The sequence below is a fragment of the Lissotriton vulgaris genome, chromosome 6 (genome assembly GCF_964263255.1).
Source record: "Lissotriton vulgaris chromosome 6, aLisVul1.2, whole genome shotgun sequence".
NCBI lineage: Eukaryota > Metazoa > Chordata > Amphibia > Caudata > Salamandridae > Lissotriton > Lissotriton vulgaris.
In genome coordinates this window covers 377,390,481-377,678,838 of record NC_141694.1, presented here as the reverse complement: position 1 = coordinate 377,678,838, position 288,358 = coordinate 377,390,481, and the positions used below count along the sequence as shown (strand labels likewise).

Here is a 288,358-nt window from a genome sequence, read left to right as displayed (position 1 = left end):
CTTTTTGTTGCACAAAATGTAACAGGGGATCGTATTGTGCCCATTCCTATTTTGAATGTTTCCTCCGAATTTTGTGTGCAAGGAATAGGCCGTGTACGGGTTGGGGATAGTGTCTGGAATTACACCTTTCGTATGAAGAAACGCATTAGCCCTGCATTATTCACGCCACCCAATGTGTATTTCGTTTGTGGAGAAAATGCATATACTTGGTTACCACGCAATTGGGCTGGGCACTGTTATTTGTCCTTCCTATGCCCACCTGTATACCTAGCGCCATCTAAATATCACAAGACCCATCAGCTACACCCTGTGTTGTCCGTACCTACTGCGATACCTATTAGACAACGTAGACAGCTCATCAAGACAGAAGTTGATCAGACTGACACCTCCTTACAACAATTCACAGACTTTAGCAAAGGGTTAGTGCCGTTCTGGGGACCCATATTCAATAGTAAGGAAATAAGGAGGTTGTCCAGGATAGTGGAAAATGTCATTAACATAACTACTGATATCATGGCCAACCTCACGGTTGAGCTTCAGGCGACGAGGCTCGTTGCGCTCCAAAACCGTATGGTTTTAGACGTCATCTTAGCTGATCGAGGTGGAGCATTGCGCGTGATTGGCAGCTCCTGTTGTGTGTATATTCAAGACTCCGCCCTCTCTATTCATCTGGCCATTCAAAAGTTACACCGCATTGCCTCTGAAATGCATGTTGATAATGGGTCCTGGTCATTGTCTGGGTGGTTCTGGGGGCTCCTATCCACCTGGGGATGGAAGCTATTGCTGATTTTGGCCGGAGCAGCTGGTATCATTTTTACCTGTTGCATTCTGATACAATGTGGCCCGGCCTGTTGCTCCTACTGTGCCTCCCGGATCACCACCCTTTGTGTACCTGCCACAGTCCCATCCAAAACGCAGATGCTGCAGAAGGAGATTCATGAATTGATGGCCATTAACGAAGATGTTTTTAAGGATTAGCAGACATGACCTCTGTATTTAGCTACACCATGCTAAAAGGAGGGTTTGAGGAACTGGCATCGATCTTCGACTATACAGTATCTATAATCGATACTTCATTATTAGCATGAGTCATATTTCAGAACTCTACCTTACACCATTCCCCGCAATTCACACTTCCTTAGCCTAACCAGCGCCATTTTGTGGCCTCGCTCGATGCCCTGCATTAACGGACCCCATTTATTAGATTCTGCTAAAAGCGTTCTCCTGAGAAATAACCCAACTGTTGCAGAATTGCTGTTTCAGCTCGTTAGGCCTGTCAAGGTTGTAGGTAGCAGAAGAAAGCCCGATAAGTACATTCCAGGAGGGGAGGGGGGCGGACTGTCTCGGAGCTGGCAGAAGGGAGTCACCCGTTCGACCTTGCTAATGTAAATGTAAATGTATGTATTTGAGCTTATATAGCGCACAGCTACCCACAGTGGGTTTCCCGGCGCTTGCTTAGGGAACCCGTCCTGGTATTCCCCTGTGAGATAACCCCAGCAGGGTATCCACAAGGTGAAAGCCAGGCATCCCGCCGCGAGGGGCCATTGTGGAGATTAAGCAAGCTATTGCCCAGAGTCGCAGAGTGTGAACCTGTGAGTCGTGAAGGCACCAGAGCGAGAATTATCGAGTCCGTGGAATTTTTAGCCCAAGACCCGCCGAGGCGGGGAATTGAACCCTGGTCCAGGGCCGATCTCAGCTTCCGGGTCTGCCGCCTCTAACCCCTGAGCCACACTTCTTCACTAATCTGGGATGAGCTAAACCAAGAGTGCTTTGTGTGCCATATATGGCCTTTCCTTTTTGTACCAACCTATACCAGCCTGTATTTTTCCATGTTGGGCCATGATTTTGCAAATGCAACTGTATATATGTGATGTCCTGACAGTGTGCCAGCAGTCTTCTTGGCGGACCTTGTAGGGTTAGGTCGCAAGGAGCTCCTCTGGCAGAGTTTGTTTGTCTAATAAATGCTTGGACCTTCTACACTGCCAACTGACTGATTATTGGTAATGGGCATGGGATTGGTTGTGAATATAACTATAATTGGGAGGTGGTAAATAATTTTCGGTACTTCAACAGTCGGCAGTGAATTCGACTTGGTTCGGAGCACAGTGTTAGGTTCCTTTGAAAATCCACCAGGGATGGCTCTATCACTCATTTGGAGCATCATGGAGTTGCTAGTAAATTATCTGCTGCGCACTTGGGGCGCTCCCAGACGGGCTAGGCCCTGCTACAACACTGTCACCATGGGTGCTTTGTGCCTGACAAGCGAGGTCAGGGGGTCGAGGCCTGTGACACGGTCTGTGGAGCGTTTCTCTGGCGCAGTGGAGAAGGTGCTGCACTCTGGGCCTCAATTGGCCTCCTTTTGTTGGCGGCTAGAAGTGTCACTGTGGTTTGCAGGTCAGCAGGCGCCGGGCTGGAGGGGGCCGTGAGAGTGCACCCCCGTGGATATAGCCAGGTGCCCCCACCAAGCAAAACTAAGATTGAGGGCGTGACGCTGCGAAGGGGGGGCGTGCGTTGCGCGGGTCCGAGTGCGGCCGGGGCAGGTTCTAGCCCAATTATGCTGTGGCCGGGACTGCGGTTGGCACCGTTTCCCCCTACTAGAGTGCAGCCGTTGCTGCTTATTTCACCCTGCAACTAACAACATTGACAAAGCCAGCTTCCCTGACTTGTCAGGTTGATCTTCTTGCTGCATCATATATCCAGATGCAATGACAAAAACTGCAAAATACCCGTCGGGAGGTACACCATCTAGGCACAAAACGGCTCCCTCAGGCACAGGGGGACCCGGGTGCAGGTACTTTAGGGCGTGTCACTGGGGGCATTACTCATGTGGGGTTAAGGTGTGCAAGTACACGTGAGGTGTCTCGGTCTGCAAAGCAAGGCACGTTTCCAGGTATTACAACCAGCAGGACCGGGGCATCTAAGTTCACGTAAATAAAGGGGGTTTGCTAATGGAATAGATGGACATAGCACAGATGTGCCATGACTTCATCCTCGGTCACCTGTCCCTTAATTACATGCAGTGAGATGTACAAAGATGACTATCGCATTTGTCATCGTCAGCCCTTTTTCTGAGATACAATGGGGATTTGAACATTGCAGAGGGAGGGAAACAAACACATATTCCACCCTGCCCAAATAGTCACAGGGATGCACTAGTTCAGATTCAACCCATGCTTTATATGTACAGCTTCTGGTTCATACCACACGGCGGGCAAGTTGCCCACAAACATTATTAAAGGGCTGCAATGGCCTACTACTGCTTATCCAGCAGATAGTTTGGCTCATTGGACTGGGTGGTTTTCTGGTGCACGGCTAGGAACAGCACAACTAGCCGGGTAATTTTAGTCATGTGGTCACTACATACCCCACCAGCTTAGTTTGCTCCATTGTGTAGACTACATGAAGTATTCGTGAATCTTTACACCAAATAGGCCAAGAGGGGACGGGTTGTTGGCCAACTTATCGGGTTTCCAAAATGCAGAGATTCTCAATCATGTGTTGTCCGTATAAACTTGGGTAGTAAATGAAGTGGAGATCCATATGTCAGAGGAATTAAAGGTATAAAGTCATCCCTGGTCTCCTGCACCTGATGTAGATGAACTTTGTGAGGACATGGATGACTTTCATGCTTTTACCGACAGAGCAATCTAAGTATTTCAATCATGTGGGCGATGGGTGAGAAGACATTTGGTTTTGCTTGGATAGATTGTGCTGGTCCCACGCAACATCCATAGCATCTCTTAGACCAAAACAGGCCTTCAATTGAAAATTTGGTGAGTGTCACAGATTTAGGTGAAGTCATATTAGGAGCTGCTGCCGTGTTCCAGTGTTGAAAACCCAAGTCACTATCTCTGTATATTGAGGCTTCGGCATCGATTCTTTGCATCCTGCCTGCCTGGCGTTGCCCATTTTTTCACCGCTTAGACAGCGAAGGGTCTGTCCATGGTTCATTGCGTGGCCAGTAATTGTTTTCTTTTTTTGGAACGTGAGGGTAGCAACCAAACCAGTGCAAAATGGGTTACGTTCAGAGACAGAGTTGGCCACTTATTATATGGAAGTGGTAGGGCTATTCGGAACCAATGTACAGAGACACAGATAGAGCTCTAGCAGGACTATCTTGTCTAGGTTATATGCAGGAGGACCTGCAAACACAGCTTGGGCTCCACATGTTTCCAGGCATTGTTTCTGTGCACACACATACGTTTTCCAGCTAGGGGACGCACCACACATTTCCAGGTAATAGGAGCAGTTAGTACCAGTGCATCTAAGCTAAAGTTAAATAAAGGGGCTTTTAACTCTGCATTTGACTTGCGGCGCTTCAAAGACAAGGGGTTAAATGTGAGGCTAGGTTACCTTTATAAACTCATGGGGAGACTGCAGCACGGTTGGTATTCGCTGGGCTGCTCAGAACCTGTCAGTACACAGCTGCTTGAACTAAGAACCGATGGATTTAACTTTGCCTACAATTACTTAAGTTGTATCACAACATCACCATTTCCTTAGACTCAGGGCCACTGGCATTATGGTGAGGCAGTTGCACCAACCTTGGGGCCTGCAGTAGCCTCCCATATACCTCCTCCATTCTGGCCCACACTTGGTCCATTCGGCTATGAGTTCACTGTTGGTCTGGCTGATACAAAGCCTTTATTTGTTTAATCTCTTTGGATTGAACGGTTTGTTTAATTTCTGTTGCCCAGAATAACAGTTGCAGAAAACCAAACATAGTTTTAATATCTTTCTGTCATGGCAATCCACCTTTGTCGCACAAGGGGGAGGGGCCCTTACATGTTCTCCCCGTCTAGGTAGTGGAGGGGTACGCACTTGTCAATTTTGTAACTGGTTTAACCCTACAAGGTGAGAAAGTCAAGCCTGGACTTCCGGAAGTGCGGGTATGGTCCGCCACTGCTATTTCCAGCAGCAAGTTCACCGGTGCTCAATCTGACAGGATTTTTGTTTTCTGGTGCACGGCACCGTCCCTCAATTGTCACCACTGGCACCTCTGACAGTCGGCCACTAAGTGGCATTGTCTGGCTTTCAGAGAGGACCACTACAACAGGCACTGAGTAAGTCAAGATCATTGGTGATTATTGCCTTTGGATTTAATGGTTGTTTCAATTTCTGTTGCCCAGAATACATTGGACGCATAGTGGCATGTCATGGTCATATAGAGTTGTGTCTTAGCAGGAGGGCCTGCGATTGGTTTGATTGGTTTTACTTGTAGAGTCCAGATGTGGGCAGGCAAAAACATCAGTCTAAAATGCAACAGCAGGAGTTCACACACAGAGGAGGGCCCTTGGCTAGGTGCACTAGTAATCTTTCTGCCTAAGACAGTATTAATTTAGTGGTTATTCAGGTACTAAGGGGGAAGATCTTAAGCAGTTTTTACATGCCGGGAAGTACGTAGTGATGAAGTAATAGTGGCCCAATTTGCACAACATGATATATACTTTTGGATACGGTGCTTATTAGAATCTGCCTTGGGTCTAACAAGTGCCCAAACGGGGCGACTTGTCAAGAGACAAACATGAATAGTTACTCTGCACAGTGTACTAGAAGGGATGTTGTCTAAGCTGGTCTCAAACTAGCCTTAAACGCATGATGGAGACAATTAGTGACATGCCTAAAGAGATAAACCTTGTGTTAAAGGGTTGGGATGCCAAGGGAGATAGCTTGGTCGGCTTGCACAGGCAGCCGGTTTCCGCAGGGGCTTAACTAAGCTTGCGGCCAGGCAGTGGGCTTGTACAACTAATGTGATAATGTTAGGGTTGCAAGCATGCACCAAGAGATGGATCCTCTAGACCGTTCAGGACAGACAAAAACACCTGCTCTATAGCCAGGGAGCTAGGCAGTTGTGGTAGCTGCCAGCTAATTTGTGGGTTGAGGTGCAATAAGCTGAGGGGAACATGGGGTCAGAGCATAATTTGGCTACAATGATTGAAGAAGGATTGTTTTGGCATTCCCACTTCTCAACAAGGGACACGTATTTCGTTCATGGGGTTCCCCCTTTAAAACGGCAAGTACAGGAGGACACCTGTGTTTATGTCACATATTCCATGGCAGGATAGTCACCAAAGGGGGGAATGGCCATTGATATGCCTTGCCAGGACATGGGATAGCCAATCACACTAACTGGAGCCTGTAGGGGAGGTACATGTTAGAAACATAGATTGGGGTGTGCTGGGCCCAAAACCTCTCACCAAAGTTGCGGGAGGCATCAGGCTGTCAGGTGTCTTTGATGGACGGGCAAGGGCATTAAAGGGCCGTAGTTCGTGACACAACATTTGCAGGGATGCAAAAGGGTCCCAGCAGATCCACCATAGGGACTACAGCTAAACATGTGATACAAATCTTGCAGTCCGACACCATTACTGGTGTAAGTATCAAGGGTCAAAGGTGGATAGCAGGGTCCGGGCATCTGTGACCGGTCGAAGGTTCGGCAAGCAGGGTAGGCTGCATAAGGTGTCACTTCACAAAAGGGTACAGTGTCTAATAACGGGCACCATACACTTATTCCCTCAAACCTGTTGTGACACCATTACGATGTACACCAGGGATGAATAGAAAAGAACTATGAAATTATCTGGTCAATGTGGCGAAGTAATGCACCCTAGAAGAAGACCACGAAGATCACACGGTGCAAATTAGCAACCAGTTGGGGACAGGTGAACTTCAGTGGTCTGAAATCACCCCCGGCTCCCATGGGTGATAGCCTAGATCCTCAGGAGTCCCGTAGGCCTAGCTCCACCCTGGTATGTGTTGAAAATGCAGAAAGCAGCAGCATATTGGAGGACTATCAAAAATCACCAGGAGCTGATCCTTTTTCAACCCCACTTGTTGAAAACAATATCCCTTTTTCTCTAAATCTCACATAGCTCCGATAGCTATGAAAGCTAGTAACCAGGTACAAACTTCAATGCTATCCCAGCCAGCTTTGACCTCTGCCCAGCAACAGGCCTGCATACAGAAATTGAACTCGCTATTGATAAATCTTCAGCATTAGCACTAGCAGGAGAAAAGGTACCCTTTCAGTATGTACAACAGAATCCGGAACTCAGGCAGACTAGGAAAAGTATGTTTGAGCTCATTCTTTCCAAGATAAAGAAGCTGCGCTCTACGCAATCTCAGGAAATTGCTTCTCTTCATGCAAGACTGTCAAATATTGAGGAAACAATGGGCAAACTCTTGGAGCAGAAATTGGAGGCTGAGGCGCGGGAAGCTTAGAGGATAAAGTGGGGTCCTTTCAACATGAAATCACACAGATGAAGCAAAGTAAAGATGCTATGGAATCTAAACTTCAAGAATTACAACAGGCGCTTGAATCTATGCTTGGTGGGAATTCCAGAATTGATTGAAGGACCCCAAGTATGAAACTGGGTAGAATCCCTACTGAAAGAAGCCATCCCAGAATAAACAAGGGACTTAACAATTACAAGGGCACATAGGGTACCTTCTCAAAGTCCCATTAATGCAAAATACACTCAAACAATTTTGGTCAACCTTGCCGATCTTCAAGTGCGAGAAAACATATTGACTAGAGTCGTTGAAAAAAAAAGGCCTTTAGGACACAAGCAGTTCCACAATTTAAGATCTTTTCAGATATGACTGCACTACCTGCAAAAAGGAGAATGGATTTTGTGCTGATGATTGATTCTTTCAAGGCAAAGGGGGTCAAGCAACCATTGTGCAGCAATCAAACCTTAAAGTTCTTGCAAATGGCAAATTTCACATATTGGATGATGTAAGGAAAGCACAGGGGCTGCTGCAGCAGATGTCTAGCTCACTAATATAGGCATATGCTATCTGTAAAAGTATAGACGACGGCCGTCTTCAGTGTTTTTGTTGTTTTTTTAGGCTAAATCTAGAGCGGGTAACCAGGGCCGAAGGACAGAGTGTCTCTTCAGTAGCCAGGGACGCAGAACTACAGGTGCAAAGTCATGGCACCTAGGGTATTGAGTGGGACTTGGCAGGAGATACGGGCCACCCTCCCATTCCCATGTGGCACACAGGTGTGGGTGATAGGGAGGGTGAGGAAAGTAGGGCAAAGCTGGGGCACGGGGTGTTTTATCTATGGGCAAAAAATGGAGAGTTCATCTTTCTGTTTTGACAAAGTTATTTAGGCCTGTGAGATTCTGGCAAATGTTTAAAGCAGTTAAGCGTCATGAAAGGTCACTTCCTTTATCTGTACATTTATGTTCATAGTTACCTTCACACTATGTGCTTTAATTTGCACAGGCATTTTAAGTAACCATTAAATCTTTGTACCTGCAGGAGTAATATGGAGGAATTCAGAAGGGGATTCAATTCAGCGAGTTTGGTGATATTTTTTAATTTGGCTCCAGCTATATGTATTAAATATGGTTTTAGTCTGCTTACCCCTTGCTCAAAATGAAATATGCACTTTATATTCTATGCTAGAATGTTTAGTACTGCTTATGCTCCTTACATTTTACCTTATGCAGGCACTTTAGAAAAATCAATGTATGACCTACTTATAGGAACACAAGTAAGCAAGCAAGCAAGTAAATATGCACTCTAGGTTGAGTGGAATCAGCACTTTATTAGGCTCTCATGTTGCACTCTATTTTGACAAAATCAAAAGACAGAAAGTGACAAAACTGTAATGAAGGGTATGCACTTTATTTTATATGCACATTTTAAGTGGTTAGGGTGGGGGTATGTTTCAAGGAATGGTTAAAGGGAAATAGAAATTAGATGGCATCACTTTTTAAGCTAAGTAGCAGCAAACATTTCTTTATGTATGCACAGCACACTTTAAAATATGCGCTGACTAGCAGCAATCCTTATTATATAAATGTATAAAGATGTACAAAGATTACGTATGTATTATCTCCATAAATACGAATGGGCTCAATAAAAAATCAAAGACCAAGCTATTGATGAGTGTGTATGAGGCCATACTCCCGATATTGTATTAATTCAGGGGAAGCACTGAATGCCTACGGTTAGGCAAGCTTTGGGACGAGATCAGACAGTTTTGTATTCAAACATTGAAATTGGAACACCAGTTAGATATCCAGACAGCTGTTTTAGGATATTCACCTGACCTGAAAGCCAACTTGCTACTAAAACCCAATTGTAATTTGGGACTTTATAAGCCAGATCCTTAATTCCCCAAAAATGGCAGTTTGAGGAAATGCCAACACTTCAATATTTAAGGTCTAAAATAGATAGGATTAAGATGTCAGAAAAGAGATATGCATTAAGATCTGAGTCATATAAGAAACTTCTTTGATTGTGGCAGATATTTGGTTAGGGTGGGTTTTATGTTGCATTGCATAGATTAATTTAAAAGCTTTAAAGATAACTGTTAGATTGAAATTATCATATTCTGTAGGTATGTTTTGAATTTTAAAGAGGATAGTAATGATGACATTTCTCAAAATATTTTCCGATTTTGCTTGTTATAAGTCAATATATTTTGTACACAGAGGAACTCTTCCAATAAAAATATAATATAAAAAAATACCCGACTGAAAGCACCCACACTTCGAATGCTATGCCGCCGATTGTTATGAATGGGAAAAAGTGTAATGTTTTTTGCATTTTGATTTTCCTTTGGTGCTTAGATCATGTATTAGGCTAATCAATCACACTGTTGAAAGCAGGGTAGGTCTCTAGTGATTTCAAATTAGTAATGTGATTGGTTGCTATGAAAAGGTAACAAGTTAGCACCGCCCATTTACTTAACGGCATGCTACAGTTTAGGAAACAATTAAAAACTTGGTTATTTGACCAGTAACCTACACCCTCAGCTCACCGTATTTCTCCTTAGGACAGACATTACTGCAGTCTAGCGCCGAGACACCCACGGGTATTTGGTTGCGCTTTAAAAATGCTAGTAAATAAATAAATAAATAAATGAATTTGTGTGTTTCTATTGTCTGAAAACCATATAAGCGATGTTTTTGGGGAATGTGCCAGAATTTTGGCCTACTTCTTAGCGAACAGACTTATTCCAGGCTGTTTATTCACTTTGTACTTTTTGCACTTTTTTAGCGCAAACACTATTTCAAACCTCTTGCTGAACTATGCTTGGTCTCGGCTATTGGCTTGCTTTAGAGACTGATTTAATGTTAGTACTATTACAAATTATGACTTTGACTAATCTGATTGAAGCTACTGCAGGATTAATTAACTACGTTTTGCCTTTTGTAATTGTACCAATGTTTAATAAACCCATAAGAGTTATCCTGGAATTTCATTTCATGAGAGTTTATTTTAATTGGTTAGGACTTATCCTTGTACGAAGACTTAGTCCCGGTCCTAGGCATCAATTCAAGTAAATTATTTAATTAGAGCGTTGACAACCAGAAGCATCAATGAGCAAATAAAGTAGTAAATATATTTATTACATTCTATTTTTTTTTTTTTTTAACTCTTTATTCGTGACTGTTCAGGATGACATACCTTTCTGTACATTTTCTCATCATATCACACATCAGTCTTTTCCATTTTCTTAACCATTAATTTTTGGGAGCATAACATTTCAATCATGAGTTGCGCGTCATAACAGTCCCCGGATGTTTCCCATTTATGCTCTGTAAACACCATAACCATGCCTTTCATAAGTGTCATACCCCAACTGTCCCTCCCTCCCCGTCTGCCCACCCCCTGTCTCCTGGTCGTTCTCTCATGTACACTCTACATCCCGGGCTAAGGTGGCTCTGTCTATCTGGAACTTGTTAAAGGCTCTAGGTCCGGTCTAGCCCTTGTGAGTTGCACTGGTGCCCGTGAGCCTCGGCCCCCCCGCTACATGTGTGAGTTCACCCCACCGGGTCTTCTGAACTGTCCAGGTCTGCCTCTTCCAGTTCTATCAACATTAAATCCCATTCCTGTGCTATAGGGTATTTGCGAAGGCCCTTGCTCTCCTCTTCCTGCAGTGCCGCGGATTCTGCTTTGCCCCACTTCAGCAAGTCGCTTCGCCACATTTCTATCTGCGGGGCCCTGGGCGATTTCCATCTCATAGTGAGCACCCTGATCGCCAACACTAGTGCCAGGTCCGTAAATTTCAATTGTGCCTTGCATGTTTTGGGCCGTTTCCTGTTCCCTAGTAGGCAGGGTAATGCTCCCTCAGGGATCCGAAGTGTTGTTATGGAGTGCAGCGTGTGTTTGATCGTCCCCCAGTAAGTATGTAACTTCGGGCATGTCCATAGCATGTGAAGAATATGTGCCTCGTCTTGTTGACATCTCGGGCAGCAGTGTGCAGCGGCAGGGAACATCCTATGTAGTCTCTGGGGTGTAAGGTAAGCTCTATGGAGAATCATGGCCTGTATGAACTGAAACTTAACATTTCTGTATACCCTTCTATGATGGCCTAGAATAACTTTCCACTCCCCGTCCGTTATGTTTTCACCCGAGTCTGTAGACCAGGTCTCCCTGAGTGTAGTGATCGGCGATGTCACATGTTCTCTGATACCAACATACAGCCATTTCACTAGGTGTCCCCCGTGCCCATATAATATATGAGGTGTACTAATTCATGTTGTTCTGGTTTCGTACGTTGTGGGGCCCAAGCCCGTCGCACATAGTGCATCACCGAGGCGTGTAATAGATATAAGCGTGAAGGCGCTCCCGTGGCTTGCACAAACGAGGTGTGGTCCAGCATGGTGTCGTCGCCGAACAGGTCTCCCACCCTATCCACCCCGGCCTCCGTCCAGGGACGTAGTCTGCGCTATGTTAGAGTCCCCTGTGGTGTCGGGAGTCCTAGTAGGGGTATTTTGTCCGCGTATGGAGAGGTCCCAGCCGTGTATGACAGTGCTTTCTTCCAGCAAGTCAGGGCCACATGCAGGAGGGGGTGGCAGTCTCTGGGGATCCTAGCATTGGGCAAGAGGAGGGAGTGTAGTTCTCCACGTGCTAATTTGTCTGTCGTGTAAGCGATCTCATGCAAGCCCCTGCCCGCCACCCATCGGGTCAACCATTGGAGCTGGCTGGCATAGTAGTAACTTTGTAGGTCCGGTACTCCCAGGCCACCCCATCTGGTGTTCAGTTGCAGTTTTTTAAGGCTGATTCGTCTCCTCCCCGAGCCCCATATGAGGTTGACCAGTAATGTATTTAGTGTGGTGAAAATCTGACGCGGGAGCAGGACCGGCAGGTTTACAAAATAATACAGTATACGGGGGAGCAGGACCATCTTCGAGACCGCCACTCGTCCCATTACCGATAGGGGTAGGGACGTCCAGAAGCCTATGCTACCTCGTAGGCCAGTAATGGCCTTACGGATATTACCGTCAATTTGGGCCTCCGGGTCCCGGTAGACCTGTATTCCGAGATATTTAAACGTGGTCGGTGCCACTTGGATTTCATAGGCCCCGAACTATATGTGGGGGGGCTGTTGGCCATCTCGGAAGAAGAAACCTAGGGACTTTCCCGGGTTTATAGCAAGTCCAGATATTGTCTCAAAGCGTCTGAAGACAGTCGCCAGGGGCGAGTGGTCCCCTCGCAGGTTCCGGAGATACACCAAGATGTCGTCGGCATATATTGAGACCATGTGGTTGGTGCCTCCCACCAGTATGCCTTCCTCCACAGCTCTATTGCGAAGCGCAATAGCCAGGGGTTCCAGCGTCAGCACAAACAGTAGCGGCGACAGTGGGCAGCCCTGTCGGGTGCCCCTATGGACTTCATAGCTGTCAGATGTGTGTCTTCCCGTGCGTGCCCTAGCCGTCGGACCTGTGTACAATAAGCGGATCCATTTTATAAGGGCCTCTGGAAAACCAAAGCGATGCAGGACTTCGAACATGAAGTTCCACGTCAGGGAATCAAACGCCTGACGGAGGTCTAGGGCTGTACAGCCAGCGTGTGGTAAGTTGTGGGGTGTAGTTGTCATGAGGGCGTGGAGTCGCCTCGAATTCTGGGAGGTACTCCTCTCTGGGAGGAAGCCACATTGATCAGTATGGATCAGGCCAGGGAGGTGGTGTTGGATCCGCATGGCAATAGCCTTACTAAGGATCTTATACTCCGTGGAGAGCATGGAGAGGGGCCTGTAGTTACCTACATCTTGAGTGTCCCTACCGGGTTTCGGGATAGAAATCACCAAGGCCTGCATGGTGGTTTGCCGGGAGATGGCCAACCTCATAAGCGGTGTTGTATATTTTCTCCAGGACGGGGGCCAGCACATCAGCATATGTTTGATAAAACTCCCCTGGCAGGCCATCCATGCCCGGGGTCTTGCCCCGGTTAAGCGTATGGATTGCTATCTTTATTTCATGCTGTGTTATAGGCCCGGCTAGAGCCGCCTGGATTCCCGGGGCCAGCACTGGGAGCGTTAGTTCTCCTAGGAATTCCGTCATTTCGTCCCTGGCATCTACAGAAGGGGGAGCATAGAGGTTTTCCAGGTGAGTCTTAAATACAGTGTTGATTTCCAGTTGAGTGTGCACCTGTTCACCCGCTGCGTTCCGGATAGATGTTATTGTAGGGCTCTCAGGGGCATCCCGGCCCAGCCGGGCAAGCAGAGCACCGGATCTGTCCGCCTCCGCCTGTTGGCATTTCAGATAGGCCCCATAGTCCATCACTCTCAGGGTCTCTAGCAATTCAGCATGTTCGATATTACACTGCTGTAGATCAGCTTTTCGGCCAGGGTCCTGCCTTACCGCATTTTCAAGGTCGCGCAAGCGCTTTTCCACCTCGCATAGCTTACCATGGATCTCCTGTCTGGCTCCCACCAGGCGGCCTATAGCAGCCCCCCGTAATACAGCTTTCATTGCATCCCACACCACTAGATTCGAGGACGCAGAGTCCCAGTTTGTATCGAAGTAGCCAGTTAAGGCGTCAGCTATATGTGATCGAAACGGGCCATCCTCGAGCAGCGCGGGGTTAAGCCTCCAGGTAGGGACTGGTGAGGGTACCCTACCCCAGTGTAGGTCAAGCGCCAGCGGCCGGTGGTCTGAGAACGTTTTAGCGAGGTAATCCGATGTGGCGCATCTAGTCGTGACAGAGTTGGAGCATCTAATCTGGTATGTAGGTTGTGCACAGGGGAGTAGCATGAGTATTCTTTGTGTGTCGGGTGCAGTGTGCGCCAGATGTCATCCAACCTCCAACCCCGGAGCCATGTCCCAAACGATTCTGACAGTTTATGTATTCCTGCCGCCAGGAGGGGGGGGGTGTGATCTGTCAAGGGTCACATCTAAGATCATGTTCCAGTCACCTCCCAAGATCCAGGGGACGTCCAACCTGTCCGCCAAAGCCCGGCCCACTGCAGCAAGGAATATATCTTGGTCAAAATTCGGGGCATAGATGCTGCCCAGCACTACCACCTCCCCGTCCAAGGTGCCCCTCACCAGTACATAGCGCCCCTGTTCGTCAGTCCGTCTTTCCAGTTCCACAAATGGAGTACCGTGGCCCCTCTGGAAAAGGCAGAGTATGTTGTAGAGAATATAGTACCCCTCCATTTCTTCCGTAGTAGGAGTGCCTCGGAGTGTGTCATGTGTGACTCCTGTAGGAACACTTTGGGCCAGATGTAGGTCGGTCGGTAACGGCCGAAAATCGGTATTTTCGGCCGTTACCGACCGGTTTACAAGATTTGGCATGTAGGGGGCAATATTTTACCAAATCGGTAAAATTACCGATTCAGTAATTTTACCGATTCGGTAAAATAAAACATCGGTAAATTTACCGATTTGAAGCCACCCATATGTAGGTGGGACTCTTCAGAGTCCCAGGAGCCTTAACGAATCAGTATTTTACCATCAAAACCAATTGTCAGGACTGTGCCGACCCCCAGCAAGAGACCCCTGTCAGTCCCGGCAGCTAGGGGAAGATTTCCTGTTGGGAGGCTGTTCCCGCTTTGGGGTTCCTTGCAGAAATTGGCTCATGATCACGGCTGGTCGGAGGAGTAGCTCGCCTCCGGCTTGTGCCGCCATTTCGATGCAGTTAGCGTTCTAGTCTTTTTCTGCAGTCGGCCATTTCCTAACGCCGCACGTTCTATGTGGCGCACTTCAACTGTCCCTTTCCAGCAGTTAGACGCCCTGAGTTAGACTCCTGTCTATTCACCGCGTTCTGTCATAGTTTTTCCCGCCATTCCAGTCAGCTTTCACAGAGACTCTGTTCCGATACCCCTGTAAGCGTTTCACGCTTCGTTCCTGAGGATTCCTGCTTTTCCGGTTGTGTGCCTCTGACTTGACGCAGCCAGTGTCTGGCTGTGCGGACTCTGTCAGTCAAGCATTCCTTGTCGGAGTTTCGTGCCAGTGGCAAGTACCTTCCGCATTGTCTCAGAACCCCGGTAAGAACTTTCATTCTTCAGCCTTGCCGGTTCTGTCGTAGCCCAGTGCTTGCCCGTCATCTACTCAGAGCCTTCAGTGAATGTTTCCAGAACTGTTCTAAACATCCAGTTGTGACCGGACTTTGAGTGTCTCTTCTTGATTTCGAAATTCGTCAAGTAAATGAGAGTATATATTATATGCATATGGTAATACTGTTGTCTACCACCTCTAACCTTCACATCATCTTTGCTACATCTCTACACAAGCAACAAGAGTACCAACCCTCACCTCACCTTTGGGACTCATTAAGAGAGAAGCTAACTCCCCACAACAACCAGGTATGATTGAGGAGGGTCGAGAGTGAGTGAGTGTGTCGTCCATGATTTATTAGAACGTTAGTAATGTTCTGCTCCCTGTTGCAGGTGTTCCCCAGCCACTCCTTCCAGAGGTAGTACGAGGCACCAGTGTGGAAGACTCTCTTTGTTGTTTGTTATCCACTTCCCCTTTCCCTTCCATTCCTGGGCTTGGAGCAATCCGGGTGCAGGGGTGTTTGGGAATTCGGAAATTAGCATCACTGAAGATAGCCGCTCGCTCCCACGGAGATCTGGATATTTCAGGTACTGCTTCTGACACCAATTTGATGGTAAAATACCGATTCCGGTGTGCATGCACATGTGTGCATGCACACCTATGTCATGTGACAGGCAGACCTGCCCTTAGGGAAGGTATGCCTGCCACATGGCACCTGTGCCTGTTTTGGGGGTGCCAGAGGGTGTCAAAGTGACACCCCCTGCACCCTTGTGAATTCTTTAATTACCGATTCGGTAAATACCGAATCGGTAATGCCTAATCATTCCTATGGGCTTCAAAGCCCATAGGAATGAATGGGCATTACCGATTCGGTATTTACCGAATCGGTAATTAAAGAATTGTTAAGGATTCGGTAACGAATCCAGATGTTGGGACCTACATACCATTTACCGATTTTGAAATACCGAATCGGTACAATTCGGTATTTTAAAATCTGTAAATGTTTTTTACCTACATCTGGCCCTATATGTGCCTTTTGTCGTAGCAAGAAAGCATGCACTCTGTGTCTCTTCTGCACTGCCCCCAGCCCTCTCACATTCCAGTTGACCAGCCTATACTTTCCTTGTATGTCAGCCATAACCCCGTGTAGGTGTCGCAAGGAGTGTTCCCATATGTCCTAGCAAGTGATTCTTCCGTGTCAACCAGGAGACAGTACCCTCCCTATCCCAAACCCCAACTGTGGAGGTGCAGCCTCTAAACCCTGCTGTGCTGAACCATAAACTTTGGAACGTAAGTAAACAGGTAACGGTGCATACGCTATTGGGGGGTCGGCCAAGCTCTTGCCGTGTCCATAGTGCCATGCTTGGTCAAGTCGCCGGCTCAACGGCGCCGCCGGGAGAGTTCTTTCGGAATTGTTCGGTATATGTAGCCACGTCTTGTGGAGGGGGGGGAAGCAGAGGGACAGGGGAGGGGGGGGACAAGGGTGGCCCCATACTGACATAGTCAGCAAACTGCAGCCATGTGTCGTAGGAGCACAGGAGACGCAGGAATCTCATCCCACGATCCCCGCATCTAAGTCTCTCTCTTCATCCTAGGTCAGGCCACATAACGTTCGCCAGGAAGTAAGGGCCACATATATACTCTGAGCAAACTTAGTTCCCCCCCTCCCTCACCCCCGCCGCCCCCGTAGTTCATACAGAAAAGGATATCATGTTGTACTCAAGCCTCAGGTCTGATCCATAGGAGGTATTATTCTTGGGCATTGTCTATAAGTTCGTCCGCGGCTCTAGGTGTCACTGTTGGGAACAGGACCATACTGTTGTCCGAGTGTACTGTGCTATCCTCAGTGTCCGTGTTAATTGTCTCTCGGTCGTCTCTGAAGGAGCCTACCGCTGCCACTGCATCAACTGCTTTTGTTGGTGGGCGGTCGGTTTGCGCTGCTTCGGGTGATTGCGTCAGGCGCCGTTCCTGGTCTCCCCTTGAGTCGAGCTTTCTTTGGACCCATTATCTGTGGAGTCCTGCGTCGGGTCCAGTCGCTCCTCAATGTCCATCACTTCCATCCATTCCTCCACGTCTGTGGGGCTTTCAAAAAAGTGAGTTTTCTTGTCATGGATCACCTTCAGGCGTGCAGGGAACAATAAAGCGTAGCGTTGTTTTGCCTTCTGGAGTCTCTGTTTCACCTCATAGTATGAGGACCGTTGTTTTTGCACTTGAGTGGTGTAGTCCGGATAGAGTGATATTCCTTTATTCTCCCACGGTATGACCGATTTTATTCTGGCCTGATTGAGCAGCATGTCTCTATCCCGGTAATTTAGGATCCGGACAATAAGCGGCCGTGGTGTCTGTCCCGGTTTAGGTTGGCCAGTTGGGATCCTATGAGCCCTCTCTACACAGAAGAACGGTGACAGACCCTCAGGGGCAACGTTATCTCGGAACCATTGTTCCATGAACTCTGCCGGACGGGAACCCTCGCTTCTTTCCGGTAGGCCAATAAGGCGAATGTTATTGCGTCGATTGCGCCCTTCTGCATCTTCCACGTGTTCCATCAGGGTTTTGACTTGATGTTGGATCAATTGGATGGAGTCCGTGTGTTCCGTCACTGCCGGGGTAAGTTCAGCTATTGACAGACCTTGATCCTTGACTTTATCCGCTAGTTTCTCATGATCTGCCTTAAGCAAGGAAAGGTTAGTGGTGAGGGTGCCCATCTGCGTCTCCATCACAGCCCTGGAGTCTCTGATCTCTTTAAGGATAAGGTCCAGCTTGTCGCCTTGCTGGCTCTCTGAAATGGTAGAGGTCAATGTCAGCGGCGCAGAGCCCCCGGGGTCCGCATCCTGAGTAGGTCCTGTGACCGGTCCCTCCTTGCCCTCCGTGTTCTTCACGCCTTTGCGCACCATAGTAGACGTCAGGTGTCTGGTTGGCGGCAGGAGTGCGTCCCAGGGCGAGTACCAGCCGCCTGATGTGTGCCTTATGCCCCAGTAGTCTCCCCGCTGGCCTCTCCTAGCACTCACACCCTGGGGTAGCTGCTGAAGATCTCCGTGATTCCGCGGGGGGGCGCTTCCCACCTCGCCCAGCTTATAGGGGCGTCGAGGGCTTCCACAGTGCCAGCCACCCTGAGGCGCTATGTCTCTCTCCCTATCAGCCTGCCTTCGGTGGTCCAAGGTCGACAGTAGGAACAATTGGGTGCCGCCACGCTTGGATTCCTAGCTATTTATAGGCGAGGGGCAGACACAAGAGGTTTGATCAGTAGTGCGTCAATAGTGGCGCTTTGGGGGCGTTATCTGTACCGCTTCAGGCTTCTCCGGCGCCCTAGTCTCCGGCCCACCGCTTGGGGGCAGGCCCTGCACCATCTCAGTCCCGCCGCGTCTCAGCCGGGCAGCCGGGGCGTCGCAGCCGGGTCCGGCCCCTCGCCCAGGGGTCTCCGCCTGTCGCAGTCCGTCCTCTCCGGAATGCAGGGCAGCAACGGTACTCGAGACCCCGGCTCTCTGCCCAGCACAAGGCCTCACTCCCTCACTCCCTCGGACTCCTCACCTTCAACCCTCCTCACCTTCAACCCTCACGGGTAGTCCGTAGGCTATGCAGGGGGTGTCTCAGTAGGTAGTCACTACCGGCGGCAGGAGTATTCGGTCCTCAGTGCCTATGTTCCGGCGCCCTAGCCCACAGCGCAGGTCCGTCCGCAGTCTGCAGTTTCCGTCCCTCTTCCCGGCGTCAGGGTTCACAAGGCGCCGTCCGCACCCCTAGGCAGTCGCGGGGTCAGATTCTCTGTTGCAGGGGTCCACTTCCGGTCCCAGAGGCTCCGGCGTGTCACCGCCTCCCGGGCCCCGCTCTCCGGGTACTGCCGTCACTCGAGGCCCCGGTCTGCAGCGTGACACCAGGCCCCACAGTCAGCCACGGCGTAACTCCGGAGCCCCTGCCGCCAGAGCTTCGGGATTTTCAGCGGAGCAGGCGGGGGTTATTAGCCTCAGAATGCAGCCGTTTTCAGGTGGAAACGGCCCCTCAGCGTGGGCTGCAGGATCTTTCCTCTCCCGGCGGCACAGGAGCTCTAGCAGACTCCGTCCGCCATGTTGGCCCGCTAGCCATGCCCCCCTATTTATTACATTCTAATAAAATTTGTAAAGAGGCTATATATATATATATATATATATATATATATATATATATATATATATATATATATATATATATATATATATATATATATATATATATATATATATATATATATTTTCATATATATGTGATCAAGGCTGCTTCCCTGCAGCCGAAACGCGTCATGCTGGCGAACACCATAATGAAATAAAGATTCATGCACTGAATTGCTGACTTGGACCACGTTTTTGTGGTCTGTACCTGTTTCAGGATTCCGAGGATTCAGGCTTTGTTCTGTTTTATATATATATAAATATATATATATATATATATGTATATATTACCTACTGGCGGTCGCCAGTAGGTATATATAGTTAGGATTTTTTCTCTATGGGACTTTTGAAAATTCTATGTCTAATAACTTTGGCGTTTGTGGACGGAATCGGCTGAAATTTTCAGGAAAATTGCACATTTTGTTTCTGAGCAGCCCCCGAAAATTTGGGGGGTTTCATCAAGGGGGGGCCGAGAAAAAGGGGGGTCCCAAAATGAGTTTTTAACATTGAGTTTTCCATAGGGCGTTTGGCCTCACTTTTAGCTCGAACGGCTGAATGGATTTGCACGAAACTTGGCAAAATTGTAGGGACTGTTAGCCCGATGTGCCTTTGCTGGGTCTCAATATATGTGCTCCAGTGGATTTTGAGAAATTAACGTTTTAAAAAACAGATATATCTGTAACAGCGTCCTGGGTAGCGCTCCGGTTCGCAAACTTTTCGCGTAACGGAGCTTTGCGAAGCGAAGCTGATTGGCTCTCCGGTGTCTGTCAACATTCTAAACAGTCCGGAGCGGCCGCCACATTGTCTCTCGGTAGGATCGAGAGACAAGAGGAGGAGAAAAACGAAGGGGGAATTTAATGAAAGGGGGCAAGGTAGACCCCTCTTGACCCCCTAGGAATGATGTTGAAGTTATTAAAGGGTCCCGTGGGGCAATTAAAAAAAAATTGATTTTTCACGGTAGAAGCGCTTTCCGGTTCGCGAACCGGTAGCGAAACGGGAATTCACCATTTTGTGTTTCGGTTTAATTAAATTACAAGATGGTGGAAAAACAATGTGAGAAATGGGTATAAGGGGGTACGGGAGACGTATCCTGACCCCCTATGTTTTTTGAGGGTGGCTGAGGATGCTCATATATGTTGATACATGTCTTCCAGCGGCTGCGCGTGAGCGTTTTTTTTTTTTTTTTTTTGCTGCGTGACGTCTGTTAACGTTCGATTCGAAGGAAATCAGGAAGTGTTGACCGCCATTTTGACACTGCGAGTAAATATATTGTTAAAAATAATTGTTATAAATTAATCCGTATTGAAAAACAATGTCTGCGCCATCTTGCTTTTTTTCCAATGGCACACTTTTGTAGTGCACGGCAGCCATTTTAGATGCCTTTGCCAGACCCACTCTCTGCACGCCGCCAATCGTGACGTCTGTTAACGTTCAATTCGAAGGAAATCAGGAAGTGTTGACCGCCATTTTGACACTGCGAGGAAATATATTGTTAAAAATAATTGTTATAAATTAATTCGTATTGATAAACATTGTCTGCGCCATCTTGCTTTTTTTCCAATGCCACACTTTTGTCGTGCACGGCAGCTATTTTAGATGCCTTGACCAGACCCACTCTCTGCACGCCGCCGATCCTCAGCATGGCTCCCCACCCTCGCAAGCATCTCCCCCACGCACTGGTCACCCCCGCTCTCTGTCTTAAGCATGGGCCATAAACCTCCCCCATCTGCGCTGCTCTTCCCTGAGAATCACACCCTGTGCCCGCCCGACACCTCCCTTTCACTCTATTCACTACTGCACCCTCTGACATTCCTCTTCTTTTGTGTCTGATTGTCCAGGCCGGTCCCAGGCTATCACCTAGCCCTGCGGATGTAGTTTATGGCCTCAACTGTAAAGAATCACCCCTCTTCAAAGGAGTTATAGTAGATCAAGGCCCCCACCCGATGAGATCTGTCACACCACACGCGTTCCTACTATCTGATACCGATCCTGTATTGTGATTGGGGAGGGGATTCTCACTGTGAGGGTGTGTGGGACCGAGCCTGAAGCGGAAGATTCCAGGGATGCCTTTTTGTACATCAAAGTCTTCACAATTATGTGTCACATTAAAAATATATAACACTCCAACAAAGTAGTAGGATTATAACACTTTAATAACTTATAAATATATACAACGCACCAAAAACAGTAAACACGTTTAAAAAATTTTTTTAAACAGAAGCAACAATGGTCAGTAGCGGTCTGTTGTGCGAATAGTCCGAAGGCAGCACAACGCGCTGAGATCTGGACGGCACCCAGGTGATGTCCTTTACTTGCCGCACTGGTCTTGGCATCCTACAATGCTGCGCCGAAAAACGGCGTGGGGCGCCCCGGGGGGGTGGGGGGGAGGCGGCGTGAATGGGCCTCCCCAGGTGCAGTAGTGGGGCGCCCCTTTACCGTTTCAGTTGCCATTCCGCCCGCTTTTGCTACACTGTGCCTCATCCACCATTCAGCTGTTTACCGCCCGCTCTTGCGGCTACAGCGTCTCGCTCACCATCTAGTTGAATTGCGCCCATTCTTGCGGTGCAGCGATAGGCGGCTGCCACAGGACTCTTAAAATGGCGGCCGGCTCTTCGGATTCGGGCCTGGTCCACTAAAATGGCCCTGGGACACCTTGGAACTCGGACGCTTGTCTGCTAGGGCTTGGGCCCCATTCTCGAAAGCGTCCCCTCAGCCTTGAAGATTCTACAAAAGTCTTGGGGGCCCCCGACTCCCGCAGGCTTCCGGTGGGGAGCGGCTGCCATGATTGCTTGCGGAATGGCCACGACGGAGCTACGAGATGGTGGTGCTCTCATGCTGACACCAGCTTCAGTCTGAAGCATCCAGAAACACTGTAGACTATCAATTCGATGAGTTCCGGTGGAGCCCCAACATGACCCGGTAGGGAAGAACTTGCCCTCCCCTTTTTTGAGTGATGGTTCTTGCTGCCTGTCCCCTCTGTTGTCATCTAACGGAACCTTTTTTGATTGCCGAGTGAGAAAAAAAAAGGTGGGGCTTTCATCGTTTGGGAAAAAAAAATGTTTTAATCCAATGAAAAGTGTTATTTTTAGGTCATATGATCAAGCCTTCCAACATTAGGAAACCAAAAGTAAAATGAACCAATGAAAAGTTTTATAAACAAGTCACATGACCTGTTATGCGGCTTTGGGCTATAAAAAGCGTACAAAATCCGTTGGCCCATGAGGCGGCGTCAGTAGCGGACCGATGTGCGAATAGGCCGAAGGCAGCACAATGCGCCGAGATCCGGATGGCACCGAGGTGGTGTCCAGCAAGTTGCACTGGTGTGGCCATCCTACAATGCTGCGCCGAAAGACGGTGTGGGGTGCCCGGGGGGAGGCGGCGCGAATGGCCCTCTTCCGCCTCCCCAGGTGGAGGCACCTCATCTGCAGTGCAGCGCCCCTTAGCGTTTCACACGCCGTCCAGCAGAGTTGAGCCCGCACTTGCTGCTACAGTAGGCCGAAGGCAGCACAACGCGCCGAGATCCGGATGGCACCGAGGTGGTGTCCAGCAAGTTGCTGCACTGGTATGGCCATCCTACAATGCTGCGCCGAAAGACGGCGTGTCCAGCTGAGTTGCGGTTACTTTTGCTGCTACAGTACGCCGAAGGCAGCACAACGCGCCGAGATCCGGATGGCACCGAGGTGGTGTCCAGCAAGTTTCATTGGTGTGGCCATCCTACAATGCTGCGCCGAAAGACGGCGTTGGGTGCCCGGGGGGGGGGAGAGGCGGCGTAAACGGACCTCTTCCGCCTCCCCAGGTGAAGGCACCTCATCTGCAGTGGGGCGCCTCTTAGCGTTTGACTCGCCTTCCACCTGAGTTCCGCCCGCATTTGCGGTACAGTGGCTCACCCGCCATCCAGCTGAGTTTCTCCCGCTCTTGCGGTACAGTGACTCGAACGCGCCGAGATCCGGATGGCACCGAGGTGGTGTCCAGCAAGTTTCACTGGTGTGGCCATCCTACAATGCTGCGCCGAAAGACGGCGTGGGGTTCCCGGGGGGGGGGGGAGGCAGCGCAAACGGGCCTCTCCCTCCTCCCCAGGTGGAGGCACCTCATCTGCAGTGGGGCGCCTCTTAGCGTTTGACTCGCCTTCCGGCTGAGTTCCGCCCGCTTTTGCGGTACAGTGACTCACCCGCCATCTAGCTGAATTGCGGCTACTCTTGTGGTGCAGCGATAGCCGGCTGCAACAGGACTCTCAAAATGGTGGCCAGCTCTTTGGATTTGGGCCTGGTCCACTAAAATGGCTCTGGGACACCTTGGAACTCGGACGCCTGCCTGCTAGGGCATGGGCCCCATTCACAAAAGCGTCCCCTCTTTTGACTGATGGTTCTTGTTGCCTATCTCTTCTGTTGTCATTTAACGGAACCTTTTTGGACTGCCGAAAGGGGTTCTGGTCCGACCACTGGTTGGTGGAGACATTTAGACTATATCCTGGACCTGCTCTGCCTCGCCCAAAATGGCGCCGGTATAAATGGGACTCGTAACTCCTTGTTGTGTACTGGTTGCCCAACCTTGATATCACGAGTTACGTATGCAGTTTTGAAGCACATGGCGGGCGGGGACGAGAATTGATTGAACATTTGGACATCCCTATTGATATTAAGTTCTGATGTATTATTCATTACTGTACTATTGAAAGTTCGAATTAACGTCACCCATGGTACTTGCCCGCAAATGTATATCTAGATAATTTGATTGTAACTGGCCCTGTCGTACTTTAATTATAAAATGTACGTCCACCGATTCCGCAAATGTTAGACACCTTAGTTCTTGCAACCTAATGGGTCGCCCGTTACGTTGTTCTACAGTGTAAATGTCCCCTCATTATATACGATTCCAGTTTGCTCCGTGGCCGGCCCACGTGGTTATAGGCCCGTATTTGTATACTGACATTTTCACAATAAAGGTTTTTAAAACAAAACATGGTAGTAGTACTTACATTGGTAAAGTTTTGAATAATAGCCACGGTTTTCGAATCAGTAAAAGGCAAGTGAAATAAAGCAGTCCAATTACATGACGGATAAAAGGTATAATACGCAGAAACGCAGTAAAGATAAATGGTCAAGGGCTGTTGTGTTTTCTACTCCTGCAACATAAAGTGATCGATAAGAATCTGATATTCAGGCCTATCAGCGACTAAGACAGCAGGCTGAGCCTCTTTTGCTCAACGGCTCCCTCATGGGACGAAGAAACGCCCTTTTTCTCGAAAAAGGAATATATTTTACTTGCAGGACAGTTGTAAATTTTCCGGGAAAATACATTAGCCTGGAACATTATAACATATATGTTTAAGAATTTTTTTTTTTCGAAAGCAATGAAAAGCGTTATTTTTAGGTCATATGACCAAGCCTTTCATCATTAGAATAACAAAAGTAAAATGAACCAATGAAAAGTTTTATTAACAAGTCACATGACCTGTTATGCTTACATTACGCGCTGCGCGCCGCGCTCTGGATCACTTCCGGGAAACTGCGCCTCGCGCACCGGAGTACTTCCGGGTGCGCTAACGTGGCGCGTCATATGACGCATTACGCGACAACGCAGGTCCAGAATATAGTCAAAATGTCTCCACCAACCAGCGGTCGGAACACAACCCCTTTCAGTAGTCCAAAAAGTTCTGTTAAATGACAACAGAAGGGACAGGCAACAAGAACCTTCAGTCAAAGAGGGGAGGGCAAGTTCTTCTCTACCTGTTCACGTTGGGGCTCCACCGGAACTGATGGAATTTGGGCGGGGTGGGTGGCGGAGCCAAGCTGTCTTGCAGCCATCATGGCGTCGATCTCAGTTCATCTCACTAGTTTCGTATTTCTCATGAGGGGTTGTTCCTAATGTTTCTATTTTAGCGAGGTCAAAAAGAGATCCCATTAGTGGCCTACTGATTTTGCTCGATTCCTTTTGTTTTTTTAAACGATTTTTCACTATCTGCAAAGACTAAACAGAGTATTGCGACTCTGTGCTTGTTTGTAAATAGAGAATGAACCAAAGAGAACCAATTCTAAAACAGTAAATGCTTGGATAACAATCAATCAAATGGAGAGAGAAGCAGGCACGACGGATTACAACGGGGGCAAAGGCCTGCGTTACCTACCCTTCACTATCTGCAAAGAGAGAATACTCCTAAAAGAAAAAAAGGGGGGGGGGCAGCGTTCAAAGCACATCAGCGTGCATAGACACGAAAATGTTTTTACCTACCACGTACTTGACATTTTAAAGCTTTTCATATTTGCTATTAAAAAACTATTGAAATTCACTGAAAAAACCATAGGTTATAGACCATATATAGTTAGGAATTAGCATGTACAAAACCTTATTTTACTCACACAAAACCATTGAAATTTCATATATAGTTAGTTCCACTAACTATATATCGCGCACCCGCAATCCACTGCTGATCATGTCACATATTACATCATTCATGACATGGTCAGTGACATCACTGATGACATCTCAAATGACATCACTGATGACATCTCAAATGACATCACTGATGACATCATTCATGTGATAATACGATGAACCTCTTCAGACTCTAATATAACCTTAGATACACTCAGTGTAAACAGACACTCACAGACTGTCACTCATCCATGGAATTACTCACACACCTAGTCAGTCATGCAAAGAATCAATCACACCTCCATTTCCTCAACTATACAGTTATACACACCTTACTTATTCAAACATATTCTAACACATATTTACTCTCTTATACAATCACTGATACAAGTTCACAATGATCCATACAGCCACTCACACATTCACTGGCTCTTATGCACAGTTATTTATATATGTCAACTCTCACATGTACTGTGTTTTACATATGTACTTACTTTGACATGTAGCACTGAGATATCCATTCACTCACCAATACACTCATGCACACAATCAACCGCCCATACAGCTGTTTCCACATGCACTTTTGAACCCATACATCTAGTGAATCAACTACTCACACATCTATGCACAGAGTCACAGACCTCCCAGCCACCCACACACATACACAGTCTCCCATACAAATAACTGGGCAACCAATTAATAACCCATATAGTTACTCATATAGCTACTGATCAAAACATGCAGCAGTTTACAGAACAACAGACATAATGATGCACAAATTAAGACAGTTTAGTCACTAACCCATGCACTCAGTGAGACACATTTAACCGCATGCGCGCTACGGGTTTTCCCGCTGTGCACTGACTTTTGAAAATCGCGCGGTTCGTGACAAACCAGCTCGTCATCCGCGCAGCGCAGGTAACGCCCATGACGAGCTGGCTTTGTCATCCGCAGCGAAGGGGTTAATCACTTACTCATACAGTCAGTCATGCACCTACTAAATCCTTCATCCAGACACTTATACATCCACTCATTCATCAATATGTAAGACATATTTTAACTTTACAGAAACATACAGTCACTGGATGTTGTCATCAGTGATGTCATCAGTGATGTCACTGACCATGTCATGAATGATGTAATATGTGACATGATCAGCAGTGGATTGCGGGTGCGCGATATATAGTTAGTGGAACTAACTATATATGAAATTTCAATGGTTTTGTGTGAGTAAAATAAGGTTTTGTAAATGCTAATTCCTAACTATATATGGTCTATAACCTATGGTTTTTTCAGTGAATATATATATATATATATATGCTGTCCGTTGCAGAAAATAAATAATTACTCACGGAAACCTGGGTCTCCTGTTTCTCCTGTGAATAACGTTGGCTCCGGTTGACGAATGTGCCTTAAAATTTCCTCAAATTTGCCTCGCGGAGCTCCGGTTCTTCCTTGAAAGTTTGGGGGAGATTCGTCAAGCGGGGGCCGAGATAAAACGGGGGTCCCAAAACGTGTTTTCCCTATGTTAATTTCCATAGGGCGGTCGAACTCACTTTTAGCTCGAACGGCTGAATGGATTTCCACCAAACTTGGCAAAATTGTAGGGACTGGTAGCCCGATGTGCCTTTGCTATGTCTCAAGATATGTGCTCCAGTGGATTATGAGTAATTTAGGTTAAAAAAACATATATATATCTATGGCAACGCCCCGGTTCGCGCACCAGGAAGCGCTCTGGGCGCGCCACGCGAGGTGCGCATGGAAAGCTGATTGGCTCTCGGGTGTCTGTAAACATTTGAAACATTCCGGAGCGGCCGCCATCTTGTGTCTCGGTAGGATCGAGACACAAGAGGTGGGAAAAACAAAGGGTGAAATGACCATAAGGTTTTTTTGATTTGCGCGGGGGGAGCGCCCGGTACGCGCACCGGGGAGCGGACCGGGGAGCGTGCCATGGGGAAAAATGAATGATAGTTTTAAAAAAATTTAGCCTTTTTTTAGAAATTGGAGGTAGTTCTAAAAAGAACTGTTTTTTTTCTTCTTTTTGTTGTTTTATATTTTTTTAATGTTTTTTGAACATTTTGTACTTTTTTTGGCTTTTGTGAACTATTTTGTATTTTTTTAGGTTCTTTTTATGGGGAGAAACAAAAAACAGGGAATTGAAAATGGCTCAACAGGAGCAAAAAAAAATCAGGAACAAATTAGGGTTTTTTGGGGCAATTGTGGTTGTCACCAGCAAGGAGGATGAGCTTTAGGCTCTGCTCACCATAGGAGATGGTCTTACCACAAAATATACAGGTGATCCTAAATTCTCCAAATCGTGGTTGAATGCAAGGGATTGTCTCCCTTGTTTCTGGTCCCGATGGAGTGGGTTGTTTTCGTTTGGAGGTGCTGGGTGTAGATTGGGGAGGGTTGCTGGCCAGTTCTCTCATCTCCGCGGCAGCATAGTTGTTAGGATGCTTGCGCTGCATGTGCCTTATCATGGTATTGTTCCCAAATTAATATTTTTTATTTGGGTTACCCCTTGAGAGTTCCATGTCACAGATAAGGCAAGTCACCTTTGCCGCATTCACTTTCTTTTTTCCCTCAGGGATGGAAAAAAACTCCCATACAATGTGTAGCTTGGGTTGGTATGGGGTATTGTTTTCTTCCATCCACCTCCTCCTGCTCCCCTCCTCCTCTTCCTCCTCTTCTTATTGACCACCAATGTGATGTTGTTGTGGTCCTCTTGGTGGTGGTGGTGGAGATGCTCCAGCTGATGCTGCAACTGTAGCCATTTCAAAGTACAAAATATATCTCAAAGATTTCAAAACAGGTCTTCCTCAGTCAAAGGACAAAGTCAGAATAATGAAAAAAGGTGGGGTCTTTCATCATTTTGGAGAAAAAAAATGTCCTGAACCAATGAGAAGTGTTATTTTCAGGTCACAAGACTAGGGATTTCATCATTATGAAACCAAAACTGTTCTGCACCAATTAAAAGTGTTATTTTCAGGTCACATGACCCAACGCGCTTACGCGACGCGCGCCCCGGGTCGCGTCGCGTAATGCGTCGGATGTTTACGTTGCGCGATCGTATTTGCTCGAGTGCTTCGGGTGCGCTTACGCTGTGCGTATCAAGTGCACGCGGCTACGCGATACGTCACAATGATGTTTACGTTCGCGGCAATAGCGCTAACGGGACGCTCTCTGGAGCGCGCCCTGGGGCGCTTCAAAAGACTACGCTTTCCAGGGCGCTCACCGGGGCGCGCCCCGTGAGCGCTCCAGGGCACTGACCATGTCATGAGTGATGTAATATGTGACGTCATCAGCAGTGCATTGCAGGCGCGCAAGTTATAGTGAGTCCAACTAACTATAACGTGGGAATTTGAATGGTTTTATGTCAGTAAAATTTCCTGCTAACTATAACTGGTGTGAAACCTATGGTTTTTTCAGTGAATTTAATAGTTTTTTTAAATGCTAACTCCTAACTATAACTGGTGTGAAACCTATGGTTTTTTCAGTGAATATATATATATATATATATATATATATATATATATATATATATATATATATATATATTACCTACTGGCGGTCGCCAGTAGGTATATATAGTAACCCTGGGCGAAGAACTACGCTCCGTTCGCGGAGTTTGCGGAGTTTCGGCAACTCCGCGCTCCGCGGAGAACGCGAAGTTGTCGAATACTCCGCAAACTGCTGCGTAGCGTAGTTCTCGCGCGCTCAATAGCATTTTCGCGTCCGCGAGGATGCTTGTCGGTAAGATCGAGTTGCCGAACACGCAGAAACTGCAATCTGGCACAGAATAACTCGCGAACACGTTAGTAGTGACCGGAAATAAGGGGACGCGAGCGGGCGGGACAAACCTCATGGGTAACTTCACGTGCTACACATCCCGAGCATGCAGGCAATCAATCAATCAATCAATCAGGATATTTGTATAGCGCGCTACTCACCCAGAGGGTCTCAAGGCACTTGGGGGAGGGGGGTCCGCTACTGCTCGAACAGCCATGTCTTGAGTTGCTTCCTGAAGCAGAGGTGGTCTTGGGTCAGGCAGAGGTGGATGGAGAGGGAGTTCTAAGTCTTGGCTGCCAGGTAGGAGAAGGATCTTCCTCCCATGGTGGATCTTCGGATGCGTGGCACGGCGGCGAGGGCGTGGCTGGTCGATCGTAGCTGGCGGGTGGGAGTGTAGAAGGTCAGGCGGTTGTTGAGGTACCTGGGGCCCAGGTCATGGAGGGCCTTGTGTGCATGGGTGAGGAGTTGGAACGTGATTCTCTTGCTGACGGGGAGCCAGTGAAGGTCTCTCAGGTGTCCGGAGATGTGGCTGTGTCGGGGGATGTCCAAGATGAGTCGTGCGGAGGCGTTCTGGATGTTTTAGAGTCTTTTCTGGAGTTTGGCTGTGCTTCCGGTATAGAAGGTGTTTCCGTAGTCCAGTCGGCTGGTGACGAGTGGCTCTGTGACCGTCTTCCTGGTTTCGGTGGCGAGGCATGGGAAGATCTTTCGGAGCATGCGTAGGATGTTGAAGCATGATGATGAGACGGCGTTGACTTGTCTGGTCATCGAGAGGGAGGAGTCCAGGATGAAGCCCAGGTTGCGTGCGTGGTCCGTTGGTTTGGGTGCGCTGCCCAGGGCAGGGGGCCACTAGGAGTCGTCCCAGGCGGAGGGTGATGATCCAAGGATGAGGACTTCCGTCTTGTCTGAGTTCAGTTTCAGGCGGCTGTTCCTCATCCACTCGACTACGTCTTTCATCCCTTCGTGTAGGTTGGTTCTGGCGGTTCCTGGGTCGTTGGTGAGGGAGAGGATCAGCTGGGTGTCGTCGGCGTAGGAGATGATGTTGAGGTTGTGTTGGTGTACGATGGCTGCGAGGGGGCTCATGTAGACGTTGAAGAGGGTGGGGCTGAGTGATGATCCTTGTGGTACGCCGCATATGACTTCGGTGGCCTTGGATCTGTACGGGGGGAGGCGGACTCTCTGGGTTCGTCCGGTGAGGAACGAGATGATCCACTCCAGTGCCTTCTCTTGGATTCCGATGTTGCTGAGGCGCTGCACTAGGGTGCGGTGGCAGACCGTATAGAATGCTGCGGAGAGGTCCTGGAGGATGAGGGCCACTGTTTCCCAGTTGTCGAGCAGGGCTCGGATGTCGTCAGTGGCTGCGATGAGGGCGGTCTCGGTCCTGTGGTTGACGCGGAAGCCGGACTGCGAGTGGTCGAGGCTGGTTGGGCGAGCGCAATAGGTGATCCACTGTGTGAGGTTGTTGGCTGCTTGGTTGGGGTCCGTTGAGCTGGCGGGCGGGTTCTGGCTCAGTGAAGTGGTGAGCTGGTCGGTGGTGATCTTGTTCCAGTTCCTGCAGGGAACCTGTTGCGGGTGGTGGTGAGTCGTGGTCTTTCTGAAGCTGAAGTGGACGCAGCTGTGGTCTGTCCAGTGGAGTCCGGTGGAGTGGCTGAAGGAGATGTACTTGCTGGAGGAGAAGACTGGGTCAAGCGTGTGTCCGGCGTAGTGGGTGGGGGTGTTCACTAGTTGCATGAGTCCGAGGTTGGCGAGGTTGTCCAGCAGGGTGGTGGTGGTGTTGTTGTTGTTGTTCTCCAGGTGAAAGTTGAGGTCCCCTAGGAGGATGTAGTCAGCGGAGGCGAGGGCGTGCGGGCTGATGAAGTCTGCGATGTCTTCGCTGAATTGTGTGCGAGGTCCTGGGGGTCTGTAGATGAGGGTGCCTCTGAGTGTGGTCTTGGGGTCGGTGTGTATCTGGAAGTGAAGATGTTAAGCGGCTGTGAGGGTGTCGTCTGAGTTGGTCGTGATGCGGATGGTGTTCTTGTGGACGATGGCGATGCCTCCTCCTGTCTCGTTGACGCGGTCTCTCCGGGTGATCTTGTATCCGTCCGGGATGGCGACGGCGATGTCGGGCGCTGAGGAGGCGTTCTTCCATGTTTCCGTGAGGAAGGCGACGTCTGGAGATGTGGTGTCGAGCAGGTTCCAGAGTTCCACGGCGCTCCCGAAGACGAAAAATGGCTTTTGAACGGGTCAAGCAAGCTACTACGCATGCTCGCGGAGCTATGCGTAGTTCGCGGAGTGCAAGTGCATCTTCGCGTAGCTCGCGGAGTGCGGCTACGCGAACTACGCCCAGGCTTAATATATAGTTAGGACTTTTTCTCTATGGGATTTTTGAAAATTCTATGTCTAATAACTTTGGCGTTTGTGGACAGAATTGGCTGAAATTTTCAGGAAAATTGAACATTTCGTTTCTGAGCAGCCCCTGACAATTTGGGGGGGTTACATCAAGGGGGGGGCGAGAAAAAAGGGGGGTCCCAAAACGCGTTTTTCCCATGTTAATTTCCATAGGGCGGTTGGCCTCACTTTTAGCTCGAACGGCTGAATGGATTTGCACGAAACTTGGCAAAATTGTAGGGACTGTTAGCCCGATGTGCCTTTGCTAGGTCTCAATATATGTGCTCCAGTGGATTTTGAGTAATTTAGGTTCAAAAAAAGATATATATCTGGGCGGAGCCTAACCACACATCTAATCTGATTGGCTGTCAGCACTTCATCCAAGAAGTGTTGGCAGCCATCTTGGGACCAATATACATGATAGCACCTCATTAAAAAGCATTGTAGTTAATAGAGGGTTTTAGGACTTTAGTTACATTATAAATCATTTGTTGATGGTGCCATACTCGTTTTAGGAATTGTGGTGGGTTCTAAGGTGATTTTACCATGTGAAAAAACCTTCTGCTGTGATATCATGAATATTGTTTGAAAGAAAACTAATATCTCATGATTTTCCCACAGTGGTTTGGAAGGGGATCTATAAGCTAAACTGAAAGCATATTTTCTGTAAATTCACATTATCTTTCTCAGTCATGTGAAAATGAAGTCTGACATTCTCAGTAAAACATGTACATCCAACCAGGACAGAGACTGTCAGTTGATTCCTTTGTGTTCTACTACAGCCTCCTAGAGTGTTCTAAAGAACAACTAGAGCGCTAACAGTCCTACTTATTACAAAGGTATGGCACACCTGAAGCCATCTTGATTGGAATAAAGTGGTAACTCTTAAAACATTTAATTTAAAAAGAAACAACATGAGGGGGTATATTTTGCCATAGAAAGTATGATTAGTGCTGCAGAATGAAAAATTAGGGCACATTTTGAGTGACTTCTCAAATCCTTTTCTATTTCATTTAAACATTCTGACATGCAGTCTCCCAAAATGGCCACCAGAGACAAAAGAGCCCAAATGTAGCCCAAATATCACCCAGATGTAGCCCAAGTATAGCCCAATGACAGAATGTCCCAGAGTGTTCTAAAGAACAACTAGAGCGCTAACAGTCCTACTTATTACAAAGGTATGGCACACCTGAAGCCATCTTGATTGGAATAAAGTGGTAACTCTTAAAACATTTAATTTAAAAAGAAACAACCTGAGGGGGTATATTTTGCCATAGAAAGTATGATTAGTGCTGCAGAATGAAAAATTAGGGCACATTTTGAGTGACTTCTCAAATCCTTTTCTATTTCATTAAAACATTCTGACATGCAGTCTCCCAAAATGACCACCAGAGACAAAAGAGCCCAAATGTAGCCCAAATATCACCCAGATGTAGCCCAAGTATAGCCCAATGACAGAATGTCCCAGAGTGTTCTAAAGAACAACTAGAGCGCTAACAGTCCTACTTATTACAAAGGTATAGCACACCTAGAGCCATCGTGATGGGAATAAAGTGGTAACTCTTAAAACATTTAATTTAAAAAGGAACAAAATGAGGGGGTATATTATGCAATAGAAGGTATTATTAGTGCTGCAGAAAGAAAAATTAGGGCACATTTTGAGTGACTTTTCAAATCCTCTTCTATTTCATTAAAAAATTCTGACATGCAGTCTCCCAAAATGGCCACCAGAGACAAAAGAGCCCAAATGTAGCCCAAATATCACCCAGATGTAGCCCAAGTATAGCCCAATGACAGAATGTCCCAGAGTGTTCTAAAGAACAACTAGAGCGCTAACAGTCCTACTTATTACAAAGGTATGGCACACCTGAAGCCATCTTGATTGGAATAAAGTGGTAACACTTAAAACATTTAATTTAAAAAGGAACAAAATGAGGGGGTATATTTTGCCATATGAATTATGATTAGTGCTGCAGAAAGAAAAATTAGGGCACATTTTGAGTGACTTCTCAAACCCTCTTCAATTTCATTAAAAAATTCTGACATACAGTCTCCCAAGATGGCCACCAGAGACAAAAGAGCCTAAATGTAGCCCAAATATCACCCAGATGTACCCCAAGTATAGCCCAATGACAGAATGTCCCAGAGTGTTCTAAAGAACAACTAGAGCGCTAACAGTCTTACTTATGACAAAAGTATGGCACACCAGAAGCCATCTTGATTGGAATGAAGTGGTAAGTCTGAAAACACTCAATTTAAAAAGGAACAACATGAGGGGGTTAATTTTGCCATAGAAAGTATGATTAGTGCTTCAGAAAGAAAAATTAGGGATCATTTTGAGTGACTTCTCAAATCCTTCTCTATTTCATTAAAAAAATTCTGACATGCAGACTGAAACGTGCACTTTGAATACCAGCAGCAGACGTCCCTGGTGAGCAGTAGCTTTACTACAGTGATCTAATGTGCAACTAGAGTGCTAACATTCAGAATTTATGGCAAATGTGTGACACATCTGAATGCCTTCTTGATGGAACCAAAGTAAACAAGCATTGAAAATGCAATAGATCTCGCCCTCGTTTAAGTTAAAGCCATTCTGTTTGTAATGAGGTGGCTTTTTAGCTTTGCTTTTATTAGTGTTTTTTCAACTTTCATGTAAATAACATGCATCTGTATGCATATAAGTATATGTATGCATGCATTTATGTTTGTATTTATATAGATATACAGATGATATATGTTTATATATGTATGTATATATATATATTCACTGAAAAAACCATAGGCTATAGACCATATATAGTTAGGAATTAGCATTTACAAAACCTTGAAAATTCACTGAAAAAACCATAGGTTATAGACCATATATAGTTAGGAATTAGCATTTACAAAACCTTGAAAATTCACTGAAAAAACCATAGGTTATAGACCATATATAGTTAGGAATTCGCATTTACAAAACCTTATTTTACTCACACAAAACCATTGAAATTCCATATATAGTTAGTTGCACTAACTATATATCGCGCACCCGCAATCCACTGCTGATGATGTCACATATTACATCATTCATGACATGGTCAGTGACATCACTGATGACATCACTGATGACATCTCAAATGACATCACTGATGACATCACTGATGACAACATCCAGTGACTGTATGTTTCTGTAAAGTTAAAATATGTCTTACATATTGAAGAATGAGTGGATGTATAAGTGTCTGGATGAAGGATTTAGTAGGTGCATGACTGACTGTATGAGTGAGTGATTAAATGTGTCTCACTGAGTGCATGGGTTAGTGACTAAACTGTCTTAATTTGTGCATCATTATGTCTGTTGTTCTGTAAACTGTTGCATGTGTTGATAAGTAGCTATATGAGTAACTATATGGGTTATTGATTGGTTGCCCAAGTATTTGTATGGGAGACTGAGTGTGTGTGTGGGTGGCTGGGAGGTGTATGACTCTGTGCATAGATGTGTGAGCAGTTGATTCACTAGATGTATGGTTTCAAAAGTGCATGTGGAAACAGCTGTATGGGCGGTTGACTGTGTGCATGAGTGTATTGGTGAGTGAATGGATATCTCAGTGCTACATGTCAAAGTAAGTACTTATGTAAAACACAGTACATTTGAGAGTTGACATATATAAATAACTGTGCATAAGAGCCAGTGAATGTGTGAGTGGCTGTATGGATCATTGTGAACTTGTATCAGGGATTGTATAAGAGAGTAAATATGTGTTAGTATATGTTTGAATAAGTAGAGTTTGTATAACTGTATAGTTGAGGAAATGGAGGTGTGATTGATTCTTTGCATGACTGACTAGGTGTGTGAGTAACTCCATGGATGAGTGACAGTCTGTGAGTGTCTGTTTACACTGATTGTATCTAAGGTTATATTAGAGTCTGAAGAGGTTCATCGTATTATCACATGAATTATATCATCAGTGATGTGATCAGTAATGTCAAATTAGATGTCATCAGTGATGTCATCAGTGATGTAATTTGAGATGTCATCAGTGATGTCATCAGTGATGTCACTGACCATGTCATGAATGATGTAATATGTGACATCATCAGCAGTGGATTGCGGGTGCGCGATATATAGTTAGTGCAACTAACTATATATGGAATTTCAATGGTTTTGTGTGAGTAAAATAAGGTTTTGTAAATGCGAATTCCTAACTATATATGGTCTATAACCTATGGTTTTTTCAGTGAATTTTCAAGGTTTTGTAAATGCTAATTCCTAACTATATATGGTCTATAACCTATGGTTTTTTCAGTGAATATATATATATATATATATATATATATATATATATATTACCTACTGGCGGTCGCCAGTAGGTATATATAGTTAGGACCTAGTTTCCATAGGAAATCCGCAACATTCTATTGGGAATAACTTTGGCGCCGGTTGATCAATCTATGTGAATTTCTCAAAGAAGATGGCGCGTTACGCTCCGCTCCTTCCCTGAAAGTTTCGGGGGGATTCGTGAAGCGGGGGCCGAGAAAAAAGGGGGGTCCCAAAACATGTTTTCCCCATGCAATTTTCCATAGGACCTTTAGACACGGCTACAGCCTGAACGGCTGAACGGAATTACAAGAAATTTGGCAAAATGGTAGAGTCTGATTCGCAGATCACGCTTTTGCTTAAATGGTGTAAATCCCTCCAGTAGTTGCTGAGAAAATTCAAGTTGAAATCAATTATATATCTATAAGCGCGCACAGTGCTAGCACCGTGCGCGCACCATGCGAGCACCCCGCGATTTTTCAAAAAAAAAAATTAAAATTTTTAGGGGCCTTGGGGTCCTTGTGGGACCCCCTGAGCAGGCCTAGAGGGTCAGGGTGCTTCTACCCTGCCCCCTTTTTGAGTTCTACACATTTGTTTTCCTGCTTTCCTGTGCCTTAGTCTACTGAGGCACAAGATGGCTGCCAACTGTTTCTGTTTTGGAGTGTTGATAGACAGTAGCAGCCAATCAGCATGCCTTCCAGAGAAAGTTGCATGCTCATTGGCTGTCAACACTACAAACCAGGAAGTGTTGGCATTCATCTTGTGCTAGGTAGACCGAGGCACAAAAGAAGCAGAGCTCACAGCCCACACAGCTCTCACAGCCCACACAGCTCTCACAGCCCACACAGCTCTCACAGCCAACACAGCTCTCACAGCCCACACAGCCATCACAGCCCACACAGCCCACACAGCCCTCACAGCCCACACAGCTCTCACAGCCAACACAGCCCACACAGCTCTCACAGCCCACACAGCTCTCACAGCCCACATGGCTCACACTCTCACAGCCCAAACAACTCTCACAGCTCTCACAGCCCACAGAGACCTCACAGCCCACACAGTCCTCACAGCCCACACAGCTCTCACATCCCACACAGCTCTCACAGCCCACACAGCTCTCACAGCCCGCCTAGGTAGACCGAGGCACAAAAGAAGCAGAGCTCACAGCCCACACAGCTCTCACAGCCCACACAGCTCTCACAGCCCACACAGTTCTCACAGTCCACACAGCCCTCACAGCCCACACAGTCCACACAGCCCTCACAGCACACACAGCTCTCACAGCCAACACAGTTCTCACAGCCCCACAGGTCTCACAGCCCACACAGCTCTCACAGGCCTCACAGCCCACACAGCCCTCACAGCCCACACAGCTCTCACAGCCCACACAGCTATCACAGCCTTCACAGCCCACACAGCCCACACTCTCACAGCCCAAACAGCTCTCATAGCCCACACAGCTCTCACAGCCCAAACAGCTCTCACAGCCCACACAGCTCTCACAGCCCACACAGCTTCCACAGCCCACACAGCTCTGGCAAAGATAATACCAGCAGAGAACAAGCACTGGCAAAGACAATAACGGCAGCAAACAAACACTGGCAAAGACAATAACGGCAGCAAACAAACACTGGCAAAGACAATAACGGCAGAAAAAAAAAGGCAAAGACAATAACGGCAGCAAAAAAAAACACGGACAAAGGCAATACCAGCAGCGAACCAACACTGGCAAAGATAATACAATCAGGGGGGCAGGGGCACAAAAAACGGCACCATCAGGGGACAGAAGGCCCGACAAACGGCACAATCAGTGGGCAGAAGGCAAGAAAAAACGGCACAATTAGTGGGCAGAAGGCAACAAATACGGCACAATCAGGGAGCAGAAGGCAAAAAATACAGCACAATTAGGGTGCAGAAGGCAAGAAATATGGCACAATCAGGGTGCATGAGGCAGGAAATACGGCATAATCAGGGGGGCAGAAGCCAAGAAATACGGCACAATCAGGGGGGCAGAAGGCAAGAAATACGGCCCAATCAGAGAGCATCTTGCTCCGGTCCAAAAATCGGATCCCTAGGGCTGCTCAGGTGGTCCCACAAGGATATTAACATATTTAAACGTTATCCGCTAATAGAATTTGCATTTTCAAAACCTTGCAAATTCACTGAAAAAACCATAGGTTTCAGGCCTTATTCAGGTAGGAATTGGCATTTAAAAAACCTTTGAAATTCACTGAACAAACCATAAGTTTTAGGCCTTATTCAGGTAGGAATTAGCATTTAAAAAACCTTGAAAATTCACTGAAAAAACCATAGGTTTCAGGCCCTATATAGTTAGGAATTAACATATAAAAAACCACTGAAATTGCTCCTATATAGTTAGTTGAACTAACTATATATTTCGCGCATTCGCAATCCACTGCTGATGATGTCACATATTACATCATTCATGACATGGTCAGTGACATCACTGATGACATCACTGATGACATCTCAAATGACCTATGGTTTTTTTCAGTGAATATATATATATATATATATATATATATATATATATATATATATATATATATATATATATATATATATATATATACATATATACATATATATATATATATATATATATATATATATATATATATATATATATATATATATATATATATATATATATATATATATATATATATATATATATATATATATATATATATATATATATATATATGGGTCGGATCCTGACCCAAAATTATTTTTTTGTCACAAAAGGAGCGGCACAACCAAATTCCTTATTGAAGCCTTTTAATCAGAGCTTCACCCCGCCAACGTGTTTTTAGCCACACAAGGCTTTGATCACGGTCAGTTAGTCCTTCTACCTAAACCAACATGAACTGGGAACTATTCCAATTATGAACTATAATGAATTATTCTGCCCATGTGACTTAACATGTAGTGAAATGTACTAATGTTAGCACAAATGCTATGACACACCAGTCTTTCTTTTATTGTTTGATATTTTATAAAAATTGTTTCCAAACTACATATCCCATAATGCCACCTAAGGCTAATATGGGCCAGTATTTAAAGGAAAACATCGAGCACCCGATAACACCATGTCTGTATTTCCTCCCAAAGGTACACAAACAAGTCAAGTCACACCTACTCCCGGTCGCCCAATTATCTCTGCAATCGGGAGTCAGTGATGTCACTGACCATGTCATGAATGATGTAATATGTGACATCATAAGCAGTGGATTGCGGGTGCGCGAAATATAGTTAGTACAACTAACTATGTAGGAGCAATTTCAATGGTTTTTTAAATGCTAATTCCTAACTATATAAGGCCTGAAACCTATGGTTTTTAAAGTGAATTTGCAAGGTTTTTAAAATGCGTATTCCTAACTATATAAGGCCTGAAACCTATGGTTTTTTAAGTGAATTTGCAAGGTTTTTTAAATTCTAATTCCTAACTATAATACTATATAAGGCCTGAAACCTATGGTTTTTAAGTGAATTTGCCACGTTTTTTAAATGCTAATTCCTAACTATATAAGGCCTGAAACCTATGTTTTTTTCAGTGAATATATATATATATATATATATTCACTGAAAAAACCATAGGTTATAGACCATATATAGTTAGGAATTAGCATTTACAAAACCTTGAAAATTCACTGAAAAAACCATAGGTTATAGACCATATATAGTTAGGAATTCGCATTTACAAAACCTTATTTTACTGACACAAAACCATTGAAATTCCATTTATAGTTAGTTGCACTAACTATATATCGCGCACCCGCAATCCACTGCTGATGATGTCACATATTACATCATTCATGACATGGTCATTGACATCACTGATGACATCACTGATGACATCTCAAATGACATCACTGATGACATCACTGATGACAACATCCAGTGACTGTATGTTTCTGTAAAGTTAAAATATGTCTTACATATTGAAGAATGAGTGGATGTATAAGTGTCTGGATGAAGGATTTAGTAGGTGCATGACTGACTGTATGAGTGAGTGATTAAATGTGTCTCACTGAGTGCATGGGTTAGTGACTAAACTGTCTTAATTTGTGCATCATTATGTCTGTTGTTCTGTAAACTGTTGCATGTGTTGATAAGTAGCTATATGAGTAACTATATGGGTTATTGATTGGTTGCCCAAGTATTTGTATGGGAGACTGAGTGTGTGTGTGGGTGGCTGGGAGGTGTATGACTCTGTGCATAGATGTGTGAGCAGTTGATTCACTAGATGTATGCTTTCAAAAGTGCATGTGGAAACAGCTGTATGGGTGGTTGACTGTGTGCATGAGTGTATTGGTGAGTGAATGGATATCTCAGTGCTACATGTCAAAGTAAGTACATATGTAAAACACAGTACATGTGAGAGTTGACATATATAAATAACTGTGCATAAGAGCCAGTGAATGTGTGAGTGGCTGTATGGATCATTGTGAACTTGTATCAGGGATTGTATAAGAGAGTAAAAATGTGTTAGTATATGTTTGAATAAGTAAAGTTTGTATAACTGTATAGTTGAGGAAATGGAGGTGTGATTGATTCTTTGCATGACTGACTAGGTGTGTGAGTAACTCCATGGATGAGTGGCAGTCTGTGAGTGTCTATTTACACTGATTGTATCTAAGGTTATATTAGAGTCTGAAGAGGTTCATCGTATTATCACATGAATGATATCATCAGTGATGTGATCAGTAATGTCAAATGAGATGTCATCAGTGATGTCATCAGTGATGTCATTTGAGATGTCATCAGTGATGTCATTTGAGATGTCATCAGTGATGTCATCAGTGATGTCACTGACCATGTCATGAATGATGTAATATGTGACATCATCAGCAGTGGATTGCGGGTGCGCGATATATAGTTAGTGCAACTAACTATAAATGGAATTTCAATGGTTTTGTGTCAGTAAAATAAGGTTTTGTAAATGCGAATTCCTAACTATATATGGTCTATAACCTATGTTTTTTTCAGTGAATTTTCAAGGTTTTGTAAATGCTAATTCCTAACTATATATGGTCTATAACCTATGGTTTTTTCAGTGAATTTTCAAGGTTTTGTAAATGCTAATTCCTAACTATATATGGTCTATAGCCTATGGTTTTTTCAGTGAATATATATATACATACATATATAAACATATATCATCTGTATATCTATATAAATACAAACATAAATGCATGCATACATATACTTATATGCATACAGATGCATGTTATTTACATGAAAGTGGAAAAAACACTAATAAAAGCAAAGCTAAAAAGCCACCTCATTACAAACAGAATGGCTTTAACTTAAACGAGGGCGAGATCTATTGCATTTTCAATGCTTGTTTTCTTTGGTTCCATCAAGAAGGCATTCAGATGTGTCACACATTTGCCATAAATTCTGAATGTTAGCATTCTAGTTGCACATTAGATCACTGTAGTAAAGCTACTGCTCACCAGGGACGTCTGCTGCTGGTATTCAAAGTGCATGTTTCAGTCTGCATGTCAGAATTTTTTTAATGAAATAGAAGAGGATTTGAGAAGTCACTCAAAATAATCCCTAATTTTTCTTTCTGAAGCACTAATCGTACTTTCTATGGCAAAATTAACCCCCTCATGGTGTTCCTTTTTAAATTGAGTGTTTTCAGACTTACCACTTCATTCCAATCAAGATGGCTTCTGGTGTGCCATACTTTTGTCATAAGTAAGACTGTTAGCGCTCTAGTTGTTCTTTAGAACACTCTGGGACATTCTGTCATTGGGCTATACTTGGGGTACATCTGGGTGATATTTGGGCTACATTTAGGCTCTTTTGTCTCTGGTGGCCATCTTGGGAGACTGTATGTCAGAATTTTTTAATGAAATTGAAGAGGGTTTGAGAAGTCACTCAAAATGTGCCCTAATTTTTCTTTCTGCAGCACTAATCATAATTCATATGGCAAAATATACCCCCTCATTTTGTTCCTTTTTAAATTAAATGTTTTAAGAGTTGCCACTTTATTCCAATCAAGATGGCTTCAGGTGTGCCATACCTTTGTAATAAGTAGGACTGTTAGCGCTCTAGTTGTTCTTTAGAACACTCTGGGACATTCTGTCATTGGGCTATACTTGGGCTACATCTGGGTGATATTTGGGCTACATTTGGGCTCTTTTGTCTCTGGTGGCCATTTTGGGAGACTGCATGTCAGAATATTTTAATGAAATAGAAGAGGATTTGAAAAGTCACTCAAAATGTGCCCTAATTTTTCTTTCTGCAGCACTAATAATACCTTCTATTGCATAATATACCCCCTCATTTTGTTCCTTTTTAAATTAAATGTTTTAAGAGTTACCACTTTATTCCCATCACGATGGCTCCAGGTGTGCTATACCTTTGTAATAAGTAGGACTGTTAGCGCTCTAGTTGTTCTTTAGAACACTCTGGGACATTCTGTCATTGGGCTATACTTGGGCTACATCTGGGTGATATTTGGGCTACATTTGGGCTCTTTTGTCTCTGGTGGCCATTTTGGGAGACTGCATGTCAGAATGTTTTACTGAAATAGAAAAGGATTTGAGAAGTCACTCAAAATATGCCCTAATTTTTCATTCTGCAGCACTAATCATACTTTCTATGGCAAAATATACCCCCTCAGGTTGTTTCTTTTTAAATTAAATGTTTTAAGAGTTACCACTTTATTCCAATCAAGATGGCTTCAGGTGTGCCATACCTTTGTAATAAGTAGGACTGTTAGCGCTCTAGTTGTTCTTTAGAACACTCTGGGACATTCTGTCATTGGGCTATACTTGGGCTACATCTGGGTGATATTTGGGCTACATTTGGGCTCTTTTGTCTCTGGTGGCCATTTTGGGAGACTGCATGTCAGAATGTTTTAATGAAATAGAAAAGGATTTGAGAAGTCACTCAAAATGTGCCCTAATTTTTCATTCTGCAGCACTAATCATACTTTCTATGGCAAAATATACCCCCTCATGTTGTTTCTTTTTAAATTAAATGTTTTAAGAGTTACCACTTTATTCCAATCAAGATGGCTTCAGGTGTGCCATACCTTTGTAATAAGTAGGACTGTTAGCGCTCTAGTTGTTCTTTAGAACACTCTAGGAGGCTGCAGTAGAACACAAAGGAATCAACTGACAGTCTCTGTCCTTGTTGGATGTACATGTTTTACTGAGAATGTCAGACTTCATTTTCACATGACTGAGAAAGATAATGTGAATTTACAGAAAATATGCTTTCAGTTTAGCTTATAGATCCCCTTCCAAACCACTGTGGGAAAATCATGAGATATTAGTTTTCTTTCAAACAATATTCATGATATCACAGCAGAAGGTTTTTTCACATGGTAAAATCACCTTAGAACCCACCACAATTCCTAAAACGAGTATGGTACCATCAACAAATGATTTATAATGTAACTAAAGTCCTAAAACCCTCTATTAACTACAATGCTTTTTAATGAGGTGCTATCATGTATATTGGTCCCAAGATGGTTGCCAACACTTCTTGGATGAAGTGCTGACAGCCAATCAGATCAGATGTGTGGTTTGGCTCCGCCCAGATATATATCTTTTTTTGAACCTAAATTACTCAAAATCCACTGGAGCACATATATTGAGACCTAGCAAAGGCACATCGGGCTAACAGTCCCTACAATTTTGCCAAGTTTCGTGCAAATCCATTCAGCCGTTCGAGCTAAAAGTGAGGCCAACCGCCCTATGGAAATTAACATGGGAAAAACGCGTTTTGGGACCCCCCTTTTTTCTCGGCCCTCCCTTGATGAAACCCCCCCAAATTGTCAGGGGCTGCTCAGAAACAAAATGTTCCATTTTCCTGAAAATTTCAGCCAATTCCGTCCACAAACGCCAAAGTTATTAGACATAGAATTTTCAAAAATCCCATAGAGAAAAAATCCTAACTATATATACCTACTGGCGACCGCCAGTAGGTAATATATATATATATATATATATATCACGCAAACATCCCTCCAAGAAGGACCCTCCAAGAAGAACGCGGAGAGCCAAGGGGAGTACAGGTCAGGTAGCTCGTTTATTTCTTGTTACAGCAATGGCGGCGAATGCATTTCGGCAACTCTAGCCTTCCTCAGCGCCCAGCATTGCAGCATGTCCATTACATAAATGTTCCTTCTTGTTGAATATGTAGCTCCAGCTCATAACGCTCCTCCCCCTTATGTGGTCGACACATCCTATTGGCGTCCGTTGTAATGTAGGACTTCAATTCCCAGAAGGCACTGTACCTGCCCGACTGGGTAGACGGCGTGGGGGAATGAGGCAGACTGTGGGTCTCGCTGGCAACAGGTAGGCAATGAATGGTGAATGCCTTTAAAAACAAGAAAGTCCACGGCCGCTGTCCTGTGTCCCCTATTAACCTCTCCTACCAGTGTACCAAGGACTCATTATCAGGTGCGGGCAGTCAATGCGGACTGAAACATCCCTCAAAGTGAAATACCTCGTTCTTCCCAAAAAAACATCCAGGTCCTCTGGCGGCTTCTGGAGATTATCGATCCCTCGATACAGTCATTAAGCTGCAAGCAGCTAGGTGCCAGTTTGTCTCCGGAGCACTTTGATGCAGTGGGGCTTTCCGTTCTGTGTCGCTGGGCCAGTATTTAAAGGAAAACATCGAGCACCCGATAACACCATGTCTGTATTTCCTCCCAAAGGTACACAAACAAGTCAAGTCACACCTACTCCCGGTCGCCCAATTATCTCTGCAATCGGGAGTCAGTGATGTCACTGACCATGTCATGAATGATGTAATATGTGACATCATCAGCAGTGGATTGCGGGTGCGCGAAATATAGTTAGTACAACTAACTATGTAGGAGCAATTTCAATGGTTTTTTAAATGCTAATTCCTAACTATATAAGGCCGGAAACCTATGGTTTTTAAAGTGAATTTGCAAGGTTTTTAAAATGCGTATTCCTAACTATATAAGGCCTGAAACCTATGGTTTTTTAAGTGAATTTGCAAGGTTTTTTAAATGCTAATTCCTAACTATAATACTATATAAGGCCTGAAACCTATGGTTTTTAAGTGAATTTGCCACGTTTTTTAAATGCTAATTCCTAACTATATAAGGCCTGAAACCTATGGTTTTTTCAGTGAATATATATATATATATATATATATATATATATATATATATATATATATATATATATATATATATATATATATTTCAAAATCGGATGCCTGCTTCCCACATCACTAAGAGGAGATTATTGGTAAAAGACAACTCTGAAAACAAATTGTATCGTTTGCATTGATTTCTTTATTTTGTCCAGAGAAAGTGCCTCGGCGATTTCCTAGCGCCTGGTATCGTTTGCATTGATTTCTTTATTTTGTCCAGAGAAAGTGCCTCGGCGATTTCCTAGCGCCTGGTATCGTTTGCACTGATTTCTTTATTTTGTCCAGGGAAAGTGCCTCGCGATTTCCTAGCGCCTGGTATCGTTTGCATTGATTTCTTTATTTTGTCCAGAGAAAGTGCCTCGGCGATTTCCTAGCGCCTGGTATCGTTTGCATTGACTTATTTATTTATCTGTGCTCAGTGCTCCTGCGTAGCGGTAAAATAATTAATTAATTTGCGCTTAACTGAATTTAGGCATTTCTGAACGACGACTGTGCCCCTGCTTTGTCCCGCGCTACCCTACCGCCATTTGCTGTTGTTGTTGTGTTTACCCTGTCCCCGTGTCTCCTCCCCACTCCCGCCTCCCAGCCGACCCTCCCACACTCCGCCCCCCTCCACTATCCATTTATGGACAGATGGACCTACGCGCAGCGACCACGCGCTGCGGCCACGCCGAAGGTGCGCCAAAGGTAAGCCCGTCTACGCCCGTCCGCGCCTGGACCGCGCCCAGCGCCAGACCCCCTGGCCCTCACTTTGCCCAGCCCTCCCGCATTACCTACGATGCCTCCACCCTCCTAGCCCTTAACCCTGGCCGCTCCCCCAACTGCGTCCAAGCCGCTCCTGGACACACCCATGGACCTTTCTCATGCTACTCCTGCAAATTCAGCGGCACCTACATCTACTCCGCTACGATCACCCCACAGTCTCCCGATCCCAACAACCTACAATGCATCTTGCTCAACACCCGTTCGGTCCACAGGCACGCCATTGACCTATGGAATCTACTAGACACCATCTCTCCGGACGTCGCCTTCCTAACAGAAACATGGATGAACGCGTCTTCCGCCCCAGACATCACCATTGCCATCCCAGAAGACTATAAGATCATACGCAAGGACCGTACCGGCCACACAGGAGGAGGAATCGCTATCGTCCACAAGAAATCCATCCACATCTCAACCAGCTCTGACATCAATCTCGCCAACTCTGAACACCTTCACTTCCAGATCCACACCGACCCCAAAACCACACTCAGAGGCACCCTCCTTTACAGACCTCCAGGACCCCGCGCACAATTTAGTGAGGACATCACGGATTTCATCACTCCACACGCGCTCCCATCCAAAGATTACATCCTTCTGGGAGACCTCAATTTTCACCTTGAAAAGAACAACGACCATAACTCCACCACCCTTTTGGACAACCTCGCCAACCTCGGACTTAAACAACTGGTCACTTCCCCCACCCACATCGCAGGTCACACACTCGACCCTATCTTCACCTCCAGCAACCATGTCTCCTTCAGCCACACTACGGCTCTCCTCTGGACTGACCACAGCTGCGTCCACTTTACCTACAACAAGCCCAAACCCAACAACCACCCCCAACCAACCCTGCAAAGAAACTGGAACAAAATCACCATCGACCAGATCTCCTCATCGCTTCTTCTAAACGCCCCTACCTACTCCTCAAACCCCGACCAAGCCGCCACCAACCTCACCCTATGGTTATCCAACAGCGCCGACATCCTAGCACCACTGAAAAAACGACAAATCAAACTTGGCAGCAAGAAAGCCTCCTGGTTCAACGATGATCTTAAAAAATCCAAGAAACTCTGCCGCTCCCTTGAGAAGGCCTGGAAAAAAGACCCAACCACCAGCACCAAGGAAGCCTTCAAAAACGCCACTCGCACACACCACCAACTGATCCGAAAAGCCAAGAAAACCGCCTTCAAGGACCGACTTGATAGCAACGCCCACAACAGCAAGGAACTTTTCAACATCGTCAAGGAATTCACCAATCCCTCGGCCAACTCCAACGACATCACCCCCTCTCAAGCCCTCTGCGACTCCCTAGCCTCATTCTTCCACAACAAAATTGCAGACATCCACAACAGCTTCGACAACCAACCCGGAGACCAACCCACCCAACCATCTGCTGGACCTTCACCACCCTCGAACATCCTTAATGACTGGAACCCAATCCCCACTGAGGACACTATCCGCCTGATGAACTCCATCCACTCAGGATCCCCCACAGACCCATGCCCTCACCACATCTTCAACAAAGCAGACTCCATCATAGCACCGCACCTCAGAGACGTCATCAACTGCTCCCTCAACTCCGCCACCTTCCCGGAAAGCTGGAAACACGCAGAACTCAGCGCCCTTCTGAAAAAACCCACAGCGGACCCCACCGAACTCAAAAACTACCGCCCCATTTCGCTCCTTCCATTCCCGGCCAAAGTCATCGAGAAAGCTGTCAACAACCAGCTCGCCGCCTTCCTCGAAGCCAACAACTCCCTCGACTCCTCACAGTCCGGCTTCCGTGCCAAACACAGCACTGAAACCGCCCTCATCGCAGCAACAGACGACATTCGAACTCTACTGGACAATGGAGACACAGTCGCCCTCATCCTCCTCGACCTCTCCGCAGCCTTCGACACAGTCTGCCATAACACCCTTCTACAGCGCCTCAGAAACATTGGAATCCAAGGAAAAGCACTAGAATGGATCACCTCGTTCCTCACCGGAAGAACCCAGAGAGTCCGCTTTCCACCATTCAAGTCAGAGGCCACTGAAGTCATCTGCGGCGTGCCACAAGGATCTTCACTCAGCCCCACCCTTTTCAACGTATACATGAGCCCCCTCGCGACCATCGCACGCCAACATAACCTCAACATCATCTCCTATGCGGATGACACTCAACTGATCCTATCACTCACCAATGACCCTCGCACCGCCAAAACTAACCTACACGAAGGAATGAAAGAAGTTGCCGAATGGATGAAACATAGCCGTCTGAAACTGAACTCTGATAAAACAGAAGTCCTTATCTTAGGTACCTCCCCCTCTGCATGGGACGATTCTTGGTGGCCAGAAGCCCTTGGAAAAGCACCCATCCCGACAGACCATGCACGGAACCTGGGCGTCATCCTGGATTCCTCACTTTCGATGTACAAACAAGTCAACGCCGTCTCTTCATCCTGCTTCAACATTCTTCGCATGCTCAAAAAAACATTTCGTTGGATCCCCACCGATACTAGGAAAACGGTCACCCACGCCCTGATCACGAGCCGACTAGACTATGGAAACACCCTCTACGCCGGTACTACCGCTAAACTCCAGAAAAACTCCAGCGAATCCAAAACGCCTCAGCCAGGCTCATATTAGACATCCCGCGCAAAGAACATATCTCTGGTCACCTGAAAAACCTCCACTGGCTTCCCATCAATAAGAGGATCACCTTCCGGCTCCTAACCCACGCACACAAAGCACTCTACGAAATCGGACCAGAATGCCTCAACACACGACTGTCCTTCTACTCCCCCTCCCGCCAGCTACGATCATCAAACCAAGCCCTTGCCACTGTACCTCGCATCAACAAAGCCACCATGGGAGGTAGATCCTTCTCCTACCTGGCAGCTAAAACCTGGAACTCCCTTCCCACTCACCTTCGCCTTACTCAGAATCACCTAGCATTCAGAAAACAACTTAAAACGTGGATATTTGACAAGTAATTCCCCTCCCCTCCTCAAGCGCCTTGAGACCCTCTGGGTATGTAGAGCGCTATATAAATTCTTTGACTTGACTTGACTTGACATTTTTAAGCTTAAGCCGATATTACTAAAAATTACTATACACTGTGTAGGAAGCAAGAGTTGTTATAAATATCATAGGTTCATCAATGAGAAACAATAGACTTTGACAAGTATATTTTGGAATACACTGTAAGTCTGTGCTATGTATAACCTGATTATTGGGTGTTCCAGCACATTTTTAGAGTTCCTTTAGCCTCGATGGAGTCACAGTTATCTTATGACACATAACTTATTCCATCAAAAAATGTTTTAAGCCTCACCTGCGCAATCCTTATTTGTTACAAAAAATAATCCATTAGCCATTGCTTCTTTGCATCACAAATAATTTAAAACGACTCCAGTATCATTTTGTCATAAGTATTTATGATACTGCCATTTGCTCTGCCTCCGAAGGATCTTTGTGTACCTGTAAATGTCAGAATCTATTTCTTCAATTCCTGCTTTGTTTGCTATTCCTGTTTCAGCCACTTTCCGCATTCCCGATCTCACCCTACAACATATTTTGAAAAAAGCTGTTTCTGAACTTGTTTGGGCCTACAGTTTAGAAACAACAAATCCGTTCAACAAATCTTAAGCCCTTGGTTTAACTCACCATTTGTCATTCAACCTCCATCCTATCCCCTCTGTAGAATGATTTAAAGAGTGTTGTTACTATCTTCTAGCTGGCTTTTTCACTCGTGGCCTGTGGCTACTTTAACACTATCTAATCTGAACTCATTTTTGTGTCTTTTATCAAGATGTTTTCAGTGTTGAATGCCTCTGCTCAATCTTCCCTGAGATGTAAATCAACCGATCTCAACTAATAGATTGTTCCTCAATCTCTCTATCTTAGAACTGTATACCTAATACTTTACAACCGGGTCGCTTCCCTGTCCTTTGCCCAGCTATCTTATACTGACCTTCAAAACTAGGTATCCATTGTGCTTTGTGGTCATTGATTTCTCTCTCCTCTACAGTATTTCAAGGTTCCAGGTCTAGAGGTGTCTGTCATTATGGTTGGAGGGGCTCTGCCCCACTTGATTTTGCAAAGAATGTTTATGAGTGTCCGTGGGGCTGAGAAAGGGCCAGCCTGACAGATGCTCATCATGTCATGCGGCCAGGTGCTTAACGAACTCTAAATGTTCAGGCCTGTCAGTCTGAGCAAGCTTTGCTGGGATGAATATTTCACAGCCCTGGGGGCATTGCCTCTTCAGCAAGGCAAATGACAAGGGGGGGGTGTCAGTGATCCACCCAGATGTGGGTGCTTCAGGTTTAAGCCCTGAAGTGTCCAGGACTGACTGCCTATCAGTGACGCCTTGCCAGAGTTGGGTTGGGTTAGCAACCCTCATTGACACCATTCCACTCTGTGACAAGTTAGGGAAGGTCTTCTTCTGAATAGCTGAGCCATGACAATGTCAACCAATGAGAGGAGGTAGCAGAATATTTTCCTTTTCCCTTTTTTCCATGAAGCATCCAGCTTCTTTTGGTGCCTTCTGCCTTTACCGCCATGGCTTGGTAAGTATGTTTTTGCAATATTTGGATATGTGTGTTTTCATATGCGAATGTATGTGTATTGGCTTGCATGTGGATACATGTCTGCCTGCCTCTGCCCGTCCCATTATTGTAGTACTTACGTGTCTCCACTGTGCGGGTCCCTCTCGGGTTGGTCTCTCTTGTGCTTTCTATCTTTGCCCTGCTCTCACAGCATTCTCTTTGATAATAACAACCATACCTCTACTCCTTCACACATTTGCCATTCCCAGATCAATTTCTCTAATTCTGTGCATATCTTGACTTTGAAGACTTATAGGTCTGCTTTCACATTAACCCTCTTTGCCACATGAGGTGTATAAAGCAAAGACTGAAAATAACTGATACCAAGCCACTGATGGGGAAGAAAGGGGTTTCAAAAGGCCATGCTTGATGGATATTGCTCCTTCTCAGGGTGAAAAGTTATGGCAGGGTGGAGGCCAGGGAGATGCCAGCATGACCCCTAAATATGCTTTGCAGGTATGCTGAAGTTTTTAGAATAATAGGGGTAGAAAAATCGTTATGATTCAATTTTCCAGTAGTACATAAGATCAGGGATTCTGATATGGCTTAAAGAATGACACAGGGCTATTTCAGGTTCACTTGTGCGAAAGAAAAGTCTCAATCTGCTTTCATTAAAAAAAAGAGGAATACTGCCCATGTTGATGGAGGTGGAGCAAAAAAGGTTTCTCCTTAATAAAGTATATTTTCACCATCACAAAAAAGAGATGGCAGGTGCTAGTGCATGTTATAGTGATATGTTTTAATGTACATCAAAATGTATAAATGTGTATTTCTCAGGAGTAAATGACTCTGTATGTGAATATCTGCAACAGACACAGCTTCCCAGAAGTTGTCCTAGAATTGTTTGATAATTCCATGGAAGTTAGAAGCGTCTCTACAGTGTAGCTGAAAATTCTGTGGGGCTGATTCACAAAGGCATATGTGTTCATAAAAAGTATGCATGTAGTTCTCTTTTACGTCCTCCCAAATGTCTTTGTGCATTGGCTCCAAACCATCTAAAATTAGAATATTCAGAGAACATTCGAATACAAAAAGTACTTATAGAAACAACTGTGCCCTCATTGCATTTTAACTATAGAGAGCCTGACGCTTGGGTGCCACTGTAAGACTACATAAGAGTACTCCTGTGGTACTACATTCCATACACATGAATGCTATTGTCAATCAGCCCCTTAGTAGGTGAATTTCAGTCAAACTAGGGTTTTTGTAATTCCAGGCTTTTTCTCAAATATGTATTGTATGGTTCGACAACTGTTCATTTTACTCAGTTTTATTGTTCCGAGACCAGGTATTCTGTTCGAGTAGGTGTGTACAAGGCAGTTGTTTGTGAGATTATGATCAAAGTGGATTTACATTGGATCTCCTAGGTAGGGCACCAGGTCCATATTTGAAAGGCTCTAAAGGGAAGTACAGAAATGTTAATGATGAGTATTAAGCGAGAGGAGCAGGTTTGCAGATAAAACACCTGAGAGGACTAGGAAAGTAGGATTGGTCTGTGCTGATGGTTGGTGATCATATTGCAATATTTCTGATGAGGAGAGGAAAAAGTAAGGTTTAAAGACAGGTCTGTTGTGAAACTTGTTACTGAGCACAGGAAAAGCTCTACTATCTTTTTTGATGTGCATTGGGGGATGGGTGAATATCATATGAGCAGTGCAGAGTGACATTCAGTGCAGAGTGACGTGGGGTAGCAGGGTTGTCTCTGGTAAAAAACTGTGCATTTGTTGGACAACATAAACATCAGGATTGTGCCAGACTGAATCTATGCACAACCTCAGGATATGTTGTCCTCAATCCCCACTAGTCCACAATGCACCATCTGAACCACTAGCGTTACAGGGTTCCGAATGTGTGTGCATCCTTAGAACACAACAACACTGATCTCCCAAGGAAATGGTGGTAACAGATCCAGAACCCTTTCATTTGGACTCTTGTTCATACCTGAAGAAATACACAAGAAGTTCTCAGCAGGCATTATAATATTTGTTGAAGCATTGTGATTTTTGCATATAATATGTGTGCTGTGTTAATCAGTAGAACGAAACAGAATGGAGTAATTAGCATTATGAAAAAAGTGAAACGGATAAACAATTCCACCATTGTGCCATATAAATGAATATTTACGGGCATATAAGTACTGTGTATCCTACCTAGCACTACCTAACCTAGTCTTGCCTAGGGTAGGTGATATGGTAAATTCCGGGTGTTCTAACTCCCCATTACATGCGGATAAGTGTCATCATGCTGTTTGTCTAGGTGTGGAGCTTGACATCCCTCGTGTTGGTAAGCAGGAATCTACTGGGCTGGAATTTTGACATGCAGTGACCTTACAGAGTCAGATGAGTGTGCCTCTCCCTTAAACAAGGTAGTAGTTCTGTATATATAATAAACAGCACCCACATAGATATGTTGAAACCCCTTTCATGCCACAATTTTTTATTCTTTCTTTTATTCTTTGATAGCTTCGTCGCCTACTGGACAAAAATAATAATGAATGTTGTGCAGTAAAATGTATCCCTTGTACTGGATGTTCAAGGTGTTGTGATAGTTTGCCTACAAGGTGGAAGTGTAAGCAACGGGGATTCAGTGAATATTATCCTGCATAGTCACACACGCAAATTTATGTCAAAATGAATTGTGTGTAAAAGAGAAGGCAACTTAAGAAACGTCCGAATGTAAATGGTGGCGTTTCTTACCAGGCCTATCCTGATCACGTGGCAGAGTTGTAAGGCTCTGAGTTGATACCCATATTACTGTTATTGTAATGATGACAAGGAGTGGATAGTGCATGAGTTTTAAATAGCCTTGTACCTTTGGATGCCTCCATAGTTGTTAAAAGTACAAGTCAATTCAATGTAGTTGTACATTTTAACCAATATTTTCAACGTTTGTACCAGACCCTTTTTTGGTGGCAAACATACAACCAAGCCAATCGTAATATATCAAACACTTTATTTAATATTCATATCTGTTATTTACAATATTTACATATTGCACGTTAAGTGGAATGTTTTATACATTTAATGTACAAAGAAAGAATGGCATTACCCTATATATGTCAATACAAATTAACACTCAATTCCTCCAGGTGTCTTAACTCACAGATGCTTGTTTTCCACAGAAAGAAAAAATCTTGGCCAAAAGTCTTGTAAATATAACGGCTTCTGCTGAAAAATACATTGTCTTGTAAAGACAAAGGGCAAGGAAACTTGTCATGCAATATCTTCATTTTGACTTCAAGGGTGGAATGTGCCCCTGGCATTCCATTTATGAATGTAAATCTTCAGTTTCTTTTTTTTATCAAACATTTTTTTTAATTGCATAAGCATTAAAGATATCAAGTAACAACAACTAGAGCTGCAAAGCAGACTCTGGCTTGAGTCTTGGACAAGCCAGCATCAACAAAATATTCCTTGAAGTCTCTAAATGAAGCAGTATAAACAGTAGTTTTCTGACTGAATGAAAGGTACAAGTGTATCACTTTTGGCAGTATGATATTATTCCTCAAATGCGAGCATTTATTCTACTTGCGGTTATAGCGATGAGCAGATTCTAGATCTGCAAACTGTCTTGACATGATACAAAAACATATGTTAAAGGAATCATGGAAGTAATCTGTCGATCTGCAAAAATAAATCTTTTGTTCACAATGAAATATGTTACAAATGTATTACTCTATTTCCCTGTTGTTTCCAAGGCACTTCTCTTGATTCTCGGGTTGGTATTCTGATGCCATCTGGTGAAAGGAAACATAAACATTTGTATTACCTACGGGCACATTAAGTGGTTCATAAATTATTATACTTCACAACTCGTTCGGACAGTTGGGGTACAGAAACTAAACCCAGCAAAAATGGTGGATTACATTACAAGCAATCTAGTTGTCTGGATACAAGGTGTTAATTCCCTAGGCATTTGAATTTTGCAAACAGTACCTCATTGTGCTATTTTAGCATTTTTAGTTTAAGTATAAAATCACCTCATATGTCTTTGTAGTAAAGAGTTGACACCTTAAATACAAATTGAAATGGAAAAGCTATGGACTGTGTTTAATCAAGAAAAACGTTAAGAACGTATTTCCTTCTGGTACTGTTTCTCATAGTTTGAGTTGCCTCTAACATGAGTACAATAGTCCTTTACGAAAACTTTATGCAGTAAACTGCTTATTTTAACCATTCCATAATCATATTCCACCCATAAATGTAGGGACTGAAAAGCCAACAATTATTTGTTGGCATGCCATACTGATACATAGCTAGATAATATTGCGCCATAAAGACTGGGTGATTGTCCCTTTCACGAACCTCTACTCCATGCTGGATCCGGCTGCCCTTCACAATTAGTGCCAACCCCATCCTGTGAATACCACCTGCATCTGCTATGAAAGGAGAAGGAAGGGGGACCATGCAGATAACTGAAGGGGGAAACTTAGCTACTGTGGGCCCTGCAGACTATGTGAACAGGACAGTCACTAGGGCCCTAATTATTAGTTGGGGTATTTCAAGCGGAGTGATAACTTTAAGCGAAGGGTCCCAAATCACAATTAAGATTCTCTGGGCTCAGAAATATAGGATTTAAAAAGTTCATACCCAATAATTCCGGACCTGATAAATTTGCTGTAGATGCAAGAACTGCTCCCAGCAGCATTGCCCGGCCCATGCCCACCCAATACAGCGGTCCAGAGGAATAGAAAATGCTTCCCGGACAGGCAAAAGTGTATCCTATACTCCTGCAGCCCCATTTTTGCATTCCCCACCGACACCCTTGCTTACACTTTCCAGCAATGTCAGCTGTGAGCTAAAATATGGAAAAATGCCATTTAAAGGGCATGGTAAGTATGCGTCCAAGCAGTTATTCTCCATTTTGGAGCAAAAAGTGCAATGGCACGACTTTGATGTAGAGATATGGGCCGGTGAGGTAGATTCCAGACAGCTGGTATCTCCGTACCAAAGTTCCATCTCACTATGAGTAGTTAGGTGTCCATGTGGCTGCTATTGAACAGGTTGCTCAGTCTGCCCACTTTTTGCTGTCTCCAAGTCATGTGTAAATAATAGTTTCAACTGGAAAGTAAGGAAACTCAGAAAGTAATGCTCTTAACAGTATGAGTGGCAGAAAACCGGAAATAACTGTCAAATTAGTCTAAGTATGGTCAGCTTGATCACTGAGCTTCTATACCATTCAAAACAAGCAGCAAGGATACCTAGAACCCTTTGCAGGGATCGTATAATACCTTGCTGGTAGGCCAGATGAAGAGAGCTGCTTTTTTGCAAACAGCCTTTTGAATTTCTTGAACTTACCACTCAGGACAATTCCCGTACAAATGTAATGCAGAATTAAAAGAAAGCACCCATATATTATGTTGGTGGACAGATTGTGTTAATTGAATCTAACATGGTAGAATCTCCATTATTCAATGGCCCATACACATAGCGATGGGTACATTTTAAGGTGGGGATATTTCCTATTCAATTGACAAATACTGACCTCCCATACAATTCAGAATGAACCTGTAAGTGTGGTAAATAGGGATCTGGATCCCATAAATGTGCCATGCTCAGAGGGTTCCGAAAGAGCGTGATCGATGTTTGGTCATGGGCTTCTTAGGTTTAACCTGTATCTAGCACCATCAATAGCCCAGGGAATCTAACCGCAAATCTAGTTCAAGACCCGTTCATCATCTGGTCCATCTGTGCACACAATTACCAACGCACTCTTCAGGCCTCATTCTAAAGAGTCACTTCCGCACCTGCTGTAATATACTTGCCTGGCTTATCCAAAGAGCTCGTAGATGGACAATTTGAGCTGACCCGGTGAATGGGAAAAGTGTAGGAGTTGCCCCTCTGGTCATCTACAGAAGAGCAAGCTCAATCAAAGACAAGTTGGTACACAGATTTCAAACGACTGAGCCCCCCCACAACCTGGTTTACGATCAAGGAAGGGTTTTTATAAATGTAATTCATGTAAACCGAGTAAACAGTCATGATTTCAGGAGTTTTAAGCCCCTATATGGGAAGTACAGACAGATTCGTGTGTTTATCACCTACACCACTGAGTTTGTATTTTACATTGTGGAGTGCCCATGTGGCCTCAGATGTGTAGGCAGTAGTAAACTGCAATTAAAGAAGCGTATTTTAGAGCTCCAAAGGCCCATAACCAATCTGGATTTCAGTTATCCTGTGGCTAGACACTTTTACAATACACTCAATAGAGACATTAGACTTCTAAAATTCATTGAAATAGATCATATCATGAAAAAGATACGAGGAGGCGACAGAGAAAAACAGACACACATCCTCGAATCATGATATATGAATGATCTAAATACTAGGATGGCATTTGGCATGAATGGGAAGGAGGAATTGGCAACACATATAGGACTGTATTTAGCTGTCGCTGCGGTAACCTATGTATTATTAATATTCTGCTATGAGTTTTCAATGAGATATTTGGATTTTTCCATAATCTTTTGCTATATAACACTTGAATCACACCACATTTAATTATGCTCTGAATCTGATACTAAGTGGCATTTGCCCAATTATTTTTGATAATTCACTGGGGCACTTGCTCAGCAGCATTGTTACGAAGATTAATTAATATCCATGACATCTATTGGGGCATTCGTATGATATTAGATAAATTAATACATGGTGGTTCAATATATATGATGATAGTATAACGAATCAGATAAATTTCTTGATTTTAAAGAGACATGGATAGACAAGTATCAATCATATATAGTGTCTCAAGATCATATAATTTGTGGTTATAATTTTGTCACTTGGTACACTTTCTATACAGTGAAACGAAAGAAATTGTTGGCTACCCATGACCACATGAATTATGAATCTAATGGACGTTTTGTATAGATGTTGAAGACAAAAGTCGATATATAGAGAAAGTAATTTTGCCAAATAATGCAAATCAATAAGAACATGTTGTTATGTTTTGCAATAATTATTCAACTGAGAATGAATCATGTTGAGAAAATGCAGTGACTTTGGGATGGACCATTAGAAGGTATGCAATGTTTCTTCTATGTCCATAATAATGTCAGATGTATTTATTAGGTACGTTGGGTTTAACACGCTAACTTGACAAAGGCCCTCCTGGCCTAAACACATTGTTTTGTACAATAAATATTTTTGTATTGAATTGGTGTGATGCCGTCCTTCACCTGGTCAGACAGGTTCTTGTGTGATTATATGTATATATATATCTATATAATCGTGCAAAACAATGCATTTCAGCTGGGGCAGCCTTTGTCAAGTCAGAGTGAGAAACCCAAGGTACTTAATATATTTACATATATTACCTACTGGTGGATGTGGTTTGCATAGGAAGAGTGTATTTAATTTGCCAGTAACTTTAGTGTTGTTTGACAAATCTTCGCAAAAATTGTCAAAACTAATTTGCTAGTCAAATCAGCTGCTGTCTTGAGACTTTTGTTGTGATCCTCCAAACGGGTGCTGAGAAAAAGGGGCAGTCCAAAAATGCGTTTTCCCCAATACTACTTTCGATAGAAAACTTTAGACACGACTACAGCCCGAACTGCTGAACAGAATTACACCAAATTTGGCCGAAAGGTAGCTCTTAGTATGGAAAGCGCCCTTTTTAGGTCTCGCGTGGCGTACTGCGCACATGCGCAGTCGAGTTCGCAAGATTTTATGTTTTAAAGTGAACTTCACTAGCGAGGGTTAAGCCCCGCTCCTCTTCTCCATTCGCTGGCCTCCTAAACGGTGGCCAGCCACTGGAGAAGAGGTCCTAGTGATGTTCTTCTTTCTCTCTAAGCCCATCCTTTTCAGACTGGGCTCCTTGAATTACTGCTGAAGTAAAAGGTTTCTTATCTTCTTCATGGGTCCAGATGGCCCCATAAAGAAGATAAGGAGCCTTTTACCCAGCAGGAAGTTGGGGCGCCCAGTCTGACAAGGACGGGGCTTAGAGACAAAACGAGCGCTTGTTGATTATTTAAACAGGAAAATGGTGCATTATTAGGCTACTCCTCTGGTTTCTGTGACCCGTTAGACTGTATGTAATGTGCCCAGGGCTGGCAGAGGGAGACACCAGTACGGAAGTGCATTTGCTAACATTTTTCCACACCAGCACAAAGTTTGTCATTAGTAGAGAGATGCGCATAAAAATAAGAAAATCGAACTGAGTTCATTTCTTTCAACCCACAGGATCTGAATCAAATATTCGTGGTTTGCACCAATGAAACAAAATATATTGCCCCATAAAAGATTAGACCTGAATCCGCTCATGAGTTGCTTTGGGGAGGAGTCCTTTCTGGGGCGTGACCATCTAGCCCACCAGTATCTTGAAAATGTACACCTTTGCAAAAAAAGAACTACCCAAAAAGCGCTTTGATGCCTCGTGGGGGGTGGTAACCGCTATATAATTACAAAAACAATAAAAACAATCACTATTTGTGCACCTCTGCTTTCACAGTTGTGCATTTTTCTATTCCACCGTGTGATCACAGTTTGTACAAATGCCCCCGGTTGTGCTCTGCCTGCGGCAAGGGGTTCTGCCGGGACTTTGATCTCAAGAAGCACGTGCGCAAACTGCACGAAGTAGGGCCCCAGGGAGGCAGCCTGGGGCCCCTGGAGACCTGCTGCACTCCGGCGGGTGCAGCCCCAGCCCAGGCCCTTGAGGTCAGGAGTTCTACCCCACCTGCTCCCCTCTCAATACATGGAGGGGGCGCCGCCCTGGACCATTGCCCACTCCAATCACAGACTAGAAGACCGGCTGCCCCCACTACAGAGTGTCTCCCTAACTCAAGCCTGGGGACCCTCGCCCTGCCAATGTCCTCCGATCCAGACCTGCAGCTCAGGGCAGCCACAGCAACTGCAAACTGTCACCAGGACCCCAAAGACGGGCTGCTGCCCAAGCCACCCCACTCTCCAGGTGGGGCACCCTGGATCATCCCCACCGCAGGCACAGAGCCCAGATGAGACAATGGACAGATGATGGGTGTGGGGCGCCCACCCCACCCTGTAGGGGTGGGGAGCAGTGTGTCCAGCACCCCCAGAGCCGCATAAATACCGACGTGGCCCCTCCCGGTTCACTTGTTTCCCTCATCTCAGGACCCCGAGATGTAAAACCAAACCCGAGAGGCGCGGGCTGGAAGCGCCACAGTATTTATTGAACTCTGTATTACCCGCCCGGACGGTGATTATATTTAAAGTGTACAGATTACATTTCCGTTGTGTTCCTTGTTACTCCCCTGCCAGGTGGTTGCTGGCTCCTCCCTTTTCTACCTGTTTTGAGTATCTTATATAAATATATATATAAATATATAAATATTCTATATGGGGAGATAGTGCTAACACTGTGCCGGATTAAATGTTACTATGGTGATTGGACGCGCTGTGAGTGTCTCTGGCCAAGTATGGGTAACTCCTCCCCCCAGAGGAGGGGGTGAACTGACTTGTTGGGGGTGGGTGGGGTAACCATGGTCATGGGGGAGGGTTTTAACAGGGGTGTCTTACCTGGCATGGCCATGGGATGGACTTCTAAGAGGGGGCATGCATAGCATGGCCATGGGTGGCGGGTGAGGGTGGGGTGGTGGCTTACCTGGCATGGCCATGGGATGGATTCTAAGGGGGGCATGCATGGCATGGCCATGGGTGGGGGGGGTTGGTTGTCTGGCATGCCATAGCTGTGGGGTTTCATGGGGCGGGTCTCATTCTCTCGAGGTTCAGTCGATCAGACTGAATGAAGCTGGTGGCAGAGAGAGCGGATGCTAAAAACAGCTGTATCTGAAGCTCCTGGTGCCCCCCTCCCACTCTCCCCCGGGGATAGGTGGAGGGCCCGCACCAGCCGCAGGGCCTCCGAGCCGCCAGGCACTCTCTTTTTGTCTTTCCAGGCAGTGACACAAACTGTAAAAGACTTTAATTAAGAGGGGTAATTAGTTCAGATTCATCAAAGACATGCTTGTTACATAATTAGTGCTTGAACACGCGCGCACAAGCTGCCAGATGAGCCCCTGCGTCTGTAGAGGAGGGGGCAGGGCGACCAGGAGCAGCAATAAAACACAGAAACACACAGACAATTACATGTGGACAAGAACATCAGGATCCCCCTAACACTGTACTAGACAACACCCAATGACCCGCAGTCCCTCATCCCAGAAAGAAATGAACCAGGACCTTCAGACGCCTGCTTTCAGAGCCCCATAGCGCCTACCGAAGGCATCTCTGAGCTGTAAAACACCCACTGCCTCCACAGTCCGTGTGTTGTATGGGGTCAGCATGACCATGAGCTTGGCAAAGGAAAGAGACTGCGACGGAGGTGTCCACAATACCACAACTCGGTTCATTAATACATATAGAGCCTGGTGACTCTTAATTCAGGCGAAGTGTATGTGCCGGTATTGACCTTTGGAACAGAGAGGGATATATTTTGACAGTTTACAGTAGAGTTGACTGTGGGCGTGGGCGATACACTCAAGTGATAGGGACGTTTTTGTATTTCACAAATCATTATATGTTGGTCTTACTAACGCATTTAATGCGTACTAAACTACGCTTCCCGGAATGCACTGGTAACCAAATCTTCTCGTTGTTACTTTGCTCAGGAGGATTCCTGTTCTGCACGTGTGATAACACAGGGAGGTGCATTCACAAAAATCTGTCCCAGAACAAGAATATCTCCATGAACTGATTTACATTGTAAAGAATGAGACTCTGGAGGTATAACGCGTATTTTTTTAATCAAGGATTGCAATAAAAAGTATAAAACACCACACAATGTAAGTATCGCAAAATGTCAAAAGAAACTTCTAAAATGATAGAATTCTAAAACCATGACATACAAGAGACCGGCATCTATGCGGTTAGACTCACGGCATACACTTCCGAATATGAGCATAATCTTTAAATCACATAGTTAATAATTAGTGCATCTGATCTACAAAATGTCCTTAAAAAAAGATGTAATTTCTTAAATTCAGTTTCAACACGCAAGGTAAATTAACATCCACTGATACGCTGAAGGGGGTACATTAAAAACCACAAAGATCCTCAAGACTATACCTACGGTCCCCAGAGCTCCCCTTTCCAGTGCCCATGCGCCAGTAGCTTATCAAATCCAGGTCTTTGTTTTGAAGTCTAGATCTTGGAATCCTGATTTTACAATAGGACAAATATCACTACACACCTCAAAATATACCGGAGAGTTGAGAATTCTGGGTCAGTAGAGCGTTGGTGAACACCTGCCAATAGGGAGATATGCGATAAATTAGTCAGTCAACGTTGGGTGTGTAAGTGATAGATGAATGTCGATATGTGGCAACAGCAGCAGTACATTGATATAGCATTTTGCTACCATTGACTTGGCTGTGGAGCACACCAAAGTACATGCAAGCTTGAACTTGCATGATTGGTCACTTTTTATGGCATAATGCAAGATGTGGCTAGTGCGGCAAGGAGCCTTCTCCGGAGGCCAAATTTTCCTGTGATTCTGGGCAAATCATACCCTCCCTGTGCCTAACAAAAATGAATGTGTCCTCATGCAACGCAACTGGAGTTTGTGTAAATCGCTCTGATACCCGATACCTTCGGATTAAGCTTGCGCTATATAAAACCGAAATAAAATAATCAGCACTCACAAATAGTATTTTCTCTTCAAATTTCCATAGGAATCTTTTGAGGGGAGAACAGACATTAGGGGCATTAGGCACAGAGCATGGCCAGTGTCACACCTTGTTTTCTGCAAGCACTATGGTTAGGGCTACTGAGCGCAGGAAGAGGTTGAAGGACGTAATACGTGCTGCATAGTTGGCTGGAGGTGCAGCTGAGTTGTGACCCATTCAGCTGCCTCCAGGAGCAGGCCTTCCCAGCAAACAAAGAGGCTGGAGCGAGGCACAGCATCCCGTGCGCGGTGTGACCTGTGACACGGCCACCCTGGCCAGCCGCGGCCTGCAGGAGGAGCTGGGCGTGGAGGCCGAGCCGGCGTGGGCACTCGGGGCACAGCAGGCCCTCGAGAACCATGACAGCCCACACGCCTGTGTGTGTGTGACTGTGGGGCTCTGTGTGTGTGTGGGGCTCTGTATGTGTGTCGGGCCCTGTATGTGTGTGGGGCTCTGTGTGTATGTGTTTATGAGTGGATCTGTGTGTGTGGCTCTGTGTGTGTGTGTGGGGCTCTGTGTGTGTGGGTCTGTGGCTCTGTGTGTATGTGTGCGTCTGTGTGGGGATCTCTGTGTGTGGGGCTCTGTGTGTGTGGGGCTCTGTGTGTGGGGCTCTGTCTGTTTGTGTGTGTCTCTGTGTGTGTGTGTGGCTGTGTGTGTGTGTGTGTGTGGCTCTGTGTGTGTGTGGGGGTCTGTGTGTGTGGGCTCTGTGTGTGTGTGTGGGTCTGTGTGTTTGTGTGTTGCATTTGCTAGAGATTAAGCTATTGGCATTGTAAATGACTATGCCATGTATTTATCTGTTTTCCAAACCAACACATAAATAAACATTTTGTCATTTACAATGCCAATAGCTCTAACTTTTGCAAAGGCGAGACAGTTGCATTGTAAATGCTTGTTGTTAAATGGTTTAACTCTGTTTCAGTAGTTGCGGAACAATTTAAATATTTTTTTTAGATATACAACTGAAGCCGCAGTGGATCCATGACCCCTCACGCTCTCGTGCCTGAGTTCTGAATGACTGCCAACACTTAAAACCAGGAAGTGTCAGCAGCCATCATGTAACTCAGTTAGGATGGTCCCACAAGGAACCCCCCCCCCCCCCCGGGCCAAAAAAGTTCTGTAAAAGAACAATTCAGCGGTAATCATATTGGATCCACGGCTCCTGCCTAAAATATTTTTTAAAATGAAGCGCAGTCTCCCATGGTTAATTTAATCTAGGCCCCCGGGTGGGCCAGGTCTAGGGGGCAAGTCGCCCGGGGGACTGCCACCTCCCCGGGGCTAGAAATATTGAAATGCAGGGAGCCAGGTGGCCATCTACAGCCACTGGGACCACAACCTCCCCACGGCTAGATTTAATATTACAGCAGGAGCTCCTGCACCCCTCTCTGCTTCCCCAGTGACCACCTCCTCCCCGGGGCACATTGTTTCTTTTTTTATTAATGCAAGGGAGGCCGTAGGGCCTCCACTGCAGCCCTGGGACTGCCTCCACCCCGGGCACAAATAGAATAATTAAGGGGGTCCGCAGTTGACCCCTAGCCCTGGGAACACCCACCGCCCTGGGGAAAATTTGAAGAATTGCCCTCCATGGCCCTGGGGACCACTACCTCCCCCGGGCTAGCTCCAGCAATGTCCTGGGGTGCCAAACCCAGGGCATTACAGTTTAATATGGCTTGGCGTTAGCACTGCTTCCACCAAGCCATAGCAAACACAGCTCTGCTTCGTGGAAGCGAGAGCATTAAAGATGCTATCACTTGCACAAAGCTGGATCAGATTTCTTTTGACAGAGGGAGCTGCATGTTAGCATCTCCCTCTGTCCAAAAGCAATGCCAGCTCCCGCGGAGGCCGGGAGTCAGGAGGGACTGTGGGGGTGTTCAGGCTACCCCACGTTCCCTGGGTGGGACCAGGGCACCCAATAGTGTGGCCAAGCCATGGGGGATGAAGTGCCCTGGGCCAGAATCAGCCCAGGAGAGGGGCAGTGCAGGTCACCTCCTATGTATAACAAAAACAATTGGTTAACTTATACACCCATGCAGCCACTCACACAGAGTCACCAATAGAGATACTCACACACCTACTCACTCACCCATACAATCACATAGCCACTCAGCCATACAGTTATGTACACTCACTCACTCATGCAGATACTAATGCATCTCACTCATCAATAGAGTCACAGACACCAGCACACACTCACCCTTACATTCACTCACTCACCCATACAGTCATTCATGTACCACATCATTCACCTTTACTGCCTTACACATATGCAGTTACTCACCCATATACCACTGACACATGCACTAACTCACCGACACAACCATACACACAATCATCCATACAGCCCCACACACAGGTACTCACTAACTTATGCAGTTAGTCACACACCCACTGAATCATCAAATCAGGCACTCATATACCCACTGACTCACCAATACACATTGGTATATAATCTAACACTCAAACCTTTTAAAAACACTCAGTCACCGGATGATGTCATCAGTGAAGTCATTTGAGATGTAATCAGCGATGTCTCGGTGATGTCACTGATCATGTCATAAGGGATTTAATACTTGTTTTTTTCAGTGGAAAAAAATATATATGTCTATCTATCTATCTATCTATCTATCTATCTATCTATCTATCTATCTACACACTCCCGTCTATATATATACAGCTATATATATATATATATATATATCTATATATGTGTCTATATATATATCTATATAAAAAAATATATACCCATGACCAGTGCCAAAATAATAATATAACTTTAGTTTTTGCCCTCTCCCATATAAAAAAGCTGACACCTATCACCTAGACAAGTACAAATACATCTGCCAGGAGGTAGTTATAGTTCTGACCTAGTTTTCATAGGAAACTTGTTTTTAGGTTTCGACCTGGCGAGGGGCAAAGCCCCTCCCAGATCGAAAACTATTGTCTACAGTAGGGATGTTTGGACCGCCTCTGTCTATCATTGGCTAGCTCCATAAATGGAGGCTAGCCATTGGGAGACAGAGGCTGTCAATCGCGCTTTCTCCAGAAAACGCGATTCGGGGGCGTTTCTGGTGCTTCTTTAAGCCCCGCCCCTTTGTCCCGGGCCGCGCTGCGATTAGCTGCCGGCCCGGGACTCCCCCGTGACGTCATTCCCGGGCCGCGCTGTGATTGGCTGCCGGCTGCACTGCTTCCACCAAGCCATAGCAAACACAGCTCTGCTTCGTGGAAGCGAGAGCATTAAAGATGCTATCACTTGCACAAAGCTGGATCAGATTTCTTTTGACAGAGGGAGCTGCATGTTAGCATCTCCCTCTGTCCAAAAGCAATGCCAGCTCCCGCGGAGGCCGGGAGTCAGGAGGGACTGTGGGGGTGTTCAGGCTACCCCACGTTCCCTGGGTGGGACCAGGGCACCCAGTAGTGTGGCCAAGCCATGGGGGATGAAGTGCCCTGGGCCAGAATCAGCCCAGGAGAGGGGCAGTGCAGGTCACCTCCTATGTATAACAAAAACAATTGGTTAACTTATACACCCATGCAGCCACTCACACAGAGTCACCAATAGAGATACTCACACACCTACTCACTCACCCATACAATCACATAGCCACTCAGCCATACAGTTATGTACACTCACTCACTCATGCAGATACTAATGCATCTCACTCATCAATAGAGTCACAGACACCAGCACACACTCACCCTTACATTCACTCACTCACCCATACAGTCATTCATGTACCACATCATTCACCTTTACTGCCTTACACATATGCAGTTACTCACCCATATACCACTGACACATGCACTAACTCACCGACACAACCATACACACAATCATCCATACAGCCCCACACACAGGTACTCACTAACTTATGCAGTTAGTCACACACCCACTGAATCATCAAATCAGGCACTCATATACCCACTGACTCACCAATACACATTGGTATATAATCTAACACTCAAACCTTTTAAAAACACTCAGTCACCGGATGATGTCATCAGTGAAGTCATTTGAGATGTAATCAGCGATGTCTCGGTGATGTCACTGATCATGTCATAAGGGATTTAATACTTGTTTTTTTCAGTGGAAAAAAAAATATATGTCTATCTATCTATCTATCTATCTATCTATCTATCTATCTATCTATCTATCTATCTATCTATCTATCTATCTATCTATCTATCTACACACTCCCGTCTATATATATACAGCTATATATATATATATATATATATATATATATATATATATATATATATATATATATATCTATATATGTCTATATATATATCTATATAAAAAAATATATACCCATGACCAGTGCCAAAATAATAATATAACTTTAGTTTTTGCCCTCTCCCATATAAAAAAGCTGACACCTATCACCTAGACAAGTACAAATACATCTGCCAGGAGGTAGTTATAGTTCTGACCTTGTTTTCATAGGAAACTTGTTTTTAGGTTTCGACCTGGCGAGGGGCAAAGCCCCTCCCAGATCGAAAACTATTGTCTACAGTAGGGATGTTTGGACCGCCTCTGTCTATCATTGGCTAGCTCCATAAATGGAGGCTAGCCATTGGGAGACAGAGGCTGTCAATCGCGCTTTCTCCAGAAAACGCGATTCGGGGGCGTTTCTGGTGCTTTTTTAAGCCCCGCCCCTTTGTCCCGGGCCGCGCTGCGATTAGCTGCCGGCCCGGGACTCCCCCGTGACGTCATTCCCGGGCCGCGCTGTGATTGGCTGCCGGCCCGGGACACCCCCGTGACGTCAGCGAATCACAGCGCGGCCCGGGACCTGACTTGTTTCCCTTAGCTTTCGGCATGCTGAGTGTGGGGACGAAAACGGAAATCTATATAAGCCGCTAACTGGAGCCGTACCAGACACGAGGGATGAGATCTCAAGTACGCACGCTTCAGCTGAGGACGGTGCGTACGTAAAACGAGTTACCCTCTGACCCCACCTTGTGCCCGCGCAAGGAATACTAGGTAATGTATTTCTTTAACAGAACGCTGTAGCGATGACTCATGTGATTACCCTCCTGGATCGTAACTGGGGCAGCCATCTTGGATTGGTCGCTTCAATATCTTTTATACCTGAAAGAATGCCAATTTACTGGAACATGGTACTTTAAAATAATCGATTTTTAAATGCTACTATTTGAAAATATATAGCAAGATGATTTTAATCTGTGATATATATCAGTGAAGATTTCACCGCTCCAAACGAGCTTCCCACCAAGACACCCAGTGTCTGTCTTCTTTGTCTATGAAAACTTGTTTATCGTGACGTCAGAAGAAGCTATTCTGTAGGTGACCCTTGATGGACACTGAAGAAAGACGGAACTATCTCCAATTTTAATCATGTCCGACTCTGGATCACCCCCTGATATCCCGGGCTTCCTGCGCCTTGAGCACCCGGAGGCGGAGACCTTCCATGGCAAATTTATGAGGAAAGTGCAGCAGAATCCCTTCGTGCCCATTGGTGAGACCTGAAGGGTATCGGGGTTAGGGTGACATAGATCCAACATGTAGTATTACTACAGCTTTTTCAAGTTGTTGCAAGTCGAGCTTCAGTAGGGTAACAAGTCCTGGTTATTAGGTATTTTTACGATGTGGCTTGTTTATAAACTGTTATGTCGTCTAGCATATTTTTGCATAGAAATAAAAAATGAGTGTGGTGGTCAAAAGGCTCACTGTGCAGCAGAGTCAGAACTCTCCTGTGCCATTTGTGTATGCAATTCTTTGACCAGATGTATTTTAATTTATTATGAAAAGGACTCTATATATTTTGAAAATCATAATTTCGTAGTGAATGTGCCACTGATAGTGTGTATAGACACGGAGTGCCAGGGAGTCCTCAGCCCCACTTTTCAAGAAATTGCTTCTAACCTTAATAGCCTAATGTTCTCTTCCAAAAGTAGTTTTCTAATCCCCAAAGCTACCTGAAAGCAGAACGCTGCAAAGACAACAGTAAGAGATGATAGCGGAGCTTATCACATGCCTTACGGCCTCCTTGGAAGGTATTAAATGCAGAGAATCCACGCACTTGTGTGGTCCTGAGTCAGTTGCCTTTTTTCTCCTCATGCCACGTGGTACCAATGCTTGCATTATATCCCTGGGAGATTCCGAAAAGATTTTCCTGGAAACTGCCTACTGTCAGAGCATGTCTTCCTGAGGTTTGGGTTTCTTATGTTTAGATTTTGCAGAAAGTTCAGAAAAATTGTTACTAAAGCTCCTTGAAGCGCTTTCTTCCCAGTGGGCGAATACCACGCAGCTCCTTCAAGCTGGTGCTGCAGAAATAGCCCAGGCCACTGAGGCTCCTCGAAGATCGTGCACAGGCCGTTCAGCTCGTTCACGCCTATGCTGACCCAGGGCACAGACAGTACAGCGCCTTGAAGCCAGACAGAGAACACAGGCAGCTGCTACTCATTGAATCCATTACTGCTTAGAAATCAAATCACCTGCCCCCGCCGGGCAGCACAGGTCGCTGAAGCCCCCTGAAGCCCTTGCGACCAGGAGAGCACAAACCCCTACAGCTCATTGAAGCCCTTGCTGTCTAAAGTGCTTTACCGTCTAGAAATCGTCCGCCCCAGCTGGACAGCGCAGGCCATGCAGCTCCTTGAAGTCTACCATTAGGGCACACACGATAACAGCTCCTTGTAGCCCTGCCTGCCTAGATAATTTTTGGTCTGAACCCCCTTCTAGCCCTTATGCCAGAAACAGCACAGGCCTCTGTGACACTTTAAAGCAGCGCTGCAAAGGAAGCAAAGGCGGCCCAAAGCGTACATGATGCTGCATCTCCTTGAAGCCAGAATGCCTAGAGAACATAGCGCTGCTGGACAACGAGTAGCTTAGAGCACACATGCCATCTGCTGTCTTTGAAGGCCCAGCGGCCTAGTGAGCACCGGCTGCAGCAGCTCCTTGAACCCTGTACTGCTCATTGACACCCGTTGCCGCCTTCTAAACTCAGGGCCCGTAGCTCATTGAACCCCCTGCTGCCTAGAGCGCTTCAGGACGCCGCATCTCATTGAAGCTGCTGCCACACAATGAAGGTAGGCCGCTCCAGCTCTTCCACTCCTCCCGAGGCCCTGTGAATAAATGCAGGCCGCTGCAGCACTTTGTAGCAGACACTGCCTGCCTACAGAACACAAGGCGCTTGCTGCAGCGCCTTGAAGTCCCCGCTGGCCAAATAGAACTTCTGTAGCTCTTCCGCTCTCGGATGGCTCAACAGCACAGACGGCTAAGACCGGTCCATCCCGCGGTGAACCGGAGAAAAAGCGCTATGCTTTAGCACCTTGAAGCCTGTTGCTCGTGGTGCTCCTCCCACTGTGTATCTGGATTCTGGGACCAGCCTTCAGTTTTTGGCTCGGGAACAGCCCGAGCATGCACCGCCTGCCGCCCCGCAGCCTCGCACGGCTATAATTATGCCGGTAATTACAGGGGCGAATTAAACCTTCACTTCTGTTCTTTCATATGATAGGTCTGAGAGCGGACATTTACTTGGGAGAGGGGGGGTGGGGGCTCGCAGTGTGTGGGAGGGCTCTGTGTGGGGGGCTCGCAGTGTGTGGGTAGGCTCTGTGTTAGTTTGTGTGGGGGAGGGGCTCTGTGTGGGTGTGTGGGGGGCTCTGTGTGGGTGAGTGGGGGGGCTCTGTGTGGGTGTGTGGGAGGGGCTCGCAGTGTGTGGGGGGTTCTGTGTGGGTGTGTGGGGAGGGCTCACAGTGTGGGGGCGGCTCTGTATGGGTGTGTGGGGTGGATCTGTGGGGGGCTCTGTGTGGGTGTGTGTGTGTGGGGGGCTCTGTGTGTGTGGGGGGGCTCTCTGTGGGTGTGTGTGGCATTTGCGAGAGATTAAGCTATTGGCATTGTAAATGACAATGCCATTTATTTATCTGTTTTCAAAACCAACACATAAATAAAAATGTTGTCATTTACAATGCCAATAGCTCTAACTTTTGCAAAGGCGAAACCGTTGCATTGTAAATGCTTGTTTGACTTACTTATAACTTTGGCGCTATTTGACAAATCTTCATGAAATATTCCACAAGAAGTTCCGTCCTGTTTCTACTTGTGCATGGACAGCATCGGAAAATCTGTCAAGTGGGGACCGAGTAAAACGGGGTAACAAAAAAAGTGTGTTTCCCATGCAGTTTTCAATAGGGATTCTGAACACAACTACAGCTCAAACTGCTGAACAAAAAAATTACACCAAATTTGGCAGAGAGGAAGCTGTTGGTCCAGAAAGAACCCTTTTTGATATGGTGTAAATCCGTTGAGTAGTTATTAAGGAAAAAATTAATATATATATCTGGGGACGCAAACCCTCCATAGATCTGAAAGATCTCACATTGAGATATGAACAGCTGCCAAACTTCAACCATGAAGTGTTGGCAGTGTTGGAAGTGTTGGCAGCCATTTTGCAACACAAATTAAAGAATAAAACAAAGAGAAGGGTGAAGGGTAGTAATACCCTGACACCCTAGTCCTGGTGGTGGGGTCCCACAGGGACCTCGCAAGGGCCAAAAAGCATTTTTTTCTCAATTTTGCTGCAAAATCACAGGTGGATCAGTGAATTTGTGTCAAAATTGAAGAAAAAAAAAACAAGGATGGTCTCCTGTGCTTATTCATAGATATGCCCTGCAGTTGGGCCAGGTCCTGGGGTCAAATTCGATAGCTAATTTTGAGGAGGGGTCGCACTTGGCCCCCTTCCCCCTGGCCACTGATATTTACCCCGGGGACCATCACCTCCCCGCTCCAGGCCAATGTTAAATTAGAAGTAGGGGAGACACAGCCCCGCCAGCCTGGTTACTGCCACTCCCCGGGGCTTAAATTTGAATTACTTAAGTGTGTGGGGGGGGCTCCTGCCCCTCCCCACACTGCCCCAGGGACCACCACCTCCCCGGGGCAATTTCAATTAAGGGAGGTGGTCTGTTGCGGACCCCCAACCCAGGGGACCACCACATCTCCTGGGCTATTTTCACATTGGGAGGGGGGCCACCAAGTCCCCCTCCTGGAGCCCTCTATGACCCTAGGGACCGCCACCCTGTAGGGCCAGCTCCAGCAATGTCCTGGGGTTCCCAGGGGGTACAAGCTTCCTCATGCAATGGGAGAGCTGGCCCTGAAGGTCTTACACATTGAAGAAAGATATATGTTGGATTAATTCTCTTCTATATGTACTGAAATGAACCCACTATTCTCCCGCAGATGCTCTAAAATCTGACCTATCTCTTGTCTTGACCAGTGCTTCCCTCTGTTTCCTCTGGACTGAAGGATCAGAATGAGGAAGAATCCATTCATAAACTAGAGGACCAGGAAAGCCTAACAGACAAAACAGTATGCTTTCTTGGCAGCTGGTCCTTTATCGTCCCACAGGGCGTGAGACACAAAGGTAAGTGACTGATTTGAGTAAGTTTAAACTTTGAAGTAAGTTTACTACTTCCAGTATTGACAAACTCTGAATGTAAACTTTCTACAAAAGTGTAAGTCACATGTGTTCACCCCTAGCGTAATGCAATTGGCTAACTCCTGTTTTGGTGGGTGATGTCCCCCCCAAACTCCTCCCTGACCATCCTTAAACCCCTCTTACTCCTCTCTAATCCTCCTTAGTAGTAAGTCTGTCCCATTTCCAACCCACTCCCCTGTATACCTGCCACATTTACTCCTAACATCTATACTTACATGTGCAGGGTTTCCGTAGGCCGGGCAGAGAATACAGCTCATATAGGTAGAGGCAAAACGTACATTTTTAATATGATTTGTATTACTACAAACCGCCCTACAAAGTGTAGTTTGAGAATGTTAAGTTATGTAATGCAGATTTGTAGAGGACACTATCACTCTGGAGGGTATCCTGGAGCTGAGCAGCCGTGAGTTTAGGCACCTCTAGGGCCAAGTGTGACTACTCAAAAAGCCAGGTCTTTAGCTTCTTGCGGAATCCAAGAAATGAGGAGGAGGCTCCTATGTGTAGCGGCAGGTCTTCCATGCATTAGGAGCAATATAGAAGGCTTGACTCCAGATCTGGTTTTCTGTATGCATGGAATTTGTGCAAGTAGGATTCTGGATGAGTGGAGTCTGGAAAGTTTGTGAAAGCAGATGTAATTGTTGAGGTATGCTGGGCCAGTGTTATGCAATGATTTGAAAATGTGGGTGGGAAGTTTGAATTGTGCTTGTTTGTCAATGGGGAGCCAGTGGAGCTCCTTCAGATGTGGTGTGATGTGAGTATGCCATGGGAGGTTGAAAATAATTTTGGCTGCCAAGTTCTGAATAGTCGGCAGCCTTCTGGTTAGTATTTTGTTAATTCCGGGCTATTGCATGTAAGGAGGTGGGATTCTTTTTATGGAAGGTGAAGTAGTACAATTAAGGGCCCGATTAGGATGCGGTCCGGAAAGCATTTCCACCAAGAGCCCGATTACGATACGGTTAGGAAGGCCTCCTAACGGCATTTGCTCCTTTCGAATCAGATCAGGAATGTGTCTTCCCGACCGAGGGACAGATTACAATGCAGTTAGGAACATAGGCTCCCATTGAAGTCAATTGGAGTCCAACCAAACCATATCTGGAAGCATCCGGATGCATCATACTCGGTCGGTCAGACTCTCCTGATCCGAGTCGGTCAGAAAACATTTCCAAACCGATTTGATCAGGAAGGTTTCCTAACCGCATTGTATCAGGCCCATAGTGTCTGTCTAGGAGGTGGGCTTACCTCAGGGGAGGCCTGACTGGATTGCAGAAGTGGACGAAGACATAGTGGAAGATTTTTGAAGAGAAAGGACTTCTGATAATAAGAATGGCTTTTATTTTGCTTGTTCTCACAGGCATTGATTTCCAGCAAGATGGTGGAGCAATAATTATTAATGCAAACTCTGGAGCAATGAACCATTGATGTACAAGAACTTTAAACGCCGGCATCCTGTCTAACCTTTACTTATAGTGTTTCTAATTGAGATTTAACACATTGCCTTTTACTCACTTCACAACAGAAGAACAGAAGAAAAGACTGCAAGAAAACAAAGGCAGGGTGCGATGGGAGGAAGAAGTGAACATTTACTTTCTATGCTGTGCATAATCCAAAATGTTTGATTTAGGACACTCCCGAACACTTTGGCACATAAACAACGGGCAATTGAACATCATATTTTTAAATGGTAAAAGAATATGACAGGGAAAGTTTTTTATGGACAAAGTAAGGGAAAGGTAATAGGCTCAATTGTTGAGTATCTCTTCTGAAACCTTGTACTCCAATATTTGGGGTCATTTATTTTAAAAGAAACTAATCTTGCATTTGCATTTAATTCAACGGATAATTGACATACAGACTCACTGCATGGCACAGAGAACATTGAGCAAATAGGTTTTCTCGAAGAGGCTACATTTGTCCATAAAATACGATACGTACTTTGGGTTATATTCATGGTTTGTAATTGCTCTAAAATGTCCTCATATGGAAGTCAGTTACATTATATGATGTTCCTGATTATTGAGCGAAAAATTAAATTATCGCAGCTTATAGCTGTATGCCAACTATTTCCTTTAGGACTATTAGTCGGTTTTTAAAAGAGTTTGTTGTCTTCTTGTATTGATGACACGATTAGGGAGCTGGATTTGATTTCTAAACATGAGAAAGCCACGTTCACCAGTGATAAACCGGGGTATTATGATTTACATTTTGAAACATATTCGTTTGCTGCTTTGCAGAAACAATATATAAATTGTTATATACATGCGTGTTATTTCTCTCTGTTACGTTCCGCCAAAGTCATTTTTATGCGTGTTCCTCGTATGTTGCTTTCTGCAGTTAATCCAAGGAATGCGTACATCGTTAGCTTTAAAAAAAAATCAAAATCCAGTAAATGCTTTTTTTCCTTTAGAAATGAGAAAGGAAATGTCAAAATTCAGAAACAAGGAAACAGTCCCAGCAGGGAAGTCCATGATACTGTGATCCAAGTAGCTCCCAACTGATACTGAACACTGTTCTAGATTTTTATTTTTTAATTGGCCAAGTATGATGTTACTTAATTGGGCTATCCTTTTGCCTCATTGACAGCACCTGCAGTCAATATTACAATATCATTGACAGGCCCTGATTTACGAGTGATGGCTTGAAGTTGCTCGGCACACGCATAGAGAGGTCATTCATCAATGAGTTTACATTTTATGCAGTGCTCTCAAGTTTTACAGGTCCTTAACGAGTAGCTAACCCAAACCAGGTTTTTGCATTGCATTTTAAGGCGTGTAGTCATGATTTTGGTTAACCAGGACTACAAACAAGACCCTGAATGTAATTATTAACCTGACCTGGATGAGTTATGATGCATGAACCTAGGAAAATTGTACACTCTTGTTATGGTCAAGCATTATTTTTTTCTAAATGTACACTAATTAGATCCAGAGTCCACAAGGTCTCAAGCAAAATGTCGAGTAATGTAAAGTTTGTATCCTGAACCGTGAAAAAAAGGAATGGGGCAGTCACACTTCTTTCATTTACTGAGGCATGAATGTCGTTATTTGAACATCTTCTGTGAAGATATCTCCACTTCCTTATTGAGGAAGAGGTGAAATTTACATCCCCCTAAGAACCTAAATAAACCCCGAAATGCAGGCTCCAGGGCTTACAAATGCTTTCAGCCCATATTAGGGTCTTAGTGAATCGACCCCGAATTGTCCAACTTCCTCTTAGTTTCTATTTTTATTAACTAAATACAAATATTACCAGAAAATTGCCATTTTAGGTGTATTGGGGCTAATTTAAAAAGGCTCGTAAGAGTATGTAAAAGTATACTGTTGTAGTCCTACTTCCCGATATTGAGGAAGGCACTAGTCTTTGCCGTTTCAAGGTACTGTATTTTAGGAAAATATGCATTTTAACCTCTGAGAATTCCAGAGATTAATATGAATTCCAAGCATCAGGAGCTAGCAGTATATTGTAACAAAGAACACTACAATAATGGAAGCTTTTCAGTTCCGGGTGCAACACTGTTTGGGAGAATCTAATTGTATGGATGGAAGTATTTATATTCCTTTTTTTAATTTAAATTTTTTATTGAGAATTACTTAACACAATATAAAAAATATTGAATTCATTCAATTAATTATAGAACAAAGCCGATATCATAAATCATCTATAACCAGCATTAAGAGAGATAAAAGAACCATTAAGATCCCATAAAATCCTAAAACATAAAGAGATACCATTGATACAGGTATATACACAAGTATTATATAAAATATATATACAATATATATACAAGGAGAGAGACAGGCAGAAAAGCCATTATAAAATCAATTTCACAACTTAGAATTGATTATGGCTGCAACCTGTTGGCCCTCCAGAGCTCTACGAGTGCCCACATCTTTAAGCCCATCTCCCGTGTTCTTCTACCCTTTAGCTCGTAGAGTGCGGCCTCTATATTATGCATACCTAAGAGTCTCATCAACCACATCTGAAATGAAGGAGCCTCCGTATCCTGCTGCTGCTGCTGCTGAGATCAAGATACGAAGTACTGCGACTGAAAAAAAAAAACCAAGGCCTCTGTCTCAGCATTTAAAGCCAACTTACTATCGCAGCCTAAGATCATCAATGTCGGGGATCGGCTTATTTTTATGCCTAGCAGCCCCTCCCAGAATGCCTCCATCTCTTTTTTATTCATTCCTAGTTTATCGCACTGATAAAACATATGTACTAGATCCCCCGGACCCTCTGAGCACCTGGGCATCTGTTATTCTCTCTCTTCCCCCATTCAAATAGCTTAGAGGGTGTATAATACAGATTAAAAAGTGTCTTAAAATGTTGTGCTTTCAGGTTAGAGGAGCGCAGAAGTCTTTTATCCAAAAGTAGTGCTGTGTCCAAGTCGACATCAGGATTTTCTAGTTTTATGGCCCAGGAGACCTCAGTTTTTCTATGTCATCCTGTATTTCTTCTAGTAATATCCCATAGATGCCTTTGATTCTGCGCCCTCCCCCTAACAGATAATCCAATATACTACACCTTTTACCTAGAGTGATCCGTGGCCTCTTAGATTTGATTGTTTGAGTGACTTGTGCATATTTAAACTCTTGATTCCCCAACATGGAATACCTCGACTGTAGATTAACCAGAGGACTAATCTCGTCCCCAACCATTATATCCCCAATTTCAGAATGCCATGTTGCACCCAATGTTTCCACGTACCATCCCTAGATAGATTAGGAAACAGCCCAGAAAGCCACAGGGGGGTATGATGATTAAATCTTGGGATTTTCAGGCATTTCTGAGTCAGGGACCAGAACCCCCATATCGCATCCATTGTCTTATATCCCATTCTCTTGTAGTATTGTTTCTCTGCTTTCCTCAATAATACATCTATTGCCTCCCTACCTAATATCAATTCATAAATTGTAGGGGAGTTGTCATTTCTATATGAACTATTTGGTTCATTCACCCCTGGATAAACCGAATTGCCATTTGGGTGAGTAAACAAGACCAGTGATAATACCTTACATTAGGTACTCCCAGACCACCCATTCCTGTGGCAGTGACATACATTTTAAAGATCTTCTAACCTTGCCGTACTGCCAGAGGAAGTTCATAAAAAGAGCTTCTATTGATCTGATAAGTTTTTCATCAATTAAAAAGGGGGTAGCTCGGAACAAATATAGTATCTTTGGAAACATAGTCATTTTTAGGACATTTGCGCGCCCTACTATTGACAAGTGTAATGTATCCATTCTTCTTAGATCTGTTTCCATTGATTTCAACACAGGAGTAAAGTTGTCCAAAATATTTGAGCGGGTATGGCGCTTATCTTGATCCCTAGATATACCGCGGCATCAAGGAATCTAGGATCTGTTTTAACTATGTTCTGTGAACAAAGCTCCTGGGTCTTCCCTTCATTTAAGCGGTTCCCTAAATGTCTACCGAATTACTTAGTAATATCCACCACTGCCCGAAAGGCGGCATCTGGTTCTACCGTGATGACCGCAAGATCATCGGCATAAGCCAATATCTTTGTATCGAAGCCCTTTGTATTAACTGGTTAGATGTTTGTACTATCCATTATTCGTTGTATTAGGGGATCTATTTAGAGCGCAAAGAGAATAGGTGATCAGGAGCACCCCTGACGGGTCCCCCTTGTTATATATATCTCGTCTGAGCTCTCGCCCATCATTTGAATCCTTGCAACTGGATCCAAATGTCGTAATTGGCATGGCTGCGTTAGCGATTAGCTGAAACTACACGTTTTCCTCCTTAACTTGGCTATATATGGAAACGCCATTTTGAATGTTGCGGCGGCCATCTTAGACCATAAGCGACCTCGTGGCCGGCGTGCCCTTTAGTCCTTTGTCCGTACCGCTGACCACTTCAGTCTGCCCAGCAACAGGCTATTTTTAGTCCTGGTCAGCTCACGCATGCGCAGTCCCCACTGACTAGTTACCCTTCAGGAATGTGCACCAAACTGACCAGCGGAGTTGTGCCCCCTCCAATGAGCTGGCTGTGTTCCAAAACATGACCATATATGTACATGAATGTGTCCTAACTTGTGCCGCCTATCTTTTATTGCCCCAAAACTGTATATAAATCAGGGTCACACCGGTGTTCGGTGTGATACCTCTTGCATTACTGAAGGGTGCTGTATGAGTGTACCACCACCCCATGGGGTCTTAATAAACTTGTTCTTTGACTTTTACAGTTTCCGTGCCAACAGTTCTTGAGTGTAAGTGGGTTACCTTCGGAGCATGTAGGCCTTGGGAACCCTGATTACTACAAATTGGCGACCACGAAGGGACTCATCGGCGACTCGGATGCCCGAAGGAGAGGTCGTGACGAAGGCTTGGAAACTCGCCATGGACGCGCGCTGCCACTGAGTGACCCGAGTCTTGGCTCCCACGGTGTTTCTTCCTTTCCTTCCGATCTGACCTTCCAGGTGGCGCCGGTCTCCGACTGAGTTTTCGAGTGTCTGTGTTGCTGGGAAAGTGCCGTTTGGCTGATTTGATTACAAGACCTTGGCAGTTGGAATCTGGACATTTGAGAATTTGGGTAAGATTTGTGTTCGGTAAGGTAGTCTTCGGACGCTTACTGAAGTTCTATGATTTGTGATCGGTAAGGTAGTCCTTGGACGCTTGCCGGAGTCCTACGATTTATGATTTGACTTGAGTTAGCTAACGTTTGTGAATTTGTGATCTTTGAACTTATATGTGTAGTGCACTTCACATAGGCAGGCATGTAGAGATGTTTCTCTAACTTTGTTTTTTTTCCTCTGAGCGGCACATTTGTGTGAAGTACTGTAAGTGCCATTTTTACGGTGTCACGCTTTCGTGATACTTTCTGAACATGCCTGTTTTCAGCACACTCCGAGGAATGTGCTGTCTTGGAAATGGTACCACAATTAGGTTAGCGGAAGCACAGCCGGCTCCCCCAGAGGGAACACCGAACAGGGAGATGTACATTAAATTTGGCCTTCCTCCTATTATGTACAGCAAATTATGGCATAAGTATACAAGAACTGACCCTGAATTGCAATGGCCTCTACATGGGTCGTTCGATTTACGTAAAGTACAGTTTGTGGAGCAATGTTTGTTTCAACGTAGGTCTAGACAAAACATGTTTGATTGTGTGCGAATGTGGGAGAAAGCGGTGCGCGAGCGAATGAAACGTGAAGTTGCCTTGGCGGACAAAGAGCAGCGCAAGGCTGCTCGGGATAAGGCTTTACAGCTTGAGGAGAAAGAGGCTCAGGAGAAAAGAGAAAGGGAGGAACGGGAACGTAAATTGCAAACGACTGGTCAATTTCCTATTCGTCGACCGCTTTATCCTATCCTTAATAATGAAATTGATGATTTTTCATTGCTAGATCGGTCACCGCCGCCGTATGTTTCGCCAACGGCTCCGGCTGAAGATTCGGGAGATGATGGGCAGGATAAGTCGGAAAAGAAAGGTGTATCCGCTCTCAGGTTTACTGCGGAGAGGTCCGCACATTTGCGTAGTTGGGCTCGTAAAGTGAATAGGAAATGTGTTTCTCAGGATGAGGTGATTGCGGAGAGGGGTAAATGGTCGGATCTCGAATTAATGTACTTTTTGTCTAGTTTGGCGGATGAAGTTGTTGCCGCGTATCGTGACATTTCAGATACGTTAGAACCTAAAGCTTTGTCAGTGCATCGTGAGAATTTGGATAAAGGTTTATTTGATCTTGCAGATGTTGACGGCCTATTCAAGCAACTGATCCAGCTGCGAGATGAGACAACCAGATTGCGGGAGGAGCGGAAAAGGAGGCAAAAGGAGTCCGAATCGGAGAATAGCGAGCAGATTAAGGAGTGTTCTCTCCGGGGTTCAGATAAGAGTTCTGCATTGCATGTTATGCCTATGCGTGAAGCCGCGCCCTTGTATGTTCCACCTAAAGGGGAAGGTACAGATGATGATAAATCGTCAAAGGGATGCGAAAGGGTATTTTGTATATAACTGGGTATATACGCCTTGGAATAGAGCAGATGTTATGGCATTGAAAAATTCTCTACCTGATCTTCGAAAAAATCCGGCGGCATTTTATGAAGGGGTGGAAGGGGCTATTTCGTCTTGTGTGATGACTCTTGTTGACATAGATTTGTTTTTTGGGCTAATTCTTCCGCCCGATATGTGGAGGCAAATTCGTAAAAATAATGATGAAACAATACTGGGGGGGACGTGGAAAGAAATAAATGCTGCCGATTTAGATAGGGAACCGGCATGTAAGCCTTGTCAATTGATTTTAGATCTTCCAGCGGCTATTTTGATTAAATTAAAAACGCTTGTTCCTCCTAAAAAGATTGATTGGACTATGTTAACTTCGTGCAAACAAAAGCCCGATGAAACAGTTTCAGATTTCTTTACACGCTTCGAGGAGGCATTCCATGATTACAGTGGTCAATCTTTAACAGACGATACGGGCCGGCATTTGTTCGTAGATAAGTATGTGGCTAATCTCCTACCGGAGATTGCAAAGCGATTGAAATCGAGTGAAAGTTCCTGGGCCACGGCGACCCCTGCGTCTATGTTAACTATGGCTCAGTATTATGAGCGGCAGGAGTTGGAGGCTAAAGAAAGTGTTGATAAGAAGGCGAAAGAATTGAAAACGAAGGTGATGTTGGCACAGGTTCGGGGAACACAGGGTAGAGGGAATGATAGAGGTAGACGAGGTGGAGGGAATACGTCGTATGGTCGTACGGATATAGCGGAGGATTAATGTGCTTACTGTAAGGAGTTTGGACATTGGGCTGAAGATTGTCCGGTACTTCGTGAGCAGCGTAGCCAGCGTGGTCGAGGAGGTGGTAGGTCGAGAGGAGGTTATACGGGAGCGAGAGGTGGCGGAAGTGATCGTGGAAGGGTTGAGGAAAAGGGCCGTGGCCAGGATGAACGTAACACGTTTGACAGACGAAATCAATATCAGATATCGGAGGGTGAGAATGTGGAGCACCAGGATTATGTGCATGCATAGGACTGCGTAGGATGGGGTAAGGAATCAATTGAAGTGCCGGTAGATCAGCAGGGTCCATATGTAACAGCGGGTATTCTGGGTTCTACTGATAAATTTCTAGTCGACACAGGAGCTACTCGTAGCGCTTTGTCGAAAAACTTGGTTCCGAGGGCTCCCCTGTCTGGCGAAATGATTACATGTGTAGGGTTCGATGGCACACCCTCCCCTAGCCCATTGTCAAAGCCCCTTGCACTATGTCTTGATAAATTCTTCAGTTTTGGTAAAAAATTTTCGTCGCCCCATACACCAGATAATATCTTGGGCATTGATTTGCTTAAATATTTTAGTGCAACGATACGGTGCGCTCCTGAGGGAGTGCGGGTTATCCTGAATGACAATTATCCTGACCCAGATAAGTTTTACACTATCTCAGACATTCCAGCTTTGGCCTCTCTACCGCACACGTTATGGGCGACCTCAGATACGGATGTGGGAGAGATGCGTATTCCACCAATACACATTACTGTTAAGGAGGGGGTCCCTCTACCACGAGTACCCCAGTATAAGATCTCGAAAGAAGGTGAACTTGCATTGACACATATTGTTCAGGATTTGATCTCTGCAGGGGTAGTGGAGGAGGTCCCTTATAATGTTTGCAACAGTCCTATTCTTCCGATCCTTAAAAGAGATACTGACGACAAAGTTTATCGCATTATTATTGACTTGAGAGAGGTTAACAAAATTGTCATCCCCCAATACCCGGTGGTGTCCGATATTACAACATTGCTTACATTGGTGCCACCAACGGCCACAACATTTAGTGTTATTGATTTGAAAAATGCGTTCTTTTCCATCCCTGTCCATCCTGATAGCAGATATTTGTTTGGCTTCACGTTAAATAATAAATCGTATAGATTTTGTCGTGTTCCCCAAGGTTATACTGAAAGCCCTAGCATCTACAGCCAGGCTTTGAAAAGACAGCTAGATTCCTTTGAGTTGCAGACTGGCGTTGTCCTCATCCAGTATGTGGATGACCTTTTGCTTGCTGCAGACTCTTATGCACAATGTGAAGAAAGTACAATTGCGTTGCTTTCCTTTTTGGCACAGAACAATCATAAGGTTTCGAAAAAGAACCTTCAATACTGTAGACCCCAGGTGACCTACCTCGGTCATCTGTTGTCTAAGGAGGGGCGTGCATTAACGTCCGATCGAATTCAAGCAATTTTGGATACACCAGTCCCCCGCACGCAGAGAGACGTACGTGCCTTTATAGGGTTGACGTCTTTTTGTAGACAGTGGATCATGGGTTTTTCACACATCATAAAACCTTTGCTAGTATTACTGTCCAAAGCTACACCAATGCCCCTTGAATGGACAGATGAATGTCAGAAGGCCTTTGAACAGTTGAGACAGGCCCTTTGTTCTGCACCCGTGTTAGGCACACCAGACTATACGAAGCTTTTCACATTGTACGTGCACGAGAATGATGGGTGCGCGTTGTCAGTGTTAGTACAAGTACACGGGGACAAGCAGAGACCATGTGCATACTTCTCTGCCATTCTTGATCCTGTAGCACGGGGGTTGCCTGGGTGTTTTCGAGCAGTTGCAGCAACAGCAGTAGCCATACGGCAGAGTGAGGGAATAGTGTTATCACATAAACTGCTGGTGTTAGTTCCTCACGCAGTAGATGCTCTACTAAATCAAACAAAGACCCAATACCTTACGAGTGCACGGCTAACAGGATATGAGCTGACACTTTTGGCGCCACATATTACACTGAAAAGATGCGCTACTCTGAACCCCGCCACTTTATTGCCCTATCCGGTCGAGGAGGGTCAGGAAGAAAAACACACGATTGTGTTTTCCTGACCGAGGAACAGACAAAGGGTCGTGTTGACTTACAGGATGTGCCACTTCCAGATGTGGATGGGGAACTGTGGGTTGATGGATCGTGTTTAAGGCTGCCAGATGGTACGACTTCCGCAGCTTATGCGATCACGACACTCAAGACAGTGGTAGAAACAGCTAGGATACCACAGAAATCGGCTCAGGCAGCAGAGCTGATAGCCTTAACAAGAGCCTGCGAATTGAGTGCTGGCCTATGTGTGAACATATACACAGACAGCCGGTACGCCTTCGGAGTAGCACATGACTTCGGGCTACTCTGGAGAGAGCGTGGGTTTCTGACATCTCACGGAGAACACATTATGCACGGAGAGCTGGTGCGTGATCTCCTAAACGCGTTGCTTGGCCCAAAGAAAGTAGCGATAGTAAAATTCAGTGCCCACAAAAAGATCACGGATAAAGTGGGCCAAGGAAATGCCTTCGCAGACAGCATAGCGAGACAAACGGCTATGTCTCGGACTAGCTCCCCTATGTATGTGACACAATCGCAGGCTGAGCGATGGAGTGATGCTAGAGCAGAAATATTGGATATTCAAAAATCGGCTACTGAATCAGAACTTGCGGCATGGGCAACAGATGGGGTACTAGATGATGAGGGTTGTTGGAGAAGCAAAGATATGGAGAAATGGAAATTGCCTGCGGCTTACTTGCAGGCGATGGTCCAGATGACACATGGATTGGCACATGTCGGAGCCCTTGCAATCACTCGACTGTTAACACGAGTTTGGGAACATCCCGAGATTGCTAATACAGCCAAGAGAGTAGTGCAGACCTGCCTGGTATGTTTGCAACACAATCCTGGAAAGGGGACCCATACTCCGAAAGGAGGGTTCGTTCCACCATCTGCACCATTTGAGGTACTCCAAATGGATTACATTCAACTCGAGCGCTGCAACAACCTGAAGTACGTCCTAGTGGTGGTATGTGCCTTTAGCAAATGGGTTGAGGCCTTCCCCACGAAAGACAACACAGCCCTGACAACGGCTAAGGTGTTGCTTAAGGAATTCTTTCCTCGCTTTGGAGTTTGCAAATTTCTGTGGAGCGATAATGGGCCTCATTTTGTTGGGAAGATTGTGGAGTATGTACTGAAGGGGTTAGGGATTCAGCAGAAGTTCCACGCTGTGTTCCACCCTCAGTCGGCAGGTCTGGTTGAACGGTATAATGCTACGTTAAAGCTTAAATTGGCCAAGATTGTGGCATCCACGTCGTTGAAGTGGCCTGATGCTTTGCCGTTAGCACTGCTCTCTCTTAGATCAGTACCCCATTCACGAACTGGCCTTACACCATATGAGGTGGTGTTTGGGCGTCCCATGAATATCTGGGGGGTACCCAAGCCGCGATTAATACATGATGTGCCTTGTGTTATGATGAACGACTATTTGGCACGATTAACAAATGATTTGCTTTCTATTCATCAACAGGTTCGAGAAGCGCTCCCTGACAACTCTATTGGAGAAGGCCATGATCTTCGCCCCGCGACCATGTAATGATTCGGTCGTTTGAGAGAGCGAGCAGTTTGGAGCCAAGGTGGAAGGGCCCCGAACAGGTCCTCCTTGCGACCCGGACCGCTGTACGAGTGACCAACAGGAAGCGGTGGGTGCACTCGACACATTGCCGCCGTGTCTCTCCGGATCTGGTGACTCCTGCTGTGTTGACTGATTACAAAGAGATTCTGGAGAAAGAAAAGAGCCCAGCTGTGACATCGGCCGAAGTTGAGGGAGCCTTCCCGGACCACACTGTTGCCGGACGAGAGCACTACAACCTGCGTCCCCGATAAGAAGATTTTTGTTTTTATGACTGGTTGGTTACCGCTCCAGGTTTGTGAAACGGAAACCGGGAATTCCAAGGGGGGGGGATCAGTTCTGCCAGTGTAGCGACACCCGTCTTGGCCCGGACAAGAAAACAACGGCTACCTCGGAGTTCAGCACCGTATTTTTCTTTTTTAGGTATACACACATGTGTATTTGAGACTTTGTGAACAATTTGAACTATTTGAGACTCTGTAAGAACTTCTTCGAACTATGGCATCACCAGCATCACAAGATAAGCGAATCTTGGGTGCCATTCTCTTTGTTTTGACTATTGTGGTGATAGCTGTAATAGCCTGGGTAGTTGAACTTGTGGTTCCTGCACGTGAACATTTGCTGCCGACTACCCCGGCTCCATCTGAACATTTTCACTTTACCTTACCCTACCATGAAGAACGACATCGGCAAACTTATCTGAACAACAGTTTTATTCAGATTCTTCATCACACGCACAATATGACTAATACTTCAAATTGCTGGGTGTGTGGGATGTTACCGGGGCACCAGAAGAGAGGGGGCACCCCACTCATTCCACTCCCGTTCTCTCATAATGGATCCTGCAACGCCTGGTACACCCTCCTCTTTACTTTGAGATGGCCAACAAAAGGGGGGGTGCTTTTCCGTTTGAATAAAGTATGCTCCCATGACAAGGATGGGTTTCCGCGGGCTGAGGGTACTCGATTCGAATGGGAAGAGTACAGGCCCGACAACGTATCTGCCCCGCGTGTGTACAGCAATCAAAGAAATGTCAACGTATCCAGCTCACATGTTATCAATGTCATTGCCACTAAAGCCGACTTGTGTATTAGAAATAAAGGTTCGATTGCGGTAGGGAAAAGTGAATGCAACACTACACTCACTTTTGATAGCCCGAATGGCATCTCATTTGTAGCATCTCGGAACACGTATTTTATCTGTGGAACGAAGGGTTATCATCAGCTTCCATTGGGATGGTTGGGCACGTGCTATGTATCGTTTGTACTGCCTCCTGTATTCATTGCCCCGCCAATGTATCACAATGATTATATCTTGTACCATGATTTTGTCCTGAATAGGGTCAAGCGGACCGTTGTTTTGGATGACATAGACCAGACTGATACTGCCTTACAACAGTATGTGGACTTCAATTTGGGACTATTTTCCTTCGTGGGGGCTGCTTTGAACAGCCGAAAAATAAGACGATTGACACGTGTTGTCGAGGCTGTAGCGAATGACACTGCCATTGCCCTAGGAAATATCACTGAGGAACTTCAGATTTCTAGAATAGTTACGCTCCAAAATAGGATGGTGTTAGATGAAGTTTTGGCCGACCGTGGGGGGGCATGCAGAATTATCGGAAGTAGCTGTTGTGTATACATACCTGACAATTCTCCATCTGTTTATGATGCTATATCAAAGCTCCACAAAATAGCAGCTGAGATACATCCGGACAATGGAACTTGGACACTTTCAGGGTGGTTCTGGTCAATGCTTACTACTTGGGGCTGGAAACTGTTAACGATTTTATGTATAATTGTGGGGGCACTATTCTTTGTTTGCCTATGTATCCAATGTGGCCCTGCCTTATGTTCCATGTGCCTATCAGCTTGCTTACCATCAAGACGAGCACTTGCCCACGACAAAATGATGCTTCATAAAGAAGTAACACAAATAATGTTAATAGACATTGAGGACGAACATCCTGATTATGTTCACTATGAGGTAGATTCAGCTAAACGCTAAAAGGGTCGTCTGTCGTAATTGGCATGGCTGCGTTAGCGATTAGCTGAAACTACACGTTTTCCTCCTTAACTTGGCTATATATGGAAACGCCATTTTGAATGTTGCGGCGGCCATCTTAGACCATAAGCGACCTCGTGGCCGGCGTGCCCTTTAGTCCTTTGTCCGTACCGCTGACCACTTCAGTCTGCCCAGCAACAGGCTATTTTTAGTCCTGGTCAGCTCACGCATGCGCAGTCCCCACTGACTAGTTACCCTTCAGGAATGTGCACCAAACTGACCAGCGGAGTTGTGCCCCCTCCAATGAGCTGGCTGTGTTCCAAAACATGACCATATATGTACATGAATGTGTCCTAACTTGTGCCGCCTATCTTTTATTGCCCCAAAACTGTATATAAATCAGGGTCACACCGGTGTTCGGTGTGATACCTCTTGCATTACCGAAGGGTGCTGTATGAGTGTACCACCACCCCATGGGGTCTTAATAAACTTGTTCTTTGACTTTTACAGTTTCCGTGCCAACAGTTCTTGAGTGTAAGTGGGTTACCTTCGGAGCATGTAGGCCTTGGGAACCCTGATTACTACACAAATACATTGCTTGTACAGCCTTCCTGAATCTTGGTCCAAACCCTCTACCCTCCATCACCCCCCACAGATAATCCCACCTAACGCAGTCGAAGGCTTTCTCCCCGTCGAGGAGGATCATTGCCAACCCCCCGCCCTGCAGCATGTATGTCAAACAAAGTAATTGCACATCTTATATGGTCTGTGGTTCCCAGGCCAGGTATGAAACCATGCTGCCAGGGAGAGACAAGGCCCCCAATGATCCTCCCCAACTGGATTGCGAGAATTTTTGCATAGATTTTATTATCGATGTTTATTAGAGATATTGGTCTATATGACCCCGGATTTTCCTTTGCCTTCCCCTTTTTATGAAACACCACTATATTTGTATTTCTCCATGAGTCAGGTATTTTCCCAGTGTTTATAATCCCTTTGAATAGATCCAGGAGCATTGGGGGGGTCTCCTCTAATACCTTAATATGCACTTCGAGGGGTATACCATCAGGGCCTGCCGCTTTGCCCAAAGCTAGATCTCGTATCGCCCCCATTAGTTCTTCCATCGTGATATCCTTATCCAGGATTTCCCTATCCCCTGATCTAATCTAATTCCTGGCTCCCCCAGTTCTTCTAATGGTATTTCTGCAGTTGATTCTTCCTTTTATAATTTCTGATAGAACCTTTTAAAAACATTCCGGATTTCCGACGGCTCAACATAATTCTGACCCTGCTCTACAATGCGAGTTATTACATTTTTAGAAGCAGCATGCCTGATACGAAGCGCGAGTGCCCTTCCCGCCTGTTCGCCTGTCTCACAGATTCTGCACCTCTGCGCTTGATCCTCATGAGCTGTCCTTATTGCCATTTGTTTATGGATTTGCGCTTTAATTGAGCTAACGCTTGCTAGGCCCTCCGCACCCTCCCTGCGATATATCTAACCCATGTTGTTCTTCTGCCTCCATTAGCTGGTTCACTAACCGTTCTCTCTCTAGGCGGATCTTTTTCCAGGCTTGGGCAGCATAACTAACAGTCTTACCCCTTAATACTGCTTTATAGCTGTCCCAGACTATATTTCGTGAGGCACTAAACCTATTCGCATCAAAGTACCTCTGTGACCAAGATGTTATATGTTCTACATAAGAGTTATCTGCCAATAGCTTCCTATCAAATGTCCAGGCCCTCTGGTTTTTACCTGGCCTGGGGTGATCCGAAGTTAGAATCAGTGGATTATGGTCCGAAATGATTTTGGGTAATTTCTAGATCCTTGTTTTACTAAGTATTTGAGTGGAGATCATAAAATAATCCAGTTTGGTAAACTTCTGAAATGGGCATGAAAAGTATGTGAACCCAGGGTTTCTCGGTTCCTTATCCCCCCAAACATCACTTATTCCATGGGATTCCATCATGGAGCGGACTGCCCAATAGACCCTGGGTTTGCGACAAGTGTAAGGGATATCGCCAAGAAATTCTGCTGAAATATTAAAGTCCCCACATACCACAAAGGGAGCAGGCCACCCTGTTAGCTCCTTTTCCATATACTCAAAAACCTCTGGGTCATCCTGATTTGACCCATATATCCCACATATGGTAATACCTATATTCAGCTCACATGCTGCCCATCTACCCAAAGCGTCGGCCTTGCTGCGTTTAGCCCCTCCAAGCCCTATCTTTCCAATAATAGCCATCCCCCTTACTGATGAAGTCTGAGAGGAGCAAGAGAGGATCTCATATCCACTTAAATTCAGCCAATGTTTTTTCCCCCATGGCAAATGTGTTTCTTGCAAACACAGTATATCCATCTGTTCGGATTTAACAAATTCTGCAATCCTTCCCCTCTTTTTCCAGTCATTCAGGCCACTAATATTCAATTAACAGATGTTAAGTTTGGACATATTTCTGTTTACACTTTATCTTCTCTTCAACCTGTACCAGATGATTGATGCAAACAAATTCAATACAAAGATCTCGTTCCATATACCAATTTACATTTGTGTCAATAATTCTCTTTTTTGCATTTTTCCCCCTCCACCAGCACACCACCCCCCTTACCCTGCCCCCCATCTCCCCTCCACCCACTAGTGCACCAGTCCCCCACTTTCCCCCCTCACAGCCACCCCCTCAGCTCCCCTGACCCCTGACCCCTGTACCCTCCCTTGTGAAGCACTCAGACTAAGTCTGTGCGTGTGATGGTTGCAGTGAGCAAACAGTGAGGACTACCTTCAAAAAAACCTACTTCAAAAAACTACACCCCCCTCCTTTTCCAAGCATAATTACCTTAAATACCGAGCCTTTATCCCCCCACCTGCAGTACTACCTATTCGAGGCTAAGCCCCGGAGAAAATAGTTCTCTAGCTGCCCAAAGAGTCCAGGTACTCCTGTGCTTTGATTTCTGATGTGAAATATTGTGTCCGACCTTCATTGACTATCTTCAATTGTGCTGAGTTGATCAGAGAGGCTTGCATTTTCTTGTCCTGAAAAGGCTTGATCATTTGTCTTAACCTCCAGCACATTTCAATGGTAGTATGACAATAGTCCGGGAGGACAAAGAATGACACTCCCTCACTGGACCTTCTTGCATCTGGTCTTGCCTTTTCTGAAATGGCCTGTCTCAGAACAAAGTTACCAAGGAAAATTAGGATCGCCCTTGGTTTGTCTCTCTTGCATTGCGGGGTACTTTAAAGGGGGTACGATGTGCCCTCTGAATTTCTCCAGACCAATTCCAACTGGAGAGCTCCGGGAATGCTAGCTCAAAGAGCTTGATGACGTAGGCTGTGACATCCGTACCTTCTGTCCCCTCAGGGATACCTAGCACCCTCAGATTATTTCGCCTGAGCATATTTTCCATGTCCTCCAGTTTCCATTGGATATCTATAACTTGGGCATGCTAAGATTCAACCTTACTTGTAGCTGCAGCGACCTCTGCTTCCGTGGAAACAACACTGTCCTCCAGGTTCGAAACCCTGTCCCCGACATTCACACAGGCCTTGGACAGTTTTCTAACCACCCCCTGCATTTTCCTTATCGAGGCTTGAGATTTGCAGTGATCCTGCTGTGTTTCTTCCCTGTGCGCTATGATTTCTTGGTGAATCACCTCCAATAAAGAGAGCTGAGTCTTTTCCAGAGTAGGGCTTCCCTGTAGCGGCATCGAGGAGGAGTGATCCCAGCTTAGTTCACGTTGAGGATGGTCGCATGTTTGGAGTAGGGCGATAGATTTTATTGCCGTTGCCGGAAGTTCATTCTCCGGATCACTCTTGGATTCCAGATTACTATCCCCCACATATGATCAATGTCCGTCTTCCTCATCTGACCACTCTGCCTCCTCTGATACCAAGTAAAAGCACTCGCTGGGGACCTTCTCTTTATCCTTCTCCAGAATCAGAGTGTTCTTACTGCTCTCTTCATCCAGGGGGCCCAGGTAATTGATCTTGGATCCTCCAGTCATAGCTTTCTTGTTGTTTGTCGGTGTTTTCATGACCTGTTGTGACTCCATTACTATTACCACCGGATTTTCCAGGTTTGGGCTCCCATTCTCCTCTCCAACTTTAGCACCAATTTTTTCGCCCTCCTTGTCCTCCTTATCCCGCTCCACTGGGGCCCATTTCAAGTCAACAATCGACCGGGAGTTACGCCTTTTAATGCCATTACCGAGGAGATCAGGGAGCTTTGCCCAGTGCCTTCCTCCAGAGGGGAGTCTTGTGTAACTACAATCACTGCTGAATCTGTATCAGCAATATTGCTTTAACTCGTTTTGCCCCAAACTTCCAGCATTCCAGCACTGCCCTTAGAATTCAAGACCTCAGTACCCTTAATGCTTTTCTCCTTACTGTTCCTAGTGAACATCTCTAGAACTGAGGCTGTGGCTAGGCGAGTCCTAACTATTGCCTGTTTGCCTTTTTTACCTAAATCTCCCTGGGGCGGCTCTTCTTTCCTCAGCAGGGGTTCCGCTGCTCCGGCGTTTCCAGCATTGCCAGCATTGCCAGCATTTGCTGCATTCCCAGCTTTTTTTTTGATAATGCTGCCTTGGCGTCGGTGATTGATTTCGGAGCCATATCTCCAATTTTCCATGTCCCTGGCTGCCGTGAGATCGGGTAATACTGGCTCCTCACGCTCGATCTGGCCCCGGGTCTTGCCTCCCGACCTCTCAGCCTGCTCCAACACTCGTGGAGATCCAGTGGCAGAGAAAGAGGACTACTTGAGTGAGCGCTGCTGTCTGGTCGGGACTACACACCCGTTTCCGAGAAAACGCTTGGTAAGTGAGGGTAAAAAGTATCTGGACTTTCGCTTCCAGCTATCCGATTTTGGGGGTAAGAACTCAGTAAGAACTTGGCTATTTAGTCCATTCCAGGGGATATCCGTAACAAGTCCTCGCTGCTGCACTGCTACCGGCCACAACTATGCTGCCCCATCTTGCTTCTAGAATGCCTAAGGAAGTATTTATATTCCATCTCTGTAGCGTACTAAGTTTGGAATCTAGGAACACAAGATAATGGTTGTCGTAGGTGAAGGTATGTACATTGAGGTAAGGAGATTACTTTTCAGTAACTATCATACTGATCGAAATAAATATTTATTATCGTATCGTTTTTTTGTAGCCTAATAAAGATCTCTGTCATGCGTAGCTCTTTGCAGGTGTCTTTGTTGAAGGACATAGTATAAATTGCTCCACCCTCTTTCTCTCCACCTCTCTCTACCTCACTACCTCTCTCTCTCTACCTCTCTCTCTCTACCTCTCTCTCTATACCTCTCTTCCTCTACCTCTCCCTCTCTCCCTCACTACCCCTGTCCACCTCTCTCTACCTCTCTCTCTCTCTTCCTCTCTACCTCTCTCTCTACCTCTCTCTACCTCTCTCTCTCTACCGCTCTTGCTCTACCTCTCTCTACCGCTCTACCTCTCTCTCACCCCTCTCTACACTCCTCTTGCTACCCCTCTCTCTACACCTCCCTCTTTACCCCTCTCTCTCTACCCCTCTCTCTCTAACCCACTCACTACCCACCTCTTTCTACACACCTCTCTCTACACACACCTCCCTACTTACCTCCCCCTCTCTCTCTACACACCTCTCTCTCTCTCTCCCTACACACCTCTCTCTCTCTACCTCTAAGTGGCAGCCGGAGCCTGATAGCACTGCTTGTCCTTTAAAAAAAAAACAAGCATTGGCATAGTCAATAGGTCTCGCCTTTGGGGCCTTAGTGTTTAACCATGCAACAGTTAATGTTGTTGCACCAAGGATATTGTGCTGCATAATTAAATATTTATAATGTCCCAAAAGCGAAACCTATTAGCTATGCCAATTGTTGTTTCTTTTGGTGACGGTTTGTGTAATTAGCAAGCGGCATGCATGGCGCCCACCTTATGGATTCCGGTGATGGCTTCTGAATTAGCATGTGCATGCACTGCGGCCACCTTACGGAAATTAACATTGCGCAAACTCCACCCCAAGGTATCAGAGTGCTTTTCGACTCCTTTTCTAACAGGAGCAGGGAGGGTTGATATTTAGCATGATTTATGTGTTTTGTTCGTAAAAAATAAATTACATCATGCACACTCCGCCCCAAGTGTGGTGTAGTTGATGTGCTTATTTGTTTACGCTACCAAGTGCGATCATTAGCTCCTAGAATGCTTTCCTGCATTCATCTATTTGTCATTTATGTGCATGATTAAAAAAAAGAAAAATAACCGCTCAAACTCCGCCCCAAGGTATCTGAGTGTTTTTTCGACTCCTCTTCTAATGGGAGTAGTGAACGTTGATATTTAGAACGATTCATGTGCTTATTTATGAAAAAATAAATTACATTGCGCAAATTTCGGCCCAAGCGTGGTGTAGTTGATGTGCCTATTTGTTCATGCTACCGCGGGTGCTCATTACCCTCGGCAAGGCTTTCCAGTATTCATCTATTTGTCTTTTGGGTACTTTTTCTTTAAAAAAAATACCATAGTGTGAACTCACCCTGAAGGGATTGGAGGTCTTTTTCAACTCCTCTTCTAACATCTGTAATGGGATCACACACACACTTAATATGGCAGAAGCAAACATGGCCAATAATTTACAGCTGAACTGTGACAGACTGTGCCATCTTTCATGGTAACAACCACACTTAACATGGCAGACTCTTTTCAGTAGAACAGCGATGAGTTTGCTTTATGTAACTGGTTGTTTTGCTCCCAAAAGAGCAGTTAATAGTAGAGCACCCAATCTAATGTGCATGAATAAATACCTATAAGGTTCCAAAAGTGAGACCTATTGCATTATAAATACTTGTTAGTATAGCTATTGGTGCATTGTGGTTGCAAGACAGCCCATCAGATTTAGAGCCTAAATGGTTCACTATGGGAAGAAATCTTGTATATCCTCTTTCTCTACCAGCTTTATTGTCTATTTCTAATAAGAATAATGTTGTTGCTTTCTCTGTTGGCCGCTAGACAAAAGTACCATTATTAAAGTTTGACTCTATATTTCATGCTAATTTTGGTTGTTTCAAAACAAATCTCACTTTGGTTTAATCAGGAGTTAAACATTTTAGAAAAATATATTCTTTTGTAAATTGTGTCTGAAAGGAGGTGTTTTTTTTCCACATGATATTTGCATGAAATTCAATGGCAGGAGGGACAATATACTGATGATCCCATTCTGAGGCTTTGCAATGTTATTGACCTGGCCCAGGAACAGCTGTGCAGCTCTCTTCTTGACGAGGCAATGCAAACAGGCTGGCCTCGCAATCACACCTCTACCAGTGGGGTGACAGAGCTAGACAACTCCAACGCTACCTCTGTTCCATCATCTCACATCATGACCCCGTCCCTTATTTGACCAACTCAATGGGGGAAAAAATGTACTGGGAATTCAGACATTGCACACCATTTTGGCCAATATTATGCAGGATTGTATGGTCCGAGTGACACTTTATCTGGATAACTAATACATAATTTCACACCTGATTTACCTCTTTGGACACTTTCCGACACCAAAAGGCACTTGCTTGAGGAACAGGGTCAGACTGATTTGCATACAGCCATGTCTGAACTGGGGTGGCAGAGTGGGCTAAAGAACGGTGATGGATTAACCTCAGATCTTTTGACTGGGTGTGAGTGTTTGATTGATTCAGATGCTCCGTCCATCACCACCCCCTTTTGTACCGCTTTTAGCCGCCATAAGTGTGGCAGGGTATGCTCAGACGTGAGTCCCTTGCTCACTTTGCCACTGGATTCAAGCAAGCCAGGCTGAAGACGGCTGGAATACAAGAAACCTGTCCTCGGAAGCTTGTTTCCGGTCCAGGGAAGACATGGCTTGGCAGTTCAGGCTGGACTGTTCCCATGAGGCACAGGGTCAGACTTATTTGCATACAGCCATGTCTGAACTGGGGTGGCAGAGTGGGCTAAAGAACAGTGATGGATTAAACCCAGATCTGTTGACTGGGTGTGAGTGTTTGATTGATTCAGATGCTCCGTCCATCACCACCCCCTTTTGTACTACTTGCTTGAGGAAGACCTGACTAGTGAAAACTTGCTGCGGCCCTTTGTTGGATCCAGAACGGTAGGTTACCGGGACCCATTGGGTATCCTGATTAATTCTTTAAGCACACACAAGCTCAGTGAGCTCCTGGCAGAAGTTTTCAGAGATGGAGCTTAGCGCGGTACACTCCTGCCTAATTTCTGTTGTGTCAAAATAGTAGTAATCCCAAAACCAGGAAAACCCCAAACTTATGCTCTTCCTACTGACACATTTCCCTTCTCAATATTGAAGCCAAGAAAATGGCCAATGGACTGTCTTACCACTTGGTAAAAGTTGTACGCTCCTTGACACACCCAGATCAGGCTTGTTTATACCTAAATGAGCCACACACCACAATATTAGACAATAAAACAATGCCATAGTCCTGGCTGGCAGGCTCCGCCAACTCACATCAATACTACTGGATGGATTTGAGACGGAGCTTGCAGGGGCGGCTCTAGGCTCATGGCGGCCCTGGGCATGGAGCATAGGTAGGGGGCCCCAGAATAGGGGGTCCGGCGGAGTCCACCGGAGTTCAGGAAGGTTTTTTAATAAAACGTCCAGAAAAGGTGTTAGATGACCAGTACCTGCGGCTGCTCCTACCCTTCCGAATTCGTCCCAGAACCATACAATTTAGGAGGAGGATGGTATTGTGACACACGACGTGGCCAGCAGTGGGTAGGGAAAAAAAGAAGCCAATCAGGAACCAGGAGGAACGTAGTTGCGGAAGCCAGTGAAGAGGGGTTGGTCAGGGTGTTTGGAAGTGGAACCAAATCCCTTCCAGGGGCCGCCAAGCAAATATGTATCCATCCTCAGAGGATTATTATATTAAGGATATATAGTGGCATGGCAGCCCCTGGGGATTGGAGGCCAGGTGCAGGTGCACAGCTTGCACATGCCTAAGGCCGCCCCTGGAGCTTATATCTGCCAACTGGGCTTGCTTGTTCACTCTCTCACTCTCTCAAGCTGCCTTAACATCGGCTTAAAGTTTATCACAGATATTAAGCTCCTCTACACCACCCTGACAGCACATAGTAAGGGGGAACAACGGCTTCCAGGCTAGGGTTACAAGGTAGGCGTGATAATGTAAAGACACAGCAGACCCCCTGCTACTAATACGAGTTCCTAAGACAGGGAACTAAACATTAGTGTTCAAAGGATCGTAGGGGAGGGCACAGCAAATAATTACATGGAAGGTGAAGAATACTTTTTATCAATAAATTTAAGTTTTTTATTTTATAGTAAGATAAATATTTAAAACTATGGTGACACAGAAATGTTCCACGTAACGTTCATAAATGCACAGCAATGGTATAATGTTATTGCATCCTCACTCATTCGATCAGACGCACCCCATCATCTATTGGCAGAGTACATAAATAATAAACAAAATAGCGTCATATAATTTACTAATCATAAAACAACACATTAGATATTCTTCTTGCAGCTTTTGCTCAATATCTCTACGCAGGTTTCAGCACAGCGCCTTCTTCAGGAACCCCTGACCAACTATAGTGCCTGCAAATGTAATATATCCATATTTAAATAAGCCCTAAACCATAGACTCATATTAATTAAAAAACACAATTTCTTTAAAAAATGCAATGGTTTGTAACCAAAGTTAGAACCCCGTGCCTGGAAAAAAAAGAAAGAAAACCACCATGTGAACAGCAACAAAGTCTACAGAGATAGACTCCAAAAGTCGCCTCTATCCCTCGAAAGTTGCGAAAAAGAACAAGAAGCATGTGCCCAATTAACAAACTCATGTGTCCTCTGAAATAAATTAAATAAGTGAACACCGATTGTGGATTGTGATTTCCAATTGACCTGCACCTAGGTAAAAGGAATTAGAATACCGTGCTGTATGCGGTGTTATGAGCACCGGATAAAAGGGTCCGAAAGTTGGAAGGAATCAATGCAGAATTAGTACAAACCAAAAATGGATAGGTCTGGAATGCTCTCGTCTTCACCGCATCCATCTTTAGAGAAACATAATGGTATAGAATGAGATGCTGTCCACACACACACAAATATAGCTGCAAGTGACTCTAGGGACACTCCAAACTGCAAACTGGCCATGAAGACCATAAAGTGAATGTTCACTGGCGCCAGACCAAAAAAAACTCAAGGAGCTATGCTTTGATATACGGTCCACAGGGACAAACACAGCCCGATGCATTTTTGAGGACCAAAATCTAAGAATTCATCAAAGATTGATTCATAGCTGTCACTACAATATATTTTCGATAATGGCTGAAATAACCTCCACCAAAGAAGCTACACACAAGATAGAGCTGTTCGGGTACTAAAATTGCGTATTCATTTAAAAAGCAAAGCCACGGAGGGGCGTGGCTAGCAGCCGATAGAGATGGCTGCTGCCTGAAAGAGCTCTCGCCCATCCACGGCACCCTGACTGTGATACAGTCGATAAAACCAGAGTTCAGAGCCCTGAATCGTGCGGAGGGTTGTCGGATAATCCCCCCACGGTAGCAGAGTGTGTTTTGTGGAGCCCGCACCTTTGGATCGGCAGAAAAACACCGCCAAAGTTTTGAGAGCCAGAGAAGATAAGATGGCGGCTGTAGTGGCCCACGGTACGGGGTGGCTCTGAGAGGTCGGCGCTTGCGGTGCCCCCTACATGCGGCATTGGCGACTCTGAGCGGCAGGATTCCAGTGCAGAGCGAGAGAGCTGACAGATGCGGCACGGAGCTCCGAGGACACCCATTCCCTGCGACGGTGGGTGAGAGGGGGTGTTGGCTCCGGGGCAAGGCAGTAATCGAGGCTCCGGCTTTAGGGCCTAGCCGGAACTGGTGGCGGAGGCCGGAGTGGCGGCCACATGGGACGAAGCAGGTTTGGGCGGCCTCGGGTGTCATCGAGTGGCCCCTGCAGGTGACCGACTGCCGGCAATTGAGCGGTGGGGAGAGGAGTATCGGCTGAGGGAACATCGGGCCCCACATTGCAAAAGAATTTTGGTGGCGGTGCGACGCCGAGGGACGGCCATATTTGAGACCCCGGCTTTTGGGCCCATTCCAGATACTTTTTGGGGTAAGACCTGACCCGACCTTGCAGGCCAGTCCAGAGACCTTGGTGCAGTGGGGAACGGTGGCTGTTAGAGTTCGCTCGCCCCCCCCTCTTCCTCCCTTATTAAAGGGAACTAGTTACAGACTGCATAGAAAAGTGGAAGATTGGAGGTTTAATTCCTGCTGTGATGCCTGATGCTACTACTGTTGGACATAGGCTGTAAACATCGTGCTGGCCTGCCTGATTCCTCCATTTCCCCACGTGTTCAAACGGAGCTCCGCCATTATTTGACCTGGAAAACTCGTCTTTGTTTGAGGGTCCCCCCCACCAACCCCTCTGTAGGAAATTTTGCGCACCTGCTGCCCGCCTGTGCCACTGTTGGGTCCACTAGACATTTCTACCTATACATGGGGCAGATGGCCCGGTAGACTTGGTCGAGAGCCAGTATATGGCCCATCCTGAATAGACGTGACATTGAAATGTGCAGTTAATATTGAGCTTTGCCACGATTAGACCGACTACTGGTTTGATAAATTGGGGATACCGCGCCTCCAGATTAAAGGGCGACCAACAGAGACTGCAGATATATCAGCGGAGGAGGTGTGCGACGGGAGGCGTGACCACACGCAGATTAGTCGCAGTCCTAGGTGAAAGGTGTTGAAGTTGGCTGCTCCATCCACCCACCAGTGAGACTCCTAAAGCATTTCTGAAAATGGTGGTGAGAGGCAGGGAGTCAAAAATTAGCGCCCAGAGGCAATTGGCGAAATTTGCCTGGACTAAGGGAGGAGAAAAAGGTGACTTGCGGAAATAAGATAAAGAAGGATCGAGGGAGACGCCGCCATCTGGACCGGAGCCAACTCTCCATGATGTTATGGCAGCCATAGGTGGAATGCGCACTTCAGTGGACTCAGTCACTGTAGAAGTTTCGCTGCTCAGAGTCGACTTCAGAAAATTGGATGAGAAGGTGAAGGAGCTGAAAGTGGTGACGACCACACTGCGGGAGGACACCTCGGAACTCCAATGTCAGATGTTGGAAATGTAGAAAAAGCAGGCCAGAATGGCGCAACAACTGGATGATTATGAGGAACGGGCCTGCCGAAATAATATTCGAATCCTGGGCGTTCCGGAACGGACGGAGTGGCCGGCTGCAGATCTCTATGTAGAGGACTTAATCATGAAACACCTGAAACCTAAAAAGTTGTCCAGTTGCTTTTCTATAGAACGGGCCCACAGGGTTCCGGCTGGACGACCTCAGCCTAGTGCTGCCCCAAGGCAACTGATCGCCAGAGTGTTTAATTATCGAGACAGGGACATTATATTGCAAACATCTAGGTCCGCCCCCCGCTAGAAATAGACAACTATGAAGTGACTTTCTTCCCGGACTTCGCAGCCAAGGTCCAGGCACAGAAGAGGAGTTTCCAAGCAGTTAATGTTTCGCTTATTGCTGCAAGAACTGGGTAAGTTGGAGGCACGTCAATATGTACATTATTTGGTGTAGACGCATCGTGTTAGTAAAAGCACTTTCGGTTTTGATGCCAGGGGCTGTGTCAAGCTAGAATCTTATGCCTGCGTCTGAAACTGAGTCTAACTCTTCATCTGGACAGGGTCAGTAATCGAATCCAAGTCACAACCATAGCCTTTAATTCATTGATTAAATCGAGGTTACATAATAGTTGCCCGTGTCTATGTGGGTGCTTGTGGTGGTAGTGGAGGTTAGGTTGTCTTCCAAAATTTCTTCCCTACCGGAAACTGGTTCATTAACTGAAACTGAACTGAACTCCACTTATTTGAGTTGTTATTAACATGGAATTCTTCAGCTGTGGTGTCACTTTTATACTAAGCACTAGCAGACGAAATACGGGGAGAAGTAGGCAAACTTATCTTCTGGTGAAGAGCAAAGCAGGATATTATTTTTTGTTGCTTCGTCTTTCTTCTGGAACTGGTTGGCGTATGTGAACAGCCTTCCTATGCCTTCCATTACTTAAATTGGTATCCATAAAGTCATGCATCAGGGCCATTTTCTGTGCTCTAGTCTTCAGGCTTTATTATGTGGAGTGCAAGCATTAAAGTCCCATGTAAAGTGCTTACTATGAAAATAAAGATGTGGTTATTTAAACTTGAAGACCTTGAAAAAATGATCTCCGAGATTAAATGATTGCTCCTCGCCTAATGTAAGAATTTTGTGCACTGGATCCCAAATTGTTATATGATACGCCGGAGTCTGTATAGCATATTTAGCTCAGTCTAATTGTTGAAATTACTTTTCTCCAGTGTCTCCTTGTATGGCCCTTTCGTGGACCTCATTTGTGCTGCTGCAAATGTATAGAATAATCCCAGCTTTCCTGCTAAACCAAATTGTGTGATCTTAGGCAAAGAGAGAGACCATTGTCGGCGTTGGGTTCTTGCTGCTTATTTTTGTGCGTGTGCTTGCGATAGACGTGGGGGAGATGCTGAAAGTCTGAGGAGCTTGCATGTGAGGCGAAGGCAAAGGAGAGACATACGGAAAGCAGGTTTGAATCCACAGGCTCAGCTTTGAATTTTGGCAAATCTAGATGTGCCTAGAAAAAAAAGTGTAATGCAAACTGCGTCTGCCTTTTGTGAAGTGCTCTTAAGTCTGTCCATGTCAGGGTTCGCACCATGTAAACATGCAAAAAATAAAATGTGGTTCGGCTGGTCCCCCCTGCGCTAATTTTATGTCCCCATAGATTAAGGACAAAGTGTTAACCTTTAATGTCAATGTAAAATACACTAATTATAATTGGTGAATTGCAGAGCTTGAAAGTGGAGAATCTGGCTTTCATGCTTGAGCAAAGGTTGTAATCATAGGCAAATACTTTACATCATGGAGCGAAACACCTTTTTGCTCAGTTTCACTTTGAGCACTCCTTCAAAAAACTTGAGTTCAGGATGTGCGCTGCACAAATATTTCTCTTGTCTTTGACTTAGCCATATTAGCCTCTGTTGCTCCATCAGTCAATATCTAGGCCACATTATGGGGTACATATCACTGGAGCCAATGGTGGAAGTGGGTGGAGCCAATGATGGATATGGGAGGAGCCAGGAAAGTGGGTGTTGACCTCCTACGAAAACGTTTGAGCACCTGCACTTCTTATTTTACATATTAAGCACTGGCATGCGCGCTGCGCTAGGCTCGACTTAAAAAGGGATATCACACACCACTGAAGGCCGAGGCCACACATCAGTTGCGGAGTCATGAAAGAGGCATGAAATGGTGCACAGTCAGGGAGCAGCCTTTTTATGAAGCTGAATGGGTTCCCCAGAAACATGCAAAGATATGAGGTACGTCAGCATAGTACAGAGGTTTTATTCTAGTGGGACGACACACTGCCATTCTCAACCTAGATACTGATATCCAGAATTATACAGAACTTGTGCTGTCCCATAGACAAGATGTACTAATCCAAACATAAGGATATTGGGGGATGGGTAGGAGTAGATATCGGAGGGCCCTGAGCTTACGAGGTACTATTGTGTTTTTATTCCATGCAAAACTCAATAAAATGTGTTATAAAAATACCTATATTCTGATTTTGTAAAGTATTTTCTGGAGAATAAAACAATCTGATTTAAGTGAAAATAAAAACGAGGCACACTTTTTCAATATGGGTTCCTCAAGTTCAAACATATTGTATGCTGTTGCTAAATATTTTTGGGAGAATACGACAATCCGATTTAAGTGAAAATAAAAAATGAAGTAAACTTTTGCATTATGGTGTGCTCGAAAATATTACGTTATACACTTAGTGAAGAATTGCACCAGTGGGGAATTGGTGAAAGGAGCACCAGTATTCACTTGACCCTGTTTTGTTTGCAGTTGGCCATTTTATCTTGCTAAGCTGTTGGACATTCCGACATAATTCCAGGTTTGAGACATAGACCTGGAATGGTTTTAATATTTATTCCTATTTCACACATCTGTGAAGTGCATCTGGACCCAACAGTGTTCCAACATTGTATGAAGAACAATTATACATTGGAAAGGAACTGAATGATAAACATTATTAAACTCTAATCGTTGTAGCAATGAAAGAGAGTCTGAGGCAAGCTTGTGATTAACGGGTTGAATACGGATTATTGTTCAGCAAAAAATTGATTGAAGAGGTGATCTTTGAGATGTGTCCAGATGGCAATAATAGTAATGGTAATTATTTCTAGTTTAAATGTTTCCTGTCCAACTTGAAATAATGAATTGAGCTCGGCAATGGCTAGTCACAGCCATACCTCTCAAGTTTGGAATATCCAAAGGGTTTTTGTTATCTCTCAACCTGTAATTTGATGACTCTTCTGTTCTATATGATGTCACACATAAAATTGTTTTATAGCCCTATTGCAATGGACGTCTTGCATAATTCCATTTGACAACCATCTCTAATGGCCAATAGTTATTTAAAATAGAATATATCACAGACTGAGGTCATTATTCTATGTTCCATCTGAACTACTCAAGTTACAGAGGCCTGTCATTATACCACATATCCTTGAGGACAAAGATGTTCCTCCCAAATAAAGTCAACGACCAATGGTTGACCCTGGCTAAAGCATCCTAACTCCACAGATTAACAAAATGGCGAAGAACAACGTTCTGTTATGCTGATACCAAGAATAATACTTAAATGCTTCTCCAATAGAAGTTGAACAATCACAGTTAACACTACAGTTAGCTTTCAGTTCAATTATTGAAACTACGTTCAGGCTGTGTCTCCAAAGAATTTGCTCTCAAACTTGCATTTCTAGTTTCCCGAAGAGCAGAGACATATTGATCATATATGACAACTTAAATAGCGTCTAATTCGGAAAGAATTACTAGCAAATGATTCAACCTAGTTTACTAAGGCATGACAGCATAAAATAAAAATATTTCCCATCTGTACAACAAGGGCTTTGAATAAATCAGCTCACTCTACTCTAACTCTATTCAGAAAAAGCCTTGTGATAAGCATGTTCACCCCTGTGTAATAAAACAGTATGTTTCTTTCAGATTCCTAGATGAAATACACAACAGTATTTTATCATCACAGATGACCAAGTGCAACGAGACATTTAGCTTTGTAAAATAACTTGTCAAAAAGATATCCACTTAGTCATTCCCTCAGCTGAATTTGGACCTATTTCTGGTCTTTCTACTGCAAACATTACAGAACTGGGAATTGGAAATGTAACTAGACCCACTGTCATTTCCAAAAGCAACAGAGTGCCCTGCCTACCAAACCCTTAGTCTACTCGCCTCATTTAGAGATTGATGGAACTTACCATTGCCATTGATAAGGCCTCCTTTATCTCAATCAATGGAAAGCTTTCTCCGATGGAGAAGGGGTGCTGAAGGAAGGGCATTACATCAACCACCCTATTTAGAGTGGATGGTGAAATGTCTTTTTTCCCTCTTTGTCACACCACGAAAAACCTGGTGGTGAGGGGGAGAAAAAAAATATTAGTGAGTATAACGGAAACGTTGACTTAAGCCTTTGTACTAGCTTTGCTCTTTTTGTTAATTAGGTCCACTTATATTCAGGAACTTATTTTGAAGCTGGTCCAGATTTTCCATCTCTAAGTCACATCATTGATAGGAAACATACCCTCCTCGTCTCTCTCTCCCTCCACTGACCCTAACAAGGTTAAACTAATTGGAAAGGATGATAAAAAGTAACATGATATCATTTTTTGGGTGGATGAGGAAAGCCACTCCTGAGTTTAATAAATAGCACAAACACTCAAATCATGATACCCTTAAGGTTCTTATACGTTTTTGCTTAATTTTCTCTAAGGATTTTATTAATATGCAACGGTGGTGCATCAAGATTGTGAGTGAACCAAACTATGAATTAGTTACAAATGGCAAGAGTGCACAATGAAAAGTGAAATGTTACAAATAACAAGTGAACCCAAAACCTTAAAGTAAAATAGCTTAGGAAATGAGAGCAGACAGTTTTCGGGACAAAAATGGAGAGCGAGACCACATTCTGATAAAAATCATCATTTTCAGAAGGTCTATGTTGCTTGCTAGTAGATTTCTTGTGCAGAATTGCAATTTTTTTAATTTCGCGAGTGCGATATTGTTGCTGCCCGCCGCACCTACATGTTCGCAATTGCGAACTTACACCGCACGCCGCAAAATTGTATCACCAAGGAAAAAAAATCCGCTGCGTGCGAATTTGCGGATTTTCGGTAAATTCGCGAGCGTTCGCGGATTGCGAATTTACCGAAAATCCGCAAAATCCGCGAGCGTAACGGATTTTCCGCCCATGCTTATTTCAGGGTATTGCGGCACAGCATCCCAAGGCTGTCTCAGTGAAGAGTTGTGGGATAGAAACGCAGGACTGAGCAACACACAAAACTAAAACACAATAAATTGATATCCAACAAGTGTTTTTTCTTTAAAAAGTTAAAATATTTTAGTACAAATACTTTAGTCCTAATGAATACTACACTCAACATGACAAATATTTATACGATTTCAGGTGGATTCAGAAACTGAAATCAATCTTTAGGGCCCTCGCAGATTAACTGGGAGAAAATCACATGGACACATAAACAAGCATTTACAATGCAATGGTCTCAGCATTATTAAAGGTAGAGCTATTGGCATTGCTCATGATTTTTTTTTATCATAAATGAATGGCATTGTCATTTACATTGCCAATAGCTTAATCGTTAAACAAATGGCATTGTTATTTACACTGCCTATAGCTTAATCGCTCGCAAATGCATGACCTCTTGCATTTACACCCACACAGAGCCACACACACAAAGCCACTCACACACACATATACTGAGGCCAAGTATAAAACTAGACGATACATTTCTTAATAGGGAAGGACTTAAATAGCAACGAAAGTAGCAATTCTCATCGGGTGAAAAACTGTCCAAAAGATTTTCCAGAAGTCGAATTTTTGGGGGAACTTTTGTACACTATGACAATATTAAGACACATTTGCCAGTCTATTGGGTAAAAGTGAAGTGCCCAGTGAAAAAATACTAAGACCGAAGCGGTTGGAAATTAAACGGAAGTTCGTCTAATTGTCAAACCATTACTTAATTTGAGCCGGTGGTGGACAACAACATACAATTTTGGGGACCAGCACTTATTTGTCTTGATCAAACATTTCCCGAGAGAAAGACCGGGAAAAACTCGCAGAAGCTAAAGGAGGAAAATACAAATGCAAAACATCCAAAAAGGGAATAACGCAGTAACATTTAAGAGTGAGTTAATGGGGCCGGGAGTGCCTAGCAGAAGATTTAAAAGGCTTGAGGTGAATTAGGCCTACACAGCCTTAGTTATTGGCGCACCGACTTTTAATAGCGCCAACCTCGGGCTTCTGAGCAGTGTTATGTTTGGGCACCGGCACTATTTTCCAAATGTAAAACGGTCACAAATTCACAATGCATGCATCCATGAAAAAGTAAAGACCCAAAAGATGCACTGCAATGCCAGTCGCAAGAGGTAATCCTGCAGTGCGAACATCAAAAAACCCAGAATGAGTAATTGTTGAACGCCATGCTTACATTCAGAAAATAGGTCAGCTATGATGCGAATATGGGGAATACATCACGACACTTACTGCGCAAGTGCCGCAATGCTTACAATTTGATTTTCAAACACAAGTCTAAAAGCTACTGCATCACCTGGACACTTCATGGGCCATACTGAAGCAAAGGCCCCGGATCTGGTTTGCACAGATAACCCTATATAAAACTCTGTAAATAAATAAATCCCCTTCAGGTTCCATTCAAATTCTAAATCCGAATTTCGTCCAAGAAGATTGATCCCACACAGTGCAAAAAAAACAAAACTCACATACGTGAATTGAAAATACAAGCTAAGTGCATTGGCCCTCGGTACTCCCACGACACAAAAGCCTTTGTCTGGAATATCGTATTCAAAAGCAGCCAACCAACACCTAGAACCCAATACTTCCAAGCCATTCACGAGTAACTAGATCATGTACCTATTCGGGTAAATGTGAAGATCTTCGGACTTGAGGTGAAATGGAGGTCAAAGTGAACGGGCACCAGCATTACTTAGCCATTAGGTGCAAGAAACGGTTCATTACACTACAGTCGGATATTGGCCAGTGAAGCTTTTCATAAGATCAAAGTAGTACGAGACATACTGAAACCACTCACTGCCCTATCGTAATCGACCAATCAGTTTAAGGATGGTACTTAAACAAAACGTTCACAATACCACAACAAACCACCAAGTTTATCACCCGCATTACATCCATAGCCTGCCCTGCACTAAACACTACTTACGGTTCACATCCTAGAACAGCATTCAGTTGGTGTACAGCAGATGGGGTCAGGATGTGATGCCGTTCGTCACACCAACAGCCTAGCATAGACTACATTTCCCAGTTTATTAATTTGTTAATTGGCCGCACCCACGCCACGTACAATGAGACAGCCAGCGTAGTGTGTATTCGTTACACACACACACACCTATAGTCCTCCATTTATAAAAGGATTAAGTCGTGACCGGTGCTAGCAGTCCTCACTGAGGACTATCGGTCATTATTCTTAAAGCCAAATTGCCAACCGGCCTGGACACCATGCTCACTTAACCTAGAGAATCGCGGCCTACTACCCATTTGCTCGTGCAGTCAATGGCACATACCCTACTTTTATCACCCGTGATGATAATTCAATCTAAGGCATTGCCAGCACCCCATGCCCGCTACTCTCGTGGGCAACCCACTTAGTGATCTAGACGATGGGCAGTATTGGAGCCCATACTAAGGACGGATGAAGATTTAGACACGTAGCGATGGCCAGGGAAATAAATTCGAACGGGAACAACGTTGGCTTAGATCCAGGTTTATTACCTAGTATCACAAAATAATCTCCATTAATGAGGTCCATTGAACCTATACTACGGGAGAACAACCACACCTTGCCCATCAGGCTTCCTGACGGGTCACCCGCAGTCACATGACTAATAATTAATAAATAAAGCGTGTTGGCTTTATCTTGAGTATTAACATGCCTGTGTTATCTATGCTTAGAGAGAATCATCAAACAATTAATGAAGACCCAAATGAGACATTGATATGAACATTAAATCTTTTCTGGAGATACCAAGCATTTACAATGATTGAACCTAAAAAGGGATATACATACTAAACCCATTCCTATTGCTCTTGTCGGAGAGCTGACAATGCAAAACAAATTCGTATTGCATTTGTCAAATATTTCAAAAAGTAAAACCACTTTATGGAGTTTATAAAGTAAGCCCCCTTCCTACTGCATTTGTCAGTCCACAACGTAAAATCCTTTCTTATTGTATGTCAGAATTCACAACATAAATCCTCTTCCCAGTATTTGTCAAAGTGTTCACAATGTAAAGCTCCTGCATATGGTGCTCGGCAAGAAGATCATAGCGTAAAACTCCTTCCTGTTGTGTTTGTCAGTGAGTTCACAATGCAAAACCCTTTCCTACTGCATTTGACCTGGGGTCTGTGTTAACAATGTCCTTTTCAGTCATGCACAACTGTCCTACGTCTCAGGCAGACTAGCAACACTATTTCTCAAACAGTGCTTTAGAGAAGGAGATCAACAACTGGATGTTGTTTTTTCTAATGTTCACATAATACCTTGTAAACAGCTGCTCGGTCAAGCCAGCACAATGAAACAAGCACAATGAAATTCCAAAGAAAACAAAACCGGGTTTGTTAGAGTGATCCTGGCCTACTATGGTAATCTGTGCCACTCCATGGTACAAAACATGCATCTATAGGCTTTAACACAATGTAATAACAATCCAGCCCTAGCACACTATTGGCTCTAATATATGCTTTTCACAATAAATAATTTAGGCCTACCACCTTTGGCATATCATTTAATAATAAATAGGTCAGAACTATGGCATCTGACATAACTTTTTCCAATGAACCAGCCAGATCGAGAGCCTTGAATATTGACTTGCCAATCTAATCCAGTAGTGTGGAAGAACAACATGTGGGTAGAGCTAAAGCTCTTTTCTCAAAAGATCTTTTTAAAGCTTTTTTATGTCGCTCACATAAGGTATGGAAACAACCTTTAAGTCAGACTTTAAAACGGGATCCAGGAGGCTATTTTGTAATTTAATTTTCTGACAGGAACAGTAATATGATGCCACAAACGGGGACAGAAGGTAACTCTATTCTCAGTAAGGGAAGAGGGTGATGGATGAAATAATGTTATTGAATGGCTGCAAACTCAATAAAGTTTTCCATACATGAATATGCCAATCCTGTTACACACTGCTGGGTTTTACCAGTAGCTAGAAACACCATTCCGAGCAACCTGACAGGGGCGGCTCCAGGCTCATGGTGGCCCTGGGGAGGGAGCATTGGTAGGGGGCCCCGGAACAGGGGGTCCGGGCGGGGCGGAGCGCGGAAGTCAGTGAAGAGGGGGGTCAGGGTGTTTGGAAGTGAAACAGAGCTGGAGGCCACCAAATCCCTGCCAGGGGCCGCCACGCAAATATGTATCCATCCTCAGAGGATTATTATATTAAGGATATATACTGGCATGGTGGCCCCTGGGGTTTGGTGGCCCTGTGCAGGTGCACAGCTTGCACATGCCTAAGGCCGCCCCTGAACCTGATTGTCTAATCTCATTATTCCAATGAGTATTCTTAAGTCATTAACTATCATGAGATGTTGCTTTTTTGACCCATAGCTAAAGGTTGTCCACATTTTATTCGACGTGCAGAAAAAAGATCATTTATTGATTCACCCACGTGTCACAATACAATAAATAGCGTCATCGAAAAGTCTGTTATAAAATGTATTTTGTGGAAGGAGCGCAAGTACGTTTCCAAGAAAATCATAGAGGGGTCAATTGTGCATTAGTCACATACTTAAATGTATTTGCAGATATTAGACTCAAAATCATGTGCGTGTTTGCTTTATGTTATGAAGAGAATCAATATTTACCAACAAGAACACTAAATTTAGAAGCGGACGAAAATGAGTACTTTTTCTGAAGACATATTGCTTATTATGATAGATATTCCCTCTATGCGGAAGTTATTGCTTGGCAAAGTTACACCAATAGTCAATCAAAACATCAAGTGATGGAGAAAAGAGAGGGGACGTTTGATCCTGAGCGTGTGTAGAGCATGTAGGTAATTAGATGTGCGAGCAGATATGATTCTTAAATCAGACAGCATCAACTTTAGAAAGTAACACTAGAGAGACACGTACATTTGTTTTTATTATGAAACTCATTATATGTAAAATATATTGTAATGCTCCTTTACTATGAGATTTGGCATACAAATTGATCAATTTGCAAGAGATGCCTGTGGAGCAAGTGCATGACAGTTTATGTTTCAGGTTTATTATCCTCAATTTGTTGGACCTGATAACAAGTACATTTAAGGGTGTTAAATTTGACATTTACACATGTGGAAGCTTGCAATTGGTGTGTCAGTAGTGAGTCGTGTATAATGCTCATGCGATTTGTGTCAAGGCGGCAGACTTCATCTTGCAAGGTGCAGGACCCCAACAAATCTCTAGGAGCTCTATTCATAGGATGACAAACGTTGCTATTGTGTAAGCCATAAAAACGTTCAATGTTGGTAGCTTGGAAATGTGTGTATTTTGTGAGAAATTTCATTTTACAGTACACAACACTAGGGCCTAGATGTAGGTAATTTTATTTTACCACTTCTTAAATACCGAATTTTACCGATTCGGTAAAATTGGCCCCCTACATCCCAAAAACCCATTTACCTGTCGGTAACGGCCGAAATCGGCCGTTACCGGCCGGTAAATGGCCACCTACATCTGGCCCCAAATGTGTTAAAAGTATGAACCGGCGCGAATCTGTGTATGTAAAATCCTGTACTTACGCTGAGCTTTCGGGCCTCTTCACTGCAGGCTACGAGGCATAAGACAGGGAAAAGTCTGTTATTAAATGGCGATTCCAACCGTTCAACAACCTGATGTGCGGGGCACCAGGTGCGTTCAGATGCTCTTTTTACTGGTGGTGTGTTAGTGTCGCGGTCTTGTACATGAGACCTAACAACAGAACAGAATGTATGAAGATAAACAAGCACTGAAGATATATTTGGGCTGCGCCTTTTTTAGCTGAGTTGGAAAGAAGATTGATTAGCAACAGTTGAAACTAAACGTCCTTGTTTATCCAAATAACGAATAGAGCACAGGCACGCGCTCCAAACGTCCAGATGTGTGCCCTGTAGAATATCACTATCAGACACACTGATGTTATAAGTTGCTTTAGTTTTCATTTGTATTTCATGCTTACTCTAGTTAGCCTTCCACAGCATCACCTATCACAATGAAATACAATGCGGTTCATTTAAATGAAGTGGGCATGCGCATACTTTGTTATTTTTTTTTGTACAATTGCCCTGGGCTAGATATAAAACTGCTAGCTACAGACACAGCACTCTTTGTGCTTTCCAAGAATGCTCCTAATGCTTTATGAGACGACGGAAATATCCAGCTCAGAACAAAACAGCAGAGGGTGATAAACAAATATCTTACACGTTATGCCTAGTTGAAGGAAGAGGCTAGTTTCTGTGGCTATATAGGTTTGTTGCTTGCATATTGTTTGACTTCTTTACCGTGTTTGGTTACGGACCGTACCCTTCACTTTTAGGAAATGTTTTAATCAGAGTGCATCTTTGTTTTCTTTCAAATGTAAAACAACTGCATGCTCTGAGGTGTACTAACTATGGTGGATTATGGTTTATTAATTTGTTTACAAACACACTATGTCAGAGCTAAAACCTGACATTGACCACATTAGCTGTGGTGTAAAGTGGCAGCCCTTTCCTTTGAGTAATGTGTTTTAAGCACTTAAGTAACACCAAAACAATATTAAAGTCAGAAAAACAAACAATTGTCTTATCAAACAAATGCAATAAAAAGGAGACACATTTAATAAGTAAAATTATATAAGAATGGTCAAAATTCGGTTTGGTCTAAAAAGAGCCAAGAGAACAAAAGTACCAACACAAGCCAAGAGCGTGGTTGACAAGGACTTACGGCCAGATTCATCAATGTCCCGATTTGCGAGTCCTTAATAGCGATTATTAAGGAATCGCTATTAAGGACTTGCAAATCGGGATTCATGTAAAAAATCGCAAAATAAATTGCGATTCCTACAGCCTCCTTATTTGCGATTAGCAAATTGCTAATCGCAAATAAGGAATAACTCGCCATTCATTCCTATGGGCCTATTCTTTATTTGCGATTAGCAATTTGCTAATAGCAAATAAGGATGCGATTTCAAGGGTGCCAGGGGTGTCCAAAGCACCCCTGAAATGTCAATGTAGACTGATGTTGCGCACACACATGTCCAAAGGACATGTGTGTGTGTAACATCCAACTTAGAAAAATGCACTAAAGTGCATTTTTCTAAGTTTTCGCTATTTACCACGAAGTCTGACTTTGCGGTAAATAACGGCCAAAAATAGCGAATTCGCAATTTAAAAATGGTTAATGAATTGCATTTAAGGAATCTCGAATAGAGATTCTTTAAATGCAATTTCTCGCAATTTAGCGATTTCGCCTCTAGCGATTTCTGCATTTGGGATGATGAATCCCAAATGCAAAAATTGTGCTTGCAAAGGGCCAGATTCTCAGAATCTGACCCTTTGCGAGCCCATTTTTCTTTGATGAATCTAGCTGTTAGATCTTTACCACCACGCTTAGAAATGATTTTGGTTCTTAAACTTCTCCAGCGAGGAAAGACAGGATTTTGTAGATGACAAGGGTTACGGTTCTTCACAGCAGTCCTGGGATTGCCTCAAAATGTGCTTGATGGAGTTCCAAGTCAGCAAATCTTGGCTTCAGAGGTTGTGTCTGGTTTTTTGGGAACGTGACACCAAGTATTAGTCCTCACCAGGTCAAAAATGTCTAACGTTGTCCCCTCTCCTGAATCACCATCCTCACCAAGACCTGCCTTTCCACCGACCTTTTCATGGTGGGTACACCGCCATGGAAGGGTCGGGGGGAAAAGCAGGTAATAAGCCAAAAAACTTGGCTCTAGGGCAAACATTGCCCTTATGTGATGTGGCTGGGCATATGTGATGGCCTCTGATGACGTTAAGTTGATGAGCACACTGGTTTCCTTGCCCAACATGGTACAAGGAAACAGTGCGCCGCTCTGTAGGGAGGCACCACAGCATGGCTGACATGGACTGTAGGCTCTTTCCTTGATCCACAGCATGCTGCCGTCATGGCTGTGCCATGCACACACTGCCAGCCCTGTGGAAATGTTGTAATTCGGCCATTAGAATTCTGCTGGCTTGGCGGCAATTTCTCTTCCGCCGCCGCGGCGGACAGGAGGTGTGACTGCTAAAAGTCTTAATCAGGGCCTAAGTCTGGAGGTAAAACTTTTCACCAGAACAAACCTGGCACCTGTATTTGACCCATGCTCCTTTCCAGTCAGCCTTAAACCATAATCTTGTCCTGGGCAAGCCGATGACCGTAGTTGGCGGTTAATTAATTTTGCTGCCACTTTGACCTATAAACTTTAAAAATTCATGACTCTGGTTCTACTTACTGTAGTTTTGTGATTTTTATATCAATTTCGTCATTAGAATTTACTTAATTTGACTGAATTGGTTTGGGATTTTTCTAGTGCTGTGTTTTTACATTATTACTGTTTGAGTACTGCATAAATACTCTACACCTGGATTCTAAGTTAAGCCTCTCTGCTCTGTGCCATAGCTACCAGGGGGTTAGCCTTAAGTTAATTTAGTGACTTCATTGGTTCACCCTGACAAAGATTGTGGTTGGTATTTGAAGTGGGTATTTAACCCCCTCAACAAATACCCACAATTTCGTACAGGACCTCTTTTACCTACCATATCACCACTTTCCTCAGTAGTTAATGCTCAGATATGATTCTGCTACCAGTGCTGCACTACATGATTTTTCTAATTTTATTTTTCATTACCTCCTCAACCCTTATCCCAGTTCCTATGGAGGAATACCATGTGACCTAGCAATAAAACCCTTCATACACCTCTGTCCTTCCTCCTTTAGTCCATTTGCGAATACCAAAGACGATAATTGAAAGAACATATACATCATTTCCTGTTTTACTTGCCATCTTTTTTCATCTGTTATCCCAGCCCTGGCTAGGTTGGTAGAGAACGGGGCTCTCTACCTAGGCCTGGCTTGATGTTCTTCCTTTTTTCATTGTCTGTTCTTGTCCCATATTGTTCCTAACTCGGTTGGCATTTTCTTCTTGGCTCTGGGCCCAGGGAGTAGGGTTGAGAGTGTAGCTCTCTACTGGGGGCATCTTTTACTTTTTTCCTTCAAGGTGAGTCATTTTTAGGAGTCTATTCTCTACTGGCATTTGCTGCTTGAGAGTCTGTGGCCTTCCTGGCCTTGGAAGTCAGGTCCCACCTGATGCCTGGTGCTGGTGGGGCCTAGGACTACATACAAGGCATCTAGTTGTTGAGCGGCTGCTTGGCCTCTTTATAGACGCTCCTCTTCTTTGGTGAGTATTGTCCTATGGGCCAATTGCTTCATATATGGCTGCCTGGGCTACTTGGAAGAACAAAGGTCTGTCTGCTTGACAGCCTCCCCTCTGTACCCTGCCTTAATGCCCAGAGGCAATCTTGCATTCGGTTGTTTTGTTTACTCATGTATTCCATATTTTTGGCTTTGGTCGATGCTGATAGGTAAGCTTTCTTCTCTTGCCTTGGAGTACGTTTTTTTATTGGAGATCAAGTGGGTGGTCTGTCTCTGAGCTCTGTTTGCTGCATAGGAAGTTTGGAAACAGACTACATGTTGGCCAAGCTGGGATGAGTTTCTTGGGACATGTAGGCCATGTGCCTTGTTAGTTTCTTGTTGCTCTTTCCGTTTTTTTTGGTTTTGCTTTCTGTGCTTCTGGGATGTGGTTTGCTCCTGTGGGGTGTCTTTGGTGTCTCTATGGTGTATCAATATACCTCTTCCCCTAGCCTCTCCACTGCCTGTCTCAGAAATAGGCTTTAGCTTGGATCATCACCTCCTTTCTTGCCTATGCCGGAACTGCGGGTTGATCTTTTTGGTCCCTTGCCTCTTTTTCCTGCTGGTTGGCCTGGTACTTCCTGTCAGATATTGTGGGGAGTCTGTACAGCATTGCACCTTCCAACTACTCCTGAAATGGTTTTACTTGTTTTTAGGGTAGAGTTTTGTGTTCCCAAAATGCTCCTTGGTTAGCCATAAAGCCCATGGTTGATGTCCACCTTATATTCCATTCTTCAGGTGTGTCCTCCAGCTACTTATTCCGTGGGGTGTGATGTGGATTGTTTTTCATTTATATGTTTTTCACTAGGTCTTGGCAGGGTAGAAATTAGCATGCCTGGTTCCTAGCGTTGTGGTCTCCCTTTTAGGATTGGTTTGCTTCTTTCATCTGTGTTGAAGCTAAATTCAGAGTAGGTTTGGGCTTCCTTCTGACTTCTTGAGGGTTTGTGTTATTTTTTTCCCTGGCTTAGATGTCCAGGTACGTTTCTGGACTTGGGTTCTTGTGTTTGACCTTCTGTTCCCCGCTCCTTCTTGGGTTTCTTGGCTGCATTTGGACTGTTTCTTGTGTCTGACCTACCTTTCCATGATCTACACTGGATTGGAGCTCACGGACGTGGGTCTACAAGGAAATAAACTACAAAGAAGATTTTACCTTGTCTCTGTGTCTGGAATTTGTTTCCCGTATACCACATTGTTATAGTGGCCTTTTGCTGCAAGCTCCCATCCAGTCTAGATCGGCAGCAAACTAACCAACCTAAACACTCTAGAACGTAATGGGCACTCGCAGCCAAAGGCCGCTATAACAATATGGAACATCAACATATTGAAACATAAGCACTGCAAGAGCAGGTACAAAAGTGCGAGCAGCGACAAATGCGTGAGCAGTGACAATAGAGAAAAGGTGAATCCCACATCACCTCCCCTCTCTTATATATAGAGAAAATACAATAGAACATGGCGCTGGCAGTGACAATAGAAAACATGAGAATAACACAGTCGGGCCACCAGCACTCATTTATGAGGGCCAGAACTTATTTTTCTTTGCTAGACTTTGACCCAGAGCAAGAGAGAGAAAAACACAAAAGGGCGAACGAAGGGGGACGATAAAGATGGAACAACAGGAAGCAGGAATGGAAAAGAAACTTAAAGAGTGAAATAAAGGGGCAGAAAGTTTTCTGTGATAGATGAAATAGGCATAATGAGAAATCATGAATTTGCAGACTTGTTATCTGGGCTCCCCGACCTTATATAGCGTCGCCTGAGGACTGCTGAGCAAAAACGTTGTCTCCTTGCACTTATTCTTTTACAAATTAAGCATTACAGTCATGCAGCTCACATGAAGTTCTAAGTAGTCACTCTTGCAGATGAAGTTAAAGATGTTAAAGCACGATGAATCCCAGGCACACAGTAAATACACAAGTGAGGGTGAGGGTGTAGCTTTAGGTTAGGGTGGTTGACCTCGAAGCTGGGGAAGCGGGTTCGAGTATCTGCACCAACGCTCAACAACCTGTGATTGTGGGCAAATCACTTAATCTCCCTGTGCCTAACAAAAAATGAATGTGTCCATCTGTAACGAAACTGGTGCTCATGTAAAGCCCTCTGATACCCGGTGTCTCTGGTCAAGTTCGCGCTATATAAAACTCTAAAAAAAAAAAAAAGTTGCATGTAAAGATTCCACATGATTTATGTGGACTTTTGAAAAAACACGTCTGCAGTTAGAGAGAGATCCACAATAAAGACATTGATTACACAGCGTCGATGTTACAATTTGAGACAATCACAAAACAAATCACATAATTGATTTTAACAACGAAAGCAATGTATGGCATTAATAAAATGTTTTGCAATAATTTCATCCGTGATGCAAAGGGTACAGTGGAAAGTTACATATATCTGAACGGCAGAACAGGACCACCATACACAGGCACTGTGGCCAGTGGGCTGCATGCTGTAACACTCTACAGTCTCCATTCTCCCCAGCTTTGTCCTTTCATTCATACACCAGCATGCCCCTGTCCCCTTACATGAATCGTACTGTTCTTAACGTGTCATTTCGATTAGTAGGATCATTTAATAGTTATTTGAAATGCCGTAGGGCACACAATGCTGCAGCGGTTAACCAATGACAACCCGTTCCTCCACTGCGAAAAAACACCCTGTAAATAACTGTGTCGGTAAATATTTTAACAAAGGACGAGTAATTGAAAACCACATGCGCTTGCAATTCCTTCATTGTCCAGGAGGGGTGTTGCGGTTTATGAGAACACTATCTAGTATTAATTCGCACAGGTTAATACCTATATTGGCGCCGATTGAGACCTTCCCAATTTTGAAGTCCAACAACCCGTCACTGTGTTCCATTAAAAAGGCAGACCTTGGCGAGCATTCAAACATGCTCTTTGATTAAACTGCAAGTCTCAGCGAAACCGCGCACCAGCAGTGTCACAACTATACAATGCAATAGTAGAAGTGCTGAAGTACGGAGTCATAGCAATGACTGACAAATGATGCATTTTGCATGTAGTGTATAGAGTACATTTTTCTATTTTGGGCATGGCCGCGGTCTAATTACGTTTCTCCATTTCGGGTTTGTTTGCTGAACAGAGTTTGGCAGTTGTTCAGTCAATATCCAGACATAAACTGTGAAAGATTGTCGGCAACCACTGAAGGTTGTTGAATAATCGCATTCTATGTGGATTCAAGGATGGGTGGCATGTTTGCTAGTAGCGCTGCTAAACCCAGAGCAATTCCTGCAGGAGAAGGTGTTCAGTATGACAGCCTATTTATACCGCACGGAGACAATGGAAGGAAAATACAAAGCTCTGTAGTGTGAGTAAACACAGTAGCCCGAAATAGCGTGCATGGAGATGAGAGGTGATATGTTCAGTTAGCAGTGCATGCAATATCTCTAGGCACTGATGGGAAAGAAACCACCTGAAAGCATGCCAGTTGAAATGCCAGGCACATCTGCTAGAGATTTAAAGACGCAAGTCTAAAGACGCACTATGTTGGAGAAACCATCTAATACACTGATTATACTAAATACGAGCATGCACAATACGCATTTTTTGCAAAACCCCAATCAAAAATCTAAATATACCTGTGCAGAGTCAGTGCAGAGTCCGCAGCACATATAAATTGACTATTATGTAATGTTAGTAAGTATTTTTAGAATGTGTATTCTGAATTTCTATGGCTAGTTGGGTTGCAACATGCTTAACATGACTTCAGAATGTGGTAACAGGAGAGAAAATATTTAACCACCAGTGCGTCCCTTAGAAGAGCTGTAATGCTATTAGAAACATCTGCTCACTTGCTGCACAATGTTTTAATTTAAACATAGGGAAACAAAAAAAGAAAAATTAGAATATTGAGCATGGAAAAATTCCAGCCAAATCTCATCTTCTACCACCCCACTGTCTTCATGTGCTTTCAGACCATCGTAGTGGGTGTGAAATGCACAAGTGTAGCGTGTCTATAAAGAGTCAACTTCTAGTTTTTTAGGTCGAGCATCAGAGCTCAACTGTTGTATCTCTCTGTGGGGCTTTGGAAAACCCACCCATTGCCATTGACTGTTAGCTGCTGCATTTAGAAATGCTGGCTTCTTATTGGTCTATTACTGCAACTGTCCCTGCTTTGTGTGGATCCTTCCTCCCATGGCGATTGCACTAGTGGGTTCTTTTGGTTGTCCCGCAGGAGGAGGCCGTGCCTATTTTTGTTTTTGGTACTTCCCCTGAGTCACTCCACTCCCCCCCCATTCATTCCTCTTGTCCCTCCCTCTTTGCTTCCCTCTCCCTCCAGGCCTCTCATCCCTTCCTTGTTCCTCCCCTCTCTGACCAGGCCTCTCATCCTATCCCTCGTTGATCCCCTCTCCCTTCATTCCTCTCGTCCCTCCCTCTTTGCTTCCCTCTCCCACCAGGCTTCCCATCCCATCCCTCGTTGCTCCCCTCTCCCTCCAGGTCTCTCGTCCCTCCCTTGTTGCTCCCCTCTCCCTCCAGGGCTCTCATCCCTCCCTTGTTGCTCCCCTCTCCCACCAGGCCACTCATCCCTCCCTAGTTGCTCCCCTTTCCGTCATGCCTCTCGTCCCTCCCTCGTTGCTGCCCTTTCCCTCCAGGCCTCTCGTCCCTCCCTTGCTGCTCTCCTCTCCCTTCATTCCTCTCGTCCCTCCCTCTTTGCTTCCCTCTCCCTCCATGCCTCTCATCCCTCCCTTGTTCCTCCCCTCTCCCACCTGGCCTCTCGTCCCATCCCTCGTTGCTCCCCTCTCCCATCCGGGCCTCTCGTCCCTCCGTTGTTGCTCCCCTCTACCTCCAGGCCTCCCGTCCCTCCCTCGTTGCACCCCTCTCCCTCAGGCCTCTCGTCCCTCCCTCATTGCTCCCCTCTCCCTCCAGGCCTCTCATCCCTCCCTTGTTCCTCCCCTCTCCCACCAGGCCTCTCGTCCCATCCCTTGTTGCTCCCCTCTCCCATCCGGGCCTCTCGTCCCTCCGTTGTTGCTCCCCTCTACCTCCAGGCCTCCCGTCCCATCCCTTGTTGCTCCCCTCTCCCATCCGGGCCTCTCGTCCCTCCGTTGTTGCTCCCCTCTACCTCCAGGCCTCCCGTCCCTCCCTTGTTGCACCCCTCTCCCTCAGGCCTCTAGTCCCTCCCTCGTTGCTCCCCTCTCCCTCCAGGCCTCTCGTCCCTCCCTCATTGCTCCCCTCTCCCTCCAGGCCTCTCATCCCTCCCTTGTTGCTCCCCTCTCCCTCCAGGCCTCTCATCCCATCCCTCGTTGCTCCCCTCTCCCTCCAGGCCTCTCATCCCTCCCTTGTTGCTCCCCTCTCCTTCCAGGTCTCTCATCCCATCCCTCGTTGCTCCCCTCTCCCTTCAGGCCTCTCATCCCATCCCTCGTTGCTCCCCTCTCCCTCCAGGCCTCTCCTCCCTCCCTTGTTGCTCCCCTCTCCCTCCAGGCCTCTCATCCCTCTCTCGTTGCTCCCCTCTCCCAACAGGCTTCTCAACCCTCCTTCATTGCTCCCCTCTCCCTCCAGGCCTCTCATCCCTCCCTTGTTGCTCCCCTCTCCCTCCAGGCCTCTCCTCCCTCCCTTGTTGCTCCCCTCTCCCTCCAGGCCTCTCCTCCCTCCCTTGTTGCTCCCCTCTCCCTCCAGGCCTCTCCTCCCTCCCTCGTTGCTCCCCTCTCCCTCCAGGCCTCTCCTCCCTCCCTCGTTGCTCCCCTCTCCCTCCAGGCCTCTCCTCCCTCTCTCGTTGCTCCCCTCTCCCTCCAGGCCTCTCCTCCCTCCCTTGTTGCTCCCCTCTCCCTCCAGGCCTCCCCTCCCTCCCTTGTTGCTCCCCTCTCCCTCCAGGCCTCTCATCCCTCCCTTGTTGCTCCCCTCTCCCTCCAGGCCTCTCCTCCCTCCCTTGTTGCTCCCCTCTCCCTCCAGGCCTCTCCTCCCTCCCTTGTTGCTCCCCTCTCCCTCCAGGCCTCTCCTCCCTCCCTCGTTGCTCCCCTCTCCCTCCAGGCCTCTCCTCCCTCCCTCGTTGCCCCCCTCTCCCTCCAGGCCTCTCCTCCCTCTCTCGTTGCTCCCCTCTCCCAACAGGACATCAGACAGAGGATTCTGGCAGGCGGATTACTACAAGGATAAGATTTCGGTCCACTATCTGCACCATAGCATCTTTATACGGTCCCACTGTTGATGACTCAACCTCTCTCACCATCCAATTTCCCAATATATCCACCATCTTTTATAACAGATGGGGATTTCAATACATTACTCAACATGTTATACAGATATGCATCCCTCCCAGCCATTGACATCCCGCTGGTATGTAGAGTCTGTTTGAGATGAAGGCTTTTTGACATATGGAAAGAGCAGACTGATAATAAAAGAGTTTACACATTTCTTTCAACAACATATAGACATTTTTCCATTTGTGACCTATTTCTGGCAGATAGAATATTGATATAGAGTGTAGTAGAGGCAATATATATCCCCACCTATATTTCCTAATACTCTGATATTCAGATAATAGTAGGTACTTCTTTAAGGAGCAATACTCAACAATGGACCCTGGATTTCAAATTGTTTATCAACTTCGACATGCTGCCTAAGTGTAGAGGCCAAGCCAAATGTATTTTTTAGGATAAATGTCAGTTTACCCTCACGTGCGGTGGAATGGGACTCATTTAAAGCCTTCTTAAGAAGTGTTTTAACAAACACTTCTAGATGTAGATCTCAGAAGAAACGAAGATGACAGGCTGGAATGCTCTCTCTCTGAAATTTTAACGAGACTTGGAGAAAACAGTTTTACTAGTGGGGCTAAGTAGTTATTAGCTAACTTGATGACGGCACATTTAGGCCCTGATTTACAAATCTGTTACACAACGCAGCGTAACACCCAAAGTTGCTGCGCTGGGTTGTGTGACAGAGAGAGAGAGCAGGAAAGCACCATATCTACAGAGCTATGGCTAGCTATGGCACTGTCCTGCCTTCTCTCTAGCGCTGGTGCACAAATACGCTGCCGAGTGCCACGCACACATCTTTGCACCATACTGCAAAGGTGTCCGCCGGAGTCTAGCAGGGCCGGACTGAGAACCTAAACCGGCACTGGCAAAGTGCTCGGCCGGTCCCCTGGGGGTGCGTCCGAGCTTTTTGTCGGGCCGGTTTTCAGACGATTTTGTTACAGGGACGCTTTTGCAGCTATGCTGCAAAAGCGGCACTGTAACAAAAATGCCCCCCTGGGCCCAAAACCGGCTCTCACCCTTGCGGCGCACCTGGGGATTACCCGGTGCCCGCAACGGCCAGTCCGGGCCTGGAGTGTAGCATAGGTTTTGTGCTGGAAGCCTACCATTCCCAGTACAAAATACTATGCTTAGACTAACTTTAAACGTTTTCCCACTTTGGATATGTGTTGTGCAGTGCAGCACATATACAAAGTGAGAAAAGTTAGGAGAAATAAAAACATTTCCTCTTTTTAATGTGTGCTTTTAAGTGGGGTTAACTTTTGGCACAAACCCCTGCCCACAATTGTTAGTAGATAGGGGTTCGCGCCAAAAGCCATGGGTGGTTGCCCAGGTACCACCCATAAACCACAGTATTACAAAGCAGTACTCCACACTGGTTTGTGTTACTTTTTCTTACAAACCAACACAAATGCCAATTTGCACTGGTTTACAAATCCCCAAAAGGATTTTGCATCAAGTCTGCGTCAGGTCTGCAAACCCTTTGTAAGTCTCAGCCGTAGATTATAAATGCAGACCTTATTCCAAATGTTGGGAGAGGTGGAAAATGAGTAGTCTTTAGAAGTTTGAATATGGGGAGGCCAGTGAGTTTTGTTAGCCTAGAAGGGAAGAACAGATGAGACCAATAATTATATTTGGGAACTATTGGATCCAGTCACTGCTCCTTTGTCAATGATATGGAGGAAACTGAGTATGTGCATTGTGATTTTGTTCATATTGTTCATAAGCAGTTGCATAGTAAATTTGGAATAACGCAGGTTACTGCTTTGAGCTACTCTGGTTTGGCGAAGGGGATCATGGTGTTTGGCGCATTCCCATATTTACAACGAGTAAACCTGAAAATGGGCCCAATTCCAACAGAGACATAACAAAGAGAAATATATTTATTTTTCCTCTTTATTTCCTCTTTCTATGTATGCTGCATTCTGCAGTACCCATAGATAGAGGAAACACCATCAATGGATTGTTTTTTGCACAAAAACAATACTGCCTGTAACTCAGGCATTGCACCATGGAGCAAGGGTGCCTGTGTTGGCACTTGGGAGCCACAAAAGTGCCAGCATACAGAGAAAGTAGGAATGTGATATGTGTAAGCAAAAAAGGCACATTCCTGCCTCCATACTTGGAGAAGTGTGGCTCAACGGTTAGAGGTGGCAGACCCAGAGACAGAGGTCGGCCCGGGACCAGGGTTCAATTCCCGACACGGCCGGGTGCAGGACCAATGTCAGCGGGCCTGATAAATCTCGCCTCTGTGCCACTCTAACCATGGGGTCCCACGCTGCAACTCTGAGTAATAGCTTGCTTAGTCTCCACTCCGGCCCCATCACCGCCGGGGATGCCTGGCTGCACCTTGGGGATGCCCAGTAAAGGGACCATCTCACAGGGAAAGCCAAGACGGGTTCCCCAGTGGTACAGCGCTGGGACGCTCCAGGGTAACCACGCGATCTATAAATCCAACATTCATTCATTCATTCATATTTACGAATTGCAGTAGTTTATCAAATATAAGTATGTCTGGCCCATGGCCTGCTTGAGTGGGAGCAGATATGTCGCATAACACAGATCCGATTTTGCCCTCTTCTAAGGCTATCATGTAACTTCCACTTAGAGAGGGAGTGAGGTCGCCAAACACCATGGGGCAGTGTGTGTGCTTGTAGTTAAAGTGCCATAAAGATTAATCCTTTTAAAAATCCAATTTCTATTCAGGTGTTATCCAAACACTAAGAATAATTAGGCAAACGTGTTTATACATGTACACTGTGTACACACATTTTTACGCTGAGTCAAATCAGCTAAGTTGTAATACTTGGCTCGGTGACAGAGGCTGTTTCCCAGTTCCTGCTCAAGTTTCTGCTACGCACCAACCAGTCTCATTTGTAGATTTACCCAATGTCTACCAAGAGGGTCGCCTTAAATTAAGAGTGAGCACTCACTTACCGAAATTGCGTCATCCGTCCATGCACATAGGGCTTACTGCCAACCGTGTGAGAAGCCTCGCACATCTTTTATAGTCTGTTATAAAAAGAAACAGGCATTTAAACAGCGACTATGGTGATGGTCACAAAAAATATATAGTTTTGTTATTTCAGCCACGAAACACTTTTAAATGACTTTTAATTCCTTTCTGTTTATTCAACTATAAACACTTTTAATTTGCTTCTTATTGGAATATATGTAAACAATCACACTACAGCTTTATTTTTATTGAGACATGGTCAGAAAAGCATAACTTATTTAAGTATTAATGTCTAAAACGGGGGCTTCTAGCACGTGCGATTTGGACTCTTAAAAAACATTTAATTTACTCTTGGGTGAACCCCTAGATCATACTTTGTATTTATAACAAAAGCAAAGCAATTTTAAATAATATCTACATTTCAGCCGTTCGGCTAAATAGTTCAAGCTAATTTATACCCATCTAAAGCTCACTTTAAACAGTGTAATGACAACCATTTTTAGGTTTGGCTGGAATTTTATGCATGGATTCAGAAAGAATGGCAACAGCTCAGCCGCACTCGACAATCGCTTGCTGTGAACTAGTTCAGATATTGATCAACTCACATTCGGTACATACAAGGCATCTAGAGTGCAAATACACCAGCATTTGGCAATTTATTAGTTCCGCACTGGGTTATGTAGGCAGCCGACAGACACAGCTTGTTTACCTCCTCCGCCCTTAAAAAGAGAGCTGCCCGGGGCGGACTGCCCCCCCCCCCTCCACACCCACTAGCTACACCACTGTTCAAGATCTACCGCCGAGGCGTACACGTGCACTTGATTTCTCTCTGCTACTTGCCTTTCACCATGCAATGATATGGGAGCCACACCCCATTTTATTTGAATCAAATATGTATTCCTCCATTTATTTCTACTGTTGTTCTAGGTGGATCTGTTGCTTTAAAAGATTAGGCCATTATGGGTTTTGCTTTTTGTAAATGTTGTGCAGTGGGGTGTGTGGGTTATGGCCCTGTTCAGTGCTGCCAGGTCTGACATAGAATATAGGAACAACCCTTACTGAATAGAAGCCCCAAAACAAGTTACAATTCCCTCAAGTGTTTATTTTGCGAGTCATTACATTGCAAGAGTTACATGGAGCGTCTTTATACCACAAGTACAGTTTTAGTCTTTTAATTTGCAGGTAAGTTAGTATCACTGCTGCAGCAATGTGGTCAAATAAACGGCATGCTCTGTTAGCTGATGCTGGCATGGAGACTCGAGCAATGCCTCCCACTTATCACTCCAAAACATAAACTCGACACACTCCAGGAAATCAATAGTTGATAATTATTTATTACATATTAAATCAATAAATAATGACCTACTATTGCTTTCCTGGAGTGTGGCGAGTTCATCTTTTGGAGTTATATATATATATATATGCTGTAAAATCAAGGAAGATGACAAACCTTACTACAAGGAAATAATGGTGCTCGAGTGGACCACAAGTCCCTACATGCAACACAGTGACCACGCCCACTGAGGGTTAAAAGCATGAAAATTATTGAAGCATCAAACAGTCCTTACGAGCAGATTCCAAGCCAGCTATGATTAAGAGGCTGAAACCTCGAAACGCGTCAGCAAAAGCGAGGAAACAAAGCAAAAGCAAGGATGCAAGGAAAATGAAATGGATCCAAATACTGGATTGAAGCTGCTGGTGTCCTTTTTAATAAATCGAAAGATTTCATCAACTGTGTGTGAGTCCTCAATGCTCTTGGCCCATTGCGTAACATAAATTAACACAGCTGCCCTGCCGTGGAGGGCTGCACCATCGCGGACACTGAATGGCGAAGCTGTGGTCGGAACTATGTCCAAACCTGTTTTCAGCTCAGGAGATGGGACTTCATTTACCAGCAACTCACTCTGGGGGCCCACGAAGGTCAACAAACATGCTGTAAAATCAAGGAAGATGACAAACCTTACTACAGGGAAATAATGGTGCTCGAGTGGACCAGAAGTCCCTACATGCAACACAGTGACCACGCCCACTGAGGGTTAAAAGCATGAAAATTATTGAAGCATCAAACAGTCCTTCCGAGCAGATTCCAAGCCAGCTATGATTAAGAGGCTGAAGCCTCGAAACGCGTCAGCAAAAGCGAGGAAACAAAGCAAAAGCAAGGATGCAAGGAAAATGAAATGGATCCAAATACCGGACTGAAGCTGCTGGTGTCCTTTTTAATAAATCGAAAGATTTCATCAACTGTGTGTGCGTCCTCAATGCTCTTGGGCCATTGCGTAACATATATATATATATATATATATATATATATATATATATATATATATATATATATATATATATATATATATATATATATATATATATATATATATATATATATATATATATATATATATATAACCTACTGGCAGTTGCCAGTAGGTATATATAGTTAGGACCTAGTTTCCATAGGAAATCCGCAACCTTCTATTGGGAATAACTTTGGTGCTGGTTGATGAATCTTCGCGAATTTCTCAAAGAAGATGGCCCGCTCCGCTCCTTCCCTGAAAGTTTTGGGGGGATTCGTCAAGTGGCGACTGAGAAAAAAGGGGGGTCCCAAAACGTGTTTTCCTCATGTTATTTTCCATAGGATGATTAGACATGGCTACAGCCCGAACGGCTGAACGGAATTACACCAAATGTGGCAAAGAGGTAGAGTTTGGTTTGCAGATTGGCCTTTTGCTTAAATGGTGTAAATCCCTCCAGTAGTTCCTGAGAAAATCAAAACGAAAAAAATGTATCTATCTGGGCGGAGCCTAACCACACATCTCATCGTGAAATCTGATTGGCTGTCAGCACTTCATCCAAGAAGTGTTGGCAGCTATCTTGGGACCAATATACATGATAGCACCTCATTAAAAAGCAGTGCAGTTAAGAGAAGGTTTTAGGACTTTGGTTACATTATAAATAATTTGTTGATGGTACCATACTCATGTTAGGAATTGTGGTGTGTTCTAAGGTGATTTTACCATGTGAAAAAGCCTTCTGCTGGGATATCATGAATCATGTTTGAAAGAAAACTATTATCTCATGCTTTTCCCACAGTGGTTTGGAAGGGAATCTATAAGCTAAACTGAAAGCATATTTTCTGTAAATTCACATTATCTTTCTCAGTCATGTGAGAATGAAGTCTGACATTCTCAGTAAAACATGTACATCCAACAAGGACAGAGACTGTCAGTTGATTCCTTTGTGTTCTACTGCGGCCTCCTAGAGTGTTCTAAAGAACAACTAGATCATTTATTAGTCCCACTTATAACAAAGGTATGGCACACCTGAAGCCATCTTGATTGGAATAAAGTGGTAACTATTAAAACATTTAATTTAAAAAGGAACAACATGAATGGGTATATTTTGCCATAGAAAGTATGATTAGACCTGCAGAAAGAAAAATTAGGGCACATTTTGAGTGACTTCTCTTATCCTCTTCTATTTCATTTAAAAATTCTGACATGCAGTCTCCCAAGATGGCCACCAGAGACAAAAGAGCCCAATGTAGCCCAAATATCACCCAGATGTAGCCCAAGTATAGCCCAATGACAGAATGTCCCAGAGTGTTCTAAAGAACAACTAGAGCGCTAACAGTCTTACTTATGACAAAAGTATGGCACACCAGAAGCCATCTTGATTGGGATGAAGTGGTAAGTCTGAAAACATTTAATTTAAAAAGGAACAAAATGAGGGGGTTCATTTTGCCATAAAAAGTATGATTAGTGCTTCAGAAAGAAAAATTAGGGCACATTTTGAGTGACTTCTCAAATCCTCTTCTATTTCATTAAATAAATTCTGACATGCAGACTGAAACATGCACTTTAAATACCAGCAGCACGCTTCCCTGGTGAGCAGTAGCTTTACTACAGTGATCTAATGAGCAACTAGAGTGGTAACATTCAGAATTTATGGCAAATGTGTGACACATCTGAATGCCTTCTTGATGGAACCAAAGTAAACAAGCATTGAAAATGCAATAGACCTCGCCCTCGTTTAAGTTAAAGCCATTCTGTTTGTAATGAGGTGGCTTTTTAGCTTAGCTTTTATTAGTGTTTTTCAAACTTTCATGTAAATAACATGCATATGTATGCATATATGTATATGTATGCATGCATTTATATTTGTATTTATATAGATATGCAGATTATATATGTTTCTATATGTATGTATGCATATATATACACATGCATATATATAAATGCATATATATGCATATATATATGTGCATATGTGTGCGTATAGAGAGAGGTAGAGAGGTGGAGGTAGAGAGGTAGAGGTAGAGAGGGAGAGGTTGAGAAGTAGAGACTAGTAGACAGAGGTAGAGAGGTAGAGAGTGAGTAATAGAGAGTAGTAGAGTGAGTAGTAGAGAGTAGTAGAGAGTGAGTAGTAGAGAGTAGTAGAGAGTAAGTAGTAGAGTGAATAGTAGAGAGTAGTAGAGAGTGAGTAGCAGAGAGAGAGAATTTTAGAGAGTAGTAGAGAGTGAGTAGTAGAGTGAGTAGTAGAGTGAGTAGTAGAGAGTAGTAGAGAGAGTAGTAGAGAGTGAGTAGTAGAGAGTAGTAGAGAGTGAGTAGTAGAGTGAGTAGTAGAGAGTGAGTAGTAGAGAGTGAGTAGTAGAGAGTAGTAGAGAGTGAGAACTAAAAAGTGAGTAGTAGAGAGAAAGTAGTAGAGAGTGAGTAGTAGAGAGTAGAGAGTGAGTAGTAGAGAGTAGTAGATAGTGAGTAGTAGGGAGTGAGTAGTAGAGAGAGAGTAGTAGAAAGTAGTAGAGTAGTAGAGAAAGAGTAGTAGAGAGTGAGTATTAGAGAGTAGTGGAGTAGTAGAGAGTGAGTAGTAGAGAGTAGTGGAGAATATTCCAAAGTTTGGCACAGCACCACTTGCACAATGAGTCCAATCAAATCATATCACTTAGAGGCCTTATTGAAGCGCTGAATCTTGGTGTATATTCAAATGCTTTTATTTTACTTAAGTTTATGTACCACAGCCAGCCGAAACGTTTCGTTCTGTACAACAGAACTTCTTCAGGGCGTTCTTATTTCCTTCAAGTTATGTCGGTATCCTGTTGTCATATAACTAGACATTTCTTCCAAATGTTAAACGAGACGTAAGTACAGTCTTATTCAAAGTGACTAGGTATCAATTTTACCCACACAATTCGGCCAGACTTGAGTAATTTATAGCATCCTCAAAGTCAGTCTTTCTAAAATTCCAAAGTATAGGACATGATAATCCAAATCCAAATGTTTCTCAAGAAAAGTCATTTTCAATCGTTCGGAATATCGGCGTTTGGGCAGATATGACCCAAGGACACGGTTTATGACTTTTCTTGAGAAACAATTGGATTTGGATTATCATGTCCTATACTTTGGAATTTTTGAAAGACTGACACCCATTGCACACCCCTTTAATGCAGGACACTGCGCTAAAGGGACTGATATTTACCAGGCAGGATTACGCCACAAAAAGTGGCTTAGTCCTGCCTGATAAATATCACTCAGTCTTCTGCGCCACCGGAACATCACAAAAAGTGCATCATTCATGACATGGTCAGTGACATCACTAATGACATCACTGATGACATCTCAAATGACATCACTGATTACATCACTGATGACATCATCCATGTGACAATCAACTACACCTCATCACACACTAGAATAATCTTTCATCACTCACTGTAAAATCGAAAGTGCCATATTTGAAACCATTGACACACCAATAGAAATTTCTATACACCCACTCAGTTATTCATAGAACTATACACACATCTAATCACTTACCTATAGATTCAGTGTTATATGCAGTGAATAATCAACAGAACACTATCAAATATACTTATATGCCTATTTTAACATTACACACCAGCACACATTGCATTCACTTATAAAGATATCCTTCTGACTTATGCAAACAATTGATTATACTTACAATTACTCACCTACACACATATACAAACACCACTTCATCTATTTATATAGACAGTAACTCACACTTAGTGTGTTATAAAATCACTATTACAAGTATACAGTTATCCATATAGTGACTCATACAATCACTAAGTCTTAGGCACACTTAATTAGATATAACTGTCACATACACTGCCGTTTTATTTCAAGTTTAATGGAGATGTACCATTGAGAGAAATATTTCATCACCACCACACCCATAAACATATACACTCCCTGAAACAACTGTTATAACATGTAGTCTTAACCTCATATTCCTACTGAATTAACTATTCACACATTTTTTGACAATCACACATTCCCCACCAAACCACATAGACATTCATTTACCCATAAAAATACTCAGTTAAGAAACCGATAACAAATATAGTCTTTAACATAGCAACTAAGACAAAGCAATAAAGACTTTCACACAGTTTAGTAACTACACATTATATATAGTGAGACTCTACAAATTAGTCAAGGAAACAATCAATGTCACTGTTACTAAATCCAGCATCCACACATTTATATTTATATATCCACTCATTCTTCAATGCAAAGTAGTGTATTTATAATACATATTTAAATATCAAACCAAACCACATTCACTGGATGATGTCATCAGTGATGTCATCAGTGATGCCACTGACCATGTCATGAATGATGTAATATGTGACATCATCAGCAGTGTATTGCGGGCGCGCGAGTTATAGTGAGTACAACTAACTATAACGGGGAAAGTTCAATGGTTTTGTATGAGTAAAATGTTCAGCTAACTATAATATATATATATTTATATATACGTGCATGGACCTGCGTGCACGAGCTGCATGCTGATCGGCTGCCAATGTCTGTCAACACTCCAAAACAGAAATTGTTGGCAGCCATCTTGTGCCTCGGAAGACTGAGGCACAAGAAAGCAGAAAAACAAACATGTAGAACTCAAAAAGGGGGCAGGGTAGAAGCTTCCTGACCCAGAGGCCTTCTCAGGGAGTCCCATTAGGACCTCCAAGGCCAATTTTTTTTTTAAAAACACCTGTATGTTTTTAAAAAAATGACCCCCCAGGGGGACCAAATTGCGGGGGCATAGTGATAAAGAAGTGTGGGGGGTGCCCAATCCTCCCCACACTGCCCCGGGGACCGTCGCCCTCCGGGGCAAAGCAACACAGCACCCTGGCGCATACTGGAGGCTCCTGGTGGGCTAGTTGGCCCCCAGGGCCCCCCAGTATGCAAGGGGAATTAGTTCCCCCTCTTCAAACATGCACGGGGGTTGCGTTGCAGAGAGGTGTAAAAAGGGTGTGGCCTAATTACACCTCTCTGCAATGCAGCCCCCTGGCGCATACTGGAGGCTCTTGGTGGGCTAGTTGCCCCCCAGGGACCCCCAGTATGCAAAGGAATTAGTTCCCCCTCTGCAAACGTGCCAGGGGGATGCGTTGCAGAGAGATATAACAAGGGGTATAGCCTCATTACACCTCTGTGCAATGCAGCCCCCTGGCGCATACTGGAGGTTCCAGGTGGGCTAGTTGGCCCCCAGGGGCCCCAAGTATGCAAGGGGAATTAGTTCCCCCTCTTCAAACATGCACAGGGGCTGCGTTGCAGAGAGGTGTAAAAAGGGGCGTGGCTTCATTACACCTCTCTGCAATGCAGTCCCCTGGCGCATACTGGAGATTCCTGGTGGGCTTTCAGGTCTTATATAGTTAGGAATTAGCATTAAAAAAAACTTTGAAATTCACTGAAAATACATAGGTTTCAGGCCTTATATAGTTAGGAATTAGCATTTAAAATACCTTGCAAAATCACTGAAACAACCATAGGTTTCAGACCTTATATAGTTAGGAATTAGCATTTATAAAACCTTTGAAATTCACTGAAAAAAACATAGGTTTCAGGCCTTATATAGTTAGGAATTAGCATTTAAAAAAACTTTAAAATTCACTCAAAAAAACTATAAGTTTTAGGGGTGTTATAGTTAGCTGGACATTTCACTCATACAAAACCATTGAAATTGCTCCTATATAGTTAGTTGTACTAACTATATTTCGCGCACCCGCAATCCACTGCTGATGATGTCACATATTACATAATTCATGACATGGTCAGTGACATCACTGATGACATCTCAAATGACTTGGCGATTCGAACGGCAAGAGCACCTCGGAGGATTCTCGCGGTCCTTGCCTGCACAACCTGACATTGTTCAATAATGCGCGGATGTTTTCATTTTAAAACCGCCCGGAAGGACGTTTAATCTTATAAGATAACTGATCTCTCAACTTACTGCAGACCGGCTGGTTTCTTGCGTGAGTTAATAACTTAACTTGAACAACGGTCCGAAGCGGCATATGCAACCCTAGCATTACGTTCCCTCCCACCCGAGGCGTACTATTCAAACCAGGCAAAATAATTTTATTTCTAGTCCTGATGATGATCCGTTTTAATTAGAGCAATGGATCGAAACGTCGTTGACTTTTTTAAGTGGACATACATGTAACCATTGTTTATTATTGTGTATAGTCCACGCTGGAGAACACTACCTACACTGATTTAAAAAGTGTCCAGGTTGCTCAGTTTTTCTGCTTGTAACTCTTCCTTCCAAATCTCTCCACCACTCTGTCCTCTTCACAAGTACGGTACAGGACTGTGCTCTACTCTCAGTAATTGTTGCCTTTGTATTCAATTTTATTTTTGTTACTCTATCTAAATAAATCCCTGCTCCGGCTGGACAGGAGAACTATATAGTAACTATTGTGTTCTATATTATACTTGTTTGTATTTCTTAATGTGCTCAGGACCTTTGTCTCTTGAAATGACATCTCAAATGACATCACTGATGACCTCACTGATGACATCATCCACGTGACAATCACATACACCTTTTCATACACTAGTAAAATCTTTCATCACTCTTTGTAAAATACAGAGTATCGTATTTGAATCCATTGTCACAGCAATACAAGTATCTAAAAACCCACTCAGTGATTCATATATGTATACACACATCTAATCACTTACCTGTAGATTCACTCATACATGCTGCCAATGAACAATAGAACACTATCAAAAATACTTATACACCTATATCGACATTACACACCAGGACACATCCTATTCACATAGAAAGTCATCCTACTCACTTATGCAAACAATGAATTATATATATATATATACCCCTCCAGCAAGCAGGGCGAGAGCGGAAGGAAGCACACTTGCGGTTTGACCGGAAGGATCAGCGGCTCTGGTAAGAACAACCGCAGCAGCCCCCGACAAGCTGCAATAACTGGAAGCGGCAGCGGCGAAGTGAGGTGAATCAGCTCCCACGGCTGTGGTAGAGCTGACGCCCGGCAGCAGCTTGCAGCTTTATTTGGGAAACCGTGAGTAATAATTTCGGGACTGGAGGAGGACCAGCACGGCGCTAGGTGGTATTAGAAATCACCAAAACGCACTGCTGGGTGCAGTAATTCATCCACATAAAGTATATTTGTGCAGATAACATGGCCGCCGCAGACATGGTCAGGAGCCAGGAAGAAGCGGCCATCGAAATGTTTGATGATACTCCAATTACGGAGAGCAACCCCAGCAGGCATACTACGCAAACGGGCACGGGGAGCAATGAAATGAAAGAATTATTCAGAAAACTCGAGAAAGCCATGCGCACGGAACAGGCGAAATGGTGGGGGAAAAAATCGTTATCCCGCTATTTGGAGGTAGATCGCATCCCCCGTGGCTTAAGGATAATGCTTGCTCCAAGCTTTGAGAATCCAGACCCTGAGATGCTGCATGAATGGGCTAAATGTAATTTGGATTCCTCCAGTCGATTGCTACGCATTCTGATTAAATATGCGGAGAGTGATGGGGCAAAACTGGGGATGATTATAAAGGACTTGAATGACCAAATTAAAAAGTTGGATGATGCAGAACAAGAAAAGCGATTGCGTGATGTAATGCTCCAAAGACTCGCTAAGGAGGAAGATGTAATTAAGAAGAGAAAAACCTTCAAGTTTCAAAGGGACAAACTTGATTATCAGAATGGCCGTATATTTACTTTCTCTAAAAAATACGATCAGCCCAAAGGAACGGCCGCACCTCCAACAACAGGAACCGGACAGAGGGGACAAATGGGCAACAGCCCTTCAACATCGGAGTCCAACCTGAGTTCTATACCGGGCAGCGAGTCGGATAATGAACAGCGGAACAGTGGGGATGCAGTGGGGTTTACCAAGAGGTCGTTAGGTCAGGAAGTGGAGTGCCTGAGACACGACCGCAGACAAACCCTGAGATCGCACACCGCAGGTGCCAAAACAAACAAAGGCACAACCTCAAACGCAAGTGGCGGAGGAGAAGCGGGGCAGCAAACCGGCACAGGGAAGCCTCCCGTGAGGGGCCGGGGACGCAAACGATGGAACCGCCAGTGAACACGCAAGTAAGCAACCAACTTTCCGTTATTAAACTTTCAAACATCCATTTAAGTACCAGTGAGACTAAGACTTTATCGCTGGGTTTGACATATTGCCCACCATGCACTTTTGATTATGCGCGCACTAGAATGGATTTTTTTAAATATATCAGGAAACTGAAATTGAAGAAGCTGTTCTTAATGAATAAAATGAAAGCGTGCACAGCACCACAGGCTGGTAATAGGATTGCTTCAGACCCAGCCCCTTGTCTGGCAGGGGAAGTGGGCCTATATGTGGATTTGGTGGAACTCAATAGAGAAGGGAGCACTTTGGAGGAGATTGGTATGGAACAGCAACTAATAACAAATGCTCCGGCGACAACAAGTTTCAAGGCCAAATCGACTTTTAATCTAGTGTTAACATTTGATAATATAGAGGTTTTTAACAATCTGGTAACATCTGACTTGAAGAAACTGCACCAGGCATCCATAGCGCAAGATGTGAAAAGTAAAAAATGCAATAATGCTTATGGCAGCCTTATGAAGAAATTGCAGGGGGACAACAAAGTGATTGTCAAACAGTCAGATAAGGGGGGCAATATTGTCCTTTGGCCTAAAGAAATGTATATGGAGGAGGCTTCGTTGGAATTGAATGATAGAAATTGCTATTGCAGGAGCGATTGGAAAACAGCAAAATTGGCTTGGGAGGCTTTCCATACCAAATTATATACTTGGAAGGGCATGGGGTTATTAAGTGGGGAAGAACAGAAGTTTCTTAAATCTAACTATCCTGTAATCCCTGTTTTTTATATGATCCCAAAAGTCCACAAGAATATATCCAAACCACCGGGTAGGCCTATAATCTCGGCCAGACAGAATACATTTGAGAATACCTCCCGTTATATTGATCATTTCCTGCAGGAGCATGTGAGAGCTCTCCCCTCGTACATCAGGGATACTGGGGATTTTTTGGACAAGATTAGATCGGTCAAGTGGCAGGAAAACTACTTATTGTTGACACTTGATGTAACTTCCTTGTACACAAGTATAAACCATGATGATGGCTTGCAGGCGGTAAAACATTTTTTGGAGAGAAGGCCGGCCCACATGCTACAACACAATACCATGATCAGTGAGATGACAGAGATCTGCCTGAAAAGCAACTTCTTCCTGTTTCAAAAGCAGGTGTTTCAGCAACTAAGGGGAGTTGCGATGGGGGCCTGCTTCTCCCCAAGTTATGCATGCCTGCACATGGGGCTTTGGAAGGAGCAGGTCCTTGGGGGAACCTATAAGAGTATTATGGCCAACAACATCATAGCCTGGTATAGGTTTATAGATGACCTCTTCATTATATGGAGGGGGTCAGAAGAAGAGGCATCTAAGTTCATTTCAGACATCAACCAAAATGATTTGAACTTAAGATTCACTGGTCAGATTAGTAGCTCTAAAGTCACCTTCCTGGATGTGGAGGTTAGCATTGCCAACAACCACATAGTAACGGACCTTCACAGTAAAGAGACAGTAGGCAATACGGTTTTGCACGCCACTAGCCATCACCCAGCCCACCTGATTCGTAGTATCCCCTATGGGGAGATGCTAAGGATCAGGAGGATTTGTAGAATGGGGGAGAACTGTGTGAGAGCCCAGAATGCGAGCAGGGAGAGATTTGTGGAAAGGGGGTACTCGAGAGAAATGGTGGAGGGTGCCATGAGACGTGCCAACAAAACCTCTGGGCAGGAAATCATTGCCGAAGTTGAACTAACACAGGGACCAGAGGACAAGGAGTCAGGTCAACCTAGATTCATAACTGCCTATAGCCGGCAGCACAAGCAAATTCACAACATAATACGCAAGAACTGGCAGGTCATCAAGGGTGATCCGGTTATTGGGGGGATCCTATTTGATAGACCAGCCATAACATATAGTCGGGCTAGATCTATGAGCGATATGTTGGTGAGTAGCAGCCCTGAAGTTTCTGATGATAATTGGTTGGGAAAGAGTAAGGGCTTTATTAAATGTGCTGTCTGCAAGGCGTGTAGAATAGGAAAGAGTCGCACTTCTTATAACACGCCTTTTAGCGATGAGGTGATGGACATTAAAAAGAAAATCACCTGTAAATCTGACTTTGTTGTCTATGTGTTGGAGTGCGCTTGTGGCTTGCAATACGTGGGCAGCACAAAATTGCAGGTCCACAAGCGCATTCTACAACATCTTAGGGCAATTAGCAACAGGGATGAGACTTACCCTGTTGCTAGACATGTGAATGCATGCCACGGAGGTGATGTAGGATGTCTACAGTACTACGCCATAGATATGGTTCCACCCCTTCGCAGAGGAGGGGATAGAGAGGCGCGATTGAGAATATTGGAGATTTGTTACATCTTGGAGCTCAATTCTAAAACCCCTAATGGTCTGAATCAAACTGAAGACTTACATTCATGCTTACACTGAGAATCTGAATAGTAAGCAGGGGGTTTCAATCTGCAAAATATCAGTACTGTGAGAGGGCGCAATCTGTTTTTACACAAAGGAAGCTATTGTCAAACATGAGATGGCCTGCATGTTTTTTAACTCAATTTTGATGGTGATGGGTATAGGATTATTATAATCAACTGGGCACATTTGTTTGTTAATTGTAACAATGCATATGGTTAATGTGTTTTAAGTGCATCAGCAGTTTCCAAGCAGACTGCAGTGTGGACGCAATGGTTGAGGGAGTTGATATGCCCACTTGGGCTCAATTTTGAGAAATGGTCCTTAACATGTTTTCCACAGAGGTATACCCAGGCTTGGTTTCCGTTTGCGTAATTTGCACATAACAAAACAAATTTGCGCATAATTAAAGAATTGTATATTTTAGTCATGATTTTAACATGCAATATACTATAGCACTTTATTCTTTTAATTGGTTTTAAAATTTAATCAATTCAATCAATGGAACCTGCTTGAGGATAGGATAAGGATTAAGAGGTTAGAATGAAAGAAAATTATTATAATTTTCATATCTTGGTTATCTCTTATTTTTTTACATGTTATATTTTTAATAACAAGGACCTTGAGAAATTTGTTTGCACTGGGATTGTACATGTGAATATGTCGTGCATTTATTCCTGACCAGGCTGAAGTCTGTTTTTTATGTCCACAGGCTGTGGGGTCAGCTGATTATGCACTTGCACTTTAAAATGATTGGTGATTTGCCGGACCATGTCATGTGATCAAGGGATCGAGGTCCCGAAACGCGTCATGGCGGCGTGTTTGTCTGCACAAGGATGAAAGAATAAAATAACACTTTGCAAATATCCAATTGGGTCCGGTTTCGTTGGTGTTCTGAGCAGCGTTTGGGATACAACGGAGTTCTTCTCATATATATATATATATGCAAAAAGAAGGAGAGAACTCTGGGTAGTTCTCAAGTTTAGGTGGAAAGCAGTTCCTGTTAGAGCACTCTCAACACCAGCGACACTCTAGATCTGCTCACCTCAAATGTCTGTTTTTCTATCAAAGTTTTTAAGCATAGTATTAGCACAGTACTATCCACGGCGAGATAGAAAAGGACAAAGTCTTTTGCCATTTATACAGCAAAGTCTTTAAGCATAGGACTAGTACAGTGCTGTCCTTGCTGAGCTGTAAATGACAAAAGCCATTTATCACTCCAGGCACAATATTACAGCTTTGAATTGGTAAAATACCAAATCAAGCCAACCTGAAATGAGTAAAAGCAATCCCTGACACAGTGTTTCCCTCTAATTAGAGCTCTTCAGAGAGGTATAGCTTTGTCCAGACACAAGGGAGCACCCAGTATTAAGTCAAAACAAAACCCTTTCAGGCATAGAGTGACGCATAAATTATGCAAAAACGAAGGAGAGAACTCTGGGTAGTTCTCAAGTTTAGGTGGAAAGTAGCTCCTGTTAGAGCACTCTCAACACCAGCGACACTCTAGATCTGCTCACCTCAAATGTCTGTTTTTCTATCAAAGTTTTTAAGCATAGTATTAGCACAGTACTATCCACGGCGAGATAGAAAAGGACAAAGTCTTTTGCCATTTATACAGGAAAGTCTTTAAGCATAGGACTAGTACAGTGCTGTCCTTGCTGAGCTGTAAATGACAAAAGCCATTTATCACTCCAGGCACAATATTACAGCTTTGAATTGGTAAAATACCAAATCAAGTCAACCTGAAATGAGTAAAAGCAATCCCTGACACAGTGTTTCCCTCTAATTAGAGCTCTTCAGAGAGGTATAGCTTTGTCCAGACACAAGGGAGCACCCAGTATTAAGTCAAAACAAAACCCTTTCAGGCATAGAGTGACGCATAAATTATGCAAAAAAGAAGGAGAGAACTCTGGGTAGTTCTCAAGTTTAGGTGGAAAGCAGCTCCTGTTAGAGCACTCTCAACACCAGCGACACTCTAGATCTGCTCACCTCAAATGTCTATTTTTCTCGCATGTTCAGCAGATCACCTCGCCTTGACCAAGCCGAGGTGATAGCTGAAACGCGTTGGGGATTTTTCCATCTCTCAAAACTGAACATGCTGGAATAAATTAATCCTTTCTTGCAACTTTACGTGGATGTGGTAATTCTATCGGAGCGGAGTGCATTTGCAGAACGTGTTTTTGCTGTGAAACTTGATATCTATCTATCTATCTATCTACCTATCTATCTATCTATCTATCTATCTATCTATCTATCTATCTATCTATCTATCTATCTATCTATCTATCTATCTATCTATCTATCTATCTATCTATCTATCTATCTATCTATCTATCTATCTATCTATCTATCTATCTATCGATCGATCGATCGATCTATCTATCTATCTATCTATCTATCTATCTATCTATCTATCTATCTATCTATCTATCTATCTATCGATCGATCGATCGATCGATCGATCGATCGATCGATCGATCGATCGATCGATCGATCGATCGATCGATCTATCTATCTATCTATCTATCTATCTATCTATCTATCTATCTATCTATCTATCTATCTATCTATCTATCTATCTATCTATCTATCTATCTATCTATCTATCTATCTATCTATCTATCTATCTATCTATCTATCTATCTATATATATTACCTACTGGCGTTCGCCAGTAGGTATATATAGTTAGGATAAATTCCCTATGGGACTTTTGAAAATTCTATGTCTAATAACTTTGGCGTTTGTGGATGGAATCGGCTGAAATTTTCAGGAAAATGGCACATTTTGTTTCTGAGCAGCTCCTGAAAATTTGGTGGGGTTTCGTCAAGGGGGGGCTGAGAAAAAAGGGGGGTCCCAAAACGCGTTTTTTGCATTGAGTTTTCCATAGGGCGGTTGGACTCACTTTTAGCTCGAACGGCTGAATGGATTTGCACGAAACTTGGCAAAATTGTAGGGACTGTTAGCCCGATGTGCCTTTGCTAGGTCTCAATATATGTGCTCCAGTAGTTTTTGAGAAATTAACGTTCAAACCAAGATATATATCTGTAACAGCGCTCTGGGCAGCGATCCGGTCCGCTTACTTTTCGCTTATCGGAACTTTGCGCGCAGAAAGCTGATTGGCTCTCCGGTGTCTGTCAACATTCTAAACAGTCCGGAGCGGACGCCATCTTGTCTCTCGGTAGGATCGAGAGAGAAGAAGAGGTGGAAAACGAAGGGGGAATTTAATGAAAGGGGGCAAGGTATCCCCCTCTTGACCTCCTAGGAATGTTGTTGGGGTTATTAAAGGGTCCCGTGGGGAAAATAAAAAAAAAATGATTTTTCACGGTAGAAGCGCGGCCGCGAACTGGTAGCGAAACGGGAATTCGCCATTTTGTGCTTCGTAAATTAAATTACTAGTTATAAGTGGGTACGGGAGACGTATCCTAATCCCCTATGTTTCCTGAGGGTGGGTGAGGAGGCTGATATATGTTGATACATCTCTTCCAGCGGCTGTGCGTGAGCTTTTTTTTTTTTTTGCTGCGTGACAGTCCGGAGCGGCCGCCATCTTGTCTCTCGGTAGGATCGAGAGAGAAGAAAAGGTGAAAAACTAAGGGGGAATTTAATGAAAGGGGGCAAGGTATCCCCCTCTTGACCCCCTAGGAATGTTGTTGGGGTTATTAAAGGGTCCCGTGGGGAAAATAAAAAAAAAATGATTTTTCACGGTAGAAGCGCTTCACGGGCCGCGAACTGGGCCGCAAACTGGTAGCGAAACGGGAATTCGCCATTTTGTGCTTCGTTAATTAAAGTACTAGGTATAAGGGGGTGCGGGAGACATATCCTAATCCCCTATGTTTCCTGAGGGTGGCTGAGGAGGCTGATATATGTTGATATATCTCTTCCAGCGGCTGCGCCATCTTGCCTTTTTTCGAATGCCACAATTTTGTCGTGCACGGCAGCCATTTTAGATGCCAGGCTGGTCCCAGGCTATCACCTACCCCTGCGGATGTAGTTTATGGCCCCAGCTGTAGAGAATTCAGACATGCCAATTCTCCTGATTCAGGCGTGTGAGTACTGATTTCAGTGCTAGTCTCCCGCCTCCCGATTTCTGCAAGCAAAAACCCGGGGGCATATTACTAACAACTAGCGATAATTTTTGTCTATAACTTGTTTAGAGAAAAAAATTATCGCCGCACATCGGCGATTTTTATCGCAGATAAACCTTGCTATTATCGCAGAAAAGTCAGCGATATTCATGTATTATCGACCTAATGCTCTTAGCCATGTTATCCACCTCCCATTGGATAACATGGCTAAGACCTGCTCAGGGCAGGTGTTAGCTTTTGGAGATATTCGCGCTTAGTGCGAATATCTCCAAAAGTTGGTAATAGAAGGTAGCGATGTTAGGGACTGTTTCCAGTCGCTAACATCTTGGCACGCCACTTTGCATGTCATTAGTGATAAGTATCACTGACATGCAAAGCCGGGCCCAAGATGGTCGCTATCTCCTTTTAGGTGTCACTAACTGGTGTTAGCGACAGCTTGATAATAGGGAAATAATTTTATCTCCGCTTTCATGGTTTTTAAAGCCAAAAAAGCGGAGATAAACCCCCTTGCTAATATGCCCCACGATTCCTTGGGGGTTTCAGCTGATAGGGCTTGGTATTGTGTTACATGGTAATTTTTCCATGAAACGTCAGAGGGTCGATGTAGGGGTTCTAGAAGAGGTGATAAACCATTTAAGCCTCATGAACAAGCGCATGGTCTTTTAAAGATTTCTGAAGTACTCGGGGCGGCGGTGTGTGTGTGCCCTCTTTCAGGAGCGGGCGGGGGGGCACTGCCAGCAACTTGCCAGGTCAGGTAGTGTTCAACACGTGCATCACCCTTTCTCTGCTTGCTATTGCGCTCCATGCTTCGGAAAGGTAAGAAAAAGAACGTGCATTTGAGTTTGAAATGTCCGATCCTGCAGCAGCACACTTCCAAAGCCCACACATGACAATAACCCGATTCAAGGCCCCATTCACCCGTTTTTCAAAAAATAGATAACAGTCCAACAAAGTAAGGTTATAAAACTTTATTAACTTTTAACGATAATGAACAGAACAAAAACTAAAAACATTTAAACATTTATTAACACAAAAAGCAACAATGGTTAGAAGCTGTCTTTTGTGCGAATAGTCCCAAGGCAGCACAACGTGCAGAGTTCTGGACGGCACCCAGGTGATGTCGCCTGGGTGCCGCACTGGTTTAGGGATCCTACAATGCTGCTCCGAAAATTGGCGTGGGGTGTCCCGGGTGGGGCGGGGGGAGGCCTCGTCAGTAGCGGTCTGTTGTGCGAATAGTCCCAAGGCAGCACAACGTGCAGAGTTCTGGACGGCACCCAGGTGATGTCGCCTGGGTGCCGCACTGGTTTAGGGATCCTACAATGCAGCACAGAAAAACAGCGTGGGGCGTCCCGGGTGATGCGGGGGGAGGCCTCGTCAGTAGCGGTCTGTGTCCAGTGTCACATGGCTGACACAACATGTACGACAGGCACCCAGGTGATGTCCAGTAAACTGCCGCACTGGTTTTGGTATCCTACAATGCTGCTCCGAAAATTGGCGTGCGGCGGCCCGGGGGGGGGGGGGAGGCGGCGTGAACGGGCCTCCCCAGGTGGCGGCCATCTAGCTGAGTTGCGCTCGCTCTTGCGGCCACAGCGTCTCGCTCACCATGTTGTGGAGTTGCTCCCACTCTTGCAGTGCAGCGATAGGCGGCTGCCACATGGCTGTCAAAATGGCGGACGGCTCTTCGGTTTTGGGCCTGGTCCACTGAAATGGCCCTGGGACACCTTGGAAGTCGGACGCTTGCCTGCTAGGGCTTGGGCTCCATTCTCGAAAAGCGTCCCCTCAGCCGTGAAGATTGTATAAAAGTCTTGGGGGCCCCCGACTCCCGCAGGCTTCCGGTGGGGAGCGGCTGCCATGATTGCTCGCGGAATGACCACGACGGAGCCACGAGATGGTGGTGCTCTCATGCTGACGCCAGCTTCAGTCTGAATGATCCAGAAACAAGGTGGGGCTTTCATCGTTTGGGAAAAAAAATGTTCTAAACCAATGAAAAGTGTTATTTTTAGGTCATATGACCAAGCCTTCCATCTTTAGGAAACCAAAAGTAAAATGAACCAATGAAAAGTTTTATAAACAAGTCACATGACCTGTTCTGCGGCATAGGGCTACAAAAAGCGTAGAAAATCCGTTGGCACGTGAGGCGGCGTCAGTAGCGGACCGATGTGCGAATAGGCCGAAGGCAGCACAACGCGTCGAGATCCGGATGGCACCGAGGTGGTGTCCAGCAAATTGCCGCACTGGTGTGGCCATCCTACAATGCTGCGCCGAAAGACGGCGTGTCCAGCTGAGTTGCGGTCACTGTCAGTAGCGGACCGATGTGCGAATAGGCCGAAGGCAGCACAACGCGTCGAGATGCGGATGGCACCGATGTGGTGTCCAGCAAATTGCCGCACTGGTGTGGCCATCCTACAATGCTGCGCCGAAAGACGGCGTGTCCAGCTGAGTTGCGGTCACTGTCAGTAGCGGACCGATGTGCCGAGATCTGGATGGCCAAGTTTCAAGTTTCATCTGGCAGTTTTTCTCCATCCCTCCTGGATCAAAGAAGGTGAATGCTAAATATGCCACCTGCCTCATCTGAACATATGAAGTTAACTTGTATACACTGTGGTGCTATGCTGTCCTATGGCAACATGAGCATCAACCTGATGAATACGGCATTCGAAAATCATAAATGCCCTAATGCACCCAAGAAGTAATTTTTTTTTTGCTCCAGTTGAGCCGTTTTCAATGCCTGTTTTTTGTTGTTTCCCCTCCATCAAGAACAAAACAAAAATACAAGGCGCTAAGATCCGAATGGCAAGTCCTGGATGTTGAGTGCCTCAGTTGAGAGTTCTGAGCAGTGCTTGTAAGACTGTCTGAAGCTTATTTGCACCTGCTGCAGCTTCACTAGGTCCGGCGGAACTTTTTTCCTTTTCCTTTCTGCTTCTTTTCCTACAATGCGTTTCATCTAAAGACACGACCAGGTCCCTGAATGTGTGCAGGGGGACGCTATTGATTGAATGAAAATGGCGGCTTGACACAAAGCTGACTCAAGCGTTACTGTTGGTGCTATACAGACAAAAATTGGTTTTCAGTTTGTACATTCTTCAGGTTTTTTTTTCCATCCAAGTCTGATTGAGAGTTTGTAGAAAAATGGCTTCAGATTTTCCACATACTACTCTTCAACATTCTTCCTAAATGTAACAATGTGAAACTCACTAGGAGAACGGCTGTTTCTGTTTCCTTTCAAAATGCTGCCACCAATATTTTCTGAATGGAAGACACCATCTTGTAGCATAAAGGGCCGAAAGGGGTTCTGGTCTGGCCGATGGTTGGTGGAGACATTTTGACTATATCTTGGACCTGCCCGGCCTCGCCCAAAATGGCGCCGGTATAAATGGGACTCGTAACTCTTTGCCCGCAAATGTATATCTAGAAAATGTTATTGTAAGTGGCCCTGTCGTATTTTAATTACAAAATGTACGTCCACCGATTCCGCAACTGTTAGACACCTTTGTTCTTGTCACCTAATGGCCCGCTCGTTACGTTCTTCTACAGTGTAAATGTCTCCTCATCATATACGATTTGAGTTTGCTCCGTGGCCGGCCCACGTGGTTATAGGCCCGTATTTGTATACTGACATTTTCACAATAAAGGTTTTTAAAACAAAACACGGTAGTAGTATTTTCATTTGTAAAGTTTTTACTTTTAGTGACTGTTTTCGAATCAGTAAAAGGCAAGTGAAATAAAGCAGTCCAATTACATGACGGATAAAAGGTATAATATGTAGGAACGCAGTAAAGATAAATGGTCAAGGGCAGTTGTGTTTTTCATGTCTGCAACATAAAGTGATCGATAAGAATCTGATAATCAGGCGCATCGGCGACTAAGACAGCAGGCCGAATCTCTTTTACTCAACGGCTCCGTCATGGAAGGAAGAAACGCCCTTTTTCTCGAAAAAGGAATATATTTTACTTGCCAGACAGTTGTAAATTTTCCGGGAAAGTACATTAGCCTGGAATATTATAACATATGTTTGAAAAAAAAATATTGTTCGAAAATAATAAAAAGCGTAATTTTTAGGTCATATGACCAAGCTTTTCATCATTAAATTAACAAAAGTAAAATGAACCAATGAAAAGTTTTATTAACAAGTCACATGACCTGTTATGCTTTTGTTACGCGCTGCGCGCCGCGCCTCGGATCACTTCCGGGTGCGCTAACGCGGCGTGTCATAAAACGCATTACGCGACAACGTAGGTCAAGAATATAGTCTAAATGTCTCCACCAACCAGCGTTCAGAACACAACCCCTTTCAGCAGTCCAAAAAGTTCTGTTAAATGACAACAGAGGGGACAGGCAACAAGAACCATCAGTCAAAGAGGGGAGGGCAAGTTCTTCTCTTCCGGGTCATGTTGGGGCGCTACCGGAACTGATCGAATTGGTAGTCTACAGTGTTTCTGGATGTTTCAGACTAAAGCTGGCGTCAGCATGAGACCACTACCATCTCGTAGCTCCGTCGTGGCCATTCCACGAGCAATCATGGCAGCCGCTCCCCACCAGAAGCCTGCGGGAGTCGGAGGCCCCCATGACTTTTGTAGAATCTTCACGGCTGAGGGGACGCTTTTCGAGAATGGGATCCAAGCCCTAGCAGACAAGCGTCCGAGTTCCAAGGTGTCCCAGGGCCATTTTAGTGGACCAGGCCCAAAACCGAAGAGCCGGCCGCCATTTTGAGAGTCCTGTGGCAGCCGCCTATCGCTGCACCGCTAGAGCGGGCGCATCTCAACTACATGGTGAGCGAGACGCTGTAGTCGCAAGAGCGGGCGGAAAACAGCTGAATGGCGGAAGAGGCACAGTGTAGCAAAAGCGGGCGGAATGGCAACTAAAACGATAAAGGGGCGCCTCACTACAGCTTGTCTTCAGGTCAAACGGATTGTGGGACAAGGTCCAGAATTGAAGAGTCATCAAAAGGCAAAAAGTACCGCCGGACCCCGGGAGCCGGCCGCCTATGTCGGGGGCGATCTCAGGCTACACCAGTGCTATAAGACTTGGGGAGGGTGTCGGAGCCAAGCGTCTTCTCCGAGTCCATGGCCATCACAGCGTCCCTCAGGGGCCTCCGTCAAGCTGTTTAGGAAGGTAACATATCATATTGTTTTCTAATGCAGTCAGGTCCACAAACGACACTCACTTACTTTGAGAATAGTGAAGCTGCAGTAGGAGGAAATAAGCTTCAGACAGTGTTACAAGCGCTGCTCAGAACTCTTAACTATGTCACCCAACATCCAGAACTTATGCTATTTGAGAATGGTAGTGACATCGAAGCATCTCGGGGACCAAAACCATTAACGTACTTTCACGTATGAAAATCTTACTTGGGGAGGGGGCAGGAGCGAAGCGCCCCCTCCCAGTCAGCGCCACCACACCGTATGTTGAAAATCTGAAGCCATCGTTCTACAAAGTCAATCAAACTTGGATTGAAAAATCTAGAAAAATGTACAAACTGAAAACCAGTTTTGGTCTGCATAGCATCAGTAACAACGCTTGAGTCAGCTTTGTGTCAAGCCGCCATTTTGATTCAACAAAGCACAGGCATTGAAAAAGGCTGAAATTCAGAACTCTAAACTATGGCACCCAACATCCAGGAGCTTGCTATCCGGATCTTGGAGCCTTGTGCTGTTTTCGATCTATTCACACATCGGTCCACTACTGACATCATCTTATAAACCAACGTTATGTAAATAGTTTTTTAATAAAATGTTTTACCCTATTTCTTTGCTGGTGTGTTGTCTATATTTTTAATATTTGCATAGGGTTTGTCATTATTTTGTGCGGGATGGGTGATGGAGCCGAGCTGTCTTGCAGCCCTCATGGTGTGGAGCTCAGTTCATCTCACTATTTTCGTATTTCTCAAGAAGGGTTGTTCCTAATATTTCTATTTTAGCGAGGTCAAAAAGAGATCCAATTAGTGGCCTACTGATTTTGCTCGATTACTTTTATTTTTTTACACGATTTTTCACTATCTGCAAAGACTAAACAGAGTATTGCGACTTTGTGCTTGTTTGTAAATAGAGAATGATCCAAAGAGAACCAATTCTAAAACAGTAAATGCTTGGACAACAATCAATCAAATGGAGAGACAAGGAGGTACGACGGATTACAACGGGGGTAAAGGCCTGCGTTAACTACCCTTCTGTATCTGCAAAGAGAGAGTACTAACAAAGGCAAAAGAGGGGAGGGGGGGGGGGGCAGCGTTCAAAGCACATCAGCGTGCATAAATACGAAAATGTTTTTATCTATCACGTACTTGACATTTTAAAGCTTTTCATATTTGCTATTAAAAAACCAATGAAATTCACAGAAAAAACCATAGGTTATAGTGGATATATAGTTAGGAATTTGCATTTACAAAACCTTGAAAATTCAATGAAAAAACCATAGGTTATAGGCCATATATAGTTAGGAATTAGCATTTACAAAACCTTATTTTACTCGCATAAAACCATTGAAATTCCATATATAGTTAGCTAACTATAAGCGCTAACTATATATCGCGCACCCGCAATCCACTGCTGATGATGTCACATATTACATCATTCATGACATGGTCAGTGACATCACTGATGACATCACTGATGACATCTCAAATGACATCACTGATGACAACTCAAATGATATCAATGATGACATCTCAAATGACATCACTGATGACAACTCAAATGACATCACTGATGACATCTCATTTGTCATCACTGATCACATCACTCATGTGATAATACAATGAACCTCTTCAGACTCTAATATAACCTTACATACACTCAGTATAAACAGACACTCACAGACTGTCACTCATCCATGGACTTACTCACACACCTAGTCAGTCATGCAAAGAATCAATCACACCTCCATTTCCTCAACTATACAGTTATACACATCTTACTTATTCAAACATATAATAACACATATTTACTCTCTTATATAATCCCTGATACAAGCTCACAGTGATCGATACAGCCACTCACACATTCACTGGCTCTTATGTTCAGTTATTTATATATCTCAACTCTCACATGTATTGTGTTTTACATACGTACTTACTTGCACATGTAGCAATGAGAAATCCATTCACTCACCAACACACCCATGCACAGTCAACCGCCCATATAGCTGTTTCCACATGCACTCTTGAACTCATACTCCTAGTGAATCAACTGCTTACACATCTATGCACAGAGTCACGCACCTCCCAGCCACCCACACACACACTCAGCCTCCCATTCAAATACTTGGGCAACCAATCAATAACCCATATGGCCACTCTTATAGCTACTGATCAACACATGCAGCAGCTTACACAACAACAAACATACTGATGCACGAATTAAGACAGTTTAGTCACTAACCCATGTACTCAGTGAGACACATTTAATCACTCACTCATACAGTCAGTCATGCACCTACTAAATTCTTCATCCAGACACTTATACATCCACTCATTCTTCAATATGTGAAACATATTTAAACTTTACAGACACATACAATCACTGGATGTTGTGATCAGTGATGTCATCAGTGATGTCATTTGAGATGTCATCAGTGATGTCATCAGTGATGTCACTGACCATGTCATGAATGATGTAATATGTGACATCATCAGCAGTGGATTGCGGGTGCGCGATATATAGTTAGCGCTTATAGTTAGCTAACTATATATGGAATTTCAATGGTTTTATGCGAGTAAAATAAGGTTTTGTAAATGCTAATTCCTAACTATATATGGCCTATAACCTATGGTTTTTTCATTGAATTTTCAAGGTTTTGTAAATGCAAATTCCTAACTATATATCCACTATAACCTATGGTTTTTTCTGTGAATATATTATATACATACATTTAAAGAAAAAAGTGACATTACATTATAATTAGGTATGTAATAAGACCTTAACTTATACACAAAAGAACGCCAAGAAATTCCCTAAAAAGACAAAGGTTAAAGTAACATTATAGTTAGGTGACCGAATGAGGCGAGCACTAATGTAGCACTGACATTCACCAGTTATAGTTTAGTAAACTAATAAACTAACTAACTCTGTAAGTGGGTCACCCTAGCGTGTACATTATTTAATAATGTGCAACACCTCAACATAGTCTGAGCAGATCTGCAAACACACATTCAGACTTTACTAGCTAGCCTCTTTGAAATATGGCTCTGCAACTCACATCTTTAGTGCTCATCATTTACCATGTTTAACATACTCATAGCACCGCTAACTTTATTGGTGGGTAAACAGTGAAAAGGCTCTGCTCAGCATGGTGTGGGTGACTGCGGCAGGGTTGGGTGCAGGGCCTGGCGAGAGGCCATGCCTTGTGGTCAATCCCCACTGTGCCTGGCCATAGGCTGTCTTCCTGTGGGGAGGTTGGGGCAGATCTTGGCTGGAGGCCAGGTACTGCAACCTAACTTCTCTGTGTGGCTGTCCGCAGCAGGGTTGGGCATAGGGCATGACCAGAGGCCTTGCACAGTGGGGGGTTGTCTAACAGCCATGGTGTAGGGCATAGGGCATAGCCGGAAACCCTGTAGCCAAACCTCAGTTGCCCATGGTGTAAGGTAGTGATCAGCAGGGGAATTGGCTGAACATAATAAATAAAAAAACAAAAATGCACAGAAAAACCAAAGGTAAAATTGATATTATATTTAGGTATGGTAATACGATCTTCCCTTATGTTAAAACCCCCCCAGAAAAGACAAAACCAGAGGTTGAAGTTGACACAATAAATTGGTATCGTAACAAGAGCTTATTTTATATATATATATATAAAAAAACTAGAATCTGTGGGATCCCAAGACCTACTATACAGCCATTTTGGGTACCCGGCTCAACTCATGTGTCCTCAGGTAGTGACTATCCGATTTAGAGCTAATGTATGAACACAGTCTCAGACCAAGGCAAGCAGCACCTCCTTTATGTCATCCTTCTTCACTGAGATTATGGCAACACAGATCACTGTGTATGCAGAAGTATCCAGAGTCAATGTCCTCTGATAGAACACTGCACCCAACATTCCTTTTCCTAGGCACACTTCATCATGATCTCAAAAGCATCCCTATAACTACATTTTCTCACACAGAAGGTCCATACAGAGGCCCAAAAGAGGTTGATGCACCAGTTTGGCTGAAAATGTGCTGCTTCTAGCACATATATGAACTCAGAAACATTCAAGTTAGAGTATGAGCTGTAGAGAGTACAACTCAGAAACATGAAGAAACAATCACTGCTCTCTATTTCCCAGTATTTGCTGAAGGCAGCACAGTTTCAATATAAACAGGTGCAGAGACCCATTCTGAGCCTCCACACTAAAGTAGGACATGTTCATAATCTTAGGATCACCAAGTTCAACTTTGATTCCTACTTCCTGTATGTCAAACTGAAGCTTGGAACTTATGATGCTGAAGCAAGGCCTGACAATTTGCAATGCATACCTGTGACTGCACTTGATAGAAACATTTTAAGCTGTGCTTGTTCTTTTCCCCAAAATCGAAAATGCACTTGAACTGTGCACAGAACACAAAGTTAAAGGTAAAATGTCTTGTGCAATTCTCATACATGCCCAGCAGGACCACAGTCACACAATACTTCAAAATAATCAAAAGTTCACATGATTCGAAAAAAACAATGCTAAGATGACCTTGTGCTGGCTTATAATAAACACTTAGGGCCTTATTATGATGGAGTCGTCTGACTGCTGTCATTTCGGGCTTGAGTCGGTGATCCTGACAGCTCAATTATGATATGACTGCCGTGCAGCCTGTTGTAAACATGCCCTTTTCTATTGCAGCTTGTGCTGTGGCCCGGAAAAGGGCTGCCGCACAAGCCGCAGCAGAAAATGGATTGCTTTAAACCTCCATGCACCCTATGCCAGGCATGCTGTGATGTCTGGCACAGGGTGCATGGATGTTTGGGGGCACCACATGTGCACCCCGGGCAACATAGCGGTGGCCCACTGGTGACAGGGGCCCTTTCTGGGGGACCACAAAGTCACTTTCCGACAGACTTCTCATGGGGGGGCGCACTGCCATGATAAGGCTGCCAGAAACTGACATCCAAATCTCTATGGCGGTGCCTCCACAGGTACCACCTCCTTTGAAGAGATTTGGCTACAACAGCCGCGCCCTGCTTGATGCGCCCCGACCACCGGTATCCTAATCCGGTGGTTGGCCTGCTGCTTCAGGTGTTGGACGGACAGCCACTGTTGGCCTGTTGTTGGCGATCTGCCCGACATCATAGTTAGGCCACTAGTCCCATAAATACAATTCATTCACAGTGTGCACTGCCCATGCAAATGACCCAAGACATTATGGAAGTTATAACGTTTCTTTTCCACTCCAGCTGCTTCTTCACTGAACAGAACACTTTGTTGTCACCAAGGACCCTATGGATCACAGTATGAATACAAAGAACAGGGCAATGTGATACTGGCTCTCAATAACAGAGCACCAAACACTCCATGATATATCTCATATTCTAAGCTGAAATTCTGCTTTGACATTTGTATAATGAACAGAGCAGCAGAAACAGGATGTCAAATGTCCACCATTAACCTTTTTATCTACTACAATCAAATATTAATGAAGAGGTGCAAATGTATCTCCAACCATCTGTTTGTCGCCTGAATGCAGTGTCATGTGGAATTGGCATTTAAACCCCCCTTGCCACTGTTTATCCCTGGACATGAAATGAAATGAAATTTGATTTGTAGAGCGCATGGCTGCCCGAAAGCGTCCCAGCGCTTGCTTAGGGAACCCGTCCTGGTATTCCCCTGCGAGATAACCCATTACTGGGCATCCCCAAGGTGAAAGCCAGGCATCCCACTGCGAGGGGCCATTGTGGAGATTAAGCAAGCTATTGCCCAGAGTTACAGAGTGGGACTCCATGATTGGAATAGGCACCGAGGCGCGAATTGTCAGGTCCGGGGAAATTAGAGCCCAAGACCCGCCGAGGCGGGGAATTGAACCCTGGTCCGGGCCAGACCTCTGCATCAGGGTCTGCCACTCCAACCACTTGAGCCACACTTCTCCACACTTGAGCCACACTTCTCCATTTCTCCACTTCTCCACATGTCCAGCCTTTTAATTTCCAAAAGCCTTTTAAACTCCAAAATTCATTTTTCACTACTGTGCGGTCTACCCCTAACATAGGATAACATTGGGGATTTCCTATTACATTTATTTAGCTGGTAGATATATCTTTTTTAGTACCTATGAAATTGTAATGATAAACCATTTTTAATGATAAAGTCAGATTTTTCAATACAATTTTGAAAATGCAATTTTTAGAAAGCTAATTAAAAAATATGTAGAACCTCTGGTCTAGACACCATGGGTACTACTGAGTCCCCATCAAGGGTTTCTTTCCTATGTAACACAATTAACTATTGATTCTAATGGTAATTCTAATAATGATAAAAAACAAATATTATTAAGTAGGTATGCAGCTGTTAGAACGTTCAGTGTATACACATCAAATTATAATAGTCTAATAGAATGCTATAAGGACAACATAGTTGTTGATAATTCATCCAATTGAATTGTGTTCTTTTATTTCCTTGAAGATTGGCTAATCATTTCGACCCAATGCATTTGAGGCCACTACACTACCCTTCACCAGGGGTATCTACAAAAAAATACATCATTTTAACCATGAAAATAGAAAAACCAACTGATATTTTAGATAGGTAGACCGAGGCTCAAAAGAAGCAGAGCTCGCAGCCCACACAGCTCTCACAGCCCTCACAGCCCACACAGCTCTCACAGCCCACACAGCTCTCACAGCCCACACAGCCCTCACAGCCCTCACAGCACACACAGCTCTCACAGCCAACACAGTTCTCACAGCCCCACAGGTCTCACAGCCCACACAGCTCTCACAAGCCTCACAGCCCACACAGCCCTCACAGCCCACACAGCTCTCACAGCCCACACAGCTCTCACAGCCTTCACAGCCCACACAGCCCACACTCTCACAGCCCAAACAGCTCTCATAGCCCACACAGCTCTCACAGCCCAAACAGCTCTCACAGCACACACAGCTCTCACAGCCCACACAGCTCCCACAGCCCACACAGCTCTGGCAAAGATAATACCAGCAGAGAACAAGCACTGGCAAAGACAATAACGGCAGCAAACAAACACTGGCAAAGACAATAACGGCAGAAAAAAAAAAGGCAAAGACAATAACGGCAGCAAAATAAAAACACGGACAAAGGCAATACCAGCAGCGAACCAACACTGGCAAAGATAATACATTCAGGGGGGCAGGGGCACAAAAAACGGCACAATCAGGGGACAGAAGGCCCGACAAACGGCACAATCAGTGGGCAGAAGGCAAGAAAAACGGCACAATTAGTGGGCAGAAGGCAACAAATACGGCACAATCAGGGAGCAGAAGGCAAAAAATACGGCACAATTAGAGTGCAGGAGGCAACAAATATGGCACAATCAGGGTGCATGAGGCAGGAAATACGGCATAATCAGGGGGGCAGAAGCCAAGAAATACGGCACAATCAGGGGGGCAGAAGGCAAGAAATACGGCCCAATCAGAGAGCATCTTGCTCCGGTCCAAAAATCGGATCCCTAGGGCTGCTCAGGTGGTCCCACAAGGATATTAACATATTTAAACATTATCCGCTAATAGAATTTGCATTTTCAAAACCTTGCAAATTCACTGAAAAAACCATAGGTTTCAGGCCTTGTTCAGGTAGGAATTGGCATTTAAAAAACCTTTGAAATTCACTGAAAAAAACATAGGTTTTAGGCCTTATATAGTTAGGAAACATATAAAAAACCATTGAAATTCACTGAAAAAACCATAGGTTTTAGGCCTTATATAGTTAGGAATTAGCATTTAAAAAACCTTGAAAATTCACTGAAAAAACCATAGGTTTCAGGACCTATATAGTTAGGAATTAACATATAAAAAAACACTGAAATTGCTCCTATATAGTTAGTTGAACTAACTATATATTTCGCGCATTCGCAATCCACTGCTGATGATGTCACATATTACATCATTCATGACATGGTCAGTGACATCACTGATGACATCTCAAATGACATCACTGATGACATCACTGATGACATCATCCAGTGTCTGTGTGTTTTTGTAAAGTTTAAATATGTTTTACATATTGAAGAATGAGTGGATGTATAAGAGTATGGATGAAGGATTTGATTGTATAAGTGAGTAAGTATGTGTTAGTATATCTGTGAAAATGTAAGCTGTTCTGTGTTTAACTGTATAGATGAAGAAATCAAAGTGTGATTGATTCTTTACAGGACTGACTAGGTGTGTGAGTAACTCCATGGATGAGTGGCAGTGTGTGAGTGTCTGCATAGGTGTATGAGTGCATATGATAGTGTTGTAATAATGAGTGACTGTATGTACGAGTGATTGTATGGCTGAATGAGTGAATGTGTGTGTAGACGTAGGAATCAGTGAGTGCGTATGTAGTAACTCGTATTCGTGTGTCAATGGTTTCAAAAATGATACTCTGTATTTAACACTAGGTGTAACAGAGGTTATATTAGAGTGTAAGGAGGAGCATTGTATTATCACATGAAGTATATCATCAGTGGTGTGATCATTGATGTCTAATTAGATGTCATCAGTGATGTCATCAGTGATGTCATTTGAGATGTCATCAGTGATGTCACTGACCATGTCATCAATGATGTAATATGTGACATCATCAGCAGTGGATTGCGAATGCGCGAAATATATAGTTAGTTCAACTAACTATATAGGAGCAATTTCAGTGTTTTTTTATATGTTAATTCCTAACTATATAGGGCCTGAAACCTATGGTTTTTTCAGTGAATTTTCAAGGTTTTTTAAATGCTAATTCCTAACAATATAAGGCCTAAAACCTATGGTTTTTTCAGTGAATTTCAATGGTTTTTTATATGTTAATTCCTAACTATATAAGGCCTAAAACCTATGGTTTTTTCAGTGAATATATATATATATATATATAAACCATATTAGAATAACGAACCAAACCACTTTCACTGGATGATGTCATCAGTGATGTCATTTGAGATGTCATCCGTGATGTCATCAGTGATATCACTGACCATGTCATGAATGATGTAATATGTGACATCATCAGCAGTGGATTGCGGGCGCGCGATTTATAGTTAGCTGAACTAACTATAACAGAGGAATTTCAATGGTTTTGTACGAGTGAAATGCCCAGCTAACTATAACACCCCTAAAACCTATGTTTTTTCTTCAGTGAATTTATAAGGTTTTTTAAATGCTAATTACTAACTTTAACATGTCTGAAACCTATGTTTTTTCAGTGAATTTCAAAGGTTTTGTAAATGACAATTTTTAAATGTATTAATTGTTATATTAATTTTTTTATACTTATTTACTACACTTTTTAAAACTATTTATTTTTAGATATTTTCTTTTTTAAATTACATTATAATTACATTATACATTACATTACAAAATATACTTTCTCAGAACGAATTACTTTAATTTAAATACTTTGCAAATAGGCAATAGACTTGTGGTAAATTAATTTTACCGATTCATTTTTCCATATAATTATCAATAAAAGACAGCTCATTCAAATGAGAGGCAAAGTCCGTGGAATCTGAGTCATACGGGCTTTAATGGAAAATCCTCGAGGATGGGACATCATGTTCCATCACCTCTAAGGTTCAGGAAGGGACATTCAACGTTTTATTAGCATTGCACATTATATATAGTAAAATGTTACAATTGAAACCAATACAGTAGGCGTAACAGGTGGAAAAGAAGAGATAAGAACACATGTGCGCAACAGGAGGCGTGTAAAAAGGCGTACACATGGGCGTGCACTGTACATGTCAGAGAAACGTCATAAGAAACGTCACATGTGGGTGGATGCATAGAGAAAGTTGCAGGATCAGCAGAAACCTATGACCTGCATGCGCGCGCAACTAGGCATGACGCGGAACTGGGGAGAACTGGGGGCTTTGACTTTAGCACTAGTGGGGGAGACTAGTGTCTGGAATGTCAGGTCAACCTGTACCTATAGCATATCTGGTATCTCATGTTTGGAGGATGTGGTGTCTGAAGTAAAAGGTCCCTCGGGCAGAGGCCGTTCAATACTGAATGCTAGTGCGTGCATACGTGTCTAGGTGCAACGTGCGGAGCCATGGGCCTACCATGGTAACGGGTTCAGTAAATCACTTGCAAGGAGGACAGGAAGGCCGGGCCCTTTGCTCTGCAGCCGGGAATATGTTTACCTATTTCACTAGACTGGAATGTGTTTTCGAGGGGGCTGAGCAGATAACTGTAGTCAGATAACTGTAGGCAAAATATGATTTTGGCAGGCAGTCCAGGCCGAGCCGGGCACCGCTTCGCTGGCAAGAAGTAAGGCAGGGGTCAGGGATGCGTACAGCTTTTGGAGACAGGAGAGATGAGGCAAAGAGGCCTCGTTTAAGGGCCTAGCTCGACTGGGCCAGGAAACATGGAGAAAACGTGTGCGAGATTCAGAAGTGTACCATGGAAAGATGTTGGCACCATATGCCTAGAAGCCTAATTAACGGGATTTCTTTGCATGACTGGATAGCTAACATGTTAAGGATGGACGCAAATGTGTTTGCGTCTTTCTAGCATGTACAGAACAGAAGTTACACGACATACAAGGAACATGGGTGCATGGATAGGGTGCGAGTGGGGGACACATTAGTTACCTGAAAATTTCTATTACCTCATTCCCTCCTTGGACCCTACTACACCCTTTAGGATATATCTATATTAATAAGACCATCTATCTGTTCGTAAAGCATCATTTGTTCTTCTTTCTTTATTCGGGAACGGGAACGTGTACTTGGACGGGGAATACAAGTTGTGGCGCACAAGCCGCAAATCGCTGGCCCACATTGCAGACAGAGACAACAACTGAATACTATGACCAATATTATTCCTAGGAATGATAACAATTTCCATCCCCAGGTGGATATTACACTCCAGAGCCAACCGGACCAAGTCCAGGAGCCTGGATTCTGGTGTATCAGGTGAGCTATTTCATGAAGCCGAGTTATGGCCTTATACACGGATGGCGCGTTATTAGGAATAAACATGCAACAACTGGATCCGATGACTCTACAAGCCCCGCCCCTATCTGCCAGGATGACGTCAAGGACTAGGCGATTTTGAAGAACAACAAGTCTCATAGCAGACTGTTCCTCAGTCAGGTTACCTAAAGCAGAAGTAGTCTCGTTCACTACTGCTTCTAAAGTTCTAGTCAATTTGTGTATCAATTTACTATTCTGGACAGGACCCACAAAGAAAAAGAATCCTTTATTGAAATCTGTATATTGCTCCCATGTTGTTTCAGTCTGGTCGACAATCGGGGTCTTGATCTCCCTTCTATGTCTTACATGCACAAGATGTGGATTTCTGAGATAATCGGGCGGGGCTAGGAAAACAGGGGGCAATAGGAACGCAATATAGCACGTCCCATCCCAATCCAATGGCAGACGTACATAGGCTGTCTGACCACATATAAAATAAGAATGGCGGGAAGCTTTGAAAGTAGACTTTCCTTTATCACTGAATTCGACAACAGTATTACAATCACTGTGTACTGAACCATTCTTTCTGACGCATAATTCACCTTTCACTGGCAAAACTGTAATAAACGGCAAGTCCGAATTAGTCTCAGACTGCACATTCAGGATCATGAGGTTAAGTGTAAAATTACCTAATCCATACACTTCATTTTCTAGATCGGTCCCTGTCCTTTGGGGAAGACCTTCTTGGTCTGGGAAACATATTTTATTCATGACTGTATTCAGGTTCCCCCATATCCAATTGCCTTGGGAAACCGTGGACTTACTATCTAGGGAGGACATTAAAGTAAACCATGCACCACACGAACCATTATGTGTGAACGGATAAGGAAAGAGGGGCAAAGCTCCCTTGTATTTCTGGTAGGGAGGGAGTCGGCCACATACCCAGCAATTAGTGGCATTGCTGGTCTGGTGAGAATGGTGTAACATACGGATGAATGTATTGTTGCACATGGCTAAACGATAGGACAGTTCATGGGGAGGCAGGTCACTAAAAGTGTGCTCTACAGTATCATTAGAAGAAGCATGTACATGTGAATCAAGAGGGAAGAAAACGTGTAACATTAGACTAATGCATATAATCGTAAGACTCAGAAGAAACATAGAAATTAAGGCTGTGCAAAACTTTACAGTACTTTTTCCTTTTCTCGTCACGCCTATCTCTCTGACTATTTGGGTCTATCTTATACATGTCAGAAACCTGTCTAACCGCTTCACCCGAGGGGGACTTAAACAATTAAACGCTGTCTGACTTACTAGACCTTAACTTTGTACGGTACTCCTCTTGGGGAGTTTTCTCTAGCAGGGGGAGTTTAGAGTCAGAAAGTGGGCAGTCCTTAATCGGGATTTCTGGACACAGTCCGTGAACTTTTTTAACATGGCTCGAGTGCAGCCAGCCTTTTCTTCCTTCCAGCTTGACTGCAGTTCTCGTTGACATCAATACCAATTTTGGCTGCTTCCATCTGGGTTCCAGCGGACTTTTCCTATCGAAATTTCTCACGAAGATGTGATCACCCGGAACAACCTCATGCGGTTTTACTTGGGTGTTGTCCGGAAAGGCAGCCGCGACCTGTGAACGACAAGATTGTAGTGCAGACATCAAGGAAGCCAAGTAATCTGTCAACATAGTACTTTCAATATCGGTAATGCGTCTTGGCATAGGCGTACCCCACATGTTCGGGGAACGACCAAAAATAACTTCGTATGGAGACAATCCTGTCCTAGAATGGGCTACCATTCGCATGTAAAAGAGTGCAACTGGCAAGGCAACTATCCAATCTACACCTTTCTCGGCACATATTTTGGCTAGGCGTGTTTTCAGGGTCTGATTATGTCTCTCTACGAGACCTGCGGCTTTGGGATGTCGGACGCAGTGGAACTTCCACTGGTAACCTAACAGGAGTGATACCTGTTTCATAAGCTCGGACGAGAATGGCTGTCCATTATCAGAGTACACGACACGGGGCAAACCATATCGTGGGAAGAACTCACGTACCAGCTGTTTGGCAGTGGTTGCAGCAGTGTAATCGGGGACTGGATATGCTTCTGTCCATCGGGAAAGAGCACATACAACTACGAGGACATACTTGAAACCTCGGCATCTGTCCATCTGGATATAATCCATCTGGAGGACTTCAAAAGGATGGTCAGGAGGATGAAATCCACCTTGTTCCATGGGGACACCTTTTCCTGGATTAAACTGACAACAGATCATGCAAGTACGCACTTTCTGTTTTGCTGCTGCTCGTAAATGTTTGTTGAACCAGAGATTCTGTAAACTGTCTAACATGGCTTTCTCTTCTAGGTGTGCTGGACTATGTGCTGTATTAATGATGATTTGAACCATAGAGTCGGGGAGGAACCATGTGGCCCTTCCCTTCGTCATCCATCCCTGATCTGTTTGGATCCCTCCTTGTTCAGTCCATTTCTTGATTTCGTCTGGGGTTGCATGTGTCTGTATGTCGAGTACATCTAGAGTGGGATCCTTAACTGTCAGGCAATGTGTCAGTGAAGTTACTTCAGTCTTTGTCATGTCAGTCGGAATGTCTGTCTGAGCTGTGAGTTTGGCTGTACGATCTGCCAGGTCGTTACCCTGGGAAATAGTGTCGGTGACTTTAGTATGTGCTTTGCACTTCATAATGGCTATGGCTGTAGGCAAGTGTATTGCTTCTAACAGGGCTTGAATGAGGGGACCATGCTGGATCTTGGTACCGTGAGAAGTTAAAAAACCTCTCTCTTCCCAAAGGACTCCGAAGTCGTGAACGACTCCGAATGCATACTGTGAATCTGTGTATATGTTAACTTTCTTGTTCTTGGCTATTATACAGGCTTGGGTCAGAGCAATGAGCTCTGCAGCTTGAGCAGATAGTGTGTCAATACGGTGTGTTTCTATGACTTCAGTTTCAGTGGTCACTGCATATGCGGCCACTAACTCTCCTGTGCTTGTTCTCATACATGAACCATCCACGTAAAGTGTCAGGTCTGGGTCGGTCAATGCAATATCTGTCAAGTCTTGTCGGGGCTTTGTCACTGTATTAATGACTTCTACACAGTCATGTGGTGCTGGATCTGTTGTACTCGAGGGTAACAATGTGGCAGGGTTCAGTATGTTGCAGCGTCTGAGATCTATGTGTGGCTGGAACAGTGTCAGTTCATAACCTGTCAGTCGTGCTATGGTCAAGTGTTGAGTCTGGGTACGGTTCAGAAGAACTTCCACGGAATGTGGAACCTGTACTGTCAAGGGATGTCCTAACACTATTGAATCGCTTTTTTCTGATAGCTAGAGCTGTTGCTGCAACTGATTTCAAGCACGCAGGCAAAGCCTGGGCTACTGGATCCAATGTACTAGAAAAATAAGCACAAGGCTTATGGTGTCCTGCTTGATCTTGTGTGAGAACAGATAATGCTGCGCCATCGCGTTCTGTGACAAAAAGTGTAAAAGGTTTGCTGTAACATGGTGTCGCTAAAACTGGTGCTTGACATAAAGCTTTCTTCAAGTCATTAAAGGCAGGTGTATGTTCCTGAGTCCAAGGGAGGACAGTCGAAGTCGCTGCCTCCTGTGTTGTCAACTGTATGAGTGGCTTGGCTAGAAAAGCATACTGGGGAATCCATTGTCTGCAGTACGAAGTGAGGCCAATAAAGGCCCGTACTTCCTTTTGTGTCTTGGGTTGTGGCAGATGTGCAATTAACTGGATACGGTCTGGTGTCAACTGTCTACCCCTCTTGGACAGCAAGTGTCCAAGGTATACCACTTGCTGGGCACAGAATTGGAGCTTCGAAGGGGACACTTTGTGCCCCTTTTCGGCCAGGAAATGCAAGACTGTCAGTGACGCGCGCTCGCAGTCACGTTCGGTCCGTGCTGTGATCAGTAGATCATCAACATATTGTAGTAGAGCAGTGTCAGTAGGCATGTGAATACTGTCCAGTTGTCTTTTCAATGCTTGGCTGTAAATACTAGGACTTTCCGTGACGTGCACGTGCACGTGCAAATTTAAAACTTCGGCCATTTAAACAGAATCCGAAAAGGTATTGGCTATCGGGATGAATGGGGACGCTAAAGAAGGCGTTCTTAAGATCAATTACAGTAAAGAACGCAGCTTCGGAATCAATGGCAGTCAATAGTGACGAAATGTCTGGAACTACTGGGTACTGTGGTACTATGCATTTATTGAGCTCTCGAAGATCGATCACCAGTCGATAGACTGGAGGTGCATTCGGGTCAGTTCGTTTAAGAATCGGAATGATAGGAGAATTACATATATTGGAGTCAGTTTCTACAACTACTCCTTGGGCAATGAGTTCATCAACAATTTTCAATAAGGCTGCTACAGCCTCGGGGGGCAATTTGTATTGTCGGATTCGGGGCAGTACAACACCTTGCTTGAGTGTGACACGATAGGGAGTAATGTGCATACAACCTACATCAGTTGGACCTTGCGCCCATAAATGCTGTGGAACATTTTTCAATCTTGCACCAAATCTCCCAACACATAATGACCCTTAAAGTCACGTAAGAATAATCTCACTCCTTCCGGAGAACAACATATAACAGCTCCTAGAGCTTTCAGCGTTTTAATACCAAGCAAGTTTTCGGGACATGATTTCGTAAGTAACAGATCTGTAGTACGGGACAATGGACCAACTGCAAGGGGGACTGGCTTTGATACTTCGTTAACAATAGGCTTTCCTGAAAATCCAAGGGAAACATTCTGTGAGCCTGAGAGGGGTGCCCCTGGAACCTCGTCATGACTAATGGTAGTTCTGCTCGCCCCTGTGTCAATCAAAAATGTTCTGTCTTTCCCTAATACCTGACTATGTACATAGGGACCATCTTGATCTACAGGAACCTCGATAAGGGGCAAGCCAACCTCCCTCTCTAGGCTGTTTCATGTGACCTGCTGATAATCGGGGTAATCAGACTGTGCATACTGGTACATTTGCTGTGTGACATGTTGTGTGGCGGCAATGGGTTGGGGTTGGGGTACAGCTACTGTCTGTTGCTGTGCATTCTGTGGAGGTTGCGGATTCTGTGGAATATTCTTTGGAACGTGTTCGGGTCTAGGCGGACGTGGTCTTTCTTTCGTTTTGCCTGTAGCAATATTGTGTCTGAGAACGGCACATTCATTTATGAAGTGGCCTGGCTGTTTGTAGTAATTGCAATTCCCTTTAACAGAAGCTGCAGAATGACTAATCTGTGTGTTCTGCGTGTTACCCCTCTTCTGACCATCTGCTGGAACGGACTGGGCAACTAGCACTTTCATTTTCGTGTCTTTCATACGTCTTTGTTCATGATCGTGTTCCTCTCTAATTCTGTTCTGGTGGTACTGTAACATCTGTAACATTTGGGAAGGCGTATTAGCTTGCCATGTGCTTTCGACTTTCAATACTCTGTTTTTAACCTGTGGTAAGGAATTCTCGACTAATTTGGTCACAAAAAGATGTGGATATGATTCGCTACTTGTTTTCAGGCCACTATTAATAATGAAACATTTCTCGAATCTGGAATAAAAATCACTAGTGTCTTCGTCTTGTTTCTGTTTGCAGGCTGAGATTGCATCCCAGTCTTCCTTTTTAACTGTCAATAATCTAGGCAAGACCTGTACTAATAATCCTGGTAAAGCTTTAGTTTTGTCCCCAAGACCCAAACCTGGGGTACGTCCCTTTTCCTCGTCTTCTAATTCAGTCCAGATAATCTTTTAATCTCCCACCTCCCATTCTTTTTCTTTTAGTTTCTCGTAAATCCCTGCAGGCAACAATACTTTTAACATTTTAAGGATGTCGGAATACGTGTAATCTCCCATAAGTAACATATCTTTTAATTCACGGTGAAACCCTGCAGGATCTTTATCGTGACAAGGTACTATTTTCTTCATTTCCAATAATTCCATTTTGGTCAAAGGAGTGTATACGAATACGCGTTGAAGCGTACCTCCTGTAGTCTGGACGGGATGAACTTCTCGTAAGGGATTCTGTCTGTCTAGGTGATATGGCTGTCTTACTGGGGGTGGAACAGAAACAAAATGTGGAGTCAGGAAAGTTCTGTATTTGTGACGTTGTTCTAGAATGGTATTAATTAAATCGGTACCTAGGCCTCTCCATCTTCTCAGGAGTAAGTCTTGCAAAATATTATACAATGGACCTGGATCGGATTGCTGATTTTCATATAGTGTAATGAGATGTTGGATCATGTATATACCAGCTAGTCGCTGTTCTTCTGGAGTAAGGCTCAAAAATGTTTGCGCTACTGAATCATCTTTATATATACTGTCATTTCCAGCCCATTGGACTGCTGACCGGGCTAGTTCCTGATCACGCATGGTATTCAGTTCATGATAACCTATTCTTTCTTTCAGTATTTTATCAGTATCTTGAAATACATGTTCAAGAGAACACTGCTCTGGTATGGGGGAAAGGAAAGGTTTCTTGTTTTCTAGACGAATGGGTCTGTCAAAAGGATACTGTTTAGGGAGCTTCACTCTACCTACGTACGCTATTTTATCCTGATTCTCTACTGGATTCTCCATTTCTTCCTCCTCCAAGGATTCATTCTTGTCTGACTCGGCTACCCTACCAGCCTTCTGTCTGTTATGTATTGTTACTATTTCTTTACGGATCTTTCTGGACATGGCATCTATACAATTCTGTTTATCATGTTTACAGTCTGCAATATTCTGACCCCATTTTGTCAGTACATCCATCTCTTCTTTGACAACACCTGGCCGGTCTTGTTCCCTTATCAGACAATTAATTAAGAATCGTAATATTAAACCTTGTGTCTCAGCTTTCTGATATGCCATGGCCTCACAAATACATTCTGGTCTCTCCCCCGTTCTAATAAAATGATATATTTTGTCTAGATGGTCTGGCATTTCTGGTAATAACATCAAATAATCTGTAACACGTCGTAGACGTAACGAGGCTAACATCATGTCTCCTTCCTTGCCAGGTACTGGATCATATCTACAATCTGTAATATACTGTCTAAGGTTTTCATATGTGATCGCTTTCGGTGTACGTTGCATTGCTAATTCTCTGATTGTCGTTCGTTTCACTTGTGGCGGGGTGCGGAGGTGGCCTCCTACAGCACCTCCTGAGGCAGAAGCGAGGGCATGGCCTGACGTCATGGCGGGTAGAAGAGGTATCTGTAACGGGGACGGACTCTGGGTTACAGCTGTCGCAAAAGGATTGAGAGGACCAATAGTAGGGGGAACAGTAGCAGTAGCAGTAGCAGTAGGGGAAGTGACAACGGGCGCGGGAAGCGAGTCTTGGAGACGTGGAGGGGTCGTGGCTTGAACAGATGGGACAGGCTGCTGTACATTATTAACGGGTGGTACGGGTACATTGGTATATGCTGGAGCCTAAATAGGAAGAAAGGAAAATGTCTGCTGCGGTCTGTTTGTGACGGAGTTTAGTCGGAACCAGTGGTGGTGGCAAGTTACGGGGTACTTCCGGGGTCGCCTTGGGCAGGCCCTCGGCAAGAACTGGATACATGCCTGTAATGAGTGCATTTCTTTGACGGTCTAATTGTTCTAATCTGACCTGTTCTCCTTCTTCTAGTAACTCTTTTTCTCTAGCTTTTTCGTTGTCCTTCTATGCGATTCCTTACGCCACAATTCTATGGCATCTTTCTGGGATTGTCTGGCTTTCTTTTTCCACAATGCTTCTTCTACTCTCATGATGCATTCAGCATCCCATGTCCCTGAGACAGGCCATCTAAACTTCTCTTCCAGATCCTTGGTGTAATCCACCCACAAATCTAAATACAGCACGGCATCTAAGCCATGCTTGTGATACATAAAATATCCTGGAGTGTCCCTAGGCGGAACAGGAACTGCTTCTTCGAGTATCCCTTTCCTAGTACCTATCTGACGTAATTTCGAGAACAGTGGCATGATTGGAGTGATTTAAACGTGAACACAAAAACACAGTAATAAACAATAAACAATCATTCACCCCACGACATTAAAACACATTAAAACATTTCAGACTGAATTACCTAGTACACAGAAAACACATATTCGGAAAATCTAGAGATAATACTGAATAACTAGATGCACTGCTAAAACAGTATAGACAATACCGGTCCCATAAAGAGACACGTCGGACCGTATTCACCTAAGTGAACACGTCAGGACCAGGTCTGTGTACCCAAACCTGTCTTGACCGGGCACAAATTAATGAACCCGTCTAGATGCGTTCCCAACAACGGTACTCACCGGGAAGCAAGAAACTGAAGGTCTCGGAAACTGGACTGGACTGGACTGGACTGCTACGACATCTGATTGCCACGCATCACGCTACCACGCATGCGCTTCGGAACAGGTGGGCCTCCGGACACCTCGGAACTTGCTCTCTCGACTAGGGCTCTGGTCGGGATCCTCCGCATTCCACACCGCCTCGTCTGGACGTCGGACCGCAGTCTCCGTCTCCCCCGTGGGCCCGAGGGAAGATAGCAGGAAAACCCGCAAACGTGCACGGTTTCCGTCGCGGCTGTAGAAGGGGTCAAAGCCTGCGTGACTTCACCGGCGAGTGAGGAAGGGGGGGCCCCTGTTCGGCCGCCAAATTATGTGGTAAATTAATTTTACCGATTCATTTTTCCATATAATTATCAATAAAAGACAGCTCATTCAAATGAGAGGCAAAGTCCGTGGAATCTGAGTCATACGGGCTTTAATGGAAAATCCTCGAGGATGGGACATCATGTTCCATCACCTCTAAGGTTCAGGAAGGGACATTCAACGTTTTATTAGCATTGCACATTATATATAGTAAAATGTTACAATTGAAACCAATACAGTAGGCGTAACAGGTGGAAAAGAAGAGATAAGAACACATGTGCGCAACAGGACGCGTGTAAAAAGGCGTACACATGGGCGTGCACTGTACATGTCAGAGAAACGTCATAAGAAACGTCACATGTGGGTGGATGCATAGAGAAAGTTACAGGATCAGCAAAAACCTATGACCTGCATGCGCGCGCAACTAGGCATGACGCGGAACTGGGGAGAACTGGGGGCTTTGACTTTAGCACTAGTGGGGGAGACTAGTGTCTGGAATGTCAGGGCAATCTGTACCTATAGCATATCTGGTATCTCATGTTTGGAGGATGTGGTGTCTGAAGTAAAAGGTCTCTCGGGCAGAGGCCGTTCAATACTGAATGCTAGTGCGTGCATACGTGTCTTGGTGCAACGTGCGGAGCCATGGGCCTACCATGGTAACGGGTTCAGTAAATCACTTGCAAGGAGGACAGGAAGGCCGGGCCCTTTGCTCTGCAGCCGGGAATATGTTTACCTATTTCACTAGACTGGAATGTGTTTTCGAGGGGGCTGAGCAGATAACTGTAGGCAGATAACTGTAGGCAAAATATGATTTTGGCAGGCAGTCCAGGCCAAGCCGGGCACCGCTTCGCTGGCAGGAAGTAAGGCAGGGGTCAGGGATGCGTACAGCTTTCGGAGACAGGAGAGATGAGGCAAAGAGGCCTCGTTTAAGGGCCTAGCTCGACTGGGCCAGGAAACATGGAGAAAACGTGTGCGAGATTCAGAAGTGTACCATGTAAAGACGTTGGCACCATATGCCTAGAAGCCTAATTAACGGGATTTCTTTGCATGACTGGATAGCTAACATGTTAAGGATGGACGCAAATGTGTTTGCGTCTTTCTAGCATGTACAGAACAGAAGTTACACGACATACAAGGAACATGGGTGCATGGATAGGGTGCGAGTGGGGGACACATTAGTTACCTGAAAATTTCTATTACCTCAGACTTTTAAGTACAGTAGTTAAAGTTGTTGCAATGGGCAACACAATTTCAAACACAATGCAACATTGAGCTCAATGGGAATTTCTAGTTAAATGCAATTAGTTACTTTATGGATTACTTTTCTAACCACAGGACTGGATCCTAGAATCAGCCCTGGGACATCTCCTGGAAACAGTTGAGTAAAATTGTCTTGGTTACAGTATTGATTTTTAAGTAATATTATTGTATTTTAAAAGTTGACACTTAGAAACTTTTTCACATACAATCACCAATGTTATCCTTTGGGAGGAAATTCACTTAGCAAGTAAATAGTGTTATTGTTACTTTTTCTTACTCAGTGGTGGATCTTAGATCTAGCACTGGTGCATCTCCTGTAAACAGTTAATGAATGCGTTTAAGTTATACAGGCGATTTTTAAGGATTATTTGTAGTTTGTGAATATCGACGCTTAGAAACGTTTCTCGTGAAAATCAGACAATGGATTCCTATGGAAAGAAATACAAGTTACTGGTAAGTATGCTTAGAATTACTTTCAGGGTCAGTGCTGGGGTAAAAGATGCAACACTGGGTTCTCTCCTGATAACAGGTGAGTAAATCGAAATTCGTTGTTCGAATGATTTTAGGTGAATATTTTAAAGTTCGAAAAATCCACACTTAAAAGAATTTCCAAGTGAAACCAGTCAATGTTAGCCTATGGAAGAAAATTCAATTTACTGGTAAGCATGGTTAAAATTACTTTTCAGGATCAGTACTGGGCTCAAAGATGCAGCACCGAGGTATCTCCTGATATCAGGTGAGTAAATCGGAATTCGTAGTTTGGCTGACTTTAGAGGGTCCCTAGGGTCAAACTAGCCAACTAGGTACCTCAAATAAGCGCCACAGAGCTGTGTTGCAGAGAGGTGTAAAAGGGGCGTGGCCTCGGAACACCTGTCTAAAACGCAGGTCCCTGGCGCATACTGGAGATCCCTGTTGGGCTATTTGGCCCTCAGGGACCCTCAGTAGTGAAAGAGAATTAATTCCCCAACTTAAAACCCGCAACAGGGTACAGTGGTGAAGGAAGGGGACGTGGCCTGAGTTGACATGTCTGCAAACATGCCCTGTGGCGCATTTTAAGTTAGGGAATTAATTCCTCCTCAATCCTGTGGATCCCTGGGGGCCAACTAGTGTACCAGGTACCTCCAGATGTTCAGAGATGTGGCAATCAACTGTGCATAAGGGAAGGAACTCACACATCAACAATAATGTATTTATTTTAATACTCGAATAAATAAAAAAAATGAATAGCACCTTTTTAAAAAAATAATTGTAATATGGGTTTTGGATGGGGAAGTGTATCAAAATTGTGGACAGAAACTGTACACAGTAACCAATAAATATACTTGTTAAAAAAATAAATACAAAGGTATTTATCTTAATACTAGTATAATAAAAGAGAGAAAGAATTAAAAGAAAAAGAGCGAATACGTATGAGGATATAAAACAAAACTAAAACTGTTTAACAAGTTTCACTTTTACAAAAACAAGTGCGCAAGTTAAACAGTGGAAATGTGAGCACGTGTCAATGGAAAAACGTGAAAATGGGAGGAGCACCAAATTGGCTCCATAGTGACTTCAATAACCAAAACGTATATAAACCACACCCGTAGGATAATTACATTAATTTCTGTGATTTAATTGCGGGTGACCAAACTACGAGCAAGATAACGTTTACGATCGTCAGATTCATCTTCAGTTTATCGTCCATTTCCTCAGAGGGAACATAAAGTTAATGTATATATTGTAATATATAAAACATTATGCTCCCTCCAGAGGAGTTGGATGTATGTCGACGGAAGGAGGAAAGAATTCTAAAGAGAGGTAAATTAATAGTTTATGCTTTATATATTTTTCTAATGCGAGTATATTATTATAAATTCTAAATGTAGTGTGTAAAAGTATAATTGTACTTTAGAAACTAAATGACGTAAGAGCAGTTCATGTATTATTGCCGCAAATTGAAAATACAACGAAGACGCAGAAAAAAGATTTGAAATATGTACAAATCAAAAAAAAATGATCAAGTAATTCTCTTTTTCTTCTAGAGTGAAAATGGATTTATCAGTATGTATATTGTGTAGTACTGTGACGTATTTTCACTCATGAGGAACTGGAGGTTTATCGTTGCAAGCAGTAAACATGGAAAAAAATATTAAAGTCAATTAACAAATAATAAAATAATCCTTTTTAACAGTCACAATGTTTTCATAAAGAGTAACTGAAAAGAAATGTTAAAAACCAAAAAAGAAAGATGAAGTATTGAGGGAGTGTTTGTAGTAGCACTTCTATTCTACATTATCTGAAAGTAAATTATGTCCTCTTATATTAATAAGAATTTGGGGCAACACTTTAAAAAAGATTTGAATAGAAAATACTGTCTGCAGAAAAAAGGGAGTGTGTGCATATTTACATTGCACGTAGTCGACGTACAACTATACCAGCAATTTACATGACCACCGTATTTACAGTACATTTTCAGGCAGGCGTAGATTACGCCATTTCTCTTCAATAACACGATGTGGACGCAACTCAGAGGCTTGAACACTTATTTCCAGCACCAAGTTCGACAGTGTACCTGAATGACCACATACGTATATATATTAGCTGCACACCCCCTTTTCTGAATCGTTTTTGTCCACCATAAGCGTGGAAGGGTATACTCAGATGTGAGTCCCTTGCTCATTGCACCATCAGGATTCAAGCAAGCCGGGCCGAAGACGGCTGTAATGCCAGAAACCGGTCCCCGGAAGCTTGTTTCCTTCCCAGTATAAGAATTGGCTTGGTAGTTTGGTCTGCCCTGTTCCCATGATGCACTGGGCCAGGGTCAGACTAATTTGCATGTAGCCAGGTTCCGAGCTGGGATGGTGCAGTGAGCTAAAAAACGGTGATGGATCAAGCCCTGATCTTTGGACTGGGTAAGAGTGGTCTGCTTAATTCAGACACTCTGTTCATCACCACCCCTTTTTCTGAATCGCCTTGTAAATACAACACTGTTGTCATACCCCCTCTTCCTTTTTATATTCTCAAAGAAAAACCTACCTTCCCACTGAGAACACCTACATTGCAACTCATTGGAGATATGAGGCGACCCCTTTGCAAACCGGCTGCTAACATGCATTAATGCATCTTAGCGTCACCTAGTAAATAGGGCGATAACATTTTCACTGCATTTTTAGCTTTTTTTTTATATTGCAGCAAAATGGTACTTGTTAATATGCCCTCAAGTTTGCTACGACACAGCGAGAACCTCAACTCCTGCCCTGCCATAGCAAACAGCAGACTTTTTATTGTTTGTATATTTATGCAATATGTTTATTAATTGATTTGTGATTTATGCATCTTATTGACTAAAGTATAAGTATCAGTGACTCTGTGTTAGTAACCGTAAAGCGGAATTGTTAGATAGATTACTATGTTCTGTACCAGAGCACATGATTATCATTACGTTATATAATGAATGTATGACTAGAATGTTTTTAACAAATATAAAAAAAAAATGTAAGAAAATAAAACCTGAGAGACCAAAGTAAATTTAGTGATGTGTAGCAATAATTATCAGTGTCACAGTGGATTTCCTATGGAAAATAGGTCCTAACTATAACTACCTACTGGCAACTTCCAGTAGGTAATATATATTATATATATCATTTTTTTGAGAGTTTCTAAATCGCTCACAATAATCAATTAAACAATCAAATGAAAATAATTTGACTTTGAAATATAAGCATCATGAAATATTATCATTGCTAATAAATTAATTGAAAAATACGTCAATGCTAGTTGATCATACATGATTCAATATGTGCTATGACAATAACAAAGTTAATACTGATTCTGTGGCAATATCCACACCAAACACAAATAACCTCAAGAGGACTAAATGATTTAGCCTTTTTCTTAACAGTTTGGGGATTTAGTCTGAGATTTCAACAGTTCATACTTTTAGAGAAACGTACAGTAATTGCTCAGTTGTTTTTATTTAATAATTACCTTGGGCCTTATTATGAGTCCGGCAGTCCATGGACCGCGAGACTCACGGGGGAGAGGCAGTGGCAATCCTCCTACCACCCTATTAAGACCAGGGAGGTCAGGCTGCCCTAAGATCACTGCTACCACTAGGATCCCTGGTGGTGGATATACACAACAAGCAATACGTGAAAGAGTAACACCAAAAACAAGATTGGTGGTGGTCCAGCTCCACATCAAGGCAGTCATTTTTATCTTGCAATTTTATTTTATTTTATTTTAGGAATTCACCCACTGATGAAGGGCAGATGTGTGCCTGAAATGCATTGGGGATATACACAACAATAAATGACTACCAGTCCAGTTATAGACATGTATGAATGATGCATCTATAAGGAACATGTTGTGCATTGAACACCCACCAAAGTTATATTGGAAAAATTAACTCCAAATAAGAACATTTTCAAAATTGAATACCTGAATAAAATTGTCATCTACAAACACACTCAAGTTGAATATTCATTTACAGTGGGAATTTTGGCAGTGCACGCAAAAGACGCTCCCCCATGAGGATAGCATAATTTTCAAGTTGATGTGAATACGTGCCATTAGCATGTCATTTGTTTATTACAGGCTAAAGGATGAATTAGCTAGGGATGAATTAGCAAAGAAACTCCCTGGCACCTGTTCACATTTTCAAATGGATTAACAAGTGTGCTGGTAACTGAAGGAAACCTTTTGGGATGAAAAAGCAAGGTCTCTAACCCTAAAGGACTAGCTGTTTTGTAGAGAAGGAAACTTTAGATAAAGGAGGACATCTAGTATGTTTTATTTGGTCAGTGATTGTCCTCTGGGAACTATATGGTAATAGATCACCTATTTATGTGGCAGAGAAAATATGCAGCAAGAAAAAGAAAATAATGCACCTCATTGAATTGCCATAATATTTCACCACTTTGTCAAATTATTAGCATCTGGGCCAAAGTTTCACCTAATTAGTACAGGTTCCGATATAGCTGACTATAGCAATCAGCAAGCAAAAGGTGACAATTTACTCTTTGCAATTGGCTTGCTACCAACCAGAAGCAAGTTAGGTGATTTTTTGAGTAAATCTGGCAGACCTTCTTCCTACATGTCTGCGACAACTTCTTTTTCTACCATTATGTGTAAAAGAAAAGAAAGTTTAAAGTTCACACGAGGTGCACATTTAGTAAAACTTTGACAACAAGTGGCCTAGAAGGGCCAGATGGATCCTTACTTCTGTTCTCTGCCTGCATTTCGGTAGTTATCAAAACGTACATAAGTAATGTATACATTAAGTTGGGTGCAGCTGACATTTCCTTTTTAGTGAATTCCTTGCAATGAAATCATTATTCAAAGGCCACAATTAAGGACAAAAGGATTCAAAGGTAACTCCACATTCACGATGAGAAATAAGGCACAAGTAGTGGTCAGCCAACAACATCTTGATAGGCTGCAACACTATGAAAGCTTTTAATGCGTAGATGGCGGATGGCTGAGGCATTGCTCGCAGCTCTAGCACCCTGATCCATTGAGGCCCCCCTCCGGGGAAATGCACCCTCCGATGACAGAATTAGGATGCTGAAAACAATTTTGGAAATCTTGTTAGGTCTACTACAAGAACAGACCTACCACTGTACTCCTTAATGTTTGCCAGCAACAAAGCAGCAGGAGCTAAGACTAATCTGTCAACGGATATATGGGACGTTGAGCTCTGGCTCTGGCTTCCACTGCTGGTGTTCTGGTTTCAGGAACGGAGAAGCGTGGTATGAAGCCAAACGGGCCCCCTATGATGGCGACTCGCAGTAAAACGACAGTGATTTAATTGAGCCCAACTGCAGGGGCTGCGGAGCCGGCTGATAGACCTGCATCAGAAGTCTGTACTGCACCAGGAGGAGCCCTGCGGCAACCTGGACGTTGAGGACAAGCTATGACCCGGAAGGAGCTTCCAGAGAGTAAAGGGAGAGGAGAGAAGCGCCAGCAACAAATGCCCAGCCCAACGATAGCAGAACTGCTTGGCGGCTCTAAGAAGCAAGAAGGACACGCTGGCACCGTGACAGCGGAGCATGGAGAAAGGCTGGCTGGGGAAAGGAATGAGTCGGCAACCCCACAGACTTCACAGACCCTGCCAGTAAATGCGCAAGCAATGGGAAATTTACTGATGGGACAGAAGGGGCAGACTGACCTTGCAGGATTGGCGGACCGTCCTCCCTTAATGTGGGGCCAGCAAATTAAAGGAAATGAGACCAGGGACCTGCAATTATCTGCTGATAATGGGTTGTCAGAGGTTGGAAGGGACCAAGCCATGCCTGAGGGTGCTAATGCTGTACCAAATGACACCCCAACTGATAAAGAGGGGAGAGCAGATGTACAAATACAACCAATTCAACTAATTCATCCATCTGATATGGCTAACCCCTCTGAAGAGCCTTTGCAAAATAAATTAGTGGAGAATAAAACACTGGCTACCAAGTCTAGACCAAGACTGGAGGTACGAATTTAAAGCGGCAGGGAACTAACTCTAATAATCCCATTAATTAAAGCAGAAAACATATGAGGGATATTGAAGTAGAGGCAACAGACTATTTAGATTCACTATCAGAAGATACAGAGTCAGTAGTGGACTCCCCGTCTCTGACGAGTTTGAGCGAAGGAGAGAGGGAGCGTCTTCCAGACACCAGAGGGAGAGACTCTGCTACAACTTTGAGGAAAGCTAATAGGGTAGCTGGTCGCCTGATTTTGGTAGAGGGAAGAAAATGCAGGAGGTAAATTGGGACTAGACATCGACCAATTTGCTCATTGGGGGCTCAGGGGAGCAAACATCGGCCCCAGAAGACACCTCTACTACAACCTTGGATACCATTTTACAGTCAGTTTTGGAACATTGAGAAGAGACCAGACAAGATAATAGGCGCTCCCAGGTAGCTATCCATAAGGTCCAGGGGTCAGTCTGGAAAATTGCTAAAGTCTGTGGTCAGATCTTCGATTGGCTAATCACGCTGGAAACAAGGACTGAAAATCTTGAGACGGATATTGCGGCAACCCAGCTTCAGACTTAATCACATGAGGCTAAATTAACTGATGTTCAATGGAAGCTGGAAGATAAGGATAATCTCCATTGCAGGAACAATCTAAGATTCCTGGACATACCAGAGGATAAAGGGGGAGGGGACATCCAACTGTATATGGTTGATCTATTAGCAAAAGCTTTTCCCGAGGTTGTAGGGTGGAAGCTGGCTCAGGAATTCCAGCGAGCGCACCGAGTCCCTATTGTAGCAAAACACCACAATGGAGTGCACAGCAGACCTAGAGCCGTATTAGTCTATTTTGGAAACTACCTTCTCAGGCAGATCATATTTGAGAAGGCTAGACCTGATAAGAAGTGCCAATTGGATGGGGTGGAGTTCTTCACACAACCAGATTTCTGTCATGTAACCGTAGAGAGACGCTGGCGATTATAACAGATGATTAACTTGTTCCAGGCGAAGGGTGCACAGGCTTACCTAATGAACCCAGCCAAACTGTACATTGCTGTAGGAGATAGATTCTGATTTTTTTACATCCAAAATTAAAGCTAAGGAATTTCTAGATGAATTAAATGGGAAAGTCTAGGGTATGTTGGAATGTAAATATGATCAGGTTGCTAGGTAGTGCACTTTCTTTTGTCATTTAGGCACAGTTTGTATTGTTGTAATGACATAATTGAAATGGGGGGCTTCACGGATCACGGCGTAGAACTGCTTCATGTAATACCAGTCCCTCAGTCTGGAAGCTTCTAGGGGGTGGATGAGGGGGAGTGGGGGGTTTGGGACTGGGAGATGGGGGCAAGGTGGGCAAAGGGTGGGTGCAACTCTGGAGGGAATTTGGGGAGGTTTGAAGGGGGAAAAAGATGGCAAGGTACATGAAAATAGAGACAATTAAAAGAAATTTGAGAGGTACTCACTTTAGATGGTGGTTTCTAGCGAGTTGCTATGGATAAAATTCGGATCTACTCAGTAAATGTGGGAGTTCTGAACAATAAGAAGTAAAGAGCCAGGGTGTATGAAAACTTATGGTTTTGGAATCCAGAAGTTATTTGCTTACAGGAGGCTCATATCCAATGGAGCAATAAAGAACACTCGCAGATAAGAGGCTACAAATGTGTAGCTCGCTCTTCACAAACGAGAACGATAAGGGGAGTTGCAATATTTATTAGGCATAATGCAGGTACTGTGAAGTGCACAATGGCAGATAAATGGGGAAGATAGGCCATTGCTACATTAAGAACGGGGCTTACAATTGTAATTATTTATGGCTCAAATCAAGATGATTCTAGAATCTGGGAGGATCTCGTGGTTGAGCTTGCTACCTGGTCAACGCATTATTAGTATGTGGGGGTTTTATTGTTCACCTGGGGATTTCGCGAGATGCTGGTTTACAATGTAAGGGCAGGAAACTACAAGTCTATCGGGCTCTAAACATTTTTAATGATAGCCATGGGCTGTCGGATGTTTGGGTGTATAAAAACACTATAGACCCTGGATATACCTATTATTCATATCTACATCAAAAATATGTGCGCTTAGATTACTTTATGGTTCTTACTCGGTTGCGCGATGAAATGACAATAGTTAAACTGCCCCAGATCTTTTCAGATTACAACTGGCTTCTATTGGAAATAACTCGGCAGGAAATAGAGGGGGGGGAACAAAGCCACTAGTCTTTTGATAGAAATCTTCTGATAGATGAAGTATTATTGTGTCATATTAAAAAATGGGCTAGATAAATAATTTTTTTATATGAACCGGTATAGCGCCCCTTGAATTACAGTGTGGGACACTTCAAAAGCAGGACTGAGGGATGACGTGATAAGTTATGTAGGACAACAACGTAAGGAATATCTCAATAAGGTTAATTTGTTAATGCCGCATTTGGCAAAATTGGAGACAGACATACTCAATTGGTTGGTCAAGGGGGGCAGGAGATAATAAATGAGGTGAGGATTAAAATAGCAGTCACTAAAGGAGAAATAAATAGCTTCTTTCGGCTTCAACTTGCCCAGCCATAATTTGTACGCCTCGAACTTATGACTCTTATGCTGACTGAATATTTGAGATCCAAAATGATACCCTTGGGGTTACAGGTACGAAATATTCCGGGGGTCTTCACAGACAACCCCAAATACATTACAGGGTTCAGCCATATCGGAACCACCTGCTCCAGACATTGGCTGGTCCTAGGAATTGAAACCGCAAGGGAGGAGCTTGAAAAACTAGCAGATACTATCAAAGACTTAGAAAAGCAGATTAATAAGAACGACACAATCACAGATGTTAAGAAATTACTAGAGAAAATTGAAAAGAATGTTGCTGAGTTCCACCGAATAGAACAGAAAAAGAAATCTGTGAAGGTCAACAAAGATATTAAATCTTTCACCCCAGAAAGAACATACCCCTATCTTAATAAGGATTTTTATACCAACCGTAACTTCAACCGGAACCCCCAAAACCCCAGGCCCTGGGGTCGGTTCAACCGAAGAAACACGGTGGTTGGTTTACGGATTCCTCTGCTGACTCCTCAGATAATTCTGACTCCTGTGAAGGCCCAAGTACCTCTAACCGCATCCCCAACCAACATTTTTTAGGGAGGGGACGAGGGGAAGAACCCAAGCGGGGCAGGGTCAAACAGCAAGCGAGATGGCACAATCCCCCGGGGGAGAGACAAACGAGGAGCAAATTCTATCAGTGGTAGCTGAAACTGCTCCTGCCGATTTAACTATTCCCATATTTAACTTGTCTGAGCATAATCTCTCATCACAAGAAATTTCCATCTTAAGTAAGGGACTCTCCTTTGTACCCACAATTTACCCCGACTTTCTAAATCTCCAATCTTAACTGATGGGGTTCTTTAGGCAAATCAGCCTCTGAGCCTTTTTTGCTCTCAACCCAGCCAAACCCACAACTGCCCTTACCCCGTTCCGTCCCCCGTCCACTTTCTCACCTACATCTGGTATGATACCTAAAGAGATCACCACCTTCGAGAAGGTTGTCCTAAAGGAAACCACTACTCTGGCCAAATCCCACATATTCATTCCTTATAACATATCCATTGATGAAAAGAATGCCATTTCCTCATTACGTGATAGGAATGAACTAATCATTAAGCCCGCTGATAAAGGGGGTGGGATTGTCTTACAAAATATAAGTAACTACAAAACTGAATTGTCACGTCAGGTTTCCAACACAGACCACTACTGTAGGCTTAACACCAACCCCACGAGAGAACTACAAACCCTGATTAGAAAGGTAACGACTGAGGCTTTTGAAACCGGATTCCTCAGAAAACATGAACTAAATTTCTTAAATGTGGATCATCCCCGTATTCCGGTCATTTATACCCTCCCAAAGATTCATAAACGGTTGGAGGACCCTCCCGGCCGCCCTATAGTCTCTGGCTGTGGTTCTGTGTTGGAGCCCCTGGGACATTATGTGAACCATTTTTTGAAAGACTTTGTGCCTTGTACAGTATGCTATGTGCGTGACAGTATGTATATGATCAACTTAATCGAGACCCATCCATTCGACCCAACTATTGAAACTGTCTGTACTCTTGATGTTGAATCGTCGTACACCAACATTCCTCCAACAGAAGCCCTACTAACCATGGAAAGAATTCTCAATACCCGACCACGCCCACACACTGTACCTACCCTTTTCATCATTCAATTACTTGAAATTTGCTTAACTCAGAACTTCTTCATGTTTGATGGTGAATACTATCAGCAGGTGAAGGGAACTTCGATGGGCACAATTTTTGCCCCGACCTTGGCCATTCTTTACATGGACTGGCTTGAATGTGACATCATCTTACCAGCCACGAACCCATTTCACCATGGATTGGTACAATGGAAACGTTATATAGACGATTTCTTTATGATCTGGAAAGGCCCTGTTGAAGCCCTGCCATTATTCCAACATTGGCTTAACAATAATTGTAATGGTCTAACGTTCACTTTAACCCACAGTAAAACTAGCATTCCTTTCCTGGATCTCTGTATACAACACAGTGACGGCGTATTGTTTACATCCCTATACCGTAAACCTACGGAAAGGAACACTTTACTGAGTTACAGTAGCTGTCACCCGCGAGCCCTGAAAGATAGCTTACCCTATTCCCAATTTTTACGTCTGAGACGCAATTGTTTTCTCAAGACGGACTATTTTAGGGAAGCGAACGTACTGGCAGACAAACTAAGATTCAGAGGTTATCCACATCGGCTAGTCAAAAACGCTATGAAAGGGCGTGGTACTGCCCGCGTGAATCCCTCTTGGAACCAAAAGAAAAAAAGCAATCGGACCAACTAGTATGTTTCACTACTTTCTCTGCAGTATCCAATAAGATTAGCAAGAGTATCAAAAAAAACTGGCACATCCTTAATTCTGGGGACTTAAACTTTGACCCTCCCATGTTTGCTTTTAAGAGAAGCAAAAATCTCAAAGACCATCTGGTAAGGGCTGCCCTCCCCTCGCCCAAACCGGCGAACACCCTCAGAGACTTATGGGAACTTCCCCCCTCTTAGGGGACACTCTAAATGTGGCACTGTGTGGTTTGTGATTTGTGTATTGAATCTAAAGAATTTACCTTTGGTGAGGTGAAAAATGTTTTGCGCACTTTTACCAATTGTAACAGCTGTAACCTGGTATATGCCATCTTGTGCCCATGCAATTTGATCTACGTGGGACAGACCAAGCAAAAGATTAAACTGAGAATTTCGCAACATCGCAGTAGGATCAGATGCAAAACTGAAAAAGCTCCTCTCGTTGAACATTTTATTGACAAAGGACACACCGAGAATGATTTAAGATGGACTGTGATCAGCCAAATCATTCTCCCACCCAGAGGGGGAGATTTGTCTAAGCTTCTCAACAAGGAAGAACTAAAATGGATTTTAAGGACCAATAGCTTGAATTCCGGACTCAATCAGCAGGAGGATTGGACTAACCTTGCATAGATTGTGCTAGTTGGGCTCTGAATAATGAATTGCTAAGTCGAATATGTGGAACTTTGAACTGTGCATGTTTAAATTGTCCTTCACTGGTTTTAGCGTCACGTTATGCTATCACACTCTCACTTTATTCACTTTCACTGTAATCCTAAGAACACTTCACTCACCCTTCATGGCCGCCCCCATGTCCTTCTTTTATTTTTATTTTGACCATGTGACTGCCCTTCCCACCCATCATGGCCGCCCCCATGTCCTTCTTTTATTATTTTTTTTGACCATGTGACTGCCCTTCCCAATCAGTGTGCATCCCCTATCGCCACTCCCATCATGTGACCGTTCCCTCCAATCACCAAGGTATAAATTTACTTCCTGGTTGCTCGCCTTTGCACCGGCCCTGGAAGCACTTGCAGTCGTCTGTTAAGGTAAGCGCATGGCTACCCACCACCCCCCTCTCCAATCCCTTGAGGCATTTTGTACCCCTTTGCTTACTAAGCCTAAATTCCCCCTTGTTTGATTCCCTCAGGCTCGTGAGGAATCAGCCCATTGTTGGCGCCTCAACCACTCCACGGGGTAAGCTCTTTTCTTAGGCCCTTCACCACGAACGGCCTGGACTCCCATTACCTTGTTAATGTTCCCTCTCGTAATTTTAGGAGATTGATCTCCGTGGCATACCTGCCTGAAACCCAACCCTGCCAGAAACGTAATCACTGTTTAAGCTGCCCGTTTAAATTGGGACCATCTGGTTCCTCCGCGGGTGAGTTATTTAGCCAGCGCCCAATTTTTGATTCCTGTTTTCAGAACTAATTGATTACTTATAGACCCTCCGGTCCCTTTGCAGATAACGACTGCCCCCTACTCCCTGCCACCGGCCGGCACCCACTGTGTGCGCCTCGCCCAATGCGGTAAGCTTGTAGATTGCTTGGTAGGCGATCGCGACCCCTCACTTCTCACCGATAACCTAGTTACTTCTTTAGTACAGAGTACGTGCCGCTCTTTCTTCGCCGAAGTAGAAGTCCCTGTGCGTTACATGCATGTTATGCACGCCTTAGGACACGCACCCATCACTACTGCAGGATCTCGCCAAAACTCTGGTGTTTAGCACACGGCCTAGGCACCAACTAGGCACACGGCAGTATGAAGGTCATTATTCTCTGTCAGGCACAATAAGAAAAAAACACCGACGTTGAATGAATGCATTAGCTTTAAAGCAAAGTTTTTAAATTCTTTTACTTCACTTCTCGTGCACAAAGCCTTGTTATAGGCCCTTAAGGCAACACTGAATGTCACTTATGTTTAAATTACAAATGTAAGTGTGTAGCGATAACTAAAATGTGTCCTCTCTTGGACAAACTTCCTTATTTTTCTCCCCCCTTTCCTTTAGGCTATCATGGCTAGGAATGATTAGGCTTTATTCAGTCCTGATGATGATCCCTGTAACTATGTAATGGGATCGAAACGCCGTCGACAACTTCTACACCATATACTCTGTTGTGTATCTGTTACTATATTTCAAGTAATGGTGTAAATGTGAATTCTGGTATTGTTATATGCACAGAAAACAATAGCTTTTGCCTAAAAACCTTTCGCTACCTTCTATCCACTCCGCTAACCATGACAATTTGTAAACATCTGGGCACAGGCTTGTGCCCATCTCCAAGAAATTGTTGAAGGTATCTCCTAATATTGTGGTTCTAAATTAAATATTAGACCTCTGCCCGGCTGGGCAAGTCAATTTACAATATAGTTTCCATTGTGTCTATATTTACCTTTTGACTATATCCCTCCTTGCATAGGACCGCTGTTGTCTTTACTCATATGTTCCCCGAGGTCCTGTGCTGACTCGATTGGGTGCCCTTGTTGTTTTTTATAATTTGCCCAGCCATACTAGGCATATCAAAAAGAAATGTATGAATATGGGGAAGCGGCTGGTAGATTATTGGCTCTCCGAACCAGACAAAGAATAGCCAGAAATAGCATAACTAAAATACTGAATAGTGAAGGGCATTGTGAAACCAACTCTGTAAAGATTATGGGGTTTTAGGACAGTTCTATCAGAAACTATATCAAGCTGATTCTACTGATTTGGCTCAATTGTCAACCAGGACTGGTTGTGAAAGGCTGAGTAAGATCGATGAAAATATGAAGTTAGAATTGGAAGCAGAATTTACTCTGGAAGAAATAATAACCGCCATTAATTCTTTATCATCTGGAAAGGCTTCTGTGCTAGATACATTCCCAATTGAGCTTTACAAGATGTTTCAATCAGATCTGGCTCCACTATTGCTTGGTCTCTTTTTGGATGTGCAATATTGAGGAATCCCACCTACTCCTTGGCAGGAAATGGATATAATAATCTTCCCCAAGAAGGGCAAACCAGCAGAGTTGCCCGGTTTATACTGCCCAATTTCATTGATAAATTCAGATGCTAAAATGTACTCAAAGGCTTTAGGTAATCGATTGCAGAGGGTCAAAAAAAACTAGTCTCGCCATGGCAGCATGGCTGTATACCAGGTCGAGGAACTACCGATCACATAAGACAGGTGATCTCCCTGTTGGATATAGCAAAGACAAATGGGGATAGAATGGCTGTGATCCTCTTAGACGCCAAGAAGGCCTTTGATCATGTGGCCTGGCAATATCTATGGGACTCGCTTTCAGAGTTGGGGTTTCGGATGATGTGCCATGGACCTATCGCAAAACTGCAGGTGATGGGAAGCACATCGGGGCAATAGAGGTAGCTAGGGTAAAAAGGCAGGGATGTCCAAGTTCCACAATCCTTTTTTGCTATCTATTTAGATCCTTTTATCTATCAACTGCTCCTGAATCCCAGGATTAAACTAATATTAAGCAATGGCTATAAACCTAAGGTATTGCCTTTTGTGAACGATATCGCCATCATTACGTCTGAGCCAGAGATAGCAATAAAAGAAATTGAGAGGATGGTGGGGGAATTTGGGAGTAGGTCAGGATAGCTTCTTAATAAGGGCAAAACACAGATAATATGTACACTGCACTATAATGTGGAAGACCAGCGGCAGACTGGATCCAATTTGGATGCACTATGATCAAATAATCTTGATCCAGTGCTGGATGATATAAGTATAGAGTTAAGACGGATGGACAAACTGCAGCTAACAATAGTAGGCAGAATTAATATACTAAAAATGAAAGTCTTCCAGAGAATTCTATATCTACTTCGCTCTATCCCCCTGTAATTGACGGGTACTGCTGTCCAGAAAATGGATTCAATGTTTTTGAATTTTGAATGGCATTATCAGAAAACTAGACGTGCCCTAAGTTTATTACCACTTCCACAGGATCGAGGAGGTTGGGCCGCCCCTAACTTGTTATTTTATTATTGGGCAGTGACCCTGCAAAAGATGGGAGCTTAGTTAACAATGGGTAGGCTCAGGAAAGAAGATGACTTACCTTCTAGCTACCACTTAGCCATAGGTCAGGTCTAAAGCAAGTTGAACCGAGCTATTATAAAAAAAACTGTTCAAGTGCCTAAAATGACCTGGAAGTTATAGACTAAAGTTAGTAGAGCACTGAACATCTCAAAATACAATGGGTATACCCCTCTATGGGGATCCTCAGCCTTTCAAACAAAGCTATATGATGGTATGGCTAAAGGGTGGGATTGGGCTGGCATAGAAATGATTGCTAACTTGTATAACAACAAATTAGAGATTATACCCTTCCAGGAATTGGTCCTGCAAATGGGGATAGGTACGAGGTCTCAGTTTAAATACATCCAAATCTGGGGCCGTCTAAAAATGTTGGCTAAAGTTTCTTTCAAACTCGGGACAATACCAATACTTGATATGGTTTATCGGAGTAAGGCAAGGATTGGCGATTACTATATTATTCTGATGGAAACTCTTGCAGATGATTTGGATAAACTAGAGAAAAAATTGGCTGAACAACTGGGGGATGAGGAGATAGGTGTAGATATGTCACTGGAATTGGGAAAAAAGATTTTTCCCCAGCATTATAGGACCTTGTGTAATGTATATTACACTCCTGCAAAACTGTTCAATTGGGGCAAACGTGAAAATGATAATTGCCCAAGGTGCCAAGCCAGCCCAGCTGATATTGTACACATGTTTTCCACATGTAGTAAATTGACATCTTTAAAATTTGGTATGGAAAAGTTTTGGTTGCAAACAATTAATAAGAAGATTACTTTAAGCGCATCACTAATGTTATTTGGTTATGACATTCGAGCTGGGCTTATTTTAAAGAACAAAGGTCCTTAGCATAACATTAGATAATGAAAGTATTCCAACATAGACTTAAATAGGAACTATGGGTAGTCTTCCAATGCCCAGCCGGGCAGAGGAACATTTATTTTGACAATCAAGGAAAAATAAAATGCAATAAGAAACACAGAAGGATGAAGCATGGACACAATCCTGTACCAGGAGTGAAAAGAAAAAGAATGAAAGAAAAGTAAAGTAACAGGCAAAAACAATGGAGCTAATGGAGGCTTATCATACAATAAAGGTTTAAATAAGCTCTAGCCAGCAGTAACCACAACACACTTTGCACAATGAATAGATTGCGGTACTGTTTAAAAAGTCGACGTTTCAATCCCTAGCTCCTAGTACAATAGGATCATCTTCAGGACTAAAATTAACAAATTGCCTGATATTGATTTAAGACGCCTGTGGAAATAAAGCAGGGAAAAGAAATAAATACAATAAGATAACCCATTCTGATTTTAAGTTAGCATATCAGCTTCATTTCTGAAAGATTGAAGTGCACAATCTTTGACTATAAATGGCATTGACAAAAAGGAACTCGTGTCCAGTGAGTATGGAAACGGTCTGAAACCAAGTGAAGTGACCAGCTACCAAGAACTGAGCTGATGCTAAATACAAAGTTCATATGGATGGCTGTGGAGTGAAGTTGAAAGAACGGCTCGTGAGGGTGTTCAGAACTACTAATAACACGTAGTCTGTGCGTGATACGATTGGTGAACAATAATTGAGAATATTAATATTCAGCCATGCCCCATGACTATGCGGGTTGGTCGTGGTAATTTAAAAACGTAGCTATTTGCTCTAGGTGTGTCCGTGGAGCAAGTGACAGTGTGTTAATTGCAAAGTAATTCTAGCCGGATTTAAAAAAACGTGACAGGTCAATTTTAGTTGGAGCGGCATAGCTACCAACGTAGTGATGGTCGGCGCAGTGGTTGTGTTATCGGCGCATTTATTAAAAGAAGAGGGGGCTGACCTTTTGGAGAGGGCTCGTGGTGTAGCCCCGTCTGGGGTGTGTCAACCGTGAATATTTTAAGAGTACCTGAGGAAATAAGGAGGGAAAGGGTGATGACCAGGAGCGGTATTGAATTGCGAATCAACATGTGTTACTACGGGGGGTAGGCCAGGTTACCTGATGGTTGGGTTGGTGAATCATGATCTAGAAGTGCACAATATGGTTCTAGGTGCCCCCGCCGGGCATGTAGTCAAGGCGATGCTTCAGCGGTTGGACAGCAAAATGGGCTGTAAATTCCACGGAGCTGCTGAAACAGGGAGGGGTGTATTAATTAAAAAGCCGGTATTTCGTGTGGAGCTCGATAGTGCCGGCCATCGGGGTCACTCTTGTGGGCTTACCTTGAGTGTATTCTCCTGACACAACCCAGTTCTAAATAGCCAACCGGACATGTGGTTTGAATGGATAGCCGGGCGTAGGGACAGCTACAATGGCTGTTGATTTCGGGGAGCTGCGGGAAAGGGGTATTAATTAGGGTGCTGGTAATTCGGACAATGCTCATGGTAAGCGATCGGGTTCACCATTATGAGCTTACCTGAGGAAGAGTCTCGAGGTGTAGGGTTTAATGGCATGATAGCTGGAACCGTAGTAGAACAGGGCGCGCCGCTTAAGTAGAGCAGCCGCGGCAGTCGTTTGGTGTAAAGGTAAAAAAAGGACTCAGGGGCAGGTATCTGTACTAACAGTGTGGGCCATCTTGGAAAGGGGAATATCGCGTTCAGGTGGCAGACATCTTGAAGTGGTGAAGAGGATATCGCGAAAAACGGCGAGTGCTCATTAAAATTAAATAATTGCGTCCTAAGTGCAGTAGTGCCTAAGTGAAGCAGCATATTTTGTGAACCACATGTACAGCACACAATTATCTTCCAAATTATTAAACATATATTTTGCAGTTTGTCAACAAGAAAGCAGTGGACCCTTTTTTGAGGAGCGATAGTTCGTCTTCGGTCAATGAGTGAGCGGAGAGATTGAAAATGGGGATAGCATCTATGTGCTGCAATTTGCGGTGCCCTGGCTTTACCATTGGTAGAAATTGTTGCGGGTCTTTCGCTCCCCTGGTGGATTGTACCACCATTGGGATTTCTTCACTCTGCCTCGTTGGGGCGTTTCTTGTTGGCCCCTGGATAAAAAAGTATTCTGATGAGCTCCACCCCGTCTAGCGGTGCTGCTACCTTCCCCGGGGTCGGAACTATCTGATGAGTCGGCTGATGTGTCTGAGAATCCTAACAGGTTCTGTCGTCTATTATATCGTCCCCACAGACGGTTGTTTTGATGAGTGGAGTAGGACCTATTAGTGTAGAAATCTTTGTGTAGGTAAGGGTAGGTGGTCTCTACACCGTAGGATTTGATATCTTTCTTTATTTTATTAGCCTTTTTGTTCTGCTCAAATCTGTGAAAATCAGCAACAGTTTTCTCAACCTGTTCTAGCAGTTTTTTAGTTTCGGTAGTGGGATTTGAATCTTGAATTTTTTTGAGTAAATCCGAAATCTCTATTTCTAGTGCTTTAAGGGTTTCAGTGGCAATCTCAATTCCGAGTACCAACCAATGTCGGGAACAGATCGTACCAATGTAACTAAAATTGGCTATATACTTGGGATTATCAGTGAAAATGCCAGGGAAGTTGCGTACCTGGAGACCTAGGGTGATGAATTCTGCCTTGAGGTAGTCCGTAAGCATCAAAATATTTAGTTGTAAGCGGACCCGCTTTTTCTTAAGTTTCTCAAGCTGGTCAGGTATAGAAGTGTTAGATGAAGTGGGTACATCTGGTGTGTCAGACAACAATGATGGGCCTAAACAAAGTTGTTTAATGTAATCATCTGTGTACAGTGGTGCAAAAGCTGACATGCTGTGAAACAAAAATGGGAATGGAAATAGGTAGAAAAGAAAAGGGAGGGTTGTTGGGAGATAAGGGATATAGAGACAATTGATACTAGGTTCTCAAATTGCTGTTTTTTTCCTTTAACACAGGTTGGTGTGTATTTTTCATTCTCTGGCTACAAAGTGCACAATGTGACAATCTGTCTGGAGTGCAGGGAGTGTGGAAGGAAAGGCTGTGAAATAACATATTTTCTAACAAAATGAAATTATCTTTAAATTAACTGTCCATACATTTCAAAATATACCAGCGGATAGGAAACCAGAAAGGAAACGCGTTGTTTTGTAATTTTGAAGTGAGATGGAAACTGTAATTTTACTAGGGACAAAACAAACCAAGACACTTTACTTGGTGATGTGCAAATTATTAATATTCACTGAAACTCAATTTCCACACATTTTCGTTTGTTCGCTATATAGTTTTGTACAATGTCTGTGCAAATTTAGTGGTCATTTCAATAATAATGTGCTGTTGGTAAATGACAGTGCACTAGAACACCATACTTTCGTAATATATTCATGACAGTGTGCTCCAAAATGTTCCATCAGCTACAAAACAAACCATTATCACTCTACTGCTGAAAGGGTGGCTCATTTGGTATACTTGTTTTGTGTGTTTTGATTTTTGACAATCCCTATAACGTGGGTAATATAACAATGATTGCAGCGCCCCCAGTCTGAAAATAGTTCCAGCACCACTGGAAGGAATGTATGATACTATGTCTACATTAAAGTCAGTGTTGGTGAAATGACATTTGGATCTTCTTATACAAGTTATTTGGGTAACACATATTTAAGGTATCTGTGTGATTTCAGTGAGCAGTGTCATTAATTCTGATGTTGATCACTACCAATGACAGGCTGTTTTTGAGTTTTATGTTCTATGATTACATAGACATATAAAAGTAAAGTGATGGTGGGTGGCTAAGATACATTAACACTGCCTTACTCTTATGTGCTGCCTTTTACGCATAAGCCTACTATGGATGGTATTTCATTGTCTTTCTGTCAAAACATATTTTTGAATGTTAAATGCAAGCCCTTTTGCCCTTCATCTAGTTGTTAAACATGTACATATATCTGCTTTGTAATTGAATAAAGCACTTCTTCTCATCCCAAAGTTTAGATTATCAGGGTTTTCCTCACAGAAAATGAGGTATAAACCTAGCACAGTTCTGGTGTTGTCCTCTGCACTGTCTCTAATTTGTTTTAATCATTCTATGATTATGAGAAGCACATGAGAAGAGGAATTTATAGAACTACATTCCTCCTCTCATTTGTTGAGAATTGATTTTGTATATTGTATGCGATTTTTACTGTTGTTCTATACGTTTCTCCTCTAATTTAATTTGTTGAGAATAGATTTTGCAAATTGTATGCAATTTTTACTGAAGCTTTATGAGTTCCTCCTCTCATTTGTTGAAAATTGATTTTGTAAATTGAATGCAATTTTTACTGATGTTCTATAAGTTCAATGGTATATACATTTAGCTCTCTATGTGTAATACCTGTGTGTTGACATTTAGGAAAAGGAATCATTAAAATATGGAGTCTCTATTACCAAATAACGTACACTGACACTGAGTCTACCTTCGCTAACTGACTGATTAAATTAAGTTGATGTACACATTCTATAAACAAGGAGAAGATAAAGTAGAGTGGATTTGATCTTTATTTCTTGGCTTGTATCTATTAGTGTACTCTATGCAGAAATTAGAAATATGATAATAATTGCCTGAATCTACTCATGAGATATTGGAGGTTTTTAGCAGGGACACGTTATTGCCAATAAATCATTAGACAGAAAGTGACAAGCAAAGTCCCACACAATTTATGTACAAAAGCTATATGGCAAACTGATTGCTGGCCCTAAAAGGGGTTTGATGGATACTGTGATAGGTTTAATATGCACCCCACCAGAATACATACTTAGAATGATCCTTTTGAAAATAAATTTTATGTAAATCAGAGGAAGTGCAAACCAATTCTTTTTACACACTGGTTCATAAATAGAGTATTACAATGTGCCCAAACAGAGTAGTGGGGATTCAAAATCAAAATGGATGCAAGATGATCAATACTAGCATAGAGATACTTACCGGAAACGATATAACACTAGATAAAGTGATGGTTGTCTTATCCTCATTACACCATTTTATCCACTGTTAGTCATATTTGGTGTGCACAAATGTAAACCTATAAACACAAATATGAGGTAACACCGATTTGAGGAAATAAATCACTGCATCCCATGTGATACTTAGCTCAGAAGTTATGAGAAAACTCTACTGTGCAAAATTACAACTCTGCCTTTAAAAAATGGTAAAATAACATATCAACCAACTATAATTCAGCCTTTTTCATTGTTATAATCCTTGCAAATGGAGGCAGTAATGAAACGTATGGACAAGTGTAAGATCAAATTTGCTACTGATTCCTTACTTAATGTTTTATATGTGAGTCTTACCAAAATGCTCATTGACAGGATAGAATGTATTTAACCAAAATCAAGCTTCAACATTCAACATTCTATGTAAGGCTGATTGCTGGTTTAGCGTATGATGTATCTCCAGCAGGCCAATCTCACAAGTATGTAATAAACACCCATTTATGTCCACAATCTTCTTATCTGAATATATATCTGGGTCTTCAAAATAAGCAAAACAAGAGGCTACCCGGTACTTTTGGGAACCTGGGTGCTCAAGTCAAAAGCAATAACTATGGTTCCCTCTGATAAAGAGACATTATGATCAACCTATATGAACAAACCCCAAAGAACAAACTATGTTTCAAAACAAATGTATTTTCTTGTAGATCAAAAAAAGATAGACACAATCAATGATATAATATTCATTAAGTTGGTGCTCCCTGTGATGACGCAGTGCAGGAGACTGGTGAATAACAATTGAGTAAGTGCAAAACGAGAAATAAAGCAAAAGCCAAATATATACTGTATATAGATAGAGTTGAGAGAGAAAGCCTGAGAATAATGTGAATCTGAGCACTACAAATCTGTGTAATGAATGTTTGTTTAGTAGAATGAGAACTTCCTCATCCACAGTTTGAAAAATGGCTTCAATCTGTGGAAAAAGAATATACCTCTTAGGCTGGGAATACAGCAGATGTTAATCCATTTAAAAATCTGACTTAAAATAAGATCAGTTGCTGAAAAAACTGGTAATATATTTATTGGGATTGCATATTAGACCCGTAGTGGCAGTCCGACCACTGCTAGACTGCAGGCCTACCCGCAGTATTACATATGTGGTTGTCGGACCGTGGCGACAACCGGGGATTCAGAATCCCGTGGCCTGGCGTTGGGGGTCAGGCTGAGTAATATGCTGGAGGTGCCACTGTGGCATCACCAAGGATATTATGAGTTGCCTCATCGCCACCCTTTCCATGGCGGTGAGCCTGCCATGAAAAGGGTGTCAGTAAGGAAACTAACTGGGCGCTGCTCCAGGGCCTAGTTGTGTATGAAGGGGGACACATGGTGTGCCCCCTGGAAATGCGCCCCTAATTCCTGCACATTATGGAATGCAAAACATGGTGCATTCCATACCGTGCAGGAACATGCTGCAGCAGTGTAACAGGGGTGCCTGTGCAAGCCACTTCTATGAGCCTTAGACAGGCACCGCCATGAAACTGCTGCAGCACTGCCCTCCCGCTAAGGAATACTATTGTAATCCAGCTGGCAGTTGTACTGTGGGCTTGGCAGTCATTCTTGATAGCACTGCTGTGGCGGGCTGCAGGAGGACCCCTAAACTCATATAATGGCCCTTATTATTTTACAGCATGGAGCTGGGAATCCTCTCTAGGAGAATCATTGTGAGTATACACAAGTGGCAGGGTGTAGGCTGTTCTCTCCTCTGCTGCAGTGATTTTCGCTTGTTTTAAATTTAAGACATTTTCGCTTACCCACTGAATATAATAAATGACTGTGCAGTTAAAAAGAAACCACATCTGAAAAGTTAAATTTGACCAAGCACTACCCTGCTATACAAACTACCTATGTGCATCAGTCATATTCAATCATGGAAAACCAAGCGCGCAGTCATCAATAGATTAATACGTACTGGGCGTGGGGTAAAGGCAAAAGCACATTTAAAAACACATCAACACTTTTAAGAGGTTACAAACTATTTTCTCATTATTAGAATCCATCTACTTCCAAACAAAGAAAACTATATTGTTATACATCTTGCATTTAACCACCAATAAAAGCTTCCTCTTGGATCCAATGACTCACAACGAGTTGCCAGAAAATAATATTCATATAATAGAAAACAAAAGAGAGTATTGGTCAGAAAAAGCAATGACTCACTGAAGTTCGAATTTAAGTACCTGGAATACATAAATGACTCAACTGGGTAACAAATTATTGATCTGTACAGTAAATTGCTTCCCATCCTATTGTGATAATGTAAGTCAGGGGATCGATTCAATGAGTTGGTTTCTTTTCTTGTTTATTGCGTGCATCTCTAAAAATGTAGCACTATAATATTGGAATTTACTCAAGTTTTACTGTAAGTCTTTTCATATTCTTTTCAATGATCTAGGAAATCTGTTTTCATTTTGCTTAATCTTTCTATCCTTTATTACTCTTCTTTATCCATACCAATCCTATTTTACAGTTTTTCAATCATAATAAAGAACAAACGTTTCTTGAGGATTTGTAGTAAGCTCTAAATTAGATTATTAGTGCCTGTCTGGTTTTCTTACAATGTTCATCATATAGTTTACGTTTAAATGTGAATTGTAATGTGAGTGAGTTAGTAAAATAAAGAAGACTATGATTTTAAAAGCTTAAGGGATATAGTTTGATAATACAATACTGACATGTATCCTACATTTATGTTCATCATAAGCCATTTAAGCATGAAGTATCTAATTCCAAACTTAAAAAGAACAAGGGGAAGATATTGTCATTTGAAAACGAATCTCCATATAAGTAGCAAACGTAGCATTTGATGCTCTTTGGAAATCAATAATTTTCTCCTCTTCCCTACACCATGGTAACAGTGTAAATGTTGGCCTCCTTGAATACCTCCTTCTCTCCAAGTGGCATGAAGAAAATGCTGTCCAACTCCCCTCAGACTGACCTGCAGTTAATCATGCTAGAAAGGTTTTAAGAACATGCATTGGCTACCTGTTGCTAAAATAGTTCTGTTTTAACCCATGGATATTGTCTTTGAATTCTTGTAAGGTCTAGCTTTTCTTTCTAGTCAGAGTTGCCTGTCAGCCCCCATGAAAGAACAATGATTCATCACAGCATCCTGTGATACAAGGATGTGACACTGTTTAACTAAGATTTTTCTATAATATTTCCTTTTTTAGTTACTGTGTTTCTTCAATCAAAGGAACAGAATTTATAACACCTAAAAAGCCTTTTCATACGTGATGGATATAAAAAATATTGGTAATTACAGATGAGTGTTTGCGAAGGATATTTTTCAGAGATGCAATTTACCTGTTTGCCCAACATGCAATATGATAGACATAAGTGCCCATCCAACATGGCTGAAAAAACCCCTTCTGTCCTCTCCTCATTAGTTAAATCTCCCTAACACTGTTGGTTGATTTTCTTTCAAATGTTCAAAAATAAATCGTACATATGCCTGACCTGTGACACCACAGGCCTAATTTAGCATTTGACAGGGTTATTCCATCAGAAACATGACAAATATCCCAAATGCATTTTTACAATTGCCATAGGATATCATTCGACTTGTATCACGCAGGGCGGCATGGCGTAACCATCTTCCAAACTCGTAATCAGGCCCTATGTCATTTAATGTCATATGTTAGTGTTGTTACAAGCACAAACAAGGAGATAATAGACAGAGCGCTGAAACTTTTTAGACACCCACCCCCAGTCTCAGTCTTAACCTTCTTTAGCTCACTTCGCCACCCCAGTTGAATCAGTCTTGATCCTGTTCCTCATGGGAACAGTCCAGCCCAAACTGCAAAGCCAGGTGTTCCCTGGACCGGAAACAAGTATCCTGGGACCGGTTTAAGAGTAACATCCCTCATCAGCCAGGCTAGCTTGAATCCAGTGGTAACATGAGCAAGGTGCCCACATCTGGGTATACCCTGCCAACTTAGGGCAATCAAAGCAAACACAAGGAAATGATGGATGAGCGCTGAAAGTTTTCAGACACTCACCCCGTCACAGATCTAGGTTGAATCCATCATTGTTCTTTAACTCAATTTGCACCCCAGTTCAGTCCCAGCCATATGCAAATCAGTCTTGACCCTAGTCCTCATTGTTACAGTCCACCCAAACTGCCAAGCAAGGTCTTCCCTGGACCAGTAAACAAGAATCCTGGGACTGGTTTCGGGGTAACACCCCTTCATCAGTCAGGCTAACTTGAATCCAGTGGCAAAGTGAGCAAGGGATCCACGTCTGGGTATACCCTGCCAACTTAGGGCAAACAAAGCATACACCAGGAGATGAGGAACAAGGTCAAGACTGATTTGCATATGACTAGGTCTGAAATGGGGTGGTGAAGTGAGCTAAAGAACAATGATGGATTCAACTCAGCTCTGTGAAAGGGGTTGAGTGTCTGAAACGTTTCAGTGCTCCACCCATGATCTCCTGGTTTTTGCTTTGTTCACCTAAGTTGGCAGGGTATGCCCAGACGTGGATCCCTTACTCACTTTGCCACTGGATTTAAGCTGGCTGATGAGGGGTGTTTCCCTGAAACCCTTCCCTGAATGTTTATTTCCTGTCAAGGGAAGACCTGGCTTGGCAGTTCGGGCTGGACTGTTCCTATGAGGAACAGGGTCAAGACTGGTTTGCATATGGCTCAGTCTGAACTGGGGTGAGCTAAAGGAGAATAATGGATTCAACTCAGATCTGTGACTTGGGTGAGTGTCAGAAAAGTTTCAGCACTCTGCCCATCATCTCCTGGTGTTTGCTTTGTTTACTCTAAGTTGGGAGGGTATGCCCAGAGGTGGGCCCATTACTCACTTTGCCACTGGATTCAAGCTAGCCTGGCTGGTATGGGGTGTTACCCCAAAACCGATCCCAGGATGTTTGTTTCCAGCCCAGTGTTGACCTGGCTTTGCAGTTCATGAGGGTCAGACTCAAGACTTATTTGCATATGGCTGTATCTGAACTGGGGTTGTATAGTGAGCTGAAGGCCGATGATGCATTCAATCCAGATCTGTGACTGGGGGTGAGTGTCTGAAAAGTTTCAGTGCTCTGCCCATCATCGCCTGGTGTTTGCTTTGTTTGCCCTAAGTTGGCAGGGAATGTCCAGATGTGGGTCCCTTGTTCACTTTGCCACTGGATTCGAGCTGGCCTGGCTGATGAGAGGTGTCACCCCAAAAAACGGTCCCAGGATGTTTCTTACCGGTCCAGGGAAGACCTGGCTTGGCAGTTCAGGTTGGACTGTTCCCATGAGGAACAGGATCAAGACTGATATGCATATGGCTACATCTGAACTTGGATGGTGAAGTGAGCTAAAGAGCGATGATAGATTCAACCCAGATCTGTGACTCGGGGTGAGTGTCTGAAAGGTTTCAGAGCTCTGCCCTTTCTCTCTTGGTGCTTGCTTTGTTCGCCCTATTTTGGCGGTGTATTCCCAGGTGTGGGTCCCTTGCTCACTTTGCCAGTGGATTCAAACTAGCCTGGCTGGTATATGGAGTTACCCCAAAACCGATCCCAGGATGTTTGTTTCCACTTAAGGGTTCACCTGGCTTTGCAGTTCGGGCTGGACTGTTCCCATGAGGAACAGAGTCAAGACTGATTTGCATATGGCTGGATCTGAACTGGGGTGGCTAATTGAACTAAAGAACAATGATGAATTCAACCCAGATTTGTGGCTAGGGGGTGAGTGTCTGATAAATGTCAACTCTCCGCCCATCATCTTGTGTTTTGTTTGTTTGCCCTAAGTTGGCGCGGTATGCCCAGATGTGGGTCCCTTGCTCACTTTGCCACTGGATTCAACTAGCCTGGCTGATAAGGGGTGTTACCCCGAAACAAGTCCCAGCATGTTTTTTTCGGGTCCAGGGAAGACATGGCTTGGCAGTTTGGGCTGGATTATTCCCATGAGGAACAGTGTCAAGACTGATTTGCATATGGCTCGGTCTGAACTATGGTTGCAAAGTAAGCTAAAGGACGATGATGGATTACGATGGATTCAACCCAGATCTGTGGCTCGGGTAAGTGTCTGAAAAGCTTCAGCACTCCGCCCATCATCTCCTTGTGTTTGATTTGTTAGTGTTGTTACAACATAGAAATCATAATTGTATCGGTAGCATAGGGTGCAATGTAATCTCTTTTTTAGTTCGTAAAATAAAACAGGCACTATGCAATAACAATATCATGCATTTTGGAATTGCAGTACACACGTGCGAGTGGGATAGGCTCTATGATTTGAAAACCATGTAGTTAGGCCATAGAGCATGTTTCAGTTTAGCATTGGAGTGAGGCCCTTTTTGTTTTATAGCTGAATTGATGATTTACAGAAAACAAGATTAAGATGACTGTGGCATGAATAATGTAGTGTTTGTACTTTCAAAATAGATTACTCAAGCTTTGTCTCTATCATGTGATGTTTTAAATTAAATACCAGCCAAATTAAATCAAAAGCACATGATGCACTATGTGAGAATGGTTTTAAGCTCTGTTGTTTGTACATGCATTTGTGAAAAGAGTAAAATACATTGTTAAGATTTCAAAATTATGACTCTATTAAAGCCTTATAGCCCGCCATAGTGGGCTATTCCAGCCATTAAAGGCCCGCTCCAGTGGCGAGGGCCTTTAACAACAAGGGACTAGGCCTTTAAACGCCAGTTTAGCCCACTATGGAGGGCTATGATGCTTTTAGATAATTCCGCCCCTAGAGAGCAGAATGTTCTATATAGTAAAACAAAGACCTCGCAGGGCCAGAGGGGTTGAAATCCCCTTGGGCTCCATGGGGCTAAATGCTAACATTGGAATGTTGATGCTTCAGGTTTCTACCGGCCATTAGAAGCCCAGAGCACTCCATTGTCTTCAATGGAGCTCCCAACATTCCAATGTTCTAAATATGCTTAAAGATTTTGTCTGCTTTTTGTAACTGAAATTGTTTAATATTAATTACTCTTTACACCTGAGTTAGTCATTCAACAATGTATAAGTGTGCATACCTGTGAGTGCATACCTGGGCATGCACCCAGTGATATACCGGCGAACCCATTGTAGTTTAAAAGTCCCGGACAAGTGTTGTTTATTGCACTTCTAGGATGTAAGCACTTCAGATTGTAACTGTACTATATGAAGAAGTGAACATGTATAATTGAACCAGTAATACTGTGCATGGCAGGGCGTTCTGTTCCCCGAGTTGGGATGTATTTTGATTGAATCTATGATTTGTTACTTTACACTGCATTATTATGTACCATTGATAACAAAACCCTCCCAAAAAAAGAATATTAACTACTCCTTCACAATATGTCCCCTAACAAAGGACCCTTCTGGGAATGCATTCATGCAAAGGGGCACTGCAATGTAAAAAATGTAGAATCCAGTGGACATATTTCCAAGTGACAAAGTAGATAAATGTGTAAACAGAATCAAACTGTTTGGATTCTTACGGCAAAGAGAGTCAAGGTATATGAAATCTGAGTAACACTAGAAATAGAATGGACAACTGTGCATTGGAAGCAACATGTTATTTAAAAATCAGACATGCGCCTACATGGTGTAAGAAAATAGGGTATTAGTTGAGGAGAGTGAGTACCCTTTTTAAGTAATAACCCCAACCGTTCTCAGGGTGAATCCTTAAACCTTAGCTCAGCCCCTTGGGAGCTATGGCAAAGGGCAAACAGCTTTAACCCAGAGGAAATATTTAAGGTAATTATGCAGTTATAAAAGAAAAAACAGACCCTAAGAAAAGTTCCAAACTAATTTAGAAAAATCGAGTATGTTTTAATAAATATAATGATACCAAAAAGACAAAAATCAAATAAGGGAAATTATTTTTTTTAAAGTTTAAATGTAAAATAGTGCAATAAAGTATCAGCACTAACAGTGGTCATCTGGTTCAGCTTCACTGGTAACTAGGTGCAAGTTAAGGCAGAGCATGATGGAACACGGGTTGCAAACAGAAACCAAGTTCAACCACATCTGAGGTTTTACCTTCGCACTTAGGTCCCAATTTACATCTTGATGGTAAGGATACTCTGTCACAACAGTGATGGAGTATCTGTAACGCCAAGATAATGGTCCGCTCACCAGATTTATATGCAGCTGGGCCATTGGTGCAACCATGGTAGAGACCGCTATATCTCCGCCACAGTCAAACCCACCTAAGGACCCAACGGAGTAAGGGCTGTCAAAGACTGACCTCTATGGCCACTTACCTAATTTAGATGGGTGGACACACAAGTCAGTTTTCATTGCCTATCAAAGCCAGGAAATTCATGGCTGTAAAGGACAGTGAAAACTGTTCAATGTTGCCCTTGCCATGGGAGAGAACTCCATGGCAAGCATTTTTTTTTGTTTTCAAAAACAAAATCCCATTTCAGTATTTTTTTTGTTAAAAAAAAAAGGTATGTTTAAAGGATGTCTCCATCATGTTGATGGAGCTGTGTGTCAAAGTTAAATAAGCATTGGCAGGAACCATCATGATGGCGATCCGTGCCAATGCTTTAGAAATGACTGCTAGATTGGTGGTTACTTCTAAATTTGGCTCGGAGAGTGGTCTCAGCCTGGTGGACATTGATTCCTCAGCCAGGACAATGGAGATTACTCCTTCTGCCAAATATAAATCAGACACCGTGTCTCTCAAATTAAAGTCAAAAATCCTCAGCGGGGCAAGGCAGCAGCTTGCTGCCCAAGAAGGCTCTAAGGCTTCATATAGCTGAGGTATCAGTGTAGTTGTTGACTTTTGGCAAGAAAGCTCCAAGCAGGAGAAATTAGATTTTTATACCCAGAGCAGGTCCTTCACTGGATGGATACTTTTCATGCCTTCACCAGGTTATAATTTCCACTTTCAGGTTTAGCAACTTTTTTGGAGCTCAGATTTTACCAGCAGGGCAAGCTGTACATGAAGAGGGCTCCAAAATCCCATGTACTGTTGCAACGGTTAGCTGGAAAAGATGTGCTGCTACAGAAAGCTCCAAGTTAGATCAACCTGAATCTTTTGCCCGGCAGCAATGCACCTTCATTTGATTGGCTAAGCAGATTGGTCCTGGTCCTCCAGAAGTCTTTGGAGCCAAAACGTTTTAAAGCCCCAAGTTTTAGGAAATGTTTGAAGGAATACACTTTGAGAGCTGCCAAGGGTTTAAGACATTGGTGACAGCACTGAGGGGTCAGGACTCAATCCAGCAGAGGCCAGAAGTTGGGTCAATGGACAGTTCAGTTGGAACTGGTTAGGTGGGCAGTTGCAGGAAAAGCCTCTTGTAACTTGTGTGTCCCTGTAGCTTGAACAGGAGGTCAGCCTTATGAATCTTGGAGCTCACTTCTTTGCCCTGGGTAGAAGAGGGAGAGTATGCCCTTCTCAGATCACAAACAGCAGGTCCAATCTCTCTTCTGTTCTTCCACAGATTCAGAAGTGTTCAGAGGATGACAGCAAGATGATGGCCATGAGAAGACGGCTGTTCTTTGCACTCCTCCCCACCAAGGCTGATTGGATGTCTATCTGCCCTTTGGCAGCCGGCTCTCGGGGATCAACATAAGGACTAGCTTTGCTAGCATTCTTCTAGATGTCTGGCGGTTTTCATTCACAAGATTGACACTGTGGAATCCTCCCTGGATGCCGCTGGTCTGAAGTCTGGGTTCTTGAGTGACTCGCTGGTTGTCTGTAAGCTCAGGACACCACACTACGTAACGAACAGTATTGCCCCCGAAAGCCACGAGAGAGTCGAAGAGCCATGGAGATGCAGTGACGAGGATGGAATCATGCCTGCGGCATCCAGATCAGCCCCTGGCGAAGAAGCTGGTTGATGGATGGAGCCATGAGATGGGGGCTCGCAGGCTGCCAAGGCTGAAAGCGACTGTGGGCTCTGTGGCCTCCATGGCAGATTTGTTTAAGAGGTTCACGCTGCCCGCATTAACAAGTCCCGGCCTTCAGTCAGATAGTCCAGCATCAGCCCCACTCAGCTTTTTCACCATATCCTGCACCTCTGACTTTGAGTTCAAAATTAAAAGTGGTTGCACAGATCTCCATGGGAGAGGGGATGGAGTCTCTGGTCAAGAAAGGACACAGGCACCAACAGAGGCTGCGCCAACATGGTGGGAAGGTATGACTGTCACAATTTTGGCAATGGTGGAAAATGTACATGACACCCTGGATGGGGGGGGGGGGCGGGGCGGTTACACCTGTGAATCCAGCAGCAGTATTAGACCCAGTAGGCAAATTAATTGAGGGTGCTCCATAACCTCATCAAATGTCCTACACCACCCAGTCTAAGGCATAAAGGGACGTGGATTTTGGAGACCACTTTTTCTTGCTCTCGGTTCTGGGTTCTTTCAGATTGGACAAATGAGGAGAACCAGGAGCTAGCTGGTGGGCGCTCTAGGGAAAATTCACTGGGCAGTGTGCTGAGTTATATAAGTAGCCTGGATGAAAGACAAGGCTCCCCACCTCTTGAGGCAGGCACAGTAAGAAAGAAAAGGCTACCACAGAAAGAAAAGTTTAATTCTCTGGGCTTATTCTATTCTGCCCAGCTTGGAGGGGGATGCCTCGAGAGTGCGGGGACACAGCTCACGGTCGTCAAACTCAGCATGACTTGGGGCAATTTACTAGAGCATAGTAGCACACCATGAAGAAACATGGACAGAAAGCCGCAGAACTCAGTTTGCCTCGTCGGGTCACTACGACCTGCTCCGAATTTTCTGAAAGGATGAGGGAGAAGACATCCATAAAAACATTGCGAGGGTCTGTAGGGGAGGCTAGCCAGAACTCTCTGAATGGAATTGGGATGTAGTGGTCCAGAATGTGCACAGGTTACCCTATAGGCAAAACTCTGGGGTCTTACAGGAAGGTGCAAATGCCAGGGTAATATTAATCTACCTTGGCAACTTTTACTGCATCAGGTAGTTTCAGATCTAGTGCACCCAGATCGGAAATGTTCAGCTGAGGGGTGCACAGTCTTTGTTAGGCCAGAATTTTGCTACCTTACGGTAAAGAGGATGTGGTGTCTTCACCAACTGATACAACTCTTTCAATATAGGGGAGCACAGGCCTATTTAATGAATCCGGCCAAGTTTAAAGTGGTGTGGCATGATACGTTTCATTTTTTTGCTTCTGAAGGAAAGGCAATGCAGAGCTTGCAGTGCCTAAACATATTCTAGGATGCCTTAGCTTGGCTACAAAGTACTTGGTACACTGTACTCTGATGGTTTCTCAGGTTGTGCTTATAAAATCTTGTTTTGAAGGATTATCTATAATGTTTGTTTGTGGTAACATGTATGCATGATGGGACTCCTTTTTCACTGGGGCTTGGATGTACATTAGGGGCCTGGCATGGGGGGAAACTCGCCATGAACGTCCCTGGTTGGTCCAACAGCTTTCAGGAGCTAGCAGGGGAATGGCGGGGCAGAAGTGAGAGGGGCAAAGAGGGACGGGCGCTGGGAGGATGGGTTATCAGATGAACAGTGATACTGAAAAGTAGGAATCTTATGATTGAGTATCACAGCAAACAGGTCCCACTAAAAAACAAGGATCTGAGCAGCTATAAGGATGTAAAGGTTCTATCACAGCAGTAACAGCAGCAGGAAGCAGGTGTATTGGCACACTCTCCTTCTTCTTTTTTCCCTGTGGTATCCAACCACTGTGGACCATTTGTCCGGACATAGTGGATTTGAGGGTGGCCTGTTTATGGGAGAAAAGATGGCCTTTGTATAAGGCTGAATGGCTGGCTATAAGCTGCAGATATGAACTATTAATATATATGGCCTTAACAATAGGGCCAAGAGGGGTAAGGTTGCCCTGAGTTTGAGGGCTATGAAGCCATATATGGTGTGTACTAATGAGGCTCACATCCCATGTAATAAACAGGGGTGCTTGAAGGATCTAAGTCTATCACTTTTTCATGTACACAACAAGGACTAACATCCAGATGGGTGGCAGTTCTAGTAAATAAGGTTATCTATACCAGTAATTATGTGGTGGTGGATAAATTAGGTCGTTGGGCCATTGTTGAGTGTGGGGTTGGTAACTGCCGATTTACATTGTGCTCAGGTGATCACTGTGGTGATCCTGCCAGGGAAACAGAACACCTCATCACACCTAAGGCCTTTGCTCCAGCTCTGGGGGCTACTTCACACCTCACCAAGGGAGCTATTTAGCTGTCAGGTGATGGTTCGACACATGCATATGGGTATCTAGAGAATTTAGGCAGAAAGAAGGTGGCTTTTAAAAGTACCCTTTCAAAATCATGTATTGGAAATCCGACTTCACAAGTGAATTGGGGTTGTAATACATATTTTATGAAGTCCAAGAAAGATATTTTTAGCTGCTTCCTAGCTTATTAAAATTAATATTGCATCTCAATGCTTTCCTATTGAGCAGCCAACCCTGCTACAGCAAATAGGTTTTAGGGCCTTTCCACTGTAAGGGCATGTTTACCATTGAACATTTCCATACTCCCTGGCTTCTGGGCAGTAAGGAATACTTATGGACGTCTTGATAATATTTAATACAAATATTTAGGCCTGTCTAAATCGGTTATGTTTTAAAACTTCACAGCCAGACTGTAGAGGGTAGATCTGCAGTCATGTTTACACTGTAGTAGATGGCACAATGGGTGCTGCTGTCTACATGTGACATTTACAATTCTGGCCCTTGGCACGGTCTGTACTAAATATTAGGGGCTTATAGGTAAGTTAAATATGTCAATTTCATCATGTTGAAAGGGGGCTCGCAGGCACTTTGCCACTGGTTAGCAGGGGTAAAGTGTGTTACAGCCAGCAATAACAGTGAAGGTAAAAATCTGCGGTGATACGATGCAAAAGTTGGTCTTTTCTAACTCAAGGATCATATATAGTGCTGAGCTAAGTAATGTACTCCAATGGCATGTAACAACTGGTCAACAGACTGTGGTGTATAAAAACACCAAGAGTTTACAGCTATAAAATGCCACTCGCTGTCTTGGGGCAACTTAGTTTTGCCATCTCCCATTCACAGAATCAGGTAACAGACTCAGTCAATGCTTTTTTCTTTCTTGGTACCAAAAATAGAACATTTTTACTTTTTCCTTTCAAACCTTGGAAAGTAAAGGTGTGTTCTGAAATGAAAGAATACTTGTTTTTTTTTTATTAAAAGCATCAAATACTGAGTGCTTACATTTTTCCTTTTGCTCATTCAGGTGGTTCGCCTGACAATCGGTTTGATACAACAGCTCTTTACAAATAGTCGCAATTCAAAATTCAAACTCATACAAGAATATCATGTTTTTCCCTAACCACATGAAGTACCACCACAAAGTCTCTAAACATAAGTAAATCTCAACAGTGAACAGAAAAAAGGTAAATATAACATTTAACCTTAAAATCTCAAAACAGGAGCTGTGATTTGGGAAAAGGAGTCGCAAGGAAATACAGATGAATCACGTGTGCTTTCCGTAGTTACAGCACTTCAGACCGCCTTGCCAATATGTTCTCATTAAGTATCCCAGAAATGGATGGTGTGCAAAACCAGTGTTTATTGAAATTCTTTATCTGTGAATGCTAGAGAACTTAGTGATGGCTCCACGAAAATCGAAAAGGGTCTTGAGCATTGCTTGGTACATTTTGGCAGGGTAAGCAGGATAAAACCAGAATCCTCAGAATTAAACTTGCTTGACTAAAGTACCTGCCAGTTCTGCATCAGAAATGTAGGGCATCTACTATCAACTGAAGAGTGTCCAAGGTAGTTGTGGGAAGTAATAGGAATCCCTACAAAATAAAGGCTGAACCAAAGGATGGTATTTAGTAGCACAAAGCCCAATGGCTCAAAGAAGCAAACAAAAGGAATGAGTGACAAACTCCTACTGACTTATATAACATGAAGGTAGGAGGTGCCTGTAATCGTCTTACTAGGCAGGCTTGGTGAGGCCGGTTATCCATCTATAAATGTCCACCACTAGTGAGGGCCACAACCAGCAAAAAGAAAGCCTGCGCTCTTGGCCGAGGAAGATTGATGTTGTTCACATTTCATGCTTTAGTTACTCTTGCACTCCCTAAGAGTATTTGCTTTTTCCAGGATGCTGTTTTCTGTAGATTTTCTTCATGACATATTACTAATGCATAGGGTGCACTTTGAAAAGAGCTGTGGAAAAGCCACATTGAGATCCATAGAGCACAGTGTACATTTCTGACAGTGGTCATAAAGGGGGTTCGGAATACATGCTCCTCCAATTCCTTTCCTCTCTCCAGAGCACACAAAGCAATGGGCAGTTGTGACAATTATAACTGTAATTGTAGGCAAGAGTGTGTGAAGGCGGTACACAGCTGTCAAAATATTTGCAGGGTGAGAGTTAAAGAAAATGCAATCCTTTCAGATGAATGGGTGTATTGTGCGTGGGGGAAGTGAAATGAAGGAGATGCAGTAGAGAGTAAAAAGAGGGTGCTCAATAGTAAAGATGAGGGGGATATGCAGGTTATTTCATATGAGGAAAAAAGAGGATACGTGTTTAATCAAGAGTCTGCAGAAGAGAGTGGGGTGAAGAGGAAAACAGCAGTGATTCAGACACTCTGAAAACAATTGCCACAGATCATAGTAACATTTTAGCACTGTTTGATACACAGTCGGTCTGTCTGTCTGTCTATCTATCTATCTATCTATCTATCTATCTATCTATCTATCTATCTATCTATCTATCTATCTATCTATCTATCTATCTATCTATCTATATCTATCTATCTATCTATCTATCTATCTATCTATCTATCTATCTATCTATCTATCTATCTATCTATCTATCTATCTATCTATCTATCTATCTATCTACATCACAGATAAATCCCTTCTTACACATAACCTCAGCTATACAGATACCAATCTTTCAAAAGCAGGAAGAGCAAGGACTCTGAGAATCTCAAACTAATTTCTTATCATACCTTCCAAACTGAAAAAGTAATCCTTCTAGACATGTTCATTCTCAGAACATGCACCCTGGATCTGAAACTCACTTGCTAGAGATCTCCGCTGCAACCCTTCCTTTCCTGCTTTAAAAATAACCTTAAATACCTACTGCTCAACAAATACTTCAACAGGGACACAAACAGAACTATGTTCCCAAAGCTCACATCCAACCTGCCTAGACCCACTGCGGCAGATTGATTGATTGTTTCAGCTGTCTACTATGTCATTTACTCCATTAACTTACGCTGTTCTGATGTATGCATATTGTAGCTACCTTGGCTCTCTAGGTCCAGGAGCAAAACAAGCCCACCAGACAGTTGGTAGCAAAAATGTCTTTATTGGCAGAGAATTCAAGCGTAATGTGTTTCAACCCTCACTCGGACTAAATCATATGCAACATTTGATGTGGTCAACTGCTCTTCTTTTAGATCCACAGTAAATAGACATTAAAAATGGACTGGCAATGCATTCAGTCACATAAAAGGTATTTTTTAAAGTAGTTTGTTACTTTGGGTGCCATGGTCATTAGTATAAGTATTTCAAAAACGCATATTCCCAGTGTTCACCACTAGTTGGCACATACACCAAGTCCTTCTCACTGTTTTCATCTCACATTAATTTCCAGACCACAGTACCCATAATGCACGTTGCATATGACTAAGACCCAGACGGGATCGAAAAACGTTATACTTGAATTCTCTGCCAGCAAAGAAGTTTTTGCTACAAACCAACTGGTGGGCTCCGTTTGCCCTTGGACTAAGGGGTCTTCGCCTGTTTGAAATATCTATCTATCTATCTATCTATCTATCTATCTATCTATCTATCTATCTATCTATCTATCTATCTATCTATCTATCTATCTATCTATCTATCTAAAAAAAAAATATATATATATATATATATATATATATAAGAGCCTTCCTGATTCTTATAGTTGTGCAAGGAAATTTTAGAAGTATCTGTCAATCATGGGCTGAAAAAAATGGGGGGGGGTCAAAAAAGTGTGTTTTCCATGTTAATTTCCATAGAGATTATAGACACGACTGTGACAAATTTGGCAGAAAGCTATCTATTGGTCTAGAAAGAGCCCTTTTATGTCTCGCCTAGGCAGCGTGCAAATGCGCTGCTTAGGCAAAAAGACCTTTTGCAATCGCTTTGGCTTTTCAGCCAAAAACGTGCACGCGGTCCATTGCCTTCAATGGCAACGCTTGCAAGTGTGTCGATTCAATTGCGGGAGCACGCGGCGCCATATGGTAGCAATTATCGCTCCTGCCGTTGCTCTCACAAGTAAAACGCTTTCACTCGTCCCCTCCTCTCACCCCTCCCCCTGCTGCCTCTTTTTAGCACTTGGAACACGCTTGTTTTCAATCGGCTGCCGATCCGGACCATGCACCCTCTTTTCATGAGCAATGACTCTTGTTAACTAAGCCATAACCTACTTTCTAGTGCTGCGGGAGTCCAGCTTCGGTGCCGTGACTCCCCTGTCCTCTGCAACACGGGACAGAAAAGTGCAAAATGGTTGGTTACGCGCCACCATCCTTCATGCCAGTGAAACGGGAGGGTGTAGGGCAGCTTCGATGGGGCCATAGCCTGCCTCTACTGCGCGGATGTTGTTGGATTGGGAGAGCAGAGAATCGGCGCAGTTTCCAGCGTGGCAATAATGGCTGCCGAGTCCAGAGCATTGTGCGTGTGCTGAGTACATGAGCTAATAAGTTTGAGCGTGCTGTGATTCCATGAACGATGCAGTTCCTGGGCGGAAAGGGCAGCCGGCCGGCTGCGCCGCCATGTTGGGAACTGGGTTTGTACTAGGTGGTGCTGCAGGCCGGTAGTCAGTATAAAGTGTACGCTACGCCTGACACTAAACCTAACTGCTGGATGGGACACTACTTCCTCAACGCTGCTGCGGGGCCTCTGGTTCTGCTGTCTGGCATAGGGATGCAGTGGCACGTCTGGGGAGCTGCAGTCCATGCTGGCATCAGCTGGTCTGAAATGTCTCTGTTTATTACACTGTAGCTCCATTCTTTGACACTACTTTTTCTGTGACACCACTTCTGGAGACCTGTAATGTGAAATGCTGTGGTCTTGTCGAGGGGTGTGGTTAGAGCCTACAGTGCACAGAAAGGGTAAGTCTTGTATTGTTTGGGTGCAGCTCCTAGACATTCTATTCTACCCATGTGCGGTACCTCCCAAATAACTGAAGGTTGTCCTCGTTCCCAAGACATTGAAGTTCTGCTTGCTTTTCTAGGCAGTACAAGGTAACCAGTACGGGATTGTTCCACTGTAAAAGTAAATTTGGTATTTGTTAAGTGCGATCTAATCACCCCTGATGGTCTCGAGGCGTTGGGTCACATACTTGGGTAGAACAGTTAGTCTTGCAATAGGTTTGCTTTGTCAATTATGTATTGGCGTGTTTGTGGTCATTTATTTATTTATTTATTTATTTGTGGGTTTGTATCGCGCTAGATTCGACTCCCGGAGGAGTATCTCTGCTCCTTTGGCAGCCAGAGCAACAAGGGGAGGGAAAACCAGGTGGCATATAAGTTAAGATTGGAACAAAAAAGTTTTGAGTTGTTTCCTAAATGATAGATGTTCTGAGCACTGTCTGAGGGCTCTAGGTAGGCTGTTCCATAAAGAGGGCCCAGCCACAGACAGAGCCCTGCCACTGTGTCTAACTTTCTTTGCCCGGGGGACACATAATAGGCCTTGGTCACTGGACCTGAGAGAGCGTGTGGGAATGTAGGGAGTGAATTTGTTTAATAGATATGCAGGGCCAAGTTCATTAAGGCTTTTATGAATTATGCAGCATGCTTTAAATTTGGTCCTCTGTTTGACAGGCAGCCAATGAAGTTTTGCCAGGAGTGGTTTGGAAGGAGTTCGGGGGAGGCGCGTTTAGGACCAGTCGAGCTGCAGTGTTCTGAACTACTTGGAGTTTTGCCAGAACTCCTGCGTTAGCAGACAGAAACAGGCCATTGCAATAGTCTATACGACTTAAGACAAGAGCCTGCACCAATGTTTTTCTGACTGAGTCGGGGAGTAGGGGGAGCACTTTCCGTAGAAGGCCAATCACATGGAAACATGAACCCACCACATAGTTGCTATGCTGTTTCAGTGAGAGGTCCTGATCCAATCGGACTCCTAGGTTTTTTACGACCTGTTTAGGTTCTGGAACTGGTCCAAGATCTTGTGGCCACCAGTCCGGGGTCCACAGGAGTTTAGCCTCTCCGAACAGCATACCTTCGGTCTTCCTGACATTACATTGAAGGTAATTGGATGCCATCCAATGTGCCACAGCCTTCATACCCTGGGAAAAAGAGTTCTTAATCTCGGTGGTGAGGGATTTAAAAGGGAAGAGGAGCTGGGAGTCATCGGCGTAAGACACCTGAATGAAGCCATATGTTCGCATGATATTGGCCAGGGGTGCCACATAGATGTTGAAAAGGGTGGGGCTCAAACAGGAGCCCTGTGGCACCCCTTTTGAGATCTCAACCTCCTCTGAGCGATAAGCACCCATGGTCACACGTTGGGTGTGGTTGGAAAGGAAACTCTTAAGCCAGGCGAGTGCTTTATGTTTCAAACCGATGTAGGCCAGCCGAGTTGTCAAGATGTTATGTGACACAGTGTCAAATGCCACAGACAGGTCCAATAGCACCAGGATCACGGAAAAAACCCTTGTCCTGGTACATATGTAGATCGTCTGCAACTGACATCAGGGTGGTCTCGGTACTGTGCTTTGGCCTAAACCCTGATTGGGAATAGTCCAGCCCTCTTGCTAGTTTGATATAGTTGGACAGATGATGATTGACATGCTTCATTGAGCACACGTGGTTGAGCAGTCCTTGACAGCGCAAGTGGAACTCTCCATTACCACATTTATGAAAGTTGATGTGAATAGGCTAAACACTAAGTGAAATAGGAATACTAATTGCTTACACAACTTTGTTGCAGGTACACTTAAAGCTGTTTGCCACCCATTAGATAACCACTCACTGCAGTGGATTACAAAACGCTCCGTTCAGCGGCTGCAATCCATATCTTCCCACAAGTGGCAGAGGCGATGTTAAACCATTGCACCAAAATCTCTATGTCCCATCATTTACTGTTAATTTGCCCCTTGCTTAATTTTTGGTAGGTTTGACCTGCCGGAAATTACAGCTGGGGTGATGGAAGTGTGTGAAGCTTATTGTGCAACTTGTATTTGCAATATTTAGAAACGGGCTGCTTGTAATCTGAACCCTTGATAAAAATGGCTGTGCATTGGATGATAATCACAATTTGACGAATATTTATTTCACAACTATGTTTACACTATCAAATTGTGTACTTCTGGGCTACTTTAGTTCGCAGTGAGAAATATTAGTGGGAACACATGAACTGTGTGATACTTACACTGCAACTTGAGGGACATTTTGTTTTCCAAACAGTTGGCCTTCTGAAGAGTGGGTTTTATGCGGCTGCTCGCTTCAGTGTTGTCATGCTTATAGTGTGCAGTCCGCTGCAAGTTCTCGAACTATTTCTTGAGATGAAGACTTTACCTGAAGGTACAGTTAGTGCATCATAGGCGGGCTAAAGAATGGCTAAAGTGCTGGCTGTTAAGTAGGGGTGTGCATAATTTGCGTACTTTGATTTTGCATAATTAATGCAAAATGTTGGAAATACATGCAATTGCCCGAAATGTGAAACCAGTATTTGATGCTGTATTTTATTTTGAAATGCATCTTGGTCTACAGTACTTCTAGATACAAAGTCTCATTTCGTGCTAAACACTGCAAACTATAGGTACTCTCCTTTTGACTGTTCCATGTGCAAGCACATTTTTGCCACAACTGATGTGTAATTGCACAACTTGGTGCAATAGCCACATTTCGGTAACAAACGTAAAGCAAAAGTTAGCAAGATTACATCAGCATATTGGAAATTTCACTCTGTCCTAATTTTACGTTGAATAAGTAAAACGTTAATGTGCACATTTTAGCATTGTGTTGGTTACTGTTTTGGATACAATTTTTAGTTTGGATATATTGTTTCACTTCCTAGAGCGTAAGGATGGTTTGTGTAAGCCAATTATTTGAAATTAATTGGAGACAAGCATTATGTCTCAAACCGCCTACATGATTGTCTATTCTGTGAACTTCTAAATGTCCTTGGTTAAAAAGAACAGTCTAGTGTTGCTCCTGATAAAAGCAGGACTGTGCAACTGAAGTTGTCTAAATACGTGCTTTCCAATATAACTTAAAACTTGTATCCCTGCCATCTTCTGTCCTGAATGTGTGCCGCTTAAATAGCTTTGAATGTTTTTGAGCATTTTATAAAATTGAATGAGATTAGAAACTGAACTATCGAAAAATACATAACAAATTACTACTATAAACTATCAAATCTCCCAAAACATTTCTTCAGCATGCAATGTTATCCAACAAATGTCATACAGCATCCGCGACTAACACGGTCTTGCTAACTTTGTCATAAACCATTTCAACTTTTAAACAAGCATTGGCATAGCCAATAGGTCTCACTTTCGGAAACTTATAAGTATTTAGTTATGCAGCACAATATCCTTGGTGTAACAACATCAACTGTTGCATAGCTAAACAATTAAAAGGTACTAAAGGCAAGACCTATTGGCTATGCCAATGCTTGTTGTTATTTGGTGTCAATCTGTTCAGTAGTTTTGGTGATATTAAAGGAAAACCAAATTTGCATATCTGGGTAGAGCCTAAGCAGAGATTTCATGGTGAGATCTTGGGACCAATATACATGATAGCACCCTATTGACATGCATTGCAGTGAATGGAAGGTTTTGAGAGTGACAAAAAGGAGAACGTACAAAGGGTGAAAACAGATTTAGTTCAAATATAAATCATGTATACAATGTCACCATACACTAGTGTATGGAGACATTGTATACATGAGGATCTCCAAAGGGAAGATATATTTTTTTACTTTTGAGTAAGGGATTTATTAGTGGCTTTATGGGTTGTGTGTAGATGTGTTATTGGCTGTATGGGTGTGTTAGGGGGTGCAAAATTGTGTGTGGGTGTGTGAATTTGTGAGTGGGTATGTGAGTGGGTGCCTGGCTGTCTGAGTGGGTTTGTGAGTAGGTACATGAATCACTGAGTGGGTCTGTGAGTGGGTGCATAGGTCTCTCAGTGGGTCTGTGAGTGGGTACAGGAGTGTCTAAGAGGGTCTGTGAATAGATGGATGAATCTCTGAGTAAGTGAGTGAGTGGGTTCATGAGTGCCTGAGTGGGTCTGCATTTCTGTGGGTCTGTCAGTGGGTGTGAGAATGTCAGAGAGGGTTTGAGAATGGGTGCATCCATGTCTGAGAGGGTGCATGAGTCTCTGAATGGGTCTGTGAGTGGGCGCATGAGTCTCTGAATAGGTGTGTGAGTGTCTGAGTGGGTCTATGAGTGGGTGCATGAATGTCTGAGCAGGTCTGTGAGTGGGTGCATGAGTGTCTTACTGTGTCTGTGAGTGGGTATCTCATTGGGTCTGTGCTTGGGTGCATGAGTGTCTGAGTGGTTCTGTGAATGGGTGCATGGGTGTCTGAGTGGGTCTGCGAGTAGGTGCATGAGTGTTTGAATGGGTCTGTGAATAGGTGCATTGGTCTCTGTGTGTCTGGGAGTTGGTGCATGAGTGTCTCAGTGGGTTTGCACTTAGATGTGTGTGTCTTTGAGTGGGTCTTTTAGTGGGTGGGTGTCTGAGAGGGTCTGTGAGTGAGGGCCCGATTCACAGAACTAACTTAAGACAAAATCCTAAACTTAGTACCATTTTGGTATTCACAGAAGGCACGTACTCATTTTGGTATTCACAGAAGGCATTTACTCATTTTGGTATTCACAGAAGTTAGGAGTCCTAACTTTAGGACTCCTAAATGCCTTCTGTGAATACCGAAAGTCTTAAAGCTAGGATTTTTCTCAGTTTAGGAGTAGTACAGCTAGGACTCCTAACTTTAGGACTCCTAAATGCCGTCTGTGAATACCAAAAAGTCTTAAAGTTAGGATTTTTCTCCGTTTAGGAGTAGTAAAGTTAGGACTCCTAACTTTAAGACCCATCAGCAACAGGCAGTCTGGATGTAGTTGGTGGTGCAGTCTGATTCCCTAAGTTCCCTATCAGGTTCCTTAATCACCCTGCTTCCTCAAGATTATAGAATGCACCTGCCACACTCCTCTTGTTTATACAACCACATAATTGTGAATCTGCGAAAATACTACTAGACTCATTCATCACAAAGGAGAGATGTCTAGGCAAAGAGGCCAGTATTTTGTAAAACATAACTATACTCAGCCATCACTGTGGAGTGAAGTCTCAATGAACAGCTTAGACTGTTGCAAAGCAATATCATACATATACATCAGCAGGGAACATGAGTCAGCTTAGCAGCTAGTTCACTCATAAATATTACACCCAATTTAAAAATGAGAATATAGCTCAGATGCTACATGTTAAAAATACTAACACTCATAAGTAGCACAGAACAAATAGTTATTTAACTTATACAGTAGCTCAAAATATAGCTTTCAGTATCACAAACCTTTACAAAACATTCACACTCAATGGATACCTTCCCTGTAACCTTTGTTTTTTTACATATACCTATATTCTCTGAAAACCAAAGTTACAGAGACATTATATTTAAGAAAAAAAAATAAAAAAAACCTTGGAAATGCACTGAAAAATCAAAGATTACAAGGACGATACAGTTAGGCACAGATTTTATACATCCAAAACCATAGAAATTCAACATATAGTTATACTTATCTCAAGAAACTATAACTTGTACCCTAGGGTAACTATAACTCGAGCCCCCACCATGCTAAGTTGTCTCCTCAATAATTGTATTGAAAATGCTGCAGTTGTAATATGAATTATGTCATAGAGGATGTAATTACTAATACAATATGTGGAGTATGTAGAAGGGAATGGCAAGGGTGCGAGTTATAGGTATGTTAGCGCACAAGCTGCCAACCCCCCGGTACACACACAATCATGTGCCGCACATGGCCTTTATTTATTTATTTGTTCAATTTTGAGATTTATAAAGCTCTCAAATACCCGAGGGTGTCTCAGCGCTACGGACAGCAAGCAGATACCGTGGTAAGTATGTTATTGGTTGAACAGCCAGGTTTTTATCATCTTTCTAAAGATTAGCAAGGACTGACAGGATCTGATCTCCAATGGGAGAGCATTCCAAAGCTTTGCAAGGCCCATCCTGTGTGCCTTGATGACTCTGGCTAAGTCCGATTTGTAGATATTAAAAAGAGTCGATCTCTTGCACTATGTTAAATATCCATTCTGGTGACATGGTCGATCAGAATGGTGTGATCGACCGTGCAAAAGCTGCTGAGAGGTTCTGCAAAATAAGAACTGCTGTTCCTCCCTGATTCTGAATAGTTCTAATGGCTTCCAACGCCTTAATTAGTGCAGTCTCTGTTCCATGGCCTCTGTGAAAACCAAATTGAGTATCATCTACCAAGGGTCCAGGTTTGATTTGTTTAATAAAGGTTTTAACATAGTTTTCTTCCATGTATTGGGGTAAATGCCATGTCACCAGAATGGGTATTCAACATAGTGCAAGAGACCTGTTATTATCCTTTCTCACCAATCCCACTCAGTCGGTGACTTAGGCACTTTCCATTCTGCCCAACTGGCCCTCCCGTGTGGTGTCCCACAAGGTTCATCCCTAAGTCCGACTCTTTTTAATATCTACAAATCGGACTTAGCCAGAGTCATCAAGGCACACAGGATGGGCCTTACATCTTATGCCGATGATACCCAACTGGTTCTTGCAATAAATAACAAGGGAGAAAAGGTAGAAGCTAACTTCCAAAAGGGCATGCTGGCCATCAGTAGCTGGATGGCCAGCAATTGCCCCAGGCTAAACTCTGACAAAACAGAGGTTATGACCTTTGGCAAGTTACCTCCCATCGCAGCCTGGATTGAATTTCATAGGTGTAATCATAGAGTAATCTGTCATGAAACTTTATGCCTCCTATTGACTAACCTCTTTCCCTTCTCTCGACCATCTTAGTAGGAAGCTACATAATGCCTTCTTTCTATTTCGTGGTCTCCCTCTCATAACAACCTTAGATATATGAAGTATGGAGTCTAACCACTCCGAGTGTTGAGGAGAGGTTCCACCTACACACTTACAACTTATTTCCCTTCTTGCTAAAAGTATGGCATAAAACAAAAAATATCTCGCAGGGCCTATAATAGTATCTTTTACTCCCAACAAAATGAAAACGAGGTGTACTTTAAGTTGCAGCCTCAGTATACTTGAGATGGTCTTACCCACTTCCTCACAGAATTCAAGAATAGCCAGACAATGCTGGAACATATGAAAATCCAAAGCTTTCTCAAATCCACATTTCATACATTTGCCATTTTTGACAACCTTTTTAGAGTTATGTAGGCCCTATGGAGTGAAAAAAGTGGATTTCTTCTTAATCAGGCAGGCTTAACAATTACAAATAAATTGTTCATCGATACATGCCAGATATGCTGTCACTGCTCCCCCAGCAAGCAGTCTCCCCATAGGTCTTCTGCCAAAGTAAAATCTCAATCTATGGCCTATGGATTGTCCAGTACCACAGTGATACTTCCTTGCTCCCAGGAGATTACCACCAGTTACTCTTCCAAGTAGTTACCAAAGCCAAACTTGTTCTTCTGACTCTGCTCCCAACTTCTCAATTGGATATATTTAAATGTTGAAAATTTTCTCTCCAGGTTTGTACGCAGTTTTTGACCATGATATAAGATTCTCGTCCTGGGCAAGATCTCCCCAGCAACATATTCATGCTTCTCTTATTGGAATAGCTAATTTATCTTTTAGGCAAACTGGCGTTCCCGGAGATTCCCCTGGAGAGCCAAGTTCAAATAATAACCTAAACCTAAGTACCTGAAATATTGTGAAGTTTTTTTTTTAAAGGTTTTTTTTCTTTTAGTTTTTGGTGATCTGACGTCGTGATTCCCACAGACAAGTTGTAAAAATAGAAAAACAAAAGCAGACATTCAATGACCACCAACACATTCAAAAATAAAATGTAAAAAAATCCAACCTGAACATTGCCCTACACATATTACTATGTACATACTTCTTTCAAAGCATGTTTAAACTCGTAGTTTTGTACTAAGTTCCTTTAAAATCCTTCTTTCAGACCTATTTTCCATTTTTGTGGTTATTTGACACATCCTGATGATGTTGTTAACCGTTCCGAACGCGCCTTTTCCATAAAGTGAAAACACATATATGCACACATATTACCGTATTTTACACACTAGAGATATATTACACTATTTTCTAAAGTCAAGGTTTTCTAGAGAGTTTCTATGAAAACCATCTCTGAAACTTATTTTATCTTTTTGCAGTAACTCTAGAGACCATGACGATGTCACGTCGGTAATGGTGTCTCCCCAGACACATCATGAAAGCAAAAGATAAAAGCAGATATTCAAAATCCATTCTGAACATTTCACTACACATATTACTATATACATACTTCTTCAAAGTATGTTTAAACTCATATTTTTCTACCAAGTTGCTTTAAAAACCATCTTTCAGACCTATTTTTCATTTTCGCAGTTATTCGGGATGTCGCCACGGAGTCGTTAACCATGGCGATCAAACCTTTTCCATAAAGTGAAAAAAACATATATGCACACATATTACAGTATTTTAGACAATATGGCTTTATTACTGTACACTTCAAATTAATGTTTTTCTAGCGTATCTCAAGAACAACCATCTCTAAAACCTATTTTCTGTTTTCCATTTGAGGCTAGAGATCGCGTTGACATCAGTAATCGCGATCTCCGTGGTCACGTCTCGAAAGCAGAAAGAAAAAGCAGGAATTCAATAGCCACCACCACATTAAAACATTATAACTATATAATTACTTCTAACCATCACAGTAGATAACTCACTATATAAATAACTCTATAAAAACATTTATCAAAATCTCAATATCTCTGTAACAATGCGTATTATTGATTCACTGATATTTTTTAAATATTTTAACTAATATTTGTGATGTTGCGATATCCCCGCAATAGTTCACGGGAGGCTGCGCCGGCAGTCGCGACCTCACTGCAAATTTCATGTGTGATAAAAAAATCAATTTTGACACATAACTTGTGTCACTAACACCCCCATTATTCAAACCTGGAGTTAGAGTACCGCTACTCTGACCCCTTATATTAGCTTTTTCAAAAATGTTCAGCCCCTGGAACCATTCCTGATAGCTAAAATGGTTACTGCACCTTTCTGTTCAGGTTGTGTGCAGCCAATCAGAGCATTCCCGTTGGCGTGTGCATTCGCGATTCATCGATAAACCACTGCTAAATATCTATGACCAGAGATATCACTTTAAATTTAAACTTAAAATTCTCAACAACTACTGAACAGATTTACACCAAATAAGCAAAACGCACTTCCTTAAACCGACATCTACCTCCCTGCCAAATGTGGCATAAGTCCGTTCAGCGGTTCGGGCTGTAGGTGTAGCTAAATGTTCCTATGGGTATTAACATTACAAACGCAACCTTCTTTTGTGCCCCAAATTCTTGGACCCCACTGCACAGATCTCCCCCATACTTTCCATAACAACAGAACTCACCTTGACACTTTTTTAGGAAAATTTCATAAAGATTGGTAAAGGAACGCCAAAGTTATAGCCAAGTCCAAAAATTGCTTTTCCTATGGAAACATGGTTCTATCTATAACTACAAACTGGTGACCGCCAGTAGGTAATACACACATATATATATATATATATATATATATATATATATATATATATATATATATATATATATATATATATATATATATATATATATATATATATATATATATATATATATATATATATTCACTGAAGAAACCATAGGTTTGACACCAGTTATAGTTAGCTGGAAATTTTACTGACATAAAACCATTGAAATTCCCACGTTACAGTTAGTTGGACTCACTGTAACTTGCGCGCCTGCAATGCACTGCTGATGACGTCACATATTACATCACTCATGACATGGTCAGTGACATCACTCATGACATCACTGATGACTCCATCCTTGTGACAGAGTGGCAGACCTCCTTTCAGTGTAATGTAACCCTTGAAACACATATTCAAAAATAGAAACTAACATTTTCAAAAAAATGGAGATACCCATACCAGTTACAACAACCAATTCAGAAATTCCACCATCTATATACACATCCACTCATTCGCCAACAGTTCTATGTAGTCACTCATACATATACTCACTCATCATATGTAGTGATACACCTATACATCCTGTTACACACCGACAGTCATCCAAAAGTTACTCACACACATACTCAAACATGCAAATAAACTATTGAACATCCATTTATTTGCATATACAGCTATACACACACTACCACCTTACTTCTAAGGAAACTTACACATACTTACTCTCTTAAAAAATCACTTATAGAAACACATACTTATTTAAACAGGAACTCTTACAATCTCTCACTCTCACATATACTCACTTATATACATCAATACTCACATATACTAGAATAAAACATATGTAGTTACTGATAAAGACACTAGTGAGACAGTCATTCACTCACTAACACACACATATACACACTTATCCACCCATACAGTCCTGCACATATGCTGTCTTCAAAACACATACAAACAGTGAGTCAGTCATTGATGCATCTATGTGCTAAGCAATACCCCCACCAAACCAAACAGACACTCATACTGATACTAAAAAATACATCTAATAACCCATATACATACACAAGTAGCTACTCACCAACCCATGCAGCCACTTATACACAAAGTGAAACACTGATACATATATTTAAATATTTAAACATTATTCGCTAATATATGTATTCACTAAGATACACTTAATAAGCCAGTTATCTAATCATTTTTTTTGTTTTAAATCTAGACACTTATTTAAACATGTATTCTTCCATCGACCTTTACATATACATATATAAAACATATTTATTTTTCAGAAAGACACACATTCACTGGATGGTGTCATCAGTGATGTCATGAGTGATTTCACTGACCATGTCATGAGTGATGTAATATGTGACGTCATCAGCAGTGCATTGCAGGCGCGCAAGTTATAGTGAGTCCAACTAACTATAATGTGGGAATTTCAATGGTTTTATGTCAGTAAAATTTCCAGCTAACTATAACTGGTGTCAAACCTATGGTTTTTTCAGTGAATTTAATAGGTTTTTTAAATGCTAATTCCTAACTATAACTGGTGTGAAACCTATGGTTTTTATAGTGAATTTCAAAGGATTTTTAATAGCAAATCTCTATAGGTATGAAATGTAATATTTTTATAACAAATTTTATATTGTATAATTATGTAATAGTTGGTTTTTTTTGTTGCCCCGGAGCGCTCCCAGGGCGCGTACCGATGTGCTCACCGGTAAGCGCAGTGCTTCTGCGCGCCCCGGGGCGCGTACCGGTGAGCGTCCCGTTAGCGCTATTCCCGCGAACGAAAACAACATAGTGACGTATCGCGTAGCCGCGTGAGGCGTCATATGACGCACTGCGTAAGTGCACCCGGAAGCACCAGAGTGCATACGATCGCGCAACGTAAGCAACGTAAGCACCGCCGGCACGCACCGGGGCGCGTAGCGTAAGCGCGTCGGGTCATGTGACCTGAAAATAACACTTTTGATTGGTTCAGAACACTTTTAGTTTCCAAATGATGAGAAAGCCCAGGTCATGAGACCTGAAAATAACACTTTTGATTGGTTCACAACAGTTTTGTTTTCCAAATGATGAAAGACCCCACCTTTTTTCCTCATGTTCACTTTGTTGTTTGAGTGAAGAAGACCTGCATTCATTCTGTGAGAAATGGCTTCACTAGGTGCATCTGCACCACCACCACCTCCACCACCACCACAAGGACCACCACAAGACCATATTGGTGGTCAAGAAGAAGAGGAGGACGAAGAGGAGCAGGAGGAGATGCAATTTCTGCCTGAGGACAATCCCCCATACAGACCCAAGGAACATTTTATTTGGGCGTTTTACAAGATGCCAAGGGGTGCAAAAAAAGTGAATGCAGCTAAGGTGACTTGCCTCATCTGTCGCGAACAACTGTCTAGAGGGAACCCAAACAAGAAGTACTCTTTTGGGAACCACACTATGATTAGACATATGCAGAGGAAGCACCCGAACAATTATTCGGCAGCAGAGGTCAGGGAACTGACCAAGAACCCTCCCCATCCTTCTTCTTCAAGCACCTCCAATCAACCCACTCCATCGGGTGCAGAGGCTAGGGAGATGGTCCCTAATGTACAAACCAGGTTTGCAAAATTTAAATTTCTTTGCATATATTGCAACAAAACAATTTCATATGGTGAGCAAAGCATCACTTTACTCAATCGAGCTGCAGACAACCATCACTGCAGCAAGCAACATTAATTTTTTTCTATTTTTTTTGCTCCAGTTGAGCTGTTTGCAGTTCCCTGTGTTTTGTTGGACCCCAGAAAAACTACAAAAAAATATAAAATTGTTCAGAAAAGCCAAAAAAATAAAAAAATGTTCAAAAAAACAATAAAAAAAATATAAAACAACAAAAAGAATAAAAAAACAGTTCTTTTCAGAACTACCTCCAATTTATATAAAAATGCTACATTTTTAAAAAACTGTCTTTCTTTTGTTCTCCAGGGTACGCGTACCGGTACGTGTGCCGGTACGTGTACCGGACGCGCACCCCCCCAAAAATAAAAAAAATAATGAGTGTGTGTGTCTGTGGTGTGTCTGGGTTTTCCCCATGGTACGCTCCCCGGTGCGCGTACCAGGCGCACCCCCCCGGGCAAATCGAAAAAAAATTTTTATGTAATTTTTTTTGGGGCCCCCACATCAAACCTAGGTGGTCAGTGGGGGTCTACTCTGCCCCCTTATGGTCTTTTCCCCTTTTGTTTTTGGCACCTCTTGTGTCTCAATGCTACCGAGACACAAGATGGCGGCCGCTCCGGACTGTTTGGAATGTTTACAGACACCCGAGAGCCAATCAGCTTTCCGCGCGTGAACTCGAGTAGCGCGCTGGAGCGCGTACCGGGGCGCGCTTATAGATATATATATTTTTTTAACCTAACTTACTCAAAATCCACTGGAGCACATATCTTGAGACATAGCAAAGGCACATCGGGCTACCAGTCCCTACAATTTTGCCAAGCTTGGTGAAAATCCATTCAGCCGTTCGGGCTAAAAGTGAGTCCAACCGCCCTAAGGAAATTAACATTGGGAAAACACGTTTTGGGACCCCCCTTTTATCTCGGCCCCCGCTTGACGAATCCCCCAACATTTTCAGGGAAGGAGCGGGCCATCTTCTTTGAGAAATTCGCGAAGATTCGTCCACCGGCGCCAAAGTTATTCCCAGTAGAATGTTGCGGATTTCCTATCGACCGCCAGTAGGTAATATATACATATATATATATATATATATATATATATATATATATATATATATATATATATATATTATCCATTGCACCCAAAAGCTTAAAGATGCACTCCCAGCAGCTGTCACCAACAGGCTTTATTCACTTCAGAAACCAGCATTTTTCATTTAACTTTTCATTTTGTTCAGCAAACGCGTTTCGAGGACCAGCCTCTTCTTCCTGGGCTGCTCAGTTTAATCACACAGGTGCTCAATTCCTCACTTTAAGTACATGCAGCAACCCCCAGTGGGTCATGCTCAGTGCCTGCTGCATGCTGGGACATTGAGTCCAATTTGAAAAAAGTCATTCCTCGTAGTGAGTTCCTTTGGTGATTAATTGTTATCTGAGCAATGATGAAGCATTAAAACACCTTCCAGAGGGCGCCCAAATATTATCCCGGTTTAATTAACTTTCAGCTGCTGCGCTTATCGTGGCTTAGGTACAGTTCCTAATTGCCACGCAGCCTCTCCTTCCAGTACAGGGACGGTGCAAACTTTCACGGCAGGGCAGTCGTGTGATTATTTTATCCAATGCGCTCAAAAGCTTAAAGATACACTCCCAGCAACTGTTACCAACAGGCTTTATTCACTTCAGAAACCGGCATTTTTCACTTAAGGTAACTTTTCATTTTCTTCAGCCAACGCGTTTCGAGGACCAGCCTCTTCTTCCTGGGCTGCTCAGTTTAATCACACAGGTGCTCAATTCCTCACTTGAAGTATATACTTTAAGTATATACTATGTATATATATATATATATATATTTCCATCGAGAAAACGCCCAAGGAGCACTCAGGAGTGGGTGTGAGTCAGCAACTGCGGCGATGGAGACCACGGAATAATACAACGCTCAGCTTCCTTCGCTCAGGCAAAAGAATAGTCCGCACTCTCGTAGTCGAAGTTACACAGAATTATTTACTGCATAAAACAGCAAACAGGACGCGTTTCGCGATTGCACCTCTTTTCAAACTGTTACCGCACAACAACATTGTTCAAATCTTAAATAATAAAGTTACAAAGCAACTCATTGGTGGAATTATGTCATTTCCAGTCTGCCTTCAATTAACCACGTATGAGCTATTAGTTCCCAAAACTATGTCAGCAAAGAACTTGTGTCGAGAACTGGAGTCTTTTGCAAGAACTCCTCTTCCACCGCCTCTGTGAAGGCATTGATTCAGTCCTCTCAAACATACTGTGCCTATTTACTTTTTTCATTCAAAACATTTTCATCCGTTGTAGTGTGACCAGTGCTTGTGTCCATTCCTCAAGCTCTTGCTCTATTCTTGGTTCAACTATCACCATTATTCTCAAATTTTTGTTTGTTTTAGCCAAAGTTCCTCTTGCTGTAAAAGTGGATGTGTAACAATACTTTAAAAAAATAAATATTAATAATAACTCCACAAGTCAACCCCCCTGAAGTAGGCATTTGACTCTGTTGGGCCATCTTGAATGCCAATTTATCTCACGTACAAAAGGGGGTGGTGATGGACGGAGCATCTGAATCAATTAAACACTCACACCCAGTCAAAAGATCTGGGTTTAATCCATCACCGTTCTTTAGCCCACTCTGCCACTCCAGTTCAGACATGGCTATATGCAAATCAGTGTTTTTTGCATCACGTAGCTGGGGATGAGGGGGCAACGAGAGCAAAAATAATTCAGCACCACGCACACCAAAGTCACTGCAGTTTTCTGCATTTCAAACCCCTCATCCTTTTGGGTCAGGTGAGTAATAGAGGGGGTTAGGCTGCCTGGAGCTCTCCCTGGGCTATTCCTGTATCAGCTGCGCGCTTTACTTACAGGTCCATCGCCTAGGTTTGAAGATTGTATTTCTTGGCTGGGAATACACGAGAGAAAGAGCTGATGAACATAGCGTTGATGAAACTTAGCTTGTTTGCTGCAATCAATCACAGCTAACATTCTGCTCGATTTTCCCATGCTGATCAGAGGTGCAAGCGGACTTGGCAGTAGAATGGTATTTCGTACTGCAGTACGGATTGCAGAACAACGCCATCAACATAAATGCAATGAAAACAAACAGCTTGTCAAATACGGAATGAAAAGCGCAAGACATGAAAATTAAGTGGGTGGGACAGTTTAAAACTTTGCTATCTCAACAACAAACTATCTCAGACCTTCATTGATGCAAAATGCAGAAAAGTAACATACATAATGCAATAAATGCAAAAAGCAACCAGTAACCAACTAACGATAACTTTCATCCATCGAGCGCTTTAAAGATACTGTGTGGAGGTTAGCAATTGCAGTGCTTCACAAAAATCCAAACAAAATATATTTAATTGGTTTTATAAAGAACAAAAGTATAATCGTAGTCCTTGGGTGACATATTACGACTGATACTGCTTTAATGGAATTTGTGCTACCCCAAGGCCAGCAGAGAACTGCAAATAATCGTACCTGAATCCAGAGTGACTGAATTCAAATTCTACTATAACTTAAGACAAAGCACGAACAAGGAAACAAAAACGTGTTTACATAGCACGCAGGACCTCGGATATTTTTAGGTAAGATGTTGCTTTCTCTTCTGCAGGTCAAGTCTGTTTTACGGCGCAGAGTTACAGGGGTGCGGCTAGAAAGAAAGATTAGGATTGGTCATTCTTGTCTTCATGAATGGAGAGGTGCTGATGGTGTTATCAGGGCCGGGGTGGGGGAGGGGCAGGGTGTGGGGATAGTAAACTCCGGCATATGGCCGGACAGAGGTAAGTACATAAATAAACAAATAAAATGAATTACATTGCGCATGTTCCAATGCCAAATGGCGTTCTTTAAATGTATTCAGCGTCGGATTGGTAACGTGGGCATTCGGGCAATGCCCGAGGGGCCGGTGTCCAATTCTGTGTGGGCTGCTTTTTTGAGTAGTCTTGGGTGCCATTTGGGCGCTGTCTCTATTGTTCGAATACAGCCAGCGTCCCAGTGGGTGTATGAGTGGCCTTTCTAGAGGCAGATGGGCGCTCATTACCTCCGTTTAGCAACAGGCAGAGGTGTCACTCCCTTTGTCTAGCTGGCCGGCCCATTAATGGGTGCACATACTGAGCGGGGGGAAGGGGGGCTGAGTAGAAGTGGCCTCACTTGTTTCACCAGTGTAAACTAACGCATGCTTTCTTTTAAACACCCCCCTAAAGTTTTTTTTATAAGATTACGCCAAAGGAGTGATTATGCAAATGTGGGCCAATTTTTTGGGGGGCGTGCCCGGGCCGATTTTCAATCCCAATCCAACCCTGAATGTATTTCTGTACTTACCTCCGTTCAGCCGTATGTTGAAGTTTACTACCACCCACCCTGCCCCTCTCCTGCCACGCCGCCCCGCAGTAATCCCTTGAGGAGCCGCTACTGGGTGTTATTCTAATACATTACTGGAGTTCCTAATGTACTTGTGATTACGTGTGTTTGTGTGCAGGTGTATCGTAAAAAGGATGCATGCGTTCACGTTACGTTGGGACTGAAACTAATTGACTAAGAACCCGTTTTTATGGTCACGTCTATTGATCTATTTAGGATGGGATGTTCAAGCCCAGGACTTTAACGGACTGGGTCTGTTCGGTTCACAGACCCGGGAGTAATTTAAACTATAAGTTAAAACGCGTCCCTTTAAGGCCCTGTTTTCATGTCCTCTTTACAGACAAAAACACTGATTTCTGACAGATGAATGTAAAAAAACGTAAAGGTAGTCCATGTTGTTCCTGTTTATATTTCAGTAGATTTACTTAATCTCGCATTGCCTAAGGGGGTTTGCTATTTCCAGGGTAATGTGTTTCGGTATTGTTTTTTTCGTGTATAATGTTACTTATGTACAGTGCATACTTTGAAATGAGTTGCCACTAGGGCAACAATCCAGTTCTCTGGAGATGAGGCTGGAGGCAATGTGAGTTCCTGACAGTGTCTGTCAGTGGTTCAGAATTGTGTTTAGAATAAATGGTCATCCAATCCCTGGCCTCTCTGCAAAGCACACAGCACAATGATCACATATTCTAGTTGCAATTTTGATTCTACGCCAATATGTGTGAAGCAGGTACACAGTTATCAAAATATTGACAAGACAAAAGTAAAAGAAAATGCAGTGCTTACAGCTGAGTGAGTAGGTTGTCTGTTTGGGGTTCATGAAGTGTAGTAGATGTGAGGAAGTTGTTATATCCCATGTTTCTTCATTGCTTATGTTCTTTTATGTATTTGCATCCTAGTGCCTTGGTTGCTAGGTTATTGTGGAATGTTCTACTCCTGATCTTCAGTTGAAGACTGGAGCTTCTTGGATGTGCACTCTGATAGATCTTATGCTGTACTTGAGATTCCTGATTAAACTTAATCCTTAAGTTTATCTCCTTCTTATGTCATACTTTGGATACAACATAAATTGGCGACAAGGTGGTCAAGTCAGCATTATCTACGAACCTACGCCCAATTTTTTTCATTTTAAACAGGTCTCATCAGACTTCAGCGCTCATCATTAATTTTTTTCAATTTTTATCTACTTCCATGAATTCAAATCTTCTATCAACTTGCTTGAAATTGAACTTCTTCTGGAAACAACATTGACTTCATTTAAAAGTAAGCTGTTTGTCTTTATACCCTGTGATTTGATAGCACCAGCGCCTGTATTTCTTACCGTGTCCTGATTGCACCAGCGGCAGCTGTTGTTGATCTTGATCTTGTCAAAGACAAGGTTGAATCTGCTCAGCTCAAGTCCAAAATTAGGTATGATCTGGACAAACATGTGAAAGAAATTTCTTTAAACATCGGTGACAGAGTCAGAATCCGAAGACCATGTAAGGTCAAAGGTTCAAAATTTTATCCGGAAACAACCATTGTTCAAATCAGTAAACATGCTGTTAAAGTTACTGGTGGTAAGTGGTGGAGTAAAAGGGCTGTTTCCAAAGTGAGGGGCTCGAATATTGCTCTTAATGATGTTTCAGGCTCAAACGTTGTTCCTAATGAAATTGACTCTAACATTTTGTCTCCTCATAACCTTCCTGCGTGTAATTTCAATGTGGGTGATGGGGCTCTGTCATTGTTTGACAATTCTATTGTACATGAGAAAGAGTTACTTCAATCTGCTGATTTGACGAATTCTGATGATTGTAACAAGACTCCTTCAGATGTAGCTGAACTTTGCTCAGGTTCCTCTGAGGCCTCTGCATCCTGTTCAAGGTCCTCTAGAATTAAGTTTTTACCTAAATATTTGGATGATTATATTACTTGATATGAATTTATTGTTTCCTCTTTTGTTTTCTCTCACCTTGTTTATTTTAATATCTTTTGTTTTTGGTAATTGTGGGGAAGGAGGTGTGTTATATCCCATGTTTCTTCATTGCTTATGTTCTTTTATGTATTTGCATCCTAGTGCCTTGGTTGCTAGGTTATTGTGGAATGTTCTACTCCTGATCTTCAGTTGAAGACTGGAGCTTCTTGGATGTGCACTCTGATAGATCTTATGCTGTACTTGAGATTCCTGATTAAACTTAATCCTTAAGTTTATCTCCTTCTCCTGTCATACTTTGGATACAACAGAAGTGCATTTAGGAGAGAGTGAAAAAAGGGTGCTGAAGAGGAAAGAGATGAGGTACAACATGGATGGAGGAGATGTGGAACAAAAAAGTGCGTACATGACTAACATTGAGTGGACATAAAAGGAGTGATTGAGATACTCTGAAGACTAGTACCCCTTTGACAGTCCTCAATAATGTTTAATTCACAGTCAAATAATTAAAACATTTTCAGTATAGATTATTTACAACACAATTATTGACAAAGCCAATAATCATGGGTGTTTTTTTGTATGTCAGTTGTTGCTTTTTTATATGTGGATGCAATAACAAAAAGCTCAGAGAAGCACCAAAATACTGACTGGGTGGCACACTATGGAAACCACAGAAATGTAGTTAAAATGTTTAAACCACACCCTTAATTACATAGATCATGCCACTTTTAGAGCTCACCATCTTTTTCATTCCACCTAAAGCCCTGCTCAAGGCCAAACGGCTGTGAAAAGGAATTTTTGATGAAGCAATACTTCTAGAAGGTTTTAAAGATGTTTGCTGCTGATTGGAGACTCTTGCCGCTCATGCAGTAGGATTTCTGAGAAGGCGGCTCTAAAATTGAGCAGCTGCTGGTAAATCATATGTGCAGTACCCTAACAGACATCTGAAGAGCTGTCTGAGGGTCAGAGTCATGTGTGAAATAAGAAGATACTTCAGATTTCATGCTTGAAGTTTTGGTGAGTGAACTAAAATGCCTAACTGAACATTTTAATTTGAGCTGGAAGCAGATCATGGAAGTTCAAGTCTCAATGCCAGTGTGTGAAACCCGGAAATTCCATTTGCCCTTTTCTGCAAATATAAGGTTCCAACAGGATCCTCCTTCTTCGCCTAAGTTATCATCACCTGTCACTTCAGATACGGTGTTGGAGGAAATATGAGCCGTATAAACGTTTATTGAGGAAACAAATAGTCTCATTCAAACCCTCGATGACAAATGGTCAAAGGTGGCGGCTATATTGACATGGTTGAGCAGCTGGTCAGTGACTTACAAATTGCATAGCATAAAATTGCAGCCCTTGAGAACGATGTGCTGCTGTTAGAGAGTCATGCAGAAGACTTCGAAAATGGAAACAGGGCAATGGTTTACCCTTATATGGCCTTTCGGAAAAAATTGAAGGAGATGACCGAGTTTCCTTCTTCACTTTATTTCTGCCAAAACTTCTAGACTTGCCATCATCAACTAAATTGAATATTCAATGTGCGAACAGACTGGGTCTTTGCTTGTCTTCATCTGTTGTTCCCACCAAACCATTTGGTGTGATCATTTTATGTTTGGAATTCACCGACCTGTTGAAAATGTTAGCGCTGCTCAATCAAAAATACACATTTTCTAGACTGGTACAAAGCTTTTTCTCTCACAACATATTTCCAGAGCTAAGGGTAAATGCAGAAAGTACTTCTTGAACTTTTTCCAGCACTGTAAGCCTTGGGTCCTTGTTATGGTCTGTTTCATCCATGCACACTTAAAGTTACATTACCTAACCACACTACTACCTTTATGGACCCAGTGGAGCTCAAGAAACTTATGAATTCTCACTCGATGACCTCAATGGGTATTGCTGCCCCCTCTTCTTTAAGTAGAATGACTGCAATTACTTTTTGAACTGGTTTATTCTATTACTGGTTTCTTTTCTCTCATATAGGTTTTTGTAGCCTGATGGTTTGCCAAGGGTTCATGTAAATCTTTGCTCCTTTCCTTTTTTGTGCTTATTTTACAGGTTCCTTGAATTCTTTGCGTGCTTGTCTTCTGGCAGTTCTCATTTGTTCTCCGGTGTGGTGTTTTGTCACTTGTTGGTTGAGATGTCTTCACGTGTGTGTCACTATCACCTTTTTCCTTCTAGTTTCTTTACAAGGTATGCATTTCAGTCGTCATTTTTTTGACATGTACTGTCTTTTATTGTTCGATTTACTGTTTCTAATGTTATCTTTCCCTGCTCTCATCTTTTTTCCTTTTCTGGTTGTGTTTTCGTTTTCCTTTGACTGTCCATTTTTCTTAATTTTCTTTATTTCCTCTATTTTTATATTGTTGATTATATAGTTTTATATTTCTTTGTTGGTTGTTACATTCAGAGTTTTATCCTGGAATGTGAAAGATTTTCTTAATCCCATTAAAAGGCAGAGAATTGTATTTCATTGAGCTTCCTGTACTCCGTATCTTGTTCTTTTACAAACAACTCTTTTCGTACAGAGTTGGAAGTCTTAAAACTTCAACTTAGTTTGATGGGTTTGTTTTATGTTTCTCCTACACCTCATAAGAAGAATAGGGCTAATATTTTATGCTATAGAAATTAAAATGTTCTGATATTACTCGAGTAACGGATTCTAAAGGTCAATGGTTGATTAATAATATCATGTTAACGGTATGTAATGTTTGTATGTAATGTTTATGGTCCAAAATTGTCTGATTATCATTTTGATAGCTAAGAAGTATCTTCAATATAAGGAAGACTTTTTCCTTTTAGGAGGTGATTGTAACTAAATTATAGATCCCTTCATAGATCGACATTGTGCAAGTTTGTTTTGTTCCCCATAAAATACATAAGCAGTTTTATTCTTTTATTTTCAAAACTCACTTACTAGATTACTAGATGCATGGTGATTATGTAACCCTACAGCAAGAGAGTTTTCTTTTTATTCTCCACAACATGGTTCCCTTACTCGCTTGGACCACATTGTTCTCAGTCAATATCCAACACAAAATCGTATTGCTTCCACTACTGAACCTATTGTTATTTACGGCCATGCCACAGTTGTTTGGATCTACTCCTGGCGCATCTCAAATAGAATAGATGGTGGTTTAATTATTAATTTTTATTGGATCCTACTTTCTCTATTTTATTTACTGATGAATTTTTCACTTTTAAGGACGGTCCTGATACATCTCCCCAATTATCGTGGGATACTTTTAGAGCAGCTGCCCATGGGTTTGTTATTCATTTTGTTGCCCCAAAAAATATATATCTTTTGTTGTTTAATATAAATCTTTATTAACTACTATTAAACATAGAGAACATCAATTTTGTATTTCAGCCTCTGATTCGAATTTACAGGAAATGGTTCACATCAAATAACATTTTAATAAGCATTTATTTTACTCTGTAGCAGTGCACGTATTATGGGGATGTAATCAAGTTGGGAAACTCCTTTCTAAATTTTTTAAAATTCAGACGCAGTGCTCTTCTATTGAATCATCTGATGGGACCCGTCTATTTAACGATTAAGACATTTTGGAGGAATGTTTATAAAACTCAATTTTCCCACTTATTCTTCTCTTATTGATGCTGATGTTAATATCATTCCCACCTCCTTCTCATGAGAGCCTTAATTTTATATAACCGAAAAATCTCTTGATCTCTTGATCTCACAGATACTTAAGGCGTTTCATTACCTTAAGAAATGTAAAAACCAGGTCATGATGATTTTACAGTATAGTTTTATTTACACTTTTCAAGTCTGATACTTCCTAAACATTGCAATTCTTTGAATTTTTCCACCATACTGGTACAGCTGGGGCAACTTTCCAGGAGGCAATGATTTGTCTCATCCACAAGGAAGAAAGTGATCCCTCTCAGTGTAAAAATTATCACCAGATATCTCTTGTCAGCGTAGACTATAAAATCTTTGCTCCATTACTTGCCCTCCGCCTTGAATGATTCTTCCCCAAGTTGATTGGTAAGGTACAATCCGGATTTGTTAAGGGGCAACTGACCCCTGAAAATGTGAGACTATCTTTTAATATCTTAAATAAAGCTCTTCTCTTTCCTCTTCTTAGCTGCTGTTGCTATTGATTCTGAAAAAACATTTGATAGGGTTGACTGGTCTTTTTTGTTTGAATCTCTTACTTGGCATTGTATTGGCCCTAAAATTATACTAAAAATTTCTTTACTTTATACAGCTCCAATGGCTTCTGTGCTGGTCAGCCGATATTTATCCCATTCTTTCCCATTAAAACAAGGTGCTCGTCAAGGTGTTCTTTATCTCCCCTTTTATTTGTTCTAGGCTTTCAGTAAGGTGACAAACACTTGAAACTCTTCGCCTATGCACATGATAGTCTATTCTTTTTTCAAATCCGGATGTTACACTTCCGGCTTTGCTTCATGAACTTTCTGAATTCTCTTCTGTCTCAGGATATAAAATGAACTCTGATGAAACAGAGGTACTGCTCATTACAAAAGTTTGCCTTAAACAATCTTATGACTTCAGTGGCTCCCATTGGAATAGCTATACGAATAAATACGTAGGCTTTTTTTGTTTACAAATTCCATTACGTCTTCTGTTAATATTAATATGAAAGATGGTTCAACTAGAGTTCATAAACTTCTTTCTTTTTAGAATCCATTGTTCCTACCTTGGTGGGGTCACCTTGACTTCTTCAAAATGATGGTTAATTCTATTCTCTTATATACTCTGTTCATGACGCCTGTACATATACCACTTATTTACTTTAAACAAAAGGATTCTCTTCTTTCCAAATTCCTTTGGAATATGAAAAACTTAGATTAGCCCTCTCTTGTCTTAAGAAATCCAGATCAGACGGCGGTGTTAACTTTCATGACTTTTGTTTCTATCATACATCTTTCTGTTTACAACAGGCCTCTAAATGGTTTATTCCAATCTCTTCACCCTTCACGCCTCTTTGGCTTGATATTGAACGTTCTTTAATTGAGTCTTTCTCTACTCAAGAAGTCCTTTCCTTCTCTTCAAACAACACTTTTACATCTTCACCTTTATTTAAACATACTTGTCTTCTTTTGCAACAGTGTTATTTTCCACAAATCTTTTCGCAAGATTCTTTATTACAATCTCCTCTTTGGTGTACATGTATCCACCATGAAAAGCTTTAAAGGCAGTATTGATAGGTGGACTTTAGTTCCTCCCTTTGTTAATCTTCTTCTCTAGCAGCTTGATTTATCAGAAGTTATATAAATCTACGTATACAATAACTCTACCTATCAAACTGATATAGATATTGTTAACCCAGGAAAGGACTTGCATGGTTTTACCTCAAGGCAAATCCAGCAGGAAGGGCTTTTAGATTGTGACTGTAGGAAGGGGCATTGCATAGTGAACTCTCTGAGAAATGCAATAAGAAAGAGATTTACATTGTGATTTCAGTGAGAAACACCATGGGAAATGGTTAAACATTGCTCAATATCGAAAGAACATTTTTGAATATAAAATATGTCATAGATCTTTGGGGTACGTTTTACACTTTTTAACACTGAAAGACATTCTTGGAAAGATCGCTGGTAAAGGAGGGGCTAGCGTGGTCAGGTTGTCACAGTGTTCATATGTAGTTTTATGTTAAGAATTATGTTGTGTGCAACTTAAAGCAATTTTTCATTTTAAAAGTAATCTCAGTGACCGGAAATCCATTTTTAGGTGTTATTGTGTGCTTTGCAGAGTTCTGAGTTTCAAATTTACACCACCACTTTAAAAAAGTATTGCTCTAATTATCTAATGTGATGGCCATATGAAGAAGGAGTGAATTTGGTGCTCACTTTGGCTCCATTGCCAGGATTTTGGCTCCTCCTCTTTGATGAACTCCTTGGGCAGTGGTTGTGCTAGCCCAGCTATGAAGTAGTTCCATTGTTCATAACTGATAAGAGACATTGTTGGTACAGAACACATGTCAAATATGGTAAGAATGAAGGGTTTTATCTTGAAACCCTGTGACAAATGTATTTAGAAGGGGTTTTTACATTGTGAATGATTTGAGAAATACCATAGGAACGGGTTTACATCCATACATTTAACAATCTGTATATGGCCTTATGTGGTATTTCTATAGCACAAACCTACCCAGAACTGTTAATTGTTTAATACTGAGAGACCGTCTTACATTGATCACTAGTTCAGGAGTTATGAAATCAGTCTGGTTTTTAGTGTGAACAATTGTAATTTTTTATTTGGCATTTAGTTGTGCATGAATTAAAGTACTTTTTTACATCTTGGTAAAGAATGCTTTTGCTGCTTTCAGAGCTCATGTAATCTTCAAAAGGAGCTTTAGAAATCAGTATTGAGAGAATGGTTTTGACTTTGTCTTTATGCTGCTGGTCTTTGCTACAGGTATTTAATTCATCAGCAGTTGTGTTATTCTGCAATGAAGATGAAGGGAATTAGTATATTCCCCTGAATAACACATAAGAAACCGCCTGGTTTTATAATTAATAACTGCTGTTTTGTGTCTCAATGAAAAAAAAAGCGTTTCATGCTGTGTGCACCAGCAGCAGCATGGCCAACTTAACAAAACATGACTTAATGGAGATATCTTGTTTTAAATATGCATCGAAACATCCTGACACGGTTTAGACAAACTAAAATAATTCTTAGATTTTTTACATGGTTCAAAAATTAGCTTAAGGAGTATTTCTACCTGGGCTACTGCTCTGTTCATATCTCTATGAAATTCAAAATTGAGGTATCAGTGATGTATGACTCTCAGACTTCCACCAACATCCTAAGTAGTATAGCCTTGTCCTGCAAGGACATGGATCGGATTCAAGAGGGACATCTAGTAACAGCTCGAAGGACTGTAGCTGTGTTACAGAATTTTCAAGAAATAATGTATGACCCATAGAGGTAAGGCAGCAATGGATTTAATTTGTGGCAATCATTGGAAAAGCTGCAGGCCCGGCTTTACTGCACTAGCACATTGAAAACACAGGCATGCACGAATGCCATTTGCATGCCTTAGCACATTAAAGCCAGACCTTTTACCTTTGCTAGTGCGTGTTTCATTTTCATCTGTATACCTGCAAGTCAGTGTATAAATATGTGCAGGTTTCATTATTTGTTGACTACTGTTATTGGCTCCACAAAGAGTTTTGGTTCTTGTGCCTCTATTTTCATTTGAATGGGAACTGTGTTTTGAAATTATTAATATGTGTATCACTGGTTATACCAAATGCCACCCTTTTCTTCTATTTGGGATGAGCAGTATAATCAAGTTTCATAAGACATCCCATTTGTAGTCCACACATAACTATCTTTCTGGTTGGATGTTAAGCAGAACGATTCTTAGAGGTATCACACGTTGCATCTAACTGCTGGGAACTCCTGTAACCTAACCCTCTAAGCATTTCATTCTTATCAGTGGCAGTGGAATGAGTTTTTCTCTTAGTGCCAGACCCATGGGCAAAAATAGCACTGATATTAATAAGTAAATACTGTTTACTGCACAATAGTCTTGCAGAGCCCTTTATTGAATGTCAAACTAGCTTTTCTCGTGTCACTGAATCAAAAGCATCCAAAACTAACACAACTCCAGTTCATTCCTACATTTCTCAAATAACTACACAACTCTCAGCGCTATGAATATGATAATTTTCTAGAATTTAGTTGCAAAAATATAATTTTAAACAGCAACAAAAAATAGGCAAATTAGCAATTTGTAAACGATTTCTTTTTTGTAAAACTGCACACAAAAACCCGGAATCACATGCAATGCAGCTTTTCATAATTGGCAGTAATATTTATTTAATGGTGGAGACAATGTATTAAAGATACAGAATCACGAAAATACATTGTTGGAAAAAGTATCAACTAGTTAAATAAATGTTGGCCATATCTTACCCTATCTTCTAATCCTTTTTTCCCATCCGATGACTAACTGTATCTTGATGACAGGGAACCACACGTCTTCGTTTTTTAAAATGGTTTTTTACAGAGTTTTATATAGCGCAAACTTAAACTGGTACCTGGTATCAGAGCCCTGTACATAGCACCAGTAGCGTTACATGAGGACACATGTGTTTTTGTTAGGCACTGGGAGATTAAGTCATTTACCCAGAATCACAGGATGTTCAACTTCATTGTAGAAACTTGAACCTGGTTCCCCAGATTCGAGAATAACCACCCTAGCCGTTAGGCCAACTCCTCTCCCAAATGTTCATCCCTATCATAATTATCTTGTTCTGTCTGTCCTGATAAAGGTCTATGTTAGACCTGGTATCCTTGGTGTGGTTTTCTCTATTACTTGTAAGTGGTGTGATTGTAATTTTACTCTCTGGAAGCTGACATTCTCGAATTAACCACTTTTATTTCATTTATTTAATGTTGTCTGTTTTTAAATATTGGGCTCACCTTCTTCTTGCTGTCAGACTCCCCGGTCCACCGCGAGCATTGCTCGATTGATGTGGAGGGAGCCTTACAGGATATTTTAAATTTCCCGGCCCATCGTTTTTCCTCACTTCCGGCGGATAGGGGGTTGGCGCGCTAGTGCTCCAAGCTTCCCCATTTAAAACGGATGAGTCAAGCGAAGCGCAGCGAACGTGCCATTACTTGTAAGTGGCGTGATTGTAATTTTACTCTCCAGAAGCGGACATTCTCGAATTAGCCACTTTTATTTCAGTTATTTTATGTTGTGTGTTTTTAAATGTTGGGCTCGCCTTCTTCTTGCTGTCAGACTCCCCGGTCCACTGCGAGCGTTGCTCGGTTGATGTGGAGGGAGCCTTACAGGATATTTAAATTTCCCGGCCCATCATTTTTCCTCACTTCTGGCGGATAGGGGGTTGGCGCTCTAGTGCTCCAAGCTCCCCCATTTAAAACGGATGAGGCAAACGAAGCGCAGCGGGCGTGCCGGCGGCACGCCAAAGGCAAGCCCGTCGGCACCCGTCCGCGCCAGGATTACGCCAGAGGTGAGGATCCCTGGTCGGGGAGCTACAGTTGTAAGTAGAATAGGCTATTCTAGTCAGGCATTGCTTAATTTGAGAAATATAAATCCCCATGTATGTCAAACTCACCTTGTGTCTCTAATTGTAGGACCTTTTTCATGTAGGCATTGACATTATCAAAGTAATAACGTTGATACTAAATGGACCTGGGTTAACTCTGACCATCAGTTTTCAAATAAGTTCCCTTATTATAGAGAGATAGCCCTTTTACAAGGCAGGCTACATACTATAACCAAAGATCTGTTAAAATGGAAAAATATACTTTGCAATGTCCGGTCCGTCCCCAAACATTCCATTGAAATCTGGGATTTACTTTCTTCAACACAACCAGAACTCTGCTTTTTAACAAAACCCTGACTTAAACCTCATACTACATCTTCCATTGCTTTAGCAGTTCCAGAGGGATACAGGTTTATCAGAATGGACAGACCAGTTAAGATGGGAGGAGGGCTTGCTATTATACATAGAGAGAGTATAAACATTTGTGTCTTGGACGAATATAGGGATTCTAAAACGGAAGCTCTCATTTTTCGTGCAGAACTATCCGCTCAAGTTAGCTGGAAAGGAGCCCTGATCTATCGCCCTCCGGGCCCTTTAACCGAATTTTCAAATTCACTTATTGAACTTATTGCCCCCCATGTTCTTACTAGTACCAATTTTGTGTTATTAGGCCATTTTAATGTTCATAGCGAAAGTTCTACCAATGTGGAGTCTCTGGCTTTTCTGGAGAATCTCCCATCACTAAATCTAAATAAATTGAACGAGGGTCCTACCCATATGGCCGGACACACACTGGATATTATTTTTTCCAACTCTCCCAATATCCAGTGTGAGCAACCAGTGCATCTGACATGGACTGATCATGCTCTGATTGAATTCACCATTAAGAGTAATAAGGCTGAACACAGGGGCATGCTTTAAGATATTCGTCTGTCACGTAGGCAATGACAGAAAGTTTCTCCTGTAATCTTCCAAGCTTCTTTGGAGAAGCCTCAAAGGGATCCTATGGATAGATTAGAGGAAGCACTATCCAAATATAATTCTGCAATAAGACTATTGATTATTTGGCACCAATCAAATGCCTTTCCACCCGCCCTAAACGTCAGCAAGCAGCCTGGTTTACGCCTGAGCTACTATAAAAAAAGAGAATGTAGAAAACATGAGAGGAAATGGCGCGCTACTCATGAGGAAAGCGACAAAATTAAGTTCTTAACCTTTATGTCTGACTATCACACTACTATTAAGCTTGTACACAAAAACTATATTTCTAACCAATTATCCACAGCCGTTAATAAGCCAAAGGTTTTATTCAACATTCTCCAGACGTTTCTAAATCCTAAGGCATGCGATAATATAGATAGACCTTCACAGATACTCTGTGATAATATCGCATTCTACTTCTCTGAGAAAATTGAATCCATCTATGATAATATTGTTTCCCTAGGGAACAACTCCCCAGTGCAAACTGTGAATTTAGATATAGCATAACCTGCCTCCTCTATGCTGCTCAGAAATTTTCCATCACTCACGATCACAGAGGTAGAACTTTTAATGCATCAAGTGAAGACCGGCTCCCCTTGCGATATTATTCCTGCAAAAATAGCTAAGACTCTCATCCCTCAGCTGGCTCCATTGATTGGATAACACTTTAATCTTTCCCTGGAAGAAGGTTATGTTCCATATGAATGGAAAGCAGCTCAGATAACACCTATTCAGAAAAATACGAAGGTCCCTCTGACTGAGCTGACCAACCTCCGACCTATTTCACTTTTGCCATTCTTGAGTAAATTACTAGAGAGGCATGTTAACAAACACCTCTCTAGCCATGTCAAATTGTCAGGCAATTTAGGCCCCTCTCAATTGGGTTTTAGGACTAAGTATAGCACCGAATCAGTTTTGCTAGTAGTCACAGATACCATCAGAATGACCCTAGAAAAAGGACATTCAATGATTCTGGTGCTATTAGACCTATCCGCTGCATTTGACACTATCTCCCATCAGCAGTAGCGGTCGGCAGTAGGTGTTTCTATAGGGCGGTGACGTGGGCAGGAGGAGGGGCAGGGTGGGGGGAAATAATGTATGGATTACGGAGTTTTACAGGTAAGTAAACATTTAAATACATAAAACGAATTTCGTTGCGCACACTGCATCACCAAATGTGATGCAGTGCGCGCAACGAAATTCGTTTTATGTATTTAAATGTTTACTTACCTGTAAAACTCCGTAATCCATACATTATTTCCCCCCACCCTGCCCCTCCTCCTGCCCACGTCACCGCCCTATAGAAACACCTACTGCCGACCGCTACTGCCCATCAGATATTACTCAGAAGGCTGAAGGAAGCAGGATTAATAGATTCTGCCTTCCGTTGGTTAGCAAGTTTTTTATCTGGTCATACTCAGACAGTAAACCTAGGCCAGTATCGTTCGCCACCCACTGAACTTACCAAGGGAGTTCCACAGGGCTCTTGCTTGAGCCCTACTTTATTTAATATCTACGTGGCTCCCTTGGCAAATGTTCTAAGGAAATTTGGGTTTATCCCAATATCCTATGCCTACGATACGCAACTACTCTTTCCATTTGATAAACTAACTCCAGCTATTCAAGAGGCTTTCTCTTCAGGTATGAACGCCATATCGCAATGGATGAGGAACAATTTTTGCAGTGTAATGTAGGGAAGTCCGAACTTCTTCTCTTTGGCGACGCCCCCTGGTTATGGTCTCCCTATTGGTGGACCATTAATCTTGATACACCTCCTATTCCCAAAAATACAGTCAAAAATGTAGGGAGTCTGGCTAGACCAGACCCTCACTCTTAAAGAACATGTTGGCCAGACAGCTGGAATTTGTTTCAACACTCTGGGTGCACTGCGACGTGTCTTTCCCCTTCTACCAGACTCTGTTAGAAAGACACTGACCCAAGCTCTTATACTGAGTTGCTTAGACTATTGCAATAGTCTATTGCTCTCAGCTAATGAAGCATCAATTAATAAACTGCAGGGGATCCAGAATACAGTGGCATGCCTGGTCCTGAATATGCCACCGAGATCTCCATCTTGCCTTCTTCTTCTCAAACTCCACTGGCTACCAATTCGCCAGCGTATAAAATTTAAGAGCTGCTGTATTATTCATAAAGCACTTTTTAACCTTGGCCCTGGTTATCTGGCAGAAAAAATGTATTCCCTATCATCCCTCGAGATCTTTGAGGTCTAGAACTCATCATCTATTGGCAATCCCCAGAATTAAGAGAGCCAAACTAGGAGGGAAGTCTCTTTCTCATCTTGGTCCAAAATATTGGAAGGAACTTCTCCTTTCCTTAACAGAATGTCCCAACCACTTGGTCTTTAGGAAATTACTAAAGACTACTCTGTTTTGTTTTTAATAAAATATTTGATATCTTCCGCTGCCAAGTTATGATGCCTTCATAAGCGCAGAGATACTCCTTGGAGTCGATTCACGCGCTATACAAACCCTTAAATAAATAAATCAATTTTTGCCTCTCTGTATGTATGACTGCATGCTGGTGTTGGACTTGGCCCTTTTTGCACGGTTATCCCTAAACTTTTTGCCTTTCTGCTAGCCTTTTTTCTGACATGGTGTTGGTGGTTTTAGGACTTTGGGCACTTTAGCACTGCTGTCCAGTGTAAAGTGTGTGTGCACTCTGTGTTTCTTATGGTAAGATTGGTCTACACCTGTTTGGCATAGTTAATTTTCCTGCCAGTCTTTTATGAAGTCGTATCTCATATACCAAGGGCTGGTAAATTAAATGCTATTGATGGACTTGCAGAGCTGATTGTGCCACCCACCAAAGTAGCCTCTCAAGCCAATCTCAGGCCTCTCCCCTTGCAGGGCCTGTGCGCGCAGTGTTACTACCACTGTGACGTGGCACCTAAAGTGTGTGCCATGTCTGTGACCCCCCTTTTACTGCATGTCAGTCACCCCTAAGGTAGGCCTTATCTAGCCCAATTGGCAGGGTGCATTGTAGGTAAAAGGTAGGACATGTACCTTAAGCGTGTGTCATGTCCTGGTAGTGACAAACAGCCATTTTGGTTTCTCACTACTGTGAGGCAGCCCCCCCACCAATAGGAATGCATTGGGGATTCCCTGATAAGTGTTTCAGTGAGTGGATCAGGGTGGTCAAGTTTGGTATATTTGGAATAGTGATAAAAAATGCTGCGCAATGGTGTGCGCAGATTTGTTATAACTATTTTAGAAATGCCACTTTTAGAAGTTGGCATTTCTGTGTGCTATGTGTCTGCCTGACTGATGTGGATTACATGTCTGGCTTTTGAGTGACAGTGGTTGGTGAGGTATGTGTGGCTCCAGGAGGGGCAGGGTGAGTCAGCACTAGGCTGAATGGGCAATCTACATTTAGAGTAGTGGGAGGAGTAGTCCCCTGACAATGAATAGGAATGTGCCTGCCCTAGTGAATGCTGGCTCAGCCCCCCTGTGGTGTGTCTGATGACGAGCCTCCACCAGACAAAGGGGAAGAGGAGCCTGGTTAGCAAAGTGCTCTAATTCCCCCCTGAACCAGTTTTGCTGGTTCCCTCAAGCCCTGTGCCAGGCAGACAAAGCCAAGATAACATATAAATTAGGGGCTGTGACCCCATGAAGTGTTGTGTTGTTCCTGTGCTTGGGGGGGGCTTACTGCTGCTGGGCCTCAGGAGGAACCACCACAAGGGACTGCCTCCCTGCTGGAGGGCCCTGTGTGCTGGCCTGCCTGGGCCCTGCTTTGCCCCCTTACTCCCTAAGGACTCTTGCTTCTAGCGCCTCGTGAGCACTATATTCTATTTTGGCCAAAAGAAGAGCGTGGGCTTCGCAGCACGGAGCTGAAGCCCTATTAGAGGGAATCCCAATGTAGGGATTCCCTTGGATTTTCAGTTTTCTTCAGCCCGAGCCCACCTCATATTTTACCAGCCAGAGCGGGAGCCTATCCCGCTTTTGTGCACATTTCTGACAGCGGGTGCCCACATTTTGGCAGTTTCTAGCGGGTACGCACCCTGTGTTTGGTGTTGCTGGTGGGTGCCCACCCTGCTTATGTGAGCATTTTTAAGGTGGGTGCATACCCCACATTGTGGCTGCTGTGGAAGCCGCTAAAAAGAATCGCCGGGGCACTGGCAGATGCGACCCGGAAGCCAGGTGGCCTTGCATGGTTGTGGGCAGGGCCTGTGCCCCCACGCACGTCTAGAGCCTCGCGGGCTCCAGGTCGACGTACCGTCCCAGGAAAGGGGACCAGGCGAAGCCAAAAGAGTTTGAAGTAGAGAAGGAGCCTCCAAGCTGGTCCCGGTGACTGGGACCTGTGGAGGCACCTTACCTGCAACAGAGTCCGGCGGAGAAGAGCCTGCAGAGCCCCGGAGAGTGGGGGCTCTATGTTGTGTATGTAGGACCCCTTTCAAGGCACATTTCCGGTGCCTGTTGTCCTGAGCAGACCCGCAAGAGAGCATGCTGCTCCAACGTGAGGTACATTGTTTTTAGGGCCCCAGTGGGGGTCCAGATGGCACAGTGGTGCCCATGCCTATTTTTGGCTATTGTCACAGCTTCTCCACCTGATAGTGGGCAGCTGCAACGTTGTGGCACTTTTGTCTTTAACCCCTTGGGCGCGGCTGTGATTCTGCACCTATGCGGCCGTTTTAAAGAGTGGGCGGGTTCATGACGGCCCCCAGCCACCATCAGCACACGCCCACCATGATGCATGATGGCTGGGGTCCGTCATCAGCATGGAAGGGGTTAAGAGTCCCAGAGTGGGACTCAGGCCATTTTTTCCCCAGCTGCGCTGCACCAGCGTGGGCAACTGCAATGGTTGGCCATATTTTTTTAGGGAGTCCCATTGGGGCCCCAGAGTGCACAGTGAGTGCCAATGCCCACAGTTACCTGCACAGCTGCACCGCAATTAGTGGCAGCTGCAACATTTAGGCCAGCGCAGTTGCGCACTTTGGATTCTGTTGCAGTGGCAGCCAGCCCTGACATTTGGTACATAGGGCATTTGAGCCCTCTGAGCAGGCCAGTTGGCCAGGGGTTCAGTTTGGTTGATAAGGCGCCAGGCCCTGATGTGATTTATGTGGTGCCTGGGATAAATGTGATTTATGCACCATGATTTACGACTCTGATATTTAGGAGGTTATGCCCTAATCTGAGGTTTATGCTTGTTAGGTTATTGCCTAAAGTGATTATGATGGTGAGTATATTATTGCCTAATGTGTTAAGGATTATGAGGTTGGCGCAGAATGTGTTTTATGCCTAATGCGATGCTGATTGCATTATATGATTTATGTTGCAAGATATAATTCTGAGTACAGTGTTTTGCCAGTAGTCACTGGTTGTGTTCTACATTTACTATTTGTGCTTTGTGTTGGTTCTGACAGTGGCCCAATTGGCTCTGTCATGTGTATATAATCCCCTGTAAATACTGCCTTGTGCCAGTTGGCACAGTGTATATTGTGTGATTACTCTTCTAATGTGTTCTGGATAATACAAAGGCTATTTTTACATATATAACCTTGTGTGGAGTTCTTTTGTGGTGTGCCTAGTGTGTTGCTGATGTGTGTGTCTTGCGCAAACGCTTTACACATTGCCTCTGGGATAAGCCTGAATGCTCATGCAAGCTACCAAGGGGGTGAGCAGGGGTTATCTTCAGCGTGTAACTCCCTTGCCCTGACTAGAGTGGTGGCTTCTGCCTAGCTTAGGCGCATGCCCTAGCCAACCAGAAATCCCATTTCTAACAGTTAGACTTTGCTTTTGCTGGTTTTTGAACTGATGATCAGTGCTAAAGTGCAAGTGCTCCCTGTGTAAATTGTGATTATGTTTGGTTACCCATGATTGGCATATTAGATTTACTGGTAAACCTCTAGTAAAGTGCAATGTGTGTGCTTAGGGCCTATAAATCAAATGCTACTAATGGTCCTGCAGCACTGGCTGTACCATCCACATTAATAGCTATGTAAGCCTGTCTCTCACCTGCCATTGCAGTGTCTGTTATTGCAGTTTTAAACTGCCTTGTTGACCTGGCAAGTGCACCTACTTGCCAGGTCCAACCCTTCTCTTTTTCTACATGTAAGGCACCCCAAGGTAGCCCTAAGGTATCCTCATGAGCAGGGTGCAGTGTAAGTGAAAGGTATGGCATACCACTGTGCTTTACATGTCATGATAGTGAAACACTGCCTATTTCGTTTTTCTCTATTGCAAGGACTTTCTCTCCCATAGGTTATCATTGGAGCTGCCTTGTAACATCTTACAAGTGTAACTTTCAATTGGAAAGAGGTAGAGATTTGGAATTTTGGGCTCCCTGAGCTCAGAATTTAAAATACATCCTTTAGTGGAGTTGTTTTTTAAATGTTGTTTTTTATAACTGTCCCTTTTAAAGAGGTCATTTTCTTGCCTTACCATTCTGTGCTTCTGCTTGCCTGTGAAATCAATGTCTGGTTTAGACTGGCAGCTAGGTTGTTTGTGCAATCAGTCTAAACAGTCACACAAAGGGAGCTGAGGTGTGTCCTGAATATCCTGAAGGCCCTGCACCAGACATATGAGCCTTCCTGAGCTAGAGCGTGGGAGGCCTTGTCACTGACACCTAAATAGTGCTGTGCCTGCCCTCTCACAATTCTGTCACCACGGTTTGGCTCATTCATTGGCTAACACCGCAACACTCGGAAGCAGCTGTCAGTGCGATTAAGACATCTAAGGATTTGTGTGGAATTGGTCCCGCCCGTGCATACTATTCAGAGTTGATAGCGCCCTTACTTGAGGAATCGCAAAGAACAAGGCCCAATACACTGAACAGCTGCTCATGAGTTTAAGGCCCTTACAGGATATGATTGATCCACGTTAAACAACTGTGCCATTGCCATCACGATTCACCATATTTAAGGTCTCTTTTAACCAGAAACCGTTGATACATTCATTAGAAGTGAATTTTTGGTCCTGATGAGAAACCCTTAATCATTGGGGTTTGAAACCCCTAGACCAGTGGAGTACCAAACGTATTGCTTTTTGTAAATAATGTGTATATAACCATGATTTTCTCTAAAAACAATTGTGACTACTAAAAAGAAAATGTATAATAATTTCACTATTTTGTAGTACAAAAAGATTGGTTTCAGCATTATGTTTTGGTCTTTGTGTATGTGAATGTATTGTGAATATTTGGGATGAACATGGAAGGATGAAAGCTGAATGAATGAAAGGGTGAGAATGGTGTGATTGTTTGGATAAATGGCTTTATTCGTTGTTCTTGAATTATTGTATAATAACTGTGCTCATTTTGTATAATGTATTTTGATATACTGTTTTGAAAAAGAAAAAACTGAGAATGATGAAAAATTAAAATAAAAAAGCTACAAATGAGCTTAAAGGTGCAATGATGGCTGGTCCGCACATCTTTTCTTAATTTACTTGGACATTATTAGCAGCATTGGCATTCGTTCTTGATTGTTGATTTATAGGTGCTCAGCCTTACGGTTTTTGAGCCATACCCTTTGTAGTTATTAATGTCTCCACAGTAGGGCAAGGCAGGATCTTGTGGTCAACACAGAATTTCCTTTGAAGTATGCCTAATTCAAAGGCGGAAGGGGGTATAAGTATTGGACCTATAACCCCACATTTTTTTTTTAAACAATTTTTATTATTTTAGTGATCAAACATAGAGCAGAAAGTAGTCAATCAATGCATACTTGGAGAATGGCAAGTGAAATATTCAATTTGGAAATATACATGACAGGTAAATATACAATTGCGACAACGAAGTTTAACCGGTACAGTGCATAAGGTCCCCGTGCCCACTCTTCCCTTACCCAGAGTCATCCTCACTATCCAACATCAGCGGTTCGGTAAAAATATCCCCTGTATTCATTCCATGCACCCCATAACCTGACCCATTTTCGTGGACATTTCCGGTTCAGGTATACTTTCCTCTCTGCCAACATTACAAAGTCGAGATCGCAACACCAATCCTTGACCGCTGGCACCACTGGGGATCCCCAGAATTTGACTATGTTCCTTTTAGAATACATAATCTCTGTTTTATTTGCTATTGACTGTAAGTTGATTTTAAATTGTATGTATATCTTTTATGATCTAAGTAGATCGAAATAAAGATTGAAATGAATGAATGAATACATTATACCTAATGTCATCCAATCCTGTGTGGAGTGAGTTAGATCATTTGGTTCCCAGATGTTCAATAGACAACTTTATATTTTTTTATCAAGAGGAGGGAAGAGGAATGGCTGTCCTATCAGTTCCCCAGAACAAGGTACAGTTTATCAAAAGGGATAGGACACTTGTGACCACTTATTCCAAGAGATAAACTAAAATTTATAATCACCTGCACACTATTTTACTTATCACTCAGCTTCAGTGGGGTAACCCCTGTTTCTCTGGATACTGCCACGAAAAAAACAGAGATTGCCTCGGGTGAGGCTGGCAAGATACTGACTGAATAAGCCCAATGACTGTTGCCATAACGCTTGCGTGGGGCGGAGAATAAGATATACCGCTTCTCGAGATACGCAGCGTTTATGAGGGCTTTTCAGTTTATCTCTTGGAATAAGTGGTCACAAGTGTCCTATCCCTTTTGATAAACTGTTCAATAGACAACATCTGGGTTCCGGGACCACCGATTCCTTCACCACTTGCGACATAGTCCTCCTGACCTTGGCCCAATATGTGGCCACTTGGGGGCAATCCCAGATGGTGTGGAAAAACGTCCCTTCCTCCCCAAACCCTCGTAGACAGTATTTGTGCGGGGCGCTCCCAATCGCGTGCAGGATGACCCTAGTGTAGTACACACGGTGTAATATTTTCAGTTGTACAAGCCTAAGTCTGGACGGTATAGCTACTTCTCGGGGGGATGAGAGCGCAGTCTGCCAATCTGACTCATCCAACTCTCCTACCTCATTGGTCCAGGTGTCTTTTAGTATCAAGGTCGGGTCTGGTAGGTTATTAATTAGCTTACGATATACGAACGAGGTCGCTTATTTGGGCATGTGCTCTGTTAGAAGCCTGTCCTCTAGCGGGGTGGATTCAGGTATGTGGGCACCGGGCTGGAGAAGTGATTCCAGGGTGTGACGTATTTGGAGGTATCTAAAGCGCTCCATAGGCGCTAAATCATATTGTGTCCTAAGCTGCTCAAATGTCAAAACGGCACCTTGTTTCCAGAGGTCTCCCACCATAGAAATCCCTATCAAATCCCACGCCCCAAAGCCTTTAGTATTACATAGCTTGCCCAGCTGACGGGACGACCAAAGTGGCGTCATTTGAGTAACAGTGTCTTTACATTTAAGACAGGCCTGAGCCACATACCATAAATTAACTGTGTGTGCCGTTAGGCCAATCAGGGCTGAGGCGCCCCTTTTATCATAGAGTGCGCCTAGCACACCAGCCTCGCCAAGGTCATACCTATCTGCCTTAAACGCTGGCTCCGCCTGAGGGGCGTTCAGCCATTGATTTATGATCTTCAACTGAGCCGCCCAATAATATAATTGAATATCTGGGAGGGCAACCCCACCATCATACCAGCTCCTAACCAATTTATGTTGAGATATACGTGCCGGTTTATTTCCCCATAGTAAGCCCGAAACTAGTACATCAATAGACTTAAAATACTTTGGGGGAGACAAGAAATGGGGTATTTTCGAGGACATAGAGCAGTCGAGGCAGTGTCATCATTTTATATAAAGCCGCTCTACCCCGAAGGGTCAGGGGCAGGGTATGCCAATGTTTGACATCAGTACGGAAGCGATCAAGAGGGGGTTCCAGATTATGGCGGAAGAAGGCATCTTGATTAGGTGTTACCCAAATCCCTAAATACTTAAAGGGTTCTTCTGTAATTTTCAAGGGGCAATCCGCCGGAAGCTGCGGCGGAGGGCCCTTGAGGACAAACAAGACAGACTTGGACCAGTTGATATTATACCCGGAAACCCGCCCAAAAATATGATTGAGGGCCTGGGCATGGTCAGATGTAGAAGGATATCATCCGCATACAGCGATATGCGGTCCTCCCATGTCTCAGTCCAGCTTAGTCCCCTAATCATGGGATCCCATCTGATCCAAGCTGCCAATGGTTCTAAAATTAACGCAAAGAGCAAGGGTGACAACTGGCAAGCCTGGCGCATGCCGCGACCCAGCGGAAAGTTCTTGGAAATGTGGCCATTGGCCACCACATGCGCCAATGGTTTAGTATAAAGTAGCTCCACCCACGCACAGAATTTGGGTCCAAAGCCAAGATGTCGGAGGACCGCAAATAAATAGGGCCATTCCACCATATCAAATGCCATTCGAGCATCTAAGGACAGGATAACTGCAGGCTCTGGGAGATTCGGTATTTGCGCCATCACTGCATGGACCCGCCGCAAATTAAGAGCAGTGCTTCTATTGGGTATGAACCCTGATTGGTCCGGGTGTATCAGTATTTCAAGATGTGGAGTTAGTCGGTTGGCAATCATTTTTGCCAAGATCTTGGCTTCCGCGTTGAGTAAGGATATCGGGCGGTATGATGTACATTCGTCCGGGGGTTTACCAGGTTTGGGTACTGCAATTATGGTAGCTATTCGCTGATCCTGTGGCAGTTCCCCCTTACTCAGACTGTCCAGAAATATTGCGTGAAGATACGGAACTGCTAGATCAGAGACGCACTTGTAGAGTTCAATAGGGATCCTCTTAGGTCCCATAGCCTTACCCGACTGCAGAGAGCGAACTGCAGCTAGAACCTCGTCTTTTGTGAAGTCAGATTCTAGAAGTAAGGCCTCTTCTTCTGATAAGGACGGCATTTTTATGTCTTTAATGTAGGTCTGTGCCTCCTCCGTTGTCATTTGCGAATTAGACGTATAGATGTGTTCGTAATAGTCAGCTAGGGTGTCAATAATGTCTACTGGGGTCGTGACTATTGCGTCAGTCGGGGTATGTAGTTGTGAAATTGTCCTCTGTGCCCTTTCTTTCTTATCCAACCAGGCTAAAAGCTTGCCCGCCTTATCTCCCAGTTCGTAAATAGTGTGTATTGTGTTTTGAAGCCGCAGCTTGACTTGTTCCCTTTGGTGTTCAGTGAGCTCGCATTGTTTGAGGTGTAGATTTTGGGCTGTCTCAGCTGTGGGATCAGCCTCATGTTGCATCTGAGGCACGGCCAATTCAGCCTCAATCGCCTCTAGGTCGCCCCTCGCTGCCCGCCTGTGACCCGTTAGCGACGTAATAGCTTGTCCTCTCAGCACAGTGTGTAGGCTTCCCATAGAACACACGGGGACTGTACTGAGTCCAAATTATCTTGGAAGTAGTGCTTTGTGACTGCAATATTATCCTTTCGAACTTTAGGGATCTGTAAATAGCCAGGGGAAATTGGAAAAATTTGTTTTCGAACTGTAATGTGTTAGGTATAGGCCAGAAATACCGGTGATTGATCGGAAATGCCTCTGGGTCGTATCACTGTCTCAGTCAAATGAAGGAGGCTGTCAGCGGAGAGAAAAAAATAATCAATACGGGAAAGACTATTGTGTACTCCCGATTGGAAAGTATATCCACGCTCCCCAGGGTGTTTGTATCTCCATCCATTTTATAAGGCCCAGTGCATCTAAAAACCCAGTGAGTTGGGAGGTACCCGTCCCTACCGTTCTGCAGGGGTGGTGGTCTATTGTTCCATTCACTACTGCATTAAAGTCTCCCCCCACAATGAGTTCACCCTCCGGCAAGTTCAGTAAAAATGTGCTAAGGGCGGCAAGTGTCACTGAGTGGAGGGCAGGAGGAATGTACACTGAGACAATATTGAATCGCTTTAATTAGAGTCATAGGAGACACTGGGGCCAGGGAGGGGACGCTAGTACCAGCAGCATTGCACATCAAATCCGTTTCTTCCATCATTGTTAGGACAGTTTTGTAAACCATTCTCACCAGTACACACCCTGTCGATCATAGCAACTAGTCGTAGCCCAGAAATTAAACTTTGAATAGAACTCAAGAACCCCTCACATTCCCACCCCACAGTACGCATGATCTCTTTCTTTCCATAGGGAAAAATTGAACAACCTTCCCGCCAACCCATCATATTGTAGGTCAGAAATAAGGTCAACAGCAACATTAGCCTGATACATCGGGCAAAATCAACACCAGTTAGTAGTCTTTCATCCAAACTGGAACGCAAATCAAAAGGACAGCAACAGTTCACAGTAAAGTCTGTTCTCTCGCTTCGTGGCAAAAAACCAAACACTTCGAGCAATGTTACAGCAACAACAAACCTCATCCCAACCCTCTGTCACCCCCCGTTCTCCTCAACGCCCCCCCACCCTGCTACCCTGCCTGTGGATTTAGAACTACCCACCCCCAAACATGACAGAGTGCCTCTCACCCCATTAAGCATGCTAAAAATGCAGAGGGAACCACTCTCCCCTATCCATGGCTACTTTAAGCTTACAGTTATAACTACCACCGACCTTGCTATAAGGTAATTCATGTAACATCATATCACAGCAGTCTATACAGTAGATTCTTCATATCATCCACCCCGAGTGACCAATTAAGCATGCACATTGCTAAGTCCACAGATCACCCCTCCCCCTCCCTCCGACCCTTTACTTGTTCATCTTGCATCAAGGAAGTTATCTCAGTTCCGCAGACGGGCAAGTTAGTCCTGATCTCCCAGCCTGCTAACCGCTCCAGCCTCCTCCGTGAACATTATGTCCGAACAGTTGTCTTTTTGCCCCTCTCGTTGATCAGTCCGATTCCTTTTCTGACGGTGGTCCACCCCTCCATCCAGTCCCAGATTGCCTCCGGCGAATCGAAGAACCACGATTTCCCCTTTGATTCCACTCGCAGCCGTGCTGGAAAGAACATTGAATATTTCACTTGCCGGTTTCTTAGCTCCCGCTTTACTGCTTGGAAACTTTGTCTCTGCGCCTGGACTTTGGCTGTAAAGTCCGGAAAGAACGTCACTGTGTAGTTGTCAATCAATTCAATGGTGGAGCAGATCTGGCTGCCTGCAATATTATATCTCGGTGTTGATAGTTAAATACTCTGATGATCAATGGTCTCGGAGGAGCTCCTACTTTAGGCCGACTCTGTGGGCACATTCAATAGAGAAGTAACTAGATAACGACTTTGGCTTCAGGTGCTTTGTGATCAATTCCTCAACGTATAGGTCCGCAGTCGGCTCCTCTGTCCGTTCTGGAACACCTAGTATTTGAATATTGTTGCGGCGGGCCCTGCCTTCATAATTGTCCAGCTGTTGCGCCATTCTATCTTGTTTTTCTGCATCTCGAGCATCTAGTTCTGTAATTCCGAGGTGTCCGTATGTAGGGCAGTCGTCACAATCTTCAGCTCCTTCACCTTCTCATCCATTTTTCGAAAATCGGCTCGGAGCAAAAAGACTTCCACCGTGACTGAGTCCACTGGCGTGCGTATTCCCCCTATTGCCGCCATAACATCATGATCATGTAGGGTCGGGCTCTGGTGTTTTCAAATGTCCTGTTCCCGGACCCTCCTTTTCTGATCCAGGCGACTCCCCTTTTTCTCCTACTTTAGCCCAAGCAAATTTGACTAGCTTATTTTGGGCGTTGGTTCTTGACCCTCTACCTCCGGTCACCATTGCTGGAGGAGCCTCAAATCCAACCCCGCAGTAGGGCCGTCAGCTTTAACATGTGTGGTCACGTTTCACACCCCTCCACTTGTAGTCTGGGCGCCTTGTTCACTTACTTCAACAATTGCCTCCTGGTAATGCGAGGCTTCGCTGCTTGGGACTCCGGACTTCCACAGATTGATCACACAGCACAATATCTTCATAACCATGCAGCTCGCCTCCTTACTGTACTGTCCACCCTTCAGGAGTAACACAGAGGCCCGGATCCTCAGGCCCAGATGCGACCCCCTCGGGCACACCCCAGCAACCTGGTCCGACCGAGCCGCGCAGTCCCCAGCACTTCTTTTAGTCATTCACCATCCGACCAAGGAGTTTCAGGGGGACTACTTGCTGCAGTCACACCCCTGTCCACCACCGCTCCTCCTGCAGCCTCTCAAAATACTATCCTCAGGGCCCATGCACGGGAATCTCAGCAGCAGCTCCACTGGTGGGGGGGGCACACCCCAGCAAGCTGCGTCACCTGTACCTGCCTCTCTTGCCCCTCATCCTCCTCGCAAACTCTGGCTTCCAGTCAGGGGGCGATGCGGGGAAATCTCCTGTAAGGGCCAACCAAGGCCTAAAAGCCAGGGGCTCGATTTCTGCCCAATCTTGCTGCGCGGCCTTGCAGCGTATGGCGACCGGCCGGGCCCCGCCTCCCTCGGCTCCTCACCCCATGGCCTCTGCCGATCCACTGTTCAGACCCGGAGAGGGGGGGGGAGGCACACACCGGAGGCCCAACTCCCTCACCCAGCCACCTATCACCCGGGCCCTTCCACTGTCCGTAATCAGGCCCAAATGCCGGGGCCTCGAGTAGAGCAGGCCCCGGTGCCGCAGTTCATGCAGGGCCGCTTCAGAGGGGCCGGGTCTCCCGGGTCTCAGCCCCTCCTTCACCGGCCCCCTCCTTACTTCTCCGGTCTCATGCCAAGCCACTGCCGCCTCTGCTGGCGCTCCACGGGATTGGTATGCCGGACCGTGTCGTCACACGCTGCGTATCAGCGCCACCATTGTGCCTGCATCGCTCCCCAGACTCAGGTTCACCTCGTGCCGCAGCTCCCCACAGGGGCCTTCCAGAGCTTATATTTCAGCAGGGGGGGGCACTAAATAAATACCCCCAGCTTTCCGCCCTGTATATTCGGTCCAGTCGGAGGTATGACAGCTAACACGCCATGGAAGGGCGAGAGCTCTGTTAGGCGGCAGCCATCTCTCTCTGCAGCTAGCCACGCCCCCAACCCCACATTTTTAGAACACTTCTGTACTGAGGGCTTTGCCATGAAGAAAAGCTGAAGAGCTTTCAGGAGGAGTAAGGCCCCTTTGTTGTGTGTTGCTTTGCTAGGTTGGCCTGCAGTTGTTGCTTCTCTCTGTGGCCGTGAAATAACTGGACTTTGCTTTCTTGTATCCTGCTTTTCCTAGGTTCTCCAATGGTTTGTGTGTGTTTGCCTTTCGTTGTAAGTCTCAGGCCATCAAAGGCTTCCTCTGCAGCATCTCTGAACTCCAATGCTAGGAGTTCTGACCTGCCAAGTAGTGTCAATGTCAGTGCTGGGGCCTTGGAGTTGCTTCTGCTGCTTGAAGACTTGAAGACTTGAAAATTCATGCATCACCCTTCCAGCATAGTTTTTCGCACCACAAGCTTGCCGTCTGTTTGAAAAACCAACACACAGCTGTGGTGCGGCTGAAGGAATCTACGCATCACCTGCTGTGGCTGTGGAAATCAATGCACTTACATGGGGGCAGAAGTAATTGTGTTATGAAGTCTTTATTTACACTAATGTGTTTAACCCTGTCCTGAAGAGGCCAACGTAGATAAGGCTGAAATGTGATCGTGTCGACACTCAGTTGGAGGAATCTGTATAAATCATAAATGTATTGAATTGCTGTGTGCCACATTAGAGCAAGGTCTATTTAGTGAATAGCCATACTGTGGCACACTGGTCAGATTTCCTTAGAGTGATTCTCTTAGATATTACAGGGGGACACTTGTTTGCTTTATTTATGTGGGTTATGTTATGTGTTAGATTGTGTATTGGCCTTATGTATATGTAATTAATTGTATGTTGTGTTCTTTTCCCACTGCTGACGGGCGCTAGTGCCTTTGGGTATGTATAAGACATATTCATGATGAACAATGGTCATCTTTGAGAGAGTAATTAAATGTACTTGACTCATTTGAAGTTTCCCTCACAATTTGTTCCTAACCCAGGTATTGTAGGGTCATTTGGGTATACCTCTGTTGTTTGTTCATGTGGAAGTCAAGACAGCACCTGTTTTACATCGGCCCGCAGCGCCTGGATCTTGCGCTTTGCACCTGTGCGCCACGCTTTCAATGCATCGCCCGCCAAAAGAAGTCGCCTCCGGAAAGCGACACTGCTTCTCCTCTCAGTAAACAATCTGTACAACACTTTTGCTGCGAGCAGCAGAAATGATGCCTCCATTCCCCTGGTACTCAAGTTCTGATGCGTCACTGTGCTTTCTGATGCTTTCCTCCATTGTGGCTGTTTTTCATCTTGGATTCAAACGCATAAAAGGTACTTTTCGCTAAAATCAACGCATCTATAGAGATCTAGGGATAGAATTGCTTAAGCATTTTAAAAGTGAATTTTGAGTTATGTATGCTGGATTTTTGTTGAGTTAGTCTTGTATGGTTTAGATGAAGAATATTTATTTTTCTAAGCTGGTGTGGTGTGCATTTGTTGAGCTTTCACTGTATTATTTTGTGTTTTATGTATGAATGCTTTAAACATTGCCTCAGAGATAAGCTTGACAGCTCGTACCAAGCTACCAAGGGGGTGAGCAGGGGTTATTTTGGGTATGTAACTCCCTTACCCTGACTAGAAGGAAAGGTCCCTACTTGGACAGAGTGAAAGCCACTGCCATCTAGAGACCCCATTTCTAACAGACTTAGGGGCCGATTATGATCGCCGATGAACTTGCGTCCGTCCGCGATCACTGAAGAGGAGGGGACGTCCGCATGGGCTGCAGAGTCCCCTCCTGTGCGATTAGGATGTGATGGTCACATCCTCTATTTTTAACATTGCGGCGGGTGCGGCTTCAAGCTGCACCCAAGGCAATGTTAAAAATAGAGTCATTGCATTTGCATGCAGAAAGAGGCAGGCACTATGCTTTCTGCATACAAATGCATATGGTACCCCCCATGTGCAGCCCCCCCCCCCCCCCTTCACCTAGGGGGCCCGCAACGGCCCCCGCAGTGAAGTTACACATGCTTTTCCACGGCAGAAAAGCAGCCGCGGAAAAGCATAAATCTGCCTGACGGTGACTGAGAGACACCGTCACCAGATTAGAGCTTTTCCCCTGCGGTTGTAAGCCAGCCGCGGCGGAAAAGCTGCAGACGGAAACCAGGACCCACCAGCCATCCTAATGTGGCGGTGGGTCTTTGGTCAGTCCACTGCGGTTTTTCCGCATCCTCTGGGCCGGAGGTGGCTTCCACCGGCCCCGAGGATGCGGAAAAACCGCAATCCTAATGAGCCCCTAAATTAGGTGTAGAGTGTGACTGTAAAAATTAACATGTGATTGGAGAATTAGAAGTAGTGGTCCCTTAAGGGCACATGTGGAATTACAAACCATACATGTGTTGGATGCTAAGAACACCACCCCCAAATATGTTAGTTTGTTTTATTGAAATGTAAGACATATTATCAGTTGGGTGTTTCAACAGAATACCAGTATCAGGTACAGTTGTTGTATTGTCCACTTATTCTCCACTTAACATTAGAAAGTTGAAAGCGATGTAGAAGGTACATTCAATGTGGTGCAAAATCTAGCAGTGGTATATCAGAGCGAAATAGCACAAAAGTCTGACCAAGTGAGAAACATGTTATACTAATTTAAAATTCAATGTTTCAGAGTCAAATACATTAATTTGTCAATGTAATATAAATGTATTGACCTGTTTCAGACCAGTGGCAGACATGAGGGAGGGTCTTCATCCAGATTAGGACATCCTCGTAAGGTGGATGAACTGTTATCTTCAGTCAATATTTAATATCAGTACTTTTAGGAATCTGCATTAGGTTAGTGTAGGACCTGATTTGCGGCAATGTCTACTAACGTTTCATGAAGCGATCAGCATCCTAGAAGTGATGCTAACTACTGTATAGGGCAAAGATAATCACTGTCAGAAAGTGAAACACTCCACAGTGGCAGAGGGTACGTCTGTACCCGATTGCACAGCATGATGTTTGAATCCTGTGAAAGCAGACTCTACATTTTCTCTTATGGGATGGATTTAGTATAGTTTTTCTTTTATCAAGGTTCAGAGGCAGTTTTAGATGATTAATGAGGGGTTTATATTTATCTCAAATATATATTCATACAATTCTTCAAACAATGGTTAACTTGACACTTGTTTCAGTGTGAAAATCTGCTTTCTTACGGCAAATAATTCAGTGTGAAGTAGTCACAGTGATCAGTTCTCTTTAAAAAGCTTCAAACATAGGATAGGGGCCGATTAGGATTGCGGTGAATCCGCATCCTCTGGGCCGGCGGAAGCCACCGCCGGCCCGGAGGATGCGGATTCACCGCTGCGGTGATAGAAAAGACCCCCCGCCAGATTAGGATGGCAGGGGGGGTCGGGATGACCGTCCGCAGCTTTTCTGCCGCGGTCCCGCGGCGGAAAAGCTCTAATATGGTGGCGGTGTCTATCAGACACCGCCAGCCATATTAGGATGCATGGGGAAACATGCTTTTCCACGGCGGCTATTCCGCTGTGGAAAAGCATGTGGTCTTTTCTGTTTGGGGGCCCGTTGCGGGCCCCCTGGGTGTCAAGGGGTGGGGGCTGCACATGTGGGTACCTATGGTACCCCCCTGCATTTGCTTGCACATAGCGGCAGGCACTGCGCGGTGCCTGCCGCTTTGTGCATGCAAATGCACTGCATGTATTTTTAGCATTGCGGCGGGTGCTGCTTCAAGAAGCACCTGCCGCAATGTTACAAACACAGGATGTGACCGCCAGGGTGGCGGTCACATCCTAATTCGCACGGAGGGACCGGCGCTGCCCCTGCGGACAGTCCCTCCACCTCTGGGGTGGCAGACGGACGCAAGTCCGTCGGGCCATCATAATGACCCCCATAGTCTCTTCTGCTACTGGCAATTTTATGTAGTATTTTCAGCAGCATAGCACCTTGATAGCCTTAAGGGTCAGAGAAATAGAAAGAAAGGACCGAGAAAGAGACCAAGAAAAAGAGAAACAGAAAGTATGAAGGAAGAACAAAACAGATGTATAAAAAACTAGAAGGAAATATTGAAGGACAGATAAAAATAGAGTTAGAGAGTGAATGTGAGAGCAAGAGAGAGTCAACCCAAGTTTTAGATAAAATAAATCATGATGAGAGGGAAAGATAGCTCATGTGTGGCTACAACATAGGTCCCACGACACAGAGCATTAACTAAACACTGTCTGCTTGGAAAAAAGAAAGTATGAGAAAGAGAGAGGGCGGGGAAGGATGGGGAGAGAAAGAAAGAGGGAGACACAACGAGAGAGAGACAGAGAGAGGGACAGTCAGAGTGACAGTCGGATAGAGATAGGAAGAGATAGGAAGGCTCTGGATTGATCAAAGTACAGTTGATCCTTGTAAACAGTGATTTTTCCCAGCTCTAATCCAGGCATAATTGCCTGCATGAACCTTGATGGATTCTCCATGTACCATTCAATGTGCCAGATCGCTTGTCTACCACAGATTCCAATCCTAAATTCGGAGATCTTTTGAAGAAAAAAGGACCAGATAGCTTAGCCCACCTATTTCTCCTGAACAAAGTAAAACTCTTATTGCTCCAACAATGTCAGGCACCTGTTTTGTTCAACATGGAACAGGCCAAAAACCTTCTCACCAGCAGCACTGACACCATTCTGGCCTTGCTGAATTCTGCCATGACTCATTACATACCCTCTGCCCAAAAAAAATAATCACTTGTCTCCATACATGCCCAACTCAACAAGCTACTCTCACTTAAAGCAGTTCACTTCTTAGGAAATCTCACCAGCACAACCATATTTTCCCTCACAAGACTATACATCCCAAGGGCACTAGAGGGAACTATGCACAAATAGACCTTCAAAATATATGCATTTTGACATGAGAGTGAGCTAGTACTAGAAATATGTCTCTCGACACAGCAAATCATCAAGAAATAGATAAAATCCCATGTTTTAGTTTGGCTCATTCCATGCATGCTCTAATATCTCACTGCTCACCAAATTGAGTTGACCTTTACCTAACTACCACATTGTCACTCTTCACAATTACTATTAGTGCTTACTTTGAGCTGGTGGTTGCAGGTGGGGCCCACCACACTCATTTTTAGGGAACAGAACGTATTTATCCTCAGCACACTTTGACCAAGAGCGGAGAGGTAAAAACACAAACGGGTGAAAGAAGGAAGTAAAGAAAGATGGAAAAGCAGTGACAAAATAAAAAAGCATTGGCAAGCAAATAGGTCTCACCTATGTGAGAGCTATTGGCTTTGCCCTGTTGTACAGGAGTGTGGTTGGTTTTCAGCATGGCTAAAGGTTAGTGGGGTGGCATACAGCAGAGTGTGATAGAGGCTTCAGACTAGACAATGAACTTTCCTGCAAAATCCAAATCAGACAAGTCTCATCCTCGTGCTTTGGGAAGCTTTGCACACTACGGTCATTTCGCCACTTCCTTCCCCTGCAGTGTCGCCGAACAGTAATCCATGCTCTATTACATCCCACTTGGATTACGCCAATAGTCTTTATCTGGGTGTTCCCGTCTGTCTGACTCAGAATCTGCAGATAATACAAAACGCTGCTGCCAGATTGATTTGTAAAATACCTTTCCGCCACTCGATTACCCCCACCTGAGAAATCTTCACTGGTTACTGGTGATTAAACGCATCAAATGCAAGGATCTTACCCTGGCATTTAGAGCATTCCGGGGATTAGGTCTGGCGTACCTGAGCGCTAGACTCCAGCACTACCATCACAACCGGACCCTAAGATCCAACCACTATTGTCTCCTTGCTATTCCCCGTTTTTGCAAGTCAAGAACTGGTGACAGAGCCTTTGCTGTTAAAACCTCTAAACTTTGGAATGCTCTGCCACTTTCCATCCGCTCATCAGAGACAGAACTAACTTTTCTGCGTGCTCGGAAAACCTGGCTGTGTACCAGCATCCAGTTGTCTTCTCCATGCCTGTTATCTGCTGTCTGCCTCAGCACCGGGACACTTCTGTTGGAGGTAGCCGTGTGCTCTAAAAACTCCTATATAAAATAACTTCCTTCATTCAGTCACAGAATTTAGCAGCAACCTCAGTGTCCTCCATAACCAATAAGACAATGATTTGTGTGTCACAAGCATAATATGTCATGGTGAAGCTCAACAATCATATCAATTCAAGAAAGGGGGTGACATATATATTGAAAAGTGTTAGGCTAAGTGAGGACCTTTGAGGGACTCTGCAAGGAAAAGAGTAAGAGGGAGAAATAAATCACCAAGTCGTACAGATTACTCACGACTGGTGAGAAAGGAATTTAGCAAATCCCAGGCTGTTCTGATCGCCCCGATCCTGCCCAAACGCTCCATAAGTAGCCTGATTCACAGTATTAAAGGCTGCTGATAGATCGAGCAGGATCACTGTAGCTTTTCCTTTATGATCAAGCGGCATCCTGATCTGCTCAGTAACTTTGATAAGAGAAGTTGTGGGTGTAAGTAATTAAAGCATTGCTAGCGATGAAAGATAGGGTGAGAGCAACATTATAGGAAGCCGTAAAACATCTGAAAGTTTGAAACCTGCATACATGCAGAGTCATAAATGTATTAATTGTAACAAAAACTCACAGTGCACCGTTTGGAAGCAAGAAAACCCAATGTAAAAGAAAAGCTTGCCTTTTGAAGGCATTCATCAAAATAAATGCACATCTTTTCAAACGATTTGTTACCCATGTTTAGTCATTACAGAGCATTTTTAATGTGCCTGAGTGGTGTCTCAATATAACTAAAGCGTCTATAGAAATGGCAGATAGGGGCAAAGCAACATAAATAAGAAGTTATATGCCAGTGTTAAAAGTAGGAAAGCACAATGCATGCCCAGGAATAATACTGGAAAAGCTTATAGAACAAAATAGTGTGTTTCAAAAGACAAGGAAGAACAAAGGCGGGGAAGAACACAAGTGCTTGGTCTATGCACTAGGGAGAAGCTAACACAAGAAAGGATGGGAAGTCTATGGGAGCTAAGTAATCAAAAGATTACAACTAAGAGTTACAATGAAAACAACCAATGATATGGTGTGGGCGGGTTGTATGCCCACTAAATAGTAAACAATACGTCTTTTAGAACAACACATGCACCATGTACGTGGGATTTAAACAGCAGTAATAAAATAGAAACTGCAGATATGAGATAACAAAGCAGTGAATGTAGGGTGGTGGATGAGAGATGCAGACAGCTTTGGTGTTTGCGGTTCATGTCTTTCTGCAATATCAGCTGCGGGCTTCCATGCAAAACTTTGGGGCCAATCACTTATTCTTTTGCAAATTAAACACTGCCTTTGATGTTCATGACATCACTATCCTGTCCCTCAAAGTCAGGTCCATGCTACATGGCTACAACATGGCAGACAAAATAGATGTATTCCTATTAAACCACATTTATGATGATTCATGTGCCTACTTTATCATTTTCATTACTGTTGATATTATGCACAAAGCATGAAAAGATTAAGAAAAGTAACAAAAAAAATCAATTGTTAGATTGATGTGAAGAGGCAGTTGCTGCAAAAAACGTTTAACAAAGTGAAAATCACATACATATTAGCATCATTTCTATTAATATCAAACAGCGCTCACATGCTGGAATGGTGCAGTCCCTGGTCGTGTGGTAAAGCCTGTGGAAGTGTTTACTGCATTTTGGGCCAAAGTAGAGCGGACCTGGAGGAGAGAAAGGAGGTAAGCCATTAGCCACAGCATGGAAGAGATGCCACATGGAAGTTATGTAGTTGGAAAATGAAGGGAACACTAGATGCTCACCCGTTAGATGTTTGAGGAACTTGTCTTTCATCCTCAGATCTCTAGGAACAATCTCTGTTAGAAACCAGAAAAGCAGACAGTTGAACTGTTAGGCATGAGGAAAATAACTTAACCATGTGAGACAAGGCTATGCACTTTCATTTTAGGTGTGCAATGTGTAGCAGAACATGCATGGAGGTTATCTAGTCGGCCCACAGATGTGCAGGACTTTCACTTCTGGCCAACATTAGAGGACTAACATAGGTAGGGTACTAAACTTGACACACAGGTCACATCACCAGAAATTGTATCACATGGCCTCCGAGACAATATAGATATCACAGGAAATCGCATCACGTGAAATGGAATACAAATGAGGGAGAATGGGTGTGTGTTGTTTGATAAAAATGATGTCATAAGTTACAAATGATAAGAATAAATAAATTAACGTTGATCATCTCTGCGGCCAACATTACTCTCAGCAATGCAGTACATGTTAATAAAATCATCAACTGCTCCAAAACACGTCATATACAACACTGCACGTTCACGGGAGAGTAGATGGTAAATTTCTTCCATTTGTTTATATTTTAAAGGTATAAATTCACAACTTCCTCGAAAGCAGTATGATGACTCGGAAAAATCTGCAAGCTGTAGCATTGCCAAGAACAGGAGCCTACTGCCTCAATGAGTAGGGGTGTCAATGATGGAGTATCTTTCCATAGCCCAACAGAGGCAGGTGAAACCCTCTCTCTTTCGAATCCAGCCAACTGGCATCCTGGAATCCCCGAGGACTGAACTCCGATATTTGAATTACTAGCAGCAGCCCTGTCAGCTCTCTCTGGGCCACAGGGAAGGTCTCCAGCATGACCTTTGTGTACGGCCAGCAAGACCCTGAGAGTCCAGAGGGCTACATTCAGAGACCTTCATCTGGGACAGCAACATAGCCCCCGAGCATAACATTAAAACATTAAAGGATCAATAAGTCAACAACGTTTTTGTTTTAATCGCGTGGCTCCTGCGTTCACGAGCCTGCATGTTTCGAATCCCACCCCTGCCTTTCTCTTTATCTCCACTGACATTTGCTCCTCGTTTTCTCCTGTTCCGCTTGGAGTCGCTGAGAGGTGTTCCTTCAGCATCACCTCGGACTTAAGAACTCCATAATAGTCAGCTGTGCAATATGCGAATGTGACACATCCGCAGATGCCTCGGGCACCATAAAATCCCACACACTTGCATTGTCCCTCCCTCTAAATATTCTCGTGTTATGGTGAACAGGCTTAATTCAATGCAAGATCTCTCTGACCACGCAAAGAAAGAAGCGCGGAGCTTTTAGACGTATTTGTGCGAGGCCTCCCAGGGGACCTGTGTGATGGGAAGAGATGTTGATGCTGAAGCAACGCGGCTTTCATTAATACTATTTCCTGTGTGCATTTTCCGCCTGATGACTTTCCTGGAGAATGGTGCATTCGTATCCCGTTTCTGTGACGCTGCGTCACTTCCAGGAGATAAGAGCTACGCCATCAGCTTGTCTGGCTGAAGAACAATGTACGTCACAGCGCGTACCTCTCCTTCAAAACCGCAGCGTGCCACAACTTCTCATTCTATCACAATAAGTATTGACCCATGAATTTCATTTTTCCAAATTCATCCGACTCATCTGTGGTGTTATATTTACAGTCTTTAAACTTGCTAATCGAAAGCACGTTTTATCGACTACATAAACCCAACGCAGTTCTGAGTAGCTCCACTTTAGTCACAACTTCACATGCTTGTTTTATTTTCGCTATTTTTTAAGATCCATTTCTAGAGGTTCATTTACCCCTACTCTCACCCAGGTCTTTTTGGAGAGCTGGAGCAAACAGAAAAGATAATAAACATTGAGGACTTCTGAATCCAGTTGACATAGAATATAGTCTGATATATAGCATCGACATTGATTTGGCATCTTTTGGGTATGCCTGGGTGGACATGTAAAATATATTATAAGATAGAAACTTGAACAATGAACATCAAAATAAACTTATTAGGTTTTGACAGCATTAGAACATTAGTATTTCACTTTACAAATTTTGCTATTTCGTAAATTCCTATTGTACTGTACACCGTATGTGTCTTAATGCTACAGAATGTTCACTAGTGAAATGTACCATAAATAGCTATTGAGAACTGCTGATGGGTAAAGCAAAGTTTTAATGCTCTCCTAAATGTTAGCAACTTTGTTTCTGGCTCTCATATGAAGTTGCACCCACCACCAACAAGCTCCTGCCTCAACTCCGATTCGTTAAGTTTTAGCGACATGGAGTAGAAACTGCCCAGCTGACCTTAGGGAATGGACAGGGTAATGACATTTAACGCATTCAGACAACAGCACAAGTAACATGTTAAAATAGTTCATATAACTCCCAATCATCAGAGGTTTCTAGGTGCTGCAGAAAGTGAGCATCTAAACTAAAAACTAAAAGAGACTCTGATTGTTTAATTATCTGTGTACATAGATACATAGATTTGACTACTGCACTGAAGTCAAGCTAGAGATATATGATTACATCTGGACAAGCCCATAACAATTCTGACTGCCATGTTCCATGCCAGCTGCCTCCTATGCAGTACAGCTTTAGGCAAATTCAGGTAAACTTCATTGCTGTAGTCTATCTTGGCAGACATAAATGCATTAAAAATCAAACTTTTATGGGGAAAAGGGAAAGCAAAGAATTAGTTTCAGAAATAGGAGGTAGAAAAACGAAGTAGTGACTGAACTAATATGAGAAACCATGTTCAGGTTTGAGTTGATTTTGTTGCCAACATTTTGTCCAGAGGTGGCTGGAGTAGGAAGGCTGTCAATAAAAAATAAAAAAAATTGAAAAAAAAAAAAGAGACAAGCCATGAAGGGCAGAACTATAATGGAGCATTGAACAAGGCAAGTGGTACCCCATTTTCGTCCCACTTACATGTCAGCTGATTGTAGCACATTCAAGTCAAAAAGTAGAACATCTTTAGTGACTTTCAACATAGCGTTGTTTACATTCAAAGTGTACCCAGAGGACTGAATGAGTTGAACAAATATACTGGTAGAAAAGATTGCTCCTTGAGGGCATTCAAAAAATGAAGTATAGGTCAGTGTTGGACTTGGTCTTTTTTGTAGGGTCATTCCAGAACTTTTTGCCTTCCTCCGGTATTTTTTATGACCTGTTGTTTGTGTTTTTTTGATTCTGGGTACTTTACCACTGCTGATCAGTGCTAAAGTGCATATTCTCTCTTTTGTAAATTGTTTTATGGATTAGTGTTTCCATGATTGGCTATTTGATTTACTTGTCAGACACTAGTACAGTGCACTATGTGTGCACAAGGCCTGTAAATCAAATGCTGTTGGTGGGCTTGCAGCACTGATTGTTCCACCCACAGAAGCAGCTTGTAAACTGTGACTCGGGCCTGCCATTGCAGAGCCTGTGTGCAGTCTGGGACTACCATGTCGACTTGGCAAGTGCACACACTTGCCAGTCAATAAACCTTCCCGTTTCTATATATTATTCACCCCTAAGGTAGGCCCAAGTTACCCCTGTAGCATCTTCAGCTGAATAGGGCTGTGCCTGCCTTCCACAATGATGGCTCCCGCCCCCCCCCCCAGTGGTGTGTCAGGAACCTGGGCTTACACTGACAATGGAGGTTGATATGCAGTTGCAAAGTGCCCCAAATAACTAGTTTTGGCTGGGTACAGATACTCTCTGCCTTCAGAGAACAAAGGATTTTTGGGTATAAAAAGAGGGACCCAGACCTCAAACTTTTACATCACTTCTGGGAAATCAAGAGGACCTGTTGCCAAGAAGAAGAGCTGGATAAGCTGAGGAGAAATACTGCTCCTGTGCTGTTTACTGTCTGGGGTTGGCCTGCAGTGGCTGCTTGCTGCCTCGGAAAGGAGAAAAAGGACTTTGCTGTTTGCTTTGTCACCTGCTTGAAGAAAAGATCTCCAAGGGCTTGAAACTGAGCTTGCCTCCTGCTCGGAAGTTTCAGGGACACAAAAACTTCACCACCAGCTCCCCTGAATTTCCTTTCTGGAAGTTCCAACCTGCATAGAGATGCCTGCTGCTGTTGAGGACCTCTAAAGACTGTTTGTCGCTGGGGGCTGGAAAATTGACCCAACATCGAAGAAGAGTGTCGCCTCCGCACCTGTTACCGACACATTGCCAAAGAAACCGCCCCAGCTCCTGCCGTGGTCAAGAAATCGCCGCATGACGCATCGGGTGCAACAATCTCTGAAGTCCGAGATCACTGCCCTGATCCAGACGCAAGCCTGCTGTGCGGCTGCACGAAACCACGCATCATACCGGATCAACGCATCGCGGATCGAAGATTGTTGCATCGTTGGGTGCCGCAGTAAGAAACAGACGCATCAACTCCTCACACAGTAAGAAAATGACGCATCACCTCCTCTCCGGTAAGGAACCGATGCATCAACTCCCCTTCGCTGCAGTATGAAACCGACGCATCACCTCCCCTGGAGCAATGAATCAATGCATCACCTTTCCTGAGTGTAAGGAACCGACGCATCACCGTCCCTGTGGCCATTTTGTTTGTTTTGCGTGACACATCTAAGGTCCTTTAGAGAAAAGTGTCACATTAACAATTTGCATTGAACTGTACTATTTCTACCATTTGAAAGCCTTATTTTTAATACTGTATTGTGGATTTTTATAATTTGGTCTTGTTTTGTTTTAGATAGAGATTACTTATTTTTCTAAACTGGTGTGGTGTCCATAATTATTGCTATAGTGGAGAACTGCTTAGGACACTCAGAGGAGGGGTTAAGGCCAGTTGTCCTAAGGAGATACTACCAGAGGAGGTAGTGGCCTTCTGTCCACATTGTAAGCCTTTAAAAGTAGGGAGCGGCAATATTGATAGTTTCTCTTTTGCCCTGATAAACTGTCGATCTCTCCCGAGGCATGCAGTGGAAATCCATCTGCTCTTAGAGGAACGAGATTTCGACGTACTCTTTTTAACTGAGACTTGGCTGACTGATGTTTCTGACCCGGACATAGTCCAGGCGCTTCCGCCCAACTATTCTATTATTAGATGGGATCGCCAGACGGGGCGAGGAGGAGGTGTGGCGATTATCCATAAGAACAACTTTAGATGCAGAACCTCTGAGAGTCCACTTATAGAGTGTGAGAGTCTTGGTTTCTCTATATCCTTTTCGCCCACTTGCACCTTTTCAGGGATCCTGGTTTATAGACCTCCGGGTGATTACCACGACTTTTGTAACAACCTTTTAGATAAGATCTCTCTTTCCATCAGTAGTGCCCCTAACTTTTCCATCCTGGGTGAACTTAATATTCACCTGGATGAAGTCGATGCTGCGTCATCGCAATGTCTGTTGGATACCCTGGGAGTAGCGCATTTGGAACAAATTGTAGCCAGCTCCACTCATGTAGGTGGTCACCTACTTGATCACTTTTTTTTACCAATCTTGAGAACATCATGTGTGGGGAGCCTAGTTTTGTTCCTTGGTCAGACCACGCCCTACTCTCCTTTGTGTGGTCCCCAGTAATACAGAATCATAGTGCCACCATCTCAAAGAAAGTTAGTAGAGTATGGTCTAGACTAACGGCCGAGGACTGGGAGGCAGCCCTGAAGAGCTGTCCGCCGCTCCCCGCGAGGACCCGGTTGTAGCCAATGAGCCTTTGACCAGTGGCTTAATTCCACCTTAGATGCCATCCTTCCTAAAAAAGAGGTACGACATCGAAAGGGCCCTAATAAACAACCGTGGTACTCTGGGGAACTTAAGGAGCATAAACAACTGTGCAAACGAGCGGAAAGTAAGTGGAGAAAGGACTATGCCCCTGTGGCGAAAACTGAATACAGATCATCCCTGAGATCATACAAAAAACTATTGAAAACTTCACAAGCAACATACTATCAGGGTAAAATTGCGGAAGCAGCTAATCCCCTCAGAGAAAATTTAAAAATCTTTCAATCTCTGGTTACTACCCCTAGGGCCATCAGTCCTGCTCTGAGCTCACAGAAACGCTGTGAGGACCTAGCTGCCTTTTTTGCGTCCTAAGTGTCCAATATCTACTCCAGTTTTGCGCCAATGGCATATACTCCAGACAAAATGGAGAGTGAAAATGAGGGGGCTGAGGAGGCAGCCCCAAACTTATCTTGAGGTCCTAAAGCCTTCCCGCCATTAGATCTGGCTAGTGTGGAAAGTCTCCTTAGCAACCTGAAATCGGGCTCCCCTCTGGATGCTGCACCTCCGGCGGTTCTTAAACAGATATCGGGGACGGTATGCCTGGCGATAATGCAGGTCATTAATGCGTCTCTGGCCTCAGGAGTAGTGCCCCCCAACTGGAAGAAGGCTAAGGTCAGGGCCCAGCTAAAAAGAACTAGTTTGGACCCTGAAGACCTGGCTAATTACAGGCCCATTTCGTTACTACCGGGTCTCAGCAAAATAGCTGAAAAACACATGAACCAGGCCCTTTCTTCTTTTATTGAGTCCACAGGTGCATTACATTACACCCAGACAGGGTTTAGAGCCAAGCAAGGAACAGAGACAGCTTTGGTAGTGGTGGTGGAGGCAGTCAGAGGCATTGTAGATGCAGGAGGCTGCGCTGCGGTGGTCCTGTTGGACCTCAGCGCGGCCTTCGATACTGTGAACCACTCTCTCCTGCTGCACCGGCTATGTCTTTCAGGGGTTTCCGGACTGGCCTTTAAATGGCTCCACTCCTTTCTATCGGATAGATGCTTCTCCGTTTTTGAGGAAGAGGTGTCAGCGAGCCAGCTGCAATTGAATCACGGCGTTCCCCAGGGATCATCACTCAGCCCTACCTTGTTTAACATTTATATGAGACTTTTGGCTGAGGTGGTGCTTCCCTGGGGAATCCAACTTGTCACCTACGCCGATGATACGCAGCTGGTTGTTTCTTTGGTGAGGGACGATACCTTAGATCAGGGGATCAATAATCTGACCCCGTGTCTCACCAAAGTCCTGGAATGGATGACCTCTTCTTTTTTAAAGTTAAATGGGGCCAAAATGGACATTATTCTTTTGGGCTATAAAGCCCCCATCAACCTGGACCCCTGGTGGCCGCATTGTCTGGGACCCCCTCCGGTGCCTAAGACCCAAATAAAAAGCTTGGGGATTCGGCTGGACTCCTCGCTAGGATGCCAATACCAGGCCAAGAAGGTGGCCGCGACTTTTTGATGGACTTCTGGGAGTCCTTACAAAAGTTCTAGATCTCCTTCTATTCGAAGCTAGACGAATGCTGGTCCAGTCGCTGATCCTTTCGCGGCTGGACTATGCAAATGTCGTCTACATGGGGGCTCCAGCTGGTACCATAAAAATTCTGCAATCTGTACAGAACTGTGCAGCTCGTCTACTCTTGAAAGTCCCCAAACGATGTTCGGCTAAGGCCTCACTTCGGTCGCTTCATTGGCTACCTATCCAGGAAAGGATTTTGTTTAAAACCTTGTGTCTGGCGCATAAGTCCATCCATAGTGCTGGCCCTTCCATTCTTGATCCCCTGTTTCGCCGCCATCAATCGATGAGATCTCTTAGATCTAACCAGTGTAATCTACTGGTAGTACCCAGGGTAAAGTTGGCTCGGATGGGTGGCCGCCGGCTTTCTGTACAAGCAGCCAAAGGATGGAACAAACTCCCAGACAACATCAGGCATGAATCTAACCGTCTGGCTTTCAGGAAGCGATTAAAGACACTTTTGTTTCAGGAGTGTCTTTCTAACGTCCTCCGGTCTTACAGCGCTGGGATGCTCGAGGGTAGCCATGCGCTCTACAAGAAGGTATTCATTCATTCATTCATTCATTCATTCATTTGTAGTGTTTTCACTCCATTACTGTATGTGTTCACAAATGCTTTACACACTGCCTCTGGGATAAGCCTGTCTGCTCGTGCCAAGCTATCAAGGGGGTGAGCAGGGGGTATTTTAGAAGTGTATCCTCCTTACCCTGACTAGAAGCAAGGGTTCCTATTTGGACAAAGGTACCTACATCTGCCAACTAGAGACCCCCATTTCTAACAGTCAGCAATGCCACTTGTTCATTTTTTACATTTAAGAAATTGAGAAACCTAGCGAGTAAGATGCCTTGGACACTACAACCACTGAACTATAAATTAGAATCTGGTGATCTGCGGTGTCAAAAGCCACACATAGGCCCAATGGCGCCAATGCAACCACATAACCTAATCCCATTTACTACGAAGTTGATCATTAATCTCAAACACAAATATATGAATGTATGATGTTACTTAGCAGACCATATCTACGCATCACTTTAGTGTGATGTTTTTGCATTGCAAAAACCATTACTTCACAATGTTATCGTTTGCATGCTATTACTACGCAAATACATTGACAATAAAAAAACGATGCTCTTTCTCCGCTTTATTTTAATACACACACCACTTTCAATATTTCCCAATAAGGAGGGAATCAGTATAGATCTATGATAAAAGCCAGGGGCAAGAGCTTTGAGCACGTGCACAGAGGACACCGTCCCGCAGCACCAACAGAGCACACGGTCACCGTTCCCCACACTCCGGGGCCGGTCTCCGTGATCTGCGGGTGCAGCTCCACCAGATCTCCGGCTCCTTATAGGACTCCACTTATTTTCTAGTTGAAGCTCCGTGTCGGACATCTTTGCCACACGCCATTGCTGCTCCCGCACTCATATGGGACATTCTTGCCATATGCCACTGCTGTTTCCGTGCTCATAAAAGATCCACTTGAGGATTCAAGGTGACAAACCAAACTAACCTCTTTTGATTGATGTTCTGATAAATGCACCAATGTTTGTAATGTAATTTGAATGGCAATTCCAAGTGTGTGGTAATTTAGAAATGTCTGTAAATATTTTTGCCGAATTCAAATGAAATCGTTGGCAAGCTTTTTAATGAACATTTGTTCCTCTTTTTATTAATGAATAACTGTACACGTTTTCATTTATTGTTTTAATGTATTAGTTTTATCATGTGAAAGACACGCAGATTTACTATTTGAGCTATACTGCCTCAGGTTTATTTAAGAAACTATTTCTCAGTGGTTACTAGGAAGGAGTGACCTCTGAGAAAAAATGGTTACATAAGTTTTATTTGACGCATAGAGCATGTATTTCTCTATTAATGTATTTCTAATTTCAAAGACATTTGTTGATTATGTTGCATTTATTATTTCGCATAGGGAGTTTTCCTGCATAGAAAAACACCGTCCTGATGATGGTCTATCTGACGACTGCTACCTAGACCGAAACGTCGACACTCCATCATCTCCTGTTACGTTGCTCTGTCACCAATTCGCAACCCTTTTTTATTAATTAATTTTGGTTGTGTCTTTAAATATCTGGAGTTGATGTTCCTAGTTATGAACTGTAGTGAAAATTTGATTGATCTCTGTTCATGACCTTTTTTGCTTTACTTCATTTGTATTTGTCTCCCTACTTTTGTTGCAGTATAAAGAATTTTTTGAACACTGAATACGATTCTTGCTCTATATGTTCCTTTTGCCTTCCACCAATATATTTGTTACAGTTGATATAAGACGGTTATCCTGTGGATACATAAGAGTGCGTTACATATGTACAACTCATTAATGAATTTAAATCTGTTTCAAATAAGTCCCTTGTAGCACCCCTTGACTTAAACCACCAGATCTACAGCACATCCACCATCAACACTTCAGGGTTTGGGGGGCTCCAGACAGAAGCTATGAGGACAATAAGATTAGGTAAACTAGAGAAACCCGTCTTTTACAACGCTTAGAAATGGGAAGAGTGTGGCGTGAAACGCTTCATACTATTGTTACATTCTGAGATGACAAGGATCGCAGAGGATGAAGATATTATTTATTCACAGAGGAGGGTTCCACAAGCTCTCCTGGAGCTCTCCCAAGTCTAGGGTGATTTGAAACAGATAATTTTGTATTCATCTCCAGTCTCACATCTCTTGCTGAGCATTTGATCAATGAGGTGCTCTTTGTACAAACAGAGAGTCCTCTCCCCAGAGTCCTCCTCACTGGTGTGCACAAAACATTACATTTACAGCACTTTTTACCCTCCTCGTCCCAACCTGACACTATCCTACACTACACACACAAAAACCCAACATAAACACCATAGCACGACACCACAGCACTACCATAAACCCTAAATTACTACCCCTTGCACAACCCTCCCCCTTCCCCAAGTACTGTCCCTCCATTCTTACACTACCCTTCACGACCCGACACTACCCTAAACACAAATACACTACGCTACACTACACAACACAACCCTAAAACCTAAAAGACTACCCCTTCACCACCCTAAAAAAACACACACAGCCCACTTACCACACAGCCCCCCCTCGTGGTCCCTCTTTTCACATTCAATCATGCTTCCTCCCTCCTTATGCTTCCTGTCATCAGATTCGGGTTCTACGGAAGCACCTTAAATAAACACAATGAAGTGGAGAGTCTGCGAATAAACCTATTGGTGAAGTAACAGTAGCATGCGTACTAAAAGCATGCTAAGTAAATCATGCGCTGGAACGGTAATGCGCAGTTCCAGCTACGGAGTAAGGGTAGAATACTCAAATATATTGTCTACAACCTTGGCAGAATCTTGCCTTAATCAGGTGAAGAATATTGAATGCATAATAATCTATATAGAATATATGTTATAAGTTAATAATAATCCGTTCCGTGCACCCTTCGGCCAATGGCAGACGGGAGTCCTCCCTCCCTGGTAGCGCGAAGGACCGTTAGCCGACGCAGCCCTGCCCACCCATTAGAACGCCCGCACCCCGGCCGAATTGCTGTCGCGGTTAAGGAATTAAGAAGATTGATGATTTAATCAGTGGCGGGTGGTAAATTTACCAGGGTGGCGAGGGAGGCCACACATGCACACATACACCTCACTAACACCCATGTAAACACACATACCCATTCACAACATTCAATAAAAGTGGAGAAGTGTGGCTCAATGATTAGAGCGGCAGACCCTGATGCAGAGGTTTAGCCCGGGACCAGGGTTCAATTCCCCGCCTCGGCGGGTCTTGGGCTCAAAATTCCACTGACCAGATAATTCTCGCCTCGGTGCATATTCCAATCATGGAGTCCCACTCTGCAACTCTGGGCAATAGCTTGCTTAATCTCCACAATGGCCCCCACAACGCTAAGGATGCCTGGCCTCCACCTTGGGGGTGCCCAGGAGTGGACGCCTCACAGGGAAAGCCAGGATGGGTTCCACAGAGGCATTCGTACAAGCGCCTTGAGACCCTTGCAGGTGAGTAGCGCGCTATACAAGTATCAATTTACAATACCAATACACATACATTCTTACATACACACATGCATGCACCAAACATAAAGAAACACACATAACACTAACTTTAACTGCATCTCTCTGAGAGGAAGACCTTGGAGGTCCCAGGAAGGTTGTTATTGCTGCAGTCCCAAGCCTTGGAAGTCCCAGGAATGGTGGGACAGTTGCTTTACCTTATTGGTTGACCTTAGGTCAGCCAATGAGGGAAGACATCAGTCCCAACTTCGTTTCAGAGTGGGATGGGGTCAGTGAGACTGCTGACCCACTTTACTCTGTGACAAGGTGTCACTGATTGATATTCAGCCATATGCACTACAAGGCTTACAACTGAAGCACCCAGGTCCGAGACAATCTATGACGTTCCTCCTCGTCTCGAGGGAGAGGGCCTCGACAACACTTTTGCCAGGCAGAGGTGCTCACGCCCATTGGGCTCAGAAATCCTCACCCTGGCAAAGTTCAGCTCAGGCAGCAAGGAGCAGGCACATATTCTGCTTGTCCAGTTCGTTGCTGCCTGACCTGAACTAGAAAAGTGTCTATCATGCTGACCTTTGTTCATCCTGACAGACACTCTTCTTGCGTGTAAAAAGTTTGGGGGGCCCTTAGCCTGAATGGACAGGCGTCTGTTGGATTTGATGCTGAGATAATACAATTACAATGTAAATGTGCAATATTGAACTTTACATTTTTACAAATAAAAAAAACTTTCTAATTGCCATATCATTTGAAACCATGGTCCCATGAAATATATCAATATTTTACTGGGATTGCTGTGAAATATGGGATCCCTCATGACAGTGACTGCCCCAAACTACTCTGTACAGCTTTAAGTGTAAGTGTTAGACTGACACCCTTGAGGTAGTGTTTCCCAAAATGTTTTGCTTTTTTCTCCTGGGCTTTGCTGATTCTCTTTTAGTGGTCTGAGGGCTCTGGGCACTTCCCCACTGTAAATGCAGTGTGAAAGTGTGTGTGCTCTTCCTATACACGTTGAGAAGTGGTGCTTAAATGATGTTTTTAAACATGTCTCAAGCCTGCCATTGCAGGCCGTTGGGTTCGCACTTGCACCAATGAGGTTTTTAAACATGTGCCAAGCCTGCCATTGCAGGCCTGTGTGTGCGCAATTGCACTTAATCACCGGTTGAACTTTCTAAACCACTGGCCAATCTTTAGGGGTCCTTTCACTACCACTATGACACTCCTAGAGTAAGTCTTAAGGGGTGAAGCAAGTGTTAGGTGAAAAGAAGGGCAGTTACACATATGTGTTCCCTGCTCAGGTATAGAAGAATACCCATGCGAGCTTTCACTACCGCAGAGATTTGCTCTTCCCATTGGTTAACCTGGGGGAATTGTTGAAATTACATCAAGCTGCAATAGTAGCTTCCTGTGGAGCAGCCTCATAATCTTACCTATCATTGGATTCACAATGACAAACCATTTCCTGTGGTAAAGAGGGATTAGTCAATAATAGCTGGTGCGACCCATATTAACGCGCAGCAGATGTGGTGCCCCATTTCAAACGAGATACCGAATTTGAAACTCTTCATTATGTGTGGCTGGAACTGTCTGGAGTGGCCAGTATCAATGTGCACCAGATATTGTGCTCCATTTCCAGGGAGGTACGGAATTTTCAACTCTTCATCGTATGTGACTGGAATTGTCTGGTGCGACCATTATCAACACCCACCAGACGCTGTACCTCATTTCCAGGGTAGACGGAATTTGCAACGGTTCATTGTGTGACCGGAATTGTCTGTGTGACTCAGGTCACTACACACCACACATTATGCCTCATTTTCAGGGAGGTACTGAGTTTGCAACTCTTCATTTTCTGTGACTGGAATTGTTTCTTGAGCGACTGGTATCAATTCACTCTAGAGGCTGTGCCTCATTTCCAGGGAGGTGCAGCGGAGCGTATTTGTGTTTTATGGTGCACGAATTGCCTGGGTATGACTTTGATCAATGTGTGTCTGACGGGGTGCCTCCTTCTGAGAGGCTGCCCTGCTTCAGTTCCCATTCATCGATTGTTTCTTTTGTGGCTTCAGTGCGGCGGACCATCCACTCACTCCTCACTTGGCTCCGACGACTTCGAGTTCCCAGGTATTATTGACTGGATTGGGCCTAAGTGGTGAGAGTGATTGACTGGGCTAAGGGACTTATCTGAGAACAATCAGAAGTGGGTAAAGAGACTGCATGACCCCACTCCCGGTGTTCTGCAGAACTGGGCTGTTGCTGGAAGGAACAGTGTGGAAACCTTGGACTTAACTACTTTCGCCCTGAGCCCACTTCTGCTCTAAAGACCATGGATGAACTTCCTGAGTAGTGGCCAAATTTCCATTTGTCAACTGGCACCTGTTAAGCCCTTCTACCTAACCCCACCTTCTTCACTGGGACCCTGACTAAGTGTGACTCCAGCCGCGATCAACCTAGTATCGGGCGAAGGTTTGCTTTATCTACAGCCCATGGTGGAGGGTAGTTGGAGTTAGCTGAATGGTGGTGGAGGGCTTGAGTCATGGGTTGTTCATGTACATTGATAAGGTACATGCCAGATATCAGCTACATCGCGTTACTGTGCTGTTTAAGTGTGTGTGTAAGTGCTCTCCATACAAAACTGCCTGATATCCGTGGCACTGTGTATCAGTGTTGAGTGAGTGTGTGGGAGTGACTGCTAGTTATTAATTACACTGCAAGGCGGTGCTAGTTTTCACATTGATTCCTTGCCAAAAGAATATTACATTTGACATTGTTTTTTACCGCACACAGTGCTGTTTAAAAGTGTTGTAATTATCTGTGTGGTATTGAATTATAATAATTGCCAGGGTGGGCCTCATTCTGACACCGTTTCACACTGCATAAGGGTGCTAGAGGGTAAAGTATGATTTTTCCCAATTGTGCATATTACTGATGTCATTTTCATACGTGTGGGCCTAGTACTGGCATTGATATTTCTAACTGTGATTTATGCACAGAAATACTTGATGTTCATATTGTGTTAATTAATGTGTGTGTTGATTATAAACGTTATTTACATTCACCAAGTTTGAAGCCTCTTTGTGACACTCAGTGTATTTTGTTGTTTAAGAGTGCTGTGCCAATGCTTTACACATTGCCTCTCTGAGAAGCCAGACTGCTCAGTGCCAAGCTACACAAGGGTGGGCGCAAGATATACTGTGAGTGCAATCACCCACCCCTGATGGGAGTGGTAGATTCTGCCTGGCTAGGGCCTCGTCTCAGCCAACCAGAATGTGTCAGTTCCAGCAGTTAGTTAATCAACATTCTCTTCATGAAAGGCAAACTAAACCTGAGCATTCTAATTTCAGTCAAACGCTTTTTCACTGAAAAAACGTAACGGTTAGTTAAGGTTTAGCGAACACAAAATCAAAAAAGCCCAGAAATGTACCAGTTATGGTATGCATAATAAGCAATGAACCCTATAAATCATATTCCAGGCCATGATTTGCTTTTGGTAAACTGTTTTTTTTTTTAACATGTCAGCAGCATTGTGGTACACTGTTCATGACGGGCGGTTTGATCTATGGTGTGGGTTTCATGCCATAAGTGGTGCATTTCATGGCTTTTTTAGTTTTGCATTTTCTGAACCATAAACAGTAGTTTTCTAGGGGGCTTTACATTGTACATTTTTCATCTGCCATGTTCCCACTGCATGCCATGCAAGACTGTATTGGTGCAGACCCAGTACACAATTCTATTTGGAAGATGAGCTGCGTTGTGCACAACCTTGGAGAGAGGATGTAGCCTTATGATCTGGAGAACTGGGTTCGAATCTCGGCATCGACGCTCAACATCCTGTGATTCAGGGCAAATCACTTAATATTAAAATTAATGTGTTCATCTGAAACACAACGTGTGCTCATGTAAAGGGCTCTGATGCCTCGGGTCTAGTTCGCGCTATATAAATCTCATTAAAAAAAATGTAATGTGCAAAAGTCATATGGCTACATGAGCCTCGCCTTCGTCTGGGTACTGCATCTACCTCTCGTTATAAATGGTCAAGAAATGTTTTCCGCTGCCTTTGAACTTTGCCTCCATCTGATCTGTTTGAAACGTGATATATTGGCTCTGGGCTCAATTTGCCAATTGTCTGCAAAATGTAGTGGCGACACATCAAACAGCACCAAAGTTAGTAGTAAATGCATTTTTTATTACCGCCATTTATCTTTACATCCCACCTCTATGGAACTGCTCAAAACCTGAAATGCCAACAAAAAGCTGAACCGACTAAACATCTGCCGTCTTTGTGGCTTCATCAATAATGCCAATGATGTTATTAGCAAATCAACACTTTTTCACAGCCCCCGCCCCCTTCTTTAATGAGCATCACTCATGAATCATCGTGTTTTTTAGTAATCGTAAGCTATACATGTAAGTTTCGGCATATTACCTGGAGATCCTTTAAAAAGGCCTACAAGTAAATAAAAAAAAACATTTACCCTACCTTTAAGATTAGCTAAACCTTATTGGATCAGCACAATACCTTTAATACCTACACTAGGTGTAACTTCCCAACTGACTGCCATGTTTCATGCAGATTCCTTAAGCAGCACCAAAGTATTACCAACTGGCAATGTATCTTTGCTTTCTTAGAGAGACTGGTATAAAATTTGACATACAAATTTAAAACGAATGCTTCCAAAATATTGCCAAATTGTAGGCAAGTTTGTTACAGAATGCCAAAATTGTTAGAAAATGAATACTTTTTGCCCACTTTTTTAACTCCATACGTTGATGAATACGCATTATTTTGAAATACAAATAGATGGCTAAACCTGCTAAGTGTCTGTGAAATTTCATGTGAATTTGTCAAATGGTGCTGAAGTTAGAAGCAAATCAAAATAATGAATTTTAAGTTGTCATGATATACAAAAGTATTATCAATTTTTGGCCCCAACTGCAACCTTTATCAAATGTTAACACCTGAAACACTACTGACCAGATTTATATTAACCACAGAAAGCACACTTTATAAATAACGTTCTGCATCCATGCCTTGTTTGGCATAAATGCAATCAGCATTTCTATGGCAGTGAGCAAAGTTTCCTATGGGAGCTAAAATGAACATGTATTTTCGACCTCCTTAATCTTTTCCCCATGCTTAGAAGTGAAGGACAATTGGCATGTTGGACCATAGCTACTTATGCTAAATGAGTGCCAAATTATGTGTCGAGTCATCAGTGGCGACCAGAGTTACAGGCCAATCCAAAAATGCATTTAGAATGGAAAGCACAACTTAACCATAACTTCTACAAAATATATATTTTACAAGCGGCGATAGTGCTGTTTTGTTATGGTTAAGGAAGACTTTCCATTGAGAAGGCATTTTTTGTCTTTATGAGAACTTTGGCACTGTTTGACACATCTGAATGAAACATTCCAAACATAAAAGTCCATTCACTCAGATTTCTTCATGGCAAGTTTAATGCCGATTTGTCCAGTGGGACCAAAAAACGCTGAGTTTCCCAAAAGTGATATTTCTCATTTTAACTTACCTAGAATTCTTTGCTTTTCGATAAAGAATAAATGGCTACACAAAATTGCACCAGACTTGGCAATTTAGTAGAACTTTACACAGTGCATTTGCTTGGCTTAATGTAAATCATTTGAGTAATTTTCAAGATATTACCAATTAAAAAGTGCTCCACTGTGGGTATAATTTCATAGCTATCTGGCCTGTTAATCCAAGGATACTCTGCTGATTTGTGAATCTACAGAGAAGTTGCTAATCCAATTTAAGAAAAGAGACACCATTAAACTAAGAAGCTTTTTCTCCAATTGATTGAGGAATCTGGTGGAGATTGTCGAATCCACAGTGTGGTGATTGGGTGGCTGTCACAGAAAATTCCTCTTGCAGCCTCCATTATTAAATACGGTCCACTGAGCACTGTTTTGGGGAAAATAAAAACAAAAAGGGCACAAGACTGTAGGGTGCACTTATCCTGTCCCCTAAAACCAAAGCGACCCATGCAGCATTACAATTAATATTATTTAAAAAAAGGGTTTCATCAATGGATTCACAATTAAGAATATTAGACTCTGTGGTCTAAGGATTTGTGATTCCAACACAGAAGTCCTGAATTCTGATAAAAACATTAAAATAATTTAATGCATTATAGCTTGGCTAATCCCTATTGTGCATGACTAAAGGGAGTATACCGTGGTCAATAGCTGTAATTGGGAGTTTAGGGGCAGGAAACAGTTGTATGTGATCTAAAAAAATGAAACTCACTGAAAAAGATTAAAGTAAAGTTATACTTAACTTTGGGTCTAAGACTATTCTTTTGTAAAAAAAAAAAAAGACAGATATTCACTGAAACAATACAGCTAATGTGCAGGTATCGTTTCAAAACAAAACTTAAAAACCCCTAAATTCACCTCTTTTCCCCTTTTTTATGGTTCGGAGTATAATAACTGGAACACTATCGTTGATATCATCAGTGATAGTATAAATAATGTAATTTAACATGTCATAAGTGATGTAATAGGTAAAATCATAATCCATGGATGACGACGAGGCACATCACGGTCTGTGTACTTAGCAGTCATGGATCATATAAAAACTTGGAGAGGGGGTAGAGAAAAGTTTACGCTATGTACAATATCTCATTGAGGAATCAGTAGCACAATGAATATGTCACATGACAAGGCTGTGGCATAACTTTCCAAGCATAATTATGGAACTGTTTATGTAGTCACAACATCAGTAATACATCTAATCCAATTACACGTGTTATTTAGGGCAAGTGTACTAATAAACACACGTTGATACAATTACAAGTAAAGTGCAAATTTCAAATTCTCGATTACCACAGTAAAGTGTTGCTGGCTGGAAAAAACATCACTTATTATTATCACGGCCAGGTGTCTTATTCAGGTTGATTTTTATCTTAATGGACGGGTTTAGCCGCGTATGGGCAGGTTCTGGTTACGCAAAGTTATTTCTAACTACTACACATGTTAGAACAACGTAGCTAAACCATACGTGCAGACTCACGGAGTAATTACAACATCACGACCCTACAAGGCTTAACCTCTCAGGGGTCATGACCTTTTCAAGTATCAAATGACAAATGTTTAACAAACCGTGAGACATAGTTACACCAAAGTATATAAACACATATGACCGAGAAGGACAATCTTCCAATGGAGAAAAGTGGGTGGACCCAATTTTTAGAAGGAATATTGAGGAGTAGATTGCTCAAATTTGGACAAAGTAACGTGAATTGTCGTCGAACAAAAGCCACTGCACTGCTCCGGTGACAAAACGTAATTCACTCATCGTTTTGCCTTGGTACTTATAATACTTTTACCAGAGCACCCCTGGGGGCAATAATGGACACGAATGAATAGTTAGGAGTTACTGTGCAATATCTGTAGCCAAACACTTTGTTGCATTTTCTGATATAATGTACTGCCCTAACTGTGCCGCACCATATATGCATTTTTAGGTGGTAAAAACAGATCTCCTTGGATAATATGCACGTTCGATACAATTCTATTTTGCCCCACTCTTACTGCATCCCAGTCCAAAGAGACCACCCACCTCCCCCAAGCCCTGCCTACCTCACAAGACAACAAGCCCGGCCTTAATAGTTGTGCTCGTGCTCTGCCCGGTTTCACGTTCATACTAACAGAGTAGTGATGTTGAAACTAACGGGAGAGGCGGAAATGGGAGACTCACCGACTCTCTGCTCGTCCTGATAGTGCCCGTAGTCGGGGGCTTCCTTATCGTCCAGTTTGTAGTCTGTGAATTTGGAGTACAACTGCACCCCGTTTTCCTTGGCCAAGTGGTAGTTTCTCAAGTCCTGTATGATGTCCATGATGAGGTTGAGGACGGCGCTGTCTCGGAGCTCGACCGGCTCGGTCCTCTCTTTGCAGCCTCCGGCCGTCAGCATGCAGAGCAGCAGCGCCATCTGTAAGGGGCATCTCGGCTGGCTCATGGCGGTCAGGCAGGTGGGGACAGCCTCCGACAGCTCCGGCTCCGGATCCCGCTGCTGCGAGACGCAAACACATGTTCACGGGAGGAAAGCTGCAAGACCCTCGTCAAAAAGTATGCAAACATCACCCACGCACTTTCACTGCACTTCTCATGTATACGTTTGCGAAGAACGGATCTGTGTACACGTAGAACTCAGCTTAGGGAAGCGTGCCTGCTGGGCTGAATGCCCTCTGCAGGGCAGACAGGCTCTGTTGAAATATTGTTCCAAACACATTTTCTGAGAATTTGAATATTTCCCTTTTCGTCGATCCATTATTCCATTAACTATGTCTGTATACAGAATCCCCGTCCCTCACTCCATCTGCCCATCTATCCCATAGCTATCCATCCATCCAACCCATAGTGCCACTCATCTAGCATCCACGTAAAATAAATAAATCCATCCATTCATCTATTCACATATACTCACATACACCCTATCCACACTCTCAAACCCATCCAGCTACCCCTTAATCCCGTCCATCCATCCATTCATCCTTACATGCAGCTCATCCACCCATTCAAACCCAGCCAGCTCCCAAACCCATAACCCATCCATCCATCCATCCATCCATCCATCCATCAGCACATCTCGGATTTAAAACTAACAAACTAGCTATCTATCCGACCGTCCGTCTGTCTGTCTGTCTGTCTGTCTATCTACCTGCCTGTCTGTCTGTCTATTCTGTCCAGCTGCAGAGGGAATGCAATCAAATATGTGTGTTCAGACCATCTCCGTCTGTCAATGTGGGTTCCTTCTGTATATTTTCTCTATCCTTCCCTCCCCTTTGTCTTTCTGGCTGCATGCATATCTTTCTAACTATATAGTGTCATTCAATCTGTACAAAAACTATATATAAGCTGTATGCATATATGTTTTTCTTCCAACTTTTTCTATATTTGCCAATGTATGATTTTTTTTTTATCTCTGTCTATCCAGTTACCCCCGTGTACCACTGTTTGTCAGTCAGTATATCGTTAAGTGTGTTGACTATGTTTGTCTTCCGGGCTTTCATCCCTACGGTACCTATCCCTACCAGCTCCTCTGTGCCTGTGTATTAATGCTATGTACCCGTCCCTTTCTCTCTAATTTTCTGTGTTTCTGCCTGCTTGCATCGTGGCCGCCTGTCTCCTAGGAATGTCTGTCTAATCTACCTTCGTACTTAGCAAACTTTCCGCTGCTCTGGTTGTCTGTATGTCAGTCTGATCGGGGGTATGCCTGCCTAGCCAAGTAGTATAAAAGTCATTGTTGAATGCATGCTACTACCACAACTAGATTCAAGTATCTAAAATACTGGAGCAGTAACCTGCACATAGACTTATGAGTAAGCGGAAGTGTGAGAACAAAGAGATAACACCCCCACCCCGGCACCCCTCCGGTGATTTACCTGCTTTAACAAGACCTCCAGGTGTGCCTTCCTTTCGTGAATCCGATGCCTCTTCAGTAAACGATGAAGCAGGTGAGGAGGCGGCAGCCCCTTCTTTTTATCATAAAAGTTTGCAGACGTCCAGGTACTCAGCAGGCTACACCATCACCGCTCCTGGCTGCCTCTTATATAGCATAGGTTTTTCCTGAGGTGGCTCAATTTGATATTATCGACATCCAAGTGGGTGGAAAACAATTAAAAAAAGTCGACTTGGCAACCTTTGGCGAGCGTGCGCTGCTGAAGCGCTCCACGCAGTTGTGGTACCAGGAGTGCTCAGGCACTTCTTATCCTGTGCAGACGTCGAAGCCGCAGACGTCCCAAGTGGGCAACCCCGGGAGCTCCACCAGCGACGCGCTACGAGTCACCCGAGTCGCCCAGCGCCCTTCCCGGCTGTCAGCTCCCCCCACCCTCTAGCCTGCTCGCAACGCGCGCTTCATCTTTCCATCAGTCCATGTGCGGAGGCAGCGCTGTCCGTTTACCGGGAACTTTCCCTCCTAATCCTCTTAACCGGGAAGGTTTCTGTTGCTGCTGATAATGGGCACGGCTCATTATTGCCTGGGCGAGCGGCAGGTTCTGGTAAGGGATCCCTGGTCGATTCCTGTTTTTGTTTACTTCTTGTATTTTGAGGTCTAGTTCAGTGACTGGAAGCACTCACTCTACCTATATGGGAGATGTGTCTGAGCCCTATAGGGTGCCTTACGGCCTACGCCACCTCTCACTCGCCCCGCCACAGGGGTTTGAGTGCCAGAGTAGTGACACTGAAATGCGAGCCTCATGAACTTTACTTTCGTTACATCTCTGAGCTCACCACTCCCTTGCCAAAAGCAAATACGACTTTGAAAGGCACTAAGCTCCGTTTTCCCACACCCAAAAACAAAAGTTTAGTTAGTAACATAGTTTTTTTTGTGATATGTTAGAAACAATGCAAAGCTCTAACTAGCATTGCTACGCCTGCTTCCTGTTCGTTCAGAGGCTAACATTTGTTAGTGGACTTGCCACGAAAATAGCACATTTACCTTAGGTTTACTGCCCCAGCCATTTAAAGTAACTGCACTAGCGACCTCTAGTGGTGAGAAGAGAAGCAGACTTCTGTCACCCCTTTTTAGTTCCTGGCCCACTCTACTTTGCCCATCTTCATCTTTATGCTCAAGGGACTACTTTTCAGCTCGAAAATGCACTCTTGGAGTCTGGTTTACCAATCTTTCACGCATTGTAATGCAGCAAGTGAACTTGCTGGGCCATATTTACCCATATATGACGCATTCCGGCTCTCTCTGCCTGCGCTGGCGCATAATCCATGGGTGAATGCGTGGGAACACACACGCTCTACCCCTCCAATGCCTTCCCAGGGTAGAGTAATGCAAGGCAGAGAGTTGCTCTGTCTTACTTCCGATTTAACAAGCAAAGCAGGGCCACGCAAGGTGGCCTTGCATTGCTTGTTAAATGTGACTTTAGTATTGCGTTGCCCCTGCGTCACCACGCTTGATGCAAGGAAAATCCAACACTATGACACACCTGGCCCAGGGCATATGCTAATTCTGTGCTAATAAGGGAGACCCCAAGAAGGGTTATGACTTCAGATATACTGTATTTACCTCTCGGTGCGTGATAGTCACGATTATGAAATTTCCCATTAAAAGACATATTTTAAAAAGAGCATTTTTAAAAGTAAAGTGACTGTAGGCACAAGTCATTTCCCTGAAGCAGGTAATAGGCCAGCAATTGACTGATTACGAGTTTAAAAGATGAATTCCTTTGGAGTTTTGTTTTTTAATCCTTAAAACTTCTGATCCTCCTAATTAAGTCCTAGGGTTGAGCAGTGCAAATTGGCACATGATATGGAAGAGAGTTTGTGTTTGGAATGAGAAAATAGCGGCAAAGTCACCAATATTAATAGTACTGACAGCAAATGCATGTTGGCTTTCTCTAGAAGATTAATGAAGCGTCAATTGAACACTGATTTGTGGGCAAATCACAATAGCAAACAAATCCCAAAGAACTGGTAGCAAAAATATAGCTATAGGATCCTGCCATATTCAGTAATGCTTATTTGGAATCGTATATTTCAGTTTAGTCCTTTTGGATATTGGACAAAAATTAATTCGTAAGCCTAATATGGGGAAAACACTTTGCGCTGAGATGAAAACCAGGGGCGAAGTGTCGTTTGGCATTTCCTTTCCAACTCAAATCCTGATTTGTGTTTGAAAGTTGCTTTAAGTAAGGCTAAATTGTGCTGTACTGCATCAAAGAGGTATTACATTGGTGGTGCACTTTGTGGGAAAGTGGTTTATAAATTGGTGTCAGATTGGTATCCACCACAAACTGACGTTACTGTTTTCTTAGGTATAGTCAAATGTTTCGCTAATCTAAACCTGAGCTCAATCCCTAGTAGCTATGGTACAGAGCAGACAGGCTCAACTAAATGCAAATGTGTATAGCATTTAGAAGTATCAAAACTGTTAAAAATTAGAAAGCACAGCACAAAAAATCTCACTCCGATTTATAAACATTGAGAAAAATATAATAAGTAAAAATCAAAACAAAATAAAAAATCCAATAAGGGGAATCAGAGATATTAATTTTTTTAAAGAATTAAGTGAAAATAGTGCAAAAAATTGCAGTGCCCCAATGGTAGTCAATGGTTGTGGTAGACCATGACCTAAGCACAATTTGAGGCTGAACGTGATGGTGCATGGGTGGACTAAACCAACTAGATTGGCCCTGCTAGGATCTGGAATAAGGAAGTTAAAAAAAGTTTCTAAATCCCAAAGTGAAAAGTTGTAATTTTTCGGAGGAAAAACTCTTCTCCATGTGGGACAAACATGACTTTCAATCCGACGCCGTGGACAGTAGTCAGTCCTCTGCTTTTCGAGGTCAGTCCCCTTGAAGCTCTGGAGCAAACGTTTTGAAAAGGCTCACAACCAATGAGTTCACTTTCAAGGTTTCCAGGACCACACAGGAAAAACGTAGAAACTCTCAGAGTGTCAAGCAGAGGGCAACAGCAAAGTCTAGTCCATGTCCTCTTCTCAGGAATGTCCTCTTCAGCTTTTTTATGTTCCTGGAGCCACCCAGGGGATCAGGCTTAGGTATGGGCGGAAAATCCGTTCCGCTCGCGGATTTTCGGGAAATCCGCAATCCGCGAGATTCGCGAATCTCCCACAAAATCCGCAAATCCGCGAGCAGCGGATTTTGCTCGCACTGCTCGCACTGTTCGCGTGAGTTCGCGGCTTCCCAGTACAATTTCGCGCCCCGCGAATAAGTGCTAAACTGCAGAAATACGATCTTAGCAAAACTGAAACTACTTGCCAGGTTCAAAAGTTCAGGCTCATCATTAGTAGCCATTTCCTGTAGTGCTTCCTGAGGGGCCCCTCCAGAGTTCAGTTGCCAGTTGCAACTATTATGTGACCCTGCTCTGAACCTCAGAATAGTTACACATATGCCACAAAGGTCCTGAATTACAGCTAAGGGAGACAAGCAGGAGCCAGGCTGGAAGTTAAAATCCATTAATCAGCCCCTAATTCATTATTGTCAGTTGGGGCAGGGCAGGTGTTGTAACTAATTTTGCAACAATGAAAGCACTTAGCAAGTGCAAAATATCACTAATCAGGGCGCACTAAGGAAGCAGGTGCCAGCTAAAAAAATATTCTGTGACACATTAATCAGCCCCAAATTAATTCAGGTCACTTGAGGCAGGGAAGGTGTGCTTTGCTTTGCCGAAAATAATGTACACTGGACAACCAGAGGGTGTGGTGATGAAACAGAGGGTGGCATGGGTGGGCCAGAGGGTGGCATGAGTAGTCAGAGAGTGGCAGTGGTGACAGAGAGTGGCAGTGATGAAGAAGAGTGTCCCAAACAGGCTGGACACGTAGAAACAACAAGTTTGCAAAACTTGCGACCCGACAGGTAAGTTCGCAAATTGCGAAATTGTAAAAACCCTCGCGAACTGGCAGAAACACGGGCGAACACAAAAAAAAAAAATCCGCAAATTCGCGGGAATTCGCGGATTTTGCGGATTGCGAATTCGCAAATCCGCAAAATTCGCGAACGCGAGATCCGCAAAATTCGCCCATGACTAATCAGGCTTATGATCCTTATAGGGGTCAGCAATTCAGCAATATTGGTGGTAATACACTTATCTGAATTGTCTATTGGGGTGGGACTACGTCCCACAGCAATGCCCTCAACAACCTGGAGGAAAAGCAGGGCGAGGGACTTTTGAAACCATGCTTAAAGCACGTCTTGCTCCCCGCAGCATAGGACGTGCACGGGCAGTGACTGGGTGTGCACCCATGTGAAGACTGGGCCAAGACCTGGCCCACCTTTGCTCACAATCAGCCAGAAGAGGCTGGGCTAGGACACCACCTTTGGCTCTTCCTAGAGACATTTTATTTCTGTGGTGAGTGATATTTTATACTTTAAATCTGTGGAGTGTATTTTTCATGGGAAATCATACATTGCAGACTGGAAAAAAGAAATAGACTGGCTCTATACACTCCCAGCCCGGCACTACGTTGGATGCCTTCTGGAGTAGAACCATTAGTGTTGTTTCAAAGGAGATATAGTTGGTCAAGAGAAGCTTATCATTGGATCTGGGGGAAAATGCACATTTCATTACCATGCAACATAATTTGATTCAACATGACAACGCAATCTCACCCTCGGGTATAGGAAATGGGTCTAAGGATATAACTCTTCAACCAAATATAAACTCTGTCCTGGGAACTGAGGAGTGGGATATGAGTTCTGGCCTAATAATGACAGCTTCTGACCCTGTTACTAATGCTGTTTGATGTGACTTGATGGCAGAAAACAACAAGAGGGGGAAGCTGGCCCTAATCTAAAACACCGTAAAAAACCTGGCCTTAGATCCTCTTCATCTTGATCCTCATCAAAGTCTGGGAATCAAAAGCTTTCAAGCTCTCCAGGAAGTATAGATCTGATGCCCATTAAAATTAATTTTACACAAGCTGGGCTTCTGGAACAAATCAAAAAATATGTTCACTGCTGCCATGGCTCGTATCCTGGAAACAATTAGCACCCTAGAGAATACATTAATAGTTGTAGCAGATGCAGTCAAGACCCAGTCAGTGGTAAGATGCCCGCTGGTGCCCTTCTCTGTCTAAAAACAAAATCCTACAATTCAGAATTCCATTAAACCATTGGGAGATCCAATATGCAGTCCCAAGAGAGCTCCAAATTCACCTTTGTAATCGAGGAGTCTAATCGTATAGTCTGAAGGGGGAGTCCACAACCCGAGATCTGTAAGATTCAGTCCCGGGCATTTACAAATCATCAAAGACCTCTTTGCATCTTGCCTACAAATAGTCATCCTTCCAACTTTGGTGCTCTACCTTCTCAACAGATTTGAAGTCTTCTGCCGGAATTCAGCCCCAATGCAGCAATATTAGTTGGAGTACCACCATTGTCATGGGACAAGGAAGAGAACAAAGTTTGCCATTGGCTCACAAGAAACTGCACCATCTCCCTTAAGGAATGTCATAAAATCCTCATGTTGAGGAGAGTAAGGTCACATTAGAAGGAGACTGTATAGTTATTCTCTGCAGGAACCCAGAAATGGCATGACAATCGATCTTTTCCGGCAGCAGGCTGACTTCTAATGGCTTTCCTACTTCCTGCTCCAATGTCCCATTGTTTTTTTGTTTTTTTATCAGCCCCACCTTTCTAACAATCGGGGGTCAAGGGATGATTCTATTGCCCCTACTTTCCCATTGCAGGTTGTCCAGAAGGGTAATCCAAATCCATAATAGGTTTCTGCCACTTGCTGCCCTAGATGACAATGATTGACTCAACACCAACACCAATCATTGGGTATTAATGCTCCCTGGGAGAGATTGTTTGCTAGTGCAACATAAGAACACTCCCCCTTCTTTTCCTGATTGTGTAAAGGGCATTCAACGGGTGGTTAAGGTGCAAGATTATTCAGTAGATAGGAATAGCAAAGGTTTTGAAGATTGATTTACCATGGTCAATTCATCTCCACTTGTTCAAGTGGTGTGTGGCCTTTTTCAATGGAGCAGGTGGTAGTAGTGTGACATACGTAACCTCCCCATCCTTGATGACCTGTGCCCCCCTAAATGTTCTGGATGTAGGGGCATTCAAAGATGGTTAGAGGAGGGTTTTGGCAGCAGATAGAGCATCTTTTTGGAGGCCCAATATGGGTTCCACCAAGGCTTGGGCACTTCTGAACAAGCATTACATTTGTCTATTATGCTAGGTAAATATGTCAAGACCAGGTGAGGAGCCATGCTTATGGCTTTCATGGAACTCTCCTTGGCATTTGATTTAGTAGAAAGAGACAAATTATGGGTTATTATGGAGCCAGCTGGAATCGATTATCTCAACCAAATGACACTGAAAAGTTAGCACCAAGATACCACAATTAGGGTTTGATACACTCAGGATGGTGACCAGACGTCCCCCCATTAATGTATTGAGTCGGAGATGGGGCCAGCACAAGGTAATTGGTTTTATATTTTAAACATTTTATTTTACTTCTCTCGTCGTATATCGACTTACCAGGAAAATACAAGGCTGGAGAAAGCAATTCATATAGTAAGAATCCAGTACCACATCTTGCTTGCTACAAGTAAAGGTATGGAACCCTACCTTTCGTGTGTTATAGCTCCGGAACATAGATGATATCTTTTGTGGTTGCAACTGAATATGACCCATTTCTTAGGGGATTTTCCAGTTTCTGGATCTTTGTTTGCTTCATCACCAAGTTATGTCTACAATGGAATCTTTTGTTAAACCACTAAGCATTTTATGCTACTTTGCCCTTTGTATGCTTACCATAGTTTACGCTTTTTGTGTGCTGTTCATAGAGGGAAATCTTTTAAGTCACATAATGAGGGTTTGATTTTCATTCAGCGCCTTGAGTCATAAATGATTTGTACTGCTGTTTTAAATTTTATCATTCAGGCTCTGAGGCTAAGGAAAAGATATATATTAGGAATTTTTAACCTCTGATTGTCATGCTTTTTCAATATGTTTTAAAATAAAACTTGATTAATGTGTTTTAGAGGCTTATTTTTAACTTTGAAGTGAATAATTGTTTTATTATGTGCTTTTATGGTTGAATACTTATCTGAATAAAGATTTTATTGATTGAAACGGAAGCGTAAGACCACAACTGCCTATTCTAGGAAAAAGGCTAAGGTAGCGAAGACACAGTTTCCCTCACAAGTACTGGCCCAGCCATCCCACCCACTCCTTCCCGTAGAAAATAGTTGCCCTTTAGTACTAGAATCTAGTCCAGTTAAGTCGACGGGGGAGCACGAGAATCTGATAATTGAAAGTGAGAATGGTGGGGCACCACTCTGTATGATTCAAGGAAAGGATGTGGAATTTTTAACGATTGTGTGGGAAACGCTAAAAAAACTCCTTACCCTGTTGGAAGTCAGACTGTTTCGAATAGAAACCCAGCTTCTCGAGACTGAAAAAAGTATTTTAAATCTGGCCACCCTGACCCTATCTGGTAATAAACCAACTAGTCCACCAGCTGCGAGTCACACTCCAACAGTAGCTGCTGTCACTTTCCCATCCTCTCCGGTGATCAAACCCGTCCCAAAACCCCGGCAAAAGGTCCCTGCAAGTACCCCCATTAATAAAGTAGCAGGAAGTGCAAACCAGCTCCCGGCCCCTTCTGTACCAGCTCCTAAAGTGCAGGCAGCCCCGAGGCCTAAAAATCGCGACACTTACAACGCTATTCCACAGAGAGATACATTTACTAAAAATCACTATAGGGGTTATGTTGATCTTCCCCCAGATGTAAGACCCTATGTAGCAGTCCTCACGGGGGTGCCAGAAATCCCATATCAACAGCAGGAGGACTTTGGGTCACTAAAAAATAAGGTCATCCACTGGCTTAATGTGAACAGGCCACTGCCCAATCACCTTAGAAGTAAAATTCTTATGGTGCGACGGGTCCCTTGGATAGGGACCTCGCACAAATCCATCTCAGGTGATTGTGTAATTGTCTTATTCAAAGATCCCAACACTGCACACTTTATCCACTCATGGAGCGGCCATGGTGCTTACTCACCCATAGCAACCAGACCACTAACCTATTTCTATCCCCCGCGTTCTCACTCCCACATGGGGGTAAACCGGAATTGGAACACGATCCCGGAACAAAACTTTATGCAGGGTGGGCCATCCAATCACTGGCAAGATAAATATGGAGGGTGGAATGGGGCTCCCACCCACAACAGATTTGGATGTCTCAAGGACGTGGATTGATTTCACCACTGGGCTTTGGACGCCTCCCCCTTGACAGATTCACATTGCTCTCTCGCTTACCCCCCACCTTGTTCTGTTTCACCAATATCTCACAGGGTTAATGAAATATTGGCACATCTCCATATCTCCCTGGAGATTGTATCCATATCATGGGGGAAACCAAACACACAGAGAAGCAGGTTGTTGACTATCTCACTGTGGGTACATCTACTGATCATAAAAAAAGAAGATGAGCTTATCATCCCATGCCCAGCTGATATGCCACATGCAACTTGTTCACTGGTTTCAGAGGGTCTGTCCCCCTCTAACTACTGTCCGGGCAGGATAAGTAGGCGTCCATTGGTCTCTAATTCTATCGAGGAGGGCGGGGCACCAAGTACACTTTCGATACTGTCCTGGAATGTGGCCGTGTTGGCTAATAAACTTGATTCACCAGAGTGGGTGGAATATGTTGAGGAATATGACATATGTCTGTTCCAAGAAACGTGGGCTAGAGAACAACACTTCCATACAGGGTTCGCTACCTTTGAGATCGTGGCAAAATGGGGTGGGAGGGGTCGACCGTCCGGTGGTTTGTCAATCTGGGTAAGTTCCCACCTTGGATGCAAGGCAAGAAACATTGTAACCAGCTCACCGGACTTCCAGTGTGTTATCCTAGAGTGGGCATCCGGTGTTAGAGTAGCATTAATAAATGTATACTCTAGACCGGTTGGCATTACGGGCACTTCAGGAACAATAGAGGAGTTGGCTGTGTTTCTCGACCGTGTGACCCTCTGCCCATCACTTATAATGGGGGAGGACTTTAACATCCAGTATGAGCCCCTCCCGGATCATCTGGATGGTGTAATTAATGAAGAAGATGATCTCTGGGAGATACCCACCTTGTCGGGCCCACCGGTAAAATCATGGTCACCCCTAGCCACTTAAATGATGTCCCTCACTCTATCCCACTCACTAAGGACTTGCAATGGGCGGATTAAAGGAGACATCCCACCCCAGCATACCTTTAATAGACCAGGGCATGAATCACGAATAGATTACCTCCTGGTCCGGACAAAGGATTGGAATAAAGTGAGGGACTTCACTATACTTAGAAGGACTGACAGTGACCACAATGTTTTGTCACTGAGGTTCGCTGTCCAGGGTATGCCAACGTCAAACACAGACAAAAACTCTGCATTTCCGGAGGGTCTCGTTGCATCTAGCAACAGACGCAGAATTAGATGGGCTACACTAGTGCAGAACCCAAAAAACACTCAGAGGCTATACGAGGCAGTGGTCCCTGCCCTTGAAAAAGTCAGGGATCTCTTCCTTCAGTCACAAACTACCGATAATTTCAGAGTGCTGGAGGATATTCACTCTGAGCTTTGCACTAACCTGGCAGAAGTAATGAACCCGGTGGCCGGGACGAAAAAGAGAAAGAAAAAGAGAGCCACATGGTTCAATGCTTCTTGTAGAAGTGCAAAGGCTGCCCTCCTAGAGTCCCTTAAAAACCGGGATACCCCTAGCAAGATCAGGTATAAGAGGATGGCCTACAAGCTCACCACCCGTAATGCCAAAATAGAATGGGACCAGCACAATTGGTCGGAAATGACGGCTGCCCTAGCATTTCATGATGCCCGCAAATTCTGGCAGATCGTCAAGCATGGTTCAGCTGAACCTATAGCCGCAGTAGGTGCAAATATTGCTGCCACAGTATGGAAAGACCACTTTAAATCCTTGTATAGTGTGCCTGATTCGGGCCAACCAGGGAACCTACTTGATCCACCAATGGTTCAATCTTTGGAAAGCGTAGTCAAGATGGATGGGTTTACCCTGGGAGAACTTAATAGGGCAATCCTGGACCTTGCTGCAGAAAAGGCGCCTGGCCTGGATAAACTCCCAGGTGACCTCCATAGGCAGGAGGTCAAGATCTGGGCCCCCTACCTGAGGGAGCTGTTCAATGCTATCTTGAACGGCATGACGATCCCCCCGACTTGGCTCGGGGCAGAGATAGTCCCTATATTTAAGAAGGGTTCGCCTCTGCTCCCAGCCAACTACAGACCAATAAGCCTGATAGACATTTCCCAGAAACTCTTCACTAGGCTACTACTGGATCGTTTATCGGAATGGATGTCGGATCATGATATTCTGAGTCCATTCCAGGCGGGATTCAGAAAGAAGATCTCCACCATAGACCAGGTCTTTTGGCTCGCCCTCATCTTCTGGAAAACGGTACAGCTGGAGGGTGGCAGCCTCTACACTGTATTCGTGGACCTGAGGGCGGCCTTCGACCTGGTCCCCCGCAGAAAACTCTGGGAGGTGCTGACCAAACTGGGGGTCCCCGGGGGCTTGCTGGAGATGATTATTCGTCTCCATACCGCCAACTTTGCCCAGGTGAGGTGTGGCAAGGAGGGGGCGTTGTCAAACCGATTCCCCGTTGACAGGGGGGTTAGGCAGGGTTGTGTGCTTGCGCCAACCCTGTTTTGCCTCTATGTCAACGGGGTAATCGCCCACCTCAGTGGGGTTGCCAACTCTGACGCCCCTAAGTTGGCAGGCAGCAGGGTACCGGTGATAATGTTCGCCGAAGACACCCTGTTGCTCTCAAAGTCCCCAATGGGGATACAGCGCGTCCTAAATGGCTTTGTGGAGTTTTGTGGGGAACATGGCCTAGAAGTTAACACCTTAAAGACCAAATTTATGGTCTTTAATGCCCCACAAAAGCTATGAACCGCCCCTACCATCGGCCAGACCAGACTAGAAAGGGTGCGTACCTTTGAGTATCTTGGGCTCCTGCTAAATGAGAACATGACCTGGTGCACACACCAACAGAAAGCACTACTTAAATTGGCCCAGTACTCGGGAGGGGTTATGAGGCTCATGGGAAACAATAGGTCATCTATCAAACCCGTCGGCCCACCACTCCAGATTTACAAGGCACAGGCAAGGGGGGCCGCCATGTATGGTTGCGAGCTATAGGGACACGTATCTTCTTCAGATTTGATGAAAGAGGAGAATAAGTTCATTAGGCAGGTGGTACGACTTCCGCCTAGCACGCCCCTTGTTCCACTGATGTTAGATTTAGGGCTGCGACCTCTAAGCGAAGAACTGGCATTGCGTCCCCTCGTTTACTGGCGCAGGCTGTGGGCAGTTCCAGAACTGAGCAGCTATAGGCAGGGTCTGCAGGAAGTTCTAGCCATGTCTAATGCTGGGAAAATTAAGTGGCTTAAATTTATTAGAACCGAGTTGGAGGGTCTAGGCCTATCGACACTCTGGTCTGATCCTCTATCTGCATGCCCACTAATTTCCAAAAAGAGACTGGCAAAGGCATACCACAACAGTAAATTAGCGGCACTCTGTCGTCAGCAAACTATGGGCACATACACGGAGTCATTTATATCTATTAAGGACAGCTACAGATTTGAACCAGCCATTGACAAAATATATCCTTCTCTTCTTAGGAAACTATATTTACAATGGAGGCATGGGACTCTTCCCATCAGAGCTCTAACTAGCAAGTGGAGTAAATCACCAACTAGCCTATGCCCGGCTTGCAGAGTGGACAATGAATCAAAACTCCACATAGTCTTTTTTTGTCCAGCTTACCACGCCTCCCGTAAGAAATGGATTATCCCCATATGTAGGAGCCTGGGGTTCGCAGAGTGCCTGGCCGCGTTTAGAGTACTCAAATCAGACTTGACTGATCACATTGTCTTTGCTGTCGCTAAATACTTAGGAGCAATGTGGTACCTGAGAAGCCAATACCTTAAGGCTGCTCACTGATCACTGACTGACTGTAGAACAAAACCAGAAACTCTCTAGATAGGAAACATGTTATGTACCCGGATGGATTGTGATGTTTTACTGTTTTATTGTTTTAACACTTATGAAATGAATTATGCATATCTTTTATGGTGATATAATTACCGAAATAAAGATTTATGAAATGAAATGATTGATTCTTATAGATCTTTCTGTAATTGGATTTAAAGTGGAAAGGGCTCCAACATCCTCAGGTCCTTGTCACAGCTCACAGACTCCAAGTGCAGCAGGTTTAGTCCACCTGGTATCCTTTCACAAGTCGTGTATTGTTCTGAGGAAGGCTGGGCAAGGGTCTAGTTTTGTAGAGTTCACCAGCTTGTGACTTCCCCAGTCAATGGAATAAATGTTCCCAGGCAATGACCTACCCGCTTTTGCAGTAGTTCTTGTTTGCTTTACTGCAAACAAGTCCAAAAGGCAATGTGTCAAGGAAAATTAAAAATGGCAAAAATCATTGGTTCATTAAACTTCGGCTCTGAACCTTGGGGGTGTGCTTGGGGTGTGTACAATGGTAATCCTAATGTCCTGCTACATCTAACTCTGAAATCCAATTTGAAGCAAGCACTGTACCCATAAGACATCCAGAGACATAAGTCTGGTAGGCAAAAGCAGGGTCTTTCATGAACCATACGGGATATACACAAGTACACAAGAACTGTCCTAGCATCCTGTTCTCTCCCTTTCAAGCATGCCAAAGTGTTACATGTGGCTCAACAGACCAATCAGGTAGGGGTTGGCATTGTGGTGCCTACAGAACACCCACTACCCCCTGCATATTCTAATTAGCTCAGATAAGTCATCTTTGCCTGTTCACGTCATCCTATTGTGTGTTGCTGGGAGGAATTTTACATCTCTTTTACACCTCTTACCAAGCTGAGCACAGGCTCAGAGTTGGCAAAGACCATTGCTAATTAGCCCTCTGACAGCTCAGGCGGTAAAAGTTAACCTTCTAAAAATGACTTTCCTTGATATTTAATAAAGATCCGACTTCATCATTGGACTGTATTTTTACTAACTACTAAAATAGTGGTTTGATTATTTTTCTAGGTGGGTCTAATAATGAGATATAGGTCATATTTTAATCTGAATTCTGGTTTTCTACATAGGAGAGCTCGGCCTGCCTCTGTGAAAATAGCTGTTTGAGCTTGGTCATTGTAGGGACGTTAACATTTCTAGATGTCCCCCTTTTAGTACCATGCACCCTACCTTGTGGGCTACAAGGTTTACATAGGGAAGATAAACTAATATTTGAAAAAGAGGTTTACTATTAAAAAGGGTTATTTTAACAGGTTACACTGCAGGCTTCATATTGCAGCCGCAAGGCTCAAATGGCAGGCCTGAAGCCATGTTCTTACTTTGTCACACTAGTGGATGACACAATAAGTGTGACAGCCCACAGCTGACATTTCAGCTTTCCATACCATGGGTGAATTTTGTGCACC

The 288,358-nt window shown here is 43.7% G+C and overlaps 2 protein-coding genes across 2 annotated transcripts; one reads left to right on the top strand and one right to left on the bottom strand.

The window, feature by feature from the left end:
* Positions 1–53,701: 53,701 nt before the first annotated feature.
* ALKAL2 (ALK and LTK ligand 2) lies at positions 53,702–275,557 on the bottom strand. The gene is made up of 6 exons (XM_086925202.1): positions 274,818–275,557; positions 273,133–273,445; positions 254,154–254,207; positions 253,974–254,054; positions 121,906–121,980; positions 53,702–54,470 (listed from the first exon to the last, which is right to left on the bottom strand). Exons 2-5 carry the CDS (start codon positions 273,389–273,391, stop codon positions 121,916–121,918), a joined length of 459 nt encoding a protein of 152 aa, XP_086781328.1. The 5' UTR covers positions 273,392–273,445; positions 274,818–275,557; the 3' UTR covers positions 53,702–54,470; positions 121,906–121,915.
* Positions 131,391–132,311, top strand: LOC147707358 (uncharacterized). The gene has a single exon (XM_086925201.1). It carries the CDS (start codon positions 131,391–131,393, stop codon positions 132,309–132,311), a length of 921 nt encoding a protein of 306 aa, XP_086781327.1.
* Positions 275,558–288,358: the final 12,801 nt, after the last annotated feature.

What these genes read in the sequence shown, in the direction of transcription:
- LOC147707358 (XM_086925201.1), top strand. Translation starts at nt 131,391, where the DNA reads ATGGCCGCCGCAGACATGGTCAGGAGCCAGGAAGAAGCGGCCATCGAA.
- ALKAL2 (XM_086925202.1), bottom strand. Translation starts at nt 273,391, where the DNA reads ATGAGCCAGCCGAGATGCCCCTTACAGATGGCGCTGCTGCTCTGCATG. An exon ending in GTTCCTCAAACATCTAACGG is followed by an intron (nt 254,055 to 254,153) that starts GTGAGCATCTAG and finishes TCTCTCCTCCAG; the next exon opens with GTCCGCTCTACTTTGGCCCA. An exon ending in GGACTGCACCATTCCAGCAT is followed by an intron (nt 121,981 to 253,973) that starts GTGAGCGCTGTT and finishes TTTTTATAACAG; the next exon opens with ACTATAAAAGATGTGCGAGG.